Genomic DNA, 288,358 nt, shown 5'->3' on the forward strand with positions numbered 1-288,358 from the left:
GGAGGGAAACTTGCTCAGACACCAAATTTATCTCAGCAGTCTGCTCTCAGAAGGACCCAGGGGATTCACGATTTATGCAGGAGGTGTCGCCCAGGGGGTGTTGATAAGGATCCACACCCCATGTGCCCGGGGCACAGTGGTGATGCAGTTTAACCCAAGGGAGATGGTCCGGGACTGCCCAGGACTGCAGGTTTCAGGCCCAAATCCATGACCTAACAATAATCTATTTATGCCGCATTTTGCCTAAAGGAGGGGGCTCCTCTCATTATTTATATGTTCAGCTCCTCACCCCAAGGGCAAGCAAGAGGCCATCCCCCAGGCTCTGTGGGGACGTGGTCACCTAAGCGGATGGGGGCCCGGGCAGGGTCCGGGGAGGCCCCTGTGCGGCGGGTTCAAGGGCGCAGCTGGGGACGCGGCGCCCCCAGGCCCGAGGCCGACGCCAGGGCCCGCAGCTGCGGGAGGCCGGGGCCGCCTCTGCCGCTGCCGCTGCCGTCCGGGCCCAGCGCCAGCCGCGGCCGCGCCTCCAGGATGCCGGGACGCCTTCCCGCGCCGGTGCCCGCGGCCAGGGGGCCGCAAAAAATAGTGACGGCGCCGGCCGGGTCCCGCGGCCCAGCTCCCCGACGGGCCCGGGCGGACGCAGCCGGGGGCGGGGGCGGGGGCGGGGCCGGGCTCACACCTGCGCGCGCCCCTGCACCGCGGCACGGCCCGGCGAGGCCCCGGGGGCGCGGGCGCGGGGCGCGGGGCGGGGCGGGGCGGCGGGGCAGGTGCGGCCTGGGCCGGGCGCCGCGAGGGGAGTGCCCGCGCCCGCCCCTGCGCCCGCCCCCCGCCGCCCGCGGCTCCTCCTCGCCGCGCCTCGCCATGGTGGAGCGGGGAGCCGCGGCGCCGCTGCTGCGCTGGGCCGAGGGCCCCGCCGTGTCCCCGCCGCGGGCCCCGGAGCTGCAGGCCGGAGGCCGGGGCTGCGGCGCGGGCGCGGGCGGGGGCGGCGGCGGGGCCGCGGGGCCGCGGGGCCGGCGGGGGCCGGGGGAGCCGGGCGCCTCCGAGGTGCTGCTGCAGCCCGGGCGCCTGGAGCCGGGCGACGTGGAGGAGGACCAGGTGGTGGCCGTGTTCGTGGTCACCTTCGATCCCCGCTCGGGTGAGGGCCGCTCCGGGGAGCGCGCGGGGGGCGGGGGCGGGGGCGGGGCAGGGTCGGCGCCGGGCTGGGGGCGGCGGGGAGGGCTCGCTGCGCGCGCACCTGCACCCCCGCCCCGCCGCGGGGCCCCCACGAGGGCGCGGGGCTTTGTTCCCGGCCCCCCCCCCCGGGTCCCTGCGGAGCCGCAGCCCGCGCGCCCTCCCGCAGCCGCGTTCGCACTTGGCCGGCGCCGGGGAATCCTGCTCGCAGCCCCGGGCGCGCGCGCTTTTGTTTTCTGGCTCGGCTGAGCGGGTCCCCCCGCCCCCGGGAGAGGAGGGAGCCCCCCAGGCGGACGCCGCAGGGGATGGCCCCGAGCTCGGGGTCCCGGGGCCCCGCCCCGCCCCGCGCTAACTTTGCGCGCGGCCAAGTTCGCTCCGACCCCGCCTCCGCCTCCGCCGCCGCCGCCGTCCGGGGGATTCGCGCCGGGAGCCTCGGGGGGCGGCGGCGCTCGAGGCGGGCGGAGGAGAGGCGGCCGCGGCCGCGGGAGGCTCCTGGTGCCGCTTGGGACGCTGGAAGGGCCCCGAACAGTCTTGGGCTTAGCGGCGCGGGAAGGGCCGAGCGAGCGGACAGAGCTTCACGGCGGCTCAGAAGGGGGCGCCGGTGCGCCCGGGGCGAGCCTCGGGGGTCGGGGGCTCGGGGGCTCGGGGGCTCGCTAGGGGCCTCCAGACCCGGCTGCCTGGGCGCCCTGGGGCGCGGCTTCTCGGCAGCCCCGTGTGTCTCCCCGGAGTGTGGAGCCAGTGCCTGCCCGCCGGTGAAGGGACAGACCCGCCTCCTCCTGGTCCTCCCTGGATGGGATGGTCCTCCCTGGATGGGATGGTCCCCCCTGGATGGGATGGTCCTCCCTGGATGGGTTGGTCCTCCCTGGATGGGTTGGTCCCCCCTGGATGGGATGGTCCTCCCTGGATGGGTTGGTCCCCCCTGGATGGGATGGTCCTCCCTGGATGGGTTGGTCCCCCCTGGATGGGATGGTCCTCCCTGGATGGGATGGTCCCCCCTGGATGGGTTGGTCCCCCCTGGATGGGTTGGTCCCCCCTGGATGGGTTAGTCCTCCCTGGATGGGATGGTCCTCCCTGGATGGGTTCTGGTGGACCCCAAGGGTTGCCACGCGGTGGGAGGAGAAGGGTTGGACTGTTCAAGCGGCAGGCGGTCCAAGCGTCCAGGCCCGGTGACCTACCCAGGGCCAGGGATTATAAGGCAGCAAGACACGGGAGGAAACCAGGGCCAACAGGTGGAGGGACCAGGCCCCTCTGACTTCTGCGTGTCCCCTGGCCTTCAAGCTTTTTCTTTGGCTGTGTGTCCAACCCCGTGTTGGAAGGTGATTTTACACCCCAGTGCTCTCGCGTGTGTCGCTGGCAGAAGCGTCACGAGATAGTACTAACCCCGTGCACACGTGGTGTACACTGGTATCTTCTCTTTCTCTAACACGTTGGTTGACTCGAGCGGTTGGGACTCCCAGTGGAGTCTGTGGATCCAACTGGATACCGCTCTTTGGGCCAAACTGGTCAATCCTTATCGCTAGACAAAAGCAGAAACGTTGTGACTTAGGCCCTGTACCCCATCACCTACAGGTAAAGAGATGCTGGCATGAGCCATTCTGGGAAAGGCTGAAGGACAGAAGAAACAGCAGGGGGACGTTAACAGGGTCTGGTTCTGCAGGCCTAGCTTGGACAGTAGAGGGTAGGGAGAGGAAGGGGGAAAGGGGATCCTACACGAACCACAGATGGAGTTGATAAACCTGGAGAGCACGGCAGGCCTGGGATCCTTCTTCACGTCAGTCCCAGCTGCGACCAGCATTTGGCCGGGTGTGTGTGTGTGTGTGTGTGTAGACGGAACAGTTTTCAAATTAAGGTTAGTGTGGACAGAAGGGATTGTAAGTGATACCCGGACACCGTGCAGGTCTTTACTCTCAAGGGTGTTTCATGTAATCGTGGTCCTCACTAACTGGAGCATCGTTTCCACCCAGTTTTCTCCATGAGCAAAACAGACCAAGGCTGAGTGAGTGATTTGGAAATACTAAGTAGCCAATGACACTTGACTCTAAGTCCCGTCTTTCTAGTGTACTGCGTTGCCTGAACCTCTGTCCCCCAACTTTTTATCATTACTGTACCCAGGGAGTGGAGAGGAAGGGGAGGAGAATGTGTTTCACTTTGGTTGCTGGTTTTGGTTATGGGTGTTTTTTTTTTTTTTTTAAACTGTTCCCTGCCCATTAACTTAACCTCTCTCTTGTCATCTATCACAGTCCAAGATGGCACTTTGTGTCATGTTAAAAAAAAAAAACCCATAAAACCTCTGATAGTACCTCTAGAAAGTGATAATGCTATGGTCCATCTCCTAACGTGGAAGTTGGAATGAATGCTCCTGAGATTTTGGATCTTCCAAGGGTAGCAGAGCTCCTGTGGTGTCCCCTTGTGTGACAGGCGAGGAAGTCATCGTCTGGTGACGTGAGAGGCCGGTCCTCAGTTGCCCAGTGAGCTGGAGACCTCTCGGGACTGGGCCAGGTCTCCTGGTTTGAGTTCAGTATCCTCCTGACTCTGCTATGGAGGCAGATCACGTGTTACTATTTAATCCAGCTTTGCCAAGAGGGGCCGGGTAGCTCAGTTGGTGAGAGCCTAGTGCCCGTGACCTTGTCCACCAAGACTTTGGCCCTTCCTTAGTCTCGGATACCACCAACAGTAGAGTGCAGACTGGCTTTTTTACAAAAATCAGAACATATCACAGATCTTCTCAGGTGGCAGATAGTCTAGACTATTCTTCCTCTTGTTTACCTCTTTCTTCCTCTCCACTTTCCTGTTTCTTCCACCTGCATCATTTCCTTCCCTAGGAGCTCTCTCCCCTTCTTCCTCCTCGCCAGACCTACCGAGTCTCCCCAGACCTACCGCCAGGCCCACAGCGGTTTCATTCAGCTTCCCACCCCATCTGAGGAACTGTGGGCACCTGTGCACGCAGGAGGGCGAGAGAGATGTAGGAAAGGAGGGTCCCCAGCTGCGGTGCATCAGTGGGGCATGAGGAGTCCGTGTGGAGAGAGGGGATGTAAGAGAGGGTAGGGACAGCCCGGGTAGCCCAGCCCGCCTTCAGCCCAGGGCATGATCCTGGAGACCGGGGATCGAGTCCCACGTCAGGCTCCCTGCATAGAGCCTGTTTCTCCCTCTGCCTGTATCTCTGGGTCTCTCACAAATAAATCTTTAAAAAAAAAAAAAAAGGGTAGAAGGGAGGAGTGGGTCCTTGTCAGTGGGCAGGTGTGCGCACAGGTAGACGCACCTCTGGCAGGAGAAGGCTCAGCGATTCGCAGACTGGTGTCTGGCAGGGAACGGGTCCTTTTCTGCTTCTGGAGACAAGTTTTCGGTTGGGCATCTATAGGAAGAATCGGAGAAGAGGGGAGAGGTGTGAAGAATGGGATTTGCTTTGGATTCACGGCTTGAAGAGTATGCTGGTCACATCCGCAAATGACGTGCGGACTAGGGACTTGGGGTTCAAGTGGAGCGGAGGCTCTGTCCTCGTGCAGCCTCTCCCTGGAGCAGGGAGCCCCTAGAGTGGCGGTGCTGGCCATCTGGGCTACAAAGCTGCTATTGAAACCAGGCCCAGATGCTAACTCCGAGGGCCAGGTGGAAGAGGTTGGCAGCCAGAATCTTGTTTTTTCATTGTGTGCAGCCCATGAGTCAAGCCCCAATTTTTAATTTTTAATTTTGTTGAATTTCTAGTAAAATTTTCCTACTTTTTTCTGCCTGCTTGTGTGTGGGCCTGCGGCAGAGGAGGCTTTGGACCCGGTGTCTGACGCCAGTGAATCACTGGACTGTTTCTTTTATAAGAGATTCACTTTAAAATGCTGTGTCCACCCCCTCACCGAGTTATTTCGTGGGGACTTGGGGGGAATTCCTATCCATTGTGTGTTTGCCTTGGAGGGTTGAGGGGAGGAGGGCTGAGTTGTTTTTTTTTTTTTTTAAGATTTTATTTATTTATTAATGAGACACACAGAGAGAGGCAGAGACCTAGGTGGAGGGAGAAGCAGGCTCCCTGCAGGGAGCCCGATGCGGGACTCGATCCCAGGACCCCATGATCATGACCTGAGCTGAAGGCAGACTCTCAACCACTGAGCCACCCAGGCGTCCCAGAGCTGAGGTTTTGGAAGATAAGCTCTTTTCCTATCGTTTTTCCTATTGTTCTTGATGAGATGAATTACTGCCTCTTCCTCCCTCAACTAGCCACGGCCCAAATTGCCCCTGAACACCTGTTTCATTTCCTCTACATGCTCCTCAGTTTGTATCAGGTGAGCGTGTTTGAGATCACACTAGCCTTTTTTTTTTTTTTTTTTTTTGAGATCACACTAGCCTTAATCTCCACGCAGTCTCCATAAAGTCCACACGACACCAGCATTTTCTTTTACGCGGTGGAGACGAGGCGGGCACAGCGGGATCCTGGTCGTAGCTCGGAGCACTGACTAGTGCAAGTAGTAAATGGCTCCAGCCCTGGCTGGGGGGAATGAGAATGGAAGATCTGGAACATCATTTTGAGATGCAAAGAGCAGTCCTAAGAATGGGCAGCTCCAAGGGCAAAGAGAGGGTGGCCTCGTCGGTCAGCCAATAGGTCCTCAGAATGATGGCCCGGGGGCCACATCCTCCCTCGGAAGGTCCCTTGGAAGGTCCCTCAGAGGGCGGGGGAGCACGAGTGCGGTTAATTTCATTAATCCCACGTGGGCAGAGTCTTCCCTGGGTGCTGGGGATTCACCTGCTTGCGGCTTCCAGGGAGAAGCCAGTTTGGGACCACCTGCTGTGGGTTCCCTTCCTTCTCCTAAAAGGCCAGCGAGTGAGGCAGTGGTGGGAGGCACGCCCACGGTTACGGGGTGGTTACGGGGTGCCCGCTGTGGGGGAGCTGGCCTCTGATCCTTCAGCCCCCCGCTCATCACTGTACCGGTGAGCACAGCGGATGCCCTGCAGTCACCTGCACCGGCCCAGGGGCGAGCCAGGTCCCGGGGCCTGCCCTTCCTCCGCACACGGCTGTCCAGGGTGACATGACACAGGGCCCGGGAAATGGAAGGGTTCCTCCTCCTAGAATTAATGCGCTGGAATTCAGCCTTGGACTGGCCTGGGGCGGACTTGAAATCCCCAGGATTCATTGCTTCCTGCCTCAGGTGTCTTTATACTGACGCTTCCTTTGCTGTGCACATGCTCTCATCCCAGGTGGTTTATTTTTATTTTTATTTTTTAAAGATTTTATTTATTTATTCATGAGACACAGAGAGAGAGGCAGAGACACAGGCAGAGGGAGAAGCAGGCTCCATGCAGGAAGCCCGACGTGGGACTCGATCCCGGGTCTCCAGGGTCACGGCCTGGGCCGAAGGCAGATGCTCAACCACTGAGCCACCCGGGCTGCCCTCATCCCCGGTGGTTTAAAAACTGTTCCAGAACCATTTACAACCAAGAGTCAGTAGAGGCTGTTTCCTTCTCTGGTGTTCGGAGTCTGAACCAAATAATCTTTTGAGGTTTCTCCCTCCTGTGGCATCTGGTGGCTCCCGAAGCAGATGAGGGAATGTGGTGCTGGAACTACAAGTGTTCCCGGATTCTTGCCTTCCTTCTGGAGACAGGATTCCTTCTTACTTCCCGACTGGAATTAGCAGATGTATATGCTGCTAGAAAGAAGCTGATGCCTGGTAAGAGAAAAAAAAAAGAATCAAGGAATCTGTTGGGGGAGAGCAAAGGGGTGCAAAGTTCCACTCTTGAGGTCAGAAGGAGCTGTAACAGGATTGTCCTGATGCGAAGCCCTCGAGGAGATTTTTTTTAATTAATTAATTAATTTTTTTTTAAATTTATTTATGATAGGGACACAGTGAGAGAGAGAGAGAGGCAGAGACACAGGCAGAGGGAGAAGCAGGCTCCATGCACCGGGAGCCCAACGTGGGACTCGATCCCGGGTCCCCAGGATCGCGCCCTGGGCCAAAGGCAGGTGCCAAACCGCTGCGCCACCCAGGGATCCCCGATTTTTCTTAATTTAAATTCAACTTAATTAACATAGCATGTTATTAGTTTCAGAGGTAGAATTTAGTGATTCATCAGTGGCATGTGACGCCCGCTGCTGATTCCATCATGTGCCCTCCTTCCTGCCCATCACCCTGTCACCCCAGCTCCCCCCACCCCCTCCAGCAACCCCCAGCTTGTTTCCCAGAGTTAGGAGCCTCTCACGGTTTGCCTCCCTCCCTGTTTTCATCTTCTTTTTCCTTCCCTTCCCCTGTGTTCAAGAGGAAATTCTTGACTGGGAACCACCCAACGGGAGTGGGGAGGAGGAGGAGGAGGAGGAAGGAAAGTCACGTATTTCCCCTTAGAGATTATTTTGGTTGGGATCCTTGTTCTGTCTACTTGGACTATTTCGAGATGAACTTTCTAAGAGGCAGCAGCAGTTAGCACTCGTGTCTGTTCTCCTGGAGAATTGCTGGTTGCCGAGGCCACCTCACGGGGAAGCAGCAAAGGAGGCAGAGGCGGTCCTGGTTGTCGTTCACAGGATGGAGGGTGACTCACCTGGGGCCGGAGCTCCCCAAACACCAGCCCTGGGAGGCCCTGGCATGTACGCAGCTGCCAGGCTGACCTTCAGGACGGCAGGTGGCAGGTGCACACCGTCTGTCCATCCACAGCCAGGCTCGGCCTTGCCCTCTGGCTTCCCCTGGGTGGCTGAGCCACCGGCCCAGGAAGCTGGGAGCCCCCGTTCCTTTCAACAGGGACATGTTTGCCTTTGCAGGAGCCCAGCCCCTGGCACTTGCTGCCAAGTCATGTTCTGCCAATATTTATTGACCGGCTGGTTGGATGTCCCTAACGCAGATGGCCACCTGTGGCCCTGCCCTATAAGTTGTCTTTGAAGCTGGAGGCGAGGTGGGGCCTTGAGGTGGGCCCACGGGTGGCCAAGGCCGGAGGCAGGAGAGAGAGAGGGGGAGAGGCCCTTGTCCGTCCAAAATCAAAGGGTCAAGAAAATGACCACGTACATGATAAAAATAAAAAATTTGATCATGAATCAAGCCCTGGAACAGATGAAGACAAAAGTGGATGAGTGAGTTGTGTAAACTCATTTCCATTCTGTCTCAAATTTTAACTTGCATGAATCTCCTTTGTGTTGTTTTCCTCTTTTCATTGTTTCTGGGTTTTATGTTTGTCTTTTTTTTTAAAAAAAAGATTTTATTGATTTATTCATGAGAGAGACAGAGAGAGAGGCAGAAACACAGGCAGAGGGAGAAGCAGGCTCCACGCGGGGAGTCCAACACGGGACTCGATCCCAAGTCTCCAGGATCAGGCCCTGGGCTGAAGGTGGCGCTGAGCCACCTGGGCTGCCCCCCCTCCCCCCCCCCCCCGCTTTTTTTAATGTGGACTTAACTTCATTGAGTTGATCTTTTGATAATCTGCAACCTGGGTAATTTGTACTGCTAAAGTTTTAATAAACTTGAAATGAGAAAAACAAACAAAAAAACAACAACCCTCTTTCTCTGGTTACCCCTCAGATGAGCCTTCTGTTGAATCCATCGGGGCCCCAGCTGCCTGGCGTAGTTCCTACGGGGCAGTGAGGGTATTTGGGAGGCTAGATGGCTTGCAGTGGGGAGGCCGGGCCTGGGGTGGCTAGCATTCAGTGAGGGGGTTTTCTGGCATTTAATTACTCGCCGCAATGATTTCATTTTTGCAGAATCGCTTTCCTCGAAGCCTCTACAAGTTTTATATGTAAACTGGTTTCTAATTTTTTTCATTCTTATTTTTTTTAAGATTTTATGTATTCATAGGAGACCCAGAGAGGCAGAGACACAGGCAGAGGGAGAGGCAGACTCCTCGCGGGGAGCCTGATGTGGGATTCGATCCCGTGACCCCAGGATCACGACTTGAGCTGAAGGCTGATGCTCAACCACTGAGCAGCCCAGGCATTTCCAGTTTTTGTGAATAGTGTAATATTTCTGTTAAGCATGACCTTTAGCCAACGATGCCTCTTTATTACCCTTTTTATTGCACACTGCCTCAATTACATTTTGCTTTTGCAGAGTCCTTTCTGCTTACCTTATGGTTTTCCACATCGCCTTTATTTACATTATGTTCCCCAATTTGAATGTTGACATTTTTTTAAGACCTCAGAAAAGTTGAAGGAATAGTATAGTGCAAACTTAGAGTCTGCCCCCATTTCTTGGACATTTTGCCATATTTGCTTTATCCTTAACCGTATCCTTAACCTGCATTCCTAAAAATCACTGGGCTGTGAAAGACTTGGAGTAAAAAGTCACAAGGTGTATGGAGAAGATGGGGTCAGGGCATAGCACTCAGAAACTGTCAGTGACCTGTTTAAGCAAAGATGGGAACCGAATATACGAATGGTAGGACGATTTTACATACGGTAATGAATTAAGAGAGACATAAATACTCAAAGTGTGGCATTTCACCTTAAGAAAGAGCTGACTTTGCATAGGAAGGTGGATGTCGGAAGTGTGGAGCTTGTGATTTATGGTGAAGTGGAAGGAGGGCTATGTGACATTGGATGGCCAGTGGTGGCCCTAGAAGTGACAGGCGCAGCTTTTTATTTTTTCTTTTTTTTTTAAAGATTTTATTTTATTTATTCATGAGAGACACAGAGGGAGAAGCAGGCTCCATGCAGGGAGCCCGATGTGGGACTCCATCCTGGGTGTCCAGGATCATACCCCAGGCCAAAGGCGGTGCTAAACCGCTGGGCCAGCTTCTAACCCAGTGAACGAAGGTAACGCACGGGCGTTTGAGTTATAGCGGGGACTGCATTCTGTGCATTTCTGTGTGGCTCATTCCTGCTCGGGTGCAGTTTTCAGCATTCAGGTTGCTACTCTTGTGACCAAAATTGTCTATCAGCAAACAGGAAATCCCCTACGATCAGATTGTTCCTTAATCGTATCAAATGCTTTGGAACAAAATCAGCCCACATTCTAGCCGAACTGACTATGGACTGGTGTGCTGCTCTTTTTCTGCCGAACTATTGGACACTAAGTTCCAGACATCATATCATTACATTTCTGAATATCTCATTTTAAATCTAAGAATAAGGGGATCCCTCGGTGGCTCAGCGGTTTGGCGCCTGCCTTTGGCCCAGGGCGTGATCCTGGAGTCCTGGGATCGAATCCCATGTCGGGCTCCTTGCATGGAGCCTGCTTGTGTCTCTGCCTCTCCCTCTCTCTCTCTCTCTATGTCTATCATAAAAAACAAACAAACAAAAAAAACCCACTTTAAATCTAAGAATAAGGCCATTTTCCTACATAACCACCATATCATTATCAATCCTAGGGTAACTAACCAAGCTCAATTCATCCATTGGTTTATTTATTCTTAATTAATAAATTTAGCTTTTTTTTTTTTTTAGACCAGTTTCAGGTTTACAGAAAAACTGAGCAGAAAGCCCAGAGCGTTCCCATCTACCACCTCCCCACCCAGTTTCCCTGTAGTATTAACATCCAGCATTCGCGTGGCTTATTTGTTACAACTGACGAACCGATACTGATAAATTGGCTGAAGCCCATGGTCTGCATCAGGGTTTACTCTCTGTGTTGTACCTTCTGTGGGTTTGAAAAATGCACAGTGTTATGCGTCCACAGTAATGGTATCCTACAGACACAGTTTTACTGCCCTGAAAATTCACGGTGCTCTACTTACTCATCCGTCCTTAACCACTGATCTATTTGCTATCTAATTTGTTGTTTTCCAGAGTGTCGCAGAACTGGAATTACACAGTATGTATGTAGCCTTTTCAGACCGGCTTCTCTCACTTAGCAGTATGTGTTTAAGTTTCCTTCATGTTTTTGTGGCTTGATAGCTCATTTCTGAGTAGGATTTTATTGTCTGGATGTTGCACAGTCTGTTTTTCCATTTACCTGTTGAAGGATACCTTGGTTGCTTCCAGTTTGGGGCAATTACAAATAAAGCTGCTATAAACATTCATGTGCAGGCTTTTGTGTGGACGTGAGCTTTCGCTCATTGGATAAATATGAAGGAGCAGGAGTGCCTGATTGTGTGGTAGGAATATGTTTAGTTGAGATCCCTGGGTGGCTCAGTGGTTGAGCATCTGCCTTTGGCCTAGGGCGTGATCCTGGAGACCCGGGATCGAGTCCCACATCCGGCTCCCTGCATGGAGCCTGCTTCTCCCTCTGCCTGTGTCTCTGCCTCTCTCTCCCTCTCTCTGTGTCTCTCATGAATAAATAAATAAAATCTTACCAAACTAAACATATTCTTTTTTTTTTTAAGAACCTGCCAAACTGTCCTCCAAAGTGGTGATACCATTTTGTGGTATCACTCCCACCAGCAGTGAATGAGATTTCCCATGGCTACAGATCCTTGTTAGCATTTGGTGTTTTCCATGTTTTGGATTTTGACTATTCTCAAAGGTGTGTAGTAGAATCTTGTTGTTTTGATTTGGAATTCCCTGATGATATGACATTTTGAGCATGTTTTTCAAATGTTCATTTGCCGTCTGGATAGCTTCTTTGGTGTGATGACTTCTAATCTTTTGTCCATTTTTAATTTTTATTTATTTGTAAAGATTTTGTTACTCGTGAGACACAGAGTGAGGCAGAGACATAGAGGGAGAAGCAGGCTCCTGTGGGGAGCCTAATGTGGGACTCAATCCTGGGACACCGGGATCATGACCTGAGGCTAAGGCAGACGCTCAACCACTGAGCCATCCAGACATTGCTATGTTTATTTTTATATATATGTATTTCATATATATAAATATGTATATATGTATTCATGTATTTTTTTTGTTTTTTTTTTTTAAATATAATCTCTACCCCCAATATGGGATTTGAACTCACAACCCAGAGATCAGGAGTCACATGCTCTACCAACTGAATCAGCCAGGTGCCCCTATGTGTGTGTATATGTGTGTATATATATTTTAAGATTTGGTTTTTGTCCATTTTTTAAATTGGGTGTTTATATTAATGTTGTGTCTTAGAAGTTCTTTATATATTTGTATGTATTTTGGATTAAGCCTTTATCACATACCTTTTTACAAATATTTTCTTTGAGTCTATGGCTTGTCTTTGTTCTCTTAATAATGTCCTCAACAGATCAGAAGTTTTTAATTTTAATGAAGTGCAATGTATGAGTTTTTTTCTTCATGGATTGTGCTCCTGATGTTGTGTCTAAAAACTCGTTGCTGAGGGTCACCTAGATTTTCTCCTATGTTACCTTCCAGAAGTTTTATAATTTTGTATTTGGTAATTAGGTATACTATTCATATTGAATTACTTTTTGTGAAAGATGTAAGGCTGTGTCTAGATTCATTTTTTTTCTTTTTTTTTTTTTGCCTGTGGACATCCATTGTTGAAAAGATTATCCTTTCTCCATTGTATTGCCTTTGCTCCTTTGGCAAAGATCAGCTGACTGTATTTGCATGGGTCTATTTCTGGGCTCTGTATTCTGTTGATCTGTTTGTCTAATTTTGTCTAATCACTGTCTTGATTACTGTGGTTTTTATAGTTAAGTCTTGGAATTGGGTAGTCTCACTCCAACTTTTTTTCAGTTTGTGTTGACTCTTTGGGGCCTTTGCCTTTCCATATAGACTTTAGAATTAATTTTTCAATATCCACAAATAACTTGGGATTTTGATTGAGATTGCACTGGATCTACAGCATAAAGAAATGTGAAGTTCCCCATGCTCAGATTGTTCTCTAATGTTTCAGTCGTGTTGACACTAATCCAGCAAGCATTCCATCAGAACTGACTATATACAGAGATTTTTTTTCCTGAGCCATTTGAAAGTAATTGCATCATCATGTCTGATGACACTTTACTGCTAAATTCATGAGTATAAACCTCCTAAGAAAAAGGACATTTTTTTTAAAGATTTTATTTATTCATGAGAGACACACAGAGAGAAGCAGAGACACAGGCAGAGGGAGAAGCAGGCTCCCTGCAGGGAGCCTGATGTGGGACTCAATCCCAGGACATCAGGGTCAACCTGAGCCAAAGGGAGACGCTCAGCCACTGAACCACCCAGGCGTCCCACAAAGTACATTTTCTTTCTTTTTTTTTTTTAATTTTTATTTATTTATGATAGGGGGGGGGGGGGGCAGAGACACAAGCAGGCTCCATGCACCGGGAGCCCGATGTGGGATTTGATCCCGGGACTCCAGGATCACACCCTGGGCCAAAGGCAGGCGCCAAACCGCTGTGCTACCCAGGGATCCCACAAAATACATTTTCTTACATTACCATAATATCGTTACTCCTAGAGTAATTAACGTTAATTCATCAATTAGTTTTCTTTAAAAAATTCCAGTCTGCAATAAAGGTTTTTTCTTTCTTTTATTACTCTTTAATACCCCTCCTGTCCTGTGCTAAGCAGTGTGCTGTGTTGGGATATGAGACAAAGTTTTTATGGAGTCCCTGCGGAGATAGACATCTTAGACTGTGACTGTATAGACTGGGGTGAGGACCACAGAGCTTCATTTACTTTCCTTGAGTTCAAGGGGTGTGTAAGCAGAGGTGTCCTTCCTGCGACATAAAGAGGACTATTCCCAGAGCTGTGTTTGGAGCTTGTGCTCATTCCATGATCTGCCAGCCTGACCCCAATGGAACTTTCCCCTAAGGGACTTGCATCCATCTCAAAGTTAATCATGTCACTACCAGGATGTCATTACTTCCATCTCGGATATTTCAGTTTCTGTACAGTGAGGATTGGACAGGGGCACAGGGGAGCAAGGATAACGGCTTTGAGAACCAGGCTGAGGAATGGGGGCTTGATTCTATAGGTCAGTGGTATTAAGTAACACACGGATTTCGCCCGGAATACCAGGGACCCAAATGAAAAGTGGCTTCATCAAGATAGGGGTTTGTTTCTCTTTCCTGCAACAGGAGATAGCTGGTGTAGGGCTGGAATGCTGGCTCAGATCCATGGGGTCATCCGGGGACCTAGATTCGTGACAGCTGTCACCACATCCACATTCCAGGCAGCAGGATGGAGGAAGGGGCAGCGCTCTTCCCTGTAAGGTGCTCCTTGGCAACTCCATGCCTCACTCTGTCTGCATCCCACTGGCCAGAATGGACTCGTGGACACACCTATATGAAAGAAGATGCTGAGAAACATAGTTGTCAGTTGGAAGGCTACATGCCAGGCTAACTATAGGATGTTCTAGCCCCTATAAGAAAGGAAGAGTGGACACTGAGGTTAACTTGCAGCTCCTTGTTTACTAGCATATTTGAAAAAAAAAAAAACTTCCATAAAACTAGTCCCTTAAGATACTTCTTAAAAATAAGTCTGTTGGCCCAGAAAATTTGGAAACATTGAGGTCTCCTAGAAATTCACAATGCAGAGTAACATCCTAAAGCCTCTGCGAAGTTCTGCATTAAAGTGTGTCTGTCCTTTAACCTGAGATAATGTGGCCAAAGTCCATTTTAAAAATTTATTTTTCGCAGAAGCCCTATTACCGTAAGCTTTGGGAAACACTGCCTTGGGAATTGTTAAAGGTTTCTTAGTTTGTAGTGATGTAGACATTTTTGCAGGAGTTCTGCTCCCAGGGATGTTGTCAACAGAAATGTGTGCATGTTGTGTCAAAAATTAATCAAAGGAACAGAACCACTAGGAGATGTCTGAAGGGATTTATTGCAAGAATTCAGTCTCACACAGTTAGGGGAGCTGGGTAGACGGTCTGTGTGAGGCTGCTGTCCTGCCTGATGATGGAGCTTGAACTCTGTTGGGCGGGCAGTGATGGAAGAGGAGAGTATGGTTGGGAAGACGGAGAGAAGCTGGGACACTTAAGAATGTACTGAAACCCGGTCAGGCTGCCTCTGACTTTAATGATGCGGGTGTCCTGATGAAGCTGATGCCCTTCGTTACGGAACTAAACACACACCTGGCTTAGGAGTCCGAGAAGCTGAAAGAGGATCCCAGGGAGACTGGGTCCAGCATTCACAGGCCTGGCTGCCACCACCTGGCCCCCAATCGACGTGGCCTGCAGATGAGCAACGATGCACATGAGCTGCCCAATGCTGCTTTTTTTTTTTTTAAAGATTTTATTTATTTATTCATGAGAGACAGAGGCAGAGACACAGGCAGAGGGAGAAGCAGGCTCCCTGTGGGAGCCCGATGTGGGACTCGATCCCGGGACCCCAAGATCACCCCCTGAACTGAAGTCAGATGCTCAACCACTGAGCCACCAGGTGCCCCCGTACCAGCCTTCTGATGGGAATGCAGGGTACCTGCGGCTTCCCTCCCACGTTCCCCATCTCACCTCATAAGAGGAAGGGAGTTCTGAGCACTGGGGTTCGGCCCAGCCGGGTTCAAGCATTACAGAGCCACCACACATGTCCACCAGATGACAGGTGTAGGGATTTTTCCAGCTGGTCTAGTGGCAATAGCTTCAAATTGGAAATAAGCTAAATGTGCATCATCAGTTCAACAGCTGCTGTGTTACATGCACAGGACGGAAGTAGTACAGGGACAGACTATTGCTGTGTGTGTCAACATGAATGAGGGGCGGCCCGGGGGGCTCAGCGGTTGGGTGTCTGCCTTTGGCCCAAGGCGTGATCCTGGAGACCCGGGATCGAGTCCTACGTCGGGTTCCCTGCATGGAGCCTGCTTCTCCCTCTGCCTGTGTCTCTGCCTCTCTCTCTCTCTCTCTCTGTCTGTCTCTCCGAGTCTCATAAATAAATAAATAGAATCTTTAAAATTAAAAAAAAAAAACAACCCACGAGTGAATCTTACCAAATCATGGAGTTAAAGGAGACCCACAAGCAAGCAGACCATGATCGCGTCCGCGTAAATTTCAAAACAGCCGAGCGAGGTTTGCGGTGTGACAGGTGGCGACAGCAGCCGCCAGGGGCAGAGGGTTAGCGAGGGGCACCTGCTGTTCTGCGCCTTGATCTGGGTGCTGGTGACCCAGCTCTGTGTAAAACTCCCTGAGCTGGGCAGTTTGGGATTCGTGTGCTCTTCTGTACTTCGCTTTCAGTGACAAAGTGTAGGGAAATTAAAGTTTTGAGGAGTTACTGAGCCGTCCCGGACCGGCCGGGTTGGAGGGAAGAAGCGAAGTTCAAGCTCTTTGAACCCGGTGCGAAGTGGCAGAGGAGGTGGCCTCGGTGAGCGGAGGCCGGGGCCCACCTGCGGGGCATCGCTGCTCCGTCCCCTCGCGCCCTCCTAGGCCGGCCACCTGCTGCCATGGTGCGGGGTTAGGGCTGTGTATGCGGAGGCGCAAGGGCGCAGGAGCTCGCCGGCGACTCACCCATGTGGCACGAGGTGGGGACCATGATCCTGCATGTCTGGGGGGGCCCTGGCACCCTTTTCAGTCCCCTGGGGGTCCTGATGCGCTCCGCAGGCAGAAGGGCCCCTGAACTCTGGAGACAGGAGCTCCGGATGGTAAGGGGGAAAGATGGGAATCCCTTTATCCCCAAGTTCACCCCCATTTCAAAGTACAGTGTGCCCCCTCTTGTCTTTTTTTTTTTTAAGATTTTATTTATTTATTAATGAGAGACACAGGCAGAGGGAGAAGCAGGCTCCATGCAGGGAGCCCGATGTGGGAATCGATCCCGGAACCCCAGGATCACGCCGTGAGCTGAAGGCAGGCACCAAGCCGTTCAGCCACCCGGGGATCCGCACCCCCTTGTCTTTAACCAGGCCACACACAGCATCGTTCTAGCCTGTTTTTTTTTTTATAGATTTTTTTTAATTTTATTTATTTTATGATAGGCACACAGTGAGAGAGAGAGAAGCAGAGACATAGGCAGAGGGAGAAGCAGGCTCCATGCACTGGGAGCCCGACGTGGGATTCGATCCCGGGTCTCCAGGATCGCGCCCCGGGCCAAAGGCAGGCGCCAAACCGCTGCGCCACCCAGGGATCCCTAGCCTGTTTTATAAAATACTAATTCCAGGGGTGCCCGAGTGGCTTGGTTGGTTAAGCATCTGCCTTTGGCTCAGGTCATGATGCCGGGGTCCTGGGATCGAGCCCCACGTCAGGCTCCCTGCTCAGCGGTGAGCTTGCTTCTCCCTCTCCCCCTGCTGCCCCCCCCCCTCCCGCTTGCGCTTGCTTTTTCTCTCTCTGTCAAATACATAAAAACTCTTTAAGAAAAAAAAAAGGTGAAAATACTAATTCCCCTTCCCATGCTTTTTTGTTTTAGTTCATTGTTAGTCAGATTCATGATTCCTCTCTTGAAAGCAAAGTATTTGAAAGCTCTCAGGCTCTCAGGCTGTGAACACGGGACTGGGTGACCCTCTGGGATGGGTGCCGTGTTGGGAGACTGGATACGCAACCTCTCTGACGCCCCGAGCAGTGATCCACAAGCGCTGTTGGCTGGATTACTGATGGCATTTCTCAGGCCTAGGAAAGTCCTGTAATTAAACCCCACAATCCTTCCCACCCCGTCTACCCTCACAGGGCCACCGCCCACTCCTGGGCAGACCATCCCGAGGCCTGCTGCTTCCGCTGTCCCCAGTCCCCCAACTCTTCCCACCCTTCTCTGCCTTGGGAAGGGGCATTTCATGCATTTCTTTCCCACCTGGCCGAGGCCCATCAGTGAGGAACATTGAGACCCGTGCCAGGTGCTCAGAGCAGGAGGGAAGTTCTAGAGCATTTGTCTTCAGGAAATTCGTATCTTGTGCTGGATCCCAGGGAATTTATTTATTTATTTTTTTAAAGATTTTATTTATTTATTCATGAGAGACACACAGAGAGAGAGGCAGAGGCACAGGCAGAGGGAGAAGCAGGCTCCATGCGGGGAGCCGGACGTGGGACTCAATCCTGGTTCTCCAGGGTCAGGCCCTGCGCTGAAGGTGGTGCTAAACCGCTGCACCACCAGGGCTGCCCCAGGGAATTTATTTTTAATTATTTTTTTCCCTTCATTGAAGTTGGGTAGTAAGTAGCTGGGAGCGTGATCTCAGGGGGTTAGGGAAAGGAAATGGGGAAAAGAGGGTAAAAGTGAGTCAGCCTCCTCACTTACTGAATCGCCCTCATCTTACAGTCAGGAAACCAAGACTCTCAAGAGGTTGTACCAAAGGTCACACGGCTCATGGCAAAGCCAAGCCTTGAAGCCAAGTCTAACCCGGCCCGAGTGCTGTGTACCTGCCACACCATCGGCCCCCGGGTGACTGGTCTGGCTTCCTGCTGGGAGTCCAGGCCAGGACCCTCAGCTCCTGCCGGGCACCAGCTCCGCTGGCTGGGGGTGACTAAGCAAGTTTCCTTAATGTCTCATCGTTTCCTCATATGTAAAAATGAGAGAAAGTCGAAAATGTGATGATTACATAACTCTCCCTTGAATTGTTTGCTGTACGTGAGTAAACTGTACGGTCTGTGAGTTGTAGCTCAGTAAAGCTGTTAGAAAAGATAAAGGTGAAATCTCACATGTAGCTTAGTATTTTTATTTTGAAGTATTTTGAATTATGCAAGAAAATGGTAGGGAATATTCCATACCGTTTTGTCAAGTGTCTGGGGAACACTGTTATTGTGCCTCTCTCTGATTCCCTTGGTCTGATGGATGCTCATCACTGCTTCGTTCTAAAATCCACGTTCTCCTCTATCATGGCTTTTATCCCCTGGAACTATGACCATTTGGTCTCCTTGTTTATCTCTGGACTTTAATCTCTTTGAGGTCAGGAGCTATGTCTTACTTGACTTTGTAGCTCCAACATCCAGCTCAGTGGGAAGATCGTCATTATTTTTTTTTAATTTTTTAAATTATTTTGTAAGATTTTTTAAAAAATTTATTTATTCATGAGAGACACAGAGAGAGAGAGAGAGGCAAAGACACAGGCAGAGGGAGAAGCAGGCTCCATGCAGGGAGCCCAGTGTCGGACACGATCTTGGGTCTCTAGGATCACGCCCTGGGCTGAAGGTGGCGCTAAACCGCTGAGCCACCCAGGGATCCCCTCATTGTTTTTTTTTAAAGACTTTATTTATTTGTTCATGAGAGATGCAGAGACATAAGCAGAGGGAGAAGCAGGCTCCCTGTGGGGAGCTTGAGGCGGGACCTGATCCCAGGATCCTGGGATCAGGACCTGAGCTGAAGGCAGATGCTCAACCACTGAGCCACCCAGGTGCCCTGAGCACAGTAATTAATGCTGACTGAATGACTGAATGAGCGCCAAAGTTCTGGAAGCAAAGAATGGATGGCTGAACTTTGGATGTGGGCAAAAATTCAGGAAGGAAACAACTACCTAGATCAGAGAAGTAGGAAAAGAACCAAGATAGTATTCTATCATGGGAATCAAGGAAAAAGAAGAAGAAATTTTTGAGGAATTCTCAACTGCTGCAAAAAGGTCAATGAAATGTGAATCAAAAATAAAAGGAGTTTGGGGTTTGCCAGAGTCGGTAGCTGTAGGAGGACAAGATGGAGCATGATCTCAGGGGGTCAGGGAAAGGAAATGGAGAAAAGGGGGTAAAAACACACCCTTGGGAGTGAGGCTGTGAAAGGAAGGAGGTTTGGAAATGACTTCACAGAATGGACCCACCAGAGACCATATCCTTGCTGGACAGGAGACTGCTCAGCTCAAGGCAGAGCTGGAAGGCTCCTTGAAGGCCCGTCTCCCGGCCCTGCAGAGTGACTGGGGAAGAGGGCCGGCGGGTGGCGGGTAGATGAGATGACCCGCAGGAGCGTCTTGGTGGCCAGGTCAACAGCGCGTTTATCGGGTAGCCATAGACCCTCAGCTCTTGGACAAGGGCCTCTTCTCTGAATGACTTTGTTTCTTTTAACTTGTATCCCCCCTTTCCCACAGGGAACATGGTGGAGTGGTGCTTACCTCAGGATATTGACCTTGAAGGTGTTGAGTTCAAGTCTATGGCCAGTGGGTCCCATAAAATTCAGTCCGACTTCATGTAAGTATGGCCGGACACCCCCGTCGGTACCCTTTCCTCGCCCATCCTTTCCCCGGAGCGCGAGGGCTCATCAGGGAGGCTCCCGAAGCTGTGTGGAGATGCCCCAAAGATAGATGTGTGGTTTCCTGTTTGTATCCGTTTTCTCCCGAGGAGGTCCCCAGCTTTTGTTTGGTTCTTAGTGGGTTTCATGATCCCCCCCCCCCCAAATTAAGACCTATCAGAGGTTCTGTCCCTTTTAAGAAAATACTAGACCTCACTAGAGGTCTGGCTTTATTGGAAGAGTGGACTTTCGGTTCAGTTTGGGTTGGCTTAAGGCTTTTACGTGCCGAACCCAAAATCCCGGCTTTAAGTAAGGCCGGTGTATAGTCCCGTGTAACTAAGATCCGGGTGAGGAGGAGCCAACGGGGAGAACGTCAAGGTAACGGAGCAGGAGGTTGCTTGACCTTCTGGGCCGCAGCTGTGACAGGTGTGAGAAAGGGGAGGGAAGAAGAGGGACAGCCCTGGTCCTCCGCTCTAGTGAGAGTATCGGAGACTCAGGAAGTGGGGGAAAGAACCAACGTGGCTCATGCTAATAAGACAGTACCATTCCAGAAGGGCCTCGAGTCGAGTCTTGTTTTGGTTTGAGTCACGTCATGCTGCAGGAGAGAAGGGATCTGTCCATGGTCATGGGCAGTTGAGCAGCAGGCTTGCCAGAGGCCAAGTCCTGGCTCTTGGTGGATGACCCTTGGTGCTTTCCAGCATCTTCTGGCGCCTCGGTCGTCCCGTCTGGTCGGGGGGGGGGGGGGGGGGGTTGTGTGGCTTGACCAGTGTTCCCCTGGGGGTCTAAAAAAAATTCATCTTCAGGCTGAGCTTCCTCATGTTAGAGCCCTGGACGAGGTTACTTGTTTTCCTCGGGACTGCATCTCAAATTAAGAAACAAAGCCAAACGACTTCTCTCTCTCGGATGGTGAGCCACACCATGCACTTGGATCTTTCTAGCTACTTCCGAAAGGGGCCTTTCTTTGGCCTGGCCTGCTTCGCCAACATGCCTGTGGAGAGCGAGCTGGAGCGCGGGGCACGTATGAAGTCCGTGGGCATCCTGTCGCCATCCTACACCCTGCTCTACCGCTACATGCACTTCTTGGAGAACCAGGTTCGGTACGTGGCTTGCATACGTGTGGGGGGAGGCTACAGGGACTGGCCAGCTGCTGTGTGTGTGTGTGTGTGTGTGTGTGTGTAGGGCCCTCAGTGATGAAGGCTGTGTGCCAGCACATGCCCTGCCACGCACATCCATGGTCACACCTCTGGTCTTTCAGCCAAAGTCCTGCTTTGGAAGAATCCCGAAGATTCTTCACGCTGCAGGGAGAGCGGGGTGGATTTGCCTTCCGTGTTTGCTCCTGGTGTCATCAGTTTTGTTGAATTACACGATCTGTTGACCATTACGTGATCTTTGTTTACCCGAAGCCACAGTAAATACCTCCTCGCCCCACGTAGGCAAACAGACTCTGAACTCTTCTTAAGCCTAACCCTGTATTACTTGGGGTGGTTATTCCTGCTTGTGGTAATAGGAAGGGGAATTTTTTTAACAGAAGCAGCAAAACTAGGCATGATTTTCTAAATTTTTTCATCACTCTAATTTCATTTCAGATTTTTTTTTTAAGATTTTATTTTTATTTATTCATGAGAGACACACAGAGAGAGAGGCAGAGACACAGGCAGAGGGAGAAGCAGGCCCCATGTAGGGAACCCGATGTGGGACTGGATCCCGGGTCTGCAGGATCAACGCCCTGGGCTGAAGGCGGTGCTAAACCGCTGAGCCACCCGGGCTGCCCTCATTTCAGATTTTGAGAGAGAAATCTATCCCTGATCCCTGAAGCATTATTAAAATTTTAGCACATTTGCTTCTTTTCTGGTATACATGTGTATATAAAAAAATATATGCTTGGTATCATTCTCTGCATATGTTTTTATACCCGATAGCTTTAAAATTTAATTTATATATATTTTTATATAATTTTTAATATATTTTTATATCTTCTTGATCATCTTTGAAAGTACATGAAATTTGTTTTTATGAGAAAAAAAGCTTTTAAAATGTATATAAAAGTACAAATGGATTTAAAAAAAAAAATCTTCCCGAATTTTAACACCAAGATTTCCATTGTTAATATTCAGTGAATGCCATTCTAAAATAGAAATGGTTTTACAAAAATCAGATTAATACTTTACGAGGATTTAATTTTATCATATAGCAGGCTAGTTTGAAATACACTGAATTTAATCTTCCTTATGGATCAGAGGGAAAGAATAATGAAACCGAAGGAATTGTCAAACTTAAAGTAAATGGTTTTGTTTGGTTGGTTTTTTTGTTTTGTTTTGTTTTTACAAAGAGGTACATTATCTCTTGAAATATTCCTTCAAAGTTAAGGAAAAAGAGTATGAAAACCACAAAGATAGAGTTTCATTTTTTATTTTTATTTATTTATTTTTAATGGAGAGTTTCATTTTTATTTTTATCAATAAATAACATTTTCTCAGCATAAGCATCACTGGTGGTCTTAAATGTTTCCGTTGTGAACAGTCTGTCCTCTAAAACCCCTCAGCTCCTCCACCCTAGTTCACATCTCAGTTCTTATATATTGTGGATTTATTCTATGTTTATTTCTATAATCCTGTTTCCCACCATTCTTCAGTCTTGATTCTGTGTGAACGACCATGGCCAGGGTGTGGCTGTGACTTGCCGTGTGGCCCAGCCCCGATTGGATTTGTTTCTTGGCTGGTTGGGTTTTGCCATCAAGCGCTTTATTCTTTTCCCCGTGAAAGTTTCCTGGGACCTACCTTCTCTGAGGTCTTGTGCATTTAATCCCTTTCCTCTGGGTGGGTAGAAGATTCTGGAATCTTTCCTTCTTCCTCTCAAGATGCTGTAAGTATTGCTGTGCTATCTTCTGATACTGGTTGTCTGGGGAAGTCTCTGATGTCTAGATCCCTGTAGATTCTTTATCCATGAAGTTTCTGAACTTTCTTTCCAGGGATCGTTTGTCCCTTTTGATCTAGAGATAACGTCTTTTGTTTTTAATTTCAGGAACCTTTCCACATGTAAAAAAATACTCAACTTTTCCATTCCATTTTTCCCCCCTCCTTTTATGCGCTGGTTATGCATGTGTTTTCTCTGCCTCATCCTATTTATCATTTTGATGATTATTTTAATAACTCTGTAATGTTAGAGTCGTCCCATAAGGTTTCCTGATTGGTCCCGATGGTTGAGCACTTACATGCTTCTTTTTTTCTTTTTTTTAATTGCTCCTTTACATTTTGGAACTGTGGTGAACCCCTTCATGTAGATCTCTTTTTCTGTTTTTGAAATATTTCCTCAGTGATGGGTCTCCGAAGTAATATTATGGAGCTTAAGAAAAAAAAAAAACATTTTTGGGGAGCCTGACATTTCTTAAAAAATTACTATCCCTTTTGAAAAAACTAGTTTTCCCAAGCAGATGATATTTTCTTGTGGCTCAAATGTTAAAAATTTTAAGGTGGTATTCTATTAGTTAGAGTCCTACCTAACTGGCAGTAACAGAGGCCCCAAAATACAATGGTTCAAAGGAAACAGAAGATTCTTTCTCATGTAATGGTCTGGTGGTGGCAGGTGCCTGCTGTTCCCTATGAGTGTTTAGGGACCCTCACTTCTTCTCTTGGATCAATCTACCATACCCTAAGAGTGATGTTTGTGTTTTAAGATATTCTCCAGTGTTCAGAGCTATTCACCACTGTTTACATCTAGCCCAGAGGGAGGAGAGAAAGCCTGTGAAATTGCGTCATCACTTCTCATATGCTATTGTCAAGTTCTCCATCACAAAGACACACCTAACAGCCAAGGAGACTGGAGGATGGAGGAGATAGTCTCTAGGTCAGCGACCTGTGCTCAGTTGAAAAATCTGGTGGTTCTGTTGCAAACAGGAAAAAGGGACAGATGGATTTGGGGGCAAAATTAGCAGCCCCAGAGTCAAATTGCCCCTCTCACTAGTCAGATATCTATGTGCACTTTTCCTCTTCCTCCCACATGTAAAGGACATCCCGCTCACCCCAAGAGAAACCTCATTGAGGCCCATCCATTTAATGCTTCTAGTCTAAAATCCAGGATTTCCGGGTAATACAAGGTCCTTTCATCAGATCAGCACATGGTTCTTCGTATCCTAAAATCCTACGAAACAATAGACAAATCCATTCACTCTGCACCTTCCAAACGCAATATAAATGGTGGAGTAAGTGGGGGTGCCTGGGGAGCACAGTTGGTTAAGCGTCCGACTCTTGGTTTCTTTATTTTATTTTATTTTTTATTTTTTCGACTCTTGGTTTTTGCTCCGGTTGTGATCTCAAGGTCGTGAGATCGAGCCCCGAGTCAGGCTCTGCGCTCAGCATGGAGTCTGCTTGGGACTCTCTCCTTCTCCCGCTGCCTTTTTCCCCTGTTCCTGCTCACATGGGCGTGTGCACTCTCTCTCAAATCTTTAAAAAAAAAAAAAAAAAAAAAAAAAGGTGGAGTAAGAACCACAGTACAAACTCCTGTTTGGAAAAGAGGAAGGGTGACAAACCCAAACAGCCATTCGTCTCTAATGATGATGAAATTCTGTTGAGCAGGGACTGCGGAGGCTTCTTGTCCTGGCAGAGCAGTGTGTTCCTTATTGAAAGCGTCGTTCTATTATTGACAATCCCCTTGCCCGTTCTCCTTCGCCGCTCCTGACTTTGCCCTCGAGAAGGTTCTTTGTCCCTTTTCCATCATAACCACTTCCAAAGCAGACGTTGGAGAACATGATTTCTTTTTAAAAAAGGATTTTATTTATTTATTCATGAGAGACACAGGCAGAGGGAGAAGCAGGCTCCCTGTGGGGAGCCCGATGTGGGGCTCCATCCCAGGACCCTGGGATCATGCCCTGAGCCAAAGGCAGACGCTCAACCGCTGAGCCACCCAGGCGTCCCCAAAACATGATCTTCTTGAGGCTGCATTGCTGGAGAACACATTTCCTGCTGGTGTAGGTTTGGGGGTGTAGTGGTTTCTTTAAGGGTTGAGAAGTCACAGACTTTTATAGACCAGGCGCATGACAATATAGATCCCTCTAAAACTGACTAGGCTTCTGGTCTGTTTGCTTCCAATCGGTTCCAGTTCCACTGCCAAAGATTTCTTTGGGGTCTTAGTTTTTAAATCAGTGGATTACAGAATAGTTACTGGTGTCTGTTCCTGGCCTATCTGTCTTTTCCTCATTTTAATGGCAGCTGCCTCAAGGCTGTGCCCTAAATCTGATCTTTGCAAATACGTGACTCCACTCTTAACTGGAGAGTTTCATAGAAGCTTTGAAAGAAATTCTTATCTCCTGCTTTTGGGGTACAAAAGCAGTTGACTTTTCCAGGCCCATGGGATCCCAAAACCACTGGAGTCTCAATTAAATTACATTGCAGAACTCAGAACACGCTGCCCTAGGCTGCATTTCCTTCCATTTCAGCTTGCGGACTGGCCAGTTCTTCCCCGTTTTCATCTTTTTCTGGTAGGATGTCATTGAAAATAAGCAGTCAACATTCTACTTCTATGTGCCCCCCTGAAGTTACAAGTTCAGGTGACACAGGATCTGTCTTCCAAGGTACTGAAGTTCTGGGAAGTGTTTGCAGAAGTGTAACAAGGGCTACCAGCTTTCGGGTCTGCAACGCCTCTTCTCTCACCACTGTCCCTTGCCAGCTGCTAAGCCAAAGGCCACAGTGTCTTGTCTTTTTTTTCTTTTTAAGATTTTATTTATTCATGAGAGACACAGGGAGAGAGGCAGAGTCATAGGCAGAGGGAGAAGCAGGGATCATGACCTGAGCCAAAGGCAGATGCTCAACTACTGAGCCACCCAGGCGTCCCCACAGTGTCTTTTCTGATACGCATAACTCATTTCTCTGCACCATCTTCTGCTTTGGCTGTACAGGCTAAGTTGCTACAACAAAGAAACTCAAGATATAGTGACTCAGAGGAGTCACAGTCACTGGAGAAGCAGTCCAGTGCTGTAGATGCCTCTGTTCTGCTGGGTCATCCTGGGACCCGAGTCTTGTACGCTCCTATCTCCTAGAGTATTGTCCTCATCCACATGGTAGAAGCTGACTCACCATTACCAGGTCATCTTACGACCTGCAGGAAGAGGAAAAACACAGGAACACCCCAAGTTAAACACATCACTTCTACTAACATGCCATTGGCCAGTTCTTAGTCACTAGCCATGCCAAGCAGCAAGGTCTGGCAGTTGTGGTCCTTAACTAGGTGACTGTGTGACGAGAAACAATCAGAAAGTTCTGTTACTCAGGGAAGAAGAGAGTGGCGGTCTCTGCCACTGACATAAAATGAAAAGTTTAGGGGCACCTGGGTGGCTTAGTTGGTTAAGCGTCTGCCTTAGGCTCAGATCGTGATCCTGGGGTCCTGGGATCGAGCCCCAAGTCGGGTTCCCTGTTCGGGGGGCAGGCTGCTTCTGCCTCTCTCTCTGCCCCTCCCCCTGCTCATGCTCTCTCTCCTGCTCTCTCAAATAAAACCTTTAAAAAAAAAAAAAAAGACTTCATTCAGTTCCTATATCCATCCAATACTCCCAGTAATTGCCATTAATTTCCCATCTATCTTTCCAGAATGTGTGTATGGAAACACAAATGTATATTCTTATTCCCCCCTTTTCATGCAAAAGGTATCAGATTATACATGTCATTTTTTACACCTTGCCTTTTTCAATGGTCTATATATCTAGGAGATCATGCTCTCACATCAGTACAGAGAGTTTATAATTTCTTATATATGTGCCCATTGTAGAAGAATCACATTTTATCAAGTCTCTTATTGATGGACATTTGGGCATTTCCGGTCTTTTGCTATTACAACTAATGCTGCCCTGAATACCTATGTTCAAGTATCATCTCACATATGAACAGAATATGTGTACATTAAATTTCCAGAAATTGGTGGTTCAAAAGGAAGAGGTATTTGTAATTTTAATAGACAATTGTCAAATTATTTTCCATAAAGATTGTGCCATTTTGCATTCCCGGCTGTAATGCGGGAGAATGCAGTTTCCTTACAACATTGCCAACACAAAAATAAAACTCTTGAGATTTTTTTCGCATTTGGATGGGTAAAACATGGTACATGAGTATAGTTTTGATTTGCATTTTTCTTATGAGTGAGATTGAGCATCTTTTTATTTGAGTCATTTGCTTTTCCTCTTCTGTGAATCATTTCTAGCCTTGGTTCCAATTTTCTTTCTTCTTTCTTTCTTTCTTTCTTTCTTTCTTTCTTTCTTTCTTTCTGTTGTTGGCCTTATTAATATCTAGGAGTTCTTTGTGTAGTAGGGAGATTTGTGCTTTGCAGAATAAATTGAAAATCTTTTTCCACTTTGTCATTCGTCTTTTAGTTATTTTAAGATTTCATTTATTTATTTTGGGGGAGGGGCAGAAGGAGAGGGAGAGAGAGAAACCCAAGCAAACTCTGCACTAAGCACAGAGCCTGACACAAGTCTCGATCCCACCACCCTGAGATCATGACCCAAGCCAAAATCAAGAGTTGGACGCTCAGCTCATTGAGCCACCCAGGTGCCCCTGTCATTCATCTTTTCACATGACTTTTTGTCATGCAGATGTTTTGCTTCATTGAATTCATTAATATTTTCATGGCTTCTAGAATTTGAGTCACAGCTAGAAAGGCTTTCTAGCTTGGATTACAGAGGGCTTGAGAGGAAGGACTCCCGTGAGAGTAGAGGGGGAGAGAAGCATGTGAGGTGAGCCCAGGTCCAGGCCAGGGCTGTATTTGACAGCAGCAGTGACATATATATATATATTTTAAAGATTTTTGGTGACTTATATTTAAATTAACCAGACTTGATTTCTGAAAACACTGAATCTGTGTTTTCTATCCATTCTTATTTCTCATATCCCAAACTTATTAGATTTCCTCCATGATTCTTGGCTTCAGTATTTCTCCAGTTAGTCCTTTCTGTGACTGGTTCTTATTAGTCAGAAGATACTGGAGAACTATCTTATAATTAAAAAAAAAAATAGAAAAAGAAGGAGGGAGTGTTATGAAATAAAAGGGACTTATGACACGTAGCCACATCTCTGGACCTTGCTTAGATCATGATTCAGACAGCCAACTTTAAAACATTTTGGGGACAGTTGGTATAATTTGAGTGTGGACTGGGTATTATTTTGTGTTTGGGCTTCATTATTTTGTTAGGCGAGATAATGGCATGCTGTTTATGCTCTTTTTTAAATAGACTTTATCAGTTAAAGATGTATACCAAAGTGTTGATGGGTAAAATGTTATGATAAGGGATTTACTTTAAAACATTCCAGGAAGAAGAATGGCAGTGGGGGGACAGGATGTAGATGTAACCGTATTGATAGAATATTGATCATTGTTGAAGCTAAGTGATGGATGATGGAGCTTAATATTCTTTTTTCTACTCTTTGTATAAGTTTTAATTTTCCATAATGAAAAGTTTAAAAGACTAAATGTAAAATGATATAATTATTGTAGAAGACTGAAAAAGAGACAAAAGCTCAAGAAAATAAAAAGAATGTGATTCCACCATCTAGACGTATCTGCTATTAACATCTATATCCTTCTAGTCCTCTTCCCATGTATAAATATATACATGTACAATTTTTAAAAAAGAATATGGGGGATCCCTGGGTGACTCAGCGGTTTAGTGCGTGCCTTCGGCCTAGGGCGTGATCCTGGAGACCCAGGATCGAGTCCCACATCGGGCTCCCTGCATGGAGCCTGTTTCTCCCTCTGCCTGTGTCTCTGCCTCTCTCTCTCTGTCTCTCTCATGAATGAATAAATAAAATCTTAAAAACAAAACAAAAAAGAATATGGAGGTCATTCAGCATCTAAAATGTCTAAGCTGGTATGATAACCTTTCCATGAATATCATGCATAATGGTTCTCAACATCATGGTGGTTTCAAAGCATTTCGGTGTATAGATGTATCATGATTCATTTAACTATATCACTGCTATTAGATTTTTAGGTTGTTTCTTTTTTTTTTTTAAGATTTTATTTATTTGAGAGAGAGAGACAGAGATAATGACAGAGAAAGCACAAGCAGGGAAGAGAAGGAGGAGCAGGCTTGCTGCTGAACAGGGAGCCCGACTTTCTGCGTTGGGTAATAATGTGATAAAAAAACTCAGGACCTCTTACCTTCCCACCCCAAGTGCTTGGGCTTGCAGAGACCGGGCTGTGGGGAATCAACTGTCCCTAAAACCAAGAAAGCCGTGTTGAAGCCCCAAACCATTTGGACAATGGAGCATCCTGCCTTCAAGTCAAGTACAAGAGTGCTGGGGTACCGTGTGTGGCACTATGTTTAATGGGGGTGCTATGGGTTGACCTGTCCCCTGCCACTCTCCTCCAGAAGAAAGATCTGCTGGAGTCCATGCAGGGAGCCCGAAATGGGACTCGATCCTGGAACTCGATCCTGGGACTCGATCCTGGGACTCCAGGATCACGCCCTGGGCTGAAGGCAGGGGCTAAACCGCTGAGCCACCCAGGGATCCCGAGAGCAGCTTTAATAAAGCCGGGGGTTTGTGGTCTTGCCAACTGCCTCGGTCTCCGCATGCTCTGGGAAGGGGCACACACTCTTGAGCATGCCTTGCTCGAGAACATCACACGTCAGTCACAGCGTGTCCATTCTGTGCATTTCCCACGAAGAGGACAGTGTGTTCTGTGGTGTCTGGGAGAGTCAGACCCCACATGTGAGCTTTCCCTAAGGACCTGCCTAACACCAGTGTAGGATGGAGGTCTTTTCAGTTGATCACTTCGTCCCTGAGGGTTCTAGAAGCCCTTGTGGTGGGGGGCGTGAGTGGCAGACTGGGCCTGAGCTCTTCTCACTGTGTGTGTGTGTGTGTGTGTGTGTGTGTTTTGCAGACACCAGCTGGAGACGCCAGGACATTACTCCCACCTGGCTGCATTCTATGAGGACAAGAAAGGGGTGCTCCATGCCGGTCCGGGGAGAGGTGGGAGCCTGCCCCCCGTCTACTGGTTGCCTTCCATCCACCGATACATGTACCCTGAGATGAAGGTAGGGCTGCCACACGCTCACGTGGTCCTGGGCTCGTGTGTGCTACGGTGGCTGTTGATTATTATTTTTTTAATTCGTAAGGAATTTATGTCTTGGGCTCATGCCCAGAATCTGACTTTGATAGGTTTCTGACCCAAACATTTGGATCCTTTTAAAACGCAAGGCAACGATGTGCTTTCTAGACTCTGCTCTGACCATGGTGCAAAGCCATGTATCGTGACGTGAGGCAGGCCAGGCGCGGTGGGTCCTGATTTGATTCTGGTGGGTGGATTTGATTCTGTTGTTGGCTTCGATATTTTAAAACCAGACACCAGAACTGAAAAGATGAAGAATTTGATGAATAGATACAATAGTTCATAGTTTTCGTATTCCTTTTTTTTTTTTTTTTAATTTTTATTTATTTATGATAGTCACAGAGAGAGAGAGAGAGAGAGGCAGAGACACAGGCAGAGGGTGAAGCAGGCTCCATGCACCGGGAGCCCAACGTGGGATTCGATCCCGGGTCTCCAGGATCGCGCCCTGGGCCAAAGGCAGGCGCCAAACCGCTGCGCCACCCAGGGATCCCAGTTTTCGTATTCCTGATATTCCTTTACTACGTGTTTTTTCTGAAGTACTTTGCCTGTGAACCTGGATGTGTTCGTTGACAGTTCACAAGCGTTAGGTGTCGGGAGGGTACAGAGAGGAGTATGAACGGGAAGCTCCTCCTCCTCCCTCCCCTGGAGGTGGTCACAAGATACTTCAGGGGATACAGGGCTCCCTGGTGGAGAAATCATGCCAGGGCTCTGGAAAGGCATCTTGGAAGAAGAGTTGGGTCCCTAAAGTATTTGTTTTAATTTTATTTTTTTATTTTTATTTATTTTTTTAAGATTTTATTTATTTATTCATAGACACAGAGAGAGAGAGAGGCAGAGACACAGGCAGAGGGAGAAGCAGGCTCCACGCAGGGAGCCCGACGTGGGACTTGATCCCAGGTCTCCAGGATCACACCCCAGGCTGCAGGCGGTGCCAAACCGCTGTGCCACTGGGGCTGCCCTGTTTTGATTTTATTAAAGATTTTATTTGTTCATGAGAGGCAGAGACACAGGCAGAGGGAGAAGCAGGCTCCCTGCGGGGAGACTGATGCAGGACTCGATCCCAGGACCCCGGGATCATGACCTGAGCCAAAGGCAGATGCTCAACCGCTACCCAGGGGTCCTGAGTCCCTGAAGTATTTGGCTGGGCGAGAGGTGAGGGATCCTAATTCCAGACTGAGGCAGGGCTCGTGGGACCACGGTTCGTGACCCTGCACCCCATCCTGCTAGCTAGTTATCTGTACCCGTTGCAGCATTTTTAAAAGTGAACGATCGTCTCATCCCTGTTTTCCACATGAACCAATGGAGGTCTGTAAAGGTTCGGTGACTTACATAAGGCCTTACAGCTAGTAGGAGATAGGGCCAGGATTTAAACATAGGACCCGTGCCAAAGCCGGTGCTTGCCCCCCACCCCCCGTGGAGATGTAGATGTGAGAAAGCACAAAGCAGGCTTATGGCACATGAGCAGGCTATAGGCACAGCTCAGAGAGTTTGCGGGTTCGGCTCCAGACCTCCGCCATAGAATGAATATTGCAGTAAAGTGAGTCCGGTGAAGTTTTTGGCTTCCCGGCGCCTACAAAAGTTATGTTTTCACAATGCTGTGGTTTAGTGAGTGTGCAATAACACTATGTCTAAGAAAAACCCAATGTACATGCCTTAATGAAACCCTGCTTTATTGCTAAAAAAAAAAAAAAAAACCCTGTCATCTGTGTTTTCAATGAGTCATAATCACTGATCACAGATGACCATAACAGATATAATAATAAAAAAAATTTAAAGATTAATTTATTTAGAGAGAACACAAATGGGAGGGGTGGAGGGAGACGGAATCTCAAGCCAACTCCGCCCTGAGTGTGGAGCCCAACACGGGGCTTATCTCCCCCGCTTTGAGATCACGACCTGAGCTGAAGCCAAGAGTCGGATGCTCCACTGACTGCACCACCCAGGCACCCCAGGAACAATGAAAAATTTGAAACACTGTAAGAGTTACTAAAATGTGATGCAGAGGTGCGAAGTGAGCAAGTGCGTTGGAAAAATGGTACCAACATACTTGCTCGGTGCAAGGTTGCCACAGACTTCCGATTTATAAAAAATGCAGTATCTGCACAGCCCAGGCAAGTGCAGTGCAGTAAAACGAGGTCTGCCTGTAGGTTGACTGGGATTGAATCTCTATGTCAACTGACCAAGAGAGAAAAGATTGGGAAAATAGGTTGGAACCAAATCATAGAGAACCGTAAATACTGGACCATGGAATCTGAACCCAAGAAGCACCAGTGAGGGGTCTTGCCAGGAAAACACAAACTATGTTAGATATTCCCAAGATACTTTGATACAGGAGATCCCTAATCTAGGCATTGGAAGGCTGAAGGAGCAAAAAGGGAGCAAGGAATCTAGATACTTGTAATTCAACACGGTTACCACCTTCTATTAGTTATTTACTGCCGTGTCACAAATTACCCCCAAATCAGTGGTCTACAGTAGTTCATATTTATTATCTCACAGTTCCTGTGAGCTGGGAATTCAGGCATGCTTGGGCTAGTCCTCTGCTTCATGGTCTCCTATGAGTTTATAGTCAAGGTATCAACCAGGGGTGAGGTCTCGTTGGAAGGCTTGACTGGGGAAGTAGCCACTTCCAAGCTTATGTAGTTGTGAGGGGGCTGGTTTCCTTGAGGGCTAGTGGACTAAGGCCTTCAGTTCCGCTGCCTCTTGGTGGTCCCCAGTCCATGGCCAGGTCGGTCTCTCTGACATGGCGACTTGCTTCATCGAAGTCAGCAAGTGAAAAAGTCTCCTAGCAAGATGGAAATCAAAATCCTCTGTAACCTAATGGGAAGTGACAGTCCTGCAGTGTTGCCATGTTCTGTTGGTTAAAGTGAGTTATTCCAGGGAAGGGGTATTCCATGAGGCTGTAAATACCAAGGAGGGGGGGATCGCTGAGGGCCCTCTTAGAGGCTGCCTGCTGTGTGCACCCTCCCAGGGCTGGGATAACACAGGGAGAGAGGACTCTGTCAAAACTACGGGAGCTTGAGGAGGGGCCCTGCACAGCCCTGCTCACATGTCTCAGGCCCCGAGCACCTGCTGATGCTGGCCCCTCTGGGGGGCATGGCTCAGCTGGAGCTGGGGCTGCTGGGAGAAGCTGGAGGCTGGAATCAGAGGTGTCCTCTGCTGCTGGCAAAATACCAGCAGGAGTGAGCTCCTCCCTTCCTTCTGCCTTCTAATCACCAGTCATTGCATCCCGAGGAGGAACATTCCAGGAAGCCAGCTGGCACAGGAGTCCGGGAACGCAGCGTAAAGGTTTCCCCGTGCCCTTGCATGCCCGGAGAGGCAATAATTAAGAAATGGTCAGAGGGTCATTAGGGCTCTTCTGGGTCTGTATTGACTGAACCTGCTCTTTCTCTCACCACTCCTAACTCTGACCCATTTTTTCCTTCCTTCTGAATCAGATTGCTGCTGGGCTGTCTCAAACCCACAGGGAGGTGACCAGCATCTGACCTGGGTGTCCCCCTTCTCTCTCCAGTGAGGGAGGGACAGAGGGAGAGAAAGCAAAATTGCCTTCTGCCTTTGCTCCATCGAGGGCAGCTAATTAACTTACATGTCGACCTCTGGTTGATGCAAGGGGAAGGGTACTTTGACGGGTTGCAAATGGAAATGTGAATGGTCTTTCTTTTTAAAAAAACAATTTGTTAGTACTTATCAAAATTACACGCGCTCTCTGCGGTAGCCGTCCCACTCCTTAGGGTCTGCTCTATATTCATTAACCCCCAGAATATAATGGTGTCTATTTAAGAATATTTAAGACAGCCTTGTATAGAGTGGTAGGGAATAGGAACGCCCCATATATTATACAATCATTATAAAAATTATAAATATTTTTATACAGTCATTATAAAATAAATATTTTATACAGTCATACAGTCATTATAAATATTATAAATCTTTTTATTTTTTATAAATATTTTTATACAGTCATATATTATACAGTCATTATAAATATTATAAATATTTTTATACAGTCATATTATACAGTCATTATAAATATTATAAATATTTTTATTTTTTATAAATATTTTTATAGTCATTATATATTATACAGTCATAAATATTATAAATATTTTTATTTTTTATAAATATTTTTATACAGTCATATATTATACAGTCATTATAAATATTATAAATCTTTTTATTTTTTATAAATATTTTTATACAGTCATATATTATACAATCATTATAAAAATTATAAATATTTTTATACAGTCATTATTATACAGTCATTATAAATATAAATATTTTATACAGTCATATTATACAGTCATTATAATTATAAATCTTTTTATTTTTATTTATTTTTATTTTTATTTTTTATAAATATTTTTATACAGTCATTATATATTATACAGTCATTATAAATATAAATATTTTTATACAGTCATATTATACAGTCATTATAAATATTATAAATATTTTTATACAGTCATATTATACAGTCATAAATATTATAAATATTTTTATTCTTTATAAATATTTTTATAGTCATTATATATTATACAGTCATTATAAATATTATAAATATTCTTATTTTTTTATAAATATTTTTATACAGTCATTATATATTATACAGTCATTATAAATAATGAATTAGGGCACACGTCGTTGACATGGAAGGTCTACCAGGAAGTGTCTTTGCGTGAGAATAGCAAAGTGCGGGAAACTGTATGTGATATGATCATGCACTTTTGTAAAATAATTACAGCCTCAGGTGTAGGTATAGATACACACATGTATACACACATGTGGGACAGTGTGTGGGTATACGTTAGGCTGCTAATCCATGTATTACCTGGGGGTGAGGTAAGGAATGGAGGGATGGTGCTTATATGTACAAAAGAAGGGAAGGACCAGGAGAAAAGGACAGCGCTCGAAACAGTGGTATATGTGACACGATTCCGCTGGTGGTTTATGGAATGTCACATGTAGGTACATATAAAGTTCAGTGGAAACTTTCTCTTGAAACATAATATTTTGTAAACACAAGTTTTTAAAAAATGCATATATAGCTCAATGAATTTTTACAGAGTCAACACAACGTATGAAGGGAGGTTTAAAATAAAATTTTAAAGTCAGGGTTAGATCTGAGATGGTTGCAGAGACCAAAATCACTGACAGGGGAGGAAGGCTTGAGGCCTCTCTGAGGGGCTCTGACAGTGGCTGGTACGTGCCGCCTCCTCAGGAAGTGAGGATGTGGGGGAGAGAGTAGGGACTGAGCCCCAGGAGCGCGGAGGCCCCAAGGCTGGAGGGCAAGGGATGGAGGGGAGGCGAGGGATGGAGAGGATCCGAGGGAGTCCAGAGAGCCTGGAGTACCTGCCGTGGGAGGTGGGAGGGGAAACGCGAAGGCAGGAGCTGCAGGAGTAGGGAGGAGAGTGTCCTATAAAAGCTACAACAAAACAAGGCCCAGATGGAGGAAGTGGATTTAGGTAGAAGCAGGAGAACCGTCTGTCATGTGGCCACTTCCCACATCGCCCTCAGCTAGTGGCAGTTCCCAGGAAGTGACGAGTTGTCTCTTGACACCGGGCCTTTGCACATGCTGGTGCTCTACCAAGAACACCGTCGGTCCAGTTCATCCTTCATGTCCAAGCTGAGACACGCTGCCTCCAGGAAGGCCTCCTTGTCTCTCCGAGAATTGAGTGGGCACCTCCTGGGCGCTCCCGCAGCCTCCGCTCCCTCCCATCACGGCCTCGGGCTGAGACGTGATCGCTTGTGCACCTGCTTCTCCCAGGAGGCTCTACGCTGTATGGGGGGCGGGCGCTGGGCCCTTCCGTTGGTTGTGGATGGAGGCTGCTAGCACGGTGCTTGGTGCACAGTTGGCACGTGAGAAGTATTTCTCGTCTGAGCGCATCCGGGCATCCGTGAATGAATGAATGAGTAGGACTAGAATTAAGGGTTAATCATGTATTCTGGGATCCCAGGGCGCAGGCGATCTGGACAAAACCCTGCCAGGCCTGCATGCAGTAGAGCAACGCTGGAGGGAGGCGGGGGTGGGGGGCGGGGGGGCCGGGCTCCCCTTCCTGTCTCTTGGCCTCGGGACTCGGGTGCAAGATCGGGATTGGAGGAGCCCGACGACGGCTGGTGGCTCCGCGCCTCCCCCGGAGATCTGGGAGGGATCCTCCCCTTTCTGATGGGGGGCAAGGGGGAGGCACCCTGCGGGAGGACCCAGGGCTCCCAGCCAGCAAGCCCCGCGCAGCTTGGGGTGGGCGCCGCTCCTCGGGGGCTCTAGCCAGCGCCCCCGGGGGGGTGGGTGTGCGCACTAGTGGACGGGCCCTCCCCAAGCACTCCCCAGGGCCAGGGGTCCCCGTTCCAGCAGCTCCTGAGCGCTGCGCAGGTCATGTGTTTCCTTCCTCAGATGCTCCTAGAGCCGCGTGAGGGACGGGCTGGTCCCGTGTCGCAGGCCGGGGGGTGGGCCCGAGGTGTTGGCCTGTTTCCCGGGCCTCCGGGTAGTGAGTGGCAGAGCCCATGGGAATCCAGCTTTTCTGGGGGCCCAGCTCCCAGACGCAGCCCTTGGGGTGACAGGCTCCGTGGCCTTGGCAGGAGGGAAGAGCTGAGGCCCACGAGCGGCGGTTGTGGGGCCCGGGGGTCCTCCTGCCCATAACCTGCGCGGACACGCGGGCCCTGTGTACGTGGGAGCCCACACTGCGTCCCTCCGGGGCTCGGCGATGCCTCGGGCTGAACGCTCCCGTCCAGGTGTACGGTCACTGCAGAAACTTTTCTTTAGGACTTTTCAAAAGTTCTGTTCTGCTTTGCTACCGGGGCGCTGCAGTACCTAAGGATCCCCAAAGTCAGACCTCATTTCATTGCGCCAGGGGAGCTGCGCGGAGTAGGGAAATCTGGTTTAACGGGGAGACTTTATTTTTATTTTTTAAGATTGATTGATTGATTCATGGGAGATCCAGAGAGAGAGGCAGGCTCCATGCGGGGAGCCCGACGCGGGACTCGATCCCGGGACCCCGGGGTCACGCCCTGAGCCGAAGGCGGGCGCTCAACCACTGAGCCACCCAGGCGTCCCTGAAGGGGACACTTTAAAGTGAAAAATACCATTTTGTTGTGGAAGCAGCCATCCCTTAATGCATCTGTTGATCTCTGGAGCTTGGGGGGCAGGGGGTTGGGGTAGCGGGTTTAGCCCACAGCGGTACTGAAGAGTTTTTCACATTTTTTATTTTTTAATCTTTTTTATTTATTTATTTATTTATTTATTTATTTATTTATTTATTATTTATTGTTGTTTTGTTTTTTCATAGTTTTTAACAGGCTCGTGTCATCTTCCCCTTTTTTCCAGATCACACACCCGGCTGGCTGCATGTCTCAGTTTATCAAGTTCTTTGGAGAACAGATCCTCATCCTTTGGAAATTTGCCTTACTTCGAAAGCGCATTTTGATATTTTCTCCCCCTCCTGTGGGTGTCGTGTGCTATAGAGGTAGGTAGCAGCCAAAGCCGGGGTTTCTTTCCTAAGTCTCCTGGAGCAGAAACTGCCCAAGTCTTTGCATTGTTGACCAAGTTCAGAAGACTTTGGGCCGTCCCAGGAGGAGCCTGCGTTTTCAGCCTGGGAGTGCCAGGGGTGGACGTGGATTCTAGAATGTGGGCCCCGGCGGGGTGGCGGGGCACAAGGTGGCTCGGGGGTGCGGCCGGAGGCTGGTGAGAGCGCGTAGACGGGGCGGGAGGATGGATCCTGATACATTGAGGAGGTACACCTGGTGAACGTTGGCATGTGATTGGGTCGTAAGGGTTTTTTTAATTTTTTTAAAAAATTTTTTATTGGAGTTCAATTTGCCAACATATAGCTGTAAGGGTTTTTTTTTTTTTCCTTAAGATTTTATTTATTCATGAGAGAGACAGAGAGAGGGGCAGACACAGGGGAGCCTGATGCGGGACTCGATCCCAGGACCCCAGGATCACGCCCTGGGCCCAAGGCAGGCGCTCAGCCACTGAGCCACCCAGGCGTCCCCGGGTTGTGAGGTTCTGATGTGTGCGAGGTGGTGGACGCAGGGTCCAGGATGACCAGGATGGTGGGGCCACCAGGTGGGGGTCCGGAGGAGCCAGGGGGGAGTGACAGCCTTGACGGCATGTACGGGGTGAACACCAGGCTCTGGTGCGGTGGGGTCGGGGCCTTGGGGGAAAGCTGCCTGGAGGTAGACTTGAGCGCGGCCTGGCGGTGACCTGGGGGGGTGGCGCCCTCGTCCCTCGTCCCTCGGGGAGAGTGCAGGGAGGGGAGGTGATGCAGCCCCAGGACGGGAAGCAGCAAACGGGGAGGACAGATGCAGACCTGGGGGACCTGGGGCAGCAGGGAGGAGGAGGGAGGGAACCGGGCGAGGCGGGAGCTATAAGCAAGGCCTAGGACGGGGACGGACCGTGGGAGGCACCTGGGATCGGGCGCTGCCGCGGGGCCTGAGAGGCTCGCAACTGTCCCCTGGGCCAGAGCCCACTGGGGACTCAGGGTGGGCCGGCGAGCGCAGAGGCTCCACGGCGTCCCTGGAGGGGACTGTCCCGGCGGGGCGGGCAGTGGGCGACGAGGGAGGACAGAGGCCGGCCCGCCCCTCCCGTCCCCAGTGTACTGCTGCTGCTGTCTGGCCAACGTGTCCCTGCCTGGCATCGGGGGCACCATTCCCGAGTCCAAGCCCTTCTTCTACGTGAACGTGGCCGACATCGAGAGCCTGGAGGTAGAGGTGTCCTACGTGGCCTGTGAGTACGGGGACAGCCCTGCCTCCGGCTCCCCGGGCCCCCCGCTTCCCCCGGGGGTCGGGCTGGTGCCTCCGGGGCCGGCTTCCAGGTTCCCATGCCCTGAACTCGGGTGTCCCAGGCACCACCGAGAAGATTTTCGAGGAGAAGCGGGAACTGTATGACGTGTACGTGGACAACCAGAACGTGAGGACGCACCACGACCACCTGCAGCCCCTGCTGAAGATCAACAGCGCCGACCGCGAGAAGTACCGGCGGCTCAACGAGCAGAGGTGGGAGCCGGGGTGCGGGGCGCGGTGGCCCCGGGAGCCGGGGAGGCCTGCAGGTGACGGGCCGGGCTCCTGGCAGCTTGTCCTGCTTACTGGGCTGGCGGGGCGTGGGGGCTGCCTTCCTGCCAGGCGCTTTGGGGCCTCTGAGGCCCAAGGAAGAGCACCGCGAGCACGGCCTTGACCGCGGGCTGCTCCCCGGGCTTGCTCCATGGGCTTGCTCCAGGCCTTGCTCCCCGGGCTGCTCCCCGGGCTGCTCCCCAGGCTCCCTCCCCGGTCCTGCTCCTCAGGCTTGCTCCCTGGTCCTGCTCCAGGCCTTGCTCCCCGGGCTTCCTCCCTGGGCCTGCTCCCCGGGCTGCTCCCCAGGCTTGCTCCAGGCCTTGCTCCATGGGCTTCCTCCCCAGGCTGCTCCCCTAACTCTCAATAATGTGGCTGTGCTGTGGAATAAATGGTATCATTTGCCATTAGCAGCAAAAAAAGTAACATCATCACCTGATTGCTGGGCAGTTACGCACGATGGCCACTTGCCTGGGGTCACACAGGGCCCGGCCCGCGGGAGGGCCTCCGCGCCCTGTGCATTCCTTTCCTGTCCGCCTCTCCCTGCGGGGGGCTGGGGGGGTGCCAGGGCTGCTCCTCCCGGCAGGGGGCCCAGCAGGTGCCCGGCCACCGCCTGGCCCGGGGGGGGGGGGGGGGGGGGGGGGGGGGGGGGGGGGGTCCTGCAGCGGCACCAGAGCGTGATGGGGCCTTCTCCACCACAGGCAGATGCTGCTGTACTCCCAGGAGGTGGAAGAAGACTACAACCCGTGCGAGGAGGACCTCTTTGTGCTGTAAGTCAGCCTGGTCCCCAGCCCCTCAGGCCTCCAGCCCTCCCCCGTCACCCACGGCAGCCCGGGGACGTCCTTCACTGCTGCCGGGGACACTGAGAGCGGGACCCTGTATGGAGTCCACCGGGAGCCCTGAGATGCCGCCGGGGGCCCCCAGAGGAGTTGAGAGAAGCAGCAGAGGTTAAGAGCACCAGGAGCCCTGTTTCTTCCCGTTGAGCATTACCTCCCACGTCCACTGCATGGACGCGTGTGTCCTTCGGGCCTCAGGGGCTTGGCCTCCATCGCCCCGTGCAAGTCAAGCCCTTCCTTGCATCCAGTGTTATGGGATAAATCAGACATTTTCACTTTTGAACCTAGCGAGAGGCGGAGGTCGGGGCAGAAGCTGTGGTCACGACACCTCGGGGTGTCGCTCTGGGGTGTCGCTCTCCTTTCCGAGCAGGAGCAGCCGTGTGAAGCGGCGCCAGCGGGGAGGGCAGGGCCGCACTCGAAGCAGAAATGGGTCTGCCAGCTTCTGGGGTCCACCAGCTTCCTGGGGGGTGCTCCGTCGCCATGTCCTGGGTGGGGGCCGGGAAGGGCACCTGCAGCTCCAACTGCGGGGGACTCAGGGGTCGAAAACTAAAGGTTGACATTTCGACAAAAGCGTGGCACTCCCCAAGTGCACTCGCCCGTGCCTACCCGGTGTTGACGGGGAACAGAGAGCCCACAGCCTGGGCAGGGTCTGACACCCCCCACTGTCTCTGAAATTCCTGGGCATTTAGAGCTGCTTCGGGCACTGGGTGCCTTTGCTGCGACTGAGCCCTGTGGAGTATGGCTAAAAAGTTGAGAGACAGTTCATGCCTTTCCTCAATGACCCTTCTGTAGTACCTACTGTAAATTAAATCATGTTCTATGTATCATCTGTCCCCCAACCACCACCAAAAAAAAAAAAAAAAAAAAAAGGCTAATCAAAGGAAAACAAATAGCCAAGGATAATGGGGATCTTTGGTAGTATTAGTGGCCACAGCTAGGCTTAGGCTTCTGTGTCCTCGTTGACCCCTCCCTCCTAGCCCCGCTGGCTGGGGAGTGTCCCCGTGCCTGCCCCTGCTCCCTGGGTTCCACTGCGGTGGCTTAGGCTGGGGGCGGTTGGCTTCAGGGTCCTGCTCTGTCCCCACAAAGGCTCACCCCTGCTGCTGGCTCCAGTGGCCTGGCCGGGACTCTGAAGGTGAATTTTAGTTTCTCATATTAAGTCTTGATGTCAGAGAACTACATTATCAGGGTTGGGTTTGGGGTGGGGGGGCGGTTTCTTGGTTTTGTTTTTTTCTTTCTCTTCCCCCTATGACTAAGAAACGGAGGAACACCGTGAATGGGAACATGGTACGTATAGTAACCTTAACGCAGGAAGGCTGGTCTTTGGCAGGCAGGCCGTTGCTCGTTCAGAGACTTTGCTAATTGTGCTTGATTAATGTCCATAGTTTTGCTAAACTGGGTATCAGTTTAATAACCCTTGAACTTTGATCCTATTTCCTTATTTTCAGAAAGGTTTCTGGTTTTGAAACCATTTGAAAGCATATTAAAGGGATGTAGTTTTGGTTTTTTGTGTGTGGATTATTTGGTGACTTTTTTTTTTTTTTCTGCCCTCTGGCACCCCGCCCCCCCCTTCCCTGTGTCTTGTGAATGCAGGTTTTTCCTAGAGCAAAACAACCGGATATTTCAGACTTTGTTGGAGGTGTCTGCCAGTCAAGATAAAACTCTGACCGCTGAGCATGCCCGCGGCATGGGTCTAGACCCCCAAGGAGACCGGAGCTTTCTGATGGACCTGCTGGAGGCCTATGGCATCGACGTCATGTTGGTCATTGACAACCCCTGTTGCCCGTAGGAAGAGTGAGCCGAGGCTGGTGAGCCGCTCTCACCTGGGGATTTCACACTGGGCCCCCGAAGACCTCATTTTTTATTAAGTTGATGCAAAGGATTATGGTTTATACTTTCCAACAAATGTGATTTTTGCAATCTCCTTTCTTCCCTTCCTCCCTAGTGGTGAGACGAGACTACCTTGGTTTTGTGTCCTGCTTTGGTACGATGTTGGAATCTACCACTTTCTCCCAGAACTGCTGCCTGGTTTGGTTGTCAGAGCCGAGTCTTTCCTCTCCATATGGAGTGACTTGAGGGAATGTGGTGGAGGCCATATATCACTAGGAGCGGGTTGAGCTCTGGAAATACTGGGTGGACTGTTGAGAAAGTCTCTATGATTTTCCATCCCTTGAGGTACTCGAGACCGAGACAACTGTCCGGAGTGGCCTTGGATGTGCACCTCCTGAAGGTGGAAGCTAGACCTCCTGACCCTTCAGGGTTTTTATCCGTTCTGGGAGTCCAATGTTGAGGTCAGATCCCTTCTCCTGTTCAGTAGGGCAGATCTGCGTCTTCTCTGTTCATGTGAGTAGAGCCCTCGAAGAGGAACAAAAGGATGTTTCTCTCACTAAGTGTGAACCTCTCGGCACAGAATGACAGGAAGAGGCTTCTCTTACCAGCCAGCTGGAAACTAAAATTGTAGAATGAAGCCTTGAGACTTTCCTCAAGAGTCGATTAGCGGCCACTCAGTGGGATACTCCTCCTCTCTCCGAATCCCCCTCCTCTAGGGATGGCCCTGGACCTTGCAAGCAAATTCACTTTACCGTTTAGTTTCCTTTAAGGGCTAACTATTCTCTTGGAAGTAATTTAGGTATTTTTAAATAGTAAACGTTGGTTGCCACCAAAGGTGTAGAGCAGTTGGGGTTCAAACAGGATGGAGAAGATGTTTCTCCACCCAAGAATGTGTCCTCCAGACACGTTGCTAGCAGGGCTTCTGGATCAAAAGAGATTCAGTGGATTCCGTAATCGAGCAAGGATCTGAGCTGGTTACTCAAGAGTTTAGAGCAAGACTGTACCAATTTGGAGGCTTCACAAGTTTCTCTTGGGCAGAGATGACATTCCCTGAGCTCAGTAATTGGGGCCAGAGACTAACACATTTGTCAGCGAATTTGACAGTGCCTTCACCTAGGGAAGTGGTTGGAACCCCTGAGGGTCAGGGGGGAGTCTGCCCGTATTCCCCTCACACGTTTTGGTCTGGGACGACTCCCGTGGGGCCCTGCTGCTGCTTCTCTTCTGGGCATCCCAGTGGTGCCAACTTAGAGGAGACAGTAGTTGTTTGAAGCCGGCTCTCGCACGCAGAGCTTTGGTCTTTTGGGACAGAGTTTCCAATTTTGACTCGGGCTCCTGGGTTACTGGTGACGATTTGTTCCCTTTCGACCTTCTTGCCCGGCTGTGTCGTTGGCCTCGCCACGTATCCATGTCTGTGACCGGGTTCCAGCCACGCAAAGAAATAACTTTCGGATGGATGGATCACATGTCCTATCTCAAGACTAGCTTTTTAGGGCTCACTGCTTTATTCAGAAATATTTCACTGTAGCTCCTTGATGCGGGATTCAAGACTAAAGAAATTCACGTGTAAAAAATGCAAACGCATATTGGTTCATCAAAGTAACCTCTTTTATGTAAATATATAGAGAAGTTCGGGCATTGACACATAAACTGTACAACTACTACACTTCTCTCCTCTGCAGTGTGGGTTTACCATCGTGTCGGTAATACATGTGTTTACATAAGAAGCTTCGCCACCTCTTTCCTTGAAGAGCAACGTTGTCTGGTCTCTGGGGAAGGAGCGGCCTTTCTGACCTGTGTCATGGCAGTGCTGTCTGAAGGCTCAAGGTTTGCGTAGTTAGGGGCTGGTCTGCCCGAAGCAGGGGTAGGGGTGGCGGGAAGGGTCACGTTCTCTCGGTGGACATAGGTCCTCTTCCTCGGGACTTGAGGGCGTTGTTGGTTGTTGGAAGGGGACTTCTGCGCCCGTGCCCTTCTGCCCGCGAATGCTCGTGTGTGTGTGGAATTGCAACTCCAAGTTCACAGGTGCTCATGTAAAGGTCATAAGGTGAAAGCGAGGTTCCAGTATTTTCCTTTGAATGCTGGGTGGGGCTCCGGGCTCCTTTCAGCTCGTGGCTCTAACAGGCTGGCGGCCACGTGGCCTCCTGTGTGGTCCCCTCGCACTCGTGCAGAGCAGGGGGCGTGTGGAGGGGAGTGTGCAGGTGAGCCTGGGCTCCGCCAACCCCCACACAGAACTCCCCCACCCACCCTGTAGCCCTTTTCAGAGAGAACCCAAGGATTCAGTCCTTCCCCTGACAGCTTCCTTAGGGGCCGGAAGTCCAGCATATCCCCCGGCTCTGTACTCCCCTTTGTCACTGTCCACCCTCCCCTGAGTATTTCTTGCCTGGATTGTGATATGGAGCCTCCAGTTTCTGAGCTCACCTTTCGAAGACTGACTTTGGACCTGACTCTGCTCCCATCCCTCTCCTCCCCCCCAGTATGTCCAGGTTACAGCTGCACCCGGCATCATTTGCTGCCCCTTCGCTAAGAGGGGAACTGGTGCAAGGTATACCTGGAAGGACTCCCTGCAGTAACAGCAGAAGCTAGAAGCCACACAGACCTGCTTTCGAGTCCTTGTTGAAAGATTTCCTTAAAACCTTTCTGCTTCTGTTCAGAAGACCTGGGCCAGCATCTTCGTTCCTGCCTCATAGGGTCCATCAGGTCTGGAGCGGCAGGGATGATTACCACGGACTCCTGAAGTGGGGCTGGGAGTGACCCCCCTGGACTGTTGAACCTCATCCCCTCCCCTGCGTCAGCTGGCTTGGCCCTTCCAAGAATTTGAAGCTGATCTGATGCCAAGCTGTGAGCCACGTGCTCCTCTGGAAACACTGCTGACCTGAGACACCTGGGCTGCTCTCATTCCTGAATCAAGTCATCAGAGAAAAGCCAGGTGGCAGGATTCCCAATGGGGCCAAGCAAGAATCCGGGCCTGGGGTTTATTGAAGTCCAGCAAATTGCGACTAAGGCCTGTTAAAGTGGTTTTTTTTTTCGATTCTGCAGGCTTGGCAGATGCTAATATTCAGCCTTGGAGAAAATGTCCAGCTGTGCTCAGGCTTAGGATTCTTTCTTCAGGAAGAGTCAGAAATGGTAGGATTTATCTCCTGCGAGAGCCAAAAGTATGGGCCAATTTGTTTAGAATTAGCTAGGGCTTTAATGAGGCATGGAGCAGGCCCTAGGCCTGGGGTGGATCCGTTCCGGTGTGCCCCCCGGGGCCATGCACCGTCCTCAGGACTGCCATGGATTGGAAGGCACTGGCTGTCCAGCAAGGCAGCTTCCTCCGTTTGGCCAGGGAATGGGTGCCCAATTCATTGATAATGATAGAAATAAATTAGCCCAGAACTTGCATCTGTAACGTACCTTGTTTTGTTCCACGTGAAAATCAAGATGAGAATTTTAAGTGTAGCACAGGGCACAGGCCGTTCTAAATGCCACCCGTGTGGACTGACGTATCTGCGTAACCACCTGGCATTTTAGCTAGAAGACAAAGGTAAAGATAAATCCTAGCTGAGTCGGGTGTTTTTCATTCTGGTGGCTAGGAGGATAAACTTGCTATTTGTCTTGATACACTGAAAGCCCTTCCAACGCAATAAAAAGATGAGATGATTCACCTTTAAACTGAGGCCTTTCGGGAACCTTCTGTAAAGGGCAGTCATGAATTAAACTTTTAATGGGAGGACAACAACCTTCTGGGAAGAGGCAGGGACCTCAGGGAACTTTTTTTTTCCCCCTTTTTTTTCTAAAACTGTATAGCCCAGGGAATGGTTGAGACGCTTTCTCCAAGTCCCCATATGGATCACACTTGCAGAGATGAGGGAGGAGGAGCTGAAAAAATTAAAAGGCCACAGTCAGCTTGATAGTGAACTTTGCTCCGTAGGATATTGGTTCTGAAATAGGCAAGAAAGGCAACCCGGGACCAACGCATCACGCAGGGGCTTCGGCCTCTCCGTCTGGTTCCTTGCCAGCAGGCCGGGAACCTGTGAGGTCCAGCCCGAGGATCTTCCCACCGCCCTTCTCAGCCCTGCTTCAGGCCCTGTGGTGAGGCTCCTGCAAATGCGACCTGTCCCTTCTCATTCCAGGAAAACCCTTTTCTGATTCAGGTAGGGGACGGCGAGGAGCCCGGGGCTCCTCTTTCTCCTGAGCCGTGGATTTTTTAGTATTCCGTTGTGAGATGAATATACCTCTGTTCCCAGGAGCTGCTAAGAGTGTTGGGAGAAAGGCCAACTGTGAATTAAGTTAATGTTTTTCTTATAAGAAATGGGAGTTTATTTTTCTATCGATACTGCTGTGTGATGAGTGTGCAGATGTTGAGATGGAAGGACATTTCAAAACTATAATCCTTGAAGAAATGCCAAGTTGTATAATCTGGAAGCAACCGAGACTCCATAGAAAAGTTTTGTTTTCGAGTGTGAATAAGGAGACGGTGCTGCGGTCTTAACCGCACTCTCTAGGAGATGAACGTGACGGTCCTGGGGCGGATGACACAGTCCCTGACCTTAGGGAAAATTCCCGTACAAAGCGTGTAAACGTGATAATGCTGATTAGTGAGCTGCTTACTGGAGCGGTGTGATTTTATAACCTGGCACTTTAATTCTTTTCTGGAGCCGGAATACAGGGGCAGTTGGATGAAACTGCACATTTAGAAAGGAAGTAAGAGTTTTTCTAGTGCTTATAAATGATAATAGAGAAATAAAGCCCTCTTTATTCTAGAAGCTCAGCATCCCATGGGCTGTTAGTGGTAACATAGCCTAAATTCAGAAAATTTATTTACTTACCATGGTAGAAGGATGGGTGCGAATTACGTCTGTTGTAGAATGCCGGTTTAGACTAACAATACATTTACTCTGCTTTCTGAGGACAGTTGGGGAACACGGGTAGGTTAGGGCCTTAGAAATTAGCCTGGGATGATCCACAACGGTGGTCACTGAATTAGCTGGTAGCAAATATAGTTCATTGACGTTGGAGTGAAAACTTCCTTTGGCCAAATCAAGAGAAGATAAAAGTCGACAAAAATATTTAAGGCAGCATTAGGAATAGTTTATGTAGAGTGCCCACAAAGACCAGACTTACAGAGGGTGTCGATTCTGTGCTTTTGGACAGACTGGGTAGGAGACTCTAGGAGTACAGAGTAGAGGAAAGCAAAATTAACCTCTTATTTACCCAAGCTTGTTGGCTAAATTTTTTTTTTTTTATAGGTCTGGGAAATAAACCTTTTCTGAAAAAGGAATAATTTGTAGTCTTGGAAAAATGGTTTTCCTATTTTTCCCCCGTTAGGATCAGCATAGCCCCCCCTGTCGCCTTAAGTGTCAAATCCCTATTTTGATTAACACCCCAGCGTAAGAGTTATAGCAATAAGAGACACTGAATCTATTTTTGTTTAAATTCTTTACCTCATAGTATGAAATTAATTAGTAAGACAGTTGATAAATTTTACCCTGAATACTAGTGCATATAGGTATGTTGTTCCATTTTGAATGGTTAATGATTTTAATGGCCTAAAGAAAGCTGGGGTTAATCCTGGAGCTAGGAGTAAATGTTTAATGGATTTTGTTCTGTGGTACAAATAACATCCGTGTATATCATATCTGTATATATCTGAACCAAGCTGTGTGCAGAGGTTGATATAACTATATTTACAGAATACAATTTTTACAATTAAAATTCACATTTTAACATGAACATGTGTGTGCAGTGGTCTTTCACCAGTCGGAGAAGTGTGCTTTATGGGAGGAAGGAGAGGGTGGCCCCATGTCGGAGCACAAACAACAGAGCGACCCAGCGAGTCTGGGACCTGCCCTCCTACAGGCCATGGTCTGTCTGCATAAACCACCTCGAGGTAATGGGAACCAGAGCTCGGAGTAACCGTGCCATCCAGGATGGCCGGGACTGTGCACACAGCCACACATGGAAGTTTCATTTCATTTTTAACTTTTTGGGGAGTTCTTTTAAGGCAGTACAGGGGTAAATTCCTACCGTCATGGGCTCTTGTGTTCAAAGCCAGGTTCCTCCTTTCCCAGGTACGTGACTGACCATATGATATCACCTTCCTAGGGCTGGGGTGAGAGCTGAACTCTTGCTTCTGTAAAGAAAGCACTGGCACATGGTGACTACAGCTGTGTGCACAGGCCAGCCCTGGTGCTAAGCAAACAGCTCTCATGCTAGAAAACATCTGCTGGGTTTTTATTAGAAATAATCTTAGCTTTTGAGTAAAGCCTTCCTAAAGTCTTGTGCGTTCTTGAGGTGGGGGACTCAGGGTGTCCTCAACCCCTCCGTAGTCCCAGCCTGGCCGACAAGGTGCTCTCAGAGCTGCACTGCTGGGTGTCCTTCATGTGGATGGTGTGCGCCAGGACTGTGCCAAGGACAAGGCCATAAACAATACGGAAACCGTGTTCTTGCAGGAAATAGCTTGAATCAAGAAAGAATTCCCACCGGGGATTACAGATTTCAAAAGGAATTAAAAATATTAATCTATTAAACATCACTGGACGGCTCAGAATCGCTAAGTAAACCCACATGCTGGTAGCCAGCCGATCACCGAGGAAGAGAGCCAGCTTCCGTGCTGGTCCTTTACATTCTATCCAAAACCCAAGATGGTTTAGGACCCTCCTGGCTCCTACAGAAACTTTCCCTCCTCCCCTCTGTGGGTGCTCCTTCTACTGCAGGTTGGAACCCACCTACTTTTGGTGGGCAAAGCACAGCTTTTGACCCCACTCTGAAGAATATAGAGCCTAACAGGTAAGCCTTGTTTTTTGTGATCTTCCTTCATTGGCCTTTTGTAGCTGCTTCATAATGCCTTCAAGCATTGGTCTTCACTCTCCAAGGGATTCACGGGCACAGGGAGGCGGACTGTCCTAAAACCCATCTGCCTGGGGATGAGCCTGTGGCCAAGGCATCGCTTCCTACTTACCCCCTTTACCCCCCATGCTTCCTCTTTACGAAAAGGTGCACATCTCCTCGCTTCCAGGCATTGCTGCTGGAGTATAGAACCCTCAGGGGCACCAAACCCTGGAAAATCCTGATGGTAGTAGTAAAAGTGAATGGTTATGAAGCCCGGCTTACAAATCATTAGCGAATCAGGTAGTTTCTGGCTCTCTTGCTTTCAACAAACTAAAAGAAGATCTAATTAAGCTGTTACTGTGGTAGATTACTAACGTTTGATCTGGAATTCCAAAGGAATTCAAAGAAGACATTAGAATTCTTTGTCGTCTAATTTAGGGGCTTAGAACTATCAGAAACGCAGCAAGGAACATAAATGACATTGAATCCTGTTCTCAGCTGTAAACAATGTGTTCTTGAACTCATTAAAGAGCATTCTAATAAATGTTAATTTTTAATTATCAAAAATTGGCAGTATTAGCAGTTGTATTTCAGTAATTACCTCAGTACAGGATTAACTTATAAATGGAAATAATTTTTTAGTGTTATATTTTTTTGTTGGCAAGAAAATAAGGCAAGTGATAAAATTTCAGGCCTGAAAATAGATCACATCGTGATAGCATTCTTTGCTGAAAGTGGAATGGAAATACCAAATAACCTATTTGTTTATTTTTGTAAATGGAGGATAAGTGTCAAATTTCTATACATTTAAATTGAACCAAATATGTTTAAAAGAGTGATATAACATTTTTATTTTAAAATAATATTTACATGACACCAGGAAAGACATACTTTGGCAACATCTTAAGTTGATATCTAGAAAGTGAGGGGATACATGATCTTTCAAAATCCTTTTCGGCGGGGGGGGGGGGGGGGGTGCATGAGCAGAAGAGGGAGTGGTATGCTGTACAACACTGGCAGGTGAGGCTGGGGGCACCTCCTGGAGTAGAAGCACCTGGGGGAGGGTGCCTGCTTTTATTTTTTCTTTTAGAAATGGAGATTCCTGGGCCCCGTCCCCAGGCCGAGTGACTAGGTTTGGGGTGGACCCCAAGTCCGTTGTCAACATGCACCCAGGTGCTTCTCATGCAAACCAATACTTAAGCGCTACTTTAAAAAATAATACAAACTGGCCTTTTATAGTTTTTCAGCCCGGGCTGAAGACGGAAACGCCGCGCGTGTCTTTGGGACGGAGGGTGAACTGCCAACAAGCTAAATTTGCATCCGAGCCCAGAAAGTCACAGCACCAATGGGGAAGCCTGGAAAGAGGACGGAGGTGCAGAGGGCGGGCAAGGCGCTGAAGTCCCAGGAGGGCGCAGGGACAGAATCGGGGTGAGGCCGGGGAGGCCCTCTCGCAGCCGGGGCATGAGGGCCCCTCCCAGACCTGCCTGGAAAACCACGATGGACGAGGGGGCGAGGGTGACGGCGGAGGCTGCACATGCTCTGGGGGGGCCATGGGGGGTAGTACTTGCCACGGAGGTGCCGCGGGATCCTGCGACAACGGGCAGACAGGGCAGGCTGCACCTGCTGGTCCCACCGAGGCCTAAAGTGCAGGGTGGGGGCCGCCAGCTCACTGGGCCGTGCCGGGCAGCACCTGTTCCCTCTTCCTCGGGTCGCAGAAGAACTGCAGCTTCCGGGGGAGCAGCTTCACCTCCACCGGCATCGCCTCATACTCCTCGCTGTCGATGCTGAAAGAGCCCCCTGTTCCCTGTGGAGGAGAGGGAAGTGGACCGCTCACTCCAGCCGTGGGCTGCCGGGGTCCTGCCCCTGGACAACCCCCCTCCTCCTCAGGCCTGATCCCGCTGCTCTTTTTTTTTTTTTTTTAAAGTCTGGTGCTGCTTCTGCAACTAATCCCAATTCTCCCATCCTTTTTTTTTTTTTTGCGGGGGGCAGGGGGGCTGCTATCACCTCCCAGAATATTTTGGGATTTGAGAAAGACTATAATTTTAAAATATTTACTAAATGACAAGGGTCCTCCCACGTCTTTCAGGAACATACGATGTTCTAGGACCTTCTGAGCCCTCCTCTTAGGAAAGCCATGATGTCCACTCACTTATTTTCATGGTTCTTCTTTAGGACTTGCATAGTAGCTTGATACCTCAAATATGGCAACATTAATGGTACAGACTCTATAAAACCTTCCGTAATTCACGCATTTAGTTCAACATCTGCTGTGTTGAAACTACGGTGCCACCCACTGTGGGGGAGAGCTTCCGTTTTACCTACAAGTCCTTTCTGAATACCTTGGATAATGGCCCCAAGTCTGCAGAAGCCGTCTGAGGCAGCTCTTTCCTGAGGCAGGGTGCACAGAATAACTATATAACTTAGATTATACTCCTAACATTTTCCCCACTTATATAGGTTATTCTAAGTGTGGCATTTCATAATATAGAAAACTCAATGCCATCCCCAAGATTTTCCAGATCCTTTATAAAAAAGGAAAAAGTGAACGTAGGATCCACTGAGTACCTGCCAACTAGAGAATTCCCTGTGTCATAACATAGCAACCTCTATGTAATGTACATTCAGAAAAATAGAGGCTCAGGAGATGTAAAGATCACTTTAGAGAATCGTGGCTTAAAAACACTTGAAATCTTCAGGAGTCCCCTGCTTAGCCCCTGACTCAGAAGGGGGGCCTCTCATCTTTTCAAGTATTCCTCACCATCACCCAGAGCCTGGCCGAGGGCGCGGCCCATACCGGGCAACCAAATGAGGGTCTGTTCCTCGAAAGGAAGATGGACCAAGAAAGAACCGGAAGCTACGGGACAGGAACCCCGGCTCACCTCAGGAAGCAGCAAAGTGCACTGGCTGGCCTGGAGACACTCGGTGCCGGCCGCACGCAGCTCGGGGTCCCTCACTTTTTTGCTTCTGTGGGTACAGGAAAAAGCATATTTGGACACCAAGGCTGGCAACTCATTCAATTGCAAGAGCACAGCAAGTTCTTTTGTTGAGATTAAATAGACGAGCTCATGCTATGCTGAACCATGGTGTTCCGTGACTAATTTTCCCACAATGATGCTTGCTTAGCAGTGTGACATATTTTAGATTGAGAAGGAAGGTTAACTTGCTGTAGAGAACTGTGGATGAAGTGAAGACAGAGTGATTCTGTACCTAACCCTTGGGCTATTAAAAAACCCGAAATTTAAACATTAGAATGAAATGAAAAGTACTTTTAGTAGTTTTAGAAAAAGTACTAAACTTGTCTTATTTGGCACTTGTAAGTGTATCATTACTTGAAGGAGAAAACATTTTTTTATTCTACACATTTCTTTTATGTATGTATATGAATAACCAATTCCTGATGATTCTATTCCTATTAACGGTCTGCTTAGCATAGTACTATCTTTACCTTGGAGTGAAAACTATCAGACTGTCCATACACACACATACTCACACACATACTCCCTCCACCTCACGCACATATACCCATGAGAGCTGGTTGTGGTCAGTGGAAAGAGTAAAAGTTAATCCAAGTCAGTTAGTCCATTCTTTATCATTAAATGATAACATTAGTCTTTAGTATATGAAGCTTCAGAGTTTTCTAGAGCAACCTCACAATGTTCTATTCCAATACCCAGAGGAAACAGGCGTTACCTAATCTCACTTCCTATTTGAGACCAAAGGAAACCATGTTCCTGCTGCTGAAGATGATGATTGCAATGATGCGGAACATAATGACTTCACCTACATTAAGCAATATAATCGGTTTTCCTTTCTATTTTCAGCTGTCAGTACTATGAAGGAGATTTGAGTACACTGGCCCGGGGGGAGGGGGGAGGGGGGAGGCACACTCTCAATTGAGATTGTGTGTGGCTTCTGGACACTCTCTAGGAGACAGAAAGGCTTTTCCTTTCTTCCTTCTACGACAGATACAATAAGGGAAGCAAAGCCTGCAGAATGGGCTAGTCAGCATCTGAAGAATTTGTACCAAAGGCAAAAATACCACAAACCAATGAAAGACATTTCACTGCCGGGTTCTGGCGCAGATAATGGGGTAGCCATGGAGACCGGGCTGCTCTAGCAGCAATGTCTACTCCTTAGATGAGCACAAGAGGGAGCTCTGAGACAAAGCACCAAAAAAGAAAAAAAAAAAATCTCCTAGCAGATTACCAGTTGGCATGGCAACACGTGGGCTCCTAGGATGTGCTGAAGCTGGCTGGGAGGGTTCAGAACATTCGTAACCAATGAAACTCTGGCAGAGGTCAGGCTTAACAAATCAGACAGGACTGGAGGATATTTTCTAGTGAAAAAGGAGAAAAGCCTGGAGATTGTCCAAGGTACTCAATACCTTTTCAGGTTTTCCATTACTTCCCTGGAAGCAGGACAAGGTGGACTGGCATGAATTGTAACTGATATAGCGAAATGCTTCACCACCGTGAAAAAGACTTTCCCATATACAGCCTCTTGTTTGAGACTCAAAAACAATCCTGAAGTAGTTAGATGTGATTATATATTCGTTTCCATACACAGAGAAGGGCCCACAGAAGTTAAAGGGTTTGTCCAAGTCATGAGGCCAGGACGTAGCAGAATCAAGATCTGTAGCCAGCAACTTTGACCCTGAAGAAAGTTCTGGACACTGTGCCATGCTACACTGAATCCTTCATCTCACTGGAATGGCAGACTGTCCCCACACTCTGACTTTCCTAAAATGAACAGGGAAGTTCAGAGTAGGAGAAGTGCGTTCTCTGTGTCAACCCAAATACTTGAAAGAAAGAGGCTATACTGTCCCCAAATCACATAAGTCCTAAGTTGGGTCTCCATCTTAGACTTCATGAGGACTTCATGAATAGTATGTGCTGGAATACCAACTACTTAACCAGCATTTCCTAAATCCCCAGCCCACTTACCCTATAGTTATGAAGTCTCCTTTGCTGACAGTGTCGGGTTCAATGCAGATGTTCATGAAGTCTTCTTTGCTCTAGAAGGTCAGGAAGACTAACATTAATACTCTACATTTTTGCTAATGCAGCCTGTTGTCCGTTAGCCTCAGGGATTCATATTTTGAAGCTGTTTATTTTTTTATTTTTTTTTTTTAATTTTTTTTTTAATTTTTTATTTATTTATGATAGTCACAGAGAGAGAGAGAGAGGCAGAGACACAGGCGGAGGGAGAAGCAGGCTCCATGCACCGGGAGCCCGATGTGGGATTCGATCCCGGGTCTCCAGGATCGCGCCCTGGGCCAAAGGCAGGCGCCAAACCGTTGCGCCACCCAGGGATCCCCGAAGCTGTTTATTATACAGAGACTTTCACTTTTAATAACTTAATCCTGAATATATTTCCTTTTTTTTATTTTAAATACATGAAGAGCCTTATTGACGTATCATTTACATGCCATGAAATGCATCACTGCTTGCTTGTTTGGTTGGTTGGTTTTTGCTACCCAGATAAGCTAAACAAAAACTCATGTTAGTCAGAACTCAGAGTAAGAGGTCTGTGCCATTCTACCACTAATCATCACAGCTGTTGTGGTCTCTAGGGTTCCCTCTCTGAGGTCAGGCCTCAGTCCGCCTACCCCAGCGAGCCTCCATCCTCACTATACATCAGCATTACAGCACACCTGATGGAGCAGCTTCTTGGCATGCAGAGCTCAAGCATGTGCTGGGTTTTTTGTATTTTTAAAGACTGATTTGAGAGAGAGAGTGATCACAAGCGAAGGGAGGGGCAGAGGAGAATCTTCAAGCAGACTCCTCCCTGAGCTCAGAGCCTGACATGGGGCTCGATCTCACGACTCGCAAGATCAAGACCTGAGCCAAAACTAAGAGTCAGACACTTAACCGACGGAGTCCCCCAGGTACCCGCCAAGTATGTGTTTTCAAATGTTCTTTTTTTGTTTTTTTGTTTTGTTTTGTTTTCAAATGTTCTACACGCAGTTTTGATATGCAACCAGAGTTGAAGAGCAGCAATCCGTTTCTGCCATGGTAGTATTTTAAATTTTTTCATTACCGACCACCAAAACCAAGCTATGAGGAAGTGGCTATAAAACCAGACTGGGTTCTTGGACCAGTTTCCTGCCAGTCAGTGGCTAGCAATACAAAGCTGGCCCTCTATAAATCCGAACCAATACTTCTGTGTCTACTTCAAATACAGATTTTGTTTCTTTTTGGACAGGTTCAAAATCTGTAGCCCCAGGATAATCCATGAGCTGCTGAAAGCAGACAGCCTTTGCCTAAGATTAAAGAGCACTACCAAAGCACAACTTTCTCTTTCAACCAGGAATTACAGAACACAGAGGGAATGATTTTGCTCTAAGTTCACCTTGTATTCAACAACTGAGTGTCAACTACATCAACTCTCCTAGGTGCTTACGTTACATCAACGAACGAAAAAAAGTATTTCTGCTTATAAAAAATTTATCTACTGGGGAAAGTGGAGGGAATACAAAAAAAAATTAAAATCTAACCATAATAAATTAAGTTATAAAATATATTAGAAGCATGTTAGAGTGTATCAGTACAAAAACGATAAATTATAGATTATACTAGAAGTATATAAAAAAGTATATTAGAAATATATTAGAATTTATTAGAAAAACAAGAGAAAAGAACACAAGAAACACGAGATGGTATGGGTGGTAGGGGTGATTATTTTAAAGAGGGGTCCAAGGGAACCTCATTGAGAAACTAAGCTCTGAGCAGACACCTGAAGGAAGTGAGGGAATTAGCAATGTGCATGTCCAGGGCTGTGGTTCCCAAACTTTAGCAAGTATCACCTGGAGGGCTTGTTAAAACTCAGACCCTGGCCCCATTCTCAGTTTATGGTTCAGGAGATCTAGGGTGAGGCCCAAGGACATCCAGTTCTAACAAGTTCCCCAAGACTATCCTTTGAGAACCACCAGTGTAGGGAAGAGCGATCCACACAAGGGAACTGCCAGGGCAGGGAACTTACAGTGGAAACATGCCTGACATGTGAAAGTACAGTCAGGAAACCAGTGTGGCTGGAGCAGAGCGAGAAAAAGGGACAACAGGAGCTGAAGTCACAGAAGAGGGGAGGCCAGGGCCCTAAGGTCTGACGGCCATTATAAGGCTCTTAGGCTGAGTGGAAGGAGGAGCCATTTGGAACCTTCTAAGCAGAGGAACAGGATCTGGCTTCATCTCAATAGGACCTTTCTGGATGCTGTACTTAGAGGAGAATGCTTTACTTAGAGGAGAAGTAAGGGAGCCACTCAGGAACCCACTGGAATCACCCAAGCAAAAGGCAATGGTGGCTTGGAGAAGTTAGCAGGGGAGGTGGTGTTAAGCGCTCGCATTATTTAGAAGGTGAAGCCACCAACCAGCACTTCCACCAAGATCAGATGTGAGGGGAGAGAGGTTTGGCCTGAGGGACTGAAAGCCTGGAATTCCACTCAGCAGCAGTGGGGAGCCTGGATGGAGTACTGCCACTGCCATCAAGGCAGGCAAGGGAAGAACAGAAACTCAGTTCTGGACCCGCAAAGATTCCAAGGTATACTAGCCAGCTAAGAGGGGAAGTTAAGTAGTTATACATGTGAGTTATAATATATGTCTAGGATTTGTTTTTTGCGAATAGTGCACATGCAAAAAATCAATATGTTAGATGACCCTGACAGATTCACATGAGAAGACTATCTTGATAGATGCTGGAAAGGGACTTGATAAAATTAAATATGCAGTCATGATAAAAACTCTTAGCAAAATTAGGAATAAAAGGCAACTTCCTTAATCTTATAAAGAGTATCTATAAAAAAAAATCCCATCAATCTGAAGAACGTAGCAATGAAACCTTTCTGTCTACATCAGGCTTCAGACGACACTGACTACCACTACTTCTATTGAGCACTGTACTGAGGTCCTAGCCACAGCAGGAAGGTAAGAGAAACGATTAGCAGGCCCAGTATTTGAAAGGAAAAACAAAACTTGCACCATTTGCATTTGTTAGGACTCAATCTATACAAAACCCAAAGGAATCCATTAGTAAAACTTAGTAAGAATTTAGTTATAAAGCTGTTGATTCGGTATCAATATTTAAAAAGTCAATTACATGTCCATCTAAATCTAATATTTAAAAAAGAAATTTTAAGGGATACTGTCTAAAACAGCACCAAAAATTAAGATGACCAGGAATATATCCAGCAAAAGACAAGATGTTAGAACTATAGACTTCATTGAAAGGCATTACAAGCCTAAGAGCTCTGCTATGTTCATACCACAGAAGAGTCAATATTATAGAAGTGTCATTTCTCTTCAAATTGATCTACGGGTTCAATGTAATTCTGATCAATATAACAGATTTTTATGTGGGACTTAATAAAATAAAACCTTTAAGGGATTTATTGAGGTCAAAGAGTCAAGAATAGCCAAGAGACTCTTTAAGAAGAAAAACATAGAGGGATTTATTATTAAATGATAATTAAAAAAAAAAAAAAGCACCGTACTAATACAGGTTTAGAAAAACAGAGCAACTGAATCGAGAACCTACAAATACATCCATGCACATCTGCTCCCGCAGTATAAAAAGGCTTTACAGCAGATGGGGGGGTGGGGGATGTTTGGTAAATAAATGGTGCTTGGACAACAGGCTTTCTATGGGCAAAGATTACAAAATTAGAGCCTTACCTCCATCATTCACAAAACTCAATTATAGGTGAAAGTGTTTCTTTTTAAAATAAAAATAGAATCATATGATGCATATCATACTAGCCTGGTTTTTTCATTTAACAATATATGATGAATATCGTTCCGTGTCAGTAAATAGAGAACATTTTAAATAAATGTACCAGAATGGATTTAATCAGTCCCCCAGTCCATTTGTTTTACATATTTTGCTATTATAAATACAGTGAACAGACTGTACAAGAGATCCTAATTTCCACACATTCCACACCCTGTAAAGGCTCTTTGACTCTGAATGTACTTTTTTAAATGATAAATGAGTTTTGAGCTATCACATGGCAGCTTCATTGTCTTTGAATATTTTATTGCATTTGCTTTTATTTTTACAAAGACGTGTGGAAACAGAAAATGAATGGTCTGCTCCTTGTGATAAGCAGCACAGAATCTTACACTCTCATAATTGGCACCAAGATAAAAAGCGCTCGGCATTCTGCATGTGCCTAATCTGGAGCCACCATCACCTTCTCCACTGAACTTCATCCATTCATTGGTGTTCCGTCATCAGAGAAAAGAACAATGTTAAAGAACAAGAACAAAATACTAGAAATAATTATAATCAGAGATTGGGTATAAAAGCAATGTAGAATTAGAAATTTTATCTTTCTTTTTGAAATTCCTCTGGAACAGAATCTATTTTTTTCCGACCTTAATACCTTTATGTTCACCAGTGTTTCCAGAATTCCATTATGTAAGAAAGAAGGGAATGGCTACACTACATATGTATATGCATCTGATTATTCCTGGAGGAGAAATTCCTAGAAATATAAGCACGCCCTTGGCCCTATTAAGTCTATTTTGGATGCTTCACAGAGACCCCAAGACACCATCAAGAAAGGGTGTTGCAATTTGCAGTTCCAGCAGAAATGCATGAGTGCCCACTTCCCCACCCACATGGCAAACACAAGCATGCTTAATTTAGGACAGTCTGTTGTTATTTTAATTTGCATTTCTTTGATAGGGGCACTTTTTTTATTTCCTTACCTATTACATGCATATAAAAGTTATATCTCCCTGATGATGCAGTTATAAGGATTACATGAGTTGACAGTATGCAAAATTCTCAGGGCAGTACCTAGCATATAGTACATATTGAGCAAATATAAGATATTTTTCCATGTTTATTTCCTGTGTGAATTTCTATTCTTGTCCTGTGCCTGTTATTTATATTAGTCCTTTGCCTATTTCTTAATAGTTTGTTATAAAGGAAAGCTTTAACTCCTGCTCTATCACATTCTTTTTCCCAATGTGTCATTAAAAATGTTGTTTATAGTTTCTTCAGTTTTAAGTAGACAAATGCATCAATATGAATTTTGCCTTAGACACCATGCTTAGAAAGGCCTGGTCCTCCCCGAGCTTATATTTATATTGATAAACACTTTGATTTCACTCTAGTGCTTTCATGGTTTTATTTTCCTAATTCAATCCTTCAATCCAACTGGAATTAATTTGTGTTATCCAAATGTTAAACAACAGACATCTCTTACATTTTCTAATTAGAAAACAACTCGATACTCCATTAATGTCAGAGTCAACCTCCCTGCTGCCTGCGTACATTCATCAATCACCATGTTCAAGTCCACATGCAGTTTCCAGACTGACCTGGTCACCTGTAAACATATTACCTGGATCTGCATAAAACCTCATCATAGGATTTGGCCCACAGGGCAGGGTGACTTCTCTATTTGCATGCTCGCTAATACAAACTTCTAAGGTTTTTTCCTACAGCAGGGGTCAGAAAACTCTGGACTTTCTGGCCAAAGAGTCAGTGTTTTAGGCTTTTGGGCCAGAGAGTCTGTGGCAACTACTTGACTCTGCAGTCATGGCACAAAAGCAGCCACAGACAGCATGTATGTGAATGCATGTGGCTGTTCCAACACAGCTTTACTTATGTGAATGAGACCTGGATTTCATATTCTGTGTATCACAAATTATTCTTCCTTTGATTTTTCTCACAACCATTTAAAAATGTAACATCAGTTCTTAGTTTGTGTGCCACCTACACAAAAATAGGTGGCAGACCAGTTTGCCAACCTCTGCTTTATTTCAAGAATTTTTTTGGTGTCTTGTCAATAGGAGTGCCATCCAGAACTTTCTGCACTAACAGAAATGTTTTGTATCCGCTCTCCAATGTGGCAGCTACTGGCCACATACAGCTAATGGGCACTTGAAATGAGTGCTCCATTTTATGTAATTCAAATAGCTGGGACGCCTGGTGGCTCAGCAGTTGAGCATCTACCTTCAGCTCAGGGCATGATCCCAGTGTCCCAGGATCGAGTCCCACATTGGGCTTCCTGCATGGAGCCTGCTTCTCCCTCTGCCTCTCTCTGTGTGTCTCTCATGAAAAAATAAATAAAATATTTTAATAAATAAATACATAAATAAAAATAAATAAATTTTAAAAATAAAAATAAATAAATACAATAAAAACAAATAGCCATGGGTCTAGCAGCTACTGTACTGGACAGTGCATGTCAACAGAGTAGACTGTCTATATATATGTATATATATATATTTTTTTCTTCTGGGGACCTAAATCCTCATACTTAATATAGTCACAAGAATAATGGGTACTCGCTCAAGTAAAAGTTCTGCAATTTTTTATTCCAGAGACAAAAGGGAGCAGGCTGACTTTTCATTTCTAAAGACTGAAAGCTTGGTGGCTACTAAGCAGTGCCCAGAATACTGGCTCAGACACTACAAATCTTGAAGCTACTGCTTCACTCTGCTGTTTCTTCTCATTGCTATTATTCCTTAAAACCACACCACATCCTCTTTTCCCCAATCCTTTCCTCTCTCCCCCAAAAGGGTAAAAATAAAAAATACCCGATTAAAAAAAAAATACCCGATTAGCGGAAGGCCACGTATTCTTTGTCACTTTTCCCAGATACCAAATGCTTTGCTAGTAAAATGGCACGCTTACCGTCAGGTCAAGCTGACTGTTCCGTGTTGTGATGGACAGTTCAATGGTGGACAGCTGCACTTCCTTCCAGACCTTGGGGCTCACCTCTTGTGAAAGGGCTGTGTGGGGGCATTAGATTCAGGTCAATTTCTTCCGCTAACATCTCACCACTCTCCCACCAATGGCGAGCTGCCAGCTGCTTGGCTTGGCCACTCAAACCTACCCCCTGATTCTCCACCTCTGTTTTATTTCATAGTTTCTTACACACAGGATGAAGAGCCAGGCTCAAATGGAACATCTATACCCAAAACATCTATTAAAGCAGCCACAGTAACATAAAGGTCAGTGACAGGGAGCCATGGTTTGTCACCAATGACCCAGGCTATTTCCATTCATGGCACAATGTTGGTTTGGGTCCCACTCTGTGGCACACAGAAGGAAAATTCAATGATTCTTGAAAGGCCTCTCCTGCACCACGTGTCTCACACTGATTTGGGGTCTGCTTTCGGACATCCTGAACTGACCAGGGCTCTGCAACCAGCATGTGGCTCACCATCCTGCGGCTGTGCCCAGTACGATGCGAGCCTTCGTAATATTCTCCTGTACAAAGATGGCCGTGGAGGGGTCTCTTCTGCTCCACTGGGAGGTCTCTCTGTAGGTCCCATGTACGAGATTGAGGCTTGATGTGTCTGAGGCCACTCCTTTAACGTGAAGAGAGAAAACCTTGTCATGCACACCCATGTCCAAACTCTAGGAGGGTCTCTGCAAAGGTTAATCTACCTACACCTGCCTAAAAGCAAATTAATAATAATCTCACCGAATGGAATTATCTCTGCTTTGGAACATGGGATCCTCAAGCTTTCTTTTTCTACTGAAGACTGATCTTGAAAACCATGAACTCAGTGAGTGCTGCTTCCACTGCTCTCACAATCACAGAGCAGAAAAGTCCAAGCAGACTAACCACCACTGCTTATACTTTTTCAAAAAAAAAAAAAAAATCAGTATGAATGAGCATAGAATCATTCCATAATAAATTTATCTTTGGTTTACAGATGGTGACACAAAAATGAAATGCATCGAAGCATCAAATATCTTCTTCCCTTCTGGAGTCCTATTCCACACGGAGCCCAGAATGGTTTAGGCTAGCTTTGCCATCCAGCCAAGGCTTCAAAGACCATCATTCTCAAACTAGATTTTTTTGTCTTCTACTTCCTGACACCCCAGTCCAGTCTCATTAGTAATTAAAACAACACAGGAGTAATTAAACACAGTAATTACCCACAGGAGTAATTAAAACAACACCCTAGCCACTCAACCCTTGAGTCATCCCTAAGTCCCCAGCCACCTATTTCCACGGCCACATCCTGATCCTTCTCGTTACCCAGAACTATTCCATCTTAGAAACCTAAAACCTTGACGTCTTACTCTGTAGCCACACCCCATATTCTTCTGTTCTTTTGACTGCTTCTTTTGTACTGAACAGGTCTCTTGGGGTGACCCACTGCCTTGGTCTCAGGTTCTCATGCAGTAAATTACAAAGGAGTAACTGGCTTTTCCCTCCCTCCCCCTCTCCCTCTCCATCTGAATGTGGCTGTCCTGGGGACTCACTGCTTCCTCATACAGTTGTCTTCCTATGGCAGTGTCTGCCCTGAAGGAGACATTTTAAGGGGATGAATTCAATTTGGAGTATCTGGAAATCGGATTGTGACCGCATTATCTAAGCTGTGTCCTTTTCTCCTGCTGACATTTATAAAGCTGGTGTTTTGATCTCCATCTGCCTAGCTCCTGCATTGGCTTTCATAACTTGGTTCAAACTCAGAAGAGGAAGAGATGGGTGTGATTTTTGGCCCATGAAGCTCCAACCCCACACCAAATTTCTAATCACTTTGAGAATTCCAGCCCCTGATACACCATTTTCTCTCAGTGCTTAATGAAGTTGATTACTTTAAATCACCCTTTTCCCATCACTGTTGGTCCTCATGTGTCTTTGGGTATTGCATAATATGTGCCCTGAGAAGCCTCTATCTGGATCGAGCTTGTCACTAGGTTTCTGTACTTGCACCCTGTGGCTCAGTGTTACTAGATGGGCAAACAATACTCCAGGTCAGTACTGATTCAGGGAACAGGGCACACCTGTGCCACAACAAATATTTGGTCTCAGGTCCTCAATGCTACTTGTTGATCCTTCCAAACCTCCCTATTTTCACCTCTCTTTAAGATCTCCCCAACCCCTAGCGCCCACCTCATTTTCAACATATTCCCTGGTTCCCCATGCTTCAGCGAGTCAGGACGACAGTGGGAACTGCCTTAACCCTCTCTTCATTTGTTTGCATCTGGACCTTGGCTCTAGTTCTCTCCCATCCCTTCCTCCATCCCAGGCTGGCCCAGTACCAAGGGCCCCATGCCCTCCGACCTGTGTTTGAGTTTTGCAGGTTCAATCAGGCTCTGTGTCTGTCTCTTGTCTCTCACCTGTCCCCCCTCCCCTTTTTTTAAAATTTTTTTTAGATTTTATTTATTTATTCATGAGAGACAGAGAGAGGCAGAGACACAGGCAGAGGGAGAAGCAGGCTCCCTGTGGGTAGACCAATGCGGGACTCGATCCCAGGACCTTGGGATCATGGCCTGAGCCAAAGGCAGACGCTCAACCACTGAGCCACCCAGGTGCCCCAACCTCTTCCTTTTCTTCCTGTCTTTTGTTTCAGGGCAGAAAGGCACTGCGCTCTCTCTCTCTGCAATTAAACAGTCCATGGCCTAGCTCTGGCCTTTCCTAGCTCTCTCCTCTCCAAGTCAAGCCTCCTGAAGGAGCGGTCCCCCTCCACTGTGGCATTTCAATGTGGCTCAGCTGCCCCCTCGGAGATGAGCAGAGCTTCCGAGGCTGAGGCTGCCCCGTTCAGTGGGTGCCCTCCTGTCCCAACACTCCCACTCCCGGGGCTGGCGTGTGTGTGACCCTCATGGGGACCCCCTTCCCCTCAGTGCTCCACGGGTAGCTCCGTGGTTCCCTCAATGCCTACAGTCCTTGGGGCTAACCATGGGCTCGTTTGCTCTACACGGCAACCTCGTCTAACCCCGAGTTACAACACCACTCCAGCACTCAGGACGTCTACACCTGTGTCTTCAGACCTAAGTCACAACTGTATCTCCACCTGTCTCCACAGGGAGGCTGACCTCTGTATGTGCCAAACTGAAAACATCCCCTTTCTCCACAAATTCGATCCTACTCTAATATTGTCAGTGTTACAGAAAACTAGTTAGCGAACTAGGCCCCAATCAGAAACCAGAGACTCCTCTCATCCCCCATTTTCAAAGGGGCCACCTCACGACCCCTTTCACCCACCCTCTGCTGTCAGCACACACAGTTGGCACCCTGGCTGGACCTCATCGCTTCTCACCCACCTTGAACAATCTTTGGTCTGGTGCCCTTGCCTTCACTACCGGCAGGCAATCTCTCATCTACACTCCTGACAAATAACTTTTCTAAAATGCAGACCTGGTCCCGTCTCTCCCCTGCTTAAGACTCAGCAACTCCCCAAAGCTTTCATGGTAAAAGTCAGACGCCACATCCAAACCTGCCATGCCTAGCCCTCCCTCGACACCCCCTCCCCGCTGCGCGGCTGCCCTGGCAGCTGTGTGACATCACGGCCACTTCACACAGCCTGGCTCCTCCACCCGGAATGCCTTTGCTCTAGTCCTGTACAGATTCAAACTCCAGTACAAGTGTTCTCTGCCCTGGGAGTGCCTCCTGTCTGCCCCCACCTTATCTTTCCATACGCTGTCCTTGCACTTGCCAGACCACGGGCTTACTTGCCCCTCACACTCCCTGCACATGGATCCTCCTGGAGGGCAGGAAACCTGTCTTATTTGACTTTGAACACTCCAAGCAGACAGCAGGGCTGGCCCCACTAGATATTTAATAATTGTTTACTGAAGAAATGCTGGAAACAGTTTATGTTCTCCCTGACTCTACAACTTGAAGTAGTAGAGCTTTGCTACTCTTCTTAAATGCACCCACTACTCCACCACTGAAATTATTCCCTTAAGCAAGAGTAACGATGCACTTTACTGAAACAGTCTGCCTTCAGTGTAGAGAGGCTTTGCCCTCCAAGTTCATTTTCATAATCATATAAATTGGTCACCCTAGTACTTTAGGGTTTTGTTTTTGGGTTTTTTTGTTTGTTTGTTTGTTTGTTTTACATTTCTTTAACATACAAGAATTTATTTAGAAGATACGGGGAGCTATGTTTTCCAAATGTTTTGCAATGGACATACATCACTTTTATAATTAGAAAATCCCTTGACACTCTGAATATTAACATTAAAACCAATATTTTCACTACAAACTTCATCTGCCAATTTTCAGATTGACCTGCCAACTTTTGAATATACTGCTTTGATTTGCATAAAAGCTGAACACAGGATGTCATCCACAGATAAGGATGACTTTTCTATTAGCATTTTCATTAATATACACGGTTCAGCTTTTCTCTATGGCAACATTTTTCAGTGAACAGGCTATAGGAGCCGTGCCGGATGGAATATTCTCCAATGTCGGAAATATCCTCTATTTATACTGTTCAAGACACTAGCCACTACCCATATTTTGCTAGGACAGTTTGAAACCTACTCCATTATACACAAGCCTGCACAATTACATACATTCGGATGCAAATCTTTAATTCATTTCCAGATATGAATGTAGACACCCTTACAAATAATTGATGAGATATAGGTCATTTTACTCCAGGTTTGTCTGGCAAGAGTGAGTGAATAGGTAAGCAAAAGGAAGTGGGATGCCAAAGAGAAATTAAGTACAAGTTTGGTAATGGAGGGAATAAGCTAGTAGATGAGAGGCAATAGCTTATCTAATAGGAATGCTTTCTGCATTCGTATCTAAGTATCCCATATTTTAGTATTGGAGCATGTCTTATGTATCTGTAGCAGGGAATTTTTAAAAAATCCAAATACACACATCACAGAGTAACAACAAAATAACACAGGGCAAATTTCTACACTGTAAATTGCATTTACCTTAAGGGTACTGAAGAAGTGAGCTGCTTTGGTTTTAAGAGGCCCAAGATACCAGTACCTGAGAAAGATCAAGACAAAAATCTAATTAGAATCTTAAGAGAACTATCCACGTGATAGACACGGTTCATGTAGGACAACAGTACGTTCGAACCACACCTCGTCTGTGGGTACTCTTCACAGTCACCTCTAGCGTGAGATGTGTACTATGAATTACACTCTACTCACAGCTCTGGAGGCCTGGGGATTATACTTTAGCAGAAAAAGGTGCAGTTAAATTTTGAATATGCATTTCAATGTTGTGTCAAACAGTGTGCAATTAGGTACACAGTGGATAGATCCTTGCAATTTATAAGAAATACATAATCAGCATCTCTCTCTCAATTTACAGGTACCACTGTAATACACACTTTCAACCACAGGATGTAGTAGAGACTACATTCAAAAGAGCAATGAGTAGAAGATGATGAAGCCACAATGAGATGCAGATGCCAGGTGATCTGGTGTGTGACTCACATGCTAAGTGACCAGACCCTATATATGTGTTCTCTCTCTCTCTCTCTCTCTCTGACACACACATACCTTATATATGATGTTCTCTCTCACACATACAAATAATTAAAATTTGTAAATCAGCATAACTTCACATTACACATTTTATGCAGCTTTAAAATGGAAATGTTCAATCTGGGAATGAAGAGAGTCTGCTGCATATTGCTTAATACCTAAAAGCTAGCAGAGAAAGATGCCTACTAGGAATTAGAAAAGTGGCATAAAATAGATTCCTCTATCAAAATTTATCTGTCCCTTACCAGGCCATCTTAAGTGTTCTCTATTTGATTCTGATCAATATGCATTTATTTAGCACTTACTATGTATATGAAGGAAAGAGAAGAAAGAGTATAAAGTTCCTGCCTTTGAAGGCTTCTAATTTGAGAAAATAAAGCCAAAAAAAGTAATAGAAAACAATACACGACCATATGTATCAGTGTAAACCAATCACTATTTGTTGGTAAGGAGAGTCGAGGAGGGACAAGAAATCACTAAGGGCTGGAAATCATGGGAGCAGCCATGCCTGCATAATGAATGGCACAAGGGCAAAGTAAGGGTGTGGAATTTAGAAAGATGGTTTTGATTTAGACATGTGAAAGACGGAAAAGAAGTCATTCTAGGCAAGAGGAATAGCAAAGGTACAAGAAACACTCAGAAAAGCAGTCACAGCAAAGACTTGAAAGTAAAGACACAGAACTATGGAATTAGGGTTGACAGATGATGGATAAAGTTGAGCCTTAAATGCCAGAACACAGAGGTTAGATAGAATTCAATGAGCAATGTGGAGCCATCCTCATTATTATTAGGTCCATACTGTGATGCTACTAATGAGGACCTTGATCATCTGATTTTTTTTCTAAGCTTATGTAATAATTTGCTTCATTTCCCAGCTAGCCAGAGAGAAAGGCCGTTTATTCCTAACTGGCCGTAGTTCCACTCATGTCTACCAACAGCACAGCTTGAAACTATGCTTGTAGCCCGAAGGCCAGCCAGATCATTTCGTGCATGCCTATTGTTTCTCCCAAGGCACAGAGGGTGACTCGGTGGAGGGTCCCAGCCGAGGTGTTGCATAACCACCACCAAAATTTTTAAATTCATTGTTCAAAAATCAATCAAAACAGGAGCAGGTGTGTGAGATAGTACTAAAGGGGCTGATTTATGCTAATGCTCACTGTTGATTAACACATTTCAGAAAACAATTTGTTTGCACCAGACTTTTTCAGGGAAAACTAAGCAGTTCCTCTTGGTGAGGTGCTGGTATCGGAGATCACAGATAAAACAGAGAGTGATTAGTGGAATCAAGGTAATCATGGCCAATTTACAAATAACAACAATGTGAAACGCTCAACAATGTAATACAATACAGCAACATTTCTCTTTGACATTCCACTCTCCAGAACTCCACTGGCAGGAATAACAAAGTAATACAAGTCAGAGAAATTTTTTTTTTTATAAATTTATCTTTTATTGGTGTTCAATATGCCAACATATAGAATAACACCCAGCGCTCATCCCATCAAGTGCCAAGAGAAATTTCTATAAAGGAAGCATGGTAAGGAAGCCCAGGAGGGGAAAGGGGTTTTCTTGATAAAAAGTGGTGAGATTGATCATAATTCATTCAAACCATACTAAAATTATAAGTCCCATGCTAAGAAAAGGTAAAGAGAGAGCACAACCGAACTGATACGGAGTGAACCTCACGCAGCGTCTCCACCAATCCCACCTCAGGCAGCCTGTGTCTGCACCACCTTGGAGCAGAACACAGCACACCCAAATTCCAAGACAATAGTTTCATTCGGCACAATGAGCTCTTCAAAAAAGAAGTCCATTCCCGTGGAAGCCAGCCTCGGGTCTTTCGATCCGTTAGGCTTGCAACAAGAATGCCTCTCAGGGACAGTCTTCTGACCAGAACTGTAAAAGCTCCACAAGGGCTGGAGGCACCCCCATCAGTGCCACTCCAACAGGCTGCTGGACCCAGGCAATTTCAGCCTAGCATGAGCCTCACCTGTGCTCAGACGCAATGTCCAGAGACAGAGATGCAGTCTACACTGCTTCACTACCAAACAAGCAAGGAGGAAACCAGAACCTTCCCCAACCTTTCTGTGTCAGATCTAACCATCTACACGTTTATTATTTGTAAGTAATTCAACCTCCAGGCCCACCAGATTTCTTCCTAGATGATCACTGTATATTGAAACCTCAAAGACAGGAGCAGAAGAGTTTTTAAAAAATCATCCCACATCAGTACAATAATCCTTTACTTGCTAACTTTGACGCCAGCATCTCTGAAGGATCCCCATCGAAGGCCAGTCATTGCAAACACGGGCTGTTCCTTTTCTCCCTGGAAGTTAAATACATTCATTTTAAATTAATGATTGCAGCAACTTGGAACTCTCTACAGGTGAACACCGAGCAAATGTTCATGGCCTACTTTTCATCAAACCAAATTCTAAAAAGGATGTTCAAAATCTCAGAAATTAACTGAGTAGTCAGTAAAAGGACTTGAATAAACCATATTGTAAAATGAAATTAATTTTTATATACTAGGCCTCATGAATTTGCTGGCAAGGGAACATATTATTATACTTCAGACTGTAAATTATGAAGTACCTAACTATGCTGGCTCTTCAACCAAGTCATCCAGAATTTCTTCTCTCTCACAGACTTGCCCAAGGCAAAGATAATTTAAGCCTGCATTCTCTATAGAGGTCCAAGTGCTCTCAAGTAAAGAGGAGAATCCTGGTACTCTAGAATGTTTCGCCTGAATATCTAAAAAATACAGCCAGATATCTGTTGTAGCAAGTCAGAATAAAAAGCAATTCAGATTTAATCCAACCCTTTATGGCAAAATATTGCATATTACAATCAGTGAATTACTAATAAATCCATGAGTTAAGCAATATATAGAAAACATACACAATATGGTCTTTAAGAGTTTGTACTTCATGATGGACCTTCCTTAAAGTATAAATACATATATCAAGACTGTAAAAAGGCCCTTTACCCAGAGCTCAGAATTACAGCCAAAGCCCAAGGCTCTGCCCACATTCTAAACAGAGCTCCTGCATGCTAGACACAACTCCACAAAACTTGCTACAAGGGGACAGAATCAGCTCCATTTCCACGATGCCATCAGTACAGCCAGTATCAGCAGAAGATAAGGAAGTAGAAGAGAATCCTTGATGCTGTAAACTGTCAGTCTAGAGAAAGTATGTGAGGTCTTCTCAGGGAGGGAGTGTCTCCCCTCAATCCCACTTCAACCCTACTACACCAAAACCAAGTGAGGGATTTCTAGAAGAATCACACACTAGGAGGGGCAGCTTATAAAGCTTTTGGCCTCTCATTCCTTGGTGTCTATCTGTCCAAGCAGTAGGTGGGCTCTTCTGCCCTCTGTACCAGCTTACACATGGGAAAGGGAGCTACAGCCACAGATGGTTGGGCCCAGAGGTGACAGTGACATACCTTAGCCTCGCACAGCAAGGATACATTAGGCTCCTGGGAACCAAGGGGGACATTGTGGAACATAGCAGGGCTCTGAGCCACCCTGATGGTAGAAAGCTTATCATTTTTTGTCATGGAATGATCATCGACAAATACATATCCTGTATTAGGGTGATTAAAAAAAATCACCTATATAGTGATTTAAAAAAAAAAAAAAAAAGATCTGCCCTCAAACAGCTCTGGGTGCGACATGGGTGTGCAGACACTGACAATGACAATACAATGCAGTAGGTTTCCATAATAGAGAGAGGCACCAAGTATTAGGAAAGCACAAAGCAGGTGTGACTGCATGAGGTGTGGCAGGAGTAAAGGAGATGAATGGCAACGGAAATACAACATAAAGCAACACCTACATTAAATTTTAAAGAACAAGTTGCCTAGATTGAGGGAGACTGGGGAGAAGCATGCAGTGATAGAAAACAGAGAAGTGCTGGTCTAGCCTCCAGGAGAGAAGCAACACTGAGTATGCAGTACCTACAGGCGGATTTCCCCAAAGGCTCCATAGGGGTTAGTAGGTGTCACAACTAATAAGAACAATGATGATGGTAGAGGGTCCCATGTTCAAAGCTGAGAAATACCAAAATGCCTTGGTTTGAAACAAGTTAAGTTTACTGTGAGTCTTTAATAGGCTACTGTACATGATATACTTCCAAAAGGAGAAATTCAGTTTCCCTGAATTGTTAACTGTGCAACCCTTCTCTGGGAGGCATTCTGCATAACTAATATTCCTCAGGAAAGGCAATCAAAAGCAGATAGTGTCACATGTAAGTCTTGGTTTTAGAACTCAAGACGTCCCAACTGGTGTTCTAAGAATGTTTTCTCACTTTTCTTTGGAAGATTTTAAGATTTTGTTAAGATTAGCTGAAAAGCCTTGAAATGTCTAGGTGCCACTGATTTGGGGTGCAGTTCCTAGCAAGGGGTAGGAAGGACTCTGGACAATAGGAAATGAGTGTACAAAGATCTAGAGAAGCCCAGCTAACAGCCAGATGGGTGTAGAGCCCTCGGGATTCAGGAGAGGCCTGAGGGTTGGTAACAAAGAGACTGGTCTTTGTTGGGGTGCACAAGAGAAAAACAAAGGCAGATGGGTATAGTGGAAGCTGACAGACAAAACACCACTGGATGTTAAGGTGATAAAGGCCTGGGTGATAGAGTATCAGATGGACGGGTCAGTGAACAAAAACAGATACAGAAAGACAGGCACACAGCCAGATCTTAACAGCAAAGGATATACTTTGTCCCAAATCAAAGGCCCCCTGGAAAGAGAAAATGGCCTAATGGTTTGCTAAAGAAAAAAAAACTCAGAGAGCTGATCAGAAGAAAAGCTTAAGGGGCAGTTAAAACAATTCTGGTCAACTAGACAAGTACCTAACCTAGGAATTTTAGGAATTCTAGGTGAAGACTTGGAAACAAAGAGGAATTCAGAAGTTCTGAAGCAGCTCTCAGCATCATTCTGAGAGAATGATCAGTCAGGGTTTGAACAGAAGGAAGCTAGGAATACAGAAGAAAGGAGAGATTCTAACTTCCACCAGCAACCCTATCCCTCCTCTTCAGGTTCTGGGTTGGCAGGTTTTAAGAGTCCAACTGCAGGAGCAAAAAGAAAGAACTAGAAAGACTTTGATAAGTCTTTCCAGTAGTTACTTTAAAGTCAAGTACTAGGCTTTGTAGATGTCTATATAGGAAAAGGCCCTTTAGAAATCATGGGATAGTGCCACCTGGACAAAGCAGTCAAGTCAAAAAGCAATGGACCATAAGACAGGAAATCTAGATTCTACTTCTGTCTCCAGCATGACGAGTCAGATAACCAGCTCATTCCTTTTTTTTTTTTTTTTTACTCTGTCAAATGAAGATACTAATACACATCTTGTCCTCTTAAGCTGGAACTCCAAGTGAGATATGAACACACACGGACACTGTAAAAAATCTAAATATAAAGCAATATTATAGTCCCCAAGGACTATTTCTTTGGAGACTCTTCAGTTATATATGTTTAATTGGGTTTGGGCTTGTTTTTTAAAAGAAGTGGAATCAAGTATCAGGCTTAACTATAATCCTCCTCACCCCACTCCCATATTCTGAAACAATTTCCAGAAATAAGGAAGAAAGAGAAGACAAATTCAGCTTAGCTGGGTGCCTCAGAAACCACAGTGGAGCTCGCTGTACTATGTTTTCTAGGAATTAATTTTAAAAGTTTTGTGCTTCCTGGGCTGTGTCATCAATACACAGGGCCTGTGGCAAATTTGATACTGGTTTCATCAATTCACAAAATCAGTATATTCAAAAGAAAAGAAAAAGAGGAGACAAGGCTTTTAAATACAAGCAGAGCAAACAATTCCCAATTAAATCCTAATTACTCTGGAATGTATTACTTCTCGCACACTTATAAGCAGCAGTAAATCACCTAGTTATTAGGAGATATAGCCTGACACCTTCTTTGGTAATAACATTTTAATATAATATTTCCATGGATGCCAATCTGTGCTGCCTTCCTGGGGTAGAATTTCTTTCCCCCAGCCCTTCTATTTTGTAAGAAGGACTTAGATTTATTATTCACTAAAGAATTAAATGCAACTGAAATAACTTTTATCATGACCAGTGATGTCACGGTGGAGAGTTCATACATCACCGCGTAAAGAACAAAGGAAAACTGGCTATAGGCTGTAGGCATGGGTTTGCCAATTATAAATATGCACCTGGCCAATGCTATATAGCTAACAGCAATATTTTAGGACTCAGGTTTGGAATTGTGACATAGTGTGAAACCTTCTTTCATACGTGTCAGAAAACTTGAAACTTTAGAGAATATAAAGCATTCAGAGCCTCTAAAGGACCACATGAATGTAGCTGATACATTTTAAAACCAAATCTGAGCAAATGACATGCTCACATTCATAGAATTGTTTGGCGTTATGGTTTAGCCTTCTGAGGAATCTGCCCTTTTGTGGTGGGGAAAGGGGGAGAAGTGATGGAGGAGGAACAGGTACCTAACTACTGTCCAGTGAGAATTTTTTTTCTTAGAATTAAATTCTTTTTAAAGAGAGGGTTCCAATCAGGAATGGCTACTGGGTCTTCTTCCCTCCAAAATTTTCCCTTTGGAAAATGCCCAACCAAGAAATTCTTTAATGTACAACGAACACCATTTATATCTCTCAACTATATTCACCAGCTACAAACATGTTTGCCTATTGGCTTTATCTGTTTACGGATTTTGTAGTTTTGTTAAATCATTTGCAAATAAATTGAAGACTTCACGGTCCTCACCCTTAAGTATTTCAACATGCATCTCCTAAGAACAATGACAGACATAAACATAATACTGTGGTGACTCACAAGAAATCTAACATTGACATATATCTAACATACAGTCCATATTAAATATCTGATTGTTCCCATAATATCTTTTATGGTCTTGTTTTTTATTTTTCTAACCCAGGATTTTGTACTGGATTTAACTATATTGCTATGGTTTCCCTAATCCTGAACAGACTATCTTCTCTTGGATTTCAGGACACTGACATTTTTGAAGAGGCCAGACCAACTGTTGTTTTTAGAATGTCCCGCAATTTGGATTTGCTAGACTTTTTTCTCATTACTAGTTTCCGTTAGATTCAGAGAAGTGAATGTTTGGGGCAAGGAACCACATAGGTGATGGTGTATCCTTCTCAATAGATCACATCAGGAGGCAGATAGTGTCTGTCTGTCCCACTACTGGTGATGCTAGGTTTGAGCACTTGGTTAAGGTGGTGTATCCTGGTCCTATCACACAGGTACATTTTCCTCTTTGTAATCATTTGGTAATTGGTGATGCTTTAATATTATGTTAATATATATTCCCCAACAACCTTCCCTATTCAATGGTTTTAGCATCCACTGATAATCTCTATCTGAATCAATTATTTCATCAGCGATTACAAAATAATAACTATCATTCCTTCAGTATTGACAAGCTGTAAATTCTCTAATATTAAGCTGTAGGCTCATAAATTCTTCATTTTTATTTCCTACATTATAATCCATTAGCATTATTATTCTTTTTGATGTTCAAACTGTCCCAAAATTGGCCAGATGGATACCATCAGGCTAACTCCTATGTCTTTTCATGTTGCCACTAGTTTTTGAGTAGCTCTTGGCTTTGTCCTTGCCTTGCCTCTGAAAGTCATCTCTTCACCGAGTCCTAGTAACTTTTTTATTTTATTTTTTTTATTTATTTTTTTTCCTAGTAACTTTTATTAGGGAACAGTATTTAGAAAACAAAATCTGAGTGCCAGGTATGCTCATTGCTGTAAGGTGTCATTGCTTTAAAGCCCTTTTAGTGGGTATAGCCAGAAAATTTTTTTTAAAACGATACATGAGTTCATCTACAAATCAATAAAATGTTAGACTATCCAATAGAAAAATGGAAGTTCTGCTCTCATTTAGGATGTAGGAACTTACAAAGAATACTGTTCCCACTTGAAAAATGAGAAAAAGCCAGATAACCTACAAAATCAACATTTTTCTTGAGCCCATCAGAGAGCTGTAAGACAGCCACGTAACCTGAATTCTAAAGACCCATCTTCCAAAGGACAGATGGGACATGAGAAAGGTTTCACCTTTAGCAGAGCATAAGAGCAAGAGATGGCCACCACGCAAACAGGTTAAAGTGAAACCCATCACTGTTCCAGGCAGCTTTGTATTATTAGCTTTTTTAATATTCCAAACCACTATATGAGATAGAGAAATGATGTAGTCCAAAAGTAATCAATGGAAGAACTAAAAATAGTGACACAACTATACTGAGAGGAGACACGGAGAATTCTTATTTATAACAAAGAAGTCAAGAGATAAAGCCTAAAACTGATAAATCAAAAAGCAATTTCATAGACTGACTATTGATCAACTGTACACCTGAAAATGGTTATGATGGTACCCTTTAGGTTTTTGGGGGGGGGGGGTTGAACACAGTTTTAAAAATGAGCATCAGAAGCATATTAACTAGTGATAAAAACTAAAATAAACAGGTAAAATGATTTTTCTCTGGGAGTTATGCTAGGGATAGGAAAGGATATTACTTTCATTGTAACCCCATTTGAACTGCTACATCTTATTTTAACTCATGTGTACATTACTTTGTGAATTTTGTCAAACTCTGAAAAAAAGACTTTACCTTGATCTGCAAGACATCAAGTGGAATGGTCTCTCCTTTCACAATGGCAAGTGTGGCATCTGTAATATGTCTAAAAGACAAAGGGAAGTAATGATCATGTGTGGAAAAACAAGCGATCTCTCCCCCAACACATTCTCTCTCAATCTCTCTCTTTCTCTCCTGCCCAGAGTACTAACAGTCAGGTGAGGGAAAAAGATATATTCCTTCAAAATACTCCAAATTAATATAAAAGAATTACCAAAACAAATATAGTGGAAGGCTTTGCCAAAGATAAATTTATATAAGGTGCCCATCATTTGTTTACTTCACAGTTATTGAAACTCTACTATGTGTCTGGCTCTTATTACTGGAAAATATGATACTTGGTGTATATATATACACACACACACCCCATCTTTTCATTCCAAGAAATTCAACCATTTGAAAAAAATTGTTTCTTTTTACTCTATAACCTAAAGGGTAACTAAAGGATAGGATTTGAGCTATCTCAGCAATATATAATATAGAACCCAAGGATGACAAGGATGTAATTTTAATTGCTGATTCTTTTGTGCACAGACACAAGACTATTCCCATCTACATTCTAATCACCAGTTGAAAAGTATACAGGTAAGAAAGGTTTGTACCATTGACAACCATTCAGAGCAAGGGAAACTATGCTAGGCTTAAAAGCCGTTCTAGGGTTCATAGTCTAATTAGATCCCAGATCAGACATACATTAATAAACAACAGAGAGTCAGCCAAAGAAATATTAAATCAACAAGTGGCCAGACAATATTTGCTCCTGCCGCAGAAAGAATGAGTCAACCCACGTCAAACACTTTCCTTGCCCAGCCTGTCTATCTCTCCTGTCACTTTACTGTCTCTTTGCATGGCTGGCTATTCTCACCCTTCAGATCTTGGCTGAAATGTCACCATTCACCCGAACCAGCCTATAGGCCTTCCCTATTACCAATCTGTGTTCATTTTACTTCAGCAAAGATCACAATTTATAATACACGTTTTTTAATTTACATCTTTATCATCTGCCTCCTGCTAGACTGAAAGCTCCACAAGATTAGTAATAATGTACATCTACTATTGACCAACAGAAAATCTAACACCTAGCACAGAGCATGCTACGTAACAGGCAATCAATATTTGATGAATTAATGATTTTATTCTATAAAATTCCAAGCATATAAAAATACCTAGAGAGGGGATGCCTGGGTAGCTCAGTGGTTGAGCATCTGCCTTTGGCTCAGGGTTTGACTTTGCGGTCCTGGGATTGGGTTCCCGCATTGGGCTCCCTGCAGAGGGCCTGCTTCTCCCTCTGCCTAGGTCTCTGCCTCTCTGTTTCTCTCATGAATAAATAACTACAATCTTAAAAAAAAACAAAAACAAAAACAAAACCTAGAGAACAGTATCATGAATTCTTTTTTTTTTTTTTAGTATCATGAATTCTTGTGTATTCCTCATCCAGTACCAACAAGTATCAATGCATACCTGATCTTACTGCTTTTTATATACTCTCACTCACTTCTCCCAAACTGTAGTGAAACAAATCCCAGATATCTTAACACTTTATCCATAGGTATTCCTTTATGTATCTCTAAAAGACACAATCCTTTATTCCTAAAAGACATATTCCTAAAAGACAAAATGACACTTTTTTAAAAACCATGTCATCATCATATCTAAAACATTTTAATAATTCTTTATATCAACATACATTTAGTCAGTGTCGAAATTTCCCCAATTAACTCATATTTTTTCAATTCCTCTATTCAAGTCTGGATTTATTTTTTTTTATTTTTTATTTTTCAAATCTGGATTTAAATAAGATCTACTTGTTGCAATGGGCTTATATGTCAAGTCTTTTTTGACCTACAGATTCCCTTTCCTTTTCTTTTCCCTACTTGTTAAAGAAACGTGTTGTCTTTAACGTGTGTTGCTGAGGGTCTGGATTTTACTGATTGCATTCCCATGGTATTAACATATGTCTCCATTCCCTACATTTCCTAAAAACCTCTATCTGGTTCAGTTTGGTGTGTTTGGCAAAAATATTCCAGAGGCAGTGGTATGCACTTCTATCAGTGAGTACATAAAATCTGTTTGTCTCTTTTTGTGATAGTATCAACCATTGATAATCAATAGCTAGATTTATAAGTTAACAAAGTTGCAAAATGGTGATCTTTTAATTCTATTGCTCCTTCTAATTTATTATCTGGTCCACAAAGAGAAACATTTCCTCATCAACGATTTGGGTACCATAAAATAGAGGTGGTACAAGAAAAATCAGAATAAATGATTTATTAATAAATAATGATTTTTTAACTTCACCAATTTTCAAAATCATAAGCTGATATCTCAGTAACCTCTGAAAAGGACCATTGAGTTTTTCACCTTTATTTCTGAAGATCATTACGAACTCACAAATAACTTTAAAAATATTTGCTAGGTTTCAATGCATTATAGTTATTAGCCTTACTGATATTCAAATTGTCCCAAATAAATGAACTGCAAGGGTGGAAGACAACGGTCAGTAGATAATCAGAATGAATGATGAGAAAGAGTAGCCAACAAAGGTCCATCTCAATGTCAACCCTGGTTGAACTAACAGTTCCTCCCTAGTACCTATTCACACAAGTAGAATTATCTATGTTTGAAAAAACTAGCTTAATATTTTAACTTCTTTTTCAAAGTTAGTTTGAGATATAATTTTTAAAGATTTTATGTATTTATTCATGAGACACACAGACAGAAAGGCAGAGGCAGAGGCAGAGGGAGAAGCAGGCTCCCTCCTGACAACACAAGGCTTAATCCCAGGACCCTGGGATCATGACCTGAGCCAAAGGCAGACACTCAACCACTGAGCCACTCAGGCATGCCAAGATATAATTTATAAATAGGAAATTTCACCCTTTTAGGTACACTGTTCTACAAATTTTGACAAATGCCTTCAGTCACGTAACCATGACCATGACCAAGAAAAAGAACATATCATCAAGCTCCCTGCATGGAGCCTGCTTCTCCCTCTGCCTGTGTCTCTGCCTCTCTCTCTGTCTCTCATGAATAAATAAATAAAATATTAAAAAAAGTAAAAGAAAAGAAAAAGAACACTAATGACATCTCAGAAAGTTCTTTCATGGCCCTTTGTGCCCAACCCACTCCCACCATCAGCTGCTGGCAACTACTGTTTTCCAGAATGTCATATAAACTTAAACAAAAAGTATGAAACCTTTGTAGTTGAGCTTTTAAAAACTCCTCACATGACTATGAGATTCATTTATGTTGCTGAATGGATTTAAAGATTGTTTCTTTTTATTGCAGAGTTGTATTCCATTGTATGGATATACCACTGTTTTTCCATTCACCAGCTGATAGACATTGGCACCATTACCAGTTTTTGGCAGTTACAAATGAAGCTACTGTAAACATTCATGTATAGGTTTTTGTATGGACCTATGTCTTCATTTCTTTTGGATAAATACCTAGCAGTATGATTGCTGCTCATAGGTTTAATTTTAAAAGAAACTGCCAAACTATTTTCCATAGTGGCTGTACCATTTTGCATTTCCACCACCAACATAAGATTTTTAGCTGCTCTGTGTATTTGTCAGCACTTGATGAGGTCAGGTTTCTGACTGGTTTAAGCCATTCTAATAGACATATCTCAGAGTGGATTTAATTTACACTTCCCTAATGACTAATGATGAATATTTTTTCATAGACTTATTTGCCATCTATGTCCTTGGTGAAGGGTCTGTTCAAATATTTTTTGCCCTTCTATTAGGCTGTTTTCTTATTATTGAGTTGTGAGAGTTATTTGTATACTCTGGATATTGGTCCTTTATCAGACATGTGCCTTGCAAATATTTTTTCCCAGTGTGCAGTTTGTCTTTTCATTTCTTTAACAATGCTTTCAAGGGTGCCTGGGTGGCTCAGTGGGGTAAGTGTCTGCCTTCGGCTCAGGTCATAATCCTACGGTCCTGGGATTGAGCCTCATGTTGTCAGGAGGGAGCCTGCTTCTCCCTCTCCCTCAGCCCCTCCACTTTGCTTGTATTTTTTTTCTCACTCATGCTCTCTCCCAAATAAATAAAATCCTTTAAAAAAACAATGCTTTTCAAAGACCAAATGTTTTAAATTTTGCTGAAGCCAAAATTACCTTTTTTGTTGTTTTTATGGTTTCTATTTTTTGTGTCCTAAGAAATCCTTGCCTAGCTTAAAGTCACAAAGATTTTCCTCTAGGAGTTTTACAGTTTTAGGTTTTATATCTAAGTCTATGATCGATTCCATGTCAATTTTTATATATATTAGGTATGGGTTATGGTTCATTTTTGTGTATGCACTTAGCTAACTATTGCAGCACCAATTGTTGAAAAAAACTGACCTTTCTCCATTGAATTGTCCTGGCCCCTTTGTAAAAAAAAAAATATCAAGTATCCAGATATGTGTGGGCCTAATTCTGGACACTTTCTTCTACTGATCTATCCATTTCTTCTTTTGCAAGACCATACTGTCTTGATTACTGTAGCTTTAGAGAATAAGTCTTGGAATCAGATAGGGTAAGTCCTCAAACTTTGTTATTCTTTTTCAAAGTTATTCTAGTATTCTAGTTCCTTTATTTTTCCAGATAAATTTTAGAATGTACATGTCAATATCTATAAAATGTCTTCTGAAATTCTGATTGTGTTGAATTTTGAAGGAGCAGATATCTCTCCATTTATTTGTTTTCTTGATTTCTCTTCAAATAAATCCTACACATATCTTGTTCGATTTATCTCTAAGTATTCCATGTTTTTGTAAAGGTTTACCAATGTTAGTATTTTACTGTTGTTATATAGTAATTACTAACAAAGTAAAAGATTTATTATGTCTAGCACTTAACTATAAGAAAAGAGTCACTCAGAAATTATTATAATCTCCATTCAGAAGAGTGTAGTTTCTCTTCAAATATAGCTTCTGCTAATCTATTCTGTTCTGTATATTTCTGGTTAATAATGTCAATTTGGTAGAAAAGTCACCATTCCATAGTAACTGACTGGAATATCTATAAAATGCTTTTTCCTTTAAAAATGTTTTTCCTTGGGCAGCCCTGGTAGCTCAGCAGTTTTGCGCCACCTTCAGCCCAGGGTGTGATCCTGGAGATCCAGGATTGAGTTCCATGTCGGGCTCCCTGCATGGAGCCTGCTTCTCCCTCTGCCTGGGTCTCTGCCTCTCTCTGTGTCTCTCATGAATACATAAATAAAATCTTTAAAAAAAAATGTTTTTCCTCGGGTGAAACAGCAAGACAATGGAGTGTTCTCTTCTTTGATTTGCTTCTATTATTTTAATTATAGAAACTGGACTCAGTAGCTATACAGTCATCCTATTTGTTATTCACGTTTTCCCATCCTAAATTATCAATAAAGATGCATAAAGTCTTCAACATATCCAATAATTTACCAAGCATAATTACCTGCTTACCTAACTAGTCTTTATTTTTAACTTGTTAACAACTTCTGAAGTAAGTACTACTGTTGGGCATTTGATAAATGCAGGTAAAGAAACCAATGCTCAGAGAGATTCAATAAAATTCTCAAGATGACAGAGCAAGTTCACTGCAAAATGAAATTCAACTTCAGGTTGAATTTCTGATTCCAAGGGCACACTCCCTCACTTAGTGAGGCTGCTGTGGATGCACCAAAGGAATATCTATAGGTTCCCAAAGCGCAACCCCGCATCTAACAGGCCTCCCCACCAGTGTGACCAGGCTTAAAATGTTAACATCTAAGTCAGGAATCACATCCACTTGAATCAGCATTTCTAGCACTTAGGTACAATTTACGACACTTTAAAATCCCCCAAATATACACATTAACTCAAATACTTAGATTACATTCTGGGCTCCCTAGTAAGCAAAATCAAAGTTAAGAAACAGCCTATTTTTCTTTCCCATATTTCTCTATCAATACGCCTTTATCCCATTTTTTTCCTCTAATACAGATGCTATCCAGGAAAGTAGGAAGCAGTTTAGAAAATGAAATTCAATCTAGGATAAAGCAAAAGGCATGTTCACAAGTTTAGATGAATCTGATATGAATATATTAATTCTGAAGGAAGCTATTAGAAAGGATCCAAAAGCTCTCTACTTACTCTGTGTAGTACTGAGCACATGGAGAGGTTTAGGAAGTGCTTTTGAGACTGACCTTAAAGAAAATGTTGCAACTGAAGAAGCCTTATAAGATCAGGTTTTTTCCAAAATTATTGGCAGCACACAGCTAAAATACAACCGCGAATTTATCATTTTCCAGCAGTAATTGAAAGTTCTAGCTAAAGCTGCACTGTCGCACCAGCTATTTTTTAGAATTATTTACCTGCAACATTCCAAATGCAAGATTCCTTTTTCTCCTGTAGTAATTATGGTACAACAAATCTTGACAGCCGTGCAAAAAGCAAAGCCTTGTTCTTTTAAATGGCCTTAGGCATCTGCCATGTTGAGAGGTCTACAAAATTCTGAACCCAGGGTAGATTTACTTAATTACCTCAGAGCCCTGGGGCATGCTTATAAATCAAGTTTTATAAATCTTTAAATTATAAATAGAAGCAGCAACAACATTAGTTTAAGCCAGGGAAAATCAGCTTCCAAAAAACTGAAGACCTTCAAGAAACTAAGACCTAGAGGGTGGCCATGCTGCACATAATCTGGCTTTGGGACAGGCAAGGTGTTCTCCAAGGAACATGGTCTCCCTCTGGATCACTGACATATCTGGGGACTTTGGCTGAGCAGTTCAAATCATCTATGTTGACATAAAACAAAAGACTAATTCTCTAAGGTAACCAAGACCAAAACCAGATAGAATTCATCTCAGATAAGCAAAAATGTTTGAATAATTCATTACCTGTTATATCCATTGCCCCTCAGAAATTCTAAACTATGAATAAAAAGTCTGGCAAACTAAAATGCCATGTCAGGCTTCAGGATAACTGGTGAAGAGCTGAATATTCCCATCAGATTAAGGCTTGAAGCAGGAAACATTTTGACGAAGGCTTGATAGACAAGTCTATGGTTATGCCTTGTGTATGACGTATGGACCAAAACTTTTATGATATATATAGGGAAAGAGAATTGTTAAAAGATATAAAATGGCTCCTAAAATTCTAACAGCAAAAATAAATCTGCAAAAACCAATCTAATCAAAATCCCAAAGCACAAAAAAAACCTAAACAGAAAATCACCTGAGTATTATTATTGTTATGATTCTAGAAGGTTATATAACCAGAAATGCTGTTAATCCATTCAACAAGCTTTTATTTATTGACCTCCCCCAATTCTGTCACAAAGCTTACATTAAAGATCAGGCAACTGACAATAAGAACCTGCAAAAATTTGCTCGATTATACTATTTCTCACTGTCAAAGCCAGGACGCAAATTCAAGATTCCTATCTTCTTGTTTACATAATGCTATTGAGAGAAAAGAACGATAACTACAATCTGCTTGACTCCTGAAGACAGTTAGACTCACAGCAATTTAATTTAGATGCCAGGGCTATGGTGCTTTCCCGACTGCTTTATCCTTACTACTTTTCACTTGAGGCATTTCCTAAAGGATGTGACTATTATTTAGCTGTTCAAGCTACTTATATTATCAAGATAATGAAGCTAAGGCTACCAGTTCAGTTTTCTCAGGGGACTTGCTATTTGTCATCATGTATTTTTAAAGCAAACAAATGATCAATGCAAATCTGCCTTCACTAGAGAATCTCATGACATAAAGGCATAAAGATAGTTTTGGATCAGGGGTGCTACCTTCAAAACTGACAGAAGGATGTCAATATTCATCTCTACACCTGATATCAGATCACCAGGGTCCTAGATCCAACAGGGAAAGCTCCCAATGAACTGAACAATTATCCTTTGATCCAGGTCCTCCTCTTAATGATCTGAAGTTCCATGCTATCAAAACTAAAAACAAAGAATTCATATCCCCCACATGTGAATTGTCCCTTTCAGACTCACGCAGCCACAAACGCTAAGACCCCACATTGACAACCTACTGGACTTTGTTTCCACTTTCAGCAAAGAGGGTATGACTCAAACTACTGGTCTGTCCCAGTGGGATAAATCCAATGGGAATTTTACTGAAGGAAGCCTAAGGGAAAAAAAAGAAAAGTAAAGTTGTTATGGTTATGGTCAGAAAATCAGGCTGAACAGAGAGACACAGATGTGTTCACCATGTCAAAGTAACTGACCCGAAGTCCAACACCCTGTCTCTCCCTTCCTTAGACCAGCAACCAGATAATGCTAAGTTGAGGGGTTTTTAGAAAATAAGGCAGGCCTTGAAATCAACAGGACTCTGAATCCGGAAGCAATATCTGGGTACTCATTAGCAGCAACTAGTTGAAAGAAATTTGGTTATGAAAATGAAGGTCTTAAAGATATTAGATAAATGTGCTACTGTGACAGAGACTATATTATGTTGTCACACTAGTTGAAAAAGTTGCGGATAAAATTCAACTAGAAATATCTAACACTTGTACAGTAACTAATGACAGCTCTTTATAAACTATCTCAAGTGTAAAAAAGGCAAAGACAATAAGCAAGTTCAAGTAGCAGTCCTTCATCCCTAGCCCTCTTCTCCCTTCCCAGAGGAAACCAGTACCTGGATGCTGTGACATTATTACTTGTCACATTATTACTCTTTTACGACATATTTACATATCCATTAATAATATTGCTTTCTGAATTGCAAAACTCTGTAGAAATGCATAACATACTTTGGCAACGAGCCTTTTTTACTCAATATTTTTTAGATTTAATAATTGTATAGATATTTATATGTATATATATGTCTATAAATCTATAAATATTTATAGATATTTATAGATCTAATTCATTCATTTTTACTGCTACATGGCTTCCAGTATATGAATATACCATCATTTATTTATGAAGGAATTCTGTGAAGAGAAGGTTCCATGGGAAAAATTTATATTTCAAACAATAGCTTTTCTGGTAAAAGCTCTCGGGTGCTCTGGAATACTAAAGCAGAGGAGTCCCCTGCAGATTAATCAAAGTGTTCTAGGACACAGGCAACAGTACTTTATTTGCTAAAACCCAAGGAAGCACAATTTGTGCCCACCTTAAAATATAAAATGGTGAGAAAAGGCAAAAGAAGATAAAAAGCACAGAAATGTAAAAAGCTAAAATGCAATTACTCTTTCTTGAAAGCTCACCTCATCTGCTCTTCGAAGAACTCCAGTAATAACCTACAAACATTAAAAAAAAATTATTATAAACAACCTGTATTTCCCCTCTCAAACAAAAATTGGATTCAATTTTCATGGATCACAAACTTGTTCCTGTTTTGTTCCTAGAAACCATGTCAAAAGATGTACTGGCTCTTAAAACATACAGTGTTCTGCAAAGGGATCAGAGTAAAATTAGATTTGATTCTTGACTTAAGATCAATAGTCCAATAAAGGCTAAGATGAAATAATTATTAAACCTCCATATTACATTAGCAATATTGTTCTGAGTTCTATAAAATGGATACAAATGTGAGGCACACATCAATCATACAGAGGAACCTACTTTCCATTACAAGTGCTCACACAGGAACAAAAATAACACTTTGATGCATGCAGAGAAGTCTGTGCTCAATAAAGATTTCTTATCCAGGAATATGAAGGCCAGGGGAACAGCAGCTCCTCTTTTAAAAGATATTTTTAATTTGAATGTGTACATCATTGTTTTTTTATTTTTAAAATGTAATACATGTGCCTTGTAGAAGTGGTAAAAAAATACGTGAAGAAGAAACTACTCTCTCATTATCCCACCATGACATAACCATCATTTGCTTATGTTTTGGCATATTTCCCTCCAATACTTTTTTTATTCACTGCCTATTTTTGGATGACTGAGATTACACCAAATACATGAATGATTTGGTATATTTCTTAAAAACATTTTGTAAAGTAAAGACTGGTCAATCTTCTCCCTTCACCTCCTGCCTCACTGCATTGCAGGATTAAATGGGGCTGTCATGAGGTCTACTTCCTTCTTTGTTGGCATGCTATCAGTATTCTTCACACTTCATTAAAAAGCTATAAAAACAATTACTGGATCATTAGCACAGCCTTTCTAAAAGAAGCTTACTAAGGCTCACATAACTGCTAAGTCAAACGTAGGACACTGTTCTGTCTGCTGTTAGCTCCAGATCCCTTGACACTGATGAAACTACCCAATGGAGGCGAGAGCCCATCAGAAGGGAGGCCCAGATGTGAATTATGGCCCTCAGGATAGAAGCACTGAGCAGTTAGAGGGGCGCCTGCACTGGGCTCTTCAGCGGTTTCCAATATGTAATGAAGGTTCCAGTCTATTGCCCTCAAAAGGAAAAGCACTTCTAGGACAATGTACTTACTGTCCTTATTGGACCAGAGTTAGCATAAGGACATGAGATTTTAAAACAAAAGTAGATCGTATATCTGAACCTGTAGACTGCAGCCTCTAACTGTTCTCTTACCAGGTAACATTCCATGCAACAGAAAAAATGTGAGAACACAAACATTTTTTTGGAGGGGATCTAGGTTTATTTTATAAGAACCATCCCTCATAATTAAAACTGATTCCCTAGCTCCCTTACAAACAGGGCTACTCCATTAGTCTCCAAAATATAAAAAGTTATATCATACCCACCACCATTTCTTCTTATTTATGCAATTTTATCCAACTTAAATTTGATAAAACAAAACTCCCCTTATATGCTGGGTATAAAGTTTATACAAAACAATGAAATAAAAGTGCATGACAAAAATGTAATGCTAAGCCTGTTTCAGAGAGTGAGGATTCTAAAAAATACAAAGAAATCATTTCCTTAAATTATAACCACTTATACCATTGCTCTAAGATCTAATTTCCATTGTCCTCACCTTCAAAATGGTTTCAAACAGAAAAACAGCCATACCTCCTGCAATGTCCCATCTCCTCCTGCAACAATGATCACATCTGTGTTTTCCATCAGTTCCAGGAGTTTCTTGGCTTGGCCCTCATAATCAGTCTGAAATACAAAAAGAAGTATCATCCCAGGGGCATAAGATCAAAGATGTAAAAATATGGGACATTTTCTTTAAAGTTTTACACAGAGTCTTTCCTTAAATTCTACATAATTAATAAACATGAAAAACAACAGTTATCAAAGCAATCATATATACAGTTTTATACTGTTTATAGCTGAAAGGGAACTCAGAAACCATCTTTAACCTTCCTTTATTTTTTTTTTTAAAGATCTTATTTATTTATTTGAGTCAGAGAGCACACATAGGGAGAGTGAGAAGCAGCAGACACCTTGTTGAGCAGGGAGCCCGATGTGGGACTCAATCCCAGGACCCCAAGATCATGACCTGAGCCGACACTTAACCAACTGAGCCACCCATGCGCCCCTAACCTTCCTTTAAAAACAAAACCCAAACCCAATGATTTGTCTCTGGTCATACAGTTATCTATTCAAAGGACTCATTTCCAGTCCAGTGCAGATTCTATTACACTATTTACCCGACATCTTTCATCTGAAAGCAGGAAGTCAGGTCTAAAAGCAAATAGAGAGAAGCAGATGCAATGAAAAAAGTACAGATTTGGGAGCCCAAGAGACCCAGATTAAACCCCAACTCTGCTACTTTCTAGCTGAGTGGCCTTAAACTTTCAGGACCTTAATTTCCTTATCAATGAAATTATGTGTGTTGGAGTTGCGGTAATAATAGCTTCCCCATAGTACTGTTATAAAGCAGCATATAAAGCAACTAGCAAGGTAACTGCTCATGACTGGTACGCTATCTAAATGAAAGGTTAGGCTTTGTTAGGACTAGACAATAAGGCACAGGTGTGATTCAGAGTAGCAATGAAACAGTACCCAAACCTCACCATTTTTATTATTTCCTCTCAGATACATATGCAGACTTCAATGAATCATCTAAGCTGCTGCCTCTAAAAGCAAACATTAAATTTTAAAAGACATAATGCAGCTAATACTAACATAGGAAACATCGCCTCCTATTGATACTGTACTAGACACACTAACAGGCAAAAATTAAAGATTTGAATCTCAAATAGGCTTAAAGCACGTAAGCACAGTTAACACAGAGGAAAAAGGAAGTCCCTAAACTAACACCATGAATTTTATGATGAATTATCCCCCTTTTATTCTAAAAATGAAATGGCTGGCTTTATAGTTACACATTTGCAAATACTAAATTTTTTTTTAAAAGGATAGATGTCAATCCTGATTAAAATGACAGTTTGTGAGTACCCCCAAATAATCCTTGGGAATCAGTATGGGTTTGCTAAGAATGAGGCTTTTCAGACTATTCTCATCTTTTTTGACATTACTAGATCAGCAGATACAGGAAACCAGACGGACGTTGTATCTACTCTTCAGCAGGCACCTGGCAAGCTAAGTGATGATATCCTTGGGGACAAGAGGGAGAACTGTGGAAACAATACACTAAAATACAAGTAGGTTAGTTATCAGCTGAAGGTCTGTACTCCGAGTGAGCAGTTCAGTGGAGTGACATCCAACTGTAGGTAGATTGCTCGTGACATTTCTTTGGGGCTCTCCCTTGAACCTTTTTTCAAGTTGACTCCATAGTGGAACCCAACTCAAGGCTTGAAACCACAACTCTGAAATCAAGACCTATGCTGAAATCAAGTCAGACACTTAACTGACTCAGCCATACAGGCAGCCCAAGTTTATATGATGCTATCAACAATAGAGATGAAAGGCATCTTACTGAATATGTAAATTGCAGTCTTTTACAAAACAGACACTGGCCTCCTTACTATTCCTCAAACATGTCAAATACATTCCTGCTTCAGAGTCCTAGAAATGCAATATCCTCAGCCCAGATTCTTTCCCTCCTGCATCTGCAGGCCTCACTCCTTTGCAGCAGGTCTCCAAATGGTCATCTCCTCAAACCAGTCATCTTTGACCTTCTGAAATAAACTAACACCCCCATTACTCCTAGTCCCCTTACTCTGCTTGACTTTTCTTCTTCGCACTCATCACCATGAGTTGTTGCTGACAAACCTCATGTTTTTGCATCTGTTTCTTTTTTTTTTTTTAATTTTTATTTATTTATGATAGTCACAGAGAGAGAGAAAGAGAGAGAGGCAGAGACATAGGCAGAGGGAGAAGCAGGCTCCATACACCGGGAGCCCGACGTGGGATTCGATCCCGGGTCTCCAGGATCGCGCCCTGGGCCAAAGGCAGGCGCCAAACCGCTGCGCCACCCAGGGATCCCTTTGCATCTGTTTCTTATCTGCATCTCTCCCTTTCCCACTTTCAATGGAAGCTCTTTGGCAACAGACATGGAAAAGTTTATTTTGTTCAGGCTATATCCCCAAAACCCAGAACAGGGCTTAGATCACAGTAGGCAGTCAATACTTACAAAAAAGTTAATATAAGTACATGAATTAAAGAACCAAACTTCAAAAATATTTCAACAGACTTAAGAGACTATAATTTAAAAGATCACTTTTGTAGGGCTAACATATTTGAGGCTCTGGTGTTAAGAAGAAAATTCCAAATGCACAAAGGAAGGATAAAAAATATAAAGTGGCCTAGTGATATTAAATAAAGAAAAGTGAATCAAGTCAATAGGTCTTGATTGGAGGACTGCTACTTTTGCTGGGTATGATAATGACACTGCAGTTATGCAGAAAAGTAGCCTTATTTTTTTTTAATAAAGAGTGCATACTGAAGTATCTAGGGGTGAAAATGACATGATGTCTATAATTTACTTCAGAGAACCCATCTACCATGTGAAGATGCCTGCTGGGGACCCTCTGAGCCTGCTGGGGACCCTCTGAGCCAGACAAAAGCAGAGCCCACCTACAGATTCATGAGTTAGGCCATCCCTCCTCAGCCTCACCACAAAGGGGCCCAGCACAAGGTGAGACCACCACGAGGGCAGCTCTGAACAGACCGCTGAGCAACAGAAACTTAAGCAGAGAAGCAGCTGTCAAGGTAGTGTGTTATGTAGCAGTATATCACTAGTATAGAAATAAATATAGCAATAATTACAATAAACATTAATGGGTTCAGTTATCCAGTAAAAAGAGGGAAAAAATGATTGGATCTTTTAAATACCCTGTCATGCCTTATCAATAAAGCATCTAAAATATAAAGACACACAAAGGCTGAGAGTAAAGGAATAAAAATATCACACCAAGCAAAAACTAACCAAAGTAAGTTACTAGAGTCACTAAGAAAACTAAGTAAGATACACAGACCGTGGCCAAGGCAGTGCTGGGGCTGAAGAGAATTGCTCTAGGACAGGGTCAAAATGCCAGAAAAATGAAGTGATTTGAAACTTGTAAGCATCTATTGACATCATCTCAAAATATAAACAGCAAAAATGAACAAAACTACATAAATAGAAAACCCCCAATAGCAGTGGAAGAGTTCTAAACTAACCACCCCCCTTCATAATTTATAGTTAAAGCAGAAGAAAAAAGTCAGTAAGGACACAGAAGACTAGAACCACACAATGATCAGACTTGATTTACTGGGCATGTGTAGATCATGGTACCCAGTAAGTGGTACATATTCCTTTTAGGCATACGGGGAACATTTATGAAAACAAAACACTCAGTAGGCCATAAAACAGAACCCAAACTTTCAAATGCTGGAAGTGTATTGACTATATTTGTTGACCATAATGCAATTAAATAAGAAACCATTAATAAAAAGATAACTAGAAAAACCTTATTTTAGGAAATTTTAAAACATGTCTAAATAACTTATAGGTCAGGCAAAAATCGACGTTAATTAGAAAATATTTCTAAATGAATGGTAATGAAAATATTAGACACAAAACTTAGAAGATGCAGTTGAAGCAATAGAGAGGAATTTATAGCTTTCCATAAATTAGGAAAGGGTAAAAAGTAAGTAAGCATCCAAGTTTAAATGTCAGAACAGCAGGAAAAAATCTAAAGGAAGTTGAATGAAGGAAACAGTAAAAAACACTAGAAATTCATGAAAGAAACATAAACAAGAAGATCAACGAGCCAAAAAATGATTCTTGGCAAGGATTCATTGACACACCTCTCACAAGACTATGGAGAGAAAAAAATGGCACAAATAAATAATATGATTAAAATGAGATATCACAAATGTTTTTGGGTTTTTTTTTTTTAAGATTTTATTCATTTATTCATGAGAGGCACAGAGAGAGAGGCAGAGACACAGGCAGAGGGAGAAGCAGGCTCTATGCAGGGAGCCCGACATGGGACTGGATCCTGGGTCTCCGGGATCACACCCCAGGCCGAAGGCAGCGCTAAACCACGCTGCCCAACCCAGGCTGCCCAAGATATCACAAATGTTACATAAACTTGCAAGAAGAGGAAATTAGGAACTTGATACAATTAATTTGAAACCTAGATGAAAAGAACAAATTCCCTGAAAATGTTGGCTCATCAAAATTCATTCAATAGAACTTGACTACTTCTAGAACCACTAAAGACCTTTAATATATAAAACAGTTTCCCCTAAAAGACAGCTCTAGGTCCAGACCATTTGATTTGAGTTCATGTGAACATTCAAGGGAGCGCTTTCATGTAACCATGCTAGGATCTCTCATACACTGGGTCGTAACATGCATTACAAACACTCACATTGATGTTAGTTCTCTCCCCCCTTCTCTCATCCCTGGAGACAGACAACTGGAAGACCACATCACAGACCACTTGGACATCAACATTTCATGGTAAAGTGAACTAAATTACCTTTTAATATCTGATTTCATGAAACTGTGTAATATTAAAAATAAACCACAGATTTACAAACATAACAAGAGTGATTTTCACCAAATGCATACACACATATCACTTAAAAGTCAACAGAGTTTTGGGGTGTCTTCTATCTAGCACAGTTCCTGCTAACTTATCTTTGTCCCCTTTTCTTAGCTGAATACCGCAAATTCTAAAGCTTTAACATTTAAAATTCCTCGCCAGAGAGAAAATGTTTACCTGTCTGTGGAACTACCAAGAAATTAAATTAACTACTCAAACTGGAAATTTTTTTATTTTCAGGAAAGAAATTGTTATAGCTAGAACCACTTTCATCTTTCAAGAGACAATAATTCCACATCCTAGCTTTCAGATGAAAGGAATCCAGTTCATGCCTCCATCTAATCTTATTCTGAAAATGAAAAGCTGACAATGCTTTGAAAAAAACAAAACCACTTTTATTAATGATCAAAACAAAGACACAACGTTGATTTCTCTGTTCCCAGCCTCTTACGTGATAAGTGATTTCTGCTACAAAGTCAAGAGAAGAGGATAAGTTGTAAGGAGTGGTAGCTTGGATAAAATCAACACTCTGGAGTGTTCTTACCTTAACAACAGTCACATCCATGCCAGATAAGTGTAAAATCGGGGCAGCATTTTTTTCAAATAGAGTCCTGGCTTTGCTGCAGACAAAGGAAAAAATACAAAAATTTTGACCAAGTTCTCAAGAGGAAGAATAAAAAGCCCAACCACCTTCACTAGAGTAGAACAAGAAACAGCCTAAGAACACAGGTTTCCTTCATTTGTGCAAGTATAGGAAGTCAAACGAGTTATCAGGTTCTACGGGTAGAAATGGAGATGTCACTACTCTGGGGCCTCCAGTTTACCTTTGAATACAAACAGCTCTTACCCACTTGGGATGCTTGCAGTTCCAATCTAGTTTCTCTAGAAGAAGAATGTACACTACATATGGCCCCACTCAGGACACAATGTTTGATGCATTCAGCAAGCATTTCTTGAGCACCCACTATGTGCTAGCCACAGGTGTAAGAGCTAGGGATACAACATGACAAAGGAGACAAACACTTCCAACTTAAGGGTGATGTTGTCAGTCCTCATAGAACTTATTTATATTCCAGTGGTAGAGGGAAGAGAATATATTTAACATATACATTCCCAAGGGAATAATTTGAACCCCACAGAATATAGATTCTAGCTCAGTGGATACAACTTTTGAGGGAAAAATATATCATTTTGAACAATTTGAAATACTAAGGTATCTCTATTTCTTGAGTTTCAAACCTATAGTGACATCCCAGAGGAAGGAGCAAAATGCTTTTCCATGAAGGCAAAATTTCCACTAAGAAAGGAAAAGTCTGAAATTATCTAACGCAACTTTAGGATAATCAGTAGCTTGTCTGAATCACATCCTTCTCTTGGTTGCCCTATCACTTTGTACATACCTCTATTAGGAATTTTCATAGGGCACTGACAACCAGTGATTTGCAAGACAGTCTTTGGGACAACACTGGAAAAAAGACACCAAATCCTATAATCCTGAGTCCCCCAGCCTCTAGGATTATGTCTGGCACACTTACAAGATACTTAATAAGCATCTGATCAATTAATACACTAAGGTATGAATAACGAACCTGCCCCCCATGTAGATATGTAAGTTCTGCAGGAAAGGAAACAACACGATTGTGAAGCCTTGTGAGAACAGAAACAGTTAAAGAGCCCTTTGAAGACAGAGAGAGAGAGAGAGAGAGAGAGAGAGAGAGAGAGAGAGAAAGAGAGAAAGAGAGCGTGTGTGTGTGTGTGTGTGTGTGTGTGTGTGTGTGTGTTTTAAAAGCCACATCTTTGGGATCCCTGGGTGGCACAGTGGTTTGGCGCCTGCCTTTGGCCCAGGGCGTGATCCTGGAGACCCGGGATCGAATCCCACATCAGGCTCCCGGTGCATGGAGCCTGCTTCTCCCTCTGCCTGTGTCTCTGCTTCTCATTCTCTATGTCTATCATGAATAAATAAATAAAATCTTAAAAAAAAATAAAATAAAATAAAAGCCACATCTTTGACAGTGATTCTTGTCCAATTAAGGTCAGGAGTCAGAAACACAGCCCAGGAATCAAAGAATCCAAAAGTTGCAGAAAGTCCCAATGGCATAGTTTCAAAGTTGAACATACCAGTGAACCTGTTATTCACCTAAGTATTTTCAACTACTGCATCAGAAAAAAAACAAAAACTAGAACTTACAAAACAATGAACATGTAACTTCCACGTCCACGTTTAGTCATTTTTTTAAAAAAAAACTTAAAAAAAAAAAACGCATGCTTTGACTTTAAGAGTATTTTATACTAGCAAGAGGTGCCACAGGAACTAATGAGGAGCATGTAGAGTCAAGCACAAACCAAATTCAACATTCTTTAAAAAATAACCACCAAAGGGCAGATAGAAACATGTAATACTTCTTATGAATTAAAATAGAAATAGAAAAATTGAACAAATTTTCACAAGAAACATTTAAAAAAGATATCTCAAATCAAGGGCCTACTTGAGCATGTAAGCAAATCACACAAATATCCCCTGCCCTTTCTCCTGCTCTGAATGCTTATCAGAATGAACAGGAAAGACTAAATGAAAATTCCCCCTCTCCAGCTCACTACTTCTGGGGCTTAACCCAACAACAAAGGGCTGATACTACGAATGTTTCCACTTCCAGGGTTGTTTTCCTTACTGGGTTGATAAGAAAAGATCAGTTGGAGATAGATGAGCTCTCGCTAAGAAGCAAAACTCTGGACAAGTTTCAATCGGCTATATTAATTATTTACAACAAATCTATAACCTCCTCCAAGTTAAAGAAATAATGATTTGAACATTTAAGGCTTTTATTCACATCTTTGTGTGATGCCACGGCTATGGAAAATGTCTAAAATTCCAATGTTCCATATAAAAGATTGAAAAACAAGTGTTACCAGTAAGAAATGCATTATTTATTATATAATTAATGGTGAGATAGCACTAGGGCTAAATACAAAGTTTATATACCTACTGCAATTTCCAGGTCCACATACACACACAAAAATAATTACTTCTTAATGTATTATTTATTAATGCTAAACACACAATTATCTTATTTCTTAAAGCGCCTATGTAGCTTTAAACCAGTACTACATAATGAAATAGCTACATGATGAATTATATATTATATGTTAGAGTAGAGCCAAGATGACAAAAATAGTGCAATTAAATAGTGAAAGCTTTAGGAAAAAAAACATGCTGGAGAGTTTCAGAGTGGCTGACACCTAGAAGCATGCAAGGATTCACCTTGCAAAAGGGGACAATAATTTTAGAAGACTTTCCATAGCCTCACTTTAAAAGATAAAAATGATATACTATTAATTAGCAACAAGCGCGCCTCGGATAAACCTCATTGGCTACGATACTGCCACTGCACAAAGCTAAAAAAATGCTATACTTTTAAACAGTAATTCACCTTTAAAAATGCCCACACATTTATATGTAAAAATGTAAACAGAACCTAAAACTGTTCTGAAAAAGTTTATTTTTTAACGTAATTATCCCTTGTAAGTAGGAACTTAAAATGACAGATTATAACTTAAACCAACGGTCATAAATTTTTCTCTATCAGAATTAGCAAGTTCCTAACTAACAGGTCTCTAAAGAAATAGCTAGAACAGTTATATTAAAGTAGCCAGAGGCACAAGCACTTTTGGGAAGAATGGGGGAGGAAAGGAGAGAATGCTTTGAACCTAGCCAACATGTCGCTTATGTTCCTTTCATCCAGTGCTTACCATGAAGTAGAAATGCTGAACATGTCATAGGCAGATTATCTCGCTTAACTACAAAGGCACCTATTCTATATGGCAAATTTATAAGGTATGAACTATTACTTTTCCCACTTTACAGATGAGCATACTGAGGATTTAAGTCCAGTAATTCCCATATTACAAAGAGTATACACGTCCGATCCCTCAAACGCTGTGCTAGCTCCCCCATTGTTTAATTATCTTAGATACTGTGACAACCTGTTCATGTGTTGGTTATTAAACAAGAATGATCAATAGGCATTAAGATTGGTGTGTTTATGGGGGAGGGAGGTGGCTCTAACAAAGCCAGTCCAGTAGGATTCGATTAGGCAGTGTCCCAGAGCCAGTTTAGACAATCTATAGACAAATACCTTAAACCGCAGAATTTAAAATAAGGCATGCGGCGCCTGGGTGGCTCTCAGCTTCAGCTCAGATCATGATCTTGGTGTTAAGCATCTCTCAATTTCAGCTCAGATCATGATCTTGGGGGTTGTGAGACAGCCCTGTATCAGGCCCCATGCTGGGTATGAAGCCAGCTTAGGATTCTGTCTCTCCCTCCCTCTCCCCACTCTGCCCCTTCCTGCTCAGGCTCTCACTCAACACCCCCCACCCCCCCCAAAAAAAGGTATGATTTGTGTTTTTATTTGTAAATCCATACTATCTAAAATTACTAGAGAAACTTATTTCAGAAACCCTGCATCTTACACAAGACCACTTAAAAGCTGGTCCCAACTAGTCTTTGTTGTTCTTAATATCTTGACATCATTTGACTTTGATCTCTAGAATCCAACCTAATACATATTTATTAATTTTCCGATCCTCAGCAAAGACAAAAAGAATTGTTCTGGTCACTAGGGATAATAAAAGCTATTACTCACCTCCCCACCTCACATACAAACTTTTCATTCTTATGCTTTTTAGAAAATAATTTTAAGTTTTAAATGATTTCCTCTAAAAGCCTTCAAGGTCTCTTTTATTCACTTCTCCAACTGAATGAGAATAGCAAGTAATATTGAAACTTTTTTTTTTTTTGCTTATGGTACTTTTTAAAAATTTATAGACTTTATTTTTTAGAGCAGTTTTTAAGTTCAGAGTAAAAATGAGCAGAAATTAGAGAATTTCCACGGACCCTCTGCCCTGCTACACACACATACAGCCTCCCCCACTTTCAACATTCTGCACCAGATATGTAAGTGAACATAAACACATGATTATCCACCAAAGTCCCAACTCTTCTTTACACCTAAATTCCCACAATTCCTTCACACAACTCTTCCAGGCCAGCTAGAGCAGGTCACAGACTGGCCAGTGACACAGCAAGGGACATACCTAGTTACTCCTAAGGCTAGGCCCCCGACCCCCTGGGCCATTTCCTCAGTCAGGAAGACTAAGTGTTCTCCCTCTGCTGACCTCTAAGATCTAGCTCAAGGCTCATTCCTTTTGGAAAGAATGTTTCTGACTTCACAAGCCTATCAATGCTCTGGGTTACCATGGAACATCCTGGACAGAGAAGGCCCAATTATTTTTTTTAATATATTTTGTTTGTTTGTTTATTCATGAAAGACACAGAAAGAGGCAGAGACATAGGCAGAAGGAGAAGCAGGTTCCCTGCAGGGAGCCTGATACAGGGACTCCATCTCACTACCTGGGGATCACGACCTGAGCCAAAGACAGATACTCAACCACAGAGCCACCCAGGCACCCCCAAGGCCCAATTACGTAGATCACAATAGCAGGAGCTGTCACAAGCAGGTGAGATTCACTTGAGAGTATTAATTCTGGGAATTTTTTTAAGATTTATTTATTTACTTATTTGGGGGGTGGGGCAGAGGAAATGAGTGAGAGAATCCTAAAGCAAACCACCCCCCAGCACCCCACCCCAGGCAGCCCAACACTAGGCCTCCAACCCAGGACCCTGAGATCATGACCTGAGCCGAAACCAAGAGCTGGCCACCCAACCAGATGAGCCATCCAAGTGCCCCTAATTCTGGAATTTTTATTAAACTTCAATTAGACAATTTTGCTAAGCATCAGTTAACTTTACAGTTATAGCTCATTAACTGCTCTTTCTCCATTACAAATTAATCTCATTGCTAAACGAGTACTGAACCTACTTTTTCCAATTCCATGCAATCCAACTAGCCGCCTGATATTCTGTGACTTTCTCCCCCCTCAGGAAAACTTTATGTGACAAACCACAAACTGAACTACCCTCTGCAAGCTGCAGGGTTGAGAAACACCGTTGCCTTCTTCACTTGTGCATTGGGAGGAATGAGTTGATTGCCAAACACCTAGGAAGGAAGAAAGGAAAGTTTTCAGCAAATGTCCTTTATATTCAGTTAGTGATTACATATATTCTTTCATTACAAAGAAATCTACTTCCAGAAGACATGGTATGTACCCTGGGGGTTAAAATATCCTTTCATGATTTCATATTGACAAAAATACCATGAACCATCACCAAGTCTACCATTATTTAATGATAATCAGCTAAAATTTTTATAATAATAATAATTTTTTAAAAACCTGCTTCATCTACTAGAGATAAGTAGCTTTTCTTTTCTCTACAAGACATGGCTAGGCCTATTATAAACACATAACCAGCAAGGCCACAGTCTAGCAAAAGGGAAGTTTAATCCAACTGTCCTTAGTCTTCAGAATATAACCTTTTTCTCCTTCAATTTATTACTAAAGCTTATTCATAAAGAACCTTTGTGTTACTAATTAATTTTCATACATATAAAAAATAAACCTAATAATCTATTTGCCTCCTCCTCTTTACAGCCTTATATAACTTGATAACTAAATAGCATCAACTAGGGGATTAATGAGGGCACTTGTGATGAGTATTTAACAATACTTCCTGGGTATTGTACGGAAGTGATGAATCACTACATTCTACTCTTGAAACCAATTTTACCATATATGTTAACTAACTAGACTTTAAAGACTTGAAATAAATAAATAATAATAATAAACAACATCAACTGGCAAGGGAAGGAAATATAATTAATATTTACTAAGCACCTAGTATTTGCTGCTCTCCTGCACATTATTCTTAGCTCTCAGAAACTTAGGAGGTAATTAAATGTCCTCATTTCAAAAGTTTAGAAAACCAAGATTCAGAAAGATTAAGTCCCTCAAAGTCACATAGTTAATAAATTATCAGCCTAGTATTTATATCTAGTTCCAAAACCCCAACTTCTACTTTGTCAGCTCTGAGAATCAGTTAAAGGAGGTGCACAGAAACAGAGGTGCAGAGTCAAAATAGGAACGAACGTGAGCACTGCTAATCCACCTGGACTGGGGAAGGCCACCAGACAGAAAGAAGTAGGAAAGCACCAGAGTCAAAATGTGGAGTCTTTGATGGTGGGGAGCAGGTCACGGCCAAGGAGGCAGAACTCCGGTATGGAAGCACAAAGTAAAGACAGGAGAAAAAAATGAGCTCTACCATGATTTTTATGAAGTGGCCCTTTTATTAAGTGACCACCACCTCCCTGACAGTCCACCAGAGAGCCGTTCTCACCACGGTCTATTTCTTGCTTTAAAAAAATACACTTTTTCTGAATGCTTCAGGTAGATATCCTGTTTCTTTGTGAAGATTTCTGGTACATTATAATTTCTACTCTGTCATCACTTTTACTGAATTCAACCTTAATATTTTGCTGCCAAATCTCCAAACACTGTAATGTGTTCTTTTGTTATCCGTACTTCTGGAATGTAGCCAGAAATTATTCAGTTAGCCAGTTTCTCTGACCTACCAGAGTCCAGATCTACAGTTCCAGATTATTCTCCTTTGTCCTGGTTTCCTAGTCTCTACAGTTCTTATTTACCCGCAACTCTCAGCTCAGGTTTATGGTGCGTTAAGGAGCTTACGTAAGACTACAATGAATTGAGTTTATGTGAGATTAAAAAAAATCATTCTTTTAAGAATTTAGACTGTAAAGGGAAGCCATAAACAGGAAAAGTAAGTAGAGTAGGCTCCAAGGATGAATTTACTTCCATTTGCCAGATGGAAGGAGCTCCATGGGTGCTGAGAAGGAAAGAACTAGAGGCAGGGGAAGAGGTAAATATACAAGAGCGAGCAGCAAGAAGAGGAAGAGTCTCTGAGAAAGGATGAAATGGCACTCAGAGCAGAGGGAGGAGGCATTTCCTTCACAAGGAGAGGACCCTGTGACACTCTTCCTTAGGGAGACCAAGAAAAGGTTCCCCTCCCAAGCTTTTCCAGTGGGGATCACTGCTCCTTGGGGTGGGGATCATTCATTTTCTTTTTTAAAAATAAGGATTTTATTTATTTATTCATGAGAGACAGAGAGAGAGAGAGAGAGAGGCAGAGACACAGGCAGAGGGAGAAGCAGGCTCCATGCAGGGAGCCTGATGTGGGACTCGATCCCGGGTCTCCAGGATCACAGCCTGAGCCAAAGGCAGATGCTCAACCACTGAGCCACCCGGGCGTCCCAGGATCATTCATTTTCACAACAGCAGAGACATAGGAGATAAACAAATGGAAAAGTAATCGAATTCTTAAAACACAGATTTAGAACAGTCAGATTGCCACCAAAGTAAAGAATGTATTAATAGCATCTATTGTCATCATCATCATCCATGGAAGCATTTTGGTAACAAACCTGAGGTCTGTCACCCACCTCCTTTCACTAAATACATCAGACCTTTGTCGTTTTTTACTTCAGGTTTCTTTTTTGGTAGTTCTGATATTATAAGCTTAAATGACATACAACAAAAAAGCAACTCGGTTGTGGAAATTCACCTGCAAGGCATAACATATAAACTTGGAGAGAAAGAACAAAAATGTGGTCTTAAACTCAGAAGGATTTATAATTCAGCTATAATTAATACAGCCAGATACATGAATATTTAAGCACAGTATCATGGGCCTGGGAGAACAATGCACACGTGGTATGAATCGACTGTGCTGAACAGACAGGCTTTAAAAATATCAATCAACAGCTTTAAGAAGATTCGACTTTAAGAGGTAACACCTGTTCCGAAAGGAAATCCTTGGGGGTTATTGGGATCAGGGAAGACTCGAGGCTCGGCCCGATCTTTAAGGACAACCACCGACATGAACAAATTCCCAGAGCTCCAACCAGCCCATGTATGTGTTCTTAGGACTAATCCAGAAGTAAACAAGTCTAAAGGGGTGGGCGTTAGAACTGCTCTTCACCAGATGGTTAACTTCCTCACGCTCTGTTCAGAGCTGGCTCTCCGCCTGACTCATCCCCTGATAGTAGGGAAAAAAAAAAAAAAATCCGAAACTGCACTGATGCAAGGCACCACGCAGGTCCCCCAGAATAGCTGGAGTTTTCTGCACAATGGAGATAAAGCGGGTTTTAATTTTAGCATGCTAAATGACATTACCTGAGCTTCTTGACAGGCTGCTCTCCTTAGCAGGTTGTCACTATCAAAGTAAACAAAGAGAATGAATATTAGCTTTAATAAGCAGGTTAAGATCCAAACAAATAAAACTTTTCTTTTTCTTTTTTAAATAGGCACAACTCTTCTCTATGAAATATCCAAATGAAAATTTGTTAAAGACCTGTGACAAACCATGGATACACGTGAAAAGTACTGAGTGATATCCATGTTAGGTATCCCTATAGAATGGTAGGCAAAATACCCTCCCTCCAAGATGTCGACATCCCCATCCCCAGAACCTGAAAATATGTTACCTCACATGCAAAGGGGGTTTACAGACGTGATTAACTTTAGGATCTGGAGATAGGAAGATAATCCTGGATTATGTAGGGAAGCCTAACCTCATCACAAGGGTCCTTAAAAGCACAGAAAACTTTCCTGGCTGAGATGAGCAGCAAATGTGACCGTGGAAAAAGTGCCAGAAAGGTGCAAGCCTGCTGGTGCTAAGGACGGAAGGAGGTCTCAAGTCATGGAATGGGAGTACTCTCTAGAAGCTGGAAAAGAAGGAAATGTTTCTCTTCTAGAGCCTTCAGAAGGAATGCAGTCCTTGTCAACACCTTGACTTTAGCCCAGTAAGACCTATGTTGGACTTGGAACCCACAGAACCGTAAGTTAATAGATGCGTATCGTGTGAAATCACGAGGCTTGAGGGAATTTGTTAGTGAAGCAACAGAAGACTGATGCACATATACTGCATTTTTCTTATCCAGTGGAAATTTCTCAGGTCATTTGCCAGAAATAAATTTGATGTTTAGTTGCTTCTGCTACTATGTTATCTAAATCTCTTATTTTTTTATATCACTGATAGATACTCAATTATAGCACAAGTGAGAAATTTTGGTATGAGGTGAAATTTTGCTTGCAAAATGAAAACATTTGATCAGAAAAATGTTCGTCTATGTAACATAAAGGTTCCTAAAGTGTGTTTATGCCATTTATACTGTAAGAACACCTTAAATGACTGATTGCCCACCAGGTGCCAGAATCTTCTCCTCGAAAGAATCAACTTTAAGGCGTGTTGCTGGCATTGCTAAGACAGTAACTTCGACCTGGTTAATGATGGTTAAAAAAATAAGCCAATAAACAATTTATAGGAAAGAATTAAAAGGAGAAAAGGGTTCTTTTTTAAATGATGGCACAGAGCAGTCAGTTTTAACAAGAAAGCATCAAGTGTGGGGAAGGATCACTGCTGCCCATCTGTGGGTATTTACTCAAAGAATAGGAAAACACTTAATTCAAAGGGGATACATAGACCCCCTAGGTTTATATAGCAGCATTATCAACAATAGCCAAATTATGGAAACAGCCTAAGTGTCCATCAATTGATGAACAAAGAAGATGCTGTATATATATTATATGTATACACACACAATGGAATATTATTCAGCCATTAAAAAGGGTGAAATCTTGCCATTTGCAAGGACATGGATACAGCTAGAGAGTATAATGCTGAGGTAGGCCAGTCAGAGCAAGACAGATACCACAGGATTTCACTCATCTGTGGGATTTAAGAATCAAAACTAGCAAAGGGAAAGAAAAGAGAGAGAAGTCAAGAAACAGACTCTTAACTACAGAGAACAAATTGATGGTTACCAGAAGGGAGGTGGATTGGGGGATGGGGTAATAGGTGTTGCGGATGAAGGAGGGCACTTGTGAGGAGCCACTGGGTGATGCATGGAACTATTGAATCACTCTACTGTACACCTCAAACTAATAGAACACTACGTTAACTACATTGGAATTAAAATTTAATTTAAAAAATACTGCCCGTCTGAAACCTAAGAACAACGTTCTATTAAAATTATAATGACACCATACCTCAAAAGTGCATGCTGTTCTATAACAGACATTTTAGGGAGACTAATCCCTTGTGAAGACAAGTCCACAAGCCACTTTAACTGCCAGGCTCCCCACCTGACTGAGTGATGTTGCCCCACTACTACCCTGGAGGCAAAGGAGAGGTACATAAGCTTTTCTCTCTTCCGCCACCTGAGATTCACAAATATGCATGTTTTGCATTTCTATCCAAATGCTGTCAACTGCTCTCAGGGAATCATCAACAATTACATAGATTTTACACATGCAGACAAGATGAGGCTAATTAATTCAAAGTACAGAGCAATAAAATATTTAAAGATAATTAACATGTCAACAACCCTTTATAGGTGACTTTGACCCCTCACATTCATGACCTCTATACAATAAGGTAAAATACTAAATTCTTAGTAACCACTAGATCACCAAATAAAACTAGTCTCCTAGTAGTAACCTGAGCATTGTCACCAGATCCTCTTGTACTAAGCTAATCCCCAATCCAGCTTCCACACTGGCCCTGGAGGTACCACTACCACCACACGGAACCACACAGAACTGTGCTCCTCCAAACAATGCCTGTATTTTTCCTATAAACAACCTGTGCCTCCAGTTCTCTTCTACGATGAACATATCCTAAAGATTATTCCATACAAGCCCTCCATACTGCTACGAAAGCTACATACCTGCCTGTTCATTCCTGTCCATTTCCCCCAGCTGGCTCCTCCCCTCCAACTAGGGGCAGGCCTCTGAAAGTGCCAGGCTCCTCTGGGTCATTAGTAACACACCACCTTCCTTACTGCATTTCAGCCACATGGATTCCTGTGGGCCTAGATGAAAAGAGAATGGCCCCAAATACACACAATAGAGCACCTTGGATCACTTTTTCCTACATTCTTTCCGGATAGAAGTAAAATTTTGAATGTTAACTTGTGATTAAGTATATAATTAAAGACTTCAGTTCTCTTGAGCTTGCTAATACTCCTTGATTTATCAGAGTGCTATTCAAAAATCAAAAGATTCCTTTAAAATTAATTCCCTGGATTTTAATGTGCCAGATGGAATAGGCTGTCAGTGCCACCTGTGAGAAAGCTAGACTATGTACCAATTTAAATTCTACAAAAGAAAATCTCATTATAATCATACTTAATTTTTTTAAATATCAAAAATGGTATTAGCCATCTTGATCTTGCTCTCTGAACCAAGGTGTTTCTAAAAATCAAACATATCCTCAAAGAAAAAAAGATCTCTCCCATTGATATATTCTGATGGTCTATAGCCAGTTCTGAAAACTATTTCAAAAAAGAAATTCCAAAAATGTTTCAAGAAAGGCAGCTTTCTTTTGGAATAAAAGAGAAAATAAGTTGAAATTCAAAGAGCAACTCCTATGTGTCAGATACTATGACAGTTTTTCTCAAATACCTTTAACCTTTTTTTTTGCCTTGCAAGACAGGCATTCTCATTTTATGTATGAAGAAGTTAAGGCTCAGAGAAGGAAAAGACTTGCCCAAATTCACCATGTTACTCAATAGTAGACTAGAATTCAAACCCATGCTGACTTGACCCTGAAATACATGCTCTAATGCTATTTCTTAACTTCAGACAATACTGATTGTACAATGCTCGTTAGCATATACACTTTATAGCACATTCATTAATCACATTACTTCTTAATCTCATCTAATTTTTAAAGTTTACATTCATACAATTTTTTTTTAATAAGTTCAAGTGCAACAAAGCTCCCAAAAGTAGCAGGCGAAATAAACTCACTTAACACAAAGTGCTGGGTATGGTACAATGACCCAGATTTGGTCCTGACCCAAAGCAGCTTAGGATCTAGTGGCAAGAACAGCAACTATCAGTGATAAAATAAAAGATGTGTTTCTTGACAAATGAAGTGCCAGGCACTCTGCTGGGCATCGAGGATATACCGATGAATAAACCCAAGATTCCCCATCCTCATGAAGTTTACAGTTTAGAAGGGAAAAAAGACAATCCAACAGGCAGTCATAATGTGATGTGACTTTTATGTGTTCCATAATGGGGGCCCACTTAGGAATAGCTAACCTAGCCTTGGGGGAATTAGAGAAGGCATTTTATAGGAAAGGACAGTGAAATGTAAATCCAGGGGAGAAATTAGAAGTGGCAGGGCAAAAACAGGGAGGAGAACATGGGCAAAGGAATAGACTGTAGGAAGCTGAGAGGACAGGCCCATACAGGCAATGGAAAGTAGCTCAAGACAGCCAGAGGCAGCCTGCCACGGAAGAAACCATTCAAGAGGAGGGCAGAGACCCAGCCAGGCCATCAGTGGCCTTTTAAGCTATTTAAGGAATTGGGACTTTACCCCAAGGGCCGTAAGAAACCACGAGAGGGTTTTAGAAAGATCTGTGATGTTAGAAGGACTACTCTGGTTGCATTGTGAGGTTGGCCATGGTCAAGGCAAGACGATCTAGGGAGACCAGGGTGGGTTCTTCGGGAACGCATGTGAGGGATGCTGACATAATGACCCCTGGAACCAGGATCGAGGAGAGGACAGAGGCAACTGGTATTTAGGAGGCAAACTTAAGGGCTGACCTGTGGGGACTGAAAGGAAGGGAGGGGTCAAAGGCAGTGTCCACATTTTTCTACTGAGCCCTTGGCAGAAGGTGGTAACACTCAGAGACAGAATACAGTACGAGGTACAGGTCCAGGAGGGAGGAAACCAGGGTTTGTTCTGGATCTGTAGATCTGAGACAGTGGTGAGTCCAGGTGGAGGTGTCCAGGGGACAACTGGAAAGACATGTCTGGAATTCCAGACAGTGATCCTGACTAAAGATACATGTGGTGATAGTGGGCTGAGAGCGGAGCGGATTATCTACGTGAAGAGACAGGAAGCAGCAGGAAGAGATGCCCTGAGTCCTGGGATAGACAACAGAACACCAGATGAATCTTAAGTACACTGATACTGCACTTCACCTGAAAACCAAAGAAAAATGTGCTGAGGGGCTCCTGGCTGGCTCAGTCAGTGGAGCGTGTGACGCTTGATCTTGGGGTCATGAATTTGAGCCTTGTGTTGGGTGCAAAAAAAAGAAAAAGAAAAAAGGAAAAGGAAAGAAAAAGAAAAATGTGGTGGATAACTGAAGAAAGAGATTAAAAATCACTTCCTTATCCCCCACCATGCATGCCCTCGATGCTGCCTCCCTCCCTCCCTCTCGGCAGGCTGCACGTTTTGCTCTTCCTAGAACACACAATGAGTTTCACCCCTGCAGGGATCTGATTGTTCTAACCTCTCTCCCTTTTAAAAACTAGAAGGCCAAACACAATACCACCCACCCCCTTACCTACCCCCCCACACAGAACTGCTTGTCTTCTCTTTTTTCCTTCATTATAACTGCCTGGAATTCATGGATAATTCACCATTTTCTCTTCCACAGTACACAGCACAGAGTCTTGTAGATAAAAGGTTCTTAATAAATAACTATTTAATAAGTAAGTGGCAAATGTTTGAACAGGAGAGATTGACTCACGGTGCTCATGGGCAGACTTTGTCCTGCAGGAAAAAATTGAAGGTGATTCTTTGTAGGAGTATCTGGCATTCTCGAACCAACGGATCACCCAGGATAGTTTTTAATTGTGACTGCCACCAAAGGGCAAGAGAAGAAATGGCTGTGGTGCAGCAGAGGATGAAGGAAGACCTAGAGCAGTCATGAAAACCTGACCGGATTAAGAACCACGGGTATGTATGTGTGTTTTTGGGGACAGGGTAATAGAATCAGTACCATGTAAACAGCTCAGTGAGGAACCCCTTTTGGTATACCAGGGAGCACCACAAGAACTGCCCCAGTGGCTGAGTCTGATATCACAGAAATTCTAGACTGTTAATCGGTCAAGAATGTGAAGGTGAACCCAAGACCCTGTTACCAAAAAAAAAGAAGTACTGTATATAAATTCTGAGCCCGTGCTCTTTCTACTACATCATGCTGCCTCCCAAGAGAATTGAAGTTTAACACAATTTAAAAGGTAGTTGCACTGGGGTACCTGCATGGCTCAGTAGTTGAGCATCTGCCTTTGGCTCAGGTTGTGATCCTGGGGTCCTGGGATTGAGTCCCACACTGGGCTCCCCGCAGGGAGCCTGCTTCTCCCTCTGCCTGTGTCTCTGCCTCTGTGTGTCTCTCATGAATAAATAAAATCTTTAAAAAGTAATAAAATAAAAATAAAACATAGTCACATCAAAAAGGGTCCCTGAAGATCTATCTGCTCAGTACTAAAATGCAAGTTCTTTGACAGAAACCAGAAGCTTCTGGATTAGAAAATGAAAAAAATCTGCTGATGTCACTCTGCCTGAGGCTTTAAAAGAATACGAACATGCCTGCTACCACAGGAAATGGGATGCTCACAATTTATTCAGAGCCATATGGGTTTTATTTATTACTTTGGGACTGCAAAATAAGATAAGTTGTTATTTCAATAACAACTTTACATGGAAAGAAAAAAATCATATTGATCCATCTTATTTCCCAAAAAAGATATTTCCCACTACAGTCTAGAGGCAAATTGTACAGCAATTTCTACCACCGGCTTTTCCCTTGGTGCACGCAAACCCAGTTTCTGCTTCGCGCAAAATGGATTTCAAGTTTAGATGGTTATAACAACTACTTCAACTTATCTGAGCTTCCTAGAATAATTAATCATGATATCACCAGTGGCAGGGCCCATGGGTTGTCCACCTAACAGCCCGGATGAAGTGGAAATGAAAGCACAGGCAGAAAAGAACCTTAGAGAAGAGATTCCTTTGTGTGCAGAGCAGGGGAGCTTTGTCAAGTATGCATCACCCACACCCCAACTCCCGATCCAAACACATAAAGACTGTCGCAGTGAGGAACGTCACACATGGGGAAATACTGCTCATCTCTGCCCAAGAGAAAGCCTTGTCACCAAGCAGGAAGACATGCAGTCTACTGCAGAAGCGTGCTGGATCTCCTGGGCCTGAAGAATGCTCAGTCGAGAGAAGTAAATGGATAGTGTGATAGGTTACACCCTCTAGGAGAACAATAAAGACGTTAATGGCTTTTGGAAAGGATTTTAGGGCCTTCTGGTCTGGTCCTTCCACTGAACCAGTGGAAGTGCCTTCTTGTTCGCCAGGCCTCTCCATGATGTGCTATCTGCTACTTTAGAAATTTGTATCTTCTCACCTCTCCCAACTACAATGCAATAAAGAAGTTCCTTAATGTCAGGAAAGTATCAAGGGTCAAGAAGAAGTCTTATAACCATACATTAAGTGATGACTGTCTTCATTTCAGTGCCCCTTAGAGTGCATAAAAGGAGAGAGAAAATAAGTCAGGCAAGCAATCGCGAACATCAAAATTCTGTCATCCCTGTTGCTGATGGTGAAGTTTAGCAAAGGAAAAACAAAGCTAAGTCTACCACCAAATGTAAAGGACAAGTGCAGGGTGCCACTTCCATCCAGGCTAGTGAAAAGTACACCACACTTGCATTCAGGAATTTTGAGGTCGAACGGTACCTTTGGATGGACTGCTTTACTTAGTGGTATATTTAATAATATACGAGGATCAACATTTTTTCTTCCTTTTTTTTCTTTTAACAATATAAAGCAAGCCAAGGGCATAATCTTTAGACTGTATTTACTAATACAGGAAAAGGAAGAGGTGTCCGTCACTCAAGTCCACAGGGAACAACAATGGGTAACTCAGCGCTGAAATAAAAAATCTAGTGAAAATAGCTACTCCTGTAAGTTACACACAAGGTGGGGATCCCTGGTGGCTCAGCAGTTGAGCGTCTGCCTTTGACTCAGGTCGTGATCCCGGTGTCCCGGGATCAAGTCCCACATCAGGCTCCCTGCATGGAGCCTACTTCTCTCTCTGCCTTTGTCTGTCTCTCTCTCTCTGTCTCTCATGAATAAATAAAATCTTTAAAAATATTTTTAAATGAAAATGAAAAGTTACAAGGTACTTTCATCTACTTACGTAGGAAAAGGAAACGCAGAAAACATTGCATGGAGGTTAGGTCAGCTGTTCGAGAGGAAAAGCATAGGCAGAGCTGTTACAAGCTGTTCTCTATAAACCACATGCATAAGGAGGCATTTGCTCTGGGCTCGAGGATACAGGCCAAACCTTCTGACTTAGCGATGCATAAACTAGTCAACCTCTATGGTCAGCGTCTCTGCTGCCCCATGATGCGCACTGATGGAGCTATCAGTGACTACCTAGAGAGGGGTTAGTGTCAGCAGCAGCTACGACTGTTGTCTTGGCAGTCTTGGAGCAGCTAATACCACTGACAGAAACAGCCCTAAAAATTATGTGAAATCAACAAAACTTAAATACACCTCCTGCCCTTCCATCTCGGTCCCCGCTACCGCACCCCAACCACCACCAAGAAACGTATGGGAAAGAAGCAGTGCAGCTCTTTTTAAAAAGAAGAAATCTGTTTTCTAAATAAAATGACAAAAGAGCTAAAAGGAAAGGGAGTTTAATTAAACTTCATCGTGCTTACAAAAAAGTTCCCCTATTCCCTATCAAATCTGAGCTGACAGGCGTGTTATTTAATTGCCCATAAATGAGCTTCTTTAAATAGCACCTATTAATACCCCAAACTTTAGCATCAGCTTGTGCAGAAAGAGAGAGAACCTTGAAATGGCTGAAAAGCAATATGAACTGCTTTCTTAAAACTGCAACAGAATGTGAAATGAGGAGAAGCCGTGAAGAGAAAAGCCCTGCTACCTTCTTCCCATGCTGAACCACCTAGGCCCTGGACCACCAACTGCAAAGTCAGAGGCTAATCTGAACTGATGTCAAGGTAAAACATCTGCTTTGTCAGAACCCCCGCGAGAGCGAAAGATGAAGCTCAAGACATTACTGAAACCATAATCTGTACCAAAAGAAGTAATACGGGTCTAGTCAAGTGTGGCTCATGCATAATTTACCCCTGGAATCTAACACATTTCCCCCTAGATATGCTGTCAGGGTCTCAAACCCAACATAGCTAAAAGGCACTAGAAATATACCTCCTCCGTAAACCAATTCTCCCTGGCGGCTTGCCTCTTTCTGTATCACCAATTATCCTAGTCTTGAAACCAAAAAATGACTTCTCCTCCCCTCCTTCAACCAAACAGCCAGCCCATCATCTAATGATAATAACGGCTAGCATTTATCAAGGGGAAGCCATGAGCCGGGCACAGTACCAGGTACTGCTAGGACACACACCAGCTCACTTAATCCTTACACCTAACCTCTAGGCAGATCCCATTATCCCATTACCCCAGAAGGAGACTGAGGTGCAGAGGTTAAGTGCATTAAGTAGCTTGATAAAGGTCACAGAACACGTAAGGAGCAAAATGCAAACCAAACAGAAGTCTCTCTGCCCGGATATTACACTGTCAAGCCTCATTCTGCCCATTTAGTTTTCCACTCCCAATGCCCCCACTCTGGTTTGGCTCTCTTAGCTTCTACGTACACTACTGAAATGCACCCCCACCCCCAGCCTTCACACACCCTCCACTCCAGTGTCTCTTGCCCAGGGGTGCCAGACTAAGCTTCCTGAGCGCCACTTTGTTCATGGCACGCTCCTCTCCCTTAAACATCTTCACCGAGTCTCCACTGCTCACCAAATACTACAAACTGCCTACAAAGACCTCCATAATTGGGCTTTCCCCCCATCCTACTGAAAAAATCTAACTGTAATCTATAGCGAAGTCAAACTCTTTGCCAATCTCCAAAAATACACTGTGAGTTTCCATTTTCTGACTATGCTCCAGTCATTAATCTCACCTAGTACACTGTCCCACTCACTTCAAGGCCCAACTCAAAACACATCTTTGTTGTTATACTTTCTCCCATAAGGATGGAAAAGCCAGAAGAAGAAAAGAAGTGCTATTTCTGATGGAGAGCTTTGTCTCCCTCCGTGCCTGGCCCCATCCTAAGAGAAATCGGCATGACAACCTGAGTTCTACTACCATCTCCAAATTACAGGGAATTCAAGCGTAGCGATGTGGCATAGCTGGTAGGTGTGAAGTCGACATTCTAACTTACATGGTCACTCCTTCTGTTAACCATGTGGCTCTGGTAACTCTCAGAAGCGAATGTTTTCCCTTCCTAATGGGTGGACTAAACCAATTGCCTCTGAATCCAATATCCCCCAAAACAGGACAACCCAACACCATGTACCTTCTGACGTGATACAGTAAGAAGTCCACAACCCAGGGGGTGCCTGGGTGGAGCAGTTGGTTAAGTGTCCATTGCTTTCGGCTCAGCTTATGGTTTCAGGGTCATGGGATCAAGCCCCGAACTGGGCTCTGCACACATCATGGAGTCTAGTCTGTTTGAGATTCTCTCTCTCCCTCTGCCTTTCCCCTCCCCCAGCTTGCTAGCACACTGTCTCCATCTCTCCCTCTAAAATAAATAATGTTTAAAAATTAAAACTGCAACATATGTATGAAGCATTCTTGCACCAAAAAATTAAACCTGAATCTAATGAACATTTGGACTCAGTAGGTCGGGGGGGGGGGGGGGGGCTGGGGGCCTGGGACCTGTGTTTCTAATCTGTTCCCAGGAGTAACTGTGCTTTGGATAACGAAAATCTAACAAGCATCTGGGTCTAATCACCATTTTACAAGACACAGGAACAGATTAAACAACTCAGGGCTGAGGCTACAAATGAGGAAAGTGAGGTACTTGCCTAGGGGGTAAAATTTAGGCCAAAAAACACAAAGGAGACAAATATTTTAATACAATAATTTTTAAAATCAAAATGAATCCGAAAGACCCATGATGAACACAGTATCCCAGTCTAAACTGAAGAGAGAACCAGGACACCGATATTTCTCCTTGCCTCAGGCTCCCACAGGGCTCCGGAGGCATGGAATGAACAGCATAAGTTATCTGCCAAACCTCGAGTATAAAAAATTCTCCAGGGCAAATGCAGACCTGTCTGGTTTTGAAAATAAATATATACTACGAAACGAGGAGGGGGTTAGAGTTTGTGAGGCTTCAGAAACAGGCACTTAATGCAATGTGTGAAAACTTGTTTTGATATTGAATAAAACCATAAAACAAAATTTGAGGAGGATAGGTAAAATATAAACAGACTGTATATCAGGGGACATAAAATAATTTTATAATTTTGTTAGGTTCATCATAACAGCGTGGTGATTTTTAAGCTCTTACTTATTAAAGTATTAAAGTATAAATGATAGAAGCTAGAATTTCTGGAATCTGTCTTAAAATATTCCAGAAAAAAAAAAAAGGTAGAGAAATAAGATTACTAAAATGTTGATATTTAATGAGGATGGGTGATGACACCTGGGGATTAATTATCCTATTCTAATTTTTATATGATTAAGATTTCCATCATAAAAAAAACTTTAAAGTAATACTTTTTTTTCTTAGGCATCCCTAACATTTACTTTATACCCTCCAATAGGACATAGCACAGAGTGCTTCAGACGTCTCTAATAAAAGTAACTGCTTTTTAAAATCTGTGCCAGGAGCTGTGATTATAAGTCCTAAGTGTGGCAATAATGTTGTCAGATATATAGTATCTGGATGAATAAAGTGGAGTTTCACAACCTGGTATAATCTGCCCAAAGTCACATATCCAGCAAGTGACAAACAGAAAGCTTGGACCCAGACCCACTCGGCCTAGATTTGAAGCACTACGTTGTAATTTCTGTCTATGCCTCATGGGGCTATTGGCAGAAGACAACCTGGGCTCACAGTTATCCACCGTTCTCATGCTCCCTTAGACACAGAAGCCATTTCCAGAGGTTAACATGAGGACCAGCTGGTTTGGAATCACAGCTCTAATACTTATTAGCTGTGTGACCTTGGACAAATTACTTAATCTTGCTGTCCCTCAGTTTTTTCATCTGTATAAAGCTATTAATCTCACGCTAATACGAGATTAATAACCATCTCAAAGTTGTTCGGAAGATAAAATGAGTTAATAAACGTAAAGTGCTTAGAATCGTGTCTGGAACGTGACAAGCACTGATTAAGTGTGATTATTACTATTGCTAAGTTCTCAATAAAACTGAATGACACTGAACATACACGCGCGCGTGCACACACATGGGCCAACTTATACCATTTATTTTTATCTCTTCTAAGTAATTACTTTTGGCCACAGACCTTGAAAGGTAGGCTCCCACCCGGCTTATGAAAGTCAATGTATAATAATCAAGATTAATGTTTCTATATTCAGAGGGAAAAAAAAACTCCACTATTAAAAACCTAGGAACACATGACCCAGGACCGTCACTATAGTATGATTATTATTTTTTTTTTATTTTTATTTATTTATGATAGTCAGAGAGAGAGAGAGAGAGAGAGGCAGAGACACAGGCAGAGGGAGAAGCAGGCTCCATGCACCGGGAGCCCGATGTGGGATTCGATCCCAGGTCTCCAGGATCGCGCCCTGGGCCAAAGGCAGGCACCAAACCGCTGCGCCACCCAGGGATTATTATTTTTAAAGTTTCATATTGAGGGAATTATCATGTTTACGGGATTTTTTAAATCTCCAAGAAAATATCAGGAACTCTGGCTGAGAGGCTAGATGCCCCACAGCAATAAACAGGAGGGAGCCTTGGGTCATAGGCCACGGAGCAGAGAGAATTGGTGCTGAGCCAGAGAATGAAAGCTGAACCCCAGACAGAAGTGAGCAAGAGCAGGGCTCCTGGTAACTGCTGAGACAAGAGTTCTTGTGGAGATGTTGTGCTAAGGTTCACCAACCAAAGTTGCCAGAAGAGAAACCAGAGCCAGGATAAGCAAGGACAAGATCCCCGATGATGAAAGGAACAATCTGAGCCTTAAATCAAATGCATGATGGTTCAGACCAAGCTAGTTGTAACTGCTTATGCCTTGCCTCTTTTGTGGTTCTGTTCAGTCTTAAAGCTACATGCCCCAAGCTGTCTAGTTACACATGTAAGGTGAAATAAATAAGACTGAGATGTTATTAGACCAGCTGGCAGATCTGTCTTCCTTCCCACTAGCTGCCTTTTGAATCATTCACTGCCTAGTTGCCAGAAGTAATTCATTTTAGCTCTGCAAGCACCGAACATATAGTATCTCAAATTTACTTACAATTACTAGCATTTGTTGAACCCTTAGGTATATTGGGCACTACACTAGGAGCTCTACAGCTACCCACTTGATCCTTCAATCATCCAGTGAGGTCTTGCTGTCACCCCTCAGTATGGGTGAGCCTAAGGCTTGGAGAAACCAAGGGCACACTGCCAGCAAGTGCCAGCTCTGTCTGACTTGAGACACCTTGAATACCACACTGCCTCCTTTCTCCTGTGCTATTAACAGATTGTTTAGTACAAAAAGGGTGAGGAACAAGTGAGAGAGGACTGCAGGTAACTGCTGGCATGATGGATTGAAGAACCTGGAGCATAATCTCCCCCAGGGAGCCCAGAAAGCTTGGGAAGAGCAGCTGAAAGGAATGAGCAACACTTAAATTCTCTTTACTTTCAGCAAACAGGGTCATTTCCTCCTCTTCAATTGCTCTCAGAGTCCTGAGAGTAGTCCCTGCTGCTCCTATTGACTCCTGCAACCAGCTGTGGGGAGATTACACAGGGGGGAAAGTATCACAGGTTTTTTTTCCTCAAAACTGAGGGGAAGGGAGAAAAGAGAGGAAAGGAATTCTCAAGGGATAAGAAAACTTACAACTATAGTAACAATGGAAAAGAGCCTGCAAATAAATACCTAGGTCAAAAGACAAATTCAAGGAAGCAGCCAAAAATGGGGCAGATAAAAATAAATATGTGCAACTTTTTCCAATTCTGTTGCAGAAAAAAAGTTTTCCTTAGAAAAACCATGAAGGGCAGCCCGGTGGCTCAGTGGTTTAGCACCACCTTCAGCCCAGGGTGTGATCCTGGAGTCCCGGGATCAAATCCCACATCAGGCTCCCTGCGTGGAGCCTGCTTCTCCCTCTGCCTATGTCTCTACCTCTCTCTTTCTCTCATTAATAAATAAAATCTTAAAAAAAAAAAAAAACATGAAATCCTATTATTAAAATCTTAAAATCAATGTTAAAATACAGGCAATTGTTATTATTGTCATGTGAATCCTATATCAGGAAATATTGTTTTCCTTTCAAAGGGAAGAAAAAAAGTCCATCACATGTAATAAAACAATTTGTTTTTTTCAAATGAGTAATTTAAGACATTAGGTTCACCAGTCTTAGAAATTAAAATCAAAGAACTTCAAATTCTCTAAGATATTAACGATTATATGCTTATCTTCTAGAATACTACTGAGCAATATAAAAGAATAAACTACAGATAAATCCGACAGCACAGATGAATCTCAAAGTCATTGTGCTGAGGAAGAAGCCTTTCAAAAAAGAATGCATAAGGACACCTGGGTGGCTCAGTCAGTTAAGTGTCTGTCTTCGGCTCAGGTCATGGTCCTGGGGTCCTGGGATCGAGTCCCACGTGGGCCCCCTGCCCAGTGAGGAGTCTGCTTCTCCTTCTCCTTCTCCCTGCCCTACTCATGCTCTCTTGCTTAATCCCTAATAAATAAATAAATAAAATCTTTAAAAAAATACGTATTATCCCATGTATATGAAGTTCTGGAACTGAAAAAAGAATATGATGGGGGAAAAAATCAGCACAATGGTTACCTGAGGAGGCAGGGAACAGGGACTGAGGGTGAAGGGACATGAAGAAACCACCTGGAGTGGGGCGCCTGAGGGGCTCTCTCAGTTAAGCCTCTGCCTTTGGCTCAGGTCATGATCCCAGGGACCGAGGGATCAAGCTCGGCATCAGGCTCCCTGCTCAGCCCACTTCTCCCTCTGCTTCTCCCTCTCTGCTTCTCCCTCTCTGCTTCTCCCTCTCTGCTTCTCCTTCTCTGCTTCTCCTTCTCTGCTTATGCTCTCTCTCTCTCAAATAAAATCTTAAAAAAAAAAAAAAAAACACACACACACACACAAAAAAAAACCTTGGAGTGATGGCAACATTCTGTATCTCACTAGGAATCTTGGTGACACAGATGTACACATCTGACAAAAGTCAACCAATGTACGCTTAAGACCTGTATATTTCATTGTATGTTAACTGTATAACAATGGGGAAAAAACCCACTATAAGCAAACAATGAACTCTAATTACTGATATGCATCTTTGAGTATTTAGGTGGAAGTGCACAGACACCTACAAACTACTTTGAAATGCATCAAAAAGACAAGGAAAGATGGACAGAACATGTGATAAATACAGCAAAATCTAGAACCCAAGTAAGGTGTTTATTGTAACATTCTTTCAATTTTGCCACATATTTGAATGTTTTCAGAGAATTTAGGAAAAAACATACTGATCTATGTATTACAAAGAGGTAAGGAGGCAAAGGGAAAGGCAGGGTGAAAGGGAGAGAACCATAAGCAAAAAGGGAGTGAGACAAAGCTATAAACAAAGACATCCACGGAGCAACAATCAACAACACTCAGGAAGTTGTGAAATAAGCATCTTGGTCCCTGGGCAGCGCATTCAACTTTCACCACTAATGTACAGTAAATGCTACTAAGTGTGTTTTAAGGGCTTTATTCCACTGGAGCAGTTAAAACTGCAACAGAAACCGAAAAGCAGAGTTCTGAGAAAGTTTTATGAAAGGAGTGTGTGTCATTAACAAATACAGCAGAACTTACACACTGAAGGGAGCGCTGCTCTCCAGAGCTGTCACCAGCAAAGACAAGACGTGAGGTTTCGAGTATGATTTACCTGTGTCTAACTGCCACATGTCACTAATTTCTCTGAGCCTCAATTTCCTAATCTAGGATATGGAAATCCTATTATTTCTCTCACAGGGTGATTCTGAGGATTCAATGAGACCATACAAATGGAAAGAACTAACCAGCACCAAGCAAAGAGTAATCATTCAACACATTGTTGAATAACTGTTGTTTTTCTTTCCTCTTCATCTAATAATACCAACCCCCTGTGGCACATTTTTTTGAGTTACTGGCCAGGTGAAGAAGAAGAGTAAAAGTGTTTGTGTGGGGGCTGAAGGGACACATGCAAAGGTAAGGAGAAGGATAACAGAGAACCCTCTGGAACACAGGTCAAGTTGACAGGCAATGGAGATGGGACGGGAAGGGACCAGAAGAAAACTAGAGAGGAAGACGAGGGCAGAATCACAAAGGCCTTCTGTGCCAAACTGAAGAATTGGGCCTTTGTCCCCTGGGCACTGGAGAGCCATTTACAGGTCGACTACAGAGGAAGGAGATGATCTAAGTTCTCTTTTGGAAATAATATTCTGATTTCTGATTGCATGATATTACTCCAGGACCACTATTCGCAGACAATGTCAAGAGAAGGGAGATAAGGAGTAGAACAATATTATGACTCCAAAATCGATATACCATACTTGAAAACAGTAGTGTGGTTATGATCACCTAAGTAGTGTATGGAAAGGAACCTAGGAGAGTCCACTATCAAAGGGATGAGCAGAGCAAGAAGACACCCCAGAGGTAATGAAAAAAGATACAAAGAGAATCAGATGTGACAGATATGGATTGAAAAGTATCCACTAAACTTGACAACTAAGAGACGATTAATGACCTTGTCCAGAGCAGGTTCAATCAAATGATGAAATAGAAATCAAATTTTACTAAGTTTTTTCTTAAGTGAAGGGAGAGACTGCAGATGTGGGATATGCTTTCAAGAATAGCATAAATGAAAAAAAAAAAAAGAATAGCATAAATGGAAGAAGAGAGACAGGGCAGTAAATAAATGGAAATACAAAGTTGAAAGAGGGCATGTTCAAGCCACAAGGAGTTTGACAAGTAGGAAGGAAAAGTAGGAAGAGTGAGATTAAAGATGAAGTGAGGGAGAGGATAAGCAATGAGAAATAGGACTTAGATCAGCATTGGAGTGACTGGCCTTGGGCAGGAGGAGAGTGACTTCACCCAATGAGGCAGAAAGGAAGAATATAAATATGTGTGCAGAGGGCGGGGAAGGAATAATGTTTGAGACCTGGAGGAAAGGTAGTTGGCTGGGGAAGAAGAGAAAGGAAGAGTGTTCCAGGAAGGCAAAAGCCCTCCAAGGAATCCCAAAACAGAACTTCATGGAAAGTGAACTTCTTCCAAAGGGACTTGAAAATTCTATAGGCTAAAGTGCAGATGTGGCGATGCTGAAGATGTACACACAACTCATAGAGTTGGGTCTGAAAATAATAGTAGAAATGCCTGGGTGGCTCAGTGGTTGAGCGTGTCTGCCTTTGGCTCAGGGTGTGATTGATCCCAGGGTCCTGGGATCAAGTCCTATACCAGGCTCCCCAAAGGAAGCCTACTTCTCCCTCTGCCTATGTCTTTGCCTCTCCGTGTCTCTCATGAATAAATAAATCTTTTTAAAAAAAAATTGTTTAATAAAAAATAAAAGCAATACCAACCTGTACTTTTTAAAAGATCACTCTGGCAGTCGTGGGGAAGTAAGACAAGAGTTGGCAAGGAGAGAACAGTTAGGATACACTGAATAAGAATCTAGGCAAGAGATGACGGTACTGTGGTGGTGACAGAGGAGCAGGCAAAAGAAATCAAACACATTCAGAGATTTAGAAGAAGCAAAATTCACTTAGAATGCATAATCTGAATGCAGGAAAGGATGAACGACAAACGAGGGATGACGTTCACATTTCCAGTGGGGGACGTCAGATTGATGGTGAATGGTACCGACCGCTGAGAAGGGCAGGTGTGGCAAGAAAGCTTGTGATTTTCAGTCGCTGAGCTTGAGGCACTGGGGAGGCAGGCAAGTAGACATGTTAAGTAAGCAGTTGCATGCATATATAGGTCTGGAGCCCCAGAGAGGTCTTCATGGAAACAAACCTGGGATTTGTCTATGAACAGGTGGAAATTGCAGGCACTATGAGTAGAAGACATTACACAGGGAGAGGACACTATGTGAGAAGAGGACCTGTGGCAGAGTCCTAAAGAACTGCTTCCCTCAGGCCTGAGTGGAGGGGAAGAGCCAATGATGAGAGGGACCAACAGCCAGACTCAGAGGAAGAAAGACAGGAGCCAGTGAAAAAAAGCATTTCAAGGACAGTCTACTGTGTCTAAAGCCGAGCTGTCAGAAAGAATGAGAAATAAATCTGGTGAGAATAATTCTAACAAAGATTGGATAGGCTAGAGAATGAGTAGGAGGTCGGGAAGCAGACAAAACCTATTCAAACGATTTAACTGTGCAGAGGAGGAGGAGTGAGAGATGGAAAAGACAGGGAGGACGTGTGAAGGTGCAGCTGAGAAGTGTGTGAGGTATTGGATCAAGAAATCTAGGAGAGGAGAAAAGTCAAGAAAGCAGGAAAGAGTGATGGATTTGGAAGAAACTGGAGGGCCCAGGGGATAAGAAGTCTTGGATAGAAATAAGGTTAGAAAACTGGAATAATGGCAGACAGAAATGAGAGGCTGGGACACCAGGGCTCCAGATTTCCAGTGGAACAGGGGCAAGTGATAAGGTTCTCAGCCCCCCGAGGGTGGATGGAGCTGCAAGAGAGGGAAAAAACTGGTAGGCCAGGCACCGAAGCCTAAGCCTAAAGTAGATAAGATCCCAGAAAGCTGGGAGGTTCACAGTTTTATCATACACCCAGGTACGAGCCTCAAAGGAAAAGAGATTTTTAAAAAAAGATTTTATTTATTCATGAGAAACACAGAGACAGAGAGAGACAGAGGGAGAAACAGGCTCCCTGTAGGGAGCCCGATGTGGGACTCGATTCTAGGACCCCAGGATCACGACCTCAGCCAAAGGCAGGTGCTCACCACTGAGCCCCCCCAGGTGCCTTGGAAAAGAGATTTTTATAAGACAACAGAAGATTAATGGTTTGGAATAAGTACTGGGTGCTAAGAGAACATCAGTCCCACCTTACAAACCATTTGAAGGGGCAAGGCAGCTCCTATTCAAGAGAGCCACAGTTAGATTTTCTCAGTGAAGAAACTAGATCAATATAAAGAAAGAATGTGAAGACTACTCTGTGAAAAGGTGGGAGTATATAGATAAAAGAAAAAAAGACAATAAAAAGAAATCATTTGAACATTACCAACAGCTACATATGGAAAGCCCATAGCTGAGCTGACACCATACTCAACAGCGAAAAACTGAAAGCTTTTCCTCACAAATCAATAACAAAGCAAAGATCCTGCCACTTCTATTCGACATGGTATTGGAAGTCTTAGCCAGAGCAACTGGGCAAGAAAAAGAAATAAAAGGCATCCAAACAGGAGAGGAAGAAAAATTATCTGTTTGCAGAGGACATGTAGAAAACCCTAAAGATTCCATACAAAAACAAACTGTTAGAACAAATTTAGCAAAGTTGAACACAAAATCAGCACATAAAAATCCACTGTTTTTATACACTAACAATGAACAATCCAAAAAGGAAATTAAGAAAATAATCCCATTTACAATAGCACCGAAAAAGAACAAAATATTTTGAAATAAACTTAAACCCAAGATGGTGCAAGACTTGTACACTAACTACAAAATACTGCTGAAAGAAATGAGACACACCAATAAACCCATGCTCATGGACTGGAAGACTTAGTATCGTAAAAATGTCCATACTACCCCAAATGCGTTATAAGTTCAATCCCTCTCAAAATCTCAGGGGCATTTTTTGCAAAAATAGAAAAAAAAAAAAATCCTAAATTCACACGGAACACAATGGACCCCAGATAGACAAAAGAATCTTGAAAAAGAACAAAGCTGGAGGCCTCACACTTCCTAATTTCAAAACCAATTATAAAGCTACTAAAGCTGGTGGTGTTGGCATGAACATGCAGATCAATAGAACAGAACAGAGAGTCCAGAAATTTAAAAAAAAAAAAACCTACATATATGACCAGCTAATGTTAAACAAAGACACCAAGATCATATAATGTGGAAAGGGCTCAAAATGGATTAAAGATCTAAATATAAGATCTAAAACTATAAAACTCCTAGAAGAAAACACAGAGGGAAAGCTTCAGAACACTGAACTTGGCCGTGTTATTTTAGATAGGACACCAAAAACAGAAGCAACAAAAATAGAAATAGACAAACAGGATTACATCAAACTTAAAGCTTCTCAGCATCAAAGGACACCATCAACAGAGTGAAAAGGCAACCTGTAGAATGGGAGAAAATATTTGCAAATTACGTATCTCATAAAAGAAAACCTACCACTCAACAAAAGAACCAAGGAACTTGATTTTTAAAATGGGCAAAGGATTTGAACAGATATTTCTCCAAAGATAAACAAATGACCGAACAGCATTTGAAAAGATGCTCAACATCACTAATCAGTAGGGACATACAAATCAAAACCAGAAGATGCTGTATCATACCCATTAGGATGGCCATGGTCAAAATGAAACAAAAACAAAACAACAAGCATTGGTGAGGATGTGGAGAAATGGGAAGCCTCACGCAGTTGGTGGGATTGTAAAATGATGCAGCTGCTATGGAAAACAGTATAGTGCTTCCTCAGAAAATTAGAACTACCCTAGACCCAGATAATCCCAGTTCTGGATATATACCCAAAAGAACTGAAAACAGGATCTGGAAAATATATCCGCACACCCAAATTCACTGTAGTAGCATTATTCACAAGAGCCAAGAGGTGGAAGCAACCCAAATGACAATGAATGGATAGAGAAAATGTGGTTATATACATGCATATATCAGATTAGTATTCAGCCTTTAAAAAGAAGGAAATCCTGCCACGTGCTACACCATTAATGATCTTTAAGATCATGCTAAATGAAATAAGCCAGTCACAGAAGACAAAATACTGAATTGATGCCACTTATCCGAGGTACCCAACGTAGTGAAACCAACAGAAACAGAAAGTAGAATGGTGGTTGCCAGGGGCTGGGGGCGGGGAGAGGAAATGGGGAGTTATGTTATGTTTAATGGGTATAGAGTTTCAGTTTTGTAAGATGAAAAAATCCTAGAGCTCTGCTGCACAACAATGTGAATATGCTTAACATACTGGCTGTACACTTAAAAATGGCTAAGGTGACAAATTTTATGTTATGTGTTTTCCACTATGATTTTAAAACAAAAAGGCCATATGGTACTACAGAATAAAGGAGAAAAGTTTGAGAAAAGGAAGAGCAACAGGACAATAAGAGTTTGCATTGTGAATGCACCCTTGAACATCAAGGGCGGAGAGAGAGCAAAATGAGGCCTCCAGGCTTACTGCATTTCTGTTCAAGATCTCTCAGATCTAATTCAGAACGAGTGGGCTGTTTTTCAAGTCTCAAGACGACACTGGCAAGAAATTATGAGGGTATGTACAAGACATCCTGAACAGGGTACATGGTTATTTCCTCAAATCTTCGCCTAGTAGCAGAAACAGCACTGACTCTCAGGGTGTGGGAGGGTCCTCCTGCTTGCATTAGCCGGGGCCTGGACTGGGTGTTCCTGCAAAGGGAATCCTAGTTCCCATTGTGGCAGGAGGTATAAGGACTCTAGGGTAGTTAGAAGAGGGACAAAGGGCACACGTTATATGTTTCATATTGCATTTGTCAAAACATTTCCCCTATATATATGTTTTTTAATAATACAAATTTTAAGCTTCTCAGGTCTGTTCTTTACATGCTAGCTAATGGAATTAAAGCACTGAGCCTTGAGAATACTTAGGTCCCCCTTAGGGGGGATATGTTACCTTTAATCTACAGCTACAAAAAACTAGACACCATGTTGCATCCTCAGATTATCCCTGACTGAGGCAAAGGCAAATGGAGACAGTTTACAAAAATATCAATATGAATTTCCTTTCTACTGACTTCCTTTACAAAAGCTGTCTTCTGCTTAACAAAGCAGTCATTTAAGGCACCTGGACTGCAGTGTCCTTAAATACTTAAGCTGTAACCCTTAATCCCCAAAAGACGACAATTTAATTGGCTCTATTATTTATATAATTTTTTATACAAAAATTTTCTTTAAATCTTATTACCATGTTAAACCAGAGGGGAGCTCGGGCACTTTCTTCTGCTCTCAGGCCTGGAGACTAATAAAACCCAGGACTGCTGAATTCCATATTCAAACAAAAGGTGTGAATGTCTTAGTCTCATTTAAATTCACCCAGGCTAATGGGATAAATGTGGAAAGTCACAGGGGCTGGAGCTAGCAGAATCAGTCAGGGTCTAACACAGCAGTGATAACAGATCATAGTTAAGAAACTGAAAGAATTTTATAAAATCCCAAGGAGACAGGGGAGTTCAAACCCTTCTACTCAAAACTTGGGAGTTGACTTCTCTCCCTTTCTTCAGCTTCCGATCTCACTACTATCATCCAGAGTTGATGGCTCTGCTAGTACAATTTTCCAGGACTGGTTACAACAAGAAACCTTTGTCTTTGCACTTTTATCATAGATTTATCTTTTACGCCATGATGTTTTACAGAGAAGAAAGAGCTCAGTCGAGCAAGATTTGACCTCAGGCCCCTTTAGGTGGTTTTGGTGTTGGAGGTGAAGGAGGGGTGGGGAATATTATGTATTTACCAGTGTTTTCCATACAGCCAATGGCCTCCCCATGTCAGCAGGCAGATCCCAGCTGTCGTTTTCTTCCAGTGATTTCTAAGTGTTTTAAAGAACACCGTCATCTTCTCCTAAAGATTTGCTAGGTTCACAGAGGCAGAAAAAGAAAAAGGTAAGTACCTAAGCTCACCATGTAGAGCGCCGAGTGCCTTCCATCCGCCCATCCTCTCTGCTCTCCTTCCCTCACGTCTGTTCCTCCTTACCACACCTCCGGCCTCGTCCCGTCTGCTCCCTTGTAGGCTCATCAACTTCATCTTCTCACTGCCCACCTGCCTTTCTTCTTTCTTCACTTCTTTCTACCTAAACTCCCTTCTTGCCTCTCTGCTCACCTGTGTCTCACTGTATCAGAAGCAAGCGGAGAAGAGCAGAGAAGGGAATTCCAGGCTTCCTGCATTTTCTTCCTCCCTAGTCACTCTACCACTGTTTTAAGAGTATTTGTCTACTATATACAAAGGCCTCAACAATAAATAAGTACCAGAGAAGGCTTATTCAAAATAGAGGAAGACACTAGCCCCAAAATAGGAAAATAAGCGGAGAACACGCACAGGAAATTCAAAGGGCGAATGCAACTGTGTGAAAATGTTCAACTTTCTAGGTAGTCAAAGACATGCAAATCACAAAGAATTAGCACTGTTCACCTCTAAAACCAAAAATTTTTAAATGATCATATTCACTGATGACAAAATGAGATAGACACGCTCATGCACTGCTGTAAGCAAAGGAAGTTCACACAACTTTATTAAAAAAACCAAGTGACAATATATATCCTTATTCTGTTTGTTTTCTTCACAGCTTTTACCATTTGATGATCCTTATTTGCTCATTTATTAGCTTATCCCACTAGGACTGTAAACTCCACAAGAGTAAGGACTTTGTTCTGGTCACTGCTGTATCCCCAATTCCTAAAATCAGATCTAGCCCCCACAACCCATTCAGTGCTAACTGCTGAATGTCATGGGGTTCAGGACACACCACCCCAAAATAGGGCAACTTAGCACATTGAATATTTTATTTTTTAATTTAATTTTTTTTTTGCATATTGAATATTTTAAGCTAAAGGAGTCTGAGACAATGAGTGACCAATCATTGACTCATTGTCCATGAGTGACAATGGTCAGAGTGACCAATGAAAGGTCACTCTGACCTCCCCACCTGATGCTTCTTTCCTGAAATAAGTCCTAAAACCCTCACGTATGAGGTTGCCCTGCTTAAACCCAGAAGGGAGCATCATCTCTGGAGACACGGGGTTGCCAAGAAGAATCCTAACAGGCCTTGCTAGGCTTCCCGTTTTCCTCATACTCAACCTAGCATATTCCTCCATGACTGTCCACTCTTCATCAAATTTAATGTTCTATCCACTGATCACTACCCTGTTCCTTGGCTATAAACCTCACTTCCTCACTTGTAGGAGGTGAGAGGAGAAACCAGCCAGGTTTGCACTTGGGCGACTGAGTAAGGATTTCAATCATTAGATTTGGGCCGCGGGTTTGTGGAGAAGGGTAGTGTGTGCAGTTGAGAAGATGCTGGATTTGAGACGCCTGCAGGATACCCAAGTGGCTCTCCAAATGACCAGTCTGGATTTAGCAGTTTGAAGCCAGGAGAAATTGGGTGGGAGATAGAGATCTGGGCCTTGTCCTTGTGGAGGAGGTCCAAAAACCACCGGAGGCAAGGATGGGGGGCGGGGGGGATATGCCAATAGTGTTAGAGAACAACCTGAGAGTTGATAAAGTCTGTTTACAGGCCATCCACGAGCCAATGGAACTCCTTTTTTGTTACAAAACAGTGCTTCATTCACAAAAACGTGGAAACACTTTTTTTCGCAGGCAAGCGAGTATAGCGGAATGAGCAGCGGTGCAAGGATCCTGAGGCCTAGATGCCAGGGCAGCTCTCTCACTTCCAGGCGGTGAGAGCCTGGGTAAGTCATTCGGCCTCCACCTCCCTTTCCCTGTTAGTACAATGGGAAGACGGCATCTGCTCTGATCAACTCAGCTGGCTGCAAAAATCACACCTGCTGGGGCTGTGAACCCAGGTTACTCGTTAGTAAAATGAGGATACGGCACCTGCTCTGATTCAGTGATCTGGATAAAAAGATCTCATCTGAAAGACCTGGGAAGGCACTTTGTGAGTTGTTCCGTATTTGAGCGGTCTCGGCAATGTGCACTCTATCAGCCGGCGATGCCTACTTCCTCTAAGGACCCGGCGGTATTCCTACTCCTCAATCCCGGTAAGATCTGAACGGGAGGCGTTCAAATGAACATCTCGCGTCTGGGGCCTCCGGGTGGCTCAGGGGTCGAGCACGTGCCTTCGGCCCAGGGCGTGACCCTGGGGACCCGGGATCGAGTCCCGCGTCGGGCTCCCCGCGTGGAGCCTGCTCCGCCCTCTGCCTGGGTCTCTGCCTCTCTCTGCCTCTCATGAATAAATAAACAAAACATTAAAAAAAAAAAAAAAAAACCTCCCAATTTCTCGTGGGCAGGCGCCTCCAGCAAACACCACCAGGTAAAGCACCAGGAATGAATGAACCGACCCATCCACCAAGCCGCCCGGAAAGGCCCAGAGGGGACAGGGGGCGGGGGAGCCGCCCAGGGCAGCGACGGCTCGGCGCGGGGCCCAGCTCCCAGGCCAGCTGCCTCCCGGGGGGACACCCGGGACCCCGGCCCCGCCCCCACCCCGACCCCAGGGGGCCCCCGCCGCCCCGCCCCCCGCGCTGGGGCAGCCCCGGCCGCACCCCCGGCCCCGGGGGAGGCCCCCGCCGCCCCGCCCCCATCCTGCGGCCCCGGGGGCCCCCGCCGCCCCGCCCCGCCCCCCGGAGGCCTCCCGCGGCCCCGCTGCCCGCCCCCGCCCGGCCCCGCGCCGCTCACCCGGCCGCTCCCGCTCGCCGCCCGGGCTTCCTGTGTGCTCCCTCACGCTTCCCCCGCGCCTTTAAGGGAAACCGCGGCGCCGCCGCCCTCGGGTTCCGCTGCGCCCGCCCGCCGGAGGACCGTGCCGCGCGGGAGCCCGCCGGGGGCCGCCCCTTCTCCGGCGCCCGCGGGGTTTCGGGGAGGGCGGGGTCTCGGGCGCCGGCGGGGTCGGAAAACCGAGGAGCCGGGCACGTGCGGGGGAAACAACAGAACAAAACACAAACCCCCCACCCCCGAGCTGCCGGACAGCGGGCGCCCGCGGTGGCCCCGCCGGGGGGGGGGGGAGGGGGGCAGGTGCTGCGCGGGCAGGTGCGCCCCGGCGGAGGGTGGGGGGCGGAGGGCGGAGGCGGGGAGGGCGGGGGGCGGCCTGCGCGGGACACCGAGCGGCCCGGGGCGCGTGCGGGGGGGCCCTGGGGGTGACGGCACCTGCCGCATTTCCCAGCGTCGCTCTCCGGCCGCGGTTCGAGTCCCGCACCCGCGCGCTGGCCCTGGCACCACGCCAGCCCGCCCAGGCCGCGCTCCGCGCTCCGCCCTCCGCCCTCCCTCCTACCGCCTTCCTTCCCCGTCGTTCCTCCAAACACCTCTGGGGCCCTGGGGTGCGCTCCCGCCTGCCCCCGCTCGCCCCGCCGCGGCGCATCCTCCCGGGCCTGCCCACCTGCACGCACAGCGCGGTGCGGCCGACCCTGCCAGGCTCCAGCCCCCACCGGGCCACCCTAGGTCGTGGGAACTCGCCAGCCCTCGCTCCCCTGTCTGCGAAGTAGGGGGCCAAGAAGATCATCATAAAACACATCTTCTGGCTATAAAGTGTTGTGATACCACAGGTGTGGGAGACAGCTCTTGTCACTTCTCTCCTCCCAGCTGTTTGGGACATGAGCTCTTGAAAATGAGCTGCCGCACTGCATCCCTGTAAGGCTAGAAAAATCTGAAGACTACGTGCCGGATGGCCCAATGGGCAGACTAAGCTTTGGGGCTTCCGCAAAACCGTGGTTTCCAAAAATGAGAGACGTTCTCTTGGGATGAACGAACGTACCATAACTTCCCAACCAGAAAATCTAGAAAGAAATTTTCTCTCTCTCCTTTTTTTTTTTTTTTTTTAAGATTGTATTTATTTATTCATTCATGAGAGACACAGAGAGGAGAGAGAGAGGCAGAGACACAGGCAGAGGGAGAAGCAGGCTCCACGCAGGGAGCCCGACGTGGGACTCGATCCCGGGTCTCCAGGATCAGGCCCTGGGCTGAAGGCGGCGCTAAACCACTGAGCAGCCCGGGCTGCCCAAAAGTTTTCTCTTAAAACTTAGGAGAGGAGAACTTGATTTTATTTGAGTTGGAGCCATGGACAGTTGGAAACATCAGGCATCACAAAGCAGGTGCCCAGAAGGCCTGTGAAGAAGAGCAGCAGGTCAATCCACCCGGGAGAAAAGGACACCCCAGGAGAGAGGCAGCCCCTCCATGGGAGGGAGAACACAGACCTGCATAGCATAGCAGGCCTCACTCAGGACCATCCCTCATTGAAAAGTGCTCAGGGGGCCATGGGAATATCCATTAGTTTACATTCTTTCTTTATCATGAAGTCTTTAATTCACTGTGGTGAATGGGGACGTTGATGTCAGCCTGTTGTGTTCCCAGGAGAAAAATCTGGAAACAACTCCCAAGTTTCTACCTGGACTATGAAACTAGAAAAGATGAGACATCTCCACAGAATAAAAACTTCAATATTACATGTGCAAAAGAGGGGGCGGGGGGCATGGCAGCTCTCTGAAAGAGACCTTGTGTTCTCTCCTTAAATCGCACGCTTGTAGAGATAGAAACGGGGGAACTATGACTCAGATATGTCACCTGCAAATGGGAAATATCTGCATCAAAATAGGACTAAGTCATAAATTAGTCATAAATTCATCTTCAAGGAGTTAACTGTGTACCCATTACATGACACGTATTTACTGACATTTTAATGTGTTGCCGTAGTACCCCATTTAGTTTTATAACTCATGCCATTAATATTTTCCCTGTAGTAAGGCTATTGTTGGCCCTTTGGTTAAGCTAACAACTGTCCCCTTGAATCATTTCCAGAGGGACACGGTGATAAACAAGTTAACTAAGGATTGTCCATGCTTTGTAGAACTTAACCTCCCACCCCCTCACTCCCACTCTATGTGGGATTATAGTGAAAGCCAAATCTTAAACATGTAGTTTATAAATGTGTAAGGACACAAATGACTAAAACACAGGAACTTTTCAAATGCTCTTTTCAGACATCCCTACCAGCACTGAGTGTTGGACATGGCGATGCACCACCTGTTGTCCCAGCTGCTGGGGGTGGTCAGACCTTCAGCTGTCAGCCCCGTTGGGGACAGCACCCAATGCAGTGAGCCATCTTCACCAATGTCACACCCTTCTGGAGGTGGCCCACATCCAGTGACTGATCTAGGAGGGAGTTCAAAAGCTTGGTCATTTGGGCCAAAGCAAAACACCTCTGAGAACCCCACAGCTCCTCACAGGGTCAGCCAAGGTTGTCGGACACAACCCAGTTCAACTTCTCCCTCGGCCCAATCTTGTGTCCTCCTCTCCCGTCTTCAAAGTGTTGGTATTGAACGCTAAACACTGGGGTAGAGAGACCAATGACCTCCTAAAGATATCCTTAACCCCTAGAATCTAGTAATACTTTGCAGGGGTGATTAAGTTAAGGCTCTTGAGATGGGAAGATTATCTTGGATTATCCAGGTGGGTCCAATGTAATCACAAAGGTCTTTATAAGAAAGAGACCAGAAATCAGAGAGGCAGGCAGTAGATGTGAAAATGGTAAATAATTTATAAGTTATGGATAATGTTTGGGAAATCTGGGTGAAGAGTATACTGCGAGGAGGGGGTTTATATCAGTTTAAGATACAGAAAGTAATTCCTCCTCCACTGCCAGTGCTTGGATGAAAAATCGAGCATGTAGCTCTATGTAGACCAGAGTCTTAAGGGCCAATCTGCTGAAAGATCTCAGGAAAGGTTTCAATCTTGTTGAAGGGGGTGGGGAATTCAAGAAAGTGATGGTGATGAACCCTACAAAGGTTATGCTCTATGATTGGGGAAATAAACCAGTCACAAAAGACCACATACCATGGGATTCTGTTTCCACGAAACATCCAGAATTAGCATGTACTTAGACATGGAGAGTGGAGGTTGCCCAGGGCTGGGGTCTGGGTGGTTGGAAAGAAGTGGAAAATGCCAATGGAAAGACTTCTTTTTGGGGTGATGAAGTGTGCTAGGGTTGGTTGTAGTGGTGGCTGCACGACTCTAGGAATACAATAAGGGGACCATTGCGTGGTGTAGGATCTTTATCTCGTTATAGCTGCAATGAGAATTAAAGAGAAGGTCTTACTTTTTCCCTCAGGTAAGACCGTACATGTACATAATACCCGAAATTGCTGAAGTGGAGAAGCTGAAGGGACTCCGTCTTAGAAAGGCTCTGTCCAGAGGCACCTGGGTGGCTCAGTTGGTGTCTGACTCTTGATTTCAGCTCAGGTCTTGATCTCAGGGGTTGTGGGACTGAGCCCCACATTGGGCTCGGTCCACTTGCCTGGAGCTCACTTAAGATTCTCTCTCTCTCTCTCTCTCTCTCTCTCTCCCCCCCTCGGCCCCTCCCCCCACTTGCACTCTCTCTCCCTCTTGAAAAAAAGAAAAAAAGAAAAGACAGAGAGGCTCCATCTCTGCTATTTTTCTGCTAAGCCCCATTTACTCATGTTCTATATTTTGCCTCTGAATAAGCCAAAGAAACTATGTTCCCACTTCAAGGAGGAAACAAGAAAGTTAACCATTCTCAAGTTATGCCCTAAGCCCCCAAACACCTAATAGCACCTAAGAAGAGCCAGATCTTGAACGTGTTCCAGGACATTAGATTCAGTCAAACCTTGACTGGCGCTGGCATCAATACCCCTACCTTCAGGAATTTATTACACCTATTATTCATCTGTCACCTGCCTTTGATCAGACTCTACCCTGGATTTCTAAAGGAACATGTACGCTAGATGCCTTTTGCAATATAAACCCCTAACCCCAAGCGATGACGAGACTCATTGTCCTTTGCTTTCTGAGTCTCCCAGACACTCTGTTATTCTTTTTTTTTTTTTTTATAAATTTTTATTTATTTATGATAGTCACACACACACAGAGAGAGAGAGAGAGAGAGAGAGAGGCAGAGACACAGGCAGAGGGAGAAGCAGGCTCCATGTGCCGGGAGCCTGACGTGGGATTCGATCCCGGGTCTCCAGGATCGCGCCCTGGGCCAAAGGCAGGCGCCAAACCGCTGCACCACCCAGGGATCCCCTCTGTCTGTTATTCTTTACCGGTCACTCATACTACTCAATAATCTCAGTTTTCACTTTCTCTGGCTTGCATTTGATTTCTGTCCTGCATGAGCCAAGGACTATCTTGGCTGGTCCTGCGGGACCCTCTTCTGAGTGCTCGGACCCAGCCTACCTGCATCACTGCCACAACTCCCGGTCAGCCGTGAAGGGAACCAGTTTGGGCCCATGCCAACTCACAGAGGATGGAAGGGAAAAAACACAAAGAACCTGGATCCTCGATGACATCATTGAGCGACATGGTTGTACCATGCCTGGAGCTTGCTCAAACTCTGGACATCCTATTACATGAAATAATAAATTCCCTTATTGTATAAGCCTGTTAGAGTCAGGGTTTTCTGTTTCTTGAAGCCAAGAGCACTAAACTGATAAACTACAAGCCACAGGTTATTGGTGGGTAGAAGACATAGTAAGGACACTGTTTCATTTTGGGTTTTTCAAAGATTTTATTTATTTATTTGACAGAGAGAAAGAGAGCACAAGCAGGGGGAGAGACAGGCAGAGAGAGGGAGAAGGAGGCTCCCCACTGTGTGGAGGGCCAGATATGGGGCTCGATCCCAGGACACTGGGATCATGACCTGAGCTGAAGGCAGATGCTTAACCAACTGAGCCACTCAGGTGCCCCAGGACAGTGTTTCTAAAAAGATGCTAGGTTTTTATGAGGAATACAAGTGAAAGTAAATGGCAGAGACTACTGATACCAACGGTATGCCTAACCTTTTATTCCTTAAATCACTCTTCAGCCATTCCCCTGGACCTGTGCCATGCTTGCTGTCTATAGACTCACTAAAAGAGTTAAAGGTGATAATGCTCATCACCACAAAAGCCATATATGTAGCATCTCAGATGAAACCTGCCTGTGGGACTAAGTGGTCCCCAGTCAGAACTTCTCTCATAGAAAATTTTGTATGAATTCTTTCAACATTCATTTTTGGTCTGTTTACTTATTCTATGCATACAAATTCCTCTTTAGACTACTTCATTTCCCCTAAGAAAAAAGTGTAAAATGGTGTTCTTGTGGTATTTATGCTTAAAATCTCTTCCTTGTTGTGACCTTTACTATCCATTGCAATTACTACAACCAGATTGGAGACATGTAAATGAGGCCTTTTAAGGAACAAGCAGGTTCCTAGGAGAGAGGATATCTTCCACAATGTAATACAAGATTTCATAAGACCTTCTCTGTAATGCCCATTCTCGCCTGTGATCTGTATGGGCCCTGCCTTTTTCTGAATGGGACTTCTCTTATGAATGCATCTCTTTGTCATCCTTTCCCACCTACTCCTCCTGGTGACATCTGGCCCTAGCTGGCACTTTCTAGCTCTGTGTTTATTTTTTAAAAATTCTTTTAAATTTATTTATGATAGTCACACACAGAGAGAGAGAGAGAGGCAGAGACACAGGCAGAGGGAGAAGCAGGCTCCACACACCGGGAGCCCGACATGGGATTCGATCCCAGGTCTCCAGGATCGCGCCCTGGGCCAAAGGCAGGCGCTAAACTGCTGCACCACCCAGGGATCCCTAGCTGTGTGTTTAATACAGGAGTGGAAAAGCAACAAAGGTGGGGTCCCCACTGATTGTATCAAACGAGGTCTCTAATTTTATTTTGCAAAACCCAGTCTCCCAGGATAACTCAATTCTAAGTATTCTGGAGCAAAAACGGCGTAATTGTATCCATAATGAGTTTTGAGTCAATTTTTTTGACTTTTTTCTCTTTAGAGCAGTTTTAAGTTTAAACTGGGAGGAAGTTAGATCCTCCATCTCTGTCCCTGCCCCTACACTTGCCCAGCCTCCTACAATATCAACATCTCTCACCAGAGTGGTAGTCACAATTTGTTACAATTGATGAACCTATTTTGACACATCATAATCACCTGAAGTCACAGTTTACCCTACAGTTCACTCCTGGTGCTGTACATCTGGTGAGTTTAAAGAAAGTATGACGACATATTTCCATCATTATAATATTGTACAGAGTAATTCCACTGCCCTAAAAAATCCTTTGTGTTGTGCCCCTTTATCTCGCCCCACTCCCACCCTGGCAACCACTGACTGTTTTGTATTCATAGTTTTACTTTTTCCAGAATGGCATATAATTGGAGTCATACATTATGTAGCCTTTTCAAATAGGCTTCTTTCACCTTGCAATATGCATTTAAAGTTCCTCCATGTCTTTTCATGGCTTGAGAGCTTATTCCTTTTTAGCACCAAATAATACTCCATTGTCTGCATGCACCACAGTTTCTTTATCTATTCACCTCCTAAAGGACATCTTGTTTGCTTCCAAGTTGGGGCAGCTATGAATGAATCTGCTATAAACATCTGTGTGCAGGTTTTTGTGTGGATGTAAGTCTTCAACTTCTTTGAGTAAATATCAAGAAGTGTGATTGCTGGCTTTATGGTAAGAATAAGTTTAGAAACTACCAAGCGGTCTTCCAAAGTGGACATGCTATTTTGCATTCCTGTCGGCAATGTGCGTGCTGCTGTTGCTCCACACTTGGTGTATCCAGTGCTCCAGAGCTGGGCCATTGCAATAGGTGTGTAGTGGTATCTCACTGTTGTTTTAATTTGCATTTCCCTGCTGACACGTGATGTGGAGCATCTCTCATGGACTTGTTTGCCATCTATATATTTTTTTGATGAGGTGTCTGTAAAGGTTCTGGCCGATTTTTAAAATCAAGTTGTTTTCTTAATGTTGAGTTTTAACAGTGCATTGTGTATTTTGAATAGCTGTCCATTACCAGATGTGTCCTTTGCAGATGTCTTCTCCCAGTTTGTGGTTTGTGTTCTAATTCTCTGGACACTGCCTCTTGCACAAAATAATTTTTTCGTTTTAATAAAGACCAGCTTATTAACTTCTCCCTTCAGGGATCATGTTTAGTGTTCCATCTGAAAAGGCATCACCAAACCCATGGTCATCTAGGTGTTCTCCTGTGTTACCTTCTAGAAGTTTTATAGTTTTGTATCTTACATTTAGGCCTATGGTCCATTTTAAGGTAATCTCTGTGAAAAGTATAAGGTCTGTGTCTAGAGTCTTTTTTAATTTTTTATTTTTTGCATGTGCGTGCCCAGTTGTTGAAGAGACAACTGTTCTTCACTATACTTCCTTTGCTCCTTTTCCAATCAGTTCATTTTATTCATGTGGCTCTATTTCTGGACTAATTTGTTCCATTGATCTATTTTCCCCAATACCACAATGTCTTGATTACTGTAGCTTTATAGTAAGTCTTAAAGTTGGGTAGCATCTGTCCTCCAACTTTGTTCTTCTCCTTTAATATCATATTGGCTATTTTGGGGTCATTTGCCTCTCTATTTAAACTTTATTTTTTTTTCTATTTAAACTTTAGAATCATTTTGCCAATATCCACAAATCAACTTGCTGAGACTCTGATTGGGATTATAATGAACCTATGGATAAAATTCGGAGGAACCAATATCTTGAGAATATTCAATCTTTCTATCCATGAACGTGGAACATCTCTCCTTTTATTTCATTCACCAGAGAGGCAAAATATAAAAGAGAGTTAACAGGTATGCAAGAGACCATGAGAAGATCCCATAACCATCTAGTGGTATCTCTAGAAGGAGAGAATAGAGAATAGGAAAAAACAGTATTCAAATTACTGGCAGATATAGCAGACTGAAACTGCAGAACACTAAAGGCAAAATCCTAAAACACCCAAAGGAAGAGGAAAGCAAAGGAAATTAAATGAAAATGTATAAACATGGGTGGAGGTTGCAGTCTTTGTTCTGCCACTGGCGTCTGACCTGCAGCGGTGACTATAACCCACCCCTCTGCTACCAGTTCCACACTTTCTTACCTTAGGACAGGCTGATTATAATTTGAGGAGAGAGATCAAATCCTCATTCTGGGCGGGGGAGGGCATTGAGTTCAAGGTCCTGCCTGGATAGAGATCAATAGTCCCTCATTAATATTTGTCCTTAGGCATGGCAATATAAAGGAGTGCTTAGGGATGCTTGGGGATCCCCTGGGACTCATGCATATAACTCCCTGCTCTCATTGTATAGTGACAAACTTTGTCCTTGAAAACTGGGCAAAAGTCCCTCACCAGGAGAGACAGATCTCTTGCTTAAGGTCCCTGGTGACTCTTTCCCATCTCTACTTTATGCAGGCTTGGCTACAAGCTGAGTCAGTGGGACTCAGCCAGCTCAACAAAGAATGCTGGATCCGGCATCAGGTGTAGACTCTCCTAGCTGAGCTCCAGATCCTAGTTATTTCCCTAGTAAGATGTTCCCTTTGTCACATAGTAGACCAGATGTTCCTGTCCCTCTCCCAATTTCCCTAGAAATATGGAAAATAGAGGGATAGGATTTCAGTATTGGAGGACTTCCCATGGTATGTCCAGCTGTGCCTCATCTAAGCACATCTCAAAATGGAATAATGAGAGTTTGTGGAATCATATCATAAATACTCTTTTCCTTCTCCTCCCTTCTTCTTTTGCTGCTGCTGTAAGTTTTTCTCCAAAAACCTTCCTCTACACATTCAATGGTATTTGTATGAGGCAGTGTGTGTTTGCCCGTGAGTGTACATGCATGTACGTGCTCATCCATGCCCCCTTGCACGTTGCTAGTTATCTTAGCCTGGGTTCTACAAAAGCAGAGGCTGAGGCTGAGAGCTAATGTGCTGTTACCCTTTAAAATATGCACTCCTAGGGAGGAGGAAGATGAGGAGGAACAAGGGGTGAGGCGGCAAACGCTGGCCACTTTTAAATGTGACCAGTTGCTTCACCCAATAGGACTGTCCTCCAAAAATCCACATCAACTAAGTCTCAGAGTCATCCTGTGAAGGAGAAGTAGGGGAAGGATCTATCCGTCAGCTCTGGCCTTGCACGGTCAGGCTGTTAACTTCCCACAGGGTGTGGAAAAGTGCAGGTATGGGTGGTGAGCAGGCTCTCACAGCAGTATCAACAAGGAAGCCAGGGATATTTCCATCGCTCAAGCATGTGCACTCAAGGTGGGTGCAGTCTGGCTGTGCCTCTCCAAAGTCGGTCAGAGCACACACAAAGCTGGTTGCCACAGTGGCAGCTGGAACAGTAGACAGGTGGGATCAAAAGACATGAACTGGTGGGTAAGATGTGTCAGATACACTGGCTTACAGCATAACGCTGATTTTTGCCTGTTTATCCAGTGACCTCATGAGATATAATACCCAGTCTGTAGTCTAAGCTTCAAGTCCCATAAAAATATTACCCTCCTGGTACCAGCATTTCTATTTTGGATATTAAGTTTTTTATACCATGGGGACATGAAGTAAACATTTTAGAAGGAGGTCACTGGGTATTTGTGAGTTGTGCTACGCCCAATTCTACTACTTGATTCCCTGACTCATGTATTCCGGCTAAAGGAAGAAGAGCATTGTATATGGTGCTGCTTCAAAGAATATTCTCAATCTCGCAGGCAGCACTTCTTATTGAAAGTGCTTATTTAACCAGCTGGAGGCACGAGTGCATTTTAATAGAGCATTCCACTATTCTATAAGACCAGCTGCTTCTGGGTATTGGGTGCATGATAAGACCAGTGATTCTCATGGGCTATAACCCATTATCTAACTTGGATTCCTTGGTTAGAAGCAATGTTGTGCAAGACACCATGACCGTTTTTAAGGCCTCTGATATGTCCCCAGACAGTGGTTCTGGCAAGGCATGACAGGCAGAGGAAAAGAAAAGCAAATCTGTGAATCCTTCACGGGGGTCTGGCTGTGAGCTCCATTCAACATCCTGATCTGCCCCAGGCACCAGGAGCACTAGATCTGCTAGGTCTTAAGAGCTGAAGGACACAGTTGCTGCTGTTGATCAGCAGCAAAGGAGGCTTCTCACGCTCTGAATACACTCAAACTTTTCATTCACCTGTAAAGTGATCCCCTGCCAGCACACACAAATCTCTTATTTATTGTCTCAAAAATACGTGCCTTCTTGTGGTGGAGGGTACAGTGCCCAGTGCCTTTCCTTCACTGTGATGGGATTAATGGAGCGCACCAGCCAATCTGAGGTCTTTGGGGTAGAGTAGTAGGCAATGTCTCTTGCCCTCAGTGGTGGCATAGCATAGTTCTAGGTGGCCATAGGTCACAAATTTTTAAAAGATTTTATTTATTTATTCATGAGAGACCGAGAGAGGCAGAGACACAGGCAGAGGGAGAAGCAGGCTCCCTACAGGGAGCCTGATTCAGGACTCAATCCCAGGACCCTGGGATCACGACCTGAGCCAAAGGAAGACAGACGCTCAACCACTGAGCCACCCAGGTGCCCCAGATCACAATATTTTTAAAATCCCTTTTTAATTAATGTATGATATTGCAACATTTGGATATATCACTGTTTAACATCCCTTCATTGTTAAAAGATAGGGCTTTAAGGTTTTAACTAAAAAACAAACGAAGATCTTCTGAGTCATTTATGATTGCATTCCTAGGGTTAATTTTTACAGCTGGAATCAGAGGAAATATATTGGAGGATCCAGATGCATATTCCAAAACCTATAACCAGGGTGCCTGGGTGGCTTAGTCAGTTAAGTGTCTGACTCGATTTCAGTTCGGGTCATGATCTCAGGGTGTGAGATTGAACCCTGCATCAGGCTCCACGCTCAGTGGTGAGTCTGCTTGAGATTCTCTCTTTCCCTCATCCCCTGTCCTTCCCCTCACTTGAGCTTGCTCGCTTGCTCTCTCTCTAAAACAAATAAATAGACAAAATCTTTAAAATAAAATAAAAACTTATAACCAATTTATATTCCCATTATCTGTTTGTGATAGCACCTTCACCACCATTAATGTTTTTCCCCAATTTCTACTTATTTGTCAGGAAAATGGCATTTCATTATTTTCAATGTACATTTCTTTGTTTATGAGTAAAAATACTTTTTAATCCATCAAAGCATTTTAATTTTCTCTTCTAAAAAATATTTGCTCTGTCTTTAACTTATATTTTTATATTTTCCCAACATGCCTTCTATGCTTATTTTAAAATTCTCTAAGTGCATCTAAATTATCAGAATACCACATTTTAGAAAGCTTATAGTAACTGGATTCTACTGAAATTTTAATGCTTTTCTCATCAATTTGATACATGCTCTTTACAGATTTAGGATGATAATCCTGTGATTTGTTTGCTGCAAACATCTTCTTGGGTTATTTGCCTTTTACTTGGTTTATGGTATGTCTTACGTGAAAAACAAAACAAAAAACCTTGAATTTTATGTGGAATGAATCTTAGCCATAAAGAGCTCTCTAATGATTAGGAATTTACATACACATTTATATTCCATGGTTTCATTTTCTTATAAAATGAAAGAAATTCACCTATAACTATGTTTCTGTACCAAAATGTACCAAAATCTTTCCAACTTCAAGCCTCTACTGCAGCCCCTCATCACCTTGCTCTGACTCATTCTCTTCCCCCCAGCCTAATGGTTATTCCACCCAAAGGACCTCCCCTGCATCCTCTGTCTAAATCAGGTTTCTCCTGCTACACTCTTCCATAGCTCCTATGTCCTTTATGGAATTCATAATAATCTGCGATTATATATTCAGTTGTGTGGCTATTTAATGCCTGTTCCCTCTTCCCACCAATCTGTTCTAAATTCTGTAAGGGCAGTGACAACGTTCTTTTTTTCCTGCAGAGTACCCACATCCGTATACAGATACAGATATAGATACAGATACGGATATAGATATATATAGTACCTGGCATAAAATAAATATTAAGGATTGAATGAACCATGAACTTCCTCCACTTTCTGACCTCCCACATACTAAGTTACATGCATATTTACTCAATACCACATATCACCTTCCTCCACCATAAGCTCTGGGAGAGAATGTTCCTCCTCCTACCCAAGGCTCATGCACCCACCTGTGCTTTGCACAGCACCCCCTTCTTCCTGAGAAAACTGTCTCATCAGTAATCTCCCCACAGTATTTTTTCCCTCCATCTCCACTGTCCTTCCCTCTTAGCATATAAACCTACTCAAAACCCATCTAATTCAACATAGAAATATACCAAAACCTACCACTTCTGATCTTGCAATTCCCTGCTACATATAATTTACATATGACAAAATGCACCTTTTTAAGTGTACAGATTGGTGACTTTTGATGGATGTACATATTCCTATAATGGCCACAGTGGAGATATAGAACATTTCCATCACTGGCCTGGTGTCTTCTCTCTCTTCCTAGCCAACTTTCTCATGACCCCAGTGTGCCCCCGCAGCAAGTGGCCACGACTCTACTTTCTGCCACTCTAAATTACATCTCTCTCTTTTAGAGTTTCATATAAATGGATTTACCCAGTAGTTGCCTTTTGTCCCTGGTTTCTTTCTCTCAACATACTGTCTGTAAGAGTCATCCACATTGTTGGGTGTATGAGCAGTTTGTTCTTCTTCCTGCCAGTAGTAGCCTACACTCAGAGTCTATTGCAATTTGTTTATTCCCTCACCCACTGACAGATGTTTAGGTCATTTTAAAGTTTGGGCTATTATAAATAAAGCTGCATTTAAGATTTGTATTCAAGTCTCTGTGCTATTGTTTATGTTTTCATTTCTTAAGGGTGAATGCATAGAAATGTAATGGCTGAGTTATATGATAAGTATATATTTGGCTTTTTAAGAAACTATCAAACTGGGGGTCCTGGGTGGCTCAGTGGATGGGTGTCTGCCTTTGGCTCAGGTCGTGATCCTGGAGTCCCGGAATCGAGTCCTGCATCAGGCTTTCCGCAGAGAGCCTGCTTGTCCCTCTGCCTGTGTCTCTGCCTCTCTTCTCATGAATAGATAAAGAAAATATTTTTTTGTAAGATTTTATTTATTTAATCATGAAGACAGACAGACAGAGAGAGGCAGAGACACAGGCAGAGGGAGAAGCAGGCTCCATGCAGGGAGCCTGATGTGGGACTCAATCCCTGGTCTCCAGGATCACGCCCTGGGCTGAAGGCGGCACTAAACCGCTGAGCCACTGGGACTGCCCAAACAGATAAATAAAATCTTAAAAAAACAAACAAACAAACAAAAACAAAAAACCTGTCAAACTATTTTCCAGAACGGTTGTATATTTCACATTCCCACCAGCAGTCTATGAGAGATCTTGTGATTCCACGTCCTTACCAACACTTAGTATGTCAGTTTTTAAATTGTAGACATCCTAATGGATCTAATTGTTTATTATATATATTCTTTGGCAAGGCATCTATTTAAATATTTTGCAGATTTTGAAAAATTAGGTGATTAGTCTTATTGAATTTTAAGAGTTCTTTATATATTTTAGATACAACTCCTTTTTCAGGTATGTTTTGCAAATATTTTCTCATGATATATGCTTTGCCTTTTCATTTTCATAAGTGTCTTTGATGAACAAAAGATTTAGATTTTGGTAAAGTACCATTTATTGATTTTTTTCTATTATGCTTCATTTTTATGTGGCCTTTTTAAGAAATTTTTGCTTAACCAAAGATTTTCTCCTATGTTTCCTTTTAGAAGTTCTATAGTTTTCACTTTTATATTTCGGTCTATGATCTATTTTATTTTTTTTTAATTTTTATTTATTTATGATAGTCACACAGAGAGAGAGAGGCAGAGACACAGGCAGAGGGAGAAGCAGGCTCCATGCACCGGGAGCCCGACGTGGGACTCGATCCTGGGTCTCCAGGATCGCGCCCTGGGCCAAAGGCAGGCGCCAAACCGCCGCGCCACCCAGGGATCCCGGTCTATGATCTATTTTAAGTTAATTTTGTGCATGGCATGATGTAAGGGTTGAGGTTTTTTTTTTTTCCTTATGATTATCTTTTCTCCCACTGAAATACTTCTGCAAATCACTTGACCACAGATCCGTGGATCTATTTATGGACCCTGTTCTGTTGGTCTATGTGTCTATCCTTATGTCAATACAATCTTGATTAATAAGGCTTTGTAAGAAGCCTTGAAATTAGGTAGTGTACATCTTCCAATTTTGTTTTTCTTTTTTCAAAATACTTTGGCTATTCTATGTTCTTTGAATTTCTATATGGAGTTTAAAGTCAGGTTGTCAATTTCTACCAAAAAAAAAGGCTACTGTGATTTTGATGGGGAGGAAACAACCTTTTTACAATACTGAATATTTCAATCGATGAACACAGTATCTCTCTCCATTTACTCAGGTGTCTTTATCTCAGTAATGTTTCTTAAATTTTGTGTATGTGTCTTGCATACATTTTGTTTAATATATCCCGATGTTTTTCATGTTTTTAGTATTATTGTAAATGGTACTATTTAACTTTCAATATCCAATGGTTTGTTTCTAGAATGTAAAAATACAGTTTGGATCTTCCAACTTTACTAAACTCCATTATTAATTATGGTATTCTTTTTCTCTTTTTTGTAGAGGCCTTAGGGTTTTCTATGTGTACAATCATGTCAGCTGTGAATAAAGGCAGTTTTACTTCCTTTTTATCTGAATGTATTTTCTCTTTTATTTCCTTATTTTACTACTTAATAAAACAATATTAAAAGATAGGATTTGTAAGAATGGGCATTCTCATCTGATTCTTGATCTAAGGAGAAAATCATTCAGAATTTCAACATTAAGAATGATCATAGGGTGGCCTGGCTGGCTCAGTCAGTAGAGCATATGACTCTTGATCTTGGGGCCATTAAGTTTGAGCCTCATGTTGTGAGTAGACCTTACTTAAAAATTTTTTTAAAGTTAAAAAAAAAAAGAAATATCATAGCTATAAGTTGATCATAGATGCCCTTCATCAGTCTTAAGGCATTCCCTGAACTTCCCAGTTTTATGAGAGTTTTCATCATGAATAGTTGTTGCATTATTTTTTCAAATGCTTTTTCTGCATCTATTTATCTGTGCCTCCTGTCCTAGATTTAGGACTGGGATGAGAGTCCTAGTTTGGACAGCCCTGAATCCCCTGGCAGGTGCTGAATGACATGGAAAAATAGAATAGGAAAGTTTAGGGTTAGAGAGACAGATAATCTTTAAAACTCTTTTCCCCAAATCTCTCCAAAGCTAATTAAAATTTTCCAGTTAGAGATTTATTTATTCCAGTCGCAAACACTCCAGAAGCACTGAGGACTGAGAATATAATCAACATGAATTTGATTAGATTTTTTTCCCCTAACGTTAAACTGGCAAAATACTGAGGAAAGGAGAATGGGTATCAGAGATAACTTTGAAGCCTGGTGGACATGGAGGTGGGCAGGTTAAGAGAGGCCACTGGAGGGGTGCTCCAAGAAAAGGGAAGAGATGTCATAGATGCCACAAAAAGGAACTGAGGTGATACCACAGCATAGATACTTTTACATTTTCATAGAGAACCATAGAGATCATCACCATGCCACCAAAGTCCTGCTTTCCTACATTCTTTCTTGAACGAGGAAGGTCACAAACAAGAATTTTTTTTAAAAGATTTTATTATTTATTCATGAGAGACACACAAAGAGAGAGAGGCAGAGACACAGGCAGAGGGAGAAGCAGGCTCCATGCAGGGAGCCCGACGTGGGACTCGATCCCGGGACTCCAGGATCACGGCCTGGGCCCAAGGCAGGCCCCAAACTGCTGAGCCACCCAGGGATCCCACAAACAAGAATTTTAAAATAAAATTATGCTTTAAGCTGGTAGAGTACTATCTCAGAAGGAAGTTAACAGTTAATCACATGTACCAAACAACAACAAAACAATAATGCCATGAGCTTGGGAATCATTTAGGCTAACCATGTGTCTTTATATTAAGAATTCGATAGAACCTCTGACATACAGATGAGCATGCAAATTTCCCAAGGGTGAGTAGATGGTGCTTTATGTGTTATTTAAGTTGGGAATAAAACTTCACTTCTTGGTTTCTTCTGGTAGAGTGAAGTGGTGTGGCAGAAATATTACTAGACTTCAAGACAGGAAATTCAGGTTCCAGGTCCCGCCCTTCTGTCCAGTTGTTGTATCATGGTGGTGCTTACTTAAAATGTCTGCATTTCTGTTTCTTTGTCAACACAAAGGTAATTCTCTAACTCATCTGGAGGGCTAGTCATGAAGATCTAATGGTTACTGAATGTGCTATCACCCACTCAGTATTCGTGCCAAATATATGTGTGTTCTTTCAAATCCAAGCCACATGCTCTTAAAGAAAATGCAAATTTTAAAATCCATTGTGAATTGCATTAATTAAATTTAAAATGTTACGTATCATGATGAACCTAAGATTTTATAACTGATAAAGAGGATGTGGGTTGACATTATACATCAGATATTTAATGTACATGACAGATGTAATAAACTGCCATCCACATTATAAAAAATGTCAGGCATTCTAGTTCCTGCGTGGGGACAGAGTAACCCCAGCCTTTAGGAGAACAGTTTGCAAGTATAAAATAGAATAAAGACTGACCTGTTTGTAGGAGATTATCAGAGCAATTGTAGCAAAACAGGAAAATATCAAAAGAAAGAGGGCACTTTGAAGCAGCCGAGCAAAAGAAGAAAGGACACTCCACCCAATCAGGGCTCTTGCCTCATTTATTGGGTATTTGACCTTGGGCATTTAACGAAGCCTTTCTGCCTTAATTGTGAAATGGCAATGACACGTCTCCTGTCTGGAGTCAGGGGCTGGATCAGATTCTCTTTTCCATTTCTCAGTTCTGCATTTCCTTTGCACAACTTTAACCTTTGATCTTGGCCTCATTGTCCAAAAATTGCTCTGTCTCCCAAAACTGTAAAATGATAAGCACGAATACAAAATCCTGCTACTAATTGTGTATGTAATTGCTGAGATTAAGTTCTGTGACTTAAAATTCTCTGACATTAATTCTAAAGCTCTCAATGTATTCCTTATTTCCACATAGTCTCTTATCTTGAACCTTAAGAGGAAGGCTTTAATCCTCCCAGCTTTAAACCAGGGCACGAAGCCCTTTTGGGTTTTGGGCCGTGCAGTGAGCCTGGAGGGAGCACCACAAGGTGGCACTGAAGATCCGGCTGCAGAAGGTGGTAGGGATAAATCCACACCAGCGTTCATTTCCTCTGGGTCTCCTGGCTGGCACCAGGCTGCTATTTCCTTTATTGTCAGGGATCCTGGGGATGCCTTGGCTTGAACCTAATGCAAGCAGTCCCTCTGCAGCGCTCAGCAGTCGGGAAAGGGGTTCTTGGGCTTGGCAATAGAATCTCCAAGAGTTTATCACAAAACCATTAATGACCAGATCTTTCTGTCTCCTCCCAGAACCATCCCTCAGTTCCCAGAGATGAGGCCTATCCTGTTTCTTCAGCCACTCATCCATTCAAGCATTTATTGCATGCTCTTATGTGTCAGGCATATAGCCAGGAGTGATGTGGTTTGAGAGATCCAGGACATTAGCATTTTTTTTTTCTTAGTCTGCCATCAGCACCAAACCCAGGTATCGTGCATTGGGGTGATGGCCCAGGTGCCTGAGGGGACCTAGTTGCTGGCAGCTGTGCTGTGTTTCCAGGAGGGAGCAGAGGGGGAAATATTGTGGTGCTCGTATTTACAACCAGCCCCTAACACCTCCCTCCTCCAGCACACACTATCTGCAGGAAGCCAAAGTAGCTTCTCTGCCAGTCTACCCCCATTGAAGCGGACCTTAAGCATCTTCTTTTTCCTTTTAATGGAGCTATTGATATTTATTTTAACTCTATTACAATGTAGTCTTTTTTTAAAGTAAAAAGTCTAGGGAAGTTAAAATACTCCTTATGATAGATGAATGGTGGAAATACGTTCATTATACATTTATGCAAACCCATAGGATATACGCCATATGTGAATCCTAATGTAAACTATGACTTAGGGTGATTATAATGTATCAATGTAGGTCTATCCATTGTAACAAAGGTACCATTCCAGTGAGTGGTATTGATAACAGTGGAGGCTCTGCATGTGTAGGGGCAGGGAGTATATTGAAAATCTCTGTACCTTCCTCTCAGTTTTGTTGCAAACCTAATAAAACTTCTCTAAAAAACTAAAGTCCTTTTTTAAAAGTCTATGGGGAATTCACTTATAATGGAATAGTATTCAGCAATAAACAGAAATGAGCTGTCAAGCTATCAATGAAAAGACATGAAAGAATTTTACATGCATATTATAAGGGAAACAAGACAATCTGAAAAGGTTACATATTATAGGATTCCAACCATATGACATCTGGAAAAGACAGTACAAAACTCAGTGGTTATCAGAGGTTGGAGGAGGAGGAGTAAGATATGCACAGGTGGAGCAGAGGGCATTTTTAGGGCCGTGGAACTACTCTGTATGATACCCTAACAGTGGGTATGTGCCATAACACATTTGTCAAAACCCATATTACAACACAAAGAATAAACCCTAATGTAAGCTACAGACTTTAGTTACTAGTAATACATCAGTATTGACCTATCAATTGCAACTAACTGTTAGCAGTGGGGGAAACGGCAGAGGGGATTATAGGGGATCCTTGTACTTTCTGTGCAATTTTGCTGTCAGCCTAAAACTGCTCAAAAAAACCCCAGTCTATTATTTTTTAAAAGTCTGTTTGGAAAGCCCTCATATTTATATAGGGCTTTACAGTTTTCAGATCAATCCACTTGATTCTCAGGAGAACATTGTAAGATACAAAGGACCGGTATTGTCCCACGTTTACGGATGTGGATGAAGGGCAAGGGAATCAAGTGTCTTCTCAAGTTCACGCAGCTAATGAAACAGCCAGGAAAGGACGTGAACCCATGTCATCTTGTTCCGGATCCAGAGTGCTTTTCTCTAAGTACTTACAAGCATGGAACTGTTATCACTCCTCTGCACTCTTGAGTGATTATTCTTCCTTCTCCCAGGGTTTTGGAGTTCGATTCAGTAGAGATACACACTGTAAATTACAGTTCCAGATTTCAGTCTCTGGCTATCTGACACGATGTAATACAAGGATTTCATGTGTAAAACAGCATCTTTAACTTCTTTCCTACCAATCCTTTCCTCCAGCGTCTTTTGAAGTCTTTGCTTCCTCACCACTTTTGGGATAATCCATTAGAACAAGAATAAAAGCAGAGACGAGCTAGAAGAAGCTGAAGGTATTCTTATACAATATAACACTGACGATACGGGATCGGTCTCCTGAAAGAGCCACAGCTGCTTGGGATGGGAAGTGAGCCTTCTGGGAGGCATCATGATCCCAGAGCAAATCAATAGCAATGGTCAGACTGCAGAGAGCAAGTTTTCAACAGTGATACCTTATGGTAGTGAGAATTACTAGCAGAAGACAGATGAGACCCTCATTTGCTCCCTTGGGTATGGAGACCATACTGACTCCTCTGGAGACGGCGCAAACCTCCTCCAGAAGTCCTTGGTGTGATGGAGGAGGGGAGTGGAAATTGCCAAAAGAGGCATCTGCTTTCAGCTAGGTAAGCATTTAGACACTTGAGCAATACATTAGAAAAACAAAAGAGGAAAGACCACGTAGGGACAGAGAGAGAAGGTGGTTATCTACACACCGAGGAGAGAGGCCTCAGAAGTAATCAAAGCTGCCAGCACCTTACTTTCTGACTCCCAGCTTCCAGAACTGTGAGAAGATCATTTCTGTTGTAGAAGCTCCCAGTCTGTGATATTTTGTTACGGCAGCCCTGACAATCTCACACAGGCAGGTAGTGGGCACTCAATAAACTTGAAGGGAGAAATGAATTATGCAATTAAACATACACAATTGTGCTAAGTCCCTGGGAGGGTAAATAAAGGTTGCTGAGAACAAACCTGACCTACCCTGGGACAACGTGGAGGGCTGGTCTGAAGAAGTGATAGGTTGAGGCCTGAAGGAATGGTGGCCATTGACCAGGCAGAAAGGGTTAGAAGCCTGTAGAAAGCTTTCCACACTCGGAAGGAATAGCATGTGCAAAGGCCCTGAGGTGGTAAGAAGCACAGTGTGGTTTTGGATTTGAAACGCAGTGCAGAGAGAAGAGGGAGAGTGGTTCTAGATGAGGTGGGCCAGAGCCTGACTATGTGGAGCCTTTCAGGCCACTTGTCGAGGAGTTTGAAGTAAGGGCAATCCATTTTAAGTGCAGGAATGACGAGAACATCTTTTGTGCCACCAAGATTCCTCTGGCTGCTGTATGGAGAGTGTGGGGTGGGGTGGGGTGGGGTAAGGATGGAGGTGGAGAGACCAGGAGTCCACAGGAGGCAAAGTAGGATGTTACGGCTTGAATTAGGGTGATGGGACCCGAGGAGAGCAGGTAATTCCAAAAGATATTTAGAAAGAGGAGCAAAAAAGAAAACAACTGGATCCTTACTCTCAAAAACCTCACTCTTGCTGAGCATGGAAAGCCAAGGGGAAGGATAGGAGTGGTGGTAGGTAAGAACAGGAATAAATAGGACGAGGAAGAAGTAGAACCTTGTCTAATAAAACTCTGGAAGTGTCAAAAAAAAAGGGGGGGCGGGATTCTGCGAGGAGATCATCTAAGATTTGGAAGAAGATGGAAATCAGGACCATCCTGCCAACACTACTGGTTTGATCATCTTACAAAATCCCCTCTGTAACACAGGAGCCGCAACACATATTGGTTCACCACTGGAAATAATCATATTTTGCATTAATAGTTTTGGCTTTCAGCTCATCTTCGTGCACCTTCAGATCTACTCTTTTTTTCTTTTTCTATTTGACAGATTGTACTCTTGGTTGCCTTTTAATTATCGAATTGCTGCTCTTTATCTGCAGCCTCCGACTAGTAACCTTATTATAACAATTGCCCAAGACTCAGAACTGAACAGTGCACAATAAAAATCCGCAATAATGAAAACACTTAAATTAAATAAAAATCTCCTAACAACTAGCAGAGCACACTGGAATGGATTGTATGAGTCACCGACTGTATGAATGATTTATTTGGGAAGTTATATCAGCTCAAGAAAAACATATTTTGATCTTAACATTCAATAACCAGGCCTAATACACTCATCACAGAGCTTCTGAGTGAAATAGCCTCATGCAGAGATTATTAACCTATAAATAACATCCTAATAATCTGTTGGTGTTTACAACTACCATTTTTAAAAATAGTTGCTGAGGACTTTCATACTTGCCGCCTACTTCTTTGCGCTGTCCGATACCTATACGAGTTCATAACTCTGTGTGTGTGTGTGGCGTTGCCACCTTAGTAAAACCGCCATGCTGTGATATGCAGGCTAGAAGCTGCTTCTTTTTAATTTTTTTAAAAAGATTCTATTTATTTATTTGAGAAAGAGAGTGAGGATGAGCGGGGGGAGGGGCAGAGGGAGAGAGTTGAGTGCGGAGCCTGATGCAGGGCTCCACCCCAGGATCCTGAGCTCATGACCTGAGCCAAAATCAAGAGTCTAATGCTTAACGGATTGAGCCCCACAGGTGCCCCTCTTTCTTATTTTTATAGAAGAATGAAAAAAGGAAAAAAAGTCCTATAGAACATTAAAGAAAATCTCAATTTTGTGACTTGAGAATGCAGAATGGTTTTATGAATACAACTAGAAGGTTATGTTCTAAATTCCACTTCTCCTTTCACAACAGCAAAAAGGAATCACGTGGCTAGAGAGTTGATCAGGAACTTTACAAAGAGGAGAGCAAATGGCCAATGATCATATGAAAAGCTACTTGACCTCCTTAGTAATCAGAGACATGCACATATTGAAATAAAAACGAGATACCATGACAGAATGGCTGTAGATAAAAAGACCGATGATCCCAGGCCATGATGAAGACCAGAAGCAAAGGGAACACTCCCACATACCTGGTACAACCACATTAGAACACGGTTTGAAATATCTATAAAAGAACAACACAGGCATACCCAGTGTTTCTACTGGTAGGAAGATCATTATATTAATTTTCTTTGCTGCCATGACAAATTATCATGAACTCAGTGGCTTAAAACAACAAATTTGCCACCTTATGAACTTCAAAGAAAATTTCGCTGTCATAGAAAATCTCCTGAGTGAATAAGTACATCAAAAATTACTATTACACCTATATCTGCCACTGGCTATATGACAAAGGCCACAAAAAATGGGTCTCAAAGGGGAACTTAAGAAAATGATATTCAGAAAGACATTTTCCTGTGGATCACATCTGACATCTCTCTGAAGGATCAGGTGCAAATTTCCAGATATGTGGTGTCCTTTCTAGGTCTCTATTTCTCCCACCCGGGGGTGGGGGGGTTGGAGGAGAGGAGTGGTCTTTATTGCTATCCCTAACTAAGGCTTTGAATTCTTATGTTGTATTATTTTTAAAGAGTTAAATCTTTAAGTACTTTAAACATTTTTTATTATCATACAGTTCTACAGTTCAGGAGTTCAGATGGTTCTCTTGGGCTAAAATCAAGGTGTTAGCAAGGCTATGTTTGTTCTTCTGGAGACTCTAGTTTCTTCCCTCTAGATTGAGGGGAAAATCCTGTCATTTCAGCTTCTAAAATGTGCTCACAGACCTTGGTTAATGGTCCCAAATCCGGCAACGGTGGATGAATTCTCACAGTGCATCACTCTGACCTTCTCTTCCGTCCCTTCTTCCACATGTAAACTCTTCTGATTACATTGGGCCCAGCCAGATCTTCTAGGCTAATCTTCCTATTTTACAGTTAGCTGATTAGCAAGTTTACTTTCATTTGCTACCTTAATTCCCCTTTGCCATGAAATGTAACACATTCATAAGTTCTGGGGATTAGGATGTAGACATCTTTAGGGGACTGTTATTCGGCCTACCACAATGGCCAACAGCAATGTAAGCACGTATGCACCAAAAGACATGTATAAGAATGTTTAGAGAAGTATTGTCTTTATTGCTCAAAAGCTGGAAATAACCCAATTGTACATCAATGATAGAATGGATTGTTATATATATATAGTGGCATATTTGTAAAACAGCATCTTTTAAATCACAACTTCACGCTACAGTGTAAATGGACCTCACATAATGTTAAACAAGGGGCCAGCACAAAATAAAACATATGGCAGGATTCCATTTATGTAAAGTTTAAAAACAGGCAAACCTACCAATTATATCTCAATAGAGCTGGAAAAAAAAAAAAAAAAACAACCAACAACCATAGGCAAACATGGTGCTAGGAGTCCAGGAAGTGGCTAGATTTAGGGAAGAAAAGGAAAGGCAATGACCAAGAGAAAGGCTGGGGCTTCTGGATGCTTCTGGATACTTCTGGATGCTTGTAGGTCATGCTCTAATTCTTGCCCTGGGCGGTTACGTGAGTGTGTCCACTTTATGAAAATTTATTGAGCTGTACAGGCAAGATTTGTATGCTTTTCACATCTGTGCATGCTTTAGTAAGATGGTTTAACAAAATGACATGCTTGTGGTTCCACTCCTTATTAAACATTTTTTTTACCCACTGCTCTCACCTGTTGTGGGGCAGCCCTGTGGAGAGGCCCATATGGTGGAGTTTAGAAGCATGTGATCTATAATGCCTAGAAATAGCCACACCAGTGAGTGGCAAAATGGCCCTCTAAACTTCCAAGCAAGACTACAGCCTGCAGGAGAATTTGCCAGAGGCACCAGCTAAACCACTCCCAGATTCCCCACCTGCAGGTACTGTGAAATACTAAATGTTTGCTCTTTTCAATCACTAAATTTTCAGGATAATTGGTTACTCAGCAATAGATCATCAATACAGGAGCCATGCAGAAGTGCTTCCCATTAGCAGAGATCCATGGGAGAGGTTGGGCTTGTACTGGGAAGTTACACCTCCCCTCGCCTGCCCCAGGCCTGGCTGACTTGGTCGAGCAACTGAGATCTGCCATTGGCTGCCATGTCTTCTTAGCCACACCCCCTACAACCCATCATGGAGGGACGGGCAACCACCTCCAGGCCAACTTGTTCAAAGATTTTGTGGATATGTGCCATTGGATCCAGCCACATGCTTTCACAAGGGAGGTCTCCAGCTACCTAGTACGGACTCTTGCACCTCAACTGGTTGGCTAGCTTTTAGATGGGCATTTTGCCTCATGCATCCTCTGTAGCATCACACTCCATGGCAGGTTGGTCACACACACCCTTGAACTCATGAGGAGCCATAGCGGAACATACGTATGGAAGCACGCTTTGTTTCTACAATTCACTCAGATGTGCTTTTTTTTCCCCATAACTGATCTGCTCTGTTACCAGCCCCTCATCCCAGTGGGTACTTACTAAGAGAAACAAAATTAAAACTTAATCAGTGTGTATTTAACAAACTACTTTGCTATAAATGGTCTTTTAAAATAGATCACCCAGCCTCTTTGTAGCACAAAGCTCAGTTGTTCGGGTATCTTCCACATGTGGGAAGGTAGACAGTATTCAAGGCCTTATGGTAGCAGAGATGGGGGTGGGGGTGGGGGTGGGGGAACCTAGAACCTTCATTGAATCATTTAACTCAGAAAATATTGATCAAGCACCTACTATGTATCAGGTAGTGCTCCTGGTGCTGGATATATATAGTAATGGGCAAAAGAAAGCCTTTGCCCACTGGCCTTGTGGCTCTTACGTTCTGCTGGACGTTGGGCAGATAATAAATGGACATAGTATGTGCTATGTCGGAGGAGATGAGGGATGCGGGGGATGGAGAGGCAGGCGGAGGGAAACCATGCAGGTGGTTTATTACCGGGGCCCGGGGTTATTCCACACAGGGAAGGCCTTATTAATAAGACGACCTTTGAAGCTGAGTCCTGGAGAAAGCGAGGGACTGATCTGGGGAGGGAAGAGGGGGCGTGATATGTTGGAGGGGCGCAGGGTGTCCCGTATGTCTGGACTGGATGCGTGCGTAGCCCGATCATGGTGCGTCTGGTGGACGGTAGTAAGTTTTCTCTTATCCTGAGTGAGATGAGAAGCCTCTGGAGGATTTGGAACAGAGAAGCAGCTTACATGTTTAGAGTCATGCCCGCAGCTGCCATGTACAAAACAGAAGACGGGGAAGCAAGAGTGGGTTGAAGGGGGTGAGTTAGGAGGTGACTACAGGACCCCTGGTGAGAAATGAGGTGCTGGGGTGCAGGATGGTGACAGTGGCAAGATTTCCCCAAGGCTCAAGGAAGAGCTAGGACTGGACACACACCACTGAGGTCTAGAGTGTACAGAATGCTTAGGGCCGTGACCCCAGGTGGTATCACTGTGGGAGCTGAGAACGGAAAGAATTCCAGAGTGTAGAGGTCAAGAGGAATCTGAAAGGGGACTGAGAAAGAGTCCAGGTTGAGCCACTTGCCTGGTCTCAATGTCCTGCCCATGGCCATGTCTTTGGCCAACCAACCCCAAGCTCCTGTCTCCCACCAGTACTCTCCATTTTCTCTCTGGGCCAGGTGGGAGAGAACTCTGGATGCTCTGCTCCCTGAGCTGGCCATCTGGCCCCTTCATCCAGCTGCAGCCTCAGCAGCCACCTGGCACCTGCTCCTTTGTCATCCTGCACAGGTGGGACTTCAGCTGGGAACTGGCAGCTCTTCTGAGATGTGTTCAGATACACGGGCCAGAAGCCCAGGGCGACAAAGCCCTCCACTTCAATATTCTCGGCTTCCCCCATCACTACCTGTTTCCTCTAGTGTTTCTCTCCCCTGTCCTCCACCTACACACACACGTACACATCAGGGCCTGACTCCAGGAGAGGTGACGGGAACCTATATGACCTCAGGTCCTAGCTCAGTCTCCCTTTGCCCTTCATACCTGCTTTTCTAGCACCCAATGGGGTAGGTCTTCTCTCAGATGTGGAACTCCTTTTTCTAAAACCCACTCATCTACCAAATAGGCAGGGCTCTCGATCTGTCAGTGGAGGAGTCTGGGAATTTAGAAATCCCTGCTCTCTTTCCACAACACCTAACTTTCCAGTCCAAGCTCTTGATTAAGAGAGATTTGATACCCAAAGGTTAGTCACCTCTTCTTCCTACCCACCGTCTCCCTCCCTGGGGCAGTAAACTCCCTCAGACTTGGGGCTGGGGGTAGAGCTAAGAGTAATTAGACTTAACGGAGAAATGAAAAGAAGTCATTTTTAGTGTTCTTAAAGTGTGATTCTGTTCTCAACTCAACCACCTGCAACTCAGATAACCATTTTTACACATTTTTAACATGCACGTTTCCCCCTTCCCCGCACACGTCTGAACTTGGGAGTTTAGCTGTATGGCCAGCAGAGGGAAGCCACAGGGGAGATGCTACTGAGCCCAGTGAAGATTTAGCACATTGATTTTTTTCCCCCTTTATTTTCTCTAGGCACTGTGGTTTGTGATTGAGTGGGGAGGTTGGGGAGGACAGCCAAGGCTTTTAAAGGTGCCAATACTCTAGCAAGAAATAAGGAATAGTGGCTGCGAAAAGAGCCTAGATTCTCCGCTCTACCCTCCCATGTCTCATTTTTCTTTTCCTCTTTCTACTTTCTTAGAGGACCCTGCCTGTCAGCAAGGTGATGAGCCACTTTGGGAAATCACAGAGAAGTAGGGACTGGAGGGAGGGCTCCAAGGGGGAGTCGGGAGGCCTGGGTCCTGCACTGGGCTGGGGTCCCACCTGAGCATGTCGCTGCCCAGGTCCGGGGTCCCAACCTGCCTTTGTGTGCTCTTTCTTTCCTGCAGCCATTGAATCTTTAGAGAGTCTACTGTGTGCCAGGCGCTCTGCATGCAGTTGTGACAAAGCGGCCACGGGCCTGGCCTCAGAGAGCTTGCACTCTAGGAAGGCAATAATTAAGGAAGTGGCAAGAAATAAATATGATGGGAAAACAGATGATGCAAAGGGCCACAAAGGAAAAGCACACCAGGAGAAAGAATCACCCGGCAGGTGGCTTCTAACTACAGAGTCAGGGAAGGTTTCTGTGGGAGGTGACATTTAAGGGGGGGACCTGAAGGATGACATGGAGGCGAGACCCAGATCACACCCACAGGAACAGTGTGCCAAGGAAAACAAGAGATGAGGAGGAAAAGAGCTCAGGTCGGCTCCTCAAACCCGACAGAACAGATTTGGGAGCCACCTCGCACATTTTCTGTCATGCGTACTCATTAGCATCAATCTGTTTAAGTCTGCTATTTTTCGTAAAAAAAAAAAAAAAAAGTGAACCTCTCTAAATTAAAAAAAAATTTGTGAACGACGCTATAATTAGGATCTAAAAGATTTCTTATAACAAAAGTCAGAAAGCAGAGATACTTGGGAAATTAACTCTCTTCTTCATTTGCAGTGGGAGAAAGCCTCAAATTCTTTTATAGAAAATAGGAAATTGAGTATGCCCTCTTTCTTATAGGGTGGTAAGCTTCCCATCTTGTAGACTTTGAGCTTTTTACCAACAAAGGTCTTTAAAGCCACGTGGCATGTCACAAACGTTCTTTCCTTTCTCCTTATTCTCTGTCTCTATGCCTATTCATGCAGCAAATATTTACTGAACGTCTGTTTTATGCCAGACACCACTCCTGACCCTGTCGGGGAACAGAACGGAACAAAGCAAAACAGCCCGAGTCCCTCTTATGAAGCTTATCTTTTGCCTGGGTGAGACAGTCAATAAACAAATCAGCACACAACGGGTTTGCTGGCCTTAGGTGACGAAGAGGAGAAATAGAGCAGAGAAAGGGGCCAGAGTCATTCCTGGGGATCAGGGTTCCTACATTACACATAGGTGAAGGGGATATTCGAGCAGAGACTTGAAGGACAGGAGGGGAGGAGTGTTTCAGGCAGAGGGAACAGACGATGCGAAGGCTCTGAGGTGGTGCGGTGTTTGACATGTTCTAGAAATAGGATGCTGGGGCTGCTGGAGCAGACTGAGCGGTACCTTAGTTTGCCAACTCCCTGAGACAAAAATCTGGACGCAAGTGGTTTATCCCAGGGGTGATCTTATGAAGCACTAAGAGGAAATGGGGGAGTGCATGAGGGAAGGAAGGTAATTGAAAAAGTGGGACATGGATGAGTGGGTTACCACTGTGGGCTCCTGAGGTTCACCCCTGCTAGAGACCTCTGAGATCATATGGAATAGGCCTCAGAATCACCCTGTGAGATGCCTGGGTGGCTCAGGGGTTGAGCGCCTGCCTTCGGCCCAGGGCATGATCCTGGAGTCCCAGGATCGAGTCCCATGTCAGGCTCCCTGCATGGAGCCTGCTTCTCCCTCTGCCTGTGTCTCTGCCTCTCTCTCTCTGTGTGTCTCTCATGAATAAATAAATAAAATCTTAAAAAAAAAAAAAAAAAAAGAATCACCCTGTGAGCAGACAGGAAGCTGGGTATGTATCCAATTCCCATCTCACTGATGAAGATAGCTTCTGGAACCTGCTCTGCAGCCACAGAATACCTCCAGGCAGATGCAGGAAGGCCACCGGAGCATAGGGCAGTGTCTGCAGTAGCCTCTGGGCACCCGTGGGGAGATGGCAGGAGCACAGGCAGTCACTGCCCGAGGGAATGGCCAAGATGAAACCAGAGAGGAGGTGGGAGCCCAAATCATGTCAGTCTGGGAGACCACCATAAGGACTTTCCATTTTATCTGCAGCAAGATGGCAAGCATTTGGAGAGTTCAAGCAGCATGATCTGATTTCCATTTTTAAATAAAAACTATGAATACTGTAGGAAGAACAGACACGAGGGGAGTAAGGACAGCTGGAAGGCCTTTGCAATAATGCAGGTAAGACGTGACGGCAGCTGGATACAGGGTGGTGCAGCCTGCTGGTAAGAGGCAGCTGCTCATTTCTCCATGAATCTTGAAGGTAGAGCAAAGAGAACTTGCTAATGGATTAAAAGTGGAGCATGAGAGAGAGAGAAGAGTTAAGACTGGTTTCTGGCCTGAGAAATGAGGAAAACAGAACAGACGCTGACTGAGATGGGGGTGGGCTTAGGGAATTTGGACCTGCTCTATTTGGAATGCCTCCAAGTGGAAGACATCCAAGTGGAGATGTGGGTTAGGCAGTGGGACACGTGTACCTGGAACTTAACTCACGCCTCCCTGACCCACAATATGGGCCAATTCCCTCCTGGCCAGCCCAGAGTCTTCTCTCTGTTGGCCTGAAACTGCATGATGTCCTTAAATCTGGGCACTTCCATCCTCTCCCCACACTTCCGAGTTAGTACCATTTTTCCTTCTTGGTTCTCATACTCCTGTCCCACCTCCTGAATCAAAAGATGAACAGGTGACTAGGAAATAGCCTATGCTTGAAGAATGACCATTTCAGTGCCTTCATCCACCATCCTTCCACTAGTTTCTAGTATCTTCTGAGCTGAGGCAAAAACGCACCATAGCTTGCGTTTATAAATAAATAAATTTATTATATTATAAATTAAATCAATACCTCTCAGGGCTTTGGTCCACTTCTGGCCCACCCAGTAAGGCTCTGAGAACAAGGTTTCTCACGTATACGTTTCTATACCAGTACCTTGTAGGGGTAGGGAGTGTTCTGAACACTGGAAACAAGTTATTTTCCCCCAGAAAGATCCACTGATACTATCATAATAAATACTCAATTTTTTTTTTTTTTAAGAAATACACAATCTTTAAAGCTCAGTGTCTTAACATGGTAAAAGTTTCCTTGCCCACATCATAGACCATGCAGCTGGGTCAGGCATCCCTCCTGGCGGTCCTTCCATTGTGAGTCCTCGGTTGCACAGCCCTTCACTCCCAGCAGTCAGGACATTTTTATGGCCAGGTCTGGAAGCGACATATATATCCCTTCCGTTGCCTAGACCTCCGTCAGACGCTTCCACCTGTCCCTACCTGCCCAGGGAGAAGTTTCAGGATTGGCCAGCATCTAGCCCACTCCTAACACAAAAGGCATATCCCTGCCCATAAATTAATACATCCTCCTCCTCCTCCTCTTGTGAACGGTGTAGTGTAAGCCTGCCCTGCAATGAGAGGCTGCTCCCAGCGAACCTAGAAGTTTCTGAATCTGCAAAGCGCAAGACCAAACCATGCTGATGGCAAAGTGTGGTCAACCCTGGAAATTCCTCCAACCACACCTCCTGCGTTTGGAACGCTGCTCACCTGAGGCATCAGGAAGGGCCCAGGCCCATTACTGTGCTCTGTTTAATATGCCAATGAAGTGTGTCCTAAATTTACTTATTTCTAGGATCTCATCCTAACTCCCCAGTTAAGCCCGGTTTCACTGCTCTCACACACTTACCCTTGGCACGGGAGGTAGCCGAGGAAGTGATTCGAGAAAGGAGGGCGGCCTGGGTGGCTCAGCGGTTTAGCGCTGCCTTCTGCCCAGGGTGTGATACTGGGGACCCTGATGGAGTCCCACATCGGGCTCCCTGCATGGAGCCTGCTTCTCCCTCTGCCTGTGTCTTTGTCTCTCATGAATAAATAAAGAGGAAAGAAGGAAAATAAGGAGAGAGAAAGGCAAGCAAAGCCTGTGAATGTGAGAGAGAAGAGAAACTCACGGCGGAGGAAAGGGGTGGGGGAGCCAAACAGCAGAGGGTGAGAGCTGTCCAGGGGTGACAAGGGGGGGAGGGCTGTGCACAAAGGGGGCAGGGTGCTTCTAAGAGCCCCCCACCCCATCTGGGCAGCAGCCTGGGGAAAGGAGTCCTCCTTGGGCACCAGGAGCCTGAGCTCACCCCATGGTCTCCCACGGGGAGTGGGGACAGCGAAGGGAGGTGAGGGGAGCAGAAGGAGGGAAAGCGGAGATCCCTATAGGGCAGAGCCAACTGCCGGGGAAAGAACAGGTGAGCCCCTTGGCACGTGAGGCTTTGGTCCCCTGAACCGAGCTCCCACTTTTCAGTCTCCCTTCAGGAGAGGCACACTTGCCCCCTCGTCCCCCTTCCTGGGCAGCTGCTCTGCCCCAAGCGCAGCAGGCGGAGACTTGAGAGGAGGCGCACCTGAGCACACCTGGGCTTACCTGACCGCACCCCCCTCCCTGCCCCCAAACCCAGGAGGCAGAGACCTGAAAGGAGGTGCACTTGAGCATACTTGGGCTTACCTGGCTGCAGGAGCCCCCACTGCCAGCAGAGACCTGAGACAAGGCACACCTGAGCACACCTGGGCTTACCTGGCCGCAGCCCCCACCCTGCAGGCAGAGACCTGAGAGGAGGTGCACCTGGGCATACTTGGGCTTACCTGGCCGCAGCCCCCACCCTGCAGGCAGAGACCTGAGAAGAGGCACACCTGAGCACACCTGGGCTTACCTGGCCGCAGCCCCGCACCCCCCCACACCTGGGCTTACCTGGCCGCAGCCCCTCCCTCCCCCTCAGGGTCTCGCTGGCCCAGAACATCCCTGCACTGGGAAGGAGGAGACCAAGGGGTGTGCGGTGGGGCGGAGGGCGCAGGGCTGTGATTGGGGCGCGGGGAGGGCTGCCGGGGAGCAGCACCGGGCACGGAATCAGCCACAAAAGACCAAACCCTCTTCCCGCTTTCCTCTGAGCGCTCGTTGGCGGCCCTTAGCAGGCGGAGCAGGTGGGGGGGATAGAAGCACTCAGGGGAAGCCTCTGGGGGGGTGCGTGGACGAGTCCTGGCACAGGTGGGGCGGGCAGTGCTCACGGTAACTCCCTTGGGGCAGCCCCCCCCCCAGCATCCTGATGGCCTCCAGCCTCCAGGGCCTCCACCCTTCAACTCCATCAAGGCAGCCTCCACTTTGTCCGCCTCTCTTCCTCTGGTTGTGTCTTTTGCGTTTCTTCTCCCCTGTTCTTCCTCACTCTGGGCCGCACCTGAGACTTCTCGGGAAGCGACTGAGTCTGCAGGGCACCCTAATAGGATATCCCCGAGGCCATCCCAGATGGAGGCTTTTTCCTTGGGCACCTTGGGGACCTCCTGCCGCCGGCCGCCTCCTCACGGCCCCCCTCCACCCAAGCCTGTCCCTTCACGAGCACAGTTGACCTTTCCGCTGTTCAGAGGAACTGAGTGGAGCAGCTGACGCTCATGGGGCAGCTTTGCAGTGACAAGTTGGACACGACCGGCCACGTAGGGAAGCCACGTCATCACGGCAGCTACCCGGACGGTGGTGGTGATGGTGTGCTCATTTCACCCAAATATCTCCCTGCGGGTTCAATGCCCTTTCCAGGCACCCTCAGCTCCCACCCCGTTTTGGGTCCCTTTGGCCAGGTTCCCAGGACCCGGGGGAAGGCAGTGAGTGGTGCTGTCTCCCCTCTACCTCTCCAAGACTCCCAACCCACGCCCCGAAGTTCTCGGAACCATCCAGGCCTACGGAGCACCTTCTGGTCTCTGCTCTTAGAGATCTGTTCTTTCAGTTCTCGCCCTATGTCCTCCTGTCCTTGCTCCCAGGGATTCCCGGAGCTCCCTTCGCTGGGATTCAGCTTATTTTAGTGGTTCTCTAGCCCGCTGTCTGGAATAACTACACTAGAAAGTTCCCTTAGCTTGCCGCAGCTCCAGCCCTCGGCCTTGGCAATACCGGCCAACCCCGGATACCCTTGTTCCCTTGACCAACACCGCTCAGCAGACTCCAGGTGATGGCAAGTCCCAGCTGGGTTTCGCCTTATAAATAAACATTCTTAAGAAGTTAAGTCTTGGGGCCCCTGGGTGGCTCAGTGGTTAAGCATCTGCCTTTGGCTCAGATCTTAGGGTCCCGGGATCAAGTCCCGTATCAGGCTCCCCCAGGGAGCCTGCTTCTCCCTTTGCCTGTGTCTCTGCCTCTCTGTGTGTCTCTCATGAATAAATAAAATCTTAAAAAAAAAAAGTGAAGTCTTTTTGCTTTACTGGAGACACTGCCTCATTTCTGAGTTCAATCTCAGGTTACACTCAGGTTGGAGCTGCTGTGAAAGAAGGTTTTGGGGCTAGGTTCCATCACTGGGATGTCTTTGGATCATAAAGTGCCTTCTGGACTCAGAGTTGGATGGGACCTTCGAGATCACCTAGTCCAGTGGTTTCCAAAAGAGATGGGGAGGATGACAGAGCTAATGGTGCCAGTGATAGGAAACAGTGTCCCCAAGGGTCTGTGACGTACCAGGCAGGTGGCCCAGGAGGATGGGGGGCTCCAAGTCGGGCTGATTGCCAGGATCGGAGAGGAGCTGGACCAGCCCGTTTGTGCTGGGTGCAAGCTTCCCTTCTCTACTGGCTTTCTCTAAAGGGCTCATTTAATTTCTTGATATCCTTTGTCCCCTTGTTCTTGTAGAAACTTTCCACGCCTTCTACCACCTTCAGTGGTTTTCTCCTCCCTATTTTCTCAGATTCTCTGCTCTTCCGCCCGCCAGTTTGAGTCCCACACAAATACCAGAGAATAGCATGGACAATTTTCATCACTTCATACTTACCACATGCCTTCATATCCATCCTCACTCATGCTGTTTCCTCAAGAAAACATCACGATCAGTTTTTCTGCTGTCCTGCGCCCAGTTGGCACATGCAGACACGTCTATACTTACACACGCATAACATAATGCTTAATCCTGCCCTTCCTGAGGTCTCCCTCTTTACGCTGAATCCCCAAAGGTAGAGAGCAATGTAATATGTGTCCTGCCCCCCACGTCCTAATGGGTCTTAGGTCACAGGTAGGACTCCTTAGGAGATTAAACCAGTGTTGCCAGAGTTAGTCCATCATCCGTCCTGTGACAGAGAAGGCCTTGAAGAACCAAGGACACCATTCCTTTGCAGAGAATGTTGGTGCTTTGCCCTCCTCTCAAGTCAGCAGGGATTGCTAGGGATTACCTGGAAGCCTGGCCTCGTTCTGGGGCATATTGGGAACCAGCATGTACTACATCCCTGAAAAATGTAAGAGCAAAAGGCTTAAGAAGGCAGGAGAGAGAGGGAGGATGAAAGAACTGCCCTGAAAGCAACATGCACTAACTATAGGGCAATGATGTTTCCTGGTGGAATCAATGTGTGACACGCTAGAGGACGACCTGGAGCCATCTTCCAAGGGACCTGGCCCAGGAGCACTGCCAGAGGATAAACTGACCCAGCAGAAGGGTGGACCCCTGGCCTTAAAGCCTGAGTGCTGGAGGCTTAAGTGGCCATTGGGAGGACCATCGCCTGGCTCATTGGAAGGGCAGTAGAAGGTTCTAGTGGGGAATTGCAGAGAAACCACAGTAGAAAGCCTTGAATGAGGAGTCAGCTTTGAAATTCTACAAGGCCGGAGACCACCACGTTTACAGCAGCCAGTAAATGGACTCTTTCCCCCTAATCCCTTCCCATCCCTTTCACCAGGGCCAGTAACAGCAGCTAGCTAGTCGGGCAGAGCCAGTGGGGAAAAGAGGGAAGCAGCCACCCTTTCCCCCAGTCCTGTACTGGGGGCGGAAGAGCTGGAGGAGGAGCAGAGCTCTAAGTGGAGTTCATCATTATAGGGGACTGGACATATTCACTATGAGAAGAAATCAGTTCTTGTGATTGCAAGTACTAGGAAAATCTTAAGACCTGCCCAGAATTTCCCCCAAGGCAAAAAAGAGGCCACAGAGCAAAGGGACACAGGAGGAAGGAGTCCCTCTCACTCAATATAATGAGCACACATATTGGCGCACACTCGATGATGACAGCTGAGCAGATAAGACACACCCAACCTTAGCCGACCTACAGTAAAAATAATTGGGAAGGACATGGACTTTGCTTTTTTTTTTTTTTTTTTTGACTTTGCATTTTGACTTGGTCATTCCTACTATGAATGTTTCTTAGGACCAGAGGTTGGGCTCACACACCCAGCAGCCTTGAATCCTTTTTCTTCTGGGTACTCGTTTTCTACTGGGTACTCACTCTGTCATCCAATGAAGCAGGGGTGCGGGGAAGTGCCCTGGTTTATGGGTTTAGAATCCAAACCACTAGGCTTTCTATAGGGTATCAAATGCACTTTTTTCCCCTCAATTCTATTTTTTGTATAAGAAGACAAATCTTTAATAAAACTAGAGCAGCATAAACTAGTGTTAGTAGAACAAAAACCATAGCTTCAAATGGTGAGTTTTCTATTTCTATAAGGAAACAGGAATATTTAGCGGTATTTTCTTTCTATTCCAGAGGCTCACATATGCATGAGAACTATCTTAGGACTAAAAATTCAGGTTCCTAGGCCATGTCCTCGGAGACTGTGGTTTAGGAGGCAAGACCAGAGACTCTGATGCCTCGCTCAATTTAAGGAAGAGCAGATCTGTATTTTAATTAGCAGTGATCACATTGCCACTCAGTCTACCCCTTTGTCTCCCACTAGATGGAGTGGGAATGATCTGAGTCTTGTTTTTTTTTTTTTTGTTTTTTTGTTTTTTTGTTTTTTGATCTGAGTCTTGTAATGCTAGACCATTTTGGAGGGCCTGAGATTTTTAGCAACTTTGCCAGATATCAAACCTGCTCATATTTCTCTCACGGAAGACTAGTAGATTGGTCCTAATTACCTGCCTTCTAGTTTACTAGAAGAATACGCATTTGTGTGGCTCCTTTTCTTCGGACAACTAGAACAAACAGAGTGACTAGCTAACCTGTAGATTCACAGTGGCACCCCCATCAGGACCACTGTTCTAATCGATACCAAACAATGCTGAAGTTGACTCACTAAACACTTTCCAAAGCAAAGATCACACACTCGGGATTACATACCAGTCTGCTTTGGAGACATCCGCTTTAAAAGCTTGGGGTTTAAAAATCTAAGCCAGCCCAGTGCACTTAATTGGAGTTTAACAAGATTTTAAAACAGATACAGTAATTTCTTCACATGCCTGGAGATCATCAGATAGAAACAGGTGTGACTAGAATAGTAAAAATCAAGAGGGAGGGAATCCAGCTAGTCAAGGATTTAATCAGAAGCTCCAGTCAATGACCTTTCTGGCCCTTTTCTTCTAAGAATCTGCCATTTGTTTTTCTCCATTAAATTTCTCCTTGGCTTTGGCCCCATCATTCCGGCCTGTTGAGAACATTTAGAGTCTCGGTTTTGTCTTCTATCATATGACCTACTCCCCGCCGCCCGCAACTTTGATTCACCCTCCAACCAGATTCACAAACCTATGAGAGGGTCTTGCAAGCTGGTGATAAAAACCAACAAAAACTTCTCTGTGGTGCAATCAGCCTCGTTCCACAGGCAACGCATGGTGCTGCCCCAGCTTGCACGTGGAACCTCAGTCTACTACACCTATAATTGCACCAAGAAAAGAAGGCAGGTAGATAGTAAGTACATTCCCTGGAGATTGTCGGAGACACAGAGAGGGTGAGTCAAGGGTCAGCATGGGAATAGAGCAGTGGGAAGGTGGTAGGGCAGGGCTGTAAGAAGTCTGGGAAGCCCCACAGGACACTCATCACAATCATGAACAGTAAGAGCATTAAGTGTCAGTCATTGTGCTAGCACTGGGCATGCGCTGTCTCATTCACTCCCCCAGAACCCTGTATAGGAAAGAACTAGCAGATGCCCTCACGAGCTCTGGGGCCGAACGGCTTGGGTTTGATTCCTGACGCTAGCACTTACTAGTTGTGGCCTTGGGATAGCTTTCTGCTCGAAGATCCTCATTTGGAAATGATGAGGGGAACAGCACTGCTCGTGGGCTTGTGGAATTTTGTGGGGGGCTCCAGCTGCTATAACAAATCTTATGGCTTAACACCATAAAGGTTTGCTTCACCCATGGAACGGTCCCAGTGAGTATTCAATGGGCGGCCTTCCACGTGGGAAAGATATTAAGGGCCCATGCTCCTTCTGTTTTGTGATTCTGCTAACTGCTAGGTGCAGAGCGATGATATGGCCGTGGGCTGAGTGGGAGAAGCGACGCACGTCCCACAGTACCCAGAACCTCATCGTGTGGCTCCTCCAACTGCAAGGCAGGCTGGGAAATGGCGTTTGGGTGTCCAGGAGGAAAAAGAAATGGATTTGGTGCCTTCCTTGGTTGTGAGGATAAGATGTCAATTCCTTGGACCGGTACCTGGCACATAGTAAGTGCTCAATAAATGGTAGGTGGTTCTCACTCCTTCTATTGCACTAGCTCTGCCTATATTCCTCCAGTATCTTTCTGATGCCTGTGTCCCAATATCTTAACTTTTCTCTTCGGAGTTCCCTGAGATTTAGCCCGACCTTTGTGACGCACTGGGGGTTCTCCCTGAAAATCCTGGTAACCTTTGGGCATTGAGGCCCGCTGTGTTCTGTGGACACTGACCTCAGCATCTTAGCTGAGCCCACTGGTCCCTGTAACACTGTTGGGGATGGGAGGGTGAGGACAAACAGGGAGAGGCCAGCTGGGTCCGCAGACCACCTGGGTGCCTGCGTGACCGAGCTGCTCCTGCATTCCCAGAATGCTCTTCCTGAAGGCTAAGGAGGCCACTGCAAAAACTTTTGCATGAAAGCCCCTGATTCAAAGTTTGTCTCTCTGCAATCATATCATTGCTAATCGAGCAAGCAACACTATCTCTCCACCTGCTACCCTCAAAAAACCCGCAGACGTAGTCTGAATGAAATGTTTGGGGTGGGTTGAGTACAGAGCTTTCAAATAGGGAAGTGTAGGTTCTTAAATTTTCTATCTTGATAAAATATTTGTAATTTCCACAGCACAGACCAAGTGTGACCGTGACTTTTGTTTTTCAGTTTATGTAGCAGGTACAAGAAACCTTGAAAAACCTATCATGCTTTGGTTGGCATGGCATCATGGTTACGGTCAGACAGCAATGCCTTTGAATTCCAGCCCCACATCTTTCTAGCCTTGCGACTGTGGCTAAGGTAATTACTCCAAGCCTCAGCTTCTCCATCTGGTAGACGACAGTGACGGTGCTTAATGTCACAGAGTGGTTTTGCACAGCACGGGACAATAGGAAACTCCGTAAATGGCAGTTATTTTTGTTATAATAATGATCACCCAAGACCCCCACATTTCTTTCTCTGTACCATTGAGGGGTAGGTACATGTGCTCCTACCCCCAAAGCCAGGAGCACCCTACCTGGAGTTTTTTGTTTTTTAAAGATTTTATTTATTTATTCATGAGAGACGCAGAGAGAGAGAGAGAGAGAGAGAGAGAGAGAAGCAGAGACCCAGGCAGAGGGAGAAGCAGGCGCCGTGCAGGGACCCTGACGTGGGACTCGATCCTGGGTCTCTAGGATCACACCCTGGGCTGAAGGCGGTGCTAAACCACTGAGCCACCGGGGCTGCCTGCTACCTGGAGTTTTGAAGAATATTATTTGAAGGTTCCATGGCATTGTAGCTCTGCATTTTTCCTTCCTGGGGCACATATCTCTCCACATTATCTTCTTTGCGCATATAAGATGGAGGTACCCCCAACAGTGAATGTTTTTATCTAAGCTGTTTGCCTTTGTAGAAGCCAAGGCCTTCAAAAGGTATATGTTTATAGAGGAACAGGGTACTGATGATGGGGAGGCTCCCAGAGAAAGACTGGGGGGGCTGAAGGAGGAAACCTTAAATGCCATCTCGTCTCACTCCATCTACTTGTTAATCTTCATGATGGGGGACGCCTCGGTGGCTCTGCAGTTGAGCATCTGCCTTCCGCTCAGGGTGTGATCCTGGGGTCCTGGTATCCAGTCCCACATTGGGTTCCGCACGGGGAGCCTGCTTCTCCCTCTGCCTATGTCTCTGCCTCTCTCTGTGCGTCTCTCATGAATAAATAAATAAAATCTCAAAAAAAAATCTTCATGATGGTTCAGTTTGGCAAGAAGGGGGTACCCCTTTTAGCCTTAAAGACCCCTCTTGAAGAGCTGACGACAGTCATGGGCTCTTACTCTAGAAAACTGCATTTACAGGCATATGCACAAAGGTTCGCAATCAATTTCAGGGGGGTCAAGTCACCCCCGTGGCTCATTTGTGGACCTCAGGTTAAGACATGGTCCTCAGATGGCTCCTTTGTCTCCTTACATGGCTGAAAACAGCAGCCTCAGGCTAGGGAGGGGAATGGTACCATCAGACTCAAGGCCTAGTGGCACTGCATGTGATGGGCATGACAGTAGAGGCAGGGAGGCCAATTAGACCCTTCCAAGAGATGAGGCCTGTGATTGCAGGCAGAGAGGAGGGAAAGGAGGGGGCCTCCTCAGGTCGAGTAAAAGAGGATTCCACCACTCACCTCAGTGGCTGGGCAGTGAGGAGGGAGAGAGAGGGCCTAAGGGTGGCTCCCAGTTTCCCACTTAGATGACAAGCTGGTGCCATCCTTTGGGGGTAGTACCTATGGGAAGGAGAGGATGATGATGGCTCTAGTTTAGAAAATGATGAATGGGGCAGGCCTGTGGACTACCTAGTGAGGCTATCCCCTAGGTGGTTAATCTGCATTAACAGCTCAGGAGAGAGCTACAGAGAGAGACACCGGCGTGAACATTATATTAAACCCTCGCAACTAGATGAGAAATCCCAAACACATTGGGCAAGAGATGAGGGTCAAAGTCAGAGTCCTAAGGAACAGCAGTGTGGAAGCCAGAGTTTCCCAGACCTGAGGCATTTGCCTTTCCCAGGCCTGTCTCACCTGGACTATGGTTTTTGCAGATTTTTTCAGTTGAACTCAACTTTGATTCATTTTTATGAGATTATGCAAAAGGAAACATATTAACAATATAATACATGAGAAAGTAATATCCCTTGCCACGCATAGATAGTACTTCTAAAAATAACTACAAATGGATATAAAGAAAACCCAGTTCTACGCTCTAGCTGGTGATGGTTGGCCAGAGAGGACTCCAAGTCTGAGACTGCTGCTCCCCTTTTCTATCTTAGCAAAGGAAGACCAGCACGTGTTAGAAAAGTGTTAAAGACATACTAATTCCACGCAGAGACTTTTCCTTTGTTGCAACCAGAAGACCTGGAAGAGAAAGAGAGAATGTATTTTCTCACCATGCAACTCACATTTTATTTCGCGTCGAGGCAGGGATGAAATGCAGAGGAAAGGATTTTACACAGTGTTCCCAGCCCTGGTTGTGGTCTTCCAGCATCTAAAATGACCCCTTCTGGGGACCTGGGTGGCTCAGTGGTTGAGCGTCTGCCTTTGGCCCAGCGCGTGACCCTGGGCTCCTGGGATCGAGTCCCATACCAGGCTCCCTGTGGGAAGCCTGCTTCTCCCTCTGCTTGTGTCTCTGTCTCTCTTTGTGTCTCTCGTGAATAAATAAATAAAATTTTTAAAAATTAAAAATACAAAAAAAAAAAAGACCCCTTCTGTCACCAGTGGTTTGAATCCTTCACTTTGGGAATGCCAGGAGGAATGAGGTCATGGCATGTGGGGTGGGGAGGCCCGGGAAGGGCAGTGGTCAGAGTTGGAGGCTGCAGAACAGCCAGACCGCAAAGCTCCCCCTGAACCTGGCAGCCAGGGACCACTGCGTCGCTGGTGGAGGGGATCTCATGGCACAGCGTGGAGGCTGGAGAGTGAGTGGGAGAAAACACTTGGCTGTGAAGGGAAGGAGAGAGATAAGATGCCCCTGGGGGCTCGGGGAGATTTTCTTTTGTTTCCTTCTATAAAACATGGGAGATATTTGAGCACACGTTTGGGTACTGGGGAAGGAGATGGGCATGAGTCTGTAAGGACCGGAGAGAGGTGAAGATAGATGGAGCCAGGTCCTGGTTTGGAGGAAGAAGTGAAGGCTTATTGGGATCAAAAGCACAGGGAGAGGGACGAGCTCAAAACAGGACAAGGATCATTTTTTCTTAGTTTGAGAATAACAGGTAACTGCTTGCCTGGTGGAGTGGAAAGTGAGGAAGTTCATGTCTGGTACCTGATTTTCCTGTCAGGTAGGGGCTGAAATTATTTCTGGGGTCTAGGAAAAAACTGAGGGCTTGAATGATGGGTCCTTTATTTGAAAGAGTGTATGAGTGATTGAGAGAGAGAGAGATTTTAAGGAATTCACTCATGTGGTTGTGGAGGCTGGTAAGTCCCAAACCTGCAGGGTAGGACACCACGGGAGGCATTGATGCTGCAGCTCAATTCCAAGGCAGAATGCCATCTTCTTTCTGGAGACTTCGCTCGGTTTTCTATTTGGGCCTTCAACTGATTGGATGAGGCCCACTCACATTATGGCAGGTAATCGGCTTTACTCAAAGTCTACCGCTTTCAATGTTCTTCTCATCTAACAAACACCTTCACGGCAACATCCAGACTGGAAGTTTGACCAAATATCTGGGTACCGTGGCCAAACCAAGCTGACACCTGCAACGAACCACTGTAAGGAGTATTAATGATCTCGTTTGCAAAAACATGAGATGATGTAGATAAAGAGAAGACTATAGAATATGGAGAGAATCTACTGGGTTCTGGGAGGTTCCAACTGGAATTAGGTGCTCTTTGGATCACAGGGATTCTAATGGAGCCAGAGCTAACGAGGACAGCAGGGAAGAGCCAGCAGGGGCGATCCACCCATGGAGAGTACCCTACCTTGAGGAGAGTTATCATCTCAGCATAGAAAGGAAGAAACTTCTAGATGCAAATTATGATCGTGAAGCCCACGATGACTTCTGAAGACCCTCCTGCCATGCAGGGCACAGGCGCTTTCAAGACAACAAATTATAGAATTTATCTTTTTCATTCTTTCCCCTTCCTTTATTTTCAACTGGGTAAAAGGCATATGCACTTACCTCACTGAGGTCAGTATGATTATTTACTTTATTTCCAAGGCTGCTCTTTCAGAACGTCACAGAATTTCCAGTCCAGCTTATCTTTCCTTCACCCACAAGCCTGAGGTCTTTTCACATCCATCCTGTCCTTGGCAAGAATCCTTGGAGAGTGGCCTGGGACATACCTAGTGGCGAGCCACCTGCTCTGGGTTGCGGGTGGATCTATTCTGGTCCTAGGCTTTGTGATCTGGACAAAGGAGTTGAGTATGTGCCTGTCAAATTGTCAGGCAAATACTAAATTTGGCGGGCCAGCTGAATTCTCCCAGAAAATCATGCAAAATACGGTTTAGCAATTGGGAAAAAATTGGCCCGCAGGAAAAGACAATTGGATGAAATTCAGTAGGACTACGTGGCCCTGGAATTCTAACTCTAAGACCGCAACTGGCTGTGTGACCTTGTCGCACAGGGGCCAGTCCCCAGATACAAGAGGACGCTGTGCCACACCAACGAGTGGGAGCCAAAGCAACCATTGAGAAGAAGCCATCCCCCTGTGTATTTCTTTTTCTGAAAAAGAAATAAGAAAAAAAACAAAACAAAAATCAGGTTTCTTCTAACTTTAAGAGGTTATGGTTCTCCAAGTTCACTTCCTCTGAGCTTTGTATCCCTCTTCCTGATTCTTCTAACCAGAATTACTCACACCTTCCCCCCAGATGCTCATTATTCTGCAGCATTTCCTTCATACGCCTCACTTTGTTTCCCTCTGATTCTCTTCTAGGTTATCGGCACCTTGACAAAAGGACCACGCTGTGTGTCTGTTTAGGAGCCTTTCTGAGAACTCTCATGGTGCCTGGCACATATTTAATGATCAATACTTTTTGATTAAATAGCGATAAAAAGAAATCCCAGTTTTTTTCATGTATTAGGATTTTTCTCACCCCAGACACTCTCCTCTACACACAGTCCAATCCAGTGACTCTCCTAAAATTATGAAGGTCAACAATTAAACATGGTTCACCAGATCTTTGACCAACATAACATGTAGGGAGGAAAAATACTTTATGCCTTGATATCTTACTTCTGGTAAGAGAAACTGAAGACTGTATTGACTTAGTTTTAAAGCTACATCACATTAAGTTTGTCGTCAACTGAAATACTAGATGTTTCTTTTACTTTTTTCTTTTCTTTTTTTTTTTTAAAGTTTATTTAAGTAACTTCGACACCACGTGGAGCTTCAATTCATGACCCCAAGATCAAGAGTCGCACGCTCCTCTGACTGAGCCAGCCCGGCACCCTGAAATACTAAGATGTTTTCATGTGGACCTCTCCCAAGCTGCATCTCCCCCATTCTGCATGGGTACCACTGATCTTGAACCCAAAATGTAGGATTTTATATTTTTTGTTTCAGCTCAAGGTTAAATCCAATCAAAATCACTTTGAACGTGATGCTGTCAGTGACTACATTAGCGATCCTTCCTGGCTCTGGGTCACTGACAAGTTTGACACGCACATCTTTTCTGTTCCTCATCCAGTTTTTGACAACGATGTTGGGAGAATGGAGACTATGACAGAAGCTCTAATAGTAGCCACCCACTTCCAGGCTGACCCAGGACTATTCATAAAATTTATGAGTAATCAACCACAAGCTGAAAATGCACTCCAAAATACTGCATTCCTTATTTTTCCATCTTATCTACAGAGCTCTTATGGATGACATTTTAAAAAGATTTTCTGAAGTACACATACACACTTCCTCCTCAGTAGCCCCTAAAATTTGCCAAGTAATCCATTAAAACATTTCAAAACACAGCTTGTATGGTACAACTTCTCAGCATGCACATGCCAGCCCTGGTGCCCCTGGCATTCTTCTAGACCTCACAGTTCCCCTCCCACTTTAAATAGATCTCTCTTAGATATTGCCTGGCACTGGCATTGAACTCGTTTTCCATAGTTGGGATCCCATCTGATGGTTTATCCAGTGTTATTTATCTTTCATTAGTCCTCAAAAATTACCCACCGTGACTGTGAGATCATAGTACAACTTCTTGAGACGTCCCAGGACAAAGTTTTTAGACTTTAACAAACTTTGTGGAGGGTGCTCTTCATAAGCACAAGGGAGACATTCTGGACTCTGAAGTGGCAAATGTCTGCAAAGAGATCAATTATTTTTTTTAAATATTTATCGAATTCTGTAGGATGAGGCAGATTTTTACCAAATTCTTTATTTTTTTAATTTTTTTAAATTTTTATTTATTTATGATAGTCACACAGAGAGAGAGAGAGAGGGGCAGAGACACAGGCAGAGGGAGAAGCAGGCTCCATGCACCAGGAGCCCGATGTGGGATTCGATCCCGGGTCTCCAGGATCACGCCCTGGGCCAAAGGCAGGCGCCAAACCTCTGCGCCACCCAGAGATCCCTTTACCAAATTCTTTTACCAAATTCAGGCCTTTGTCACCCTGAACATCTTCAACTGTTAAACACAGTCACCTGATAAGAAGCTGCTCGTCCATCTCAAGATGTTTTAAATCTTTTCCCGAGTTGATATGAAGAATCGATACATATTGGGATTCTACTGATCTTTTGATGCTGAACATAGGAAGGCCCTGCATGATAGCTGTAGTAAGTACCAAGGGGCTCAGACCGATTGTCATAAGATGCCAAAGAGCAAGAAGACCTACCATTCAGCCATGTTAGAATTCGAGCTAAAGACCCTGATAATACCCCTAGGTCACTCTCCTAAGTAGAAAGTGCCAGAATCAAGAGATAACGAAGGTGTCCCGATAGAAGTTTTCCTCTTATTCCTATGATCTTTCTTCAGAAGGTAAGCTTTGGAAGTACGTGAAATACATCCATACTCTTGTTCCCATGTGTCATACATAATGAGATCAACAATATATCCTAAGGTTTAGAGCATGAAGCCAAGCTTTGTCTTTCCACCTAACTCTGGAACTTCAAAAAGCCATATGTTTTCAAAAGAGACCAAGTACCAAGCTCATTTTATGGCAGAGTATTGAAGTTTGAGTCTTCTTTAAAAGGTAGCTTAGAGGGATGCCTGGGTGGCTCAGGGGTTGAGCGTCTGCCCTCGGCTCAGGCCAGGATCCAGGATGGAGTCCCACATTGGGCTCCTTGCACAGAGCCTGCGTCTCCCTTTGCCTCTGTCTCTGCGTCTCATGAATAAATAAATAAAATCTTTGTTTGTTTGTTTGTTTGTTTTTTTACAAAAAAGGTAGCTTAGAGATGAAGGAGTCCAACTGTGTCCTTTTATTGATAGGGAAACAGTTTTAAAGAGGTTCAGTGACTTGTCCAAGGTCCCTTGGTTACCAAAAAGTGGAGCTGGCCCCTGACCCCAGGGCTCTGTAGCATGGGCCCCCTTCACTGTAACATGTGCTACCCCCTTTGTACATGGTGGTTGTTTTTCCACCACCCTTTATTTACTTCTACTCTTTCCAATTTGAAGATGGTTTTTCTTCCTAAACAATAGTAAAAGAGAACAGAATCTGAATAGTTCTGGCTTCTGCTAATCTCACACTGTATGGTCCAAGAGTGGGAATATGGAAGGTGGTAAATTTAGAGACACAGAGAAGCCAGTAATGGGAAAGTGGGGTGAAGAGGACAAATTAGGCAGGCACAGGTGCAACACAAAGAGACTGGAGAGGTCTTGGTTGACCACAGAGGGAGGGATGCAGCATGGGAGGGCTCCTGCTGAAAAGCCAAAATGATCCCAGGCTGTATTTATAGAAGGATGACATGAAAAGCCCAGGAAGCAATCATCAGGCTACGATCTACATTAGTCAGCTCTCTGTTGAAAATGATGCCCAGTTCGCCACACTTTGAAATGCATGAGCCCAGAGCAGGGAACAGAGTGACAGGAAATCGTTACTTAGAGTAAAAGTTAAGGAATCTGGAGAGCTGAAGGCAGCCTTTTCACTGATTCCACCCATTTTCCAATTGCTGGAGTGGCTAAGAGGGAAGAAGGGGCAAACAGGGAGGGAATTCCAGCTAGACCTCCTTCCCCCTACTGTCCTCTCAACATAGAATTTTAGAAGCCCCATCTCTCTCCTCTCCTTCCAGTCAAGGTTACACCCCTGCCAGAGGTCTCTTTCTGCAAGGACTTGAAAGCCCAGCATAATCAATTCTTATTGACTAAAGACGGCTTCTCTACCTGTGCTGGGCTCTTACTGAGTAAGGTACCACCTCCAGCCACATGCTGGTTACAGGGGCTTCCAGAGCAAAGCAGCTGAGCAGACTCGGGCTTGTGGCTGGACCCCCACGCTGGCCACAGCAGCCTGTGGCCTCCACCTGATTTCTGAACTTGTTTTCAGCCCATGTGTGTGAAAGGTTTTCTCCCCTGGTCTTCAGCAGATCCCTGTGGGAGTCCACATGGCTCTTACTTCTATACTTGTATGGCTTACATAATGATATGCTGAGGATGATGATCTAGTTCAGCCTCAGAGACTCAATGCTGACTTCAAGAAGTTAAAAACATAAAAAAAAAGAAGTTAAACACATAGGATTCTTCTGATTTGAGACAAATCTGATGATATAACTCCCTATTTTGGAGAAAGGCAATGATGACTTTAAGACAGTTCTTCTCTGTTGTGTCTTCTTTGACCTTCCACAGAGGTTTTAAGCTTCATTGACTGTCTCCTGAAAAAAAGAAGGAAAGAAAAGAAGACAAACACACAAAGGAGAAAGAGCCCAGAGGGGGTCACCTACCAGGTTCTTGCAGAGCAAGGACTGTAAGTGGAAAAGTCCTACTGTAGGCTTTTCCCATCTTGCCTCCAAAGAAATCCCTGGAAAAAATATATAGTGAGAGGAGACTGCATCCCTTCTGCAGTGGGAGAAGTCAAGAAGCCAAGTCCAAGCAGCTGACAGTGGTCAGACAGTCCTTGCTTCTCCATAGGAGCATGAGCTCTGCATGTTCTTTCTGGTCCCAGAATTTAGGGGCTCCTTCAATAAGAGTTCTGGGGTACCCAGGACCAACAAAGTGGGGAACATAGCAGAGAGCGGCTGAATCCTCAAGCATTGCCACCAGAATTCCAGAAGGTCAACTGTCAACATAAAGAGCCCATGAAAGGTTGGAGGCACAAGCTTTGTGATGAGACTGACCTGGGACTGAACATCAGCTCCGTCAGTTCTCCTCCCTCAGCCCAGGGTGAGCCTCAACTGCATCCAAAGATACTCCCCCACACTTTCCAGAAAGTGCTAGTCTCCTAACAGGACCAAACCACATACCCAGTGTTTTCACTTGGCGCGCTATCCTGTACATCTCCATGTGGAGATATCTCCATGTATATCAGCACATGGAGATTGACCCTGATGGTTTCCATGGCTGCATGGTATTCCATCACGTGGTCATACTATCGACCTTTGTCACTCATTTGTGGCGTTTGCGATAGCAAACAATGCTGCAGTGAGTGCCCTTGGATAAGTATCTGCACACGAGTATAGCCATAGGAAAACCTCAAGAATGAATTGCTGCAAATGCCTTCAACATTCTGATTCTGTTAAATCATCCTCCAAAGACCTTCCACCCACTAATGGTGCCCAAGAAGGCTCCTTTCTGCGAAGCTCTATGAAGGAAGGCCAACAAGCCTGTGGAGGAAGGAAGCAATAAAAACGTCTTTTGTTATTCTTTGGCCCTCCAACAAAGCATTGTTGGTGCTATTTTGGGGGTCCTGGGTGCTGACTCCACAGACGAAGAGAGCACAGTTGTGCTTTTCTCCGAGGGGACATCTGTCAGAAGCCGGGCTTATTATTGGCAACTCAGTGACATGCTCCCTGCGTTTCCAGGGGATTCTTGGCTTCCCTCAACAATGACCCATTTGTGGCTGAATATTTAGCTGTTCTCTCAATCCTGATGTCTGTTCTGCAAACTGTTTTGAGATTTGATAGGTTGGCTCCCAGCAGAAGCTGGATGCAAACCCCCAAATTAGAATCTTTCACTCTGTTATTTGTCCGGGGAAGGTAGTACCTGGGCAAAAGAAGCTTTTAATTTGAGTTACTTAATTTAAACTTTTTATTGTGGGAAATTGCAGGAATATGTAAAAGTAGAAAAAACAGTGTGATGAATCCCTAAATATCCAGCACCTAGCTTCAATGATCAACTCATGACCCATCTTGTTTATCTGTACACCTACCATTTCCCCACCTCCTATATTATTTTGTTTTTTCTCTCTTAATATAGTTTAATTTTTTTCTCTTAAGATAGTTTAATTTTTTTCTCTTAATATAGTTTAATTTTTTCTTCCTCCTATATTATTTTGAAGCAAATTCCAACCTTCTTATCATTTCAACCGTAACTGTTTCAGGATCTACCTACAAATTTAAGGTCTTTTTAGGAAGACATACTCATATTACCATTAACACACATAAAATAGGTGGCAGTGATTTTTGAACATACATGAATAATCCAGTCAGTGTTCACATTTTTTCAAACTGTCTCCTAAATGATTTAAATATGATTTTTAAGTGGTAGAAAAGCAATATCCAGGGCCAGGAGGACTGAATTCCAGTGTCAGATTTATCCCTCTCTCCTTGGTGATTTTCATTAATTCCAAAGTCAACTTTGCCTCTGTTTCTTAGCATTTGGGATTGGGAAAAAAAAAAAAAAAAAAAAAAAACCATGAATCTAAATACTCCTAGACAATGCTGATGAAGATAGGAAAAGAGCGGGGGGAAAAAAACCCACTGCAATAATTGAAACTAGAGTCAAGTTCTAATTTCTATATAATGGTGACCGGATCAATAAATGTCTTCTAAACTCAATAAATGTTACAAAATCTGTCTACTCTTATCCCTGTGAAAGAGAGATGTTAGGGTCAGGGGATCCTTATCTTCTCCTCCTGGCAGATAAGTGCTTTTCAAAATGAAGTAGTTATACTTCGTAGTAGATATACTAGAAGCTGCTTTCATTCTAAAGCACAAAATCTTAATATAGTATTTGTTTAAAACCCACAGATACTCCTTTAGCATATCCTCATGTTAGTTAAGAGACTGGAAATAGGGCTGGGAGAAAGGAAGAGCACAGAAAGATTTGTCAATGATCCTGGAAGTCAGGCAGTGCCATTGGTAGCTCTATTACCACATGAGATAATGTATGCATATATAAATTAGAAAGTGGCATAAAATTGTTATTAGGAAAAAGAAGATCCCCAGGTGGCCCTAAATCATGCCTAGCGTTTCCCTCATTGCATTTCTATTAGCAGCAATCAGATTTGTCTTCGAAAGAAAAAAAAAAAAACCTATTCCCTATAAAGTCTAGAAGACCGGAAGGAAGGGGAGCTAGTCAAATGAAGATATATTGGCAGGAAATTGAAAAAACTGCCAGAAACTCTTGAAAGACTTCTTTAAAAGACCATTGCAAATACCTTCCCCTTGCTCCGTGTGTGGGTGAGCACAGGAGATGATGAGCGAGCTGTGTAAAGGGAGGGAGGAGAAAAGGAACAAAAGAAGGATCTTCATTTCTCATGGTCGTTTGGTGGACACAGAATGGAGAACCCCTCCCCGGAGAAGGGGGGATACAGCCGCCAGGAACGGCGTGCGTCTCTATCTTCTCAGTGAGTGGGATCCTTTCGCAGAAAAGCAGCTAGGGAAGGATGAGGGTAGACACCTTTTCTCTCTTTTGAAGACTGACAGTGCTCAGGGGTCCGAGGAGGCTGGATTTCCGCGGCTTGAACATCTGCAGGTTCACAGTCCCTGTCCTTAATCAGAACACAAGTGCTCACACATGCAGATGTGATGCAGATGTGATACGTTCCCTCTCCCCCTCCCAGGAAACATCCAGAAGACTCTAACAAGCTGCCCCTCTGTCTGAAGAGCAAAGGTGACAGTCTGCTGCCTCGTGACCCATCAGGGAGGGAGAGAGGCTGCACAGGAGGAGCTGGGGCAGGGGTCCTCGCAGGCACGACCCGGAGCACCCAGCTGGCTCCTAGGGGTAGGAGCAGAGCTCCCGTCCCCACTGGCAGTGACCGGTCAGAGAAGCGAGATGATAATTCACAATTACCTTGGCAACCAGCTAGCAGGCAAAACTGTTACTTGGCAATTTGCAGAGACTGTCCACCCCCTCCCCCCGCACCCACTGTCTCCCCACCCGCGGCCCAGACAACACGTTCCCCCTTTACTGCAACTCAGAGATCACGAGACCGTGTGCGAGGAAATGAGGGGACGGGGGGGGGGGGGGGGGGGGGGCTCAAGGGGGACCAGCTCCAAGACACCGAGCCTTTTCTCAACCCACGTGGGAGGGGGGTCATGGTGTCAATGACCCCCTCCCACTGGTGACAGGAGACAGACAGATGGGGGACAGAGTCAGAGAGAAGGGGTGGTGAGCAGCAAAGCTAGAACAGCAGGTGGTGCGTCTGCTCATTGTTTCCAGAAGCCACGAAAATGGAACAAAAGCAGAGGGGATCAGCAGCATGTATTCGCTCCCGTGTTCCCTTCTGTCCCTCCTGCCCTCTTTCCCGAGGTCCTGTTGCAGGATCCTGCCTTCGGGGGCCCGTGCCCACCTGGGTGCTGCCTGGTGGCTGCTGGCCTCCTACCGGCCACCTTGCACACGCCGGCCGGGGCTGCTGCAGTCAGGCTCGGACACACGGGCCTCTGCTCCCCGGACCCGCAGGGGGAGGCCGAGCAAAGTACCTGAACAGGTGAGAACAAGAGTGTAGCGGTGCCACCCAGGATGGGCACGAAGCGCAGGCCGGAGCTCCGGACGAACAGGCCGGGACCCACCTCGTGCTGACTTGCCCGTAGTGCTTCAACTTTCCATTTGGGAGTGTTTTTAGGCAGGAGAGCGGAGCTCCCGCCTACACTTCACCAAGCTTCCCCTAATGCTCTTCCCAATTTTGCTGAGGAAGAGCTACACACATTTAACTCACGGTTTGGTTTTATTTTGTTTGTTCTTAAAGATTTTCTTTATTTATTCATGAAAGACACAGTGAGAGGGGCAGAGACACAGGCAGAGGGAGAAGCAGGCTCCACGCAGGGAGCCCGATGCGGGACTCGATCCCGGGACTCCAGGATCATGCCCTGAGTCTAAGGCAGATGCTCAGCCACTGAGTCACCCAGGGGCCCCTTAACTCACAGTTCGATGGATTTGGACACAGGCAAACACCTGTGATACCATTAGCACAGTGAAGGGACACATCCTGTACTTCCCAGAGTCTCCTTGCATCTTTCGTGTGTGTGTGTGTGTCGGGGGGTAGGGGGGCAAGCACACTTACTATGAGATCTACCCTCTTAGCACGTGGATTTGGAAGTGAACAATTCCATCCTGTTGACTCCAGGCACTTCGTGGGGCAGCAGGTCTTGAGAACTCACTCATCTTGCAGAACTGTAACTTCGCACCCACTGGCTAGCAACCCCGATCCGCCCCCCCTCCAGCCCTTGCAGCCACGATCGTATTCTCTGCTTCTATGAGGTTGTCCCTTCAGAAATATCACATAAGTGGAATCATGGGGTATCTGCCTGGTGCCTGGCTTATTTCACTCAGCAGAACGTCCTCCTGACTCACCCACGTTGATGCAAATCCTTCAAAAGGTTTTCCTTCTTTTTAAGACTGAATAATATTCCTTTGTATGTACAGCCCACATTCTTTAAATCATTCATCCACCAATGGACACTTGCGTTGTTCCCATATCTTGGCGGTTGTGAAGAGTGCTGCAATGAATATGGGGGTGCAGATGCTACAACTTATGGTCACACCCAAAGCAGGGCTGAGAAGAAAGGACTCTTTTTTGATTAGGTGCTCAGGGAAGAGGCCTTTTCTGGCACTTAGGCCAAGATCTGAAGCCTTGGTTTTGTACCAGTCGGCCACTGTAAATGGTTGTCCAGGTTACGCACTGCACAACTCTGGAGGATGCTATTTGCATTATAGCCTAGCTTGTACAAAAATATGCAGAAACCCTGAATCCACATCCAACCCCCTACATCCTAGTTGTTCTTCTCAACTGCTTCTTCCCATCTCCTAGCTATGTATGCCTGCTTACTTCTGGTCTACTGGTGGGACTCAGTGATATGTGTGCGTGTGGAGAGAGACAGAAAGAGGGGGAAGGAGAGGGAGGGAGAGTGAGGTATTGGGGGAGGAAGGGAAGAGAAATGAGGGACACAACAGGCCAAAATAGAATATTCTGTAGATAGTCCTTCAAAAGGCTACCAACAGGAAAGGCAAGGCTTTAAATTCTGATTGTTCTAATAAGAAAACCCATTAAATTGTGGAGGAGAAGCCAACCAGCAGCAGAGCGATGGACAGAACCACGGTGCTAATTACTAAGGGATAAAAGGGGGCAAAATTGAAAGCAGAGTTTCACTGGCACACATCTGAAGGCGTGAAAACAGATTTCCAGATCGAGTCTGGGGCTGGTGCTCAGAGTCTGGCCTCATTTCAAGCCAAAGCATTTTGATGTTGCAGGAGGAAGACGATATGATGAAGGATTGAAGGTCGAAGCTGTAGTGCAAGGAGGAGCATGCTTCTGATTTTTATGAGCTGGTATATTGTCTGTGCTGCATAACCCGCATGCTTGCTATGATTTAAAAAATAACAGCTAGAAGGAAAATACGCCAAAATGTTATTGGTGATTATCTTCTTGGGGTGGTGGGAAGCGGTGGGTCCCCTCCTACTTCCTGCCTCCTCCACCTCCGCCTACTTTGTGTGTGTGAGTGTGTCCACATCTTTCTTATTTTCCCCAACGAAGATATTTTTTTAAGGTAAGAATCCTTCGCTTCTTTTAATTGAAGGTTTAGTGTGGCTAACACGGCATATCAAATTTTTTCCTCTAACATGGCAAAAAGCCACTGTATATTTTCGTTTCAGAATACTCTTCAGTATCAGAGGAACTGCGTTATTCTAGAAGAAAATGCGTATGCCAGGATATGCAATATTCAACGAGATGAATCCACACTTGGCCTTCAAAATAGCTAAGGATAGATTTTATTTTTGCTTAGTCCTAATTTTAGTGCAGATGAAGCTCAAGCCTTCAACATTTAAAAGTTATATTAAAAGGCAGACCTCTAGGGGCCAGAAACCAAATTCTCAAGCTTGGATGGCTGGGATATTTTCTGAAGGCCATTTTGTTTTTATGACCATTTGGTTCAGAATTAATGAGAACTACTTTGCATAGACATCACTTTATATTCTAAAGCAGTACCTTTTGGGGATTTTCCCACTCACCTTGTAGACATAGATTATGAAAGTTGATTTTTTTGTTGTTGTTGTTCCCAGCACATTCGTGTTCTAGTCTAGGAACCTCAGAGATGATTATCTTTTCAGGCCTACAATTTTAGAACATTTATCAGGTTATTAAAACCACCAATTATGGTGGTAAACACCCAAGGAATTTGGAGACTGTTGGCGAAATTAAGAAAACCAACTTCATTGGGATCCCTGGGTGGCTCAGCGGTTTGGTGCCTGCCTTTGGCCCAGAGCATGATCCTGGAGTCCCGGGATCAAGTCCCATGTCGGGCTCCCTGCATGGAGCCTGCTTCTCCCTCTGCCTGTGTCTCTGTCTCTCATGAATGAATGAATCAATTAATCAATCAATCTTTTTTTTTTCCCAATCAATCTTTAAAAAAGAAAAGAAAAGAAAACCAACTTCGGGGATTCCTCTGGAGGGAAGGGATACCAGCACATGAAAAGCTCTGTGTCCTCCTTGAACCCTGGTATTATGACAGCTCTTGAAATGTTTCTTTTTTCTTCTCAGAGAGGATCCTTCTTGTGAATGAGATCCTGAGAAAGGTGGCTGATGACTACATACAACACTTGAGACTGGTCGTGATGTCCCCAAGTGTTTTTAAACCCTTAAAAGGATCTGTGACCTCTGAGTACCCAACCCTGGAACCACATGTGTTCAGTGGAGATCCGTGTGGTCTGGGACAGATGGTGAAGACCTTTGCTGGCCTGGGATCCTCAGCGCCAGATAGGCTAGCCCTGGTCAAAAATATCTTTGGATGCTCGCCTTGGTGGTTTATTCTCAGGACTGAAGGGAGCAAAAGGAATCTCCGTTTTACTTGGTAGGTCCAACTCCTAAGAGGTTGGGCCCTTGGGAGATGGACTATGACTAGCAGCTCATCAATATCACAGCTTGCGGAAGATGGTATTTGAGTCCCACGACTGGGTGATGGGCCCGGGGTGGTGGAATAGAGCCGCGTGGGCTCTTCAGCTTGACTCAGATCCTGCTGCTCCCCCTCCACCGTTCCCTCTGCTGTGTGTTTCCGAAATCTGACCCGGGGACAGCTGGGCATGTGTCCCTGTAAGCAGCCCGCTTCACATCGTTATCTCCTCGCACTGTATAAAATCACATGCACCCCCCCCCCAAAAAAAATCACACGCCCAGCATGTCCATCCCCCTTCCCTGATTTTTCCCCAGAGAACCCCTCCCCCCCATTGACGATTACTCTCCTTAGCTTATCATTGATATTACTATTTGCTGTATTTCACCACCCATCCCCCCCCTCCTGCTCTCGCTATCCCGGGAGCTCGCTCCAGGAGGGCAACAATGTCTGTGCCGGTCACTGCTCAGTCGCCACGACCCCAGACAGTGCCTGACACAAGCTTCGTGCTTGCAGACAAACCCCCTCAATTATTCTGCTGCCCTTTCAGATTTGAGGAAAATGCTCCCCGCCTCATTCGGAGCTGACCTGCTGTGAATCTGCAGTAATTTTTCATGTTTATTTACTGTATTTATTCACGGGCTTTCACCCGTTTAATTATAAGAGTTAGGTGAGTGGAATATATACTGAGAACAATAAGATTAATTGGTGTGACATAGTAGCAGTGTTTTTGTTTGTTTGGTTGTTTTGTTCTTGTTCTTGTTGTTTTGTTTTTTGTTTTTGTTTCTCCTGTAGATCAGAGGCCAGGGGAAAATTAGTTCTTCTGTCCTATATGGCACATTGCCAAAATCGAGAAAGTAGTGTGTGTGGGGGGCGGGGGGGGGCACCTGGGTGGCTCAGCGGTTGAGCATCTGCCTTCGGCTCAGATCGTGATCCCAGGGTCCTGGGATCGAGTCCCACATTGGGCTCCCTGCAGGGAGCCTGCTTCTCCCTCTGCCTGTGTCTCTGGTTCTCTCTCTGTGTGTCTCATGAATAAATAAATAAAATCTTTAAAAAAAAAAAAAAAGAGTAACGTAGGGAAATAAGGGAGGAAAAGCTAAGGTGATGCCTCCCCACCCCGCAAGGCCAAACCCCTTGTTCCAGGCAGACCCAGAAAACAAAGATAGGAACAGTGTCAAGAGGCAGGAGCCCTGGCCCTAGCTCTGTCCGCAGCTTAGCTTATGACTCAACCCTTCTGCACCCTGTCTCTGCCTGGGGAGAAGCCCAGGGCCAGGGATAGGCCAGTCATTTGGGTTCTTCACATCCTACAGGTGGGTCCCTTAGATCCTGGAAGGACAATTGCTGCCTTTTCTCTGCCTAGAACACCAGGGGAGTCATGATCTCAGGGCATGGCCAAGCATGGATGGGCTACTCTGATCGGCTATAAAGTGGGGGAAACTGTACCAGTCTAATAGAATCAAAGATGAAATGAGAGAACACAGGAAAGTGGCTGGCAGAAAGTAAATTCTTGGTAAATGGAACGATTATCTGGTTCCAAGAGAGGCGCAGAGGTTACACTGCCTCTGCCTTCCCTGCCTTACGAATGGGTCGCATGGGCCTGGAGCTGCCAACTTGGTCATTAGAAGAACATTATCTGTTTAGGGAAAAGAAACAATTTAAAAAAAATACCCTTGTTCCAAACTTCAGTGATAAGAAGGGCTCTGAAGACATTCACCAAAAACTCTTTCTACCATCACCAACCCTCAAAGTAGGGGATGGGGGTTCCGAGGCAGGGCTCCTTATCCCTGTGCAGAGAAACCCCACAGGGGTCCCTACAGTGCCAGCCACTGGACAGGACATATGACAGTGGACATCACTGCTCTGGAGGCCACAGCCCGGTCAGCAGCGTCACCCCGGCTTGCAAGAGGCTGGACCACAGCCAGTGATGCCGCCAGCTGCCCTTCCCGTTCCCTCCACACACCTGCAGCCCCCATCACCTGCAGAAAACTCTGGCCACCACCACTCTTTCCCACAGCTCTGTCCTCACACTTAGCCTCACAGTCACATCTTCTGCTCAGGTCTCATTAGCCAGGGGGACTTCACATGGGCCATTTAAAATTTGAATGATGGGATCCCTGGGTGGCGCAGCGGTTTGGCGCCTGCCTTTGGCCCAGGGCGCGATCCTGGGGACCTGGGATCGAGTCCCACGTCGGGCTCCCGGTGCATGGAGCCTGCTTCTCCTTCCGCCTGTGTCTCTGCCTCTCTCTCTCTCTCTCTGTGACTATCATAAAAAAAAAAAAAAAAAAAAAAAAGGCAGAGAACTACAGCCCTCTGTCTAAAAAAAAAATAAATAAATAAAAAATAAAATTTGAATGATGATGGGACCCCTGAGAGGCTCAGCAGTTGAGCATCTGCCTTTGACTCAGGGCGTGATCCAAATTCAGGGATCGAGTCCCGCGTCAGGCTCCCTGCATGGAGCCTGTTTCTCCCTCTGCCTATGTCTCTGCTTCTCTGTCTCTCATGAATAAATAAATATTAAAAAAATAAATAAAATTTGAATGATGTAATAATAAATCCATATATAGTACCTACTATATGTCAAGCGCTGGTTTAAGCAACGCAGCAAATATTAACCCATTTTATCCTCACAACAACCGTACAAGGTAAGTTATTACCCTCATTTGTTGAGGGAAAGATTGAGGCATGCAGAGGTTGAGAATCTCGCCTGAGGTTATTGTATTAGTAGGTGCTAAGAAGTTTGAGCACAAGCGGTCCAACTCCAGTAAGTCACACTGTCATGGACTAAATCTTTGCCATCTAGCTCACAGAGAACAAACAGGAAGGGACATCGGGGTGATGGACTTCGAGTCCCCCCATTCTTTGGATCTATTTGGTCTCATGGTCCAGGCTTTCTTTGGAAGAGTGAAGAGCAAAGTCCCCCGCGCTCAGGCCACCCCGAGCCTCCTCTCCCACGGTGGCTGGAAACCATGTGGTCTTATGCACACCTGCTTGGACACAGCTGCTATGGTGTTAACGTTGCCTGACACCTGCTCATCCGGAGAAACAAAACCTAATTATGTGGCCTTGTTCCCCAGGTGCTTACGCTAAAACCAGGGTTAAACCCAGCAGAAAGGATCTTTTGGGGGGACATTAGTTTAAAACAATACCTGTTCCAATGTGGCTTGAAATCTCAGACTGGGACTAATTTTTTTTCATTGTCCTTTGAAATCCTCCTGTGATCTTTACCCTAGATAAAAGATATTAACAGAAGCATTGAAAACACGACTTTCACATCACGTAGCTAGGTAAGTGAATGTTCCAGACCAGGGCATCCACATCGCCTGGAGATCATGTTAAAATGCAGATTCTGATTCAGTGGATCTGGAATTGAAGATGGAATTGAAGTGGAATTGAAGATGCATTTCTAGCAAGATCCCAGGTGACACCGATAGAGTGGCAAGGTTCTAGAGCATTTCTCTCACTCCTGGAAAAGGAAGTCCTTTGCAAAGGGATAGAATACTTTCAGTCCCAGATTTTTTCCCTCTCCTGTGTCAAAAATATTTCAAAGGATGGTTTTATTGCACATAGTTGTGTATCTATGTACTAGAGTTGTATTGACCAAACAGTGGTTGACTACAATCAATGTGAGTTTGCATCTAATTGATCAATGTGTTCACTGTCCATTGGCTTTTGGCCAATGGTGACCGAGTGGGGCACCTGTAGGACTCTAGCAATTGTGCAAATCTCAGTTCAGAAAGCCTTCCCAAGGAGGTAAGAGGTGAGGCTGGCTTAAGAACGAGAAACCAAACTGCAGGGGTGCAGGGCAGCTGAGAGACACCGAGTTAACGGTTCTGGGCCAGGCATCTCCTGCAGTTCACTCTTTGACTTTCTGAAGTGGTCTGGGTGGGTGTTGGGGTGCCCCATTACGTACATGCAAGGATAAAGGCTGAGGAGGCCAAGTGACACAACTTATATATAGGAAGATTTGAATCCACATCTGCTTAAAGACTCACGCACCTGCGCCCCCTCCCCCAGTCCCCATCCTCACCCCAGCACCTTGTGAAGGGTGCATGGGACCTTTTGAGGAGCTGGGATGGGGAAGAGACCAAAGACAAAGAGCTTCAGCACGTGACCTGCAAAGGGCAGGGTCGGGCCTCTCTCTAAGGGGTCAAGGGGGATAAGGAAGGAATCTAGAAAACCTAGAAAGGAACTCGGTTAACGTGGAGAGGGGCTATGTTTGGTGTGATTTAACTTATCACATGACTTACTGTGTGTACACTGAAGGGTTGACGCTACACATCTGGGTTGCCCAAAGCCTGCACATCCCAAAGAAGGTAACACCCTTGACTAGTCCCTGGGAGATCACCTCCAAGCCCTTGGGATATCTTGCTTGATGAGTTGGTCTTGGTTTACCTGGTTTCCCTTGGGCCATGGCAGCTAGTTTATGCTATCACTGGGATTTATGGTGGGGACCTCGTCCACAGGGTGTCAGTTTGACCCCAGCAGGGGTTGGAAGCTGAGCAGCTAAGGTCAGCTGTATGAGCATTCGATGCCTACACACCCGACCTCCCCCAGATCCTGGGACACAGAGGCTAGGGTGAGCTTCCCTGGTTGGCAAGACTCCTTTTGTCACACAGCACTGCTGGGAGAATTCAGTGGCATCTGTATAAATCCACTGGGAGAGGACAACTGGAAGCTTTGCTAATCTTAATCTGTATCCTGTCAGTGTTACAGACTATAACCCTGAGTGTCACAGGTCTTCGGAGTTCTGTTAGCCCGTCTAACAAATCATGGAATCTGAGGGTGGGCATGAGGATACCAATAACACTTAAGGAAGAACCCCACACCAGTATGAGGGCCAACTTGAGTGGGTGGATGGGGGAAGACTTCAGTTGGTTAAGATCAATATTTACTGAGCCCTTGACTACCCACCAGGCCCTGTCGGTCACTGGGATATGAAGAGGAGTTAAGTCAGAATCCCTGCTCTTTAAGAAAATCCAGTTCCTAAGGAGATCCCAAGGAAAACACCAATTTCATCTGGAAGCACTAAGTGCCATGAGAGAGACGTGGCATGGTGCCATGGGGTTCAGGCGGTGGGCACCTAGCAGGATGGACATTCAGGAACGGAAGGCTTTCTGGAGGACAGCAGCCCTCCATGCAACCCCCCCCCCCCCAGATATTTGGGGGACTTGGTCACGGTTCCCAGAGCTGCCTTTCTCCAATTCTGTAACAGCTCTCACTGGGGGGACTTCTGTGCCTCGAGGCACATGTGCTGGGGTGAGAGGGAGTAGATGCATTTCCCACAAACCCAGGGGACCACGTAATTCATCGGGACACAGAAATCAAAGTTGTGCTTCATTGGAAAAAGGAGAAGCAGACTGCGTCTCTGCGGCTTACCCCGGGCTGTCTACGGGGCATCCCGGCATTCCGCTCACCCCTCAGGCCAGGATGCTGCAGCACAGATTCATAGCACCTGATGGGCACATCATCCCCCTCCCCACTCCCACCCCCACCCTGGGCTGGAAGGGAAGCCCATGAAGTCCCCCTGCTTTCCCTGGAAGGCACAAGGGTTGAAAGGCCTCGGTCCTTTCTTCATGTCCATGCTCTCTTTCTTCCAAAGGACAGGACAACCAAGAGGGGAGGGGGGCTTAGGATTCTGGCCTCCCGTTGCTCCGAGTCTTTCTCTACTTATGACCCTTCCCCACCCATTCTGTAAGGCACTTACTTACCTTTGAAATGGTTTACTGCTCATTTCCATTGCCTCCAAGGTGATGATGATAATTCTTGATCTTTTTCTTTTTAAATTCCACTGCCTACATGAGTGTTCCTTTTTCAGGTTACATCTATGCAGGTCTTCCAGGACAATGTCCAGCACTATGCACATCTTTTGCCAGAGGCTCTGAGCCATGGCACCAGCGACGATCATGAAGATTAGACACTTGCCTGCTCGACCACTACTCGGATGCACCACAAAGATGCAGGGACACTCTCAATGCGGGATCCTCCCCCTTTTGGTCTGCCCAGCATCATATGGGTCCTCCTGTGTCTGGAGAACTATCTGATCTGGTGGGAGGCAGAGCTTACCACCAGAGACAGAAATAAGAGGCTCTGGGCCTGTTTCCTGCACCCCCTGGGCTGGTGCACTCACCTAAGATTCTGACTCTGGGGCTACCCCCTGAAGGGTGGAGGGACCCGGGAGCCCATCGAGGCGAAGGTGGTGGCAGAGGCAGCCCCGGAGGGTCTCGGGGAGTCCCACAGCAGCATTGGCAGGAGTCCGGGTTAGCCTGGGGTGTGACTCTGGCTCTCTAGCTGCTTCCTCCTGCCTCTGCTATGGGCTTCATGCTTTTCAGTAAATTACTTTTCCACTTGCACCAGATGGAGCCAGTTTCTTTTGCTTAAAACTTCGCAATGTCGACTGACACATAATGCCCTTTAACACGCATGTGCCTCCCACTGTCTTCTTTCCGAGCTGTCCTCCCCGGGGAAGGAGCCAGAAACTTTTAAAAGGCACATGGGTGGATGGGAACTGTGATTCTAAGCGAGGGGCAGAGATGATGAAGGCTGAGAGAGAAGTCTCTCTCCTCGCTGACGGCTGGGAAAGAGGCTTAGGGCTTAGAACATAACCAGCCATTCCAGCATCTTACAAAGCTTTCTTCAAAAAGTTACTAATACCAACAAAGGAGAAAAAGAACCATAGTTTCCTTCTTATTCTCTTCTGTATTACTCTCCAAATCCTGCTCTCAGCAAACTCTAAAAGCACGTACCTTTGGCTTACACATTTCTTGAAATGTTTATGGTCTATTTCCTCCAGGATTAGTCTTCAATCTGCTATCTATAGAGAGCTGTTCTATTTTTTTTTCTATACCTACCCTGAGGGGAAATTATGGCTCTCCACCAAACACTGCAGCATCGCCCCCTCTCCCCCAAGCAGACACAATTACTTAAAACACACAACATGATCTTCTTTATTTAATTGTTTAATCAGTTTACATTCCACAACTGACAGATTATTTATTTTATTTTTTTCCATGAACAAGTCATTGAATTAATTACCAGACACTTTTTTTTTCTTCGATCGATGGAAAGACGATATTTCTGCCAATTTGAAAAAGAAAATTGCAAGATGGAGTGTCAGTGAAGTCCCCCAAATGCTCTCTGCTTCCTCAGTCCTTGCAAAAATCACGGGAACCTGGTAATTTCCCTTTTCATCCCCCCCCCCCCCCCCCTTCCCACTTCCCTGTTACATTCACCTCTCCGAAGAGTACAATCGTTTCGAGATCTGGTTTGGATCACCTTTCCTGTAATTAATTAATTATGAGAAGTAACAGACAGCACAATAGAGCTGATAAGATGTAGCATTCTTGTTAAGATGAAACAACACATTTATTCACATCGTATCAGAATGAATTAACAGAATATTTAATCTTATTTTAGCACCAATAACCACAGGAATTTGCTACCTCCCAGGGCAGAGGCGGTGTTGGAATCCTGCAGTACACACCACTCCTTGTCTAACCAGTCGGAAAGCACTAGGCAAATGAAGGGTAAATTTGTAGAAATCTATATTGACCAAGCAATAATCTGGTGGACCATAAACACTCCAGGTGTTCGAGAGTTTTGTCAGCTATGATCCCTGTCTAATGACCATATAGAAAACATACTCACCAAAGGGGCTCATTTTCTTTCGCTTGGTAACACAGGACTCAGAATGTTCTATTTTAAATGAGTTAAATCTTGTCATACTGGCTCTTTGAAATGCTTTGAGTACGCCCAGGGGTGGCTTGCTTGCATTTTATCCTGTTCTCTGTGCTAAGATCTTGGAAAACTGTCTTCTTCCCCACCCACCCCCACCCCACACAAAAGAGGTTTCTTCGCATCTGAGGAAGGTCTCTAGTCAGGGAGGACAGATAAGCAGTGGTGGCCTGAGTCCCAGTGCAAAGGACAGAATCTGTCATCACCACCACCTCCTAGAAAACCCAGTCTTGCCTGTGGTCACTGCTCTCTCCAGCGGATCCCCTTTTAGCACTTGACTTAAAGATACAAATGTAAGGAAATTAAGGGGCTGAAAGGAACAGCTCCGAATATTGGTGAGATGTTCTTAGCAGGTGATTGGACTAGATGACAAAATGGTGTGTTCATTATTCTTGACCAAGAGGAGGCCTGTCTAGCCCCCCTCACCACTGTACGATAAAGGGCATGTGCATAGGGATAAGTTGGTGCTCTCATAGCTGAAGAAAGTGACCTGCTCTAGCCTCTAGAACTTCGAGGAGTCATTGGCGCCATGCCCAGGGGCAGTGCTGACACCCTGTGGGGCACAGGTGACTTGTATTTGACAAGCAATAGTCCTCTCTGACTAAGCAGGTGAAGCAGAATTTCAGGGGTTAGGATAGCAGACTGGCTGCCCCTGCTGTGCTCTACTCTGGGCCAACGCCAACCTCTGGCCTCTATCACCTGGGAGACCCGAGTGACTCATGGGGGAGGGGGTCCGATTAGACATCTTAACAAAGAGTCTCAATCTTTGCTGTCCTATATGGTAGCCAGGTGCCATGTGTGGCTGTTGAACACTGGAGATGTGCCTGGTCCAAACTGCAATGCTTTCTAAAAATAAAGTGCCCATTGGATTTCAAAGACTTCATTAAAAGAAAACGGATGTAAGATATCTCAGTAATGTTTTATATTGATTCCACGTTAAAATAATAGTTTTGGCATGTTGGGTGGAAACATGTGGTAAAATTACTTTCAACTGTTTATTTGGACTTTTAAAACTGGGGCCACTAGGATATTTAAAATTGCATATGCGGCTTACATTCTATCTCTGTTGGACAGCACTGGTCTAAATTGCCTTCCTGACACCGGTCCCGGAGTGATGATCACTGCGGACCATCAGAAAGGAGGAAGGCTTGGATTACAGGCCCCACCTCAGGGCACCTCATCTTCTCAGTCCGAGGGGAGGCACCTCCTTGTGCTGTAGGATTCCCCGTCCTTCTTTCCTACTTCCTGCTACTTCCCTGCCTCTCAGGGCTTCCTGTTTCATCCCTGCCATGCTGAGGATGCTCTGGTGATTCTCCCATTACCCCTTCCCAAAGCTTTCTTTATCTTACCTCCATAGGCAACTCACGTCTGCTGCCCATGGCCCGTACCCCACCACCCACCAGGGCTGTCTCCCTTCTGCTTGGCGGCATCCCTTAGCCAGCCTCCCTGCTTCTGACATCACAAGCCATGTTTGTACAGTGAGTCACAGATTACAAAGCAATTCACAGGCACCATCTCCTTTGATACTCTCCTACCCCAGCTGGCAAAACTCCGTCAGGATAGTAAAATGAGAATGGCAAAGTGGGTGGGAAAAGGCATCTGAGAACAAAAAGGTAGATCAAAGGCTTTGGACTGGAGCACAAACTGGCTGTTAGCTTGAGGTTACTTTCTGCGGAGTGAGAGGGGCAAGAGGAGCAGGGAATAAAACTCTCCAAACGGACCTCCAGGGGGGAAGCACACGCACCTGCGTGGGCCGAAGCCTCTAAGGATAGCAGCAGAATGGCCAAGGAGACGTGGTGCCCCAGGGGCCCCAGGAGCCCCCTGCTCCCCATTTGGCTGAGAGGACACAGAGACAGTGAGGTAACAAGACTCGCCTGAGGCCCCCCGTGAGCCAGTGACAAAGCTACGAATGCGAACTCAGGATCAGGTCTTTGTGGTGACCTTTGCGATGACCTTTGCCCTTCAGACTTGGATGACTTGCTTTGACTTTCTGGAAAATATATTTTACTTTAAAGGCAAAAAGCTTTAGAACAGAGGGTCCCAAGCAGACACTAGTGACTGTCAAGAGAAGCAACCAGAAAAGAAAAAAACAAAAAACAAAAAAAACAACTCCTGTGCCAACGGCTTCCTTCCCTTCAAATCCCACCTGGAGTCAGGATTCTAGGGCAGTCTACGTAAGTCCTCCAAAAACTGAGGGCTACGTCAATGCGTGTGTCTAGTCTCAATACCCTCCCCCTTATTTTCAGTTTCCACTTTTATTTGTACATTTTTACAAATAGTCTTAGATCTAAAACAGTCACACCATGGGTGGGAGTGGGAAAGTAGTTTGAGAATGAGTTAGTGAAAGCTCCCTATGTGAAAGGCATCATCACATCCACAACGACACAGACACACCAAAACATTCAGGCTTGAGAGGGTCTCCAGGCGATGAGGAAAGAAGGGAGAGGTTTGGCCGGAGGGAGTCAGGGGAGACAGGAGAGAGAGACACAAGAGTTCCCCAAGGAGCAACACTCAGTCCTTGGAAATGAAGAATAGGATTACAGTTGCCAAAGTTTGCATCTGTCAAAGTGAGGCCAGGTTTGAGCTACCACTGTGCACCCCTCCATGCTTACACCCAATTTTCTGCTTCTCAAGAGTGAACAAACACCCCCTGTGGTTGGGTAGTCCCCCCCATTCTTGGTTGGGCCCTATCCTTATAGTGAGCAAGGACTTGGACTTCTCTTAGAGAAGGTCTCACTGTAACATTGAAACCAGATCCCCTGCAAAGCACAAAGTATGCAGACCCTTTTGGAAGTGCATTCTTGTCTAGAATCTAGGATTCAGTTTTTCCCAAATAGGATCACACCCAGAACATCTCCTAGTGCATGCACCATCCAAAGGACTTCCTATGAGCACCCATATGCTTTTGATGAAGCCATCTGCTTTACCAACTGACAAGAGAAAGAAGATTCCAGTTCTTTGAAACTGGTTCCCATCTTAAACTTAAAAGACCATTAAAAAATGTTTCAGACCCTGATCTGTTCCCACTGCTAGGGCATGTACAGCCACAAATCATGTTTGAAGAAAAGAGAAAAAAAAAAGGCATTGACCCCATGCCTTGCTTAATAGTTAACTGTGTTAGCTCATATATGCTACTTGCTTCAGATGGTTTACTCATTCCGTGACCTCTGGGAATAATCGAGAGGGATTAAGAGTGCCCTTTGCAAAATTGGCTTTGGACAAAAGGAAGGAAGCCTGAGAATGGGTAAATTAAGGAGCCAACCTCTGTGAGGGACTCGAATGATAAAACAATCCCACATGCTGAAGCTGTATTGAACGGCCCTATCTGGTGGCCAAGATGACCGCTCACTCCCAATTGTCCTTCCAGCAGTGAGGACCAGACATCACACAGAAGAATTCCACATGATGGGGGCTCTGCTGCTGCAGGATCATTTGAACAATGCGTAATTTATGTGACACGTCATGTTTGCAAATCACTTTGCAATTTCCTTGTCACCCTTAATATACCATGAGGTAAAGTGTTATCACTATCCTCATTTTGTGGATGAGGAAGTTCAAGTATGGAGAAGACACAGTGCCCAGAGTCACAAATCATTTAGTGCAGAGCTGAAATGAACTTTACAGTAACTGCACTATAGATGTGCAGCTTAATTAGTGAGTTACTCTGGCTTCAGTGCTCTTACACCTATAATTAGGTTGAGAAAGCACTCGAAAGAAAGAAAGAAAGAAAGAAAGAAAGAAAGAAAGAAAGAAAGAAAAAGAAAGAAAGAGAGAAAGAAAGAAGAAAGAAAGAAAGAAGAAAGAAAGAAAGAAAAAGAAAGAAAGAAAGAAAAAGAAAGAAAGAGAGAAAGAAAGAAGAAAGAAAGAAAGAAGAAAGAAAGAAAGAAAAAGAAAGAAAGAAAGAAAGAAAGAAAGAAAGAAAGAAAGAATGAAAGAAAGAAAGAAAATACCAAAGCAGGAATCTTTTTACTCTGTTCTGCTCATCTCTAAGCTCTGGCACTGACTTTTTCAAAAAGTCTCTCTGTGGTCTTTCGGGGCTCAGAGCCCTGTGCTCCTTCTGTTATGAACACAGGGTCAAGTCCATGCAGACCAGTGCGGTTCTGCGGGCTGGGACTACATTCCTAGCCCCAGTTGCCAACCCAAGACAACCACTGACCGTGGAAGTGCTGGGGCTGTGACCATCATGATGCCCCTGAGTGATGGAATTATAAACAATCCTTTAGTCTTTTTTTTTTTTTTTGTACTTTATTTTTCTAATTTTCTACAGTTTCCTATTGTTCAGAAAAAGTAATCCAACAGCCAATAACAATGTAATCTATGAACTAACAATAATGTTTTAGGAGACATTTTGCACCATGGAGGCATCAATGGAAAGAGTGCAAACAAAGCCCACCGAGTTGACTGCTTTGAGAGACACCAGAATCTTTTGTGTCTATCAACTCAGGTGGGCTTGTTTAAAAACCTGTCCCCTTACTTTATTGGATACCAGCTAGAGGATGGCATGGAAGCCAACCTGCCTGGTATGCACCCATGATTTCTAAACACAGTGAAACCCCTCTCACTATGACTCATCATATTTCCCTGGAAGGGGCTGGATTTGTCCACTGGGATGGTCAGCCCCTGGAGTGGAAGGAAAATTCTCAGAAAAGGCAGCTTCCCTTTAGCTGTAAGAATCAGCCAAGCAACCCACACAAACTACCCCAAAGATGACCAGAGTGTATTTCTTCCCGCTCTCTCCCCTCAGATACTTGAAAACCAGTTAATTAATGCTCCCAGAATATGTCAGGTGAAGACAGAGTCAATGGCTCTGGGTATTGTACTTGATTTCATTATTCTGAGTCTGACTCAGGTGGGCAGCATTAGGGATCTAAGCAGCACATCCCCCATTAAATCAGAACTACACATGGTTCATTTGAGATCTCTTCTCATGACTGTGGATGACTGTTATGAGGTAGGGCCCATCCATACTCAAGAGTTCCAGGATATTGTCTCCCCTTACAAAAGGAAGGGAAAACACTGTTAGGGGATACCACCCCCCTCCCAACAAGAGAAGATGCCAGAATGGGCTCAGGGTGCTGCATATGGACATGTGATCAAGGAAGGCTTTGTCTTTATTTGGTGGAGATGTTGAGTCTTCCTAACTTTATGATCCCTGAAGCTGAAAGGATATAGTTATTGAAAGGCTTTCAGAAGGATTGAGGCTGGAATAGGCACATTAAAAAAAATTCTGTTTTATATTTTTATGCCAGGAAGCCACTGATCTCCTCTGGAAGCCCACAGCCACAACAAATGAGGAAGGGGGCTACTTGAAGAGTATGAGCGTCTCCAGAAACAGATTCCTAAACTATTCTAATTGATCAACTACTTTAAATTGATGCAGAAAGAAAGTGGAAGTGAGTGGAGAGAGAGAGGAAAAGGAAACACGAAGAAACCAAAGCTCTCAAAGTAGGGAGAAAAAGAGATAGGACCTCTTCCCAGGCAGACACTCCACTTGCCTGAATCCTCAATCTCATAGGGTAAGGAGGGAAATGAAAGCCGCCTCGCACAGAGCTCAGAACACATACATGGTCAGAGACCTTGCATGCACAATCTGTAAGAAATTAAACTTGACCTGGGGTCGGGGCTGGGGCTTTAATGAGGCTGCTAACCCTAAATCCCATCAGAAGGTTGGGTTCTACTTTGACTTGAAATTGGCAGGGGCTCCAGCCTCCTTCTCCTTCTCTGCCCCCTCCTTCTCCATCAGCCAAACCACTGCACCAGTGATAGTGTGGGGCAGCAGGTCTTAACCTGGATCCCTATGTTGGAGGGGTCAAGGTCACTGGGGAAAGGACTTGCCGTGTGTATGGGGCTTCCATCCTGGTCATGTGGCTTACGCTTTGAATTGGTCCCAAGCAGGATCAGACCTCAGCATGTATCTGTTCCTACCCAGCCCCACTACCAAAGCAGCAGCTCAAAGCTCCTGTTTTCCTGATGGTGAGTTAAGCCCAGGTGGTTGACTTCTTTCTTAGGAATCTCTTAACACTTCAGGAAAGTATTGAAGGGACACAGTAAGCGGTATTAAGGATCGATCATAAAGATGAGTAGCTGGAAAGAGTGGCTGATCCATTTCTGGCAAGCATGGGATTTAAAAAAAGAAGGTATAAATAGTCACAGGCCGGTGAAGCAGTATCTTCAAACATGGCTACTTAAGAAAAGTTTAAGTGATAGCAAGTTGCCCCCTTTAGAATTTTTTTCCCCCATTTTCCTGCTGGAAAACAGCTGGAGTTTGGGTCTGGCCACAGACAAGTCCTCTGGCCTCAAAGAGATGCTCGTGGGCCCCTGCCTCTCCCTGCTGGGCAGAGCCCACTCAAGATACTTGGCAGGAAGACACAAGGCCTCTCAATCTGAGCTGCTTCTCACTCTTGCTCAAGCCCTAGTATGCCTAGAAGGGGGAAACGCAACTCGTCAAGGAAAAAATTTTAAAAATTCTGTATACAATAGAAAAATTGGGTTTTCTTGAAAATGAGTTCTCTTCCTATAGAATAAACCCTTTATTTTAAAAATCCTTAGAAGCCCAATTGGAAGGTACTAGCATTTCCTGCTCCACACCTTACCCCTCATCTCTCAGCACACCCATACAAGAGGCACACACACGAGATCTTTTGCAGAAGCTGACCAATGTCACTGGGAAGGAAGCCTTGAGTGGTATACCCACAGCTGCATCCAGGTTATATTGACACAAACACACAGAAAATGCACCAGAGAGCTACACTTTTACAGAGACCCTCATTCAGGCCATTCATGCACATGGGATGTCCTATGTGGATGTGCATTACACACAGACACACACACACACACACACACATACACACACACACACACACTGTCCAAAAGAGCAGATGAGGAGGCAGGCAGGACTTGTAGCCTTGTGGGTGGAGGAGGGAGAGGTGGTTAGTGGGTGAGGAAAGGTGAGGACTGGTAGGAAGACAGATCAGAAGACAGGGAGATGGAACAGGTGCTTGGACGGGAAGGAAGGCTATTGAGCTGTTGGCAAAGTGCCCAAAGCACATTTATTTATGAAGCAACTGAACTCTCAGCTACATGCTTGACCCATGACTGTACAGCCTAGGGATTCACTTTTTGCCTCCCCAAGGCTGCTCAGCTGCAGCAGGGTCACCGAGGTGATGGTCAGCTGCTCCTGCCCACTCTTCCCAGCAGACTCTCATCCCTACAGCTTCCACGACTCTGGCTGACTTCGTGGTTTGCCAACACCTGCAGGGCCAATTTGCTCAAGTGAGCTTGAGACACTGGGCTGGATTTGTGCCACCTCTGTTTGGGTGCTAGCCACTAAGACGGCTATTTTGGGATGCATGGCCTTGAATATCAAGAGGAAAAGGAAGAAGATGGAAAGAGTCAAGAGTTCTCCATTAATTTACACAATATCATACAAACTCGAGCCCATGGGACATGGAGGTGCTTTCTCTGCATGGGACCCATTTTCTTTCATCTGTACAGAGGTTGCCCCTAGGAAAGGGGTAGATGTCCAGTGACAAAGGACAGCTTCCATGATGGGGAGTGAAGGTCTGGTTTGGTATACGTACTTGTACAACAGCAACAGAGGCAACGTCCCTTCTCCCTCCTGAACCGTGTTCCCCCTCTTCTCTCATGGCTTTTGTGCCCAGCTTTGTCTTGAACTTCCAGATTTAGAGGACTAAATCCTGTGGCATCCCAGAACTGTGACGTGACGGACCATGGGGCCCTCGGCCCAGTGGTTTTGTTCTCGGTTCTGCTCTCTGGGAATTTCAGCTGCACATACAAATAATAGAAAAATGCAACACAAACAATAAAACCCCACACTCAGGGAACATCCACCACACACACACACACACACACACACACACACACACACACTCCAGGGATCTGAAGCTACGGAACGGGCACCCGCACTGGCTTGGCCCTCGTTATTCTTCCTTGGTCTCGGGCCTCCGGCCTGGGCCACGAAATGACCACAAATGATGGAGACAACAGTCATGATGCAGTATTTCCATTTGAAAAGGTGAAAAGGGGTAAAGGAATCCACCGGGAGTAGTCTCGCACACACGCACACACGCATGCACGCGCACACGCGCACATCACAGCGTTACTCCGAGGCTCCGATCTGCCCTCGCAGGAGTGCAGGTGGGGTCAGGGGCAGGGCGGCCTCTTGTTTAACTGAGTGTAAGGCAGCTGGAAGGTAAGACTGGGTTTTCTGAGCATCCACTGAAGTGTCCTTTTATTGACGTGGATCTTGCCTCTCAGCACATTTGTTCTCTCCCCCTTCCCACCTCTACCACTTTGTCCAAAAGTTTGGCAACAAAGAGAAAACTTTCTTGTCGGTCGTTTTCTCCTCCACGTCTTGCGTGTCGCTGGTGGGTCAGGGAGGGAATCAGAACAGGAAGATCAGGAGAAGTGGTTCTGCAAATGACCTCAAAGATCTGGTTACATTCTACGAACTAAGGGCTTCGTTTCTCTGCGGTATGATCGGTGTTGGGGTGGTGTCCTCACTGCTGGCCCCACGGACGGCACCTCCTCTCTGTTTCCGTGCCGCTTCAGAACACTGGCACTGTCCCTTCCCTGCCCGTCACCCCATCCTCATGAGTGACAGGAATCAGGACGCTATCACGGGTGGCGATGTTCGTTCTGTCTTCAAGACACCATGGAGCCAAAAGTTAAGAAGTGATGGAAGAGCCACATGATGGGAATGCTTTCCCCATCTCGGTGATGAGGCAACACAAAGTCCAACGAGATGCGGGTGCCTGAGCCAACTCAACTCTACCTTGGCACTGGCATCATCTTGAGTTAGTTTTGTTTTATATATGTATATTATATATATATTTATATATATATATGTATGGGTTTGTTTTTTAGCACACTGTCCCATTCTCGGGTCTGGATTTAGGGCAGTTGGTCCTCGGGACAGGTTGGACAGAAGGGGCCAAGGTACAGAAGAATCCCGAGATTAGCGTGAGGCCCAGGCCCCCCCATGCACAGAACATGGACCATCCATAGCCGTGGCTGATGTCATCGGGGAGTCCATACAGGTAGCGTGGGTAGCGTGACAGCTCGAAGTTGATTCCGGCCACACAGGTGCACAGTGAAATGATGCAGAAGGTTCCTGGAGGGCGAGGGAAGGAACAGGGGGGTAGGGTGAGGGAGAGGGAGAGAGAAAGAGAGAAAGAGAGAGAGAGAGAGAAAGAAGTGAGGTTGACAGCATTTTTCAATTCTCTCGAGTAGGAAAGATGAGACGACCCAGGTATGACCCAGGTACGAGTCATCTGTGAACGAGATCAATATCTGGAAATATTCACAGAGAGGAGAGTAGCGTGAAGAGATCACGGCTTCCTCGTTCTCCAATAATTGCCCAGTCTTGGGAAAACTTGGCAAGTCTCTCCTGTGGGAAAATACCAAATGAGTATCACAGTAGAGTCTCACGTGGGGTGTAGTGGGGCAGAAGAGGATCAATTCATTTTTCTAAAGCAAGGAAGATTCACTGTCTTTCTTGGGAAACACAGAAAACACCCCTGCCCCTAAAGTAGTTTGCTACTTATTTAAAGAGAAAAACTCTATACTTTCCTATATAAAATGTTCTTATACAACACCAGGTTTGTCTTTAACCCATCCATCAGCAAGTCATCCCGATCTTGGGATTCCTTTTCCTTTTGCTGCAAGACAACATTCCGCAAAGTGTTCTCCACGGAACACTGACCCTGGGAGATATTCCTTTACTAAGGGGCAGTGGAGTCAAAATCTCCAGGAAACTCTATATGCGATTTCTTGCCCATGAAGATTCATCACCCACAGTAGCATGAGCTCATGTGTCTAACCTAGTCTTTTTTTTTTTTTTTAAGATTATTTATTCATGAGAGACACAGAGGGGGCGGTGTGGCAGAGACCCAGACAGAGGGAGAAGCAGGCTCCACGCAGGGACTCATGGACTCAATCCCATGGGATTGGGACTCAATCCCAGATCCCAGGATCACACCCTGAGCCGAAGGCAGATGCTCAACCACTGAGCCACCCAGGCGTCCCATCTAACCTAGTCTTATGAGTATTTCCAAAACACACTGAATGATGGGACCTCCACTAAAAAAAACCAAACAAACAAAAAAAGACTCCTAGTGACCTTCAGTGAGAAGGAGGTTGCTTTAAGAGAAAGAATGTTATAAAAATGCATAGACTTACAAACCCATTTGTAACCATTAGAGATATGCAGTATACCCAAATTCAAGAGTTCAAGAGCAGAGTCTCCTGTTCCTTCTATCAGCACCGAAAGGGGAGGGAGGGCCCGTGAGTCTGAGAAGGCTGGGTTGGCTCGGCAGAGGAGGGAGAAGCATATATTTTTTTTAAGGGGGTGGGAACAAGAGGAGGGGCATTGTGTTTATATGTATTATAAGACCTCCTTGGCTTCCTGAGGGCCAAGTTTCTTTAAGATCAGACCTTATCTCTTCCAGGCCTCAGGCCCATGAGCATGTGACAGTTTTAATGGCCACAGTGGTAGCAGTCGTACCTAACATTTATTAAGTGTTGTGTGCTAGGAACAGTTAAGTGCTTAACATGTATTGAAACTGCAATCCTTTAAATAAATCTATGCAGTAGGTTATATGATTTTTTTTTAGTAGGTTATATGATTAGCCCTATTTTGTCCCTATCCCTATTTAGTTGAAGAAACTGAGGCCCAGAGAGATTAACCCATCTGTCGGAAATTACACAGGAAGTAACTGGTAGAGCCAGGCTACAACCTCAGGCACGATAGTGTCAGAGTGTGCAATCTTCTTCTCTGTGCTAAGACTGGTGTCATGCAAGGGTGGGGGGGGGGGTCCCTCCTGTTTTGCACCTGGGTTCAAGATGATTCTCCACCACTCAGTCTAGGGTAGGGTAGTTTGGAGTCTGGATGGCTTGTTAGAGCAGAGTGCTGGGCCTACTGCCATAGTTTTTGGTTCATAGGTCTGGGTCCGGCCTGTAAATTTAGATTTTTCTTTTTTAAGATTTTATTTATTTTAGAGAGAGAAAAAGAGCAGGAGAGAGCAGGAGAGATCACAGAGGCAGAGGGAGAGGGAGAAGCAGACACGCCATTGAGCAGAGAGCCCAAGGCAGGGCTCGATCCCAGGACCCTGAGATCATGACTGGAGCTGAAGGCAAGTACTTAACTGACCGAGCCACCCCAGCTCCCTAAGAATTTGGATTTTGAACAAGGTCTTGGGTGATGCTGATGCCACTGGTCCAGGGACCACACTTTGGGACCACTAAGTCAGGAAAAAGGTTTTATTAGAGAAAGGTGAAACTTAATATTCGAAAGTTCAGATGACAGAGGAAAAAATTCACACGAGCAATACATGCGAAAAATGCTCAATTTTGCCAGTATCCAAAGACTTGAAAAATAAAAACATAGTAAGACAACATAATCAAATCAGCTGAGTTTTTGTTTTTTGTTTTGTTTTTTGATGATTATTTCCAAAACTAGTGAAGGAGCAGTAAAAGGGACCATCCCACGGACTCCAGAGCACGTGTAAGCTGGTGTTTCCTTCCAGGAAAAGTGATCCTCAAAACATTCGTACCTGAAATTTAGTGACTTCCTTTTAGATTAAGAAAGGAACTCCAGGGATCCCTGGGTGGCGCAGCGGTTTGGCGCCTGCCTTTGGCCCAGGGCGCGATCCTGGAGACCCGAGATCGAGTCCCACATCGGGCTCCCGGTGCATGGAGCCTGCTTCTCCCTCTGCCTGTGTCTCTGCCTCTCTCTCTCTCTATGTGTGTGTAACTATCATAAAGAAAGAAAGAAAGAAAGAAAGAAAGAAAGAAAGAAAGAAAGAAAGAAAGAAAGAAAGAAAGAAAGAAAGAAAGAAAGGAACTCCACCCGGGAACAAAGAGTTCGCATCAAGATGTGTGCGTGGTGAAGGGTGCCTCTGTGACGTGGCTGTTGGAGGGGGAGCCTGATACCTGGTGAACACGGCTCCTCGAGCTGAGAGGTCTGAGCTTTCGACGGAGTGACTGAGGGTGTTGAGAACTCATGACTCTGCTCTGCATCCCCAGAGACCACTAAGGAGCCCGCTGCAAGGACCAGGAGAAGGGAGCTGGGGGCTGGCGTGGAGGGAGCAGGGAGTGACTGTTCGGTGAACGTTCCTTGTAGAGGCAACCGAAAGCCATGTGTCAGGGATGACCTGGGCTCAGGTGTCCCAGAAGTAACATATGTGTGTGTATGTGTGCACGCACAGGTGTGTGTGCCTATGTATGCACGCATGCATATGCGTGCGTGTACAAACGTGTGTGTGTGTAGTGACCACCATTATGCACAAATACATACGGTACCATCGTTGCCTTGTAGAACAGGGGTCCCAAACTTTGGGGAGTTACAAAGCAACCTAGTCCCTCTTGCTGCTCACTGGGGTTCAGACGGAATCAACAACAGTATCCACAGTGGGGGAGGTCCCACCTTGGCCCTGCGGAGTCAGAATCTCTTGGGGGAGAGGATAGAAATCTTTCGGTATGTATATATGTATGAATTTATAAAATATTTTATTTACTTGTTCATGAGAGACACAGAGGGAGAGGGAGGGACATAGGCAGAGGGAGAAGCAGGCTCCCTGCAGGGAACCTGATGCGGAACTGGATCCCAGTACTCCGGGATCATGACCAAGCCAAAGGCAGACGCTCAACCATGGAGCCACCCAGGCATCCCGGAAAGCTTTTGGTTTATTTAAAATTTGCTCAGATGGTTCCTATTCATCAGGCTGGTGAGACCCTTGGGTTAGGGCAGAGGGCCTGTGTGTAACCTTGAGACAGAGCCAGGGGAGGGGAGGGGCAGAGGTGGTCCAGGAGGAAGGGAGCAGCCTAGGGGGCATGGCCAAAGAGGAGGTGACAGCCTGGAAGTGCTGGCCCTAGTTGCAAATAATCCAAATTCAGACAAACCAGAGCTGGCCTGCTGTGCCTCCAATATGCTACTTTCACTACCTGATTTGGGAATCTGAGTGTGCAGATATAATTTACTAGAATTTAGATTTAGGACAGGAAGTGTGCGAGTGTGTGCGTGCATGCGGAGTTCAACTCTGAGCTGCCCTTGGGATGGTAAGGCCCTCCAAACCACGAAGTGGAGCCTCATAGAAGTTCTGAGCTAGAGGGGCACCAGAGTGGCTCAGTGGGTTAAGCTTCGGATTCTTGGTTTTGGCTCAAGCCATGATCTCAGGGTCCTGGGAATGAGCTCTGCACTGGGCTCTGTGCTCAGCATGGAGTCTGCTTGAGATTCTCTCCCTCCGTCTCCCTGCCCCTGCTCTGCTCTCTCTCTCAAATAAATGAATAAAAATCTTTTAAAAAGTTCTGAGCTAGAGCTGTGGACTAAATAATCATCTTATACACTTATATACACTTATACACATCTTACACACTGAAGCTCTGTGTATGAGGAGGTCACCCAAGGACTTTATATAAATCGTATCTACCTAGGATGCTTTTTTAAAAAAAATGGTGATATTTCTTCGGATCAAAAGGTGTGCTATCCTCCTGGTTAAATCCAGTGATTTGTTCTCGGGGAGGAGGTCAACCTGCGGAACTGTTGATTTTCCCAAGTTGCCAGTGGTTGCAAAAGCTTGCTATATAGGGCTTTAATGGCGTGTTCTGCAAGCAGAGTGGACAGGACGGAAAAGATGTGGTTGATAAATTGAGAGTAAAGAGATTAGGTCCGTGTGGACCTAATTACCAATTGCAAATGGCCCAGCTGGCTGACAGCATACATCTTGTTGTGTTACGTTAATGGGGCTAATTGGGGCTCTTCCTGCCTTAACTTCCCGTCAGTTGTCCTGTGACTTCGGAACCTGTTAAAATTTGTTAACTCTTGTCAATAATCCCTTGGAGGGAGGAAAACTTCTAGGGCCCCCATGAAAGCTGGCCCTGTGAGCCAGTCATCTGAGCAACTTATTCGGAAATGCCGTGTGACTAAGAGGGAAGAGTTGGAACAGGTGCTGGTAGTTTCCACATAACACTACTGTTCTCTGCTATGACCCAGGATTTAGGTTTTACGTACTTCTGCACTTGTAAATTCAAAATGTGTATTAGTACTTGGCAATGAAAATATGCAGGGGGCCTGGGTGGCTCAGTAGGTTAAGCAGCCAGCTCCTGATCTCAGGGTCCTGGGATCGAGCCCCACACTGGGCTCCACACTCAGCATGGAGTCTGCTTGGGATTCTCTCTCTCCCTCTGCCTCTGCCCCTGTTCGTGCTCAATCTCTCTCTCAAATAAATAAATCTTAAAAAAAATAAAGAGAAATGGATGTATGCAGGTATCTGGTGGATCCTTGATAAATGGATGAATGAATGAATAATGTGTTGCCATTGCTCCTGAGCAGCATCCTTGGACAACCCACCTCACAAGGGGCTTTGACGAGAGTCCCAGGGCGTGGAGGAGACGGAGGCAAAGGTGGGCGAGGACCCTGCCCGACCCAGTTTTCTCAGGTAATGAACTCAACACTCAGATCTGTAAAGTGGCAACTGACTGGGGGATGTGGGGTACAGAACACCCCCCATCCCTTGCTGCCACCACAACTCTCTGGGGTTCTCTGGGGGAACTAACACAGATTCTGAAAGCCTCTGTGGAAACTGTATCTGAGCTGAAGGATGGTGGCCTCCTCTTCCTTCACCCCAAGTACAATGTGAGGTTCTCCACTCCCCCCAAGCGGTAGATAGGAGTCTCTGAGGCTGGGTCTTTGGAATCTTGTCATTTTTATTTCCCGTGAGTACTTACTGAGACCTAGGTGAGGATCCAAGGAATCATGCACAGTCACATCTTAATAATTCCCTCCATGGCTTGGGGGTTGGGCCTAATTCCAACCAGACTCCAGGACTAACTGTAGTCACAACCTGGGAGTTAAGTGAAAAGAACTCTAGCCCAAGCTCTCCCCCTGGAGCAAGGCTCTGCTGTGTGCCCCAGACCCGGCTGTAAGAAGTGGCAGGTGTAATGCAGATGTGGGAGGCAGGGATGGCTCCCATATAGCTGTCACATCTAAGTGACGTCGGGTCTGGTGTGTGTGTTGGGGGTGGGGGGGAGCATCCCTGTGGCAGTAGCTCCAGGACACAGAACAGCTCATCCGCAAGTATCTGTTGGTGTTTATGTTTACGGTAGATGCTAGGAAGATAAAAAGAGAGTAAGATATGGTCCCTGCTCTTAAGGACCTTTAATAAAATCTAAAATAAAAAGATGTTTTGAAAAAGCTTATCATCTAGTTGGGGATATGAGACATCCATAAATGAAGAGTTGAGGATAAAGTAGAAAGAGCACCAGACTGAGGACCAAGAGGCTGGGGTTTAATGTCAACCCTGAACCCTGGCCCCTTTGGCTGGAAGATCAGAGGTGGAGCAGAGGGCTGTAGGGTCCCTCCCACATCTAGCAGTCATGGGGAGAAGGAGGAGGAACACCCAGTGGTAGGTGGTAAGGGTCAACTCTCTGCCTGAGACAATCAAGCTGGGCCAGGGAAGGTTTCCCAAGGAATCCCAAGGATTCTGAAGGATGAACAGGATTTCCCCCAGGTCGCACACAGAAGGGGGTCCTCCCCTGGTCTGGAGAGTGTCCCTCCTCCACCTTCAGCGCCCCCCCTTGTCCCAGAGCTCAATGCAGAGACGGCAAGGCATGCCTACGTACCACTGTCCTGTGCCTCTCACCTCCAAAATGTTCCCTGCTCTAGCCTAGTCCAGCGTCTGTCATTTCCCACCTGAGCTGCTCTAACAGGTAACTGCCAGCCTTGCCTCTGTCCTTGCCCCCAGAGAGTAGCCAGGGCTATTTTTAAAATTTCATCAGATCGTAATTCTCTCCCCAGCTCAAAACCCTCCAACAGTGTCCCATCACACTCAGGATGAAACCCACACTCCTGACCCGACTGGACCCTGCCTCCCTATCTGGCCTCATTTCTCACCTTGACCCCCTCAAATGTCATCCTCCCAGAGAGATCCTCCCCGGCCTCCTTCTAAAATAGTGCCTCCCCGGTGGTTTTCTGGCTGTTGTCTCCGCTCTGCCCCTGGGAGAGGGAGTAGAAGAGGCTCCCGCCCTCTCTCCTCTCTTTGGCCAGAATAGCCCCGCTTTCATCTGTGTCCCCACGAAATTTCATTTGAAGAAAGGAGTCCAGTGATGTCAACATTTCTGAAAAGCACCGGGCTTGTCCATTTGCAGGGGGACCTCAAGGTGTGCCATTTATAGGGACTGAGCTGTGGACAGCGAAGTCCAATGGCTGCTCCCACAGTTGCAGGTCTACACCTTTGGCAGGAAACACTAATCCGTCTTGGGGCACCCGGGTGGCTCAGCGGTTGACCATCTGCCTTTGGCTCAGGGTGTGATCCTGGGCTCCCAGGATAGAGTCCCACATCTGGCTCCTCCCAGGGAGCTTGCTTCTCCCTCTGCCTGTATCTCTCATGAATAAATAAATAAATAAAATAAAATAAAGCTAATCAGTCTCAATTCTCATTGCTGCTGGTGCTAGAAGGGGCCTCGGACTCCTAGTCAGCCCCGCCCTCCAGGCAGCTGGCTGGTTGGAAGGAGAAGTGACATCTGACTGCCCTTCCCTGTGCCAGGACCCTCCATCCCGTGACCCTTCCCTGTGCCAGGACCCTCCGTCCTGTGAGCCCTCCCTGTACCAGGACCCTTCACCCCATGAGCCCTCCCTGTGCCAGGACCCTCCATCCTGTGACCTTTCCCTGTGCCAGGACCCTCCGTCCTGTGAGCCCTCCCTGTGCCAGGACCCTCCACCCTGTGACCCCTCCCTATGCCAGGACCCTCAATCGTGTGGACTCAGAGCTCAGGAAGTCCAGCTCAAAGAGACAGCGCCACCCCATGGAGCTGCAGACTGAGAGAGCCTGTGCTGTAAGGCCCGCTGGACAGAGGCCTTAGGGTCCAGACCCCGGTAGGGTCCCCGCTGGCGAACCCCACCCGGGAGTGGGAAGGATGGCAGGGAGAGGGAAAACGTCAACATGATGCTTCCTTCTGGTTGCTCAAACCCGCCACCTGCTTCCCTCGAGGGCCCTCCCCACTGCAGCCCTTTTAGGACTCACAAGCACGACGTCACCCGGCGTGTGTCCCGTGGGCCCGGAGAGGACACGGCCCACCTGGCCCACCAGCTCCCCATCCACTCCTCCACATTGCGCTGTCCCTAACTAGCGCTTCCCGGGTTGCCAGATATTAGACTCCCGCCCCACGCCCCGAGTTTCAGCTTCCGGCTGCTGGTCCTCGTCCCCCTGCTTGGGATCCCTTCCCTCCGTCTCCAGCGAGGGGCTTCTCATCCGCCTTTTGTCTCTGCGGACCCGACGTTCCCAAGCTCTCGCCCCACTAACACCCCCCTGCGGGCGGCCTCACCCTCTTCTCCGACTTGAGCTACCACCGCTACTTGATTGATTCCTAGGACCCGTGATATCCTATACTACGTCATTACCATTATGTGTCCCCAGCCCCCAGGGACACAGCTGGTCAGGGTATTCCCCCGCTACCCGCAGGTTTCCAGCGCTTTCCCCATAAACCCCACTTCCCTTAAGCTCCTGACTTCTTTAGTCTTCCCAAATCCTGCCTCCCTAGTGGGGGGGGGGGTCATCCATCCTAGTTTGCCTGGCAGTTGGGCATGGGGGTGGGGCCCTGGAAGGTGGGATTTTCATCCCCAAACTGGGAAGTCCTGGGCTATGTGGGACTACCAGGCACCCTTACAGGTTCCTTCACTGTCCTCCTCCCCACTCTGGTGCCAAGCGATGGTACTGTGACCGTGACCAACTTACTCTTGCTTGTAAATCCATTTAACCATCATGCCCTCACCCGGTGAGGATGGAGACCTCAATGTCGGGAATGCTTTGCTCATGCTGAGAAAGGCCACGCTGGGGTTGCACTGTTTTGGGGGCAGCTAACTCTTGTGTCACCCTGAGATGTCACCAAGGAACACTTAATCGGCAGGCCCGCAGTGGTCCTACACCAGTGCCACCTTAAAACTCCATGAGTTTTAAGCCGATATTCAGAGTTCTGGGGTCAACCCCATCCCTGCTCAGCTCAGCACACTCCCGGAGCACAGGCTGCAGGTGTGTAAGGTGTGAGCAGGGCCTCCTGCGTGGCTGCTGCTATATTAGCACACACAGGAGGGGAGGGGAGGACGTGTGTCTCCACCCCCTTTAAGGATGATCAGAGAAGCCATTGGCAGTAACGCCCCAGCAATGGGCCCTGGGGAGAAAGACAGCATCAAAACTGAGGCCTCGGGATCCCTGGGTGGCGCAGCAGTTTGGCGCCTGCCTTTGGCCCAGGGCGCGATCCTGGAGACCCGGGATCGAATCCCACATCGGGCTCCCGGTGCATGGAGCCTGCTTCTCCCTCCGCCTGTGTCTCTGCCTCTCTCTCTCTCTCTCTCTCTCTCTCTCTCTCTCTGTGACTATCATAAATAAATAAAATTTAAAAAAAAAAAAAAAAAAAAAAAACTGAGGCCTCAGATGAGGCAGCAGAAATGCTCTTCCTAATTCAAGAAGCTGCCAGCCAGGAAACCGAGGCCCGCGAGAAGATTCTCACAGGAATCCAGGGCAGTTACATATTGTGTGCACAGGCACTCTCCCAAATATCTATTCCTTATGTGACCAAGTGGTGCCCAAAACTCCGCTGGAGTATAATTTCTGCAGCTTTCTAGGGCATGAAATCCATCTGCATGACATTTTCTGTTCCTGGGAATGAGGACTGACGTCTTGGTACCCCTGGGCTCTCACACCTTCGTTCCCTAGTCGCTCCGGGGAGAAAGGGCCTCTGTTCTGACCCCAGCCCACCCCGCGTGCTGCAAAGTGGTGACTGCAGACCTGCTCTTGGGGGTGTGCACGTCAGGGATGTCTGAGGAGCAGCTCAAGTCCTCCCTCAGACACTCCCCTGTTAGCCCCTCTCTCATCTTTAAAACCATAAAGAAGCAAATCGACAAACAGAAAAAGGATCCCTCCTCCTCCAATGGCAACTGCATCCTGGGAAGCTGATGTATACTAAACCCTTCCTTTGCTGAGATTAAATACCTCGGCAGCATTTAGCTCTCAAGAGCACTTTATAGCTTTGCTCAGACCTGTGTGGAATATAAATTACTGTTGAATTATACACCATTGCATCAGCAGCAGCCAACAGGCAGGCCACGTGGGGTTTTACATTCGAGGTGCCTGAGGGGTTCGTTGGGATGAGGCATGGAGCGGTGGTGACAGGCTCCGGAGAACACACCACAAGGCATGGTGCCCTGAGTTCGGACAAAACCATCCATCACTCTGCAAACTCTGCAAACGCTCTAGGCAGACACACTGCAGGAGTGCTGCCACGCAACACCCCCCTCCCTCCCCGGCAAGCGTGCGTGTGTTCCCAAGGTTGTGTCGACGTGCTACAAGGCTGCTCTATGTCTGGGCCCCAGTTATGCAACATCCCCAACTCAAGCACTGAAAGGGACTGGCCCATGCATACAGGTTGGCATCGGTCCTAAAGACAATGCTTCCAGATTCCTAACCTAGAACCTGGAGCCTTATGCTTTCGTTTTCAAATATCTACAGGGTGGCCACCAAATCTGAAAGCACTGGTGTCACGGACCGAATCGTGTCCTTGCAAAATTCCTATAGTGAAACCCTACCCCACCCCATGCCTCAGAATGCGACTGTGTTTCAGACAAGGCTGTCACAGAGCTGCTAAAGTTAAAAGGAGGCTGTTAGGGGGGAAGTCCCTAACCCAAAGACATACAAAGAGACACCAGACAGCTGCACACATAGAGGGAAGACCATGTGAAGAGACAGCAAGAGGGTGGCCGTCTGCAAGCCGACAAAGAGGCCTCAGAGGAGACAACCCCGTTGACGCCTTGATCTTGGACTTCCAGCCTCTGGAACTTTGTGAAAATACATTTCTCTTGTTTAAGCACCCAGTCTGTGGGATTTTGTTTTGGCAGTCCTAGCAATGTAATGCAACAGGTGAATACGTAATAAATGGCTTATTACCGTAATATTATAATCCACGATAAAATAAGACCATCTATGTTTCCAGACTTTATGGCCACCCTGTAGCTAGAAGAGGCATCTCAACATAGCCATATAAAACAATGGCTGCTGGGCATTTCCTGTTTTTTTTTTTTTTAACCCAGTTAGTCCTCCTCACCTATGTATCTATGTTTATTCCCACTCAATATCCATCAATCCATTTATTTTGGGGGGTATAGACTTAAATTTGATTACAACCTCAATGGGTCTTGTGGCATCTTCACCAAAGACAGAGCCTTTGGAAACTTGTGCAAACATCTCAAGGGCTAAGCAAATGGAAGAGGGCATTGGTGGTGTTCAAGTGCTTCTCGTGATGGGAATTTACTAAGGTCAAAGGACCTTTTTGTCCTGTGTCCTTGACTGGAGTTGGACTTTTCTGTTCTCTACCTATCTACACAGAGCCTTGATGGTCTAAGCCAAGTCCTGTCTCCCAAGAAGCCTTCCCTGAATATGCCCAGCTTAAGATTATTCACAATTTTTCTGAATTCATAAAACTTTCATGATGGGGAACAGGTCACCTGACAATGATAGGGACCCTCTCTCGCTCTCTGTTTTAGTTTGTGTTCAGCTAGACTGTCACATTATCCAGAACTGGCATGGCAGTGATGTCTCCTGCAGCACACACAGCACTGAGCATGAACTCCACGCCACTAGAAGAAATGGACTTCCAGGCTAAATGGCTTTCAAGTGAAAATATGGGCTTTGAAACCTGGAGGGGAACCAAGCCGACACCATATCTGGTCGTCCCATTCTTTTCTTCCTCCTCAATGGTTCTGTGATTGCTGAGGGTTTGTGCACCTGCACACGTGTGTGCCCATGTGCGCACGTGTGCCCACGCAGGTACGCACCTACCCATGTTTCATTGGGCACCCTGGGTTTCAGGAAGCATTTTTACATTCACAGAAATTCCGCATTGGAATAATACGCTCTCTGCAGGATTATTCTGAAAAGCAGTAATAAATGTGAAAAGGCTTATAGAAGTTAAAATTGCTTTCTATATGTAAAGTATAATATTAGAAATGGAAGGCTTTAAGTGAGGGTGAAGAACAACTGTTCTGGAGGACAAGGAGAAAATGCGGTTGCTGTTACCTCTCCATCACCCACTCCACATCCCCCCAGCCCCGCCCCGGGGTCCCTCAGAACTCTTCATTCTGTGGACTTTGTTGAATCAGAACCACAGGATTTGGAAGATCTCAGATGTCAGAATACATTTCCAAGACAGTTCTCCTCAGTAACGGAGCTTATCTTTGGGCTCAGAGAGGTTACAGCCTCCAGGAGGGGTTAGATGATGTCACTGGTGGGTTTGTGAAGAAGCTTGTAAACCTATGGTTCAACCAGGATGGGTAAAAGGAAGTAGCCCTAATAGCAGTGTTGGGAATTGCTATGTAATAGAAGTTGGGGACTTTTTGTAGGTGCTATAAAGCTTCTGGTTGGTTCCTCTGGCATACAGGGATGGCATCTAGAGTTCTCCCAAACTCATTTATTAAACACCTATCATATAGTGGACTGTGAGAGTTATCTTTTTATCATTTTTAATGATCATTTTTAATCGACACAGTTTCTTTTTTTTTTTTTTTGTAAAAACACTACCACAATTCTTTCCCATAGGGAAGTCATTCTGAGACCCCAATGATTAATTCAGACATATGCACCTGATTCAAGCCAAGTCTCAGGTGTTTTAACTTCTGTACCTCTTGAGGCTGTGATTACATACGCGTGCATATATGTGCAGTACAGAACACACATTATATAATGCACATAGTAATCTCTGGTTAAATACTTTTAGACTATTTTTTAATAACAGGACCAGAATACATTTTAGATTATTTAAAAAAAAAAAAAGAGGTCCCAAAGCATATGTGACAGAGCAAACATCTGATTTTGCCTTAACACCTCAAACTGTTTTGATTGCAGAAACATCTGAGAACTATCCATTATATTTGCTCCCACTGTCCCCATTAAAAAAAATCCCCCCAGAAAAAGCCACCACTGGCCCACTCCACTTCTACCCACATGCCCTGGGGTATTTAATGTTTCATGGAGCAAAAAGTTGGGAAGAGGGGAGGAGGGTGGTCTGGTGTGAGCCATGAGCTTTCTCTATGGTGGGCATATATGTATGGGTGAGAGAGTCCTAGAAAGACAATGAAACAAGAGTACAGCATCACATCTTTCTCAATGTGAATCTCTGGAGCTTCCTACCCATCTGGGTCTTGGTTCAGAGCTGAGAGTTGGTGGGATCCAACTGGCTTCTTAACTAAACCGAGAGTGGCATCTACAGCTGTGCAGAAAGGAACATTCTCAAGCTGTGAACAGTGAGCTTCCAAGAGTAAAGCCACTTAGCGCATGCCATCTTCCTGCCACTGTTTCTCTTTTTCTCTACTTCCTTTTCTAGGCCAACCCTTTCTGGTGGATGACAATGGTCTGTAGAGCAAATGTGGAGAATCTCTAGGGTGGAGGGCAATCTTGTCCCGAGTTTCTTGCTTGAGGCAATGCTTGCAGTCATTCAAAACCTCCTGCAGACCATGTCTGACACTACAGCTTCCTGAATGCTCTGGTCACTGATCTTCCTAAGTAATAGACAAGCCACATCACCCCCCAGGGCCAGCATGAAGCCCAGCACAAGTAGTGTCATCATTACCTACAAATTCCCGTCTTGGTAGTTTAAGGCTCTCTGGCCCAGAGGTACACTAAGGCAGCCTGCACCAGCTACCTGGTAGAACTGCGGCCAATGGGGATGTGCAGAGTGGGAAGAGAACTCCACCAAGAATCAGAAAATCTTGAGTTCTGGTCCCATTCCTGCCCATGAAGTGGGCAAACCACCTCATCTCTCTGGCCTTGATCCCTCAACCATACAATATGGAGAGAAGGACCAGATCCGCTCCTTCCAGTTAAGTAGAAGGGACCAGTTAAGTGGAGGGAAGGACGGGATCTGGTCCAGGTAAGTGATTCCCTGACTCTCCACATTGGGGTATGACAGTTCCCTTCTCTCTGAACTGCTCTAGGACAGGCTGCCAGTTATTCTGTCAAACGTGAGCCACCTGGAGAGAAGACATCGCTTCTCACCTCCTGACATGCACAGAAGGGCTGGTGGATGAGACCATCAGATGCCATTACTCGACATCAATGTGCATATGAGGCTCTGCTCTAAATTGCCTTGATTTTAAATGTGGAAGGATTGGGGCCCAGCTGTTTAAGTGTCTGGAAGAAATTGGCTCCTGAAAGAAATCTCTCAGGCTTCCACCCTATCAGATCCAAGCCAACGCCATGTTAATTAGGAGAGGAAGAGACTTGGGGTGGGAGCCAGAAGATCAGGCGAGCCTGCCACCTGGTTTGGTTTATGTTTTCATGTGCCTGGCACATTTGTTAGCTTGGTCTGGCCTTTCTTGAGATGATGTCACCTCACTGCTGGGTCACTGAACACATAGTTTTATGTGGATCGAACACTCATATGTAATATTTATAAGGTGTCAGGCATTGCTGCAGGTGCTTTACAAATGCTAGCTCTTTTATTCCTCCGAGCCACCTTATGAGTTTCGGATAAGGAAGGTGAGGCACAGAGAGGTTAGGGAGATTGCTCAAGGTCACACAGGATCCCATACCTCACGCTTTTGCTGCTTATTATGTTGGCTTTCATTTCTCGTGCATGTGGGTTGTCTCTGGAGCTGGACTGTAAGCAATACAAGCAGAGAAGCCATCTTCTTCCCCAGCACGGCCTTGTATGCAGTGGTGCTTCAGTAAGACCTATCAACTAGATGATGACCTGTCATGACCAAAGGGGCTCCAGGGAGGTTCTGGGAACCACTCAAACTCATGGCTCAGGTAATAAAGCTCTGAATTCTATTGTTGAATTCTTCAGAGAACTTAGAAGACCTTTCAAAACCTGTATATAGTTTCACTCCTTACTTGTGCCACCATAGAGGGGGGAGCTCCTGTAGAGAAACAGGAGCTTCCTAGCAGGTGTAGGGTGGGGAGGTTGAGAAAGGAAATGAATCAAGATCACAGCATATTTTTTTTTTTTCAGTAAGCCTCTTTGTAGTTTCCCAGTTGGCCAGAAGCTAAACCCAGTGGACAAAGCTGGTCATCAGAAAAGGACCCCATGGGAGCTCAGTGTGGACCCCTGGGGCCCACGGAAGGCATCCTACCCTCCCACCAGCTCCTCCTGGCTCTTCAGTGGGTCTCAGTCTAGGCACCTCTTTTAACTCCTCTTTTCTCTTGGAGACCTGGAGGATGATAATTACTCATCTTTGCTTTCTGAACTCATACTTTCATGAGAAGAGAGTCACAGAAAGGAAGCCAACAGGACCAAAAACATGTCAGCTTTATTACTGGTAAGGCTAGCATGGCAACTGTGGCTTGACCCCTGGCCACATTTGAGGGTTCCTATACAGTCCCCCTGGCTGACATTTTAGGATGATTTGCCAAAGGGAACATTCAGGGTTGCAAAGCAGATACACTCACCCTGAAGTGCTGACTCACTGGTGGGCCAAGTAAAGAAAGATAAATAGGCCTCCTGATGCCAGCCTGGCCCTGGGTCCTTGACCTGGGAATGCTGCCCATGTGGAGAACAAGCAGGGGCAGAGGACCCAGATGGTGCTAGGCTCCACGAGCTCAGCCTCTTGACAAACCTCACCAGAGAAGTCAGTCCCCTCTTCTCCCTTGGGAACTAGAGTCTTAAAAGGTGGCATGTGGTCCTGAAAAGAGAGGTTTCCTACTTTATGGGCCCCTGATGGGAATGCTGAGATCAGGAGAGAACTGTCCAACTTCCCTTTGGCCACCCTAACTCAGGCACCATAAAGAGCTGGACCCAGAAGCTTCTGGGAATTGTAATTGCAGTGGGACTTGTCTGAAAATGTTAAGAGCTGAGCCACAGGGGATACTTTCATTAAACAAATTGTAGCCTGGAATGGTGGTGGAATCTTTAAGAAGTTCCTAGGTTTTGTTAGGGTGAGTAGTGGGAAGGACACAGCTACTGGCATTCCTTCCTACCCAGGGCCAAAAGGAGGAGGTCAAACATCACGCCAGATTGACATTTTACCTTCACATAAAGCTGCTTAAGCATTTTTCTTTTTTATATAAAAGGGATTCTTTTTTTTTTTTTGCTTCATTCATGAGAGTTTAGTTACACAGAGATATATAAAAATGGAAATGTATTAATGTCACGTGAAATCCTAAATGAGAACGAAGAAAGAAAGACTTGGTGGGGCACCCGGGTGGCTCAGTCAGTTAAGCATCTGACTTCGGCTCAGGTCCTAATCTCAGGGTCCTGGGATGGAGCCCCACGTCGGGCTCTCTGCTCAGCGGGGAAGCTGCCTATCGCTCTGTCCTTCTATCCCTCTGCCCCTCCCCCCATGCTCATGCCCTCACTCTCTCTCAAATAAATAAATAAAATCTGAATGAATGAATGAATGAATGAATGAATGAAAGAAAGAAAGAAAGAAAGCAAGCTTGGCATACTGCTTCTAGAAAGTGGCCAACTCCTAGTTTTGGTGCACGTTCAGTTGGCTGATGGGTAAAAGCCCTTTGAGGGCAACAGTAAGACCAAGTTGACTTGATTCTTCCTTCAGCCTTCATCTCTAGCCCTCCTTGAGGCTACTCCGGAGCCCTTGGCACAGAAAGGTCCTCTTTCTCTGTGTATCCGCAGTCCCTCTGTTTTGGCACCACCACCCTGCCTCCACCACTGCCTGGGTGGCCCTTGAGGACAGGGACCATCTCTGTGTTCTTATTTGTGTGTCCTGAGTGCTAGCACGCAGTATGTACTCAATCAATGTTTAGCGAGGTGAACTTAGTTTGTAACACAGATAATTAAGAAGAGCTATAGAGGAGTCTTCAAATATTTAAAAGACTGTTGGAGGAAGATGGTCCTGACTTTATGTTGCTATAGCAGAAAGGATCCAAGTCCAATAAGTCGAAGTTAGCAGAAACCACATTAAGGTTTAAAATAAAGAGGAGCAAAATGACCACTGGAGGAGCCAACAAGGAAGAGGTCCCCTGCTACCATGGAGGCTTTGACCCAGAGGGGAGATAGGACATTATCTCAATTTCTGCTCCTGGAGATATTCACAATGAAGCAAATGCCATCAAAATGGTACAGAGTGATGTCTGAGTTCAGAGGCAGAGTCTGGCTTCAGTGAAGCTGATCTAAAAGGTTTCTAGAAGATGCTGAGCATGCCCTGAGCCTTCAGGAAGCTGAGGCCTTTATCAGGCCAAGCAGGGTAGCACAGTGGCAGGCAATGGCAATGGCAAGTGGTCTGTAGGGACCACAGGACGTGTGGCTGAATGTGAGCCTGGGGCGAGACTGCGAGCAATGATCAACTCTAGCCTGGCGATGCTGACCTGAGTGATCTAAGCAACATGGAATCCCCAAGTGTTTTCATCAGAGAAATGACATGGCAAGAGGTATATCTTAGAAAGACAGAATGGTGTAAAAGGTTGAATTAAGTGGAAAGTCAAGAGGTGAACATTTATGCTTTACTTATCTTCTGCTAGATGCTTTTCCTATCTATTATTTCATCTCATCTACACAAAAACCAGACCAGGTAGGTGGCACCCCTCAGTTTTACCGATGAGAAGATGGAGACTCAAAGCTTGGGAACACAGATGTCCACCAAGGGCTAAGTGACTGGCCAACACTGCCATCATACCAAGGGCTCCAGTGGCACTCGGGGAGTGACAGGAGTGACAGAGCCACAAAGCCATGTCAAAGGAAATACTGGCAGATGCGGACAGTTGATGCTAAGGTCCGGGTGACACTAGAAAAGTGAACAATGACTCAGTGGTGACTGGAAGACTTCTGGGCTGAGGAAGGCAAGAAAAGCAGCACGTTTCATTGGGAGAAGGGGAAGGACAGAAGCTGACATTTGTCGGGCACCCACAGTATGCCAAGCGTTTAGCACGTGTGCCATAAATGTAAAACACACACGTACCAGAGAAAGCACAAGTCTAGTTGAAAGCACGTTTGAGGTTCCAGAAGGCTGGAGATGTCCAGAGAACAGTTAAAAACATGAGGCCGGAGCTCAGAAAACGCCATTCCATAGCAGTTCCAGACGCATCTGATGCAGAGGTCACTATCACCATGACAGCAGATATTGGTGATGAGGACACACATTTGTAGGGAAGAAAGAGCACCAGAGGCCACATTTACAGGTAGAACAAAAAGCAACAAAAACAAGAAAGGCACAGAAGGCAGGAAAAGTCACGAGTGTGTTGTCATGGAAGAGGAGAGATGAGAGCCTGAAAAACAGCGACAGGTAAACCCGCGTGAGGTCAGAAAGAGGAGGATCAGGGACAGGTGACAGGCGGGACAGCCAGGAGGAAGCAGGTCTCCAAGCAGCAGCTTCTGTGACATGGTGGGAACAGAAACCAGACTTCAAGAGATGAGGGGGGTTGGGGGCAGAGCTAGAGAAGTGATGAGATTAATCTTTTTTTTTTTTTGAGATTAATCTTTTTTGCTCCATGAACCCCAAGCTTTTTCTGTCTAGAGCATAGGAAAAGATGAGGCTCTCAGCCAAAGGGGCTCATTTCCCTATTTCTCTGGGAAACATCCCTTCAACAGAATCAGTCTCATCTTCTCTTTCTCTCTCTTTTTTTAAAGATTTTATTTATTTATTCATGAGAGACGCAGAGAGAGAGGGGCAGAGAGACAGGCAGAGGGAGAAGCAGGCTCCATGCAGGGAGCCTGACATGGGACTCGATCCCGGGTCTCCAGGATCATAGTGGGCTGAAGGCGGCCCTATACCGCTGAGCCCCCCCGGGCTGCCCAGCCTCATCTTTTCTGCCACCCCAAGAACAACAGCCTTCATCCACCGCGATGAGAGCTCTGTGTGGAGTCGTCTCTCACCCTAGCAGGACATGAGCGACTTGAGGGTCATAAATACGTTGACAACTTCATTTTTGTTTGAGAGATAGCCCCGCATGATAAGTACAAGCTGCAGGTTTCAGAGTCTAAGAGATGTGAGTTGGAATCCTTGGTCTGGGCACCATGTGACCTTCAACTCTCGAAGCAACTGCTAGGAGCTACAAAGGTAGGCGCCAGTGATACACTGAGCACGTGAATAAAAACGTAGGAAGTGCCCATTACGTGCCAGACAGGTCCACCTTCTTAGTGACTTCTCACCACAGCCCCAGGGGGCAGGCTACTATCTTACAGATGGTGACACTGAGGTTGACCTTCATCACACCGGGACTCCATGCTACTGTGAAAGCTCTGGTAGTAGAAGCGACTCCCTACTTGGCTTCTCTACCCCCCTGCCTCCCCCCAGGGGGGTGAAGGAGGACCCTCTGGCTCAGGTGGAAATGAAGGGTCGTGAGCAAGCCTGTCTGCCTGGCTGGTTAATTCCTCAGGCTGCTTCTCTGTCCCGGGTGGGCTCACCCAGGAGCCTTTCCTTTTCTTCCACATGTCCCGCCAACAGGGAGGGAGGAGTGCGTATTAACCTGCAGGCCTTAGTTTCAGGCTCCCCCATTTAGGTAATTGCTTGTTTTGTGGCTCTCGGGGGCCTGGTTCGTGTTCTACAAAATTAGGGCTGATGGGAAGATGAAAGCATTAATATTTGAACAACATCTACCACTGATACAGCACAGATGCTCCAAAATGTGAGCTCTTCTCTCCCGCTCTGCCTTTTCCACCTGCCTCTTCTGGGGGTTTGAAGATCCCCTGAGGCCTTCCCCTCCCTTTGGAGCTCCCAGAACTGCCAGTGGTCACCCAAATCCATAACTGATCCCCTTTCTGGCCTTTCTGTGTGGCCAGTACCTCCCCCACTAAGAATGCTGGACCAGTGGCTTGAAGCTGTCCTCAACGGCTCTCCAGCTGAAACTTCAGACCCAGAATTCTTTGGTTTTCACTCTTTTGCATTTTTATTTTTTAATTATTTTTTTATTAATAAATTTATTTTTTATTGGTGTTCAATTTGTCAACATACAGAATAACACCCAGTGCTCATCTCGTCAAGTGTCCACCTCAGTTTTGCATTTTAAAGGTGGCCATCATGAAAAGGAAAACTGCTCTTTTATCACACTAATTGGTTTAGGTGTCTGTTCTCCAAGATTGTGAGCAACTCCAAGGCTCTGGGGTTTATCTTCTGCAGTATCTATTGCTTAGTGGGTATTTAACAACTGGTTGTTTATTTAATGAACGAGTGGGTTCTAATGGTTGACTAAAGTGGGGATATGGGTTGGCCTCCTTCACAGCCACATCTTGGATATCTTTGATCTTCCGATGGCTTCTCCAGACAGGGAGAGGGTTTTTTCCAAAGCCCAAATCCAGACACATGGTATGAGATGTGATCTGATAACAGGAAAGTGTATTTAAAATCAGACTTCCAGAATGTTAGGGACATGGAACAGCTTCACACAGGCCTTTGCTCCCCAATTATTTTATACTTGGGGAGAAAATGCACGCCATTACCCACCTGTCATCAAAGCCCAGGGTCTGTTGGAATGAAAAGGTATGTCCGCCAGAGTACAATTCCTTTACCTCTCTGGGTCTATCTTTATAAACCTTCTCCAGAGAAATGCTTTAGGGCCTTCCCAGAATCATTCTCCCACTGGTACCCCCCAGGCCTTCAAAGCCATCACCAGCTCCCCATTCAAGTGGAGAACTGAACAGTCCAGGATTGCCAAGCTCCTCCCCACCCCCAACCATAGGGGGCATCATCACAGTGAGGTGCAGGTGTGCCGCCCTGGGTTCAGAGGTGAGCCAGCCTGTATGCTGTAGGGGCTGCCTGGCCCTGCTCCCCAGCTCAATGATCCAGGCCAGTTCAAGCCAGCTCCCAGGTGCCCAGACTCAGGCCCAGTTAGGGAATGGGGCCCTAACTCCTGTGTTCCTGTAGCGCATCTCAGCCACCCAAGAAGTGGGGGTGACAAGATGCTTGGGGGACCAAGCTCCAACCCTCCCTCCTTCCTTGGGTTTGGCTATTTTTGATGCTGCTTCTCACCTGTCCTTAACCCCTCAGGGCAGGACAGAGGAAATTCCCCCTCATTTATACCTGCTCCTCCCTTTTGTTTCCCTAGGAGCCTCTTTTAAGCCCACTAGTAGGGGTCTCTCCAGTTATTTCAGGAATGAGCATTTTTCTTTGATTTATGACTCATTTCAAGAGCCAGAGGCTCGCCTGACAAGTTCCCTTTCTCTGAAGCTTGCACACCTCTGTAAGAACATCCTAGAAGAGCCATAGGGATAGAAGCTTTTGAAGCTGCTTTAGAAATTACCTAAGTTTCCATGGCAATCAAGCACTCTGAAGTCACCACCACATTCTGGGTCTTTCTGTTTCCACTGAAAAGGCTGTTGGAGAAATCTGTTCTTTCTCAGCAATCCCCCCCACTCCCAGGAATGGAGCTTGGATTCCAGCTACCCTGCCCTTTCTTTCTTCCCCTGCCTACCCTTCCCACTCTTGCCAATAATCCATGATCTGCAAGCAAGGACCCCAATTCAGTGCAGTGACATTGTTATTTCGACCCCAGGAAAGACAGGGTCTTGTTACCATGATAGGAGGGGGCCTTAGGGTGTCAGAGTCCTGGCCTGACTCTGGACTATATTCACTGGATGATTCAGACATTCTACTGCCCGTGTTGGCAGAGGCAGGCCAGCCATGAAGGCACCAGGCTGTGGAGAGATCAGTCATCCTGAGTGAGACCCCAAATCATGCACCCCGCACTCAGCCTAGAGACTGAACCAAAACCACGCCTTACCATCTAGAGAAATCTAACTTTGCTATTCCCTTGTCTCCTCTGTACTTCCAGGTCTGTCCTGCCCACATAACTGGTTTTGATTGTTTGCCACAGGAACGTCACAAAAGATCCATCAATTTCCAGTGAAAACATCGACAGTGTGTGCTCTAAGATTTCGCCAATCCTGCTGTGTCCATCAATCCTAGACATTATCGGTATTTGCAACCAATCTCAATCAAACACCTGCATTAAAATAAAGGCCTTAACGCAAACTTCTAATTCTCCATAAACCCTGACCTTACCTCCCTGCCCTGAGACCCTGCCAGTTTTGACAGGTGCTGTTCTCCCCAATTGCAGTAAGCAACCAACTCAGCTTCTTCTGATTAGCAGGTTGTGTGGGCAATGTCGGGGGAGCCAGCTTTTGATCTCAGGAAAGGGGAACACATGCCGATGTGATTATTTGGCCATCACAGACAAGGGGTGATCTTAAGCAAGCAGCCTTGGACTAAGTTACAGAAAAGAGGAACTGTAAATAGAATAGAAGACAGACCTGGTTTCTCAAGACCTTCTAGAGTCCCTGCAGCAAAAGGCTGCTGTGCCCTGGGACCAGGGAGTGTGAGTGTGGGACAGAGATGGAGGCAGAGCTGGCGTCATGGGCATGTGTGCTTGCTTTAGTGTTCTGCTGTCACCACCCTGAAATTCTTAAATGTTTAAATAAGGGGTTCCAGGTTCTCATTTTGCACTGGGCCCCATAAATTATGCAGCTGGTCCTAGCTGGTGGGGAGGGATGCTCCTAGGTGTATAGCAACACTTTCAGGGGCACGTGACAGTCTCTCTACCTGACCTGGCCACCTTGGGGCATAGGTATCCATGCCCCCACTCATAGAAACTGCCATGGGTAGTAGATGAAGCCCCAGGTATTGGCACCCCAGAAGGAAGCCAGATCACTGATACGTGCCACATAATATCAAGCGATCACCCAGGCAAGAGCCCCAGGGCAATCCGTGAAAGGGAGAGAAGGCAGGCCAAAATGAAGGATGATGCCCTCTCAATCAAACCCACAGCATGGCCTCCAAGGGCCTACATCTGCTCTCTTTTGGGAAACGCCTCCATCTTGCTCTATTCCTGTCACAACTGTCCTCTTACTCATCTTCCTCACCTACCGCTCCTTTTACAAGGACTGATCCTGCCAAGTCTCTCCAGGAAGACTTCCTTTCAATGGAAGATTCCCACTGAAGGCTTCCATTCAAGCCAACTGCTACCATCCGAGAGCCTCCTGCCCACCCACTGCCCCCTCATCTATGGTAATGCCCCATCACTCTCTACCCCCCGGCCAGGTTTCTTTCTCTCCACAGCTCCTGTCACCTGGTCGCGTATCACATACTTACGGTACTTCTTATCTGTCTCTCCAACAAGACTGTAAGCTTCCTGAGGACTTTGTCCTATTCCCCACTCTAGCCCAAATGCTTAAACGGTGTCCAGCACATGATAGGCAATCAGTATTTATTGAATGAAAGAATAAGTAGGGTGGCGATTAGCTAGAGAGACATCATCTGTTCGAGCGATTTTATCTTTACCATGCCCTGGCATGTGTCTGTGCACGGTGTTGCTAGTGATGGTATGGGGCTGCTGAGAGCGGACTGTCACTAAAGGTGGTTGTTTTCAAAAAGTAGCTAAAGTAGGGGCACCTGGGGGGCTCAGTGGTTGAGGTCTGCCTTTGGCTCAGGGCGTGATCCTGGGGTTCAGGGATCGAGTCCTGCATTGGGCTCCCCACAAGGAACCTGCTTCTCCCTCTGCCTATGTCTCCGCCTCTCTCTCTCTCTCTGTGTCTCTCATGAATAAATAAATAAAATCTTCAAAACAAAGATAGCTAAAATAATATCTAAAGCTTTCTGGAGAATAATGCTAACCATTGTCCTAAGCCTCTCACATAAGTTAACTCTATAATTCTCACAACTGTGCTTCCAGCAGGTACTATTATTAGTTCTCTTTGCAGATGAGAAAATTGAAGGAGTACATGAAAGGTAATTAAGTAACTTTCTTAAGTCACACAGCTCCTTTGGTTCTGCACTAGTTCTTCATGATAAAAACGTAATTCTCCCTTTTAGATGGATGATTCTATCCATCTAAAAAAGTCCTGAACAAGGACTTCAACCTCCAGTTGGGTGGCAGGGAATGGAAGGCAGCTCACTGGGCATGTGTGGGCAGGGGCATCCAAGAGATGAGGGTTGCTCATCCCATGAGCTCTCTTGGATACCTTCACCACCCACCCTCCTTACCACCTCCTTCTAGAGTCTGCTTTCTGTCTTGGCATTTCCTTCTGGGGATTTAATGACAAAGCATTAAGAATATGTAGCACTGTGGTTTGTTGAGTGTTTGGTGGGCAGGTTATAGGCATTCTGACATGGCCTTCACTGATGAGATTTGGATTTACAGGACCAAGGCTGCTTGCTATTGCCCTCTGAAGTACAAATCTTTTTTTTTTTTTTTTTAAGTACAAATCTATAATGGGGGCAGGTCCCAAAGTGTGGCAAGGGTGCAATTCTTTTCAATGTGGTCCAGCTCTTCAGGTGAAAATGAAGTCCTCCTGCTGCCTGGGTTGCTGGAAGGATTGATCCTGGCCCCTCATTCTACATTAGGTAAGGGTGCATGTTGTTTCTTAATTCTCCTGGCAATGTGTCTCCTCCCCTAAATGTCTTTGTTTTGAATGTAATTATCAAATGTTAATAAATATTCAAATATGCACCTTCCGAAAGGCAAGACATATATATTCCAGGACATGAAGTACTTTGTCAATCTCTGCTTAGGATTTTGCAAGAAAGGTTGTAAGACAAAAAGCCAAGAGGGGAGTTGTGATGTTCCAGTGAAATCCCACATGAACCTATAAAAGCAGTTTAGCAGGGTAAGTAAATGGGTTTTATGTCCTTGTTTGGTCATGGTAGACTATAGATACTTCTCTGCCTATCAGAATGGACTTCGGGCAGCCCAGGTGGCTCAGCAGTTTAGTGCTGCCTTCAGCCTAGGGCCTGATCCTGGAGACCCAGGATCGAGTCCCACGTCGGGCTCCTTGCATGGGGCCTGGTTCTCCCTCTGCCTGTGTCTCTGCCTCTCTCTCTCTCTCTCTGTCTCCCATGAATAAATAAATAAAATCTTAAAAAAAAAATGGACTTCACTTAGGGAATACATATAACAGTAATGGCTACCATTTATTGAGGGTTTTATAAGCTTTGCACCATGGAAAGTAATAGAGTTACTGGATTTATCCTTTCCTCCAATTCAGAATATCTAATTTCCATGGTCTTCCTCTTCTTTCCCATGAGTCTTGAAGTAATGACCCACAGTCATTAAGTTGGAGCACTGTGCCTCCAGGACTTAGAGAAATGCTGTTCTAGCCAGGTTTCTAAGTAGTGCTGGAGTTAGGAGTGACAGTGGGGAGAGGCTGATGGCAACCCTAGACCTTATTCTACTATGTGGGCATCCCTAAAATCACTTCACTGCCTAAAGGAAAGAGTCCTCCAGGTAAAACGCCTATTGCCTCAGACTTTCATTTTAAGATTGTGTGTTCTCAGAATTGCTGGACCTTTATCAAGGCCTCTATCTCTCAGAAGTGGGGTATCTGGGGATTCACAGCACAGCTGAACTGCTCTCCGGTGAGCCTGGTAGAAGGGGAGAACATCTGGCATCACTGCTCTGCAAATCACTGCCATCACTCAAACTTGATAGCCTAAGGCCCTTTAGGACATTCTCTTGGCTCCTCTTGACTGACTGGGAAGCTAGAAAAGGCCACACTGGTCACAGGTGGTTGGGGAAGGACCTCTAATGATTTCCTTTTCCCATTACCACCTGTGCCCTCAATTCTGGCCATGATCTCTTCCATGTGTCCTTTTGTATTTTGAGAAGAGATAAACGGAAAGGGAATTGAGTGATGGTACAGCCCTGGGACTGGCACCTGCTCAGAAGCAGACTGGAGGCATGAGAATGTGGAAAGATGGGTGTGTGGCCTGGGGGTCATGGGGACCTTCAACATGGGGAGCTGAAAGCCCAGGCAGCAGGATGAGCTGCTGTCACAGGCCAGCTCTGGTTCCAGTGCTGCCACTCACCAGCTGGGGGGCCTGGGACAACTGACACAACTACTCTGATCTAGAGACACGGGGACATCACACTGGATGGCCTCCAAGGTTCCTGCCAGTTCTAATACTCTCAAGCTCCCATTTAAGATAGAAGTCCTTATGAATTCATGTGTAATCTATACCCTACTTCCAAAGGAAATTTGAGACATCCTATGCCAGAAGTACACAGACCCTGGGACTGTTCAAATAAAGAGAGAAGGAGGATAAGGAATCCCACAGAAGGGGAGAGGATCAGGCCAGGTTATTTTCTTGAAGGATAGCTCTTCCATTGAGACAAAACAAAATACTTTCTCTTCATTCCACGTAATTCACTTCTGCAACGCATGCATTCAACAGATATTTAGGGTGCAGACATTGTTCCCAACATGTGGGATGCTTTGGAAAACAAGAGAGACAAGGTTCTGGAGCTCATGGAGCTTCTATCTAAGGGGGGTGGGCGTAAAGAGGCAATGAACAAATACGGACTGTTAACAACTCTGCAGACATCTAGTGCCCGGATCTTGGTGTCTAACACCCTTCTCCAATTAAAGGAACCGGCGCTCCTTGGAGAAATAGCTCATTCCAGGTCTGGGCAGGAAATATCTAAGAAGTCTGGAGCCCCTTGTGGTGCCAGAAAGTAGTAAGAGCTTAAATAAATAAATAAATAAACACCAACCACCAAAACCAAAACCCCACATTGATAAGAATATGTCAAAGCAGCACAGGGCCAGGAACAGTAAAACAAATCTAGTATTGGATTATAACCCAGAGTAAAAAATAAATATCCGTGAGTCCACGCTGATATAAATAAAAGTTGGGGTAAGTTGATAAATGGAGGAGAGAGACAAATCACCCTTGCAGAAGTATTCCAAATAACTTACATAGATACTCCACCCTAAAGGAGAGGGAGCCTATGTTCCCTGTCCCCAGGTGTGCACCGCACCTGGTGACATCCTTCCAAAGAGAACAGGATGGAAACAGGGAAAACAGAGTAACTCTACAGTAGAGGATACCCTCCCCCCTCCACCCACCACGACTTCAGCCAGGTCATCCCGGGCAACTTCACAAGTCATGCGGACAGGATGTAGCCTTAACATGATGTGACAAATGACACTTGACCCATGTGATTTTCCTCCCCAACCCGCTATCCAGCCTAATCATGAGAAAAAAAAAAAAATCAGGCAAGTTCCAGCAGTATGGATGAGCAGTGCTCCTCAAAACCACTGAGGTCATGAAAAACAAGGACAGTCTGAGAAGTGGCCACAGCCCTGAGGAGCCTAAGGAGACGCGACAACTAGTTGTACTGTGGGGTCCCGGATGAGAGCATGGAACGGAAAGATAATGGAGATCAGGTAAAAACTAAGAGAAACTGAATAAACAATGGACATTTGTTAATAATAATCTATCACGGGATGCCTGGGTAGCTCAGTGGTTGAGTGTCTGCCTTGGGCTCAGGTCATGATCCCAGGGTCCCGGGATCGAGTCCCATGTCGGGCTCCCTGCATGGAGCCTGCTTCTCCTCTGCCTATGCCTCTGCCTCTCTCTCTGTGTCTCTCATGAATAAATAAACAAAATCTTTTAAAAAATAATCTAACACTATTTATTCATTAATAATTCATTAACAGATTCTGCTAATGGAGGATGTTGATAAGCGGGGAACTGATATGCAGGGGCAGAGGGCAAGATGGGAACTCTGTGCTCCCTGCTCCATTTTTTTTCTGTAAATCTAAAATTATAAATCTAACAAGTAGATCTATTAAAAAAAAAAAAAAAAAAGGAGATCTGAAGGTGAGAGATGGAAGAAGTCAGAGACTCTCCTGCTGGCCCTGAATACACAAGCTTCCCGGAGTTTGGCAGCCACAGGGAACTGAATCCCACCAAAGAGGACCCCAGGCTCAGATGGGACCCCGGCCCCAGCAGACACCTCGACAGCAGTTTTGTTGCTTTAAGCTGCTAAAAAAAAAAAAAAAAATCAACCTAAACCAAAATACAACAAACATTTCAGAAAGTGGTGAGTGTGCCATATAAAGATGAATTAATTACAATGTAGACAGTGACAGGGTGGGCTTCATGAATTTGGGTGGCCAGGGAAGCCCTCTCTCAGGGTGACTTCTATTTGGGATCTGAGTCTGGGGAAGGAGCCAGCCAGGAGGCCCGGGGGAGTGGAGAGTACTACGAGCAAAGGCACCAACCAGGTCCAGGGCCTGGGAGTGAAGCTTCGGGTGCTCCAGGACAGAAAGGCAGCTGGTGTGGTTGGAGTGACGTGAGAGTCGGGGAGAGGAGAGAGCAAGGGGGCTGCCCGGGGGGTACTATGAGCCAGACTACACTGAGCTTCCACTACGGACGGAGTGTTTGGGTATCCCCAGGATTCTTCTGTTGAGATTCTAACTCTCCAGGTGATGGTACTAGGAGGAGGGGCCTTTGGGAGGTGATGAGGTCCCGAGGATGGTGTCCTCAGCCTCATAAGAGGCCCCGCAGGGCTCCCTGGCCCCTTCCACCACATGAGGACACAGCACGAGGGGGCCTGTCTGTGAACCAGAAAGTGGTTGCCACCAGTTGCAGAACATTCCAGTGTACTGCTCTTAGATGCGCCAGCCTCCAGGACCGGAAGACGCAAATTTCTGTTGTTTATCAGCCATCCCATCTCTGGCCTTTAGTCATAGGAGCCCAAGCTGGCGAGGACAGCTTCTAAAAAAGGCTGAAGAATTTGGATCTTATTTTCATTTTGACTAGAAGCCTCGGGAGTCCTGGTAGCAGACGAGTGACATAGCTGACTTGCAGATTTCAAAAAAAATGATGTTGACTCTGTGAAGGACTGCTGGCTGGTGCCGGGTGGAGTCGGGGCGCCCAGGAGCAGCCGAGACCAAGGCTTAGGCCCAGGCGGTGGCGGAGATGACGGGGGTCCTCCAGGAGCGTGTGGCCGGGGGTGCGGCGGGGCTGGATGCTCCCACTCGCTTTGTGGATCTGCATCCGTGCGGGGGCTCCGAGGCTCCCCAGCAAGGGAATTATAAGTAACTGCAGCGGCCCCATGCTCCCCCACCGCACCGTCCGTCCCCCGTGTCATGCTGTTCCCGAGCTTCTGAATACCACGGGTGATTCATCAAGACTCTCGTCTCTGGCAGTTGCTTGCACCCAACTGGTGCTGTGCCAGTCTGGGCTAGCTTGTCTCCTGGAGGCATCACCAAAGGGGAAAGGGGCTCCCACCCACCGCCCCCCAGCCTCGTGGCCCCACAAAGCTGCCCTGCTTCATTGATTGCCTCCTCGGGGTTGAGGGTTAATTAAACAGTTTGTCGCTGGTTACTTCACAAGGTACGGGGTACCCTCTATGTAACCCGGGAACTGGATAAATCTGGAACAGAGTAGTACACAGGATCAGCAGCCTCCCTCAGGCTGGGGCAGAGAACAGGTTGGTAATAGCACCTGCTGCTTGGTTTTCATTTTGGGTTTTTTTGTCAAGTGCAATTCCAGCCTTGGACTCTTGACTCCAGGCTTACCTTTTCTTGTCCTTGCAGCTCCTCCTTCTTCCATCCGCTCCCCACACCCCTGCCGGGCCAGCTCCAGCCCCGTTCCCCCTGCTGCTGTTGGTACCTACCCCCTGTGCCTGGAGCTTCACCTAATCCTCTGGGCGCCGCTCTGGGCTCAGACACAGGTGCCTGGCACGCCACTCTGGGTGAAAGCTAGGGCTCGGAGACCTTTTCAGGTCCCACTTGGCCATAAAGACCTGTAGTCTGGGGGACCACCTTGTTCCTGAGGTGGCCGTCACTGGAGCAGACCCTCTAAGCACTTAACAGGCCAACCTGAGAAGGTTAGCTTGTAGAGGACAAAGACCAGTCGGGTTCTGGGGGGATTCGGTGCTGACAAAGGGCATTCTATAGGTCAAAGCATCCTTTCAGGGTTGACACCTGGGCCTCTGAGTCACTCCCTCTGCTGGGCAGGGATGGGGGTTAGGACAGCTCCTGTTCCTGGGTGGGCTCCCTCTCCAGGCCTGAACTAAGCTAAATTCATGGGGTCAGCAGATGGCAGCTGCTCCAGGCATCTGGACTCCCATGGCTGTGTCTGGCCTCGTTGGAAAGGATACTAACTTGAGGAGGATGAGAGTGTTCTCACACCCTCTGGAGCTTCAGCTTCCCAAAACAGCCACTGTCCAAGAGATCAGCCCTTAGTGGCTTTGTCTTGTCTTTGTTCCTGTTAGAGCCTGGCCTGATGGTGACATGAGGTGTGTAGCCATCCTTTCTCTCCCTAGCCCCTTCTGGGATGGTACAGCCCTACTTGTGGACACAAGTAACCAAGCTCCAGGGGAGATGGAATGGGTTAACCCCAACCAGGACAGTGCCCCAGTCACCAAGAAATAGCTCTTAGAACAGCAACTTCTCCAAAGCTCTTCTTGATGCTAACATTTTATTGTCAACTATGATTTTGATGTTAAAAAAAAAAAATACAGTACATGTCCTAGAAAGCAGGTTTTGCTGAGCCCCTCAGTAACCAGGGCTTGGATAGGTCTGCGCAGTAATAACTGAAGTCCTGTTGTGGCATTTGGCTTTCTCCTGCTGCACAAGGCTTTGAGAAAGAGTCATAAGAGGTGGGGGAGGGGAGGGAAGGAAGAAAGCCAATCACGAGAGGTCGTGGCCAACTGGCTCATCCCTAGAAGCATAACATTTTGCCACCAGAGACAACTTTAAAGTTCAGCTATCCCACAGGCTCTCACCTCTGCCTGCATGTGAGGATCACCCCCCCAGAAGTTCTGCTGGGATTGCTCTGGGGTGAGCACCCAGCATCAGTATTTTTAAGAGCTCTTCAGGTGATTAGAGCGTGCAGTGACAGAAGCGTGGATGAAGCAAAAGGTGAGCCATGCCCTCACTCAGGCACCCTGTCGGGCAGGGCCTCTGATCCCCAATCAATCAAAGCTTTCAGACTGTCAACCCCAAAGCCCCAGGCATACTTGGCTGTGCGCAGGGCCCCAGGCCCCCTCCAGCCACCCTCATCTCCTTCCCACAGAGTTTCCACCCATGGTCTCAGGTGAGCAGAAAGTGACCCTGTCCCTACCCTGGTCACAGCTGTCAGCCCAGCCATGGTCACTCAGGTCTGGCTGGCTTATCGCCTGACCAAAGGTGTGTGATCTGCTGGAGAGGATAAATGGGCCAATCACATTCTTTCTCTATCTCTCTGGAACCTGGCATAAGCCACCCAGAAGGAAGCTGAAAGGTTCTGCAGACTTAGCACCTGGGCAGGCTGTGAGCCTTGCTTGGGGCCTGGAGAGAGGGGAGTGCCTGCAGGGAGCTGCAAACACCCTGAAAGGGCAGGAATGAAAGAGTGTCAGCTCCCAGAGCTCAAGGATTCCTACTCTGCCTGAGGCCTGTTTGCTCAGCCTTTCCCCCAGATTCCTGGGAGACCTTTCCAGAGCCTTAGAAAAGCCCATTCACTGGAGCCTTTCTCTGTATCACCAAAAGCGTCTTAGAGAGAATGATCACTACAAACAGAGCCACTCTGCTTTTATCTCTTTACATCTCAGGGTCCAGGGGAGATCTTGACTGGAAGGTGGACACAAAAGGTCTCCACTGTTGGCTAAAACACAGTGCGGAGGTCAGGGGCCGAGGCTGAGCCTTGCTTCACTGAGGACACGGGGCACAGACCAAGGACAGGGCAGGTCTTGTGGGCCTGTCTCTGAGGAAGACCAGTAGGAGGGGTGTAGGGACCGTTAGAGAACCCCCCTAGATACCCCATGACCACAGGTGTGGGACATCTGATTCTGGGGGCACAGGGTTGGGTAAGCTTGGGGCTCCCTGGGAACCTGGTCTTATCTCTGGCACAGAATGGCTATGCTTCAGGGGTATGACTGGGCCTTCTGTTGGGCCCCTGGAAGGATCCTACAATTCTCCCCCTCTCCTAACTGATAGCTCACTAGCCCCCAGACATCCCTTCCATGCACCCAGAGGGACAGCAGCCACCGTTCCCAAGGCTAGTCCACCCCTCCCATCTTAGGCACTTCCCAGGGGGGACCTGGCTGGCCAGAAGCATGTGGCGCCTCAAGTCTAAGGGACATGGTTTCCCCGTAGAGGACTCGCTTTCCCTTCTTCCCATACATACATCTAATTCCTGCTGTCTAAGCCCCGCTCCACCTCCACCGAGCTCCACACAGGGCACCAATCCACTTCTTGCAGAGGAGACCGTGAGGGGCAGACCCGATGGTGAGCTTCAGCTCTGGGCCGAGACATCAGGGGAGGGAGGTGCATGCAGAGTGTGGATCGAATTGACTTTCCATACACTGGAACCTATTCCTGCCTAGCCATACAATTCTCCGTATCTACAATCCCTTACAGGGACACGGGAGCAGTTTAGTGGCCATGACACCAGCAGAGAGTTACAGCAGATGGATATGAGAGAAGGTCTAGCCCTGTCCTACCACCCTGGGAGTGCCTTATTTGGAAAAGAGCATTTAGGATTCATAAATCAAGGGTAAGGATAGGCTTTTGAAAAGGAAACTGCCCAGGTAGCACCTGTTTCCCACCCCAAAGTCCAATATGTACATAAAACGCCAGAGCATTTTCTGAGTTTGTGCTTTCTAGGAGTCTGATGCCTCTCTCCGTGTCATTGCCACACAGTCTTTCCCATACCAGGCAATCAGACCCCCGAGAGTGAAGGGCCAGATCTTATTAGCCTTTAACCCCAGAAGCTGGCGCAGTGGCAGAGAGCTTTAGAGGAACTCAAAAAAAAATGTTTGATGAATGAATGAATGAGTATTCCCTAGCCATTCTCCCGGAATCCCAGAAACCAGGACCTTTGCCCTCGAATAGGCCCCCCTGAGCCCACGGCCTTACCTCCCATGAGGAAGAGAAGCCCTGCCACATACTGCATAAGGCCTCGGTCCCAGCAGCAGCCCAGCACGCCGATGATCCAGCCGAAGAGGATGATGGCCACCGCCATGCCCATGAAGCCGGCTGTCATCCTGCGCAGGTCTGTGGGGGAAGCATGGGGCGACAGTTAGCATCAGAACCTAGAACTCAGGGTCAAGGTACGTCCTGGCCCTGGGCAGAGGGGAGAGGATGGGACACTGCAGGAGCGGGAAGGCAACCTCCCCTTTCCAGACAGATCTGCACAACTGAGCTCCCTTTGTACAGGAGAGCCCCCGATGGTAGCTATCCTCAGGTGCAAAAAGCAGCCAGCACGGCTTGGTTTGTAAGCATAAGGAGAGATCATCACCGTAATTGGTGTCATTTCTTACGCACTTCCTTTGTGCCAGGTGCAGCCCTGTCCTTCCCAAGCATCTGGCTCAGCTGTCCGAGACGGGTCCCATCTTTATCCCGATTTGAAAAATGGAGTGAACTGCTGAAAGCCGTACAGCGAACAAGCAGCAGAACAGGGCATCAAGCCCAGATCTGCACGGCTCCTGGGCGCCAACCACAGCATCGTTCACTTCTCAGGGAGAAGTGGGCCTTTAGAGGAGGGCGGGCTCTTGGCCTCCTGGCTGCACCTCCCAAGAGCTCCCTCCCTTCCCTCCAGGGTTGACTGGGCTCCCCAGGAGGTCCAGTGTGAGGAGGAGGCTGCTGCGGTGTCTCCTTCCTCCCCCTCCAAGCCAGCTCCCAGGGGCTCAACTTCCCCTGCATGTGGGGTTGCAGGGCGGGGAACCACACTTCCTGCCCTTACACTGCACCCCTGCGCAGGCCTCTTCAGCCCCTAAGACCCAAATCAGCCCAGCCTTCTGGGCCTGGCCTTTCTCCACTCCTGGGTTCGCTGACCCCGCCATACAAAGCTGATGTGGGTCCAGGCATGAGAAGGGCTGAAAAAAGCAATATTTTTAGTGGAAGGGAGAGAGCAGAGCTGCTCTCACATCTCAGCCACCCTCACGCAACATCCTGCCCTAGGCTCTCTCCAGCGCCCTCTAGTGTGTGCCCCACCAGCCTCATGCTCCCTCCCTGGCGTCCAGCCATCTAACCTCCTGCTGGGCAACACCCTGGTCACTTGCCCTTGATTCCCTCCACCCTGCCCCAGCACCCACCAGCCTGAAGTTCCCTGTCCACCTCCGTGGTCTGTGCGGAGCCCATCTGCCAGCTCCAGTCCCAGTCCCGCCAATGGGACTCCAAACAGGAGCAAGCCACCTGCCCAGCCTCTGCACCCAGGGGGTTGCCAGGGCAGCCTGGAGGACCCCATGGGCACTCCCTGCTCTCAAAGGGAGAGACAGACAGTGAGGATACCTGACAGCAAACTCTATCCACATTCCATGCAAGCAAAGGAAAAATCTCCGCTCATCCCCCACTAATACGCAGCAGGTTTCTGCCCACCACGAGGGTGTCCCATCCCCTCTGTTCCTCTCCCACCCCAGTCACCACCGTTGGGAGTGACGGCGGATCCTGGCACGGTTAGGCTAGAGAACTCTCAGCCCTCTCCCCTCGGAAGAGGGACTCGGTCCACCCTCCTTGGCCTGACATGGGGGATGAGATGCTGGCAGCCCTCCACCCAGGGGGAGCTGGCTGGGGTGTGGGGAGACAGAGGCAGAGGACAGCGGCCGGGACAGGAGGCAGGACAGGCCCCTGTGGTGGAGGCCGAAAGCCATCCAGAGAGAGGTTCCTGCTCGATCTGTTCTCCTCTGTCCTCCCCTACCCGATCTGGGAGGCCTGCCCCAGCCAGGTAGGAGTGATACCCATTAGAGTCACTTATGGGAGCTGCCAGGGAGCTAATTATCGCGCCACACTCCACAGATGGCGCCTATCACCAATGTGTCCCAGGAAGCTTCCCGGAGGGGCGCCGCTCGCTCCATCACAGCACAGCGCTCACATGTGCACGCGCCCCCTGAGCCGGCTCCCTGCGTCCGTGCTCGGGCAACCCAGCCAGCTTGAAACAAAGAGGCACAGCCTCGCCAGGTGCAGAGGCACTTCTCATCCTGGGACCTAACTGCCTGGTCGTCCTGGCCCTCATCTCCCCACACTGCTTTTTCTGCTGCCACCTGTCTTAGCCCTTCTTCCTTTGCCACCACCCACAGTCCTTGGAGTGAGCCAGGCCCCAGCCCCCCCTGGTTGGTGAAGAGCCCGCCCTTTTGATGTGTGAGTCCATTTGACCCCTGGAAGTGTAGTCAAGGGCAAGGAGGCAGCGGGGAAGGAGAGGTCAGGGTATTTTTGGAGTAACGTAGGTTTATATCCCCTTAAACAGATCAGGAAATTTTGCTCTATGCCCCTGTGAGACCTCTGGCTCCCTTTACAGGGCAGGAGGGGCTTCTAAAATCTCGGCCTCTTTGGCAGCAGGAGAGAGGGACAATGCAGTTAAGATCACAGAGCCCCTCCCCTGCACTTGGCCTTGCTCATGGGTGGGCCTTCCTGGTCCTCAGGCTCTGCAGATCCACGGGAGCAAAGGTACTGCCTGGGGGATTAAGTGGACCACGTGTCCTATAAGGTGTGTCCCCGTGGGCCAGGAATGGACAAATAGGAGAAGGAAATGCAATTGGAGGAAGCAGGGACACGAAGAAGATAACTTCTCTTGCAGAAGTTCTGAGACAGGGGACCAGGTGTCCCAGGTCCGAGAGGGGCTGTGGCCCTCGAGCACAGATTAGGGGCACTTTGTCAGCAAAAGCTGAGTTGTTGATCTGGAAAGCAGGATGAAGACCAGAGGTCAGGCCTGAGTATTTTCACTGACTGAGGGTATTTTTACCACCACCCCGTGAGTCCAATTTGCAAGATCCAGAGAAGTCAAATAATTTATTGACAAACCAGTGACATAAAAGAAGAGTGAGTTGGGTGGGAAAATAAAATTAATAATGCAGCTAAAGACCTACTGGGTTGTCATGGTGATTGAACAGATGTATTGGGCATTTCTTCCTTCCAAATAAACTGAGAACTATAGTTCCGTGATTTTTTTTTTTTTTTCAAATATAGGCATCCACGAGGATGGGCAAATAGGACAAGAGACAACCCAGGACTGGGAGCAGCAAAGCTGGTGGATGGTGCACTTGGCTAGAGCCAAACTAGAGGCAGCAGTGGCAAAGGTGCAAACCAACCCACCGCATCCCCCAGAGGCTCATGAACAGGCACCCACAGGTTCCTCTGAATCAAGCAGTTGTTACCCAGAGGGCAGGAGCATAAATAACCAAGGTTTGGTAGAGTTGTCTGAGATGGAACTAGATCCCTTGATGCCTTCACCCAACTCCACAATGCTTGGGGACTCCCCTCCCTCGCCCTGGGGGGTACACTGGGGATATCTAGCACTGGCGGTTGACAAGCTAATTCCACAGAGACAATTAAGTGACCATTCACCTACAGAATGTTGGCTGCTTGCCCTTGGAACCCTAGCCTCCTTCTACTCGGCCCCCAGACACTATCTGGCCCCTGCCGTCCAGCCTGGGGACCAGGCAAAGCCTTTCCAGTGACGACCAGCACAAGAGGCAAGACCTAGACACCCAGCATTGGGGGAGTCCCACAAGCAGCCCCTCTGACCGCTCTACAATGGACCTTCCCATTGACAAGCCCTCCACCCACTCAGTGCTTCCAGGCAGCGCTTTGGCGCAGCCCCCTGACAAGCCAGTACCAGCACGTATCTATAACCTGGGAGCAAAAGAACCTGAAGAAACAAGCCACGGAGAGAGGAGGCAATAATTCAAAATTATTATTAATATTCCCAGAGAGGGCACAAAACATATTTTGCCTCCATGAAATAAGAACAGGAGTCTACTGAAAACATCTGGAGAATAAAACCAACTCCTTAAAATAGCAGAATCAAAGTCACTGAAATTTATAGCATCAAATCGATTCTAATTCATGTATTAACAGTGCTATCATGTTCCTGAAGAGAGATGTAAGGGAGCTTACAAATCACACATGGTGTAACAGGATAAAAATAATTAATGGGAAAGGAAGGGAACAGAAAATAAAGGGAAAAAGCAGCTGGATCTCACATGCAGGCAGGAGGTCCTTAGGTAGGAAATGACACTCTTGTACCTGAATTGAAAGGCAATACACATGATTTCCATTGTCATGGAATCTTTGTTTCCCGGTTGCACTTGAGTGAATCTGAAGGGCCACTCTGCCCGTAGAATGAGCCGGGTGCACACAGCCCCATTTCCTGCCCATCTGCAGTGCCCTGTGTGCCTATTTTATCTCCTGAAGAGTAAGAGGGTTCCTGTTTCACTGTGACTGCTCACAATGCCCACACCAGTGCTCTGCACCCAGGGACTTACACAGCTTGTCTCTCGTTCCCCATTTCTTCCTGCCTTTTTAGAAAAGAAAGAAAAGGGGACCAGCCTTACTCAAGTATTTGAAGCCCTGTTTGAATATTATGTAGGATTGGCCTATGAATAATCCCCTTAGAAAGAACCCGGGATGATGAGCTGAACTCTGCAGGCCAAAGCTGAGATAGAGAAAAATCTCATGAATCCTGTTGGGTGGGAGCCCATCGTCTGTATTCCATGACCCAGATGCTTAACATTCTAAGTTTTGAGACGAGAAAGGTGCATTCTCAACTTTTCAGAAAAAGAATGTAGTTCAGCACAGTGGAAAGAGTGTGCAAAAGGGGGTAATGAGGGAGGGTGGAGGAGGAAAGGCAAGGGGAACCATTGAATAGAACCAGAAAAGGCAGTTCTCCCTCACAGAAAACTTTTGATTTTGAAGTTTACACTCCTATTAACATTTAAATTGAAAGGTATTGCTTTGCAACTCTACACGGGAAACCAGGATATCTGCATTTAAATAAATACCACTTAGAGAAGGAAAATACATATGGGCTCTGAATATCTTTCTATTTGCTCTTTTAAGACCTTGCACAGAAAAATGATGATTGTAATTTTTTTTTCTCATAAAAAAAAATCCCCCAAATCACAAAAAAATGGTGAGGGTAAGTATGTGTTAGACCCTTCTGGGATGGTACCCAGTGGAGACGGGGAGAGGACACTTTATTAATGGCCCAAGGGCCAACGTGGGGAGTGACCAGCAAGGCCACATGGGGGCACGTCTGGGTTAAACTCAAGCTCTCCCTCTACATGAAATGAGCATATCACCCCTGCCACGACGGTGGAAGACTGTAGGCTGCCCTTGGAGCTGGACATTCATTCATGGATTCATCAGTCCCTTGGGGTTCAAGGTCACAGGAACTGGAAGATAGAACAAGATAGCAAGGCCAGAACTCCAGTACTTTCGCCCCAAGGGGTCAGTCTGCAATGAACATGCCAGCCGTGGGATATGGTATTAACTCAAGACAAATGGATTTAAATGAGAAGGAATATTCCAGGGCCCATTTATGGGCACACCAACTGGGGGTCTGGTTCTGGGTAACCATACAGAGATTTGACAGTTGAGAATGGAAGCACGGATTATGGTCCTGCCCCATACTGGCCACGTGAACTTGAGCAAGTGAGTCCATCTCTCGGGATCTGGGGTCTCTGCCCTTGTGAGCAGAGGTTCTGACACTACTTGCTTCAAAGGGTTATTAAAAGGATTAAGTCAGTTAATAGGTGTAAACTTCTTACAACAGTCCCTGGCACAAAGCTGGAGCTACACACAGCATTATGGATAGAAATGGAAGTCACTTAGAGTCACTCTCTTTTTCATGCTCCCTGTCTTGTTCATTTGCTGTCTGTAAGCACAAAAGGGGCTGGGCAACAAGTCGGGGTTAGCCCCTAATTAAAGACTGGGCACCCAGAGGAACAGCCTTCTGGAATCTGTTCTTATGCCTCTCAGGTACCTAGAGAAGCCAACATGAAGGCTTTATGTTCTCTTCATTAATACTGAGATGCATCCAGCCCGGAGTGTCGATGCTTCCTATCCTCCGTGGACCAACCAGCTGGAGGCTGCAGCAGCTCGCAGCAGAGGGGCTGGTGGCCACGGAGGCTATCAGAACCCGGGGCTCTTGCAGTGAGCACCGCATTGGCTGGAAGGGAGAAAGACACACAGGCAGGACCCCAACTCTGCTGTGAGGGCTCCCGTGACAGTTAATTAAAATTGAAACAGAGAAGTAGCTAATGGGAGACGTTGCCTACAGCTTTCTTATAGAGGGTAAGTTGGTTCAGCATAATGTAGTTATATTTAAAAAGTTATTTTTATGTGAAAACAAACAAAATAGCTCTTAGGTCTGCCTGATTGGGTTTGATTCCTGAAAGGTCCTTCAGACCTCCATCTTTCTCTAAGCACCCCCCCAGGCTCCGGTCATAGCGGACTGAGATCCCCCCTCTTTCCTGGTGGGCACTGTGCTCCCTGCTGACATGGCTGCCCACCCGCTCCACGGGGCAGGCTTCTCATCATCCTTCAAGGCCTGACAAGTCAACATCTGGGAGGCTTCCCAGGCATGTTACTAGACACTGGTGTCCAGTGCCCAGGCTCCTCCAGCACTTCTCACATATCTTAGGGTAATCACTCAGGTCTCCCCCCCTGCAGTAAATGCAAGCTTGTTCAGGGCTGTGGTCATGTCCGGGTTTTTCTTTTGTCCTTCCCATCTCTGGTGGGGATGTCATTGCCTGACATAAGCAGGTGCTCGATAAATGTTTGCTAAATGAGCTCACCGTCCCATCCTGAAACAGTTACTAAAACTGTGTGCACCATGGAATAAGGCAGGGTGAGGGGGACGTCCCCGCCCCATTCAACACCCTGCAGTGACTCAGCTGTCCTGGTGACTTGTAGCCAATGTCTCTCTCCTCTGATCTGATTTTATTTTTGAAAGCCAATAGTAACTACCACTTAACAATCCAATATACTTGTTTATTGTGTACAAACAAAACATCTGTGTAGGTCCAGGTTCCAGATCACATAAAGCCATGCAGCCTGGGGGCTCCTTACCACAAAGTTTAATGTTATAATGCCCATCAGATCGTGAACATGATGTCCCACAGATTATAAACCCAACAGACCTTTCTGCACTGCCCTCCTAAGTCAGGAAGAGACCATCGGGGGAAAGATAGATGTTGTAGAACCAAGAAGTGAAACGTTTCTGGGTCAGAAGACAGGCTTGCTTGAGCTTCTCTGTCCTCATCCCTACCTCCGGATTCGAGAGCTGCCATAAATAGGGATATTATGTGATGCCTCCGTACAAATCACATCCATTGTCAAAACAATGGAAGGCAAATTGCAGAATGTGTACTTGCCTGATGAGCTAGGTCAGCAGCTAAACCAAGTGCCTGGAAGGAAGGAAGAAGGAAAGAAAAGCCCAGAAGTAAGAAGCAGAGTTCCCAACCAAACAAATCACAAGACTCCCTTCTCCCTGTAGCCCCACTGCTATACCACCAGCAGAAACCATGAAGGGAATCACAAAAAGGAACCCCAACTTAGCCAACCAGACACACCTGGGGAGACCCTGTTCAGCACCTGGCCCTCTGTTCCTAGGGTCTTCCTACTGGGAGAGAGGAACGAGACCAGTACAATCCAACATTCCATCTTGAGACACTCCCAGGTCTTCTCCTCTGTATCATGTGTCACTGATAGCTGCTCTGAGTGCACAGTACAGAAATCAGGGTGGCTTGGCATGCATGTGTCCCCGGTGAGCCCCCCCCAAAAAAAACAATCAGAAGATGCAAGCTTTATTTATTTTTTTAAAATTTTTTATTATTATTTATTTATGATAGTCACAGAGAGAGAGAGAGAAAGGCAGAGACACAGGTAGAGGGAGAAGCAGGCTCCATGCACCGGGAGCCTGACGTGGGATTCGATCCCGGGTCTCCAGGATTGCGCCCTGGGCCAAAGGCAGGCGCCGAACTGCTGCGCCACCCAGGGATCCCCCAAGATGCAAGCTTTAAAGCACACAGGCACCTTGCAGGGTGCTCTCTTTCCAGAAAAATGCTGTGGGTGTCAGAGAATGGGCTGATGACAAAGAATCTGAAAAGCCTAGGGAAGGGGAAGATAAATAGGCTCCAACATTTATTGTGACTATTGTGACTATTTACTATGGGCTGTCATCGTGTTGGGTAATTTCCACAGATGTGTCCATAAGCCTCTGAATGGCTCTGTAATGTAGACATTATTTTTCTCCTTTTGTTGACTTAGACATTGAGACAAGGGAATTTCAGCCAGTGACCTAGGGACCAAGGTCACCAGATAGTAAGAGGCAGGTCTGGGAAAGGGCCTCGGCTCACCCATGCCCTCTCCATTGCTCAGACCTTTCCAGACTTGGTGCCACTTCAGACCCCAGAAGAGAATTTAACATTTGGTAGAATGTAATGGAAGAACTTGATTTGGCTATTGCAGTAATTCTTTTGAGGAAGGCCAATGACAAGGGAAAGCTCATAATAGACTATTGTGATATAGATATAGATATGATACAGACTATCACTACGGGCCCACTTACTCCAGATGACCCCTACAGCGCAGGTGTATATATGTGTGTCGAGCACTGGTGTGGGAAGAACAAGGCAGAGGCACACCAGGTGTTAACAGGGAGCATTTTTGTAAGTCTGCAACCTCTTCGGGAGCTTCCTGGGAGAAATCTGAAACTGAGCCCCAGGTATAGAGGGTGGAGAGAGACAGAGGAGAGGCAGGCCACTCCATGTTGGTAGCTGGTGGGTTTAATAAGCAAAGGGAGCCTACTTACAAGGCTTGTCTTGGGCACCACAGGATGAGCACACCTCCACACCTGCCCACCAAGTCTTAAAAGTTCACATAGAGGCTTTAACTGGGTTCAGTCACACATACCATCCAGAGGGTCTCCATACTATATCATTATCTCAAGGCTGTGCCCTTGGGGCAGCCTCTGGGAGCAGGAAAGGGGATCAGAATCCACAGTCCAAGGACAGGGAATGGATCAGAAGCCTCTGAGGGCCACAGTCCAGCCTACTGGTCAACCAAGGGTCATGTCCTCTCAATGACCTCCCCAACGCATTCTGGGGTGTGATATTTTGGATTCTGTTTGTTCTTTTCTATAACAGGAAGGTGTCCTTTAACAATCAGATTTTGAATTCTTTAGAAGATTTGAGCTTTACTGTTTTTAAAGTTCTCTCTCTTTTTTTTTTTTTTTAAGATTTTATTTATTCATGAGAGACACAGAGACACACACAGAGAGAGAGAGGCAGAGACACAGGCAGAGGGAGAAGCAGGCCCATGCAGGGAGCCCGATGTGGGACTCGATCCTGGGTCTCCAGGATCAGGCCCTGGGCTGAAGGTGGTACTAAACCACTGAGCCACCCGGGGATCCCTGTTTTTAGCAACCTAGTATCTGAACTGTGACAAAAGGTGGTGATACCCATCCAGCCTGGCCACAGATTCCTCCTGACTGCCTTTTCAAAGACATACATACAAAATAATTTCTTGTTTCTCTTTTAGCAGTGAAAGCCAAAGACCTGCCTAATAGTGCGCACCATGGAAACATTTGCCATTGGAGGACAGAGCCTCCTCTACCCAGCAGCTCCAGCGCAGACCAGACTGAGCTGATTGTCAGGAATGGGCTCTAAACAGTCATTGCCCCCAGTGGAGCTACCCCAGAACCTCCAATAACTCCCAGAGATGTCTACAGCTATCTCCTTACCTTAAACTATCCCTTCAACCATTGAGATCTCCATTAACAAAGCGTAGCAGGATCTATTTGAACAGCATGATAGCATAAAAAACAAACACTGAATGTTATATTAGAAGACCTGCATTTGAGTCTTTGTTCTCTACGCTGGCTGTATGCATTGGATGAGTCCCAGATACACTCTTGCTTCCGAGGCCTCACAGCTGAGAACAACACGGGATGAGCCCCCCTCTCTCCATCTTCCAAAGTATGGTAGCCACCAGCCACGTCGTGGGTACTTGAAATTGCTGCTGAGTCCTTGCACTGAGACATGTGTAAGTGGAAAGTACACACCAGCTGTCAAAGACTCAGTGTGAATTTTCACCAAATATTGCAGTAACAATTTTTTTTTTACTGATTACATGTTGATATATGGGCTAGATAAGATGTTATTAAGATTAATTTTATTTGTTTCTTATTAGGCATTCAATGTGGCTAAAAGAAGATTTAAAATTAGATGTGTGGTTTGCAGCCTATTTCTATGGGACAGCACTGTTCTAAGAAGAGGTGTTAAGTCCTCATGCTAAATGTGATACAAGGGGCCCCGAGCTACTTCGGCAACCTGTAGTGCATTTGGCAACTATGGTTTGCATATAGCAGGAGGTGTCTCCCTGCTTTCCCATTCCTCCACCAGCACCACTTTAAGCTGAGGAAAGGCCCCTTGGGAGTAATATTGGGAGAGCTGCACACGGATACCCTAGAGACTGGGTGATGGTAGCTACATGTGGCCTGAGAAAATGAGGCAAGAACCTGGTTAAGAGCTATCTTTGGCCAGAGTGATGACAAAACCATGCACCTAGAGTTTGGCTGCGGAAGGATCCTGTGCTTTCTTCATGGGCCACATGAATGTTGATGAAGAACGAAGGTGTCCTTGAAAAGACTCCATTTAAGAATTTTGCCTGTAGGGGTGTGATGACCACAACAGGAAGGGGCTCCATGGTGGGATGGCACCAAATATGGGGGCTGAGGATGGAGTGGGACCAGGTCAGCTGGAAGGCACAGGCCTGCATTAGGAAGCAAAGGTGGGTGTCAACTCCACAAAACTCCTCCAAAGGAATCACCAAAGCACCTGACAGAAGATAGAGCCAGAGCCTGAGCCCTGCTGCGTGCAGGGACCCGACTCAGAGAGCAATCGCACCAGGTGCCGGGCCCTGTGCATGGCCTCCCTGGCCTCCCAACCCTACAGGAGGCAGAACTCGTAGGGCACAGGGACAGCAGGTGGGACAATGAGGATAAAAGACTGACAGATCTCTCCGCTCACTGCAGGTTTCCAAGAGCCAGGCAAACCCAAGCTAGGAAAGGGGGAAGATTTCAGTGAGACACAAGTCTCAAAGTCTGCTCTCAGCTCTGACTTGCAGTTGAACATCTGCAATGAAAGTTTACTAATACCTGAAAGCTAACCCCCAAATCTGCGCCGTCTCCCACAGACGTCATCTCAGAATGGGGATGGGAGATCAGATGGGAGGACCTTAGAAGGTTACAGTAAGGGCAACCCGGGTGGCTCAGTGATTTAGCACCACCTTTGGCCCAGGGCATGATCCTGGGTCCCGGGATGGAGTCCCACGTCAGCCTCCCTGCATGGAGCCTGCTTCTCCCTCTGCCTGTGTCTCTGCCTCTCTCTGTGTTTCTCAATAAATAAATAATAATAAAAGAAAAGAAGTTTACAGTAAGAAAAAGATCAACTTGTAGGGCTGCCTTTTCAGTAAAATGGTTAGAGATGGCTTCATACAAGTCGTATCTGCGCCATGCATGATAATAAAAGAAGCATTTTTTTAATATGCCAAGCATGTCCTGAGCCCTTCCTATACATTACCACATTTAATATTCCCAACAAGTTGATGAGTCTATCATTCTCCTTTCACTGATCAGATAAAAGTAACTTGCCCTAAGCCTGGCAGTTTAGGAGTAGGAGATTCCAAAACTCAGGCTCTAAATCACTGTGCCCTACAGCCTCCCAGATTCGCTGATCAACTGAGATCTGTCATAGCCTTTTGTAAACCATAAAGTGCTACCACAAATACCAGTGATCATTTATGTTCATTGCCAGGCTACAAGGCAGACAAACAGACACAACAGACCCAGTGGACATGACTGGTGTCATCCACTGTGTACATAGCAGGCTCAGGGCATACCAGGTATGACAAATAAAATGGGAAATATAAGACCAGCAACTTTTCTCACCCCCTGAAAAATCTTTAAAAAAAAAAAAATCTTTAAATTTGCAATGCTGGGCAAGTTTATTTTCTAATTTGTAAGTATGATAAAGGGGCCCAAGGGATGTGTGCTTGCCTCCGTCCACATACAAGCAAAGAGGTTTCCCGAAGCCTAGGGGCACAGGGTGGCAGGAGGTGGCAGTGGGGCAGAAAACAGGGTGGGAGTAGCAAGAACTGAGGAAGAGTGGTGAGTACTTCCCTGGGAGTGGGAGCTGACCTTTGATCCTGTCCAGTAGTTCACTACTTCAGGTAAGTCACATTATTTCTGCATTCACCTGTCTGCTTTCTGAAATGGAGGTGGTAATACCTTTCCTGCCTGGGGCTCTGGGAGTAGGATGATTCCGCTGCTCCAGCAGGTGTGCTTCTGAGCCTCCTTTTTGCAATATATCAGCCTGCCCTTATCTCAAGAGATAGAGCACAACTCAAAAATAGTGTTATTAAAACAATAATAATAATAATACGCAAGTGATGAATTATTGAACACTGCATAGGAAACCAAGTATGTAGTATACGTTGGCTAATTTAATTTAAATAAAAAACAACAGGGGCACCTGGGTAGCTCAGTGGTTGACTGTCTGCCTTGGGCTCAGGTCATAATCCCAGGGTCCTGGGATCAAGTCCCACATTGGGCTCCATGCAGAGAGCCTGCTTCTCCCTCTGCCTATGTCTCTGTCTCACTCTCTGTCTCTCATGAATAAATAAATATAATATTTTAAAAAAAACACAAAAACCCTAATAATAATATATAATACTACCTACACAACCATGAAATCATTTTTGAGGAGTGAATAATCTTAAATCAAATCAATGATATGGGTTGTGCACCTCCCACAGGCTGGAAGTCACTGTGTATAAGACAGCAGAGCCTCCTCCCCATACTGTGGTTCTCTTCCCTTAAGCGGATGCTTGATAGTGGCCAGGAACAAGTGAGTGGACTTGGTTGACCTCTCCTTTCCCCTCACGCCTTCCTCTGTGGTTCTCCTGACTTGTTTTTGGAGGCTGAGACCCAGGCTTCTTTGGCGGATGGTTAAAGCTCATTCAAATAAAGGCCTTGCCAAGAAAAGGTATTCTGGAGAATAAAAACTAAAGTTATATCCTACCTACCACTTGAAAATAATTCCATCAAAGGAAAGTCTCTCTTTGGGATCATCCCATATGCATTTATTTATTCATTCAATGTATTTTTTTAAAGATTTTATTTATTCATGAGAGACACAGAGAGAGACAGAGACACAGGCAGAGGGAGAAGCAGGCTCCTGGTGGGGAGCCTAAAGTGGGACTCAATCCCAGGACCCTAGGATCACAACCTGAGCCAAGCCAAGATGTTCAGCCACTGAGTCACCCAGGCGCCCCTCATTCAATGCATTTTTACCAAGCAGCTGCTACAAGTGACAACAAAACTGATTTGAGTCACCAAAACTGAGTCCCTGGCTTCATGACATCTTCTTTCCAGGGAGAAAGACAAGCTTTATAACATAGACATGAACATATATATTCAGGTCACAAGACAAACTAGACACCTATACACAAACCCATGTGTCTACATGACAAAGATAAATGCTATGACAAAAAATAAAGCAGATAAAGGGGGACAAGATGCAGTGGGGTGCAGGTGGGGCTTGTTTAACACATAGAGATGAGGAGAGCTCTCTTAAGAATGTGACATTTAGGGGCACCTGGGTGGCTCAGTGGTTGAGTATCTGTCTTTGGCTCAGGTTGTGATCTCGGGGTCCTGGGATTCAGTCCCATGTCGGGCTCCCTGTAGGGAGCCTGCTTCTCCCTCTGCCTGTGTCTCTGTCCCTCTCTCTGTGTCTTTCATGAATAAATAAATGAAATCTTAAAAAATAAAAAACAAAGAATGTGACATTTAAGCAGACACTCGAAGAAGCGAAGCAATGGACAGGTGAGTAGCTGGAAGAAAGGCATTCCAGGAAGAGGGAACAGCTGGAGGAAAGCTGCTAAGGCAGGAATCTGTTCACCACATTTGAGGAAAAATAAGACCTCATCTTCTATACAGGGCCTATTTAATATTCTTCTATTCACAATTATAACAGCACACTGACTTAGAACCACCATGATAAGTCTTGGTGACCACTTGAAAATAAAGAAGTACGCTCTATAACCAAGTTCTCTTAGAACTTAGAAAAAAAAAAGTGGCAGAGTTGGTTGATAGAAATTAGTGGTTGAGTGTGAGAGGCACAGAGAGGGGTGAGTTGCTGGCAATTTCCAGGCTCCTGACTTGGATGATAGGAAATGGTGATGCTATTGACCATGATACAGAATAAAAGAAAAGGTGGGGTGCCTGGGTGGCTCATTTGGTTAAGCATCCAACCCTTGCTTTCATGAGCTCAGGGTCATAAGATCGAGCCCTGTGATGGGATCTGTGCTCAGTGGGGAGTCTGCTTGGGATTCTCTCCCTCTCCTTCTGCCCCTCCTCTGCTCTCTCCCTCAAATAAATAAATAAATCTTAAAAGAAAAAAAGAACAAAGGAAAAGGCATAGAGTATTGCTTTTCTGAGTGGACTTACTTCTATTTCCTTTTTTATTTTTTGGAGGGGGGGCAGGAGGAAGGATGGGGAGGACAGATCTCGGAAGAGAAGGATGTGATGATCAGTTTGTCAAATACCTAGAAGACATGTAACTGGAAATGTCCATTATGGCACCAGAGATATGGTTCTCGTGCCTGGGAAAGCGATTACTACTTGAGGTGGGAAGCTGCAGGACTGAATGCCTGCTCTCTCAGGGTAGGTGTATAAAACTGAGAGGAAGGCTAAGGATAGAATTTGAACACCAATATTTAAGGGCTGAGAAGAGGGAGAGAAGGAGGAGCATGGATGGTCTAACAGAGTCAGGCAAAATTCAGCATGAGAGGTGTCAGCGGAGTGAAAGGAAGAGAGTTTCAATGACCCTCATGTCGTTGAGATCAAATAAGACATAATGTCATAAAACATTCAGCAAAGATTTGCTGAGCGCCTACTGTGTGCCAGGCATTGTGCTAGCAACAGGGAGCACGGTAGATCATAAAACCGGCATGGTCTGTCCCACGTGGAGCTTACCAGATTCATAACTAGGTCTCTCCTGATCTTGGCAAACGCTCTTTAACGGATGTCAGTCTCGCTGAGTTACTAGGAATGAATGGGAGATAAGGAATAAAAGTCACTTAGCTACTGTGCTTTCAAGTACGCTGACTGTAGAGAAGAGGAGGGAGACGGAGTGACAGGGTGGAACACAGAGTGAGGACTTTTCTTTTGTTGAAATATGCAAGATTGAGTCTATTTCTATGCAGAGGAGGATGAATTAGCAGAGGGAATAAGACTGAAGATCCTGGAGACAACACTCTTTCACACACTCTGCATTTTCTCCAAATCCAAGTCAGAGCCACACACACTCAAGATAAAGTCCCTGATCCCACTGGACAAATGCGGGCAGCACAGCCGGGTGCTGAAAGCTCTGAATATGGGGGTCAGACTCTCTGGGCTTCAACCCTATGACCTTACTGTCCCTGTGCCTCAGTTTCCTTTTCCATAAGCAGGGATAAGAAGCGTACCAACCTCAAAGATGGTTTTGAGAATTATATTTGTATATGACCTTGAGGTTGGCACAAAGTGCATGCCAATAAATGCCCAGAAAGTAAGGCCTGGAAACAGATACACCTTATACACTTAAACCTACACAATGCACGTGCAATGGAAGGGGCAGAGAAACAAGGTAGAGGGGAGGAGGGTTAGAAAGAGGGTGAGTATCAGTGAGAGACACCTTCCCTTTCCACAGTCCCTCAGGGCTCAGTTCAGACCCCATCTTCTTGAGTACTTCCATCCAGAACCACCTGTTCCGTAGGAAGGGCCCATCACGTAGCACACCTATGGGCAGGACCTCTCACTTACTGGACGCTTATTCATTCGCCGACTCACTTATTTGGCCCTCACTTGGGCAGCTCCATGTTTTATCCAGGAATTGTTTTACAAAGATGGGTAAGACACCAGCCCCTCCCTCAAGAAGGCTGCTGGCCCATAAACCCTTGGATTTTTTCTCCCCCTGTCTGCCATGTCTCATAGAGTCATTCAACCACTTGGAAAAACGAGACAGCATTACTTCTCTTTGTCTCTTACAACATCTAATACATAGGAAGAGTTCTTTAGAGGAGTTCTAAAGCTCCACAGAATGAAGGAATGAATCTATTCCATTCGGTAAATACACATAGGAGTAGGAGCCCACGGTGTCTCTCCTGGAAGATGAGTTAGCAAGAGGGAGAGGCACCGATCTTTATCCGTCACTTATGTGCCAGGCACTGTTGACAGTATACAACTCACTTAGAGCCAGTCAATGAGAAAGCCTTTTCTATTGGTTTTGTTGAAAAGTGATGCCTAATGGCTTCACTTTTATGTTTTCAAATGTTTTCCATTTTGTGTGGTTTGCTTTCTAGGCTTGAAGCGTCTCATGTGACTGGAAACATTTTTCATGCTTCATGTGTAGTCTGTCACTTTTGAGTTTTGCCAGTGTTTGGCTGGTGGGTCTTTTGTTAAGTAAATGCTTGTTATGTACTTTGTGTCTGCTTCGATAAGAGACAAGCATGCCCACCCCTTGGCCCCATGTGTGCCTTTCCCTCCCTCCAACCTCATACATTGTCTTTGTTCTGAAGCAGGCCCTCGGAGCCTCTTCCAGCAAGGTGCTCACTAATGAGGCCAGGATCATTGGCAGTATGTGAAAACTCAGAATAAAATGGGAAACATTGGGTAAAAACTTTGTCTTGGTTCTCCCAGAGGAGTTAGCGTTTGATTTATTTCTGAGTTAGAAAAAAAATAAATAAATGGATCATGGCTGTTTTTTTTTTAAGCATGATGGGTAAAATATTTAAGGCAAGATGTTTATCTCTTGACACCTAGCTTTCCCACTTCTTAAATGATTACTGTAGGAAAAGTAGCCAAGTTGTTTATCCAACACTAGCTCATCAGGTCTTTGCACTTCCCATGTCTTCACCCCCAGCAACAGAACAAATCTTAAGTTAAAGATTCTTTTCTGCCTTCTGAGAATACTGTCTTAGTCACTGGAAAGGGGAAAAGAGTCAGGGTCTTCTGTGCTTGTAGGATTTAGACTCAAGGGTTAGGGGGACACTCCTGGACTCTGGGCTGGACCACATTCATCTGACTGGGAGGCGTCTAGATGTTCTTGAGCAGGTTACAAACAAGGAACTCATTCTCCTGCTCAGAAGAACCTGAGAACACAGGATGAGAAGACTTAAAGTTGTAGCCTGGTCCCTTCTGGCTCTGGGGCCTGATGAATTAATAAAGAATTTTTTCTTGAAAGATGAGTATTTAGATTTATCTGAATTTATAATTTAAATTTTACTTTGGCTGCATTCAAATATTCTTACACATATCAGAGCTAAATTTCTACTCATCTGCTGTCTATTAACTCTATTTCAGCAGCACAGACCTCTCACCTGGGCTCCATATGCCTCATGACTTTCCGGATATGTTGACAAGGGTGGTCTGCTTATGCCTCTAATTCAGAACCGCCAAAACTCCACTCCTCATCTTTACTCTCAAAGCACTCCTCCCCCTATTGACACCAATGGCACCACCGTCCTCATGACCCAAACCTCAGTGCCATTTTGAATCCTCTTCCTTTCTTGCCTTCTTCCCTTCTGACCAGTTAGTTGCCAAGTGTATCAGATTATGCTTCCATGATGATTCATGCACGCGTCCCCTCCCCTCTATCCCCACCACCTTGTCCTCTTTACATTGCCCCTGGTGTAGTCAGAAGAGCCTGAGCTCATCTGTGTTAGGCTTAACACCTGGCTCTGTAACTTTCTGCCCACATGGCCTTTGGCAAGCCTCACTTCCCCACCTCTAAGTAGAGGTGAGGGGATTGACCTAAAATTCCATGCAGTGTCTGGCCCTTAGTGGGATCCCAAATAGCACCAGCACTCTTCATCCTTGCTGAAATTCCTCCTGCCCTGAGTCCTTCCTTCTAGGGCTTCTCTTCTCCAATCAGCCAGATTAATTTTTCTAAAGCAAAATTTCTCACCCTGCATGCCCAAAACCTTGATCACTTCCCACTGTCTGTCAGAGTAAAGGCCACATGGCAGGCCCTTTAGATCTCACCTTTGCTGCCAGCAGCATAGTCTCTCTCCTCACTTCCCTCTTCTATGTGCTCTGTACCAGGGTCACCTGAAGGGCCTACCCTTCTCCAAAGGATGCTCTCTACTTTCCTAGTCTCTGCTCATCCTGAAGAGAAGGCACTTGCCCCACCTATGTGTCCGGAGCCTGCTCACCCAGCTTCTGCTCCATTCTCAAACCTTCAGAAAGTCCCTCCAATCCTCAGCAGGAAGATACGCTCACTTTTTTGTGACACAAAATTGATCCACTTAACTTGATTTGTGGCAAAACCCAAAATAAATAGGGGCACCTGGGGGGCTCAGTGGTTGAGTGTCTGCCTTTGGCTCAGGTCATGATCCTGGGGTCCTGGGATCGAGTCCCACATCGGGCTCCCCATGGGGAGCCTGCTTCTCCCTCTGCCTGTGTCTCTGCCTCTCTCTCTGTGTCTCTCACGAATAAATAAATCTTTAAAAAAGATAAATAAATAACAAATAAATCCTACAAGACAAATACATACAAATAATACAAAAAATAATATACAAAATAAATAACACATACATATAATTTTTACCCAACTTTTAGCACTCTTCAGAGATTGTTTAATTGTCATGGTTAAATAAACATGTATGTTAAGGAGATGTCATTTGTAAGTATTTAGATATAAATTTACAGTAGCTTAAAGTATTTGTTGGCATGTGGGAGTAGACAAAGCTAAACGTGAGGCACTAGCTTTCTATATTGGAGCCTCCATATTTCTATATGGTAAATTAATTTGAGGAATAAAAGCCATTTGCAGATATTCTCTAGTGAAGTATTAATTTCCAAATGTTAAAAGTTGACCAAACACATCCTTCTACGTTAGAAGTACATTGCAGACGTTCAAAACCCCTCTGTGAAAACGGCAAACAACCTAAACTGTTCCAATAATTAGGAAATAGTTAAATAAATTGTTGCATACTCACATTATGGGCTAATATGGAGCCATAAAAATGATGTTTCTGAAGAAATTAAATGATGTTGAAAAAAGCAAGATATGAAATTGTACATTCTCTCTGCTCCCAGCCATATAGTAATAATGATTGTGAACCCTAATGATAATAAGCAGGAAAAAAAAAGGAAACCTAAAGAAAAGACACTTCACATTCTCCTGTGGCAGTCAGAGAGCACCCACCCCTGGTTCCTACAAGGCCAGCCACCCACAGCCCTTGGGGGTCCCCTCAGTTCCCGAGTACAACCCACATGTGGCACAACGCCTGTGGGCCTGCTGCGTCCTCCTCCCCTGGACTATGTGTGCATATATGTGATGAATAAACAGTTGGGAAGAGAAGAGAAGAGAAGAGAAGAGAAGAGAAGAGAAGAGAAGAGAAGAGAAAGAAAAGAGGGAGGGAGGGAGAAAGGAAGGAAGGAAGGAAAGAAGGAAGGAAAGAAGGAAAGAAGGAAAAGGTTAATGGGGGAAGAAGATTATGGGTAATTTCCATCTTATCTTTTCTGTGGTTTCCAAATTCTCCACAATAAGCATGTCTTGCTTTTATAATCAAAGAGGAACACAGTCAAAGCATGGTTTGAAAACAAACACAGCAACAAACCATTGTCCTTGAGCTTGGCTGAGGCATGCCGGGTAGAGGAAGTTCAAATGGCTTGTTTGAGCCTTCTCTAGCCAGAGGTTGTTGTTCATGGAGGATCTGGCTTCCACAGCCCGATCACACAAGAAGGCTTCCTCCTCATCAGCCTCAACCAAACACTGTGAGCAGCTGCATGCGCTATACCCTCAGGGATTTTACTTCTAAGCAAGATGACCCAGAATGTCAGGGAAAAGGAACCAGAGTCTTGCAGAAGAACAGAGGATTTGTTTCTCCTGTAACATCCCTGTCGGTGACTGCCAATGCATACTGGGAGAAGTCTTAATTTTATTTGTTTAGTTCTTAAAATTCTTTTTTTTTTTTATTAAGATTTTGTTTAGTTTTTCATGACAGACACACACACACACACACACACACACACACACACACACACACACACACGGGTGGGGGCGGGGCAGAGACATAGGCAGAGGGAGAAGCAGGCTCCATGCAGGCAGCTGACGTGGGACTCGATCCCGGGTCCCCAGGATCACGACCTGAGCTGAAGGCAGATGCTCAACCACTGAGCCACCCAGGTGTCCCTAGTTCTTCAAATTCTTAAGACTATCATGCCACTTGAGCTCTAGGCAATCTTCCTGTAGGCCTCTCTCAAAAAGCAGAACATACACAGGAATCTCTGAAAGCATCAGTGTGACTCAAAACAATTACAAATTTATGGACACACATTGGGATGGCGCACATGCCGTGACATGAAGTCCGTTTTCTGGAGACAAGTAGAAATAAGCAATGCACGTGTACCCCGAAGGGCGTATCAGCGGAGAATCTGGAGTGTCAGACGGAGGGTGGTGGCAGCAAAAGTGGCTTTGAATCTGACACTGTGCTCGGCACATGGAAAGCACTCAAGAGACATTCTTGCTTGACTGACAATTTTTAGAACATGAAAGATCGCGATGACATGGCAGTAGAGGCTGTCACCTCCGCTCCTCTGTGACATTACGAAGCTGAGCATTCTTCCTGAGAGCTAAGGAAGAGCAAGCATTCACCAATAACAGCGGTGCTTTTCAGATAAAACTAAAAGTTTGGACTTTTGAGAACCAGCAGAGTCCAGAGTCAGACGGCCTGGGTTTGAGCAATGGCTCGTTAGCTGTGTGACTCTGGTCCCCTCCAGTGTCCCCATCTGTAACATGGAGTTAATAACAGTGCCACCCTCGGAAGGGGAGGAAAGAGGGGGCCATGAGTGACCTCCATCAGGTTCCTCGACAGGGGCAGCTCTTCGGGGAACCAGGCTCTGGGTGAGCTGGACTCCCCAGGAGTCCCACCAAACTCCAGGTCACTGGCAGAGCGATTTTTTTTTTCCATTGGCTCCTCTAAATCTGTCCAAATACTCATGAGGGAAGAGCTTAGATAAACTAAAACCCCAAATTTTCCAGAATCTAAATACATAAGTGAAAGCGGTTTTTTCCTTTGTTTTGTCAATAAACAGCATGAATTTTGTTGTCAACTAACTCCTGCTGCTGCAAATCTCTGGGGCCCATGCTTCCAAAGCAAACACCTAAGAGATGATCCGGTTGTTTCTGCCCTTGCCTTGATTCAACCCCAGGGCACGTTAATAGCAGGTTGTTGGGCAATTTATATTAAGTGAGCCTGATACACAGCATCCAAACCTCGGTCAGATGTCACATCTCATCCCTGCCCTCCCCCACCCACCTCCTTAAGAGTCTGACCCTGCACCTCGCTTCATAATAATGACAGCATTTATTTGGCACTTAGCATGTGCCCAACAAAGCACTGCTCTAAGGACTTTCCACCTACTAAGTCACTTAATTGTTCTAACGATGCTAAGCTTCAGAGATGACTCAGAGGGACACCTGGCCCCACGGGGTCACTCCATACTGCAAATGACAGGCTGACTAAACCAGACCCGCTTTGGTGTTTCAGGATTGCGAGGGGCATACAGAAAGGACATGTCACTCAAGCTCAGGCTGAAATAGTACTGCTGACTTCTTGTTTTTGGTTTTTTTAAGATTTCATTTATTTATTCATGAGAGACACAGAGAGAGAGAGAGACATAGGCAGAGGGAGAAGCAGGCTCCCTGCAGGGAGCCCGATGCGGGACTCGATCCCAGGACCCCAGAATCACAACCTGAGCCAAAGGCAGATGCTCAAACCACTGAGATACCCAGGGGCCCAACTTCCTTTTTCCATAGCGTTCAGGCTCTTCGCTCTGGGACCCCAGGAAGCTGTGTAGCGAAGGGCATGGCTTCCCTCCATACCTCATTCCCTGCATACTTTATTCCTTTGCATTTTTACAGCAGAGGCTGTCACTAAAGACAATCTGGGCCTGCCTCCTCCTAGCAACCTGGAAGAGACTCACCAATAAAACCCACGAGAGCCAAGAGATGCTAGATTCCTTAAGTTCAGCAGCTTGTCGAGCTATTTGTAAGAAAAATGTCGACCATTTAAAATTAAATTCAATTAGTGAGTCTGCACTGATTGTCTTCTTCAGCGCTGAGCACTGCGCCTCCCACATAGGCTCCATAAATGTGCTGAATGAATGGGTGAGTTGTCTGAGTTATACTTTTAAATTGAGTACACCAAACAGGATAATTTTATGAACAACCCAAGTTATCCATAAATACATTTTTATATCCCAAAGCTAAGAGAATGACTTTGAATCAATAAATGGGGCTTTCAAAAAAGTCATTATTTTTGTTTTCCCCCAAATGGGCTTTAAGTGAGCCTGATACAGACTTTCGTGCTTTAAAATGTCTTCATGGTGCTCCCCCACCTTTTAAAATTGTGTTTATACGATTCGCCCTGTGAACCATTTTTAAGTATAAAGTTTGATGGTGTTCAGCATATTCACATGGTTGTACAAGCATCACTGCCATCTCTGGAACGTTCTCCTCTTCCCCGGCTCAAACTCTGCACCCATCAAACACGAATTCCACACTCTTCCCTCCCTCCAGGCCCTGGCAACCACTTTCTACTTTCTGCCTCTGTGAACGTGCCTATCTAGATATGTCAAGTGGAATCACACAATATCTGTCCCTTTGTGTAGGGTTTATTTTACTTAGCAGAATGTTTTCAAGATTCGTCTATGTTGTAGCATCCATCAGGATCCCATGTCTTTTAAAAAACATGTCTATGTACACGTATTTTTAAAAATATGTATGACGTACTTTACCATCTCAACCTTTTTTTTTTTTTTTTTTTTTAAGAGAGAGAGTGTGTGAGAGAGCGAGTAAGAGCGTGAGCACAGGGTAGGAGGCGAGGGAGACGCAGACACCTCACTGAGCAGGGAGCCCGATGCGGGGCTGGATCCCAGGACCCTGAGATCATGATCTGAGCCGAAGGCAGACGCTTCATCCACCCAGGAACCCCACCATCTCAACCATTTTTTAAAAAAATTTGTATTTATTTATGATAGTCATAGAGAGAGAGAGAGAGAGAGAGAGGCAGAGACACAGGCAGAGGAAGAAGCAGGCTCCACGCACCGGGAGCCTGACGTGGGATTCGATCCCAGGTCTCCAGGATCGCGCCCTGGGCCAAAGGCAGGCGCCAAACCGCTGCGCCACCCAGGGATCCCCATCTCAACCATTTTTAAGGCTACAGTCCAGTGGCCATGGTGGCTCACTTCTAATATGACAGTTATAATAATAGCCCTGGTAGCTTGTGGTGTGTAGACTTCTAACTTTGCCGAGCTCTTCCAAAGCTAGCATTGCAACAGCGGTGGGGAGGTCCAGATTAAGGACCTGGCCCTGCTGAGGACTAGTGAGTCGCCTCACCTCCTGAGCTATTTCTAGGTCTCTAGTGACTGGTCCCAGGCCAAATCATGCGGCGGATTATCACAACCCCATCGCCACCCCTGACTTTTTTCTTTAAAATGAGAAAATACCCCACGATAGGGTCTCAAAGGAAATAGTGAGAGTGATAAAAAGACAGCTGGAGACCTGACTCCGGAACACATCTGTTCAGGGGCTTTGGTTTGGTAAAATTTGTTGCATCTGCATTAGCAGAGCATCGCTTACTCTGGGCTGCGAGCTGCAGCACCGCACAGAGGCTCATGCCGCAGGCCCAGGTGCAGGCCTGAAGACCAGGAAGGCGCGCCAGTCAAAGCAAAGTGCCTGAAATTGGAAATGTATGTCCCTTTGAACCCCGGGGAGCAATGAGGAGGTTTTCCAAAAAGAAGGTGATGGGGATGTCTGGTTAAGAAGGAAGCAGTAGAACAAGGATGCTCAGAGAGGTGAGTATGTGCGGGAGGGTGGCCCAGGTCCTCCTGGTTGCTGGGCCCAGGACAGAGCAAGGACAGAAAGGGGTTCCAGGACACATGCGTCCCCCCAGGGCTCAGAAGAGGCAAGAGGCCACAACTCAAACCCCAAGTGAGAAGGGATGCATTTGAAAGGACTTGAGAGCCTGAATCCCACATTGTGTTAATTAACAGAACTGTGATTTGCCAATGAACACCCAGCAGGGGTGATCATCTGCTTGATAGAGAGGCCCTGCTTTCCTGATGGAATCTCAAGTGCATGAGCCATGAAATTACTTCTAAAGAGGGGAAAAAAAAAAAGGAGACGGAGACAGCCAAAGAGGACAAGCACTTACGTTCATGTACTGGAGAGACTTGTTCTGTTTCTTGAAGAAAACTGGCTAATGACAGAGACCAGAGGTGAAACAGAAATATCCGACCTGATCATCTCTCCCAGGAAAGCGGAAACTGCCAGCTAAAGTAAGTTCATGCAAACACCAAACCGGTGTAGAACACGTACAACGTCCCCAGATGTACTTTACCCACGCTCCCCGCCATGAGCCCTACAGCAACCCACTTTCAACCCCACTTCGCAGAGGAGAAACAGTAACACAGGTTAAGTCACTTGCCCAAGGTCACATGGCAAAACACAATCACAAAAAACATTCCACCTTCCTGACGCACAGGTCCTACAATTTTAAAAAAGATGGCCCAAAACAGAGGTAGTGAGGGTCCCACACAAAATGGCGCCAGGAAAAGTTTGTCCCCTCTCCTCCTGCCAGTCATCTGCAATAGTTCTGGGCATGTCCCTCATGGGCTCGGTCACTGTGACAGAGTTACGTGGCAGCCAGATTCCAATTTGGGAGTCTCCGCATCTTTCTCCAACACACATCCCATCTTGCCATGGTTCAGCTTAAAATCCTTCAGTGTCTCCTGCTGCCTTTAGGATGAAGTCCCAGTGCTTCCATGTGCCATGCTCAGCCTTCTGTCATCTGGCTCCAGCCTTTCTCTAGTCCCATCGCCTCATCTCCTGCCCAGGAGGGCCCCCTCACCCATCAATATGAAATCCCCCAACTTGTCCTGGACTCTTCCGTCTCCTGCTCCCCTACCCCGGGGCCTTATCACCTGCTGTTCCTTGGGCATAGAATTGCCTCCCCTTTCTGCCTAGGTATTATCTACTGAGGCAATGCACAGCCACCTCCTCTGTAAAGCCTCCTGTGCCCAGCCACGCTGAGCTGGCTTCTTTCATTGCTTTCTGCACCTCCCATACTCACCTGGGCTATAGCTCCTCCCATGCTCCACTGCAAAGGTACCTTTCTGTCTTGTCTCTCCTCCTCTCCCTGAGGAGGCTCATTCATCTTCTCACTCAAATATGCAAGCTCTGTCCAGGGCAGGAGCCACAACCAGCTCCGGTTTAATCACTGTGTCTCCTGCCTCACATCCAGCAGCTCTCTAAGTGTGGTCCCTGGTAATAGCTATGAGCAGGGAACTTGAGAGAAATGCAAATTCTCAGGCCCCACCCCAGGCCTACTACTGGATGGAGACTCCAACGATGGAGCTCAGCAGCCTGTGTTTTGACAAGCCATCCAGTTTGGGAACCACTACCCTAATATGATGATGCCTGGCACACTGTACCCTAGAAGCATGGAAAGAATGAGCACACAGCTGTCTAGCTAGAAACCAGCTACCCCGGACCTCATGTTTATTCATCCTCCCCCTGGGAGGTGATCAGATGTTCTTCCCTAGCTTCTCTGCCTTGCCCAGAGATTCTGGCCTCACGGTATCCCCACCCTGCTCTCGCCCTGGTGACTTTGGCTAGTTAGGTGACTATGGAACATAAAGAATCAATAGCTCTCCGGGTCATGTGGCCTTTTGGAAACATAATGACCCTCAAAGTCTGAAACCTCAAGACAAGGCCCAGGCCTGGCTCTTACAGGCAACACACGTGAGCTCTCTGGCCTTCCAATGCTCTTCTGAAAAGGTAGCTTGCCTAATCACAGGGATGGCCTGAGCGCCGAGCAAGAGAATCTACAGGGATGTGCTTCCTCAGCTTTAAACTGTCCTATAAATATTCATTCCTACTGACAAAATGAGATCTGCTGGGCTACGTGAATAGCACCACTTCAGCTCTAACATTTCTACGATTCTGCGAAATCTAGCTAAACTCCATTTCAACAAATGCTAAAAAAAAAAAAAAAAAAAAAAGATGGGCTCCCTACAGACAGCGATCGGTCATGATGCAGGTTGGGGCAGCCGACTGGGTTCTAACCAGCTCTGATGCTTCCAAGTATGCTACATGGATGAGTTCCTTCCTCTCTCCATACCTCTGCTTCCTCTCCTGGAAGGTGGATCATTACTACCCCTCCCCTCCCAGGGTTGTTTATTTATTTTTATTTTTTATTTTTTGGGTTGTTTAAATATATGTAAGATATTCAAAGTGTATCCCAAGCCTTCAATAAATGTTGAGGACCCTTGCTACCAATGCCTGGCTGCTGTCTGTCAATGGTGTTATTTTCATTTCTATGGGGAACACACAAAGTAGAGATCAACAGGTAGTAAACAATCTACAAAGAATAATCTTAATACAATCTAGTCACGTCACACTGGACTGTAGAGTATGTTGTGTTCCAGACTATGGAGTACTATTAATTTGCTTTTTATTTGTTTTGGGCTTTTTTTTTGGGGGGGGGGGGGTTCAAACATCAATTAGGGCAGTGTTTCCCATCCTTCCAAGTGAAGCATTTCAGGGATCAATCATCATTGCTAAGAAGTTCAGCATGCTTGTGTCTCTGCCTATCTCTGTGTGTCTCTCGTAATAAATAAATAAAATCTTAAAAAAGAAAAAAAATATCAAGGCAAAGATCAATAATCTGAGTAAGCTTAGATATAGACCTCCACGTGGCATGAGGTTGAATTACTGCTTGTTTAGTTGTTTGAAGTCCTCAGGATTCATGGTAGGAGGTGGAGTTTTCATGTTTATATGCAATTGTGATGCAATCTGGGCAGAGGATCAGGGGCTTGGTCAAGTACAGGACCAAGACAGAAGGCAGGGAACAGGGTGATGGACGGAGAGAGACAGGAATTGCCTGACAGCTGAGGGCAGGGAATCCATAGGGCACAAGATGGAGAAGAGGCCAGAACGCAGAGAGGTGGAAACCAGAGCCGGGAACCCTGCTGAGAAAGCACAGAGCAGAAATACCCCTTACAGACTGCCAGGGAACTAGACAAATCAGATTTCAGAAAGTACCACTCAGGGCTTCTGACATTGGTAACGTAACATTTAACATACAATGTGCAGTGAACAGATGTGAGCTGGGAAATGACAGGGTGGAGAGAGGTGGGTGGCAATTTTATCTGCCATTTGAACCTGAACAGCCCAGTTTTAGGAAAACAGATAAAAACAATAAATAATGCAGCACACCTCCTCTGTACCCAGTGGCAATGGGCCTCCATTTTAATGAGGACTGAATGCAACATAGACATTTGACGCCCTGACACATCCATTAAAATGGAAATCTATCTGTAGAGCCTGTCACAGCTGCTTCATGACACCAGGAAGCCCAATCCCCTCTCCAAAGAGACCTAGAAGTTTCTGTGCCCTTAGGTGAGTGCCTCCTCCTTTAGGCTAGACCCCAGGCCTGAGGACGGTAGAGCCTGAAAGGTCTTGGGCAGCTGCCCTTGCCTCTGGGCAGGGGGAGGATCCACCCTTGGTGAAGGAGTCCGGTTTCTTCACAGTGAGTTTTCCCATGTGGGTAGGGGAGAATGGGAAGATACTGATATAATTCAAATTCACATTGGCATTAAAGAACTTTTAGAGAGATCAAGTTCATTTGATTTTCAGCCTGCAAGATAGATAGGGAGTGCATTTGCTCATTCTATAGTTAGGGATATGTGTTCCATGGTCAAGGTCAGATAAGGTCAAGGTAAGGTGTATGCACAGATCATGACCTGGGCTCTGGACTCGGGGCAGGATCTCCGGAATGGTGGGGCTCCTCCACTGAACCAGGAACATGTGGCCAATGGCACTGCCCTGGCCTGGCCCAGACACAGGTGTCTGGTTGACCATGGGTATGATGCAAGGGGCCCAAAGACCTGGTTGGTATAATGGTACCAGTTCATCAGAGGAGCTGCAGCTCCCGTGTCTAAATTTCCTTGGCAGGGTTAGGACTTGTAGTCTCCAGATCTGGTTGTCCTCAAGTGTCCCAGGGGTAGGTACAAGGGAAGATCACAGAAACAGGTTTGTTTCCATTAGGAGTTATCAGGAAGCAGCTATCCAGAGCAGGACACATAGGAAAGCCTGGGATGATGTGGGAGGTAGGGCTGGAAAAACCAAAGCAGAAGCACCATGTTCCCTTATGCTGCAGTGGAGGCTGCAAAGGGGAACTCGGCCCATAGGCCTTGCTCTTGGGGTGCTGGAAGCTGGGCAGAGGGGTGTTCAGAGTACTGGACACAGCACTAGACCAGACTCAGGAGGCTTGGGTTCCAAACCCAGCCATGCTGCTAAGCAGCCATATGACCCTGGAAAAGACAGGGTCCCCTACTTCCTTATATGCAAAATGGGTGTAATGGGTTGAACTCTGTCCCCCAAAAAGATGTGTCCAAGTCCTAACCCCTGGTATCTGGGAACCTGACCTTATTTTGAAGTAGGGTTTGCAGATGTAATTAAGGGCCTCAAAGGATCATCCTGGATTTAGATGGGCCCTAAGTCTAATGACTGGTGTCCTTAGAAGAGAAAGGACAGGAAGATTGACCCACAGAGACACAGGGAAGTTCATGTGAAGAGCCAGGCAGAGACCGAATGATGCAGCCTTAGCCCAAGGAATGCCCAAAGCCACCAGGAGGTGCAAGAGGCAAGGAAGGCATCTCCCCTAGAGCCTTGAAAGGGAGCATAGCTTTGCCAACACATTGACTTTGGACTTCTGGCCTCCAGAAGTACAAGACCATAAATCCTTGTGGTTGTAAGGCCCCAGTTCATGGTAAATTGTTATGGCCTCAGGAAACCAATGCAGTAAAGAGAACATCTTCTTACCTCCTAGGATGGCTCTGAGCTGCTGACATACGACCACTGCCAAGGACGAACTAGGGCAGGGGACGCATTTTCTGGGAGAGCTTTTGGTCCTCCCTCTGGAAACTCACATCTGCAATAACTACTCATGACCTCCTCTTTCCTTGGGGCTTAGGGGGCTGTCAAGGTGGGGGATGTTCTAGAACAGCTAACAGCGCTGGAAGGCTCTCTCTGCTCTGGCATGGAACTCAGTCTTTGGTGTGGATGATCTCACTCGGGCTTTCACAACTGCGTGAGATTGGTCCATTATCATTCCCACCTTACAAATGAGAAAACGGGCACAGCAAGTGAGCGGCTGGACCACGGTTAGCAAGTGGCAGAGGCAGGATTCCAACCGTTCCACCCACAACAGTCTGAGGTCTTCTCCATCACAGGAGGGTGAATAATAACCAGGACCCTCCCCATAGGGCTGTGCCCCTCAAAACAGGCAGTTGGGAGCTCTGGCATCTTACTAAACGCGGCTACGAGCACCTAAGCTGTGCCCAGCACTGGAAAAGACCATTGACATGTTAACAGACTAAATCACCAAACAGCTCTATCATGTCGATTTGCAGTTAAGAATACGGACGTTCGAGTCCATTTCTAGGATCACACGGCATCAGAGTGGCAGAGCCAGAGGGTCCAGGCAGGTCCCTAGAAAAGCAAATCCATGCTACTTCTGTCAAAACACACCAGCTGGCCCCGCCAGAACCACCATCCTGCTGGCCACTTGAGTCACACTGATCCCCCACTCTGGCTCCTGGCTCACCTTGCGTGAATCGCCCCCGCTTATAAAGGTCAGGAGAGGCCCCACATGCCTCAGGGACCTCATCTCTAAGATCCCTTGGCAGCAGGTTCTCCAATGACCATGGTGTGGCTCCTAGTGGCAGCAGGCTACAGCCTTGGGAGCAGGTATATGAGGGGGAGAGGCTCGTCTCCCCTGGAGATGGGGCAGGTCTGAGGTGGGCTTGTTGGGGGAGAGGTCAGGAGACACCTCCTTTTGGGAATTGTCTCCAGAGGCTGGTCTGGCTCCGCTGTGCACTGCGGCTGCTGGGTATGGCCATGTGCATGAATGTCCCTTCCTCCTCACTGCTGGCCTTTTATTTCATACCATCATCTACATTTGAGGCCAGCTATGCTTTTCATTCATCATTCGACAAAACTGCAGTGAGAGCATATTTTGTCCTATGCCCAGCAAGTGGCTCTGCGGAAGTGCACATGGAACCAGCCTTTGCTGCCCACTCCAAGGTACCCCGACGCACAAGGCGGCACGTCTACATCTTCAACCACATAGAAGGTCAACTGGGTAAAGTAATCAGCCATGCGTGAGTGTCAGAGGAGGGAATGATCTGGGGAAGAGCGACAGAAGCTTCTGGAAGGGAAGACATTGAATAGGTCATGAGAGGTGACAGTTCAATCACCGATGGCACCTCCCTAAGTGAACAAACAGGAAAATGCAGATGTTCGGGGAAGGCACGTGGTCCACCTCCGTGGAAGGTGAGGTGATGTAAAGGCTGGAGGGTGGAGTCCCGCTTCCCTTGGAACATGGTCAAAGATCCACAGTGAATCCACTGCCAGTTGGAAGCGTTAGTGTTTATGTTCGTTTCCTCTCTTTATCACCCTAGTTAGGGTCCCTCATCACCTGTCCCCAGGACTTCTCAGCGGCACACACCCCAGCAGTGAGCATGCATCAGCAGATGTGGGTCCCAGCTGTGACTTCACCTTGACTAGCTTTTCCACCATGTGGCTTTGTGCAGTCCTCCCTTAGAGCCTGCCTCCTCCGCTGCAGTGGGAGGGGATGGGTTAGGGTCCCTCTAGCTCTAAGCTCTATAATTAGCAACTGAGTGGATTTAAAATTATTTATTTATTTATTTATGATAGTCACAGAGAGAGAGAGTGAGAGAGGCAGAGACATAGGCAGAGGGAGAAGCAGGCTCCATGCACCGGGAGCCCGATGTGGGACTCGATCCCGGGTCTCCAGGATCGCGCCCTGGGCCAAAGGCAGGCGCCAAACCGCTGCGCCACCCAGGGATCCCCCAACTGAGTGGATTTAAAGGAAGGGCATGGGTACTATGCAGATCAAAGTGTGATCACCCTCATTTACCCTAATGCTCCCCACAGGGACAAGTCCTGACCCTGAGAAGAGCCAGTGTTCCCTCCTCACATAGGAACCAGGCCGACCTCTGTCCCTTTGTCCCCTCACATCACAGTCACACCCCTACCACTGGCTTGGCTCTAGGGGCACACAGATACAAAGGATGCAGACAGACGAATTCTTGGAATGCCAAAGAAGGGGAGCTTATAGAACATCACTTATTTCAGACTACCAAACATACAGACTTTTCAAGAAGTCATGCTTTTCTTTCAAGCAAAAAGAGGGGACAGAGAGAGAGATTGAGAGAGACTGACTGGGTGCCAGCTCTGACCTGGGCTGGACTCAGCCAGACGGTTCTGCCATTCTCACCCATGTGTGCGTGGCCAGCTGGGGTGCAGCTCTATTCCTCTCCTGGGACCAGCAGGCCAGCCCAGACATGTCCCCTCCTCCTTTTTAATTGTGGTAAAGGACATCAAACTTACCCCCTTAACCATTTTTAAGTGTAGAGTTCTATGGCATCAAGCATACCCACTCTGTTGGGCCACCATCACCACCACCCATTCCCAGAACTCTTTCATCTTCCCAAACACAAACTGTGTCCCCATTAAGCTCTAACTCCCCACTCACCCTCCTGAGTCCCTGATCCTGAGTCCCTGACGACCACTGTTCTACTTTCTATTCCTTGAACTGAGTACACAAGGTACCTCATATCAGTGGGATCATGTGACTCTTGTCCTTGTGTGTGTGGCTCGTTTGCTTAGTATCTTATTTTCAAGGTTCATCCATGTTGTAGCAGGCGTCAGAATTTTACTCACATCTGCTTCTAATTAGCTTTAAAGTTGACTATAAAGCCCAGCTGAACCGTGGCTCTGGTGCTACAAGCCACCGGCCCCTGGGCTGTCCCACCCAGGCCTGTGCTGTCCTGTCCAGCTGCCATGAGCCGCGTGGGGCCACTGAGCACCTGAACATGACCAGTCCCAATGGAGATGTGCTGTCAAGTACAAAGAAGATTGCAAACTATCTTATTTTGACAACAAATTAAAATGAACAGAGTCTGGATACGCTTAAATATTTTAAAATTCACATCACCTGATTGCTTTTAGAGTTTCTTAAATGGCAAATAGAAACTGAAAAGTTATGTGTGTGGCTCACGTGGTATTTCCACTGGGCAGTGCTGGCCAAGCAGTGCCCCGCCTACACACAGCACACTCGTGTGAGAATTTCGGCCAAGCTTTCAAATAGGCACAGGCCTAGAGCAAGTGCGATGCACACCAGCCATGCAGGGCGTGCCCACGTTCCCTGCCTCCCTGCAGATACATAAAACAGCACTGACAGGGCTCTGCCAAAGCTAGTAGGCCCCTCTTTATAGGGGTTAAATAAGAAACAAAGGAAACTAAGGATTCTCGTTCCTCATTCTACTCCTCCTTCTGCCTACAACCTGGAGCCGTCCCCAGTTCTCTGGCGACTGTCAATGTGCAGGCCTTTGAGCGCTTGGGCCAGGCTTCCCCTTGTCACTGCTAAGTGCCTATAATAACAGGTTGGTTGGGACTCAGATAATTACAGGCCCAAACCAGCCAAGGTTGTGACATCTGTCTTGAGTCTGTCCATCCAGCTCACTCTACATCTGTCCACCTGTCTCCAGGCAACTTCTCCTAAATTCGCTTTCCTCCCATTTTTTTCATCTCTCCTGTCCCCCTCTTGCTTGGTTTTGCTTTGCACGGGAGCACCAACGCCCTTGATCCCAGGCTGCCAGCAGCACGGCCTGATCCCCAGCGCGATGCAGCGCCCAACATGACAGGTGAGATGTGAGCAGTAATGACAGGCACGGGGAGGGAGGAGTAAATGAATCGCTGGAAAGCCCAACTCCCAGCTCTGCAGATCAAGCAAGGAAGGGAACCTACGCCCACACGTGCAGACAGCCAGACACCCACGTGCCAGACAGGGGGAAAACCAGGTTAGTTAAGCCCCCAAGCATTCCAAACCTCCTCAGGAAGCCTCCTTGCCCTTCCACGCCAGATCGGATACTTTCCCCTCCCCAGAACTTTAATAGTATCTATTGTCTGTGGCCACTCCTCTTTCCAGCCTTTTCTTGTAGAGCCTGCTAGTGTGGTGAGGTCCCGAAGGGCAGGGCCGGGCCTGACACCCAGGCCTCCTGGGGACTGCCATAGCACAGCAGAATAAATACCTCGTATGTGGAAGATGCTGGATGTGAGTCTACCAATGAAGGGGGGGAAAAAAGAGCAAAAGCAAGGATGTTCCTAAAGGCCACCTTTCCTGGTATTAGGAAAAAACTGTCCAAGATTTGGAAATGGAACAAACGCGGGTCCTTCTACTATACCGTTGGGAGGCAGGTGTCTGGCTGTCCAGAGCTGTTGGGAGTCTTCACAGAAGCACACCTGGGTTTGACTTGCCATTGATTAGGATGTTTACAACTCTGTCAGGGTAGATGCTAATGTTCAGAAAACTGACACAAAAACCAAAAAGACAACAACAAAAAAAAGCTTCTATCCAGTAGTATTGCCAGTGAGTATTGTCCTGTAGATACAGATGCTTTCTGGCCTGGAGAAAAGCCCAATGCTTACTGTTTCCTGCCCTGTGGTCCACGTACCACCTTTGTATCTAACCTAACAATCTGATTTCTTATTCTAGCATATTTTACATGCCTTTCCCCACAGAATAATGTAAGCTATTCTTTAATTAATTGTCTATGCCAGAACCAGTGTGCCATCTTACGGGTCTCCTCACTAATATAGATGGATACATTTTTGAAACACGTTCATTCGATTTTGTAAGAGAGTCATGTCTAAGTTTTTGGGCATGATTCTTTGGCACTGGTTAGAATTGGCAGTGGTAGGCTCCCAGCGTATAGCTACCCTGGCTAATCAATTAGCCATCTGAGACTTGGATCATTAATGGTCATTGGCTTGCACTTGTTTTCCCCTAACAGCGCTTCTAGGAAGTCTTTCAGGAGTAAGAGGTCTGCAGGCCTTTGGAGAAGGTTTTAGAGAGGAAAAGAAAAATAGGACATCGGGACACCTTGGTCATCATGTAAGTTGGGACGAAGAGGACAGACCAGAGGCAATGAGCATGACACCATGTCCTCCCACACTCGGTGCTTCTGTCCCACCAGTGATGTGAATCCCTACTACGCACCCTCAAGGCCCAGCTCAAGGGGTACTTTCTCCTGAAGCTTCCCTGACCACGTCCTTCCAGCCCAGAGGATGACATGCTGTGGCCTCCTTTGTGACAGTGTTATGCAGACCCTCACTTTACGAGAGAACTTAAACATCTCTGGTCAGCATTGCATGAAAGGCTACCTCCAATGTAAAAGCGCCAGCCGCCTTCCACAAGAGTATATGGGTAGAACAGACTATTCTGGGCATGGGTGGGTGTATTCCCAGCTTGGAACGAAGAGGAGAAAGGAGGTTCTAGGAAAGATGAAACAGTCTTGGAAAAGGAAGGGCATCACCGATCCAAGCTAAGGCAATGCGCGCCTCTCGGGGCCCCAGCTGAAGCAGCGGGTAAGGCAAGAAAATGCAGGTGTGTTTGAGAGAACAAGCCTGAATGAGGGCTTCTGGGGCTCAGGGTGGAGTCAACTGAAGAAAGGAAATGTAGAACTGTCTCTCTGCCTCTGGAACTCAGTCTTAGTTGGAACAGATCTTTGTTCTCGTCATCTGTGAATAGATGCAAGGCAAAAAAAAAAAAAAAAAAAAAAAAGCAGTGAACTCTACCAAGCTCGGTCCACAACTTTAGAACTCCCTTCCTATCGGGGTGGTTTGTCACCAGGATTATCCCGGCCAGCGGGTGAATGACGGCCTATGGCACTTACAATGTCACACTACGGTTATCCATGTCCACGCCTGGAGCTTTCACTTGACCATGGACTCCTTGGGAACAGATCCCTGCATCTAATCATCTTTGCATTTCCAGAAGCCAACACAGAGTCCGACATCTAGGAGACTGTTTTTAAAGATCCTGAATATGTATTTTGTTGCCCACTAAGCCTTCCTTTCAAATGGAGAATACCTGCGCATTTATTTTCAAATAGGCACCGCAGTGAAAAATCCCCAAACCCAAAGTAATACATAACTTTAAAAAAGGAAAGTAAAACAGAAAATCTCTGGGGCCAGCAGAAGGAAGAAAAGGATTCATAGCACTGTAGCTATGCCCTTGATCATTAGCAGAACAGAAGTCATCGGATTCTCCCTTGAATGTGGTTCAACGTGCAGGCAAAGGAACTAAACAGAATGACATCTATAAACATCTTCCAAGAAATGGCAAAGACACATACCTAGAAAACAAGCGTGAAACTAATGTCACAGGCAGAGGCCCAGAGGTGTCTAGTAAAACCAGTTAAGATAAGTTACCTTCCTAAGACACTTGTGGTTATAAGGGAACGTTTCATTACCGTAAACTGGAAAGAGGAGCCAGAAGGCCTGAGTTCCTGCCATGATTTTGCCTTCACCCCATGTCAGCTCATATATTAAATTGGGACTTCACCACCTATCATATTTCTCACTACTTTCCACAAGTGCTTATTCTGGTAGGCGAATGCAGTGTTGTCCTAGTCAGGGGCAGACTCAAGTCCAGTGAGCTAGTGAGGTAGCTGAGGCCTAAATCCAGGAATCATTAGAAAAACACTTAAACTGGCCAGTGCTGACTTGAAGATGAAGGTGAGGACTGAGTGGGAATAGAGGCTAAGGCATCACTGATCCAAAGATATGAAACAAGAAAAATCAGTCAGGACAGGGAGATAAATCTGGTTGGAATGTGCCTTTCCGAAATTAAAAAAAGAAAAGCACAGGAAGCAAACAGGTGCTGAATCTGTGTTGGCCGTATATCCAGAGAACACTGACTATAGCTTGATGCCCTTTTTTTTTTTTTTTAGTTTATTTACTTATTATTATTATTTTTTTAGGACCCTCTACACCCAACATGGGGCTCAAATTCACGACCCTGAGATCAAGAGTGGCACTTTCTTCTGACTGAGCCAGCTAGGTGCCCCCAGCCTGATGCTTTCTAATTTGGGATGATTGGGGAGATGGTGTACTTACCCACTCATGGAAATAAAATGCCCTTTCAAGCCTCTCTGGAAATGAGGAGCTTCACAATGACAAATAATGGAATCGTGGTCCTGCCTCAGATGCCACCGAGCTTTGCAATCCCGGAGAAGTGAGCTCACCTTCCTGGGTCTCAGGGTTCTCATCTGTACACTGAGAGGGCTGGCCCAAGAGTTGCTTGCCTCACCTGTTGGCTCAGGGAGCTCACACCAGAGGCCATTAGAGCACAGCTCGCGGGAGCCTCTACACACTTCCTGCAGCTTCCAGAAAGCATGGGATTCTCCATCAAACCATTCTAGCAAATCGTATTTTCTGCTCTCTGCCTCACAGTCTAATTTGCCTCCCACGTGCTTTTGCAGATGGCCCGGCAAAAAGACCACATTGGTGTCTGAGGCTCCAAGCCTTGGGGACAGAAGAAACCCCGCCGTGGTGGGCAAGAGCAGGAGGAGGTGGAGCAGGGGACAGGAGCAAAGCCACGGGGAGGAGTGGATGGTGCTCAGTACACCTTCCACATACTCGTGCCCACCCCTCCTCGGGTGTTGCCCGGCTCCAGAGCCTAGGCTCCAGGTCACAGTAGCTCTGCAAGCAGGGCAGCAAAACCAAGGTCCCTTCATCCTCAAGGTATCTAGATGGCAAAGCTTGTTCAGAAGCATGGGGAGGGCTCCTGTTTTTCATAATGGGGATCCAGAACTTAAATTTACCCCTCTGATTAGACTACAAGAGTTACTACCGAGTTCTAGATTGGAAAAGTCAAGCAAAGATCTCAAATATCCTGAGGTTTGCTTTGATACCATGCTTAGCCCTGGTCAACGGCTCCTTTACTGAGTCCCCGATGTGTTAGAAAGTCCACCTGTGTATACTGTGGCACCCTTCCCTCGACCTCGCCTTAGTGACCTCGTACCTATGCACTCTCCTTCCCCTCCCCCAATCTCCTGACCCTGTAGACCACCTTGACTCTGCTTCTGGGAGAGCTGGAACTGGGTCCCCTCCCAATTGCCCTGCTGCCCTGAGGCCAGTAGTACAGCTCCAGCTCTACTCTGAGTCCCCACCTTCCTGAAAGATGGTGCAAGGCCCTGTAGGCAGGACCTCCCCCCTACTGCCCCTGACTGGGCAGATGCATTCTAGTTTTGAACATTAGAAACTGGAATGGAACTTCTCATGGAAGACTTTGTAATGGTGATAAAATTCTACATTATTTAAGTAGAGAGGTCATCAGTTTTCAAGTGAAAAATTCAGGTGCAGGGAACAAATGGCCACAGGCAGCTAGTGACACAGCTGAAACTATGTGCAGGGAGCCTAACTCCTAGTTCAGTTACATATGGGCTAACTGGACACTTACTCACTGGCTAGGAAACCTGCCTACTGTTTTTGGCACGTACCTATCAGAAAATGTGTTCGGAGATCCAAATGGCCCTATTACGGGAAAAATTTGGAACATGATTCATTCTATTTTGGAGACCACCAGATGCATAAGGTCTACCTGAGAGTTTGCTGGAAGTGTTGGGCTCAGGGAAGGGATGTGACTCCAGGATGGATCTGCCCCACCTAAGAATCCTCATGATGCAAGGGCCCTCAGGACTCTGTGTGAAAGGCAGTCCAAATATTATTGGGGAAAGGAACCATTTCTAATCTCCCAAGGCCATCTTTAAATTTTTTTTTCTTGCTATACCACTTCTAAAGGAAAGAAACTGAATGGAACAGTTAATCACTATGATTTTAGAAGAAGTTCTATGATCTTATTACTTGAAGCATTTCCTTATCAGGAGAGTAGCTGAATAAGCAGAGGACAGATGCCTCTGGGAAACTGGCTGGAGGGAGGCGGGAGGGGTCAGTGCAGCTGGAGGGGCATTTGCCCCTTTTGACTTTTTGAAACAGATTCTCTGTCCTCCTCCTTTAGAATCTGGGCAGCAATACACACGAAGAGACTAGAGACAATCTGGGGTGACAAGCAGGCGAGGGGTGCTGGCAAAGTGGCTCCTTCCCTGGTGTGATGACGGACTCCACCTTCTCCTTCCCTTGCTGCCCTGCTCCTCACACCCCTAGGGGTGCGGGGTGGGGGTGGGGAGGGTAAGGGGGGGGACAAGGGAGGGCATCAGGACCCGACACAGGCCCCCCAACTTCACTTCATCCTATTTCACAGGGCATGGCCAGACGCATAGCTGGGAGGATCTCGCATCTCTATTCTGATTAGGAGGGTGAAGATAATTCTATTACCAGTAATAGTATGTTGTAAACATTCCATCCCCACTTGTTAATTAGCACCAACCCCCCTTTCCTCCCAAATATGAAGCAACGCTGTATAATCATGGCATTTTGCGGATGATACTGTTTATTACATGCGGTATTTCAGTGGTTTGTGTGGGAGAAAGAATTAATTATAGCTCTCTGGTTCCAACCCGTTCTCAACCCCACCCCCGTCCTTTTCTCCCATTCCCCTGATATAGAAAGCCATATATGTATAAATAAGCAGAGTAAATATGTAGTGCTCATTCCCCACTTACTGAGGAGGGGGCGACAGAGCACTGGGGACCAGGAGCCCAAGTGGAAGTCACGGATCTGCCTCCCATACCAGCAGTCTGGCAGAGAGGCCTTGGGGGAACCTCTTGTCTCTGGGCCTCAGCCTCCTCGTCCTACAACAGGAATAACAAACCAGCCCTGTTCATGCTCTGAGCTTGTTAGGAGGATCAAAACAATGAAACTCTGGTAGCTGTGTGAGGCCATCTCTACATATGGTTAAATTCTTAATAACTGTTCCAGGCATCCGCAGAATTCCTTCTGTAGATTCTTCTGGAGGTATCTGTAGCCAGGTTTCTTAGGAAACCTAACTAAGGAACTAGAATTAGAATTATTAGAGACAAATAATAAGCAGGTGGTGGGGGCTGTTTGGACAACAGGAAGCAGGGAGTGAGGGCAATCCTTTGGGTGCACAGAAGCAGCAGGGGATGGTGGGTAGACAAAGAGGAGGTCCAAGCTAATGGCAGGCCAGAGGCATCACAGGTGGGTACAGAATTGGCGGGGAGCCCTTATTAAAACAAGGAGCAGCAACTTAAAATGGGCTTCATTTTTAATGGAATTCACAGTAGCAAGGCAAAGGAGGATTGGGGTGATACACCGCTAAGGAGAAAAAAATATATATATATATATTACATAAGATATATAAAAAATAAAAAATATATGTATAAAAGAACTATTTATGTAATTCGCTTCATCTGTATCTTAGAATCCGAAAATATGTAAACGAACCAGGCATAGGAGAAAAATGGAAAATAACAGAATTTGCTCAAAATACAGTAGATCTCCATTAACACCAGAAAATAGCAGCTGGGGCATGGGCCATATCCTTGTGGGGAGGCGCCAGAGACATTATTAACCTACACAGAGGACACGATTTGGCTTTTGTTATCAGACATTGTAGAGGGCGAGGCATTTTATAATTTATAAGGCCCCCTGAACAATTCTTGCAGTTAGATATTATTACCAATCGGGAAACTGAAGGTAGAACAAGGTAGGTATCTTGCCCAAGGCCACACAGCTGGTAGGTGGTAGAGCCAGGATTCAAAGGCATACCCAACTCCTAGGTCACCACACTGGGCTGCCTCTCATGGTAGACTGGAGGGTCCCTACTTTATATTAGGCCCAGATAGTTAGGGTGTGGGAGGCCATGTCTGAACCAAAGTTTCTTAGGCTTAAAGCCTGAGTTCTTGCCCTCACCCTACATTTCCCCACAGAAAAGCCCAGCCCATGTTGATCCTGGAAGTTTGGAAGAAAAAAAACCAAGCCCAGCAAGAGTTGAGGTATAGACCAACCATCGTGGAGCCACTAATTGTCTTCCAGTCTTCCCAGGGACTTCTGCAGGGTGCAGAGGATGCTCTGGGGCTGTTAGAGGTAAAATCCTTGACTAAATTGTGCAGAATCAATCTTCACACAAAACCCCCAGAAATGCAATTGCAAGTGGAGGAGAGGTCAAGGAACATAGCTTGCTGATGATTTGTTGAGACCAAACAAAAGGAGTTTCCTTCAATGTGTCCAAACTTTAGGAAGTACAATAATTCAAGCAACAGAGGATAAACTCCAAAAAGGAAGCCATTCCTTTGTCTAAGAAAGAGAACACAAATTCCAGGCTATTAAAACCTTCCTATATTAAGGTGAAAAACCTTGTCTTTGTGCTCATCCTGCCAACTGGAGTGTGGCCTGCCCAAAGGTCACCTGTCCAGTTAGCTTCCTCCACCCCAAGCATGGCTGCTGTGAGAGAAAAGTGTGCACAAAAACTAGTAGGAAGAAACTGAAGGTCTTCTTGAGAGCATGAGGGCATCTTTGCAAGAGATTTCTGACATTTCTGGCTCAGAGACCCAACTCCTTGGACTACCAGCTGCCGGTAGGTCCATCAAGTCGTCATTAGTCAAGAGTTTGCATGTAAAGAGTAAGGCATGACTAGAACTACGTTCTGACCCCATCATGCTGAGGGGATGAATTATTTCCCTTCTCCTGACCCCCTAGCCACACCACACAAATCCTGCAAGATCCTTCAACTTCTGTCTTTTCCTGGACATCCTCTGGCTCCTTTATTCCTCCTGGATCTGAACATCTATTACATGCTGCAATCTGGGTTGGAAAGCATTGATTCTGGAATTCTCATCCTTCTATTAGTTTTCTCTCTCTCCTGGTTTCAAGTGCTTTATATTTCCTTTGACTCCCCCTCAGTGCTATGTAAAGAGCTGTCACTTGATAAATACGCTGCTGATTCAGTAAAAGATGAAGGAGTTAGGAATTCTGGGTTTCAAGGTTACCTGAAGACAGAGAGAAGGAAAAGAGGATGAAGATGGAGTTGTCCCGGGGGTAGAGAAACCCCTGTGAGGCACCCAATAGAGAGCATCCTTCCCTGCTAACAAGCTCTCTTTATCCAAGAGGAGAGGAAAAGCCTTGCAGGAGAAAAGTGTTATTATATGCATTGTGAATTCCCAGCATCGAAATGCACCACAAACGCACAGGCTCAAATTGCTGAGGCTGGTGAGTTATTTACCTTAAATAACAGGACTTGGAGATGGTATATACACAACTTCTGGTAGCTTGGTAATGACTCACTGAAAGGTTTTTTTCCAGACATGCTGAAGATTTGGCAGGAGTACATGCCAGATGCAAGCCCCATTCGAACTTGTATCTGGTTTGCCTCGGAGGAGGGCATGTACTCTGTCTCTTTCTTAAATCCACTCCCAAGAGGGGCCCAGAAAAATGCTGCTGTCTACAATGCCAGATTTCAGTGTTGATCTTCTCTCTCTCCACTCATAACTCCCAGAGTCTCCTGCTCAGTGGCCGGATATAGAGTCGAAAGCCTGCCATGTATGATCCCTGGTTACTCAAGAAAAAGAAATCCAACCACAAAAGACATAAGGGGACAACAGAGGACATCAGAATATGAGCCAGGCACAGGTGAGGTCAAGGAATTACTGTCCACTTTGGTGGATGTAATAATGGCAATGTGGATCTACAGGTACGCTGATGTTATTAGGGTCACAAAGTCTGCAATTTACATTGAAGCCGGTTCACTAAAAATCAACGTTTTTGTTAGGTAGACAGTGAAAAACAAAGATGAGGTAAACACTTTAAAATATTAGCATTTGTTAGATTTGTTTTGTGGATCTATGTTTGGCCCCTGTTGCCCTCAAATACAGAGGTGAAAATGTTCTTCAAGGAAATACATACAGAAGTTTGTGTGTGACGGGAGATTGAGATCTAAAGACCAGAAACTAGAAATGATGATCATTGCCTCTCAATCCCAAAGTGTACAGAACATCTCGAATCACATGGCATCCCAGGCCAGGCAGCTTGAGACCTCTGTTTTGTTTTGAATCTGAGATGTATCTGGGCATTTACTGCCCCCCCTTTCTTTGACTTATGTGCATGTTTAAAAATTTTCATACTAAAAACAGGATGCCGATGCCTCAAAAAAAATACCATATGATTTAACAATTCTACTTCTGTCTCTATACAAGAGGTGAGAGCAGAGTTGAACAGGTATCTGTACACCCACGTTCATAGCAGCATTGTTCACAACAGCCAAAAGGCAGAAGCAACCCAAAAGTCCAGAGACAGATGAATGGATGAACAAAAGTGGTATCCACAATGGAACATTATTCAGCCTTTAAAAAGGAAAGAAATCCTGTCACATGCTGCGACATGGATAAAAGGACATTATGCTCAGTGAAATAAGCTAGCCACAAAACAGCAAATGCTGTAGAATTCCACATAAATGGGGTACCTAGAATAACCAGTTCATAATGAAAGCAGAATGGTGGCTACCAGGCACCAGGGGAGGAGGTGATGGGGGAGTTAGCGTCCAATGGGTACAGAGTTTCAGGTGGAGAAGATGAAAAAGTGCTGGATGGGTGGTGGTGATGGCTGCACTTAATTAATTAATTTTATTTATTTTTAAAAGATTTATTTATTCATGAGAGACAGAGAGAGATACAGAGAGAGAGGCACAGAGACCTAGGCAGAGGGAGAAGCGGGCTCTTTGCAGGAGCCTAATGCAGGACTCGATCCTGGATCCTGGGATCACAACCTGAGCAGAAGGCAGCAACCCAACCACTAAGCCTCAAAAAGGTGTCCTTGCCCTTGAATTATTGAACAAGGAGTCATGGGGGAGACATGGGAAGAAAGGATGTAGCATTACTGAATGCTGCAAAAACTGCACACTTGAAATCTTTAAATGGGGGGTGCTGGTGGTTCAGTCAGTTAGGTGTCCAACTCTTGGCTATGATCCCAGGATCAAGAGATCGAGCCCTGTGTTGGGCTCCTCGCACAGCAGGGAATCTGCCTAAGATTCTTTCCCCCTCCCTCTCACCCCTTCCTCCGTTCCACCTCCTCCCAACTTGCATGCTTACGCACGCGCGCTCTCTCAATAACGTAGTTTAAAATGATTAAAATTGTAAATTTCACATTGTGCATGTAATTTACCACAATAACAAGGTTTCATAATACAGAGTTGAAAGAAAGGAACTGCACTAACAGTAAGCTTCCTCGGCCTGGTCTTCAAGGCCATCTCATCTGGCCCTGCTGAGCGTTGCCACACAGTGCTGGGCCCTGCGCACACCCCACACCACCCAGCCTCCCTGTGCCTCTCTTTTTGCTTGTCCTGCCATCTGAACTCTGTCCCCCTTGTCCATCTGTCAAATCTCACCCTTCTGAGAGTCAAGCTCAGATGCCATCTTCAAAAAAACCCCATCACAACTCTCCTGACCAGACGGATCCTTTCCTTCTCTGATTCCTGCTGCATCTTGTTTATATGCTCTGCAAATTCTTGTTTGCTCTTAAAAACAAAATCAATGCTTAGATACTGGCCAAGGCTGAGTACACTGTGTCTACAGTTCATTTGAAAGTCCCCGCAGATGTGCAGGAGCATAAATTTTCTTGCAAATATGCCCATCAGAAAGGCTATGGGTGGTGTGGGATTGAGAGCTAAAGGTCATAGCTGGGAAATTATGATCTGCACCTTAATCCCAAGCTATGTCTAACATTTCTAACCAAATGTCATCTCAGGGTGGATCAGCAGTCTCAGAATTTCTGCCTTTGACAACAACCCAAAGGCAAGGTAAGTCAGGTTCTGGAAGGTAACAAGCATCCTTAAAACCCCACCAGCCCCTGTCAGAGCTGGCGATGAGGCTGGTCCCTCTGGAGATAGACAGATGCAGGCAGAAAGCTCTTATTTCCCTAACAAGTAAAGATCACTTGATTCTGAGTGGAAGCTGATCCCTCCAAAACTACAGTGAGGTATTTTCGTGAACAGTATATAGTACACAAAAACACAAGCAAAAATTTGTCACTTAGCAAAATGCCACCAAAACTTGTTCACAGCAGCAAAGAGAGTGCTAGGCTTGGAGTCCACAGCGCATGTGATAAAGAATAACATGCAACACTTCCGGACTCAAAAGGAGGAGGGCTGCCCACCAAACAAGGGAAAGAAGGAAGGAGAGTTCCAGAGAGAAGTGATAATTGACCCTGTAACTTGATCTTGGGTTCTCCTGCTCTCATTCTCTCCTTTAAGCCTAAATGATTTTCTCTTCTTTTCTTGAAGGGAATTTAAACTTGAAATAGATTTTAGTGCTTGAAGTATTTCCAGGTGAGAGGCTAAAATGTCCCATAGTAGTAATTGCTCGGGCCTAGAACAAGATGTTTTCCAGCCATGCGCTTGGTCCCTGAAGGCTCCCTCTGTCAGATACTGCTTTGTTCCCAAAACAGCTATATTTTTTTTAAAAGGAAAAAGAGAATCTCTCATTATTTTCCAGAGATCCCGGGCAAGCAGATCAGATCCCATCCTTGCTGAAAGTCAGGTCTCTGGAAACATCCTTCCTCCCCATGTCTCCCCCATGACTCCTTGTTCAGACCCAAAAAGTTTCTTGTAAAACTGTAGACCCCAGACAAATTTCTCTACTAAGATTTATTTAGATATCTCTCAACAATTAACGTGTCTTTGACATAGCCCTCCCCAAAATTCTGAAAATAAAGGAGACTGTCACTCTACTGATGCCTCTGACAGCATGGTGCTGCCTAGCAACTGCTGGTGTAATTGGTGTAGTAATATGTCACTCCTGGTTAATCAGAAGTCTTAAGATATAGAAACATCAGGGACTCCCACATGCACCAACCACCCCAGCTCCGAGTGATGAAGACCTAAGAACTCTCACTACTATTTCTTTTACTATACTAAGTGGTATACAGATATACCCTCTTTTTTCCATTAGGCTATATAAATGGATGTCCAGGCCAGGATATGACCCAGTTTCAAAATCAATTTACTAGAGAGACCACTCCATGGGTCCAGAAGGAGCCATTAGGAGGGCGATATGACTTGCTCGTTATGGCAAGCTGGTTCCAGGGAAACAGATATGCTTTCCCTTTTACGTTGTATGTTATCTGGGTAATTGACAGAAGAGCTACACATTTTTTACTATGAATTTTCTATTTATACCATCTGGTCCTGATAAGAATAGTGGTATCAGAAAAGAGTAATGAACTTGCTGGCATGATCCTGCTGACTCAAGGTCAGAGTTAGAATTTTGTTTCTGCCAACGTAAAGAAACCCAGGAAGGCCCGGTTCCTAGACCCAATTAATCAAGGTGTGGAGATCATGACACCAGACTCAGCTGGGCTTTGGAACCCAGGAAGATCTATTGAATCTTTGCTGCTGCCAGGAGCAAGGTTACCACAACTCAGCTTTTGGACAGGACACTAAAGTGGGTACATTTGCAGAAACGATGCTCTTAAAACATCTGCAATTCTGGGGAGTTTTGGGGGAAGAGAAGAAAAGATTTAACGTCTATAAAATATCCAATAATTAGCATACAAATTAGTATTGGTAAATAAACTGGCTACTATTCTACTTACCACCTCAAAGTTTAAAAATTTAAAAAATAAAAGAATAAGTTTAAAAATTTTGCAGCTTTATGGAGTTATAGTTGACAATTTAAAATTATATATATTTAGCATGTAGGATCTGATAGACTTACATATTGTGAAATACCACAAACTAATGAACACACTCATATAATTACCCTTTGTTTGTTTGTGGCAAGAACAGTTAAGATCTACCCTTCTAGCAAATTTCAAGAGTGTGATAGAATATTGTTAACTATGGTCACATCATTGTACATTGGGTCTCCACAACTTATTTATTTTACTTATTATTTTACTGAATAGTAACCAGTTTATTTAACTGAAAATCTGTATCACTTGACTAGCATTTCCCTACATCACCCTCCCCCCAGCCAGTGGTAACCACCATTCTACTTTCTCTTGGTAGGAATTTGACATTTTTAGATCCCACATATAAGCGAGAATATGCACTATTTGTCTTTCTGCCTCTGGCTTATTTCACTTAGCATAATGTCCCCCAGGTTCATCCAAGTTGTCACAAATGGCAGGATTTCCATTTATATACACACATGCACAGAGGAATATCATTCAGCCTTAAAAAGGAAGGAAATATACATACATTATATATAATACATATAAATACACACACATATACATAAATACACACATATTTCCTTTATCCATTCATCTTTTGACCAACATCTGGGTTGTTTCCGTATGTTGGGTATTGTGAAAAATGTTGAAATGTACAGGGGAGTTGCAGACATCTCTCTGAAATACCAATTTCATTTCCTTTGGATACATACCCAGAAGTGGGATTGCTGGATCACAAAGTAGTCCTGACTTTAATTTTCTGAGGATCCGCCATGCTGTTTTCTATAAAGGCTGTCCCAATGAAGACACCTGCAATTCTTATAGCCTTTCCAGGAAGCTGAGATATTTGATCTTCGTTTGTGCAGATCTTTGGAAATCAGCGAAAGTCTTGCTGACTCCTACCTAAATCAGCCCCATGCTGTATAAAATTTCCAGCACTACAAAATTTCAGAACCGTTGCAGAGCTGGGTGTGTGACAACTGCTCACCAGGCTGCCATGGCCGGTGGGAAGAGTTCATGCCAACCTGGAGTAGTTATTACTTTAGTCCATTTAAACTAATTCCTCAACTTCTTCTAGGATTAGGATTCTGGGTATCACAGTAGGGCCCTTCTGATTGGCAGGAAGAGGCTTAGGCTGGGAGCATATGAGCCTCAGGAGGAAGAAAGGATGAATTGGCTTCCTTGTTGCTCGGAAGATTTCAGCATGAATCAATGAAAATGATGGAAATATTTTCCACCTAGAGAAAAAGATGAGCTCACTCATCTTTAGTGAGTTCAGTTATACTCCCAGCAAACCTGGTGGTCATCATTTAGAAAGATGACACCCTTTCTAAAGCAGAAAAGCATGCTTATCATTTATGGCAGACACACATCTCCAGTTGAAGCCTGACTGGGTGACCTAGAGGCAATTCAAGGTGAGTTCTGAGTACCTACTATGAGCCTGGAGTTGTACCAGTTCTGGAGGAACCAAAGACACACCTGAGGGTACCTGGGTGGCTAAGTGGTTGAGCATCTGCCTTTGGCTCAGGGCATGATCCCGGGATCCTGGGATCAAGTCCCGCATCGGGCTCCCCGCATGGAGCCTGCTTCTCCCTCTGCCTGTGTCTCTGCCTCTGTGTGTCTCTTGTGAATAAATAAATAAAATCTTAAAAAAAAAAAAAGACACACCTGAGCTGCTTTCTGCTGCTCTAGGGGAACTCTTATGTCACCTGACAGACACACAAGCTGAAATAATAATATCCCAGTAAAGAAAGCTGTCCCGCTGGCAGAGAGATCTTACATAAGTCATCGAGATGTACTCAAATGCCAGAATGGACACCTGACAACCATGAAAGCGCACACCCTGAAGAGTCAGCTGCTGGAAAGCTACAAGGGTGTATGGCTTGGCAACGTCAGCAACTATGTACAGGTGAGTGGAAGGGGTGTTTAAATAGCAGGTGGGCAGAGGGTGAAGGAGTGGCCAGCAGGATGACCATGGGGGAGGGGAGAGGCCTGCGTGAGTTTCAGGTTGGGTGATAGAAGAACAGAGCAAGAGTGGGTGGATGCGAGGCCCAGAAATGGAACAGTTGTGGGTGAGCCATGTGGTGATAGGAGACAAGTGTCAGGCCACAGGGAGCTGCGGCAGGAGGTGGTGGGCGGGCAGAGGGAGTCCACGCCACAGGGTGGCAGAAATGGGTAAATGCATGAAGGCTTCACGCTTTCCCTTTATTCAAAGGGTCTGCTCAAAGGAGCTTCTCCTCCTGAAAACGTCTCCAAGGTCCTGGTCAACGACGGAATGAGAAAAGATGGCCACGAGGAGAAATACATCTGTCCCCAGAGCCATTTTATTTTTTTAAGATTTTTATTTATTTATTAATGAGAGACACAGAGAGAGGCAGAGACACAGGCAGAGGGAGAAGCAGGCTCCATGCAGGAAGCCCGATGTGGGACTCGATCCCGAGTCTCCAGGATCACGCCCTGGGCTGAAGGCAGGCGCCAAACCACTGAGCCACCCAGACTGCCCCTCCAAAGCCATTTTAGGTTCAGACAAATGTCATCCTGTAATTTACCTCTGACCTATTTAGATGAGCTAGAAAGAAAATCTGCAGCCCTAGGAACTCAGAAGCAGGAGGAGATTTTCTTCCCCTGACTGATAAGTTATGAGGACCTGTTAGAAGGAGCTGGAGGGATTCCACACTGTCTTCTTTGGGGTATTCCTCATTTGTAGAAGGTGTACTAGGTACTTGGAATGGAATATGGAGTTATTGTAAAAATAAAAGATGCTACATGTAAGATGTTTAGCCTAATGCTCAATGAAACAAAATAAATATTATCTAGGGTTCTGTGCAATCTAATATTCTGAGGTTCTATGAAATTCTGTCAAAACTAGTTTTATCTTCCTCCAAAATAGGAGGACTGTGAATGCCCTGAAATTACATGCAAAGTAGAGATTGTAGGAGACTCGTCTGCCTAGCTCACGATGTTCTCCCTATTTCTGGGAATGGCCTCATGCTACATAAAATGGATCTTAATGAGCATGCCACCCTTCTGGTATAGCTGACTGGACTGACTCAAGCTAGGACAATTCACTTCTTCCTCTTTTAGATTTTTGAAGTTTGGGGCAGATGTGGACATTGGGGCTTATTGGAGCTGAGTCAGAAAGATGACCCCACTGAACTCCAGCTGCTGAACCCCTGGGACTGCCCTGGTTCCTGTCCCACTCTCACCTACCTTGCTTACCTCTTACTCTATTCTGTGAGCTTACCCCAGCATCCTTCTTTTTTAGTTTACATTGGCTGGAGTTGTTTCCCGTTGCTTACAAACCAATGATGCACACGTGTACATTCATGATCACATTATTTAGAAAGAAGATCCATAGTTTTCATAACACTACATAGTATCCTTGACTTCACCCCAGCATGACTAAAACCCAAGAAACAAGACTTTCATGTAATAAGGTAACAGATTGTTCAACAGAGGGCAAAAGTAGCATGTTATTTGATTCACCGGAGAGCAAAGTTCCTGAGAGTGGATTCTAATGTTTTGACTTCTCCCACATGTCAGCGTCCAGGGAACAGTGCTGATGTGTCTACCAAGGACTCAACCCTCTGTACTAGAATGCCACCAATAAGTAGATACAATTTTTAAGTCACAAGTCTTCCCAGAAGAAAGAGCTGAAGGAAGAAACAGAAAAGACTAATTATTTTCATAACAACTTCAAAGCCTGAAGCAACATTTCAAAACCCCTAAGTCTTTTAATGGCCACCTGCCCGTGGGACCCAGGGTTTCCAGGTTCTGTGACTGTGACAAATGCATGGTGAAAAGTAGAGGACTGTTGTGGAAAGTCCACGAGACCCAAGGAAATCTTGTCATTATGTAATGAGTTTAAAAAGAAGCCCTAGAAGATGAAGAGTCTGATATTTCTTTGTAGTACAACAAAGTCTAGGTGAGGCCTAATTATGTATATAGAACTGAAGGGATCTGGTTCAACTTTAAGGGCTGGTCTTGCAACATGTTATTCTATTTCAGTAATGGGCACATTGCATGAGCTCAAGATGTCGCATAATTAAAGACCCCAAAACATCAGGTACAGAGGCATGAGAATTGTTTGGAAAATATGAAAAGCAGGCATATTCTCTTCAAGATGGGAAGCAAGGATTCTCTTTGTGATAGGAAAAAAATCAAGGGATCTTTTTGAAAGTCCATATAAATTTAAGTTAGGATGGTCACCTGCAGGCAAGAATGCTTTAGGTTTAATCTTGAATTCAGACACTCATAACAGACTTAGAAAGGTTTATCTGGGAACAAAGGAATTTGGAAAGGGCAGTGTAAGAGCACTAGTGTGCTCTGTAAGGGTAAGTAGACTAATTATGTACAATGGCTTTCCACACTAGAAAGACTATCAAAATATTAGATGATCAGTGAGATCTTGAGTACAACTTGACCTACAGAAAGTGGTGAGAACACATGTCAAAACATAGAAATATACAACTCAAGAGTAAAAAACTATACAACCCTATTTTTTTTACGACCCTATTAAACATGGGCAAAGGACCTAAAGAGTCATATTTCCAAAGAAGATAAATGGCCCACAGATACAGGAAAAGGTACTCAACATCACTCATCATCAGGGAAATGCAAATCAAAACCACAAGGAGATACCACCTCATATATGTTAGGATGGCTATTACAGAAAGACAGGAGAGAAATGCTGGCAAGGATATGGAGGAAAGAGGACACTTGTGTGCTGTTGGTGGGAATGCAAACTGGTATGGCTGTTATGGAAGACAGTATGGCAGTTCCTCAAGAAATTAAAAATAGACCTACCACATGATGCATCACTTCCACTTCTGGGTATATATGCAAAAGAAATGAAATCATTATCTCAAAGAGATACCTGTATTTCCATGTTCACTGCAACATTATTCACAACAGCCAAGACATGGAAACAACCTAAGTGTCCACCAATGGATAAAAATGGATAAAGAAAATATGGTGCATATATACAACGGAACAACACTCAGCTTTAAAGAAGGAAATCCTGTCATGTCTGATGACATGGATGAAATTAGAGGATGTCATACTAAGTGAAATAAGCCAAACAAAGGAAGACAAATACTGCATGGTATTACTTATATGTGGAATCTGAATAAATAAAGTTGAATTGATAGAAACAAGGAGTAGAAAACTGGTTTGCCAGGGGCTGGGAGTGGGGAAATAGGGAGAGGTTGGTAAAGGGTACAAACTTTCAGTTATAAGAAGAATAAAGTATGAGGATCTAACAGAACACGGTGACTATAGTTGATAATACTTTATTGTACAACTGAAATCTGCTAAGCAACTAGAACTTAGATGTTCTCTCTCTCTCTCTCTCTCTCTCTCTCTCTCTCTCTCACACACACACACACACACACACACACACACACAAAGGTAAGTATGTGAGATGATGCATATGTTGATTAATTCAGTGGTGGCAATCCCTTCACAATGTATATGAAAGCATCAGGTTGGGGATCCCTGGGTGGCTTAGTGGTTTAGCGCCTGCCTTCAGCCCAGGGCATGATTCTGGAGTCCCAGGATCGGGTCCCACATCAGGCTCCCTGCATGGAGCCTGCTTCTTCCTCTGCCTGTGTCTCTGCCTCTCTCTCTCTCTGTGTCTCTCATGAATAAATAAATAAAATCTTTAAAAAAAAAAAAAGAAAGCATCAGGTTGTATACTTGAAATGTCTTACAATTTTACTAGTCAATTATATCTCAATAAGTTTGGGGGGGATTACAAAAAAATATATAGGAAGATGAGTGACTCCGCCAGGGAACAGTCTCCTCCACACATTAAAAATAAAAGCATTTCTAAGAGCACTGGTTCAATGCCAGTGTGACCTCAAACCAAATGAAGACATCACTGGTAGCCAAGAGGTCAAGGTTGGAATGCAGCCTCCCATTGTGGCCCCACATGGGCACTGCCTCCGGTAGAAAGATGGGTTTGTTCTTCAAGTTCCGGAGGGGAATAGGGTGGGAGGACATGACAGGGAAAGGTACCAGGAAGGAGGTAAGGGAGCTTCTATGCATTCACACTGGCAGGTGTTACTATGACTTTTGCATGTTCTCAAGAAACTCTAGAGACACAGAACTCACTACTTCGCTGAGGCACAACTTTGAAATGGGGGTGTCACAGGGCTTCTTGGTGGGACTGAATCATTGAGCTAGTGAGAAACGTGAATCTACTACCTGGCCTACCCAGCTCAATGCATTAGTGCTGTTTTCTCTGTTGTTACACATGCATTAACACTCATAAAGTGATTATTCTTTTAAATTGCCTTTCTTGCAAAAAAAAAAAAAATAGTCCATTAAAGGAAGCCAACTGCTAATGCTGATAATAGATGAGAAGAGGTCCCAAAAAGCAGTATTTTGTGTACAATAAAAAGCAGAATGCTGAATTTGGCAAATCAGACATGTGAAATAAACAAGTTTGCTTACTGGGATGAGGGAAATTAGAAAATATAATTTGAATGTTGCAGCCAGGGCAAAGGCTGTAATTTATGGGGGAATTTTTAATCATGTGCTGCTATTCACAAACTGGTAGATTCTCAAACATCTTGGGACCTATCGCTTCAGAATCTCACTAGATTATCAGCTCTAGGAGACAAACTTTGGGACTTCATAGAATCCTGATTCCTGAAGCAGTGCCTGGCACACAGGACATTGAGAGAGAGGCAGCAGCCAAAAATGTAGTGCCTAGTGGTAATTTGTAATGAAGAATCTGGTTATTGATCTAAGTGCAATAGGAAGACTTTGGACATTTTTATACAGGCAAATGATATGGTATGATTTGTTTTAAATAGTCACTCTGGCTGCTACATGGAGAAGACAGGATAGGATGGGAAGAACATTGGTAGAAGAAGGTAGACCAGGTATCCCTATGGAGAAGGTTACTGGAATAGACCAAGCAAGGGACCACTGTGGCCTAGATTCTGGGGCCTGTCAATCGGTTCAAGATAAACTGGAGACCAGAGCCAATAGGTATACTGCTGGACTGGGTGTGGGACTGAGGAAAGAGAAACCAAGCATAATTTGAGCAACAGGGTACCATTTATTGAGATAGGCAAGACAGATGAAGGATCTGGTTCGAGGGGGAGGGGGAGGGGCATGCAAAGTTTGAGATACATATTAGACATTGTGTGGAGATGTCAATTAGACATCTCAATTGGAGAGCAAAAGGTGTCTGATCCTGGAACTCTGCGAGGTAAACAGGATTGGAGATTTAAATTTAAGATGAATAAATCAGTGCCTGAGGCCTACTCTCTGAATTAAAAATGGAAAGTGTTCTAGCCGCAAGACTGTAAACATATTTAATTCTCCTCAGCTACAAAAATCACCCCTTACTATCCTTGTGAGCAAAAGGGAAGAATCTGAATTGTCATTGTCCTGAGACAGAAAAGTCCCTCCTATACTTGTCAAACTATTCTAATAATCCAAAACCTCGAAGAAGTGGTTAGAGTTTGTTTTTGGTTTTTTGTTCATTTTAAGGATTTTATTTATTTGAGGGAGACAGGGCACAAGTGGAGGGAGGGGCAGAGGCAGAGGGAGAAGCAGACTCCCCACTGAGGGGAGAGCCCAATGTGGGACTCGATTCCAGGACCCCTGGAATCATGACCTGAGCCAAAGGCAGACACTCAACCAATGAGCCACCCAGGTTCCCTGTTTTGCTTTTTTTTAATGTTAGCTACTGAGTGTCCTGTTTTTGATTAATTTAAATATATTTAAGACTCATTATATCTTTAATAAGACAAGGTTGGGATTATCTGGAAAGAGGGGAAATAGAAGCCAACTTTTAAAATAATAACTCATAGGGATTCCTGGGTGGTGCAGCGGTTTGGTGCCTGGCCCAGGGCACGATCCTGGAGACCCAGGATCGAATCTCACATTGGGCTCCCGGTGCATGGAGCCTGCTTCTCCCTCTGCCTATGTCTCTGCCTCTCTCTCTCTCTCTCTCTCTGTGACTATCATAAATTAAAAAAATAATAAAAAATAAAAATAAAAATAAAATAATAACTCATAGAAGTATTTGACGCTCAGGCAACTAAAAGAAGAAATATGAAAAATAAATGTTGTTTTAACAAAGGAAAAATTCCTACACAACACTTAGCTCTCTGACAAATCAAGTGTGGCACAAGAAAATCAAACGGAAATGATTTCTTCTACTTCTACTACTACTACTACTACTACTACTACTACTGCTACTACTACTACCACCACCACTACTGAGAATGTGTTCACATATTTACTCAAATGGGAGGCTGACATTGTCGAGTATTGGTTTAAGGATACAGAAGAATTTAAGAAATTTCAGAAATCTGAGTAGGGCCATGAGAGAAAGCTCAGGAGAAGCCATTGCTACATTAACTACAAGACTCAGAATGGGTGGGTGAGGGGAAGTCGCTGAATTACATATAACAATCACTATCACGTTGACACTAGCTACACTTGCCCCCAATTCTGGGATCTGGAACACTTCCATTCACCTCACCTCACTCACTGTAACATCACCGGATAGGAAAGTAAATGTATAAAAGAAATACGCTGTGTATGCAGGTCAGATGTGGATTGTGCAAGACACAGGTGGGGAGACAATGACAGGTCTGTCGCTCAGGGCACTGTAGATATATATTAGCCTCCATAATACCCAGTTACAGGTCTGTTTACTTCGAGATACAGATTGAAGTTCCAAATTTCCTGATAGAGAAGTAGTTTTTTTCTCTGAGATGATACCCTGCCTCTAAAATGTATTGCTGTTAATATGCTAAGACTATTTCATCTACAATGTAATGATCAGCTGAAAAGATCTAACACAGCTGAGGAGGATTACAATTTATGGGAACAATTACCTTAAAGATCAAGCTGATAGGCTTTCAATCAATACTTGTTTATAGGAAGGCACAGGATCCTTCCCCAAACAAACACATACACAACAACAAAAACAACAGTCAGATTTTTACTGTTAGCAGGGAGGGGAACATGTAATTCTTTTTTTTTTTTTTAAGCTTTATCAAAACACTGGAACTGAACATATCCCCAAATTAGCTTAGTAATACATAACATTCTATACTAGGGAGATACTTGGTAAAATGTATATTCTGGTCAGAAAGGCAAAAATACTAATAACCTAAAAAAAAATTTTATACAAAGCCCACGAGTTCAGATATTACAAAGAAGAAAGTGTGGGATATCATTTTCTAAAGGTGCAGGAAGGTTCCTACATTTGAGTATCAGTAAGATGGTGTCTCCTTTTCAATTGTCTCAGGAAGGTCTACACACACACACACACACACACACACACAGAATATGGTTGAAAGAATCAATTATTCCAAGGGTTTTGCTATCAATTTAAAACATTCAGATATTTCCTATGTTCAGATTTTTGTGAATAGCCAACAAATAGCAACAGAATTGACTTTTTTGCTGCCCCCCCATTAAACATTGCAGAACTATAATCTGTCCTATGTTATTGAGGTGATTAGCACAAATGCATGGAGACTTTAATCAAGTAGCCCCCCAAACATACATCTAGGCCTGAAAATTTTGTCACCAAAGTATGCACTTTTAATATTCAATAAGATTTGTTTTCAAATTTACATATATGGGTAGGGGTAGAATGCTCAGTAACTTCTTAGTCTATATCTGGAGTAGTAAGAATAGATGGGTAAGAAAAGATGCAACATGAAGTTCTATAAATTTATGTCCACTTTCAAATTCTCCAAACATAAAAGAATTTTCCAGTAGAATCATGACACATCTCAACACTCTCCCAATTTGACAAAAAATCTCCTGAGAATTTTTTGTTAGCCTGAACCAGGAACTTTTCTTTCTCATGTAATGACATCTGTGATTGGGAACCTGTGAGTACCATTTTGAAAGTGGAAGTTACACAAGTGGGAGAAGTTCTTGCACTAGATGCTGGGGTCGGTCCCACTCTGCACACACAAGGGCAGGCATGTCCACCAGGGAAGACAGCTCAGCTGGCAGTTTTCCTCTGCTCTCGGCACCATCCCTTCCATTCTTCTGCCACCCATTGTCCAGTAGCCATGAGATCCACGGAAATTAAAAGTACCTCCTGTAAGGGAAGACCACTTCTCTAATGAAATGAAACCCAGAATTTTTGCAAGTTAAGCTCAGGAAGGAGGAGGTTCAGGTTCGTAAGAGCACAATATAGAGGAGCAGTGGCTAACCAAGGGCTCCAGGCTCGGAGACCCTCTGTGTCTCACTTTGTTACCAGCTCCACCAAAGCCATGGCCCTATCATGTGTTATCTGATGATGCTCTTTCAAAAGTGGAAAAAATAAGGTTCCCTCAGCTCAGCTAAAATTAACTAGTGCTCTGGGTATTTTGGGGTGGGGGGCAGTACAGAGCTGCATTTTGTAAAAATTAAAAACCATATGGGCTGGACTCAGTGACTCACTCCAGAGAATATAGTATAGAAAGGGAAAAATAGTAACCTTCAAAAACAGTAACTAGAAAAATAGTAGAGACCTTTCAGATCCTACCTTACAACCAAGTGACCAAGGTTAACTTAACCAGTGATAAGCCATGTGGCCATCACACACCCTGTCATGTGATATAGTAAGAAGTGCACCTCACCTCTGTGGGAGTCTTCCATCAAGCCCACAACCCTTTTCTAACTATGAGAAACACAGCAGACAAATCCAAAATGAGGGATAGCCTGCAAAATACCTGAGCAATATTCTTCAGAGCTGTCAAGGTCATGAAGATAAGGGAAGACAGAGAATCCGGCTCAGCCTCAAGAGACCAAACAGACCCAATGATGAAACACAATGTGGCATCCTGGAGCACGAAAGGGACATTAGTAGAAGAAATGGTAAAAATCTGAATGAAGTCTGGAGCTTCGTTAATAGTAATGCGTCAATGTTAATATCTTAGTTTTGACAAATGAATTAGGGTAATGTAAGGAGTTCATGTTAGGGGAAACGAGTGTAGGTTATACAAGAATGCTCTGTATTATCTTTGCAGCTTTTCTCTAGATCTAAAACTGCTCAAAAACAAAAAAAAAAAAAGCTATTTAGAAAAATATCTAAACTCCAAAAGGCTCAATTGATCTTAATACAAAATAAAATCTTAATTCCTGTTTGATGTTTTCTTAATGATTTCATAAAATAACAGATAGCCTCTGCGCATTATAGAAAATTATAAAATATACACAAGTGAGCACTAAAACCCAAAATGTAGTATTTCTACCAGCTAGAAATCAACTGCTTACTACCTTAGCACAGTCTCTTTCTGGCTCTTCCTAGCATACGTGTGTGTGTGTGTGTGTGTGTGTGTGTATACGTATATATGTATATGTTTACAATATGAGATCTTATGGTGCATACCATCCAATAGCTTTTTTAGTCAATGATTTGCCTCTATTTCAATAAACTTCATATCATTTAATATATTTACCATATTCAGCTTCCCCCCACCCAAATGTCATTACAGCTTCTTTGTTTAAATACTATCCAGTCCAAGACGATGGTATCTGATTATTATGTCGTTTAAATACTTTTAAATCTAGCAATTTTCTCTTTCGACCCTGATTTGCGGAAATCCCAGGCCAGTGGTCCTGCAGAATGTCTCACTTATGTAATTACTTCCTTCTGGTGGTGCTTAACTTGTTCTTCTATCCTTCATAATTCCTAGAAACTGAAAGAGCTGTCTAAAGTTGCAATGGATTAATGTTAACCCTTTTTTTTTTTCCTAGAAAACATTGTAAGTGATGTTGTAGAGTTGTGCTCAATGACATCCAAGACATATAACATCAAGTTGTTACCATTAGTGATGTTAAGATGGTGTGCTGGATTAGACGAGGATAATCTTTTTCCTATATTGTACAATTATGCCCTCCTTTCAAGACCAGAAAGTAATGTGGTAGTCAGTGTGACTCTGGCAGTATAGCAAATATCCATTTCCCTAATAGCTACATATCAAGTGATTTTCATTCCAATTAGTGATACTCGCCTGAATCAATACATTCATTGCAATTCATGAAATGGTTTAAAAATTATTTCTATAATTATTAGTTGGCTTTCTTCTGTAAAGTAGAACATTTCCTAATCATGTGGGTCTATATAGTTACCCTTAAATACAGTTCCTACAGAAAAGACTGCAGGAATACTGGCTGAAGCTTCTAAAAGATTTTACTAAGCACTAAAGAAGAATGAAAGGGAGATAAATGCTGAAAGTATTACAAATATGACACAGAAACTTGCTTTGGTTTACAAAGACTAAAATACATGCCCACAGGACGGGCACAACTTTAGGGACCCCCACTGGGCTGGTCCCATCTGAATCCCTCCAGGCTGATGGCCTACAGGGATGTCCCCCTTCTGTTGCTCACCAAGGCTTACTCTATTTCTATTTGATGTCTAAGAGTCTGGCCTCTTTCCCAAGAATGATTTCTGCCTTTAAGTGAGACACACACCCACACACACCCCTCCTAATTAATATGGTGCCATGTTCAATTCTTACAGTCCCATCAATATGGCCATTTCTAAACATGCTGCCGTTACCCTGGCCTCCTAAATACACTGCAAGAACCACAACCTCCAATAAACCAAGAATTATACAGGGGAACAGGGGGTTCATTTCTTTGTGGCTTCCTTAACAGAAAATGGTGGAAGAACTGGAGTCAAATTACTTCTCCTGGAACACACAACTATTACCTGCCGTAATAAGAAATAGGAGGTAATACCGTTTGCTTCTAACACAGACATTAGTCCTGTCTGCTAAAATCAGCATCATAAAAGGTTCCTACTATATTTTTAACTCCCGTGTCTTTTCTATTTAAAAATAAGGATCTAACTTTGACAACCTCGATGCAGGTGCAATCACGATGGATGTCATGGAAGGGTTTACTTTTTGCAATGCACACAGCACATCACAATGACCCTGAAATGACGGGGCCACTGTTTTCAGGCTGCAAGCAGTTTCAAATGTGGGCCACATCAAAACCTTTCCATTGTGTCAAAGTCTATCAAGGTTATATAATCATAGGCATAATTTACTCATGTTAATTATTCAAGTCACAAGGAGATGGACCAACACTCACTTGGTACAAAAGGAGCAAATGAAAGCAAACAGTAATACTCATCATCCGGTACAGAGAATGAGGTGGTGATCTGTCCATCAAGTATGCAAAATCTGGAAGGGAAAGCATCTGCCAGTATCCAAGGATACGTTAAATTATGAAAAAGAAGCATATGAAAATAGGAAGACAAATTCAAATCCCAGACATGGGATGTGGGGACATAGATCTTGAGACAAGGACAAAGTGAATACTGAATAGAAAGCACAGGTGCTATGGACGCTGGGATTTTGTAAATGCAATTGGGATGCTGCCTCATACACAGACTCCTAGGGATGCAAGGTCCCTGGTAATGATCTGGTCTATCAGATTACATTTTCACAAATTTTGTTTAAATGCCAGAGATGAATAATATACAGCCACACGGAGAAAATGGCCTGCAAAAGTAACCACCAGAGTAAAATCAAGTGACAAATTGCCCGTGTGGGAAAGAAGCCCCATGAAAGGGGCTATTACACAAGTGGGAGAGACTCTCCCACCAGGGCCCGGTGAGGGGTTCCGAGCTGCTCCAGTGAGGCTGTGATCACCCTGTGCCCCCTCAGCCCTCTCCCCCTCCCTGGAACGATCACGTTTCCTCACCTACCTCCATACTCTAATGCAGACAAGCAAAGAATCTGTGCAAAAAGATTCTGTGTAGTGGAGGGTTTGGGAGTGCTGTCTATACTGCATACCTGTGTCTGTAAGCCTATAAGAGATGATAATGTTAAAGAGTGGTTAGCCAAACTGGGAGTCTGGCGTGCCGGAGCACCAGGGGAGACCCTAGGAGATGCCACAGGCTCCCCCTTTACAGTCCTAGAGGCAAGCTGGTGGAGTCCTGTTTAAATGCCAACTTCTGGACAGCCTGGGTGGCCCAGCGGTTTAGTGCCGCCTTTGGCCCAGGGCCTGATCCTGGAGACCCGGGATCGAGTCCCACATCGGGGTCCCTGCATGGAGCCTGCCTCTTCCTCTGCCTGTCTCTGCCTCTCTTTCTCTTTCTGTGTCTTTTATGAGTGAATAAATAAAATCTTAAAAAACAAAAACAAAAAAACTAACTTCCACTCAAGAAGTATGGCCCAGGCACCATGAAGCGGTGAACATGGGACTGCCCCTGGGTGTTTACAGTCCTGGGCTACCCACCGCAAACACTTAGAAACAGATGAAGCACACTCTGGTGACCTGCTCAGGGCTTCCCTTCTCTTCAGCTGCAAGGTGGGCCCTGGCATTCTCCTCATGGCCTCTCCATAAGGAATAAAACAGGAGGAGGGGAGGGTCCTCTAACCATCATGGCCATGTTCTTTCCTGTCTGCAAGTCCATCCCACAGAGATGGGTTTGATGCATAACTGCACATTCACCCATGTGAGGAACACAGGGGCCCAGCTGGAAACCCCTTCTCACAAATTCCAGGTTCACGTTCTGGCCTCTGAGCCGAGGTTTCAATACTTTCAATCCTCGACCTCTGGACTCAGGTGAAAAGCCAGCAAGCAGCCCTGCAGTGGATTCTCTGGTACACTGCCCAGCCCTCAAGACCAAGCCCTTACCTCCCACAGCTGTCAGGAGTGGTGGCTGCTGACAGCTCACAGCTGAGCCCTCTCCTGGAGCTGCCCTCATCCCAGGTGACACCCCTTCCCTGGGTGCAGCCTGCATCCAATGACCTTGGGTCAATGGGGGGGGGGGGAGTGTGGTCATCCCCTTGTCTCAAGAGAGACTTCTCTGAAGGGCCACCCAGGCTCTAGAGCACTTCAGGGGCAGTGGTAGCCAAACCCGTGTGCATTTGAGAGACAGGGAAGGAGAGGAATTGGACAACCCTTCCACAAAGCTTTGCTGCATAAAGGAGAAAAGATGTGGATGGCCAGCTGGCAGGGGAAAATGGGTTCAAGAGGAGGCTTTTTTAAGATGAAGAAAGTAGCAGACATGTGTGTGCTCCTGAGGTCAATCCAACGGAAAGAAAGAAAGAGGGGACTACAGATTGGTGGAGAAGTGTCAGAGCAGTGTCCTGAGTCATGGGGGGGGGAGAGGCTAGTGGGGCAGAAGGTCGGGCTTTCGGTGGGAGGAGAGGGAAGCAGGTTGTGGAGGTGGGAAGATGGACTGAGGTGGCCTTAGCCAGTGCACGGTAGTTATTCTAGCCCATTGGCATGTCTGCTTCTAATGCAGAAATTCATGCTGGGGGTCACAGCCTTTAGTATTCTGGTCTCGTGTATCTTGGTCTCATGAAATAGGGACGAAGATGCCCATTTGTTTGAGCCTGA

The 288,358-nt window shown here is 45.6% G+C and overlaps 3 protein-coding genes and 1 non-coding gene across 14 annotated transcripts in view; 1 reads left to right on the forward strand and 3 right to left on the reverse strand.

The window, feature by feature from the left end:
- The first annotated feature begins 843 nt into the window (after positions 1-843).
- DENND11 (DENN domain containing 11) lies at positions 844-47,483 on the forward strand. 3 transcript variants are annotated; one of them, XM_072762847.1, is made up of 10 exons: positions 844-1,132; positions 19,841-19,940; positions 20,919-21,077; positions 29,842-29,995; positions 37,391-37,529; positions 38,660-38,791; positions 38,910-39,060; positions 39,813-39,881; positions 41,538-41,752; positions 41,890-47,483. In XM_072762847.1, exons 1-9 carry the CDS (start codon positions 859-861, stop codon positions 41,731-41,733), a joined length of 1,374 nt encoding a protein of 457 aa, XP_072618948.1. In that variant the 5' UTR covers positions 844-858; the 3' UTR covers positions 41,734-41,752; positions 41,890-47,483. The 3 variants fall into 3 exon arrangements, with proteins under 3 accessions (XP_072618948.1, XP_072618947.1, XP_072618949.1); XM_072762848.1 differs by lacking the exon at positions 844-1,132 and adding exons at positions 4,791-6,812; positions 11,380-11,519 and having other exon boundaries at positions 41,538-47,483; XM_072762846.1 differs by having other exon boundaries at positions 41,538-47,483.
- Positions 47,484-49,407: 1,924 nt separating this feature from the next.
- Positions 49,408-125,538, reverse strand: AGK (acylglycerol kinase). Of its 9 annotated transcripts, none has more exons than XM_072762855.1 (16): positions 125,294-125,538; positions 121,706-121,823; positions 99,372-99,411; positions 96,204-96,283; positions 90,775-90,850; positions 85,351-85,443; positions 83,621-83,653; positions 82,442-82,536; positions 74,422-74,491; positions 68,039-68,118; positions 65,229-65,286; positions 60,757-60,904; positions 60,225-60,322; positions 53,525-53,595; positions 51,461-51,545; positions 49,408-50,385 (listed from the first exon to the last, which is right to left on the reverse strand). In XM_072762855.1, exons 2-16 carry the CDS (start codon positions 121,804-121,806, stop codon positions 50,248-50,250), a joined length of 1,266 nt encoding a protein of 421 aa, XP_072618956.1. In that variant the 5' UTR covers positions 121,807-121,823; positions 125,294-125,538; the 3' UTR covers positions 49,408-50,247. The 9 variants fall into 9 exon arrangements, with proteins under 9 accessions (XP_072618956.1, XP_072618955.1, XP_072618950.1 ...); XM_072762854.1 differs by lacking the exon at positions 125,294-125,538 and adding an exon at positions 125,065-125,121; XM_072762849.1 differs by lacking the exon at positions 125,294-125,538 and adding an exon at positions 124,600-124,737.
- LOC112907073 (U4 spliceosomal RNA) lies at positions 93,489-93,625 on the reverse strand. The gene has a single exon (XR_003232690.2). It is a non-coding gene; the product is annotated as a U4 spliceosomal RNA (small nuclear RNA).
- Positions 125,539-185,197: 59,659 nt separating the features above from the next.
- Positions 185,198-288,358, reverse strand: part of TMEM178B (transmembrane protein 178B) — a 342,516-nt gene continuing 239,355 nt past the window's right edge. Inside the window, exons 3-4 of the mRNA XM_072762859.1 lie at positions 227,586-227,723; positions 185,198-195,141 (exon numbers count right to left, since the gene is read on the reverse strand). Of these exons, the coding sequence (XP_072618960.1) occupies positions 194,891-195,141; positions 227,586-227,723 (389 nt within the window). The 3' untranslated portion in view covers positions 185,198-194,890. The remainder of the gene's footprint in view (positions 195,142-227,585; positions 227,724-288,358) is intronic.

This window comes from Vulpes vulpes, chromosome 7 (genome assembly GCF_048418805.1).
Source record: "Vulpes vulpes isolate BD-2025 chromosome 7, VulVul3, whole genome shotgun sequence".
Classification (NCBI taxonomy): Eukaryota; Metazoa; Chordata; class Mammalia; order Carnivora; family Canidae; genus Vulpes; species Vulpes vulpes.

Coding starts and splice junctions, on each gene's coding strand:
- DENND11 (XM_072762846.1), top strand. CDS start 859: ATGGTGGAGCGGGGAGCCGCGGCGCCGCTGCTGCGCTGGGCCGAGGGC. Junction 1,133..19,840: donor CACCTTCGATCCCCGCTCGG/GTGAGGGCCGCT, acceptor CCTTTCCCACAG/GGAACATGGTGGAGTGGTGC. Junction 39,882..41,537: donor GAGGAGGACCTCTTTGTGCT/GTAAGTCAGCCT, acceptor TTGTGAATGCAG/GTTTTTCCTAGAGCAAAACA.
- AGK (XM_072762855.1), bottom strand. CDS start 121,806: ATGACGGTGTTCTTTAAAACACTTAGAAATCACTGGAAGAAAACGACA. Junction 85,444..90,774: donor TGGATGTGACTGTTGTTAAG/GTAAGAACACTC, acceptor TTTGTATTTCAG/ACTGATTATGAGGGCCAAGC. Junction 53,596..60,224: donor ACAGTCAGCTTGACCTGACG/GTAAGCGTGCCA, acceptor CTGACCTTCTAG/AGCAAAGAAGACTTCATGAA.